This window comes from Saimiri boliviensis, chromosome 1, assembly GCF_048565385.1.
Source record: "Saimiri boliviensis isolate mSaiBol1 chromosome 1, mSaiBol1.pri, whole genome shotgun sequence".
NCBI classification, from domain to species: domain Eukaryota; kingdom Metazoa; phylum Chordata; class Mammalia; order Primates; family Cebidae; genus Saimiri; species Saimiri boliviensis.
This window is the reverse complement of record NC_133449.1, coordinates 83,790,192-84,033,984: the sequence shown is the minus strand read 5'-3', so window position 1 is coordinate 84,033,984 and position 243,793 is coordinate 83,790,192. Positions and strand designations below refer to the sequence as shown.

Sequence of the window (243,793 nt, the reverse complement as noted above, 5' to 3'; positions counted from 1 at the left end):
ATGCTGCATGCAAGTAGACTACTTTCTACACATAAGCACTTTTGCTGCGCGCTCTCTCTCTCTCTCTCTCTCTCTCTCTCTCTCTTTCTCTCTCTCTCTCTCAGGAATTAATGGCTTATCAAGCAGACAAAAAATATATCAGTAATAATATATATTTGAACCATGCTGTCAGTGGGTGGGGCACAATACCAATAGGTTGCTTGCTACAATCCCTCAACCTGTCAAAAAAGAATTATACAATCAATAGAATTGAACTACATGAAATATAGAGAACATTTTAGCCAATAATTAGAAAATAGCATGTTTTTTTTCTAGCACATAGTGAAACCCCATCTCTACTAAAAATACAAAAAACTAGCTGGGCGTGGTGGTGCGTGCCTGTAATCCCAGCTACTTAGGAGGCTGAGGCAGGAGAATTGCCTGAGCCCAGGAGGCGGAGGTTGCGGTGAGCCGAGATCGCGCCATTGCACTCCAGCCTGGGTAACAAGAGCGAAACTCCGTCTCAAAAAAAAAAAAAAAAAAAAAAAAAAAAAAATCACCATGACTAATCATTAGGAAAAGGCAAATTATAACTGCAACAAGACATTCACCCTATCCTTGTGAGAATGGCTATTACCCAAAAGACCAAAGACAGAAAAGTGTTGGCAAGGTTGTAGAGAAAAGGGAAACCTGGAACACTGTTGGTGGGAATTAAACTAGTACAGCCATGACAGAGAACAGTATGGAAGTTTCTTTAAACAAATTAAAACTAGAACTACTATATAACCCAGCAATCCCACTACTGGGTATCTATCCAAAGGAAATGAAACCAATATGTTGAAGAGATATTTGGACTCCTATGTCTATTGCAGCATTATTCATAATAGCCAAGATATGGAATCAACCTAAGTATTCATGAACAGATGAATGGATTTAAAAAATGTGAAGTATATACACAATGGAATACTATTCAGCCTTAAAAAAGAAGAAAATCCTGTCATTTGCAACACCATCCTCCAGGATGAGCCTGGAGGACATTATGTGCAATGAAATAAGCCAGGCAAAGAAAGACAAACACCTCCTGATATCACTTATATGTGGAGTCTGAAAAAGATTAACTCACAGAAGCAGAGTAGAATGGTAGTTACCATAGTTAGTGAATAGTGTGGCATTGGGGGATGCTGATCAAATAATACAAAATTTCAGTTAGGAAGAATAAGTTCAAGAGATCCATTGCACAACATGGTGACTATAGTTAATAACAAGGTTTTTATACTCAAAATGCCTTGTTATCTAAGGTATTTCTCTTAACATCTACGAGATTAGATGCTAAGTTTTCTCACCACAAAAATAATATGTGAGGTGATGCATATGTTAATTAGCTTGATTTAGCCATTCCACTGTGAATACATATATCAGAACATCATGCTGTACACTGACATGGTTTGGATGTGTGGCCCATCCAAATTTCAGGTTGCATGTAATTCCCAGTGTTGGTGGCGAGGCCTGGGGAGACGTGTTTGGGTAATTTGGGTAATAGAGGTGGATCCCTCATGAATGCTTGGTACCATCCTGGCAGTAATGAGTGAGTTCTTGCTCTTCGAGGGCACGTGAGATCTGGTTGTTTCTGGGATCTCCCCCATCTCTCTCTTGCTCCTACTGTCTGCGTGTGATCCACTAGCTCCCCAATTGCCTTCTGACATGATTGAAAGCTTCTTTGGGCCTTACCAGAAGCAGAGCAGATGCCACCACCATTCTTCCTGTATAGCCTACAGAACCATGAGCCAATTAAACCTCTTTCCTTATAAATTACCCAGCCTCAGGTATTTTGTATAGCAATGCAAGAATGGACTAACACATACACCATAAATATATTTGGTAAGGTGGACCAAGAAAAGCAAAAAGAGGGCCGGGCATGGTGGCTCACACATGTAATCCCAGCATTTTGGGAGGCTGAGGTGGGTGGATCACCTGAGGTCAGGAGTTCAAGACTAGCTTGGCCAACATGGTGAAACTGTGTCTCTACTAAAAATACAAAAAGTAGCTGGGTGTGGTGGCATGCACCTGTAACCTCAGCTACTTGGGAGGCTAAGGCAGGAGAATTGCTTGAACCCAGGAGACAGAAGTTGCAGTGAGCTGAGATCACACCACTGCACTCCAACCTGGGTGACTGATCGAGACTCAGTCTCAAAAAAAAAAAAAGAAGAAGAAGAAGAAGACGAAAGAGAAGGCACACAAAAATAATAAAAAGGTGACAAAACTCAGATTCTGCACAGAATTAACAGACATTATAGAATATTGTGAATGACTTTATGCCAAGACATTTGAAACATATGTAAAATGGGGAAAATTCTTAGAAAATATATTACTATAGCCGGGTGCAGTGGCTCAAGCCTGTAATCCCAGCACTTTGGGAGGCTGAGGCAGGCGGATCACGAGGTAGAGAGATCGAGACCATCCTGGTCAACATGGTGAAACCCCGTCTCTACTAAAAATACAAAACATTAGCTGGGCATGGTGGTGCGTGCCTGTAATCCCAGCTACTCAGGAGGCTGAGGCAGGAGAATTGCTTGAACCCAGGAGGCGGAGGTTGCAGTGAGCCGAGATCGTGCCATTGCACTCCAGCCTGGGTAACAAGAGCGAAACTCCGTCTCAAAAAAAAAAAAAAAAAAAAAAAGAAAATATATTACTGTATTACATTACATATAATAATACCAATACTATTTAAAAATTGGATAAACTGTACAACCATTATAGTAATGAAATCAAGAGATAAAATGTTCCTCCAAAGCAAACAGCAGCACAGATTGTTTCACAGGAGAGTTCTATAAAACATTAAAGGGAAAAATAATTCCAATTTTAAACAAACTAGTCTGTGACATAGAAAAGGAAGTAACATTACCATTTTATGGAACCAGGATAAACAGACCAGAGAATTACAAGAAGTGAAAATTAGAGGCTGGGTGTGGTGGCTCACGCCTGTAATCCAAGCACTTTGGAGGCCAAGGCGGGTGGATCACCTAAGGTCGAGAGTTCAAGACCAGCGTGACCAACATGGTGAAACCCCGTCTTTAAAAAAAAAAAAAAAAATTAAAAAATTAAAAAGAAAATTAGAGGGTTACTTCATTAGGAACAGATGCAAAAATCTTCTGATATTAGTAAATTGATGTAGTAGTTTTTTTGGGGTTTTTTTGTTTGTTTATTTGTTTGTTTTTGAGACAGGGTCTTGCTTTGTCACTCAAGCTAGAGTGCAGTAGTGCAATCACAGCTCACTGCAGCCTTGACATCTGGGGCTCAGGAATCCTCCCTTAGTCAGCCTCCTGAGCAGCTAGGATTACGTGTGTGTGCCACTATGCCTGGCTTTTTTTTAAGTGGGGGGTGCCACAAACTTGGACTCAAACCATGTTCCTACTTCAGCATCCCAAAATACTGGGATTACAGGCATGAGCCACCATGCTCGGCCTTAATTTAGTAGGTTTTTGTTTGTTTGTTTGTTTGGTTTTTTTGTTTTGTTTTGTTTTTTTATGAGACAGAGTTTCGCTCTTGTTACCCAGGTTGGAGTGCAATGGCACGATCTCGGCTCACCGCAACCTCCGCCTCCTGGGTTCAGGCAATTCTTCTGCCTCAGCCTCCTGAGTAGCTGGGATTACAGGCACGTGCCACCATGCCCAGCTAATTTTTTGTATTTTTAGTAGAGACGGGGTTTCACTATGTTGACTGGGATGGTCTCGATCTCTTGACCTCGTGATCCACCCTCCTCAGCCTCCCACAGTGCTGGGATTACAGGCTTGGGCCACCGCGCCCGGCCAATTTAGTAGTTTTTTTTTAAAAAAAACCATCATGGCCAAAATGAGAAAAATCATGTGATCATCTCAAAAGATTCAGAAAAATCATTCAATAAAATTGAACCCTCTTCCATTAAAAAACAAACAAACAAAAAACCTCTTAATAAACTAGGAACAGAAGAGAACCTTCTTTTTCTTTTCTTTTTCTTTTTCTTTTTCTTTTTTTTTTTTTTAAGGCGAGAGGTTTTACCATGTTGGTCAGGCTGGTCTTAAACTCCCGACCTCAGGTGATCTGCCCTCCTTGGCCTCTGAAGTGCTTGGATTACAGTTGTGAGCCACCATACCCAGCCCAGAAGGAAACTTTCTTAACCTGATAAAGGGTATTTAACAAAAACCTACAACACTGTCCGTGTTGATTAAATTTCTAATCCACAACCAGAATGGATGCCTACTATTAACACTTGTATTCAACATTGTACTGAATTTCTAGCTAGCCATGTAATACAAGAAAAAAAGAAGGTATAAGGCTTAGAATGGAAGAAACAAAACCATTACTGTGAAATGCAGTGCCTCACACCTGTAATCCCAACACTGGGATGCCAAGGTGGGTGAATCCTTTGAGTTCAGGAATTAGAGACCAGTCTGGGCAATGTGGTGAAACCCCATCTGTAAAAAAATAGAAAACTTAGCAGGGTGTGGAGGTGCCCACCTGTAGTCCCAGCATACTCGGGAGGCTGAGATGGAAGGATCACTTGAGGATTAGGTTGTAGGGAGCCAAGATTGCACCGCTGCACTCCAGCCTGGGGAACGAAGCAAGACTCTGTCTCAAAAAAAAAAAACAAAAACAGAAACAAAAACAAACCTCCCCTCCAAAAAAAATCATTATTTGTAGATGACATTTAAAAAAATTTTACAAAACAGTTTCCTCTGTCAAGTAAACATTTTTAATCTACATGATAATCCCAAAACATTTGTTAGATAATATTTTTTTTGAGACAGAGTCTCCCTCTGTTGCCCAGACTGGAGTGCAATGTTGCGCTCTCGACCCACGGCAACATCTGCCTCCCAGGTTCAAGCAATTCTCCTGCTTCAACCTCCCAAGTAGCTGGGATTACATGTGTGCACCACCACGCCCGGCTAATTTTTCTATGTTTAAGTAGAGACCGGGTTTCACCATGTTGGTCAGGCTTTATCACAGGTATGTGTATATAGGAAAAAGTATGGTACATCGGGTTTGGCACTACCCCAGGTTTCAGATATCCACTGGAGGTCTTGGGACACATCCCCCATGGATTACTGTGGGATCCTGTGCTTGAAAGGGGTTACTGTGCTTGAAAATTACATATTTATCATCTTCGGTATAATGTGTTATGGGAGTAGATACTTTATTGTGTTCACCAATGTATCTCAAGCTGGTATATAGGATTCAACAAGTATCTGTTGAATGAATGAAACTTACTGCTTTATTATTTGGTTGTTCCTCTTGTCAATATTAGTTATTTTCTAGAATGTGGTTTTTCTTTCAGTTTTACTCTGATATTAATATTGTCACCATCATTTTTTGTTCATGAAGGCTTCTCTACTTTTGCCTATATCTTAATTTTTACTCTCAGTTTATTTTGTGTTTCTGTAGTCCAACCAACAAAATTTGCGTATTTTTTTCACGTTGTTTTTATTTATTTATTTGAGATGGAGTCTCACTCTTGTTGCCCAGACTGGCGGGCAGTGGCATGATCTTAGCTCACTGCAACCTCTGCCCCCCAGGGTCAAGCAATTCTTCGGCCTTAGTTTCCAAGTAGCTGGGATTACAGGCACCTGCTACAATGTCCAGCTAAGTTTTGTATTTGTGGTAGAGACAGGGTTTCACCATGTTGGCCAGACTGGTTTCAAACTCCTGACCTCAAATGATCCACCTGCCTTGGCCTCCCAAGTGCTGGGATTATAGACGTGAGCCACCACACCACACCCAGCCTCCATGTTGCTTTTATTTCAAAGATTTATCTTTTATAAAGGATATTAAACATTTCCATTCATCCAGTTATTTCTGTAATCCTACTTTATGTTTTTTTTTTTTTTTTGAGACGGAGTTTCACTCTTGTTACCCAGGCTGGAGTGCAATGGCGCGATCTCGGCTCACCGCAACCTCCGCCTCCTGGGTTCAGGCAATTCTCCTGCCTCAGCCTCCTGAGTAGCTGGGATTACAGGCACGTGCCACCATGCCCAGCTAACTTTTTGTATTTTTAGTAGAGACGGGGTTTCACCATGTTGACCAGGATGGTCTCGATCTCTTGACCTCGTGATCCACCCGCCTCGGCCTCCCAAAGTGCTGGGATTACAGGTGTGAGCCACCGCGCCCGGCCTACTTTATGTTTTATAAATTTTGTTGTCTTAGTATTTCATTTCCTCTGCTATTTGATAAAACTTATTTTCTCAGACTATATGATATGCTAGCTAATGGCAAAGGGATAGGAAATGGGAAGTGGAGGACATTATAAGTTACCAACCGGGCCGGGCGCGCGGTGGCTCACGCCTGTAATCCCAGCACTTTGGGAGGCCGAGGCAGGTGGATCACGAGGTCAAGAGATCGAGACCATCCTGGCCAACAAAGTGAAACCCTGTCTCTACTAAAAATACAAAAAATTAGCTGGGCATGGTGGCGCGTGCCTGTAATCCCAGCTACTCAGGAGGCTGAGGCAGGAGAATTGCCTGAACCCAGGAGGCGGAGGTTGCGGTGAGCCGAGATCGTGCCATTGCACTCCAGCCTGGGTAACAAGAGCGAAACTCTGTCTCAAAAAAAAAAAAAAAAAAGTTACCAACCACAGCTTCCCAACCAATGGAAGCAAGCAAAGTCTGTATTAACCCCCATTTCTTCTTTATCCTGGTGTGTGTATGTGTGTGTGTTTGTGTGTCTATGAAACATTTCAACCATTTTTTTCTTTTTACTCTGTTTTTCCTGGAGGATTAAACGTGTTTGTTGGTGGTAAACTTTATAATTTAGTCCTTAAGTTACAGAACATCACGTTGAGATTTTTGAGTGAACTAGAAAAATAATGAACATCACTGAGAAACCCTGAGATTGATCAGATTTTGCATCTTCCCTCTGGAGTAGAGTATGCATTTTTTGTTTTGTTTTGAGACAGGATCTCGCTCTGCAGGCTGGAGTACAGTCGTGTGATCTCTGCTCACTGCAGCCTAGACCTCCTGGACTCACTCAGGGGATCCTACCCCCGTCTCCCTCCCAAGTAGCTGGCACTACAGGTATATGTCACCATGCCCAGGTAATTTTTCTGTAGAAACGCGGTTTTGTCATGTCGCCCAGGTGGGCCTCAAACTCCTGGGCTCAAGGGATCCTCCCACTTCAGCATCCCAAAGTGCCGAGATTACAGGTGTGAGCGACAGTGCCTAGCAAAGTACACGTTTTTGTTTAAATAAAAGAAGCTGCATTATTTCAAGAGGAGAATGGTGGTATGGCTACTGCTGTTGTTTGGAAGTATGGCTAGGGGTATGCATAAAAAATGTTGTCTATGGCAGGGGCGGTGAGGTGGCTCATGCCTGTAATCCCAGCATTTTAGGAGGCCAAGGCAGGTGGATTACCTGAGGTCAGGAGTTCAAGACCAGTCTGGCCAACAGGGTAAAACCCTGTCTCTACTACTAAAAATACAAGAATTAGCTTGGCGTGGTGGCACATGCCTATAATCCCAGCTACTTGGGAGGCTGAGGCAGGAGAATCACTTGAACCTGGGAGGTGGAGGTTGCAGTGGGCCGAGATTGTGCCACTGTACTCCAACCTGGGCAACAGAGTGAGACTCCATCTCAAAAAAAAAAAAAAAAAAAAGTGTTGACTACCAAGGTGAACCACTGTGGACAGAGCAGATTAAAGCTCTACATCTCCTTTGAGTATACTTTTGTGTTACTACGCTTTCCAGACTTCCCTGAAGCTAGGCTTCTAGATGCAAACTTAGTGTCTCCACCTAACTGAATGGTGCCAGAGTTTTTCTACAGCAGAGTCTTGTTGTTCAGCCACTTGCTTTGTAGGTATCAAGAGAGTGTTTTATGGAAATAGTGGTGGCAGCAACTTTCTCATTGCTGGATAACAACATCAACAGTGTGTTCTTGAAGTCAAAAGGCCAAGGCAGGCCTCCTGGCTTCCTGTCTTCTTGGTTGGAGCAAAGGTAGTAGCATTTCTGGCTGGTCAGGCTAGCCATGTTTTTGGTAGAATCTTTCCTGGAGACTCATCATAGAGCCCTATCTAATAATTTTGTAGACATCTAGTTTCCTATATTAAACCCGTTCCTGCTTATGTTAATGTTTTCTGATTCTTAAATCCAAACCCTGACCAAAAAACTAAAAATTCAAAAATGTTCTTTTTCCAGGTCAATCTCATTTAAATAAGCTGTTGAAATGTTCATTTAGCCTCTTTTCACTAAGTAAGAAACTTAATTGTGTAGTCTTTGGCATTAACTATCCTTGGTTAGTCTGAGCATACTTGATACAAAATGTAGTCAAACACAGGGAAGTGGCTCCCTCCTGTAATCCCAGCACTTTGAGGGCTAAGGTGGGAGGATCGCTTGAGCCCAGGAGGTGGAGACCAATCTGGACAACAGAGGGAGACCCCGCATCTACAAAAATAAATAAATAAATAAAAGAATTCTATGTAGTCAAACAAGTTATTTCATCGCTCTTTTTTTTTAATAAAAATAATTTTTTTTTTTTTAACAAAGACAGGGTTTCACCGTGTTGGTCAGGCTGGTCTTGAACTCCCGACCTCAGGTTATTTCATCTCAAATTTTTTTTTTTTTTTTTTGGGGACGGAGTTTCGCTCTTGTTACCCAGGCTGGAGTGCAATGGCGCGGTCTCGGCTCACCGCAACCTCCACCTTCTGGGTTCAGGCAATTCTCCTGCCTCAGCCTCCTGAGTAGCTGGGATTACAGGCACGCGCCACCATGCCCAGCTAATTTTTTGTATTTTTAGTAGAGACGGGGTTTCACCTTGTTGACCAGGATGGTCTCGATCTCTTGACCTCGTGATTCACCCGCCTCAGCCTCCCAAAGTGCTGGGATTACAGGCTTGAGCCACCGCGCCCGGCGGGTTATTTCATCTCTTAAAGGAAAGAGCTCTCTGTGTGTGCTTCAACACATTGTTATTCATTGTACAAAAATGATCATTGCCATGCTCTGATCATTTAAAAATGATTAGACAGGAAAGTCATTATATTGCAAACTGGTGTTCAGAAATGTTAGGATTTTCAGTTATTTTTATTTTCCAAACATTATTTTAAAAGAACATTAAAAGCATTAGAAATACAAATCTTGCCTAATGGTTAACATAAGAACAATTGTTATAAAATGTTTAAAATACATCACATACTTTGCATCACTGTAAAGCATCAAGAGAACTAATTAACATGTCCTGCTAATTAATCATATTCAACTGAATTCTCATTACTTTTAGTTCTCATTTTAGCCCTTATGAAGAGATAAGTTTTATATGTCTACCTCTACCTGTATCATCATGACAACTTTATTATGATGATACAGGTAGAGGCAGACATATGTAACTTATGAAGAAACAAGTTATGTCTATATCTCTATATCTATGTATAGAGATATAGATATGGAGGGGGCTACGAATCTAGCCCACTATATATTTCATGCAATTTATAACAATAATTTCTTTTTTTAAAACTTTTCTTTTGGAGATAATTTTTTGATGAGTCTAAAGAGACAATTCCTCATATGTACCTGCTTAGTTTTCTTTGTGCTATAATTTTTACCTCCCAGTGCTGGCCCTCATGCCAAATCATCTCAAACTCAAACATCACACAGAAAACCTGTCATTTTAAATTTTATAAGCAGAAATTACTTTTGTGTTAACCTTTTATTAAATCATATTTGAAATGCCTAGACAAAAAAATAGATATATGCCTTTAAAAATGTGATTCATTACTTTTGCACTGACCTAGAAAAAGAAAATAAAAAAAATAAAAATGTGATTCTTGATTAATGTTGTATTCATTATAAAGCAGTTTGGCATACTGGAGTAAATATCAGGTTTTGAATTAAGACAAAAATCTAATTCTTAATTTGCCATAATTCTTTGTGTGATCTTGGGAGAGAATATTAGATTTCTTCTTTGTTAAAAGAGATAATAGGCCAGGCGTGGTGGCTCAGGCCTGTAATCCCAGCAGTTTGGGAGGCCAAGGTGTGTGGATTATGAAGTCAGGAATCTGAGACCAGCCTGGCTAACATGGTGAAACCTCATCTCTACTAAAAATACAAAAATTAGCCGGGTGTGGTGGCGCATATCTGTAGTACCAGCTACTCAGAAGGCTGAAGCAGGAGAATTGCTTGAACCCAGGAGGCGGAGGTTGCAGTGAGCCGAGATCATGCCACTGCACCCTAGCCTGTGAAACAGCGAGAATCCGTATCAAAAATTTTTTTTTGATAATATACTAACCAATTTCATAGGCGTATTAATAAATAAAAAGTGTTATATTACAAATATTAAAAAAGCACAATTAAAATAGTTAACAGTGACTTCCAAAAATAGCATTCAATTACCAAAAAAAACTGACAACGGATATTTTCTCCTCTGTTACAAAATTTAATAGCAAAAAATAAAAAAAAAGAAAGGGAAAAAATGGAAGGAGAGAGACAGGGAGAAAGGGAAAGAAGGAGGTAGGTAAATCAGTTCTAAAAGGTGAACTTAAAAACAAAATAATTCCAGGCTGCCCCTAGGTGTGGAAAAAAAAAATTAGAAGAAAAGCAAAACAAAATCTATGTCTCATATTTAAATCTCAAAAATAGAAATGACTGACCAATACTGGAAGGTAACAGTTGTTAGAAGAGGTTGTGCAGAGTTCTAACTGAATATCTATTCTGTCTTCTCCATACTTCTCATGACCCCTGTGTCTGGAGACAGCTGACGGAGGGAACTATAAATTAAATGCCTTTCAGCTGGATGCAGTTTCTCATGCCTGTAATCCCAGCCTGGGAGGCTGAGGCGGCTGGATCACTTGAGGCTAGGAATTGAAGACCAGCCTGGTTATCACGGTGAAACCCTGTCTCTACCAAAAATACAAAAATTAGCTTGGCATGGTGGGCGCCAGTAATCCCAGCTACTCAGAAGGCTGAGGCAGGACAATCGCTTGAACCTGGGAGGTGGAGGTTGCAGTGAGCTGAGATCGTGCCACAGCACTCCAGCCTGGGTGACAGAGTGAGACTTTGTCTCTACCAAAAAAAATATAAATAAATAAAAGAAAGGGAAAAAAAAAGCCTTTCATGCAAAGAAACAAAGTGCCTTCCAATCTACAATAATAATTCTTGAATATGACAATTTATAAAGATAGGTGTTGTATTTTGATGCTCATCTTGTATGTCTAACATTTAAAAACCTAGTGAGTTCAAATATTAACTGTATAATGAAAATATTTTTACATAAAAATGAGTTCATAGTTGTTATGCTAGGAATCGCAGAGCATAAAATAACATTAGTTTCAGGTATAGAAATACTTGGTCTATTTTTTCTTTCTGTCCATCTGCAGTTTAAGATTAACAGGAGAGGAATAAAACAATTAGTTTGAAAATAGATTATCTTGAGAATTTTTCTACCATAGTAATATATAAAGACAAAAAATGAAGTCATTTTTAAATAGTTACTTCAATACTGTCAGGTGGTTAGTAAACTCTTCTCACACAGAAGGAAAACATAAATAAAAACACTTCCAATCCCATCTCTACACCTTGTTAAGCAATAGTAAATATTGCCCAGTGCATGACAGGAGTCCACATTGTTTTCCACAGAACAGTAACTAAGATGATTACAGCAGTGCTACTCTCCCAGGAACAGTGCATCTCTACCACAGATGCAGTACTCCAGGAGGCTTCTTGAATAAGATCATTCAGAAACAATTCACTTTTGGGTTAGGCAAGGTGACTCACACCTGTAATACCAGCACTTTGGGAGACCGAGGCAGGCAGATTACCTGAGGTCAGGAGTTCAAGACCACCCTGGCCAACATGGTGAAACCCTGTCTCTACTAAAAATACAAAAATGAGCTGGGCATGGTGGCAGGAGCCTATAATTCCACCTACGTGGGAGCCTAAGGAAGGAGAATCGCTTGAGTCCGGGAGGTGGAGGTTGCAGTGAGCAGATATCATACCACTGCACTCCAGCCTGGGTGAAGAGTGAGACTCCATTTCGAAAGAAAGAAGAAATAATTCACTTTTAAACAAGTGAAATATATTTCTTTTCAAAAGAACTGAAAACCTACTCAAGTGACATAAAATATGTCTATAATAAGAAATGGCAATAATCATACTACTATATTCTCAGTTGATTGTCCTATGAAAGAAAAGTACCTAATGCCTGTGTGAGTGTTTTGGTAAAGACAGAGTTATTTCCTTTTCTGTTTTAAGAATACATATATTTCTTTTAGAGACAGGGTCTTGCTGCCTTGCCCAGGCTGGACTTATACTTCTGAGCTCAAGTGATCCTCCTGCCTCAGCCTCCCAAGTAACTGGGATGACAGCTGCACACCACTGCACCCAGCTAACGATATATTATTTATTCAAATCAACCTGCTACCAAAAAGGTATAGTGTTTCCGATTTCAACACTTCAAAAAAATCAAAATCTACAATTCAGTTAATAAAAATAACATCTCAGCAAAACTCCTACCGTCTCATTCTTTAAAAAAACTCCAGCCAGTATCTTATTTTGAAGACACATAACATTGACTCAAGTCATGACAATCGGTTGACTTTTAAACAGTAGCTTCATTCCCAGCATCTATTTAAAGGTTAGGTACAAAAGACTGAGGCAAAGCTCAGAGTAAAAATCTAAAACGTTCACATCAAATCTTAAGATGCAACAAACTATAAAGCAAATCAACAGATACGGACACATCGAACGAAAGAAAATCATTACTGCCAACTTTTCAGTTGAATCTTTTAAGTTTCGATCTGCCATTGATCTCAAAGTTAGAATAAAGTCAGTTAGTATCAGAAACCAAGACTGTCTACATGAGATCCTGTAGCCTCCGTGACTTTAAACGGAGGGGACTGGAATCTGCTTGGCGGAAGTGCTGTCATATTCCTGCATTAAGTCATTAGTGGTGTGGTAATGCATGGCGACATAGGAACTGGCAAATCCAAAAGAGTTTACTGGCTGTAAGTTACATGGGCTGCTCTCCTCCTGGGAAGGGCTGCTATTATAGATGCTGTAGTAAGGTTCAATCCGAGTGTTGATGGGGGTTGAGCTGCTTTGACCACAGTGCTGATGTCCAGCAGAGATCTTGGGACTTACCACACTTTCCTTTGAATGACTTGGACCACAGGCCTGGTCCACAAATTTCTTCTGTGGCTTTGGAGATAACATGTAGGCAGAGTTTGTTTCGTGATGGGAGGATTTGTTTCTGTTGACTTCGAGGTTCCCTTTTCCCATGGCTCGAAGTCGAGTCTTTTGTTTGCAGCAGAAAACGCCCAGGCCTATGTATTGGAGGCACCAGAGCACTTTCCTTCTCAGCCCTGCACTGTTCCGAGAATATATAAAAGGGTTTAATCCTGACTTGAAAAATATAAGGGTAAATCCGAACAATTCAAACTGGTAAAGAATGAAGCTCCCATTACTGGACAGAACCACCTGTACCAAGGAAATCCCCAGTGGAAGACAGCACACCAGGACTGACAGCACGATGATCACACAGGTGACCACGGCTTTGGAATCCTTGGCAGTGGAGAGGTTGATGGCTGATACCAGCTGGAGTCGGCTGGCTGCAGGGGTGACCAGCTGGTTGGGACTCTTAGTATATCCACGGGTCTGAACGTGCTGCAGTTTGTTGTAATTCTGGTTCCTGTACAGAGCCGGCATGGCACACTGGATGGGGTCTCCACCTCCCTGCACAGGGACCCCCATGAAAGGCTGTGGTCTGGAAGCGTCGACTGTGATCACAGGGGGACACTTTCTGACTTGAGCGTTCTTCCGCAGGGTCTGAGCAATCATGATGTAAGAGACAGAGACCACAGCCACACAGAAGGTGAAGTCGACCACATAGAGAGACAAAATGGCTTTCCCTTTTCCAGCAATCAGACTGGCCATGGGAAGACAGAGGTGGGACTTGCTGGTTTTCAAGGTAGCCAAGGTGGCAAGGGTGAAACTGGTGGCCCAGAGAAGCAGGGTGAGGAGTAAGGTGCAGGCAAAGGAGGCCGTGCGATTCGGCTGCTTCCCCAGCACCATCCGGAGCCGGTGCAGGGCGATCACTGCCACTGTCTTCAGGGACATGATGATGAAGCCTGAACTGGTGAGATGGAAAGTGAAGCAGAAAGCATCTGGGATACTACTGGCTGAGCTGAAGAATAACACGAAGGTGAACATGGGGGCCGTCACTCCACAAATGAAGAGGTCACAGAAGGACAGGTTCAGGATCATGAAATCAAAGTTGGTTCTGAATTTCCTGAAGGCTGGATCGAAGAAGGACAAGAAGACAATGAAGTTGCCGTAGGAACCCAGGCAGAAGATGACCGTGAGTAGAAAAGTACAGGTCACCAAGGTGGCTGTGTGGATGAGATCCTGAAGACCCTCTTGCAGAGAGGTGCTGTTTCCTTCCTGCAAGTGAGGCACATGGAGCGAGGTGGCATTGAGGGCATCCTGAAGGTGGTCTGTTGAGTTCATCTTCAGAGAGAAATGTCTCCTCCTTCTGCTCCCCAAAAACACTCGGTGAGGAGTCAGGGCCTCAACTCACAGATGAACAATATGTGACAAAAGTGGCCCAAGGCAGATAAGCCTGCACACAAAAATGCATACCCAGAAACAGAAAGGGATTAATGTAGAAACAGAAAGGAATTCGTACAGTGATCTCATTATTATTATTAGTAGTAGTACTAGTATCTGTCACCTTGAGGGAAAATCTTATTTATTTATTAGTGATGGAGTCTTGCCATGTTGCCCAGGCTGGACTTGAACTCCTGTCTTCAAGCAATCCTCCTGCCTTAGCTTCGCAAGTAGCTGGAACTACAGCCATGCACCACCAAACCTAGCTCTCTCTCTCTCTCTCTTTTTTTTTTTTAAATTATACAAAAGCACTAGAATTTTTCAGCTCTGACTTGGTGCATAGAAAGCATTTCTCCTCACAAAGCTCAACACAGAAAAAGACATAAACAAATACATTCATCCAGCTAATATTTCGTTTTATGAAACAGAGGTTTTCAAATGAATTTAAGTGTCACCTGGAGAGCATGCTAAAAAGTTTATCACCTGGAGAGCAGATTACTTGGCCTCACCCCTTGTGATTCTGTCTGAGGGGTGTGAAGATGTTGCTTTTAGAAACACTTCCGTGTCAGGCGCTGCCGATATCCAAGAACATAACCTCTCCATCAAAGAGATCACAATCTGGTTGGAGATCAATCTAACTATGTAAGTACAGCCTAATAAGATTTCAGGGTGCTATGAGAGCATGGAAGAGGGGAACCTAATCCAATTTAGGAAGGGAGCTGGGAAAGGTGGCAGGAGGGTGGTGGGGGGCAGGTCTTTGCAGCAGAGGGACCCAGGCAAAAAACTACATGTGCTTGAAGTATGAGCTGGAGGGTATTCTTCATGCATAATGTGACCCTTCACATAATTCCCATAAATCACTAACAAATCCTGTTTCCTTCCCTAGGAAGAATCCTTTATTTCCCAATATTTATATTTTTTCCCCCAGGTTGCAATTTCCTGGCCAATTAATTGCATATTCTCCTTTGGAAAAAAACCTGTGTAGGACTACATGTGAGAGAGAAAATTGGAAGTAACCACGGATGTTAGAATTATATTAGACATTTACAAGGTGCAAAGTACCACTTTGTAAAGTCTAAACCGCTATATAAATGTGAGTTACCATTATCCCAACAAGAATATCCTGACGGTGAAGCAGGAGGCATGCACCCCATTCCTGCATTTGTTCACTCAATTTACATTAATTATGTGTATACCATATGCCAGCATTATGCTAGGGGCTAGGATGAGTAAGGCACAGTCTCTGCTTTAGAAGAATAACTTACTCCTCCTTTTTCCTTTCTTCACTTTGCTTTTTCTATTTTACAATGACACTTAACGTGCACTCACACAAATCTGCATTGTCCCAAATCCCAAAGTCCTGCATGGGTTGATGCCCCACCTGCTCCCAACAGATGCTTCTCTTGGGACAGACTAAGCTGTTCCTTGGAGACAGCGCTATGTTCTTGAAAACCAAAAAGCATTTGCCTGAATGTAGAATTTTAGGAATAATCAATGGCACTGCAGAGGTCCACAGCTGCTATTCAGCATATTTAACCACCAGCTCAAGCTGGATCCCAGAAGCCTCTAGCTGTTAACCCCTTCACTGATGGATCAAGGTGGTGCAGAGGAACGAATCAGGTCAGTCAGAGATTACCTGGGGCTCCAAGCAGCAGCTATGAACTACCTAATACAGTCTCTCCACATTTAACAACAGGTACAGCCATACCAGTGCCTATCAGACACATACCAGTCCTGGAAAGTCCATATAATTGACCTGTGTCCTTCATCATGGAAGAAGATAACTTCATCTATATTCTTAATGCTCATGTTACAGATCATGACGATATGGTAAATCTGTCCACTGGAAAGTGAGACCAACTTTTCTATACTTTCCTTTTAAAAAGTTCCATAAGAGAAGAAAATTCTGAACTTTTGTTTCTCGATGGTTAGAATTTTTAAAAAATAGTACCAGATAGCTCTATTTTCACTTAAAGGCTATATACTTGTTTCTGAACACTTTTGATACCTATAAAGTGAGAAAGACAACTTTTTACTGCTTTTTTAAAATGGCTAACTGGAGGACTGGAGCTAATTTATGAAAAGAGAAGTAGAAGAAAAAAACCAATTTGAGGAGGCAGAAAGAGAAGGGAGGTGCTGCTGGTATCTCTAACACCCTTATCTTCAGGAGTTTCTTCTTTGGAAGTAGAGAAATGAAGAAGGGTGAAGAGGGATGCAGGAATTTGGTCTGGGGAAATTAGAAGAATGAAGAGTCTGGAATTAGGATGCTAAGAGAAATGAAAAGTAACTAGGTAATAATGAAGTGGGATGATGGAAGTTATGAAGACCTCAGGGTAGGAGATATTTGGAAAAAGGGTTTGATTTCAAGAGAAGAATGAGATGAAGCACTAACATTAGTCAAGAGTAGGACGCAGGAGGAAAAAAAGGTGATTTGGGGTAGGAGAGGCAACTTTCACTTTTTGTACAGTTGCATTTTTTTCAACAAATTTAAAATTTTTCAATATATATATTTTTAATTGAGATGGGGGTCTCACTATGTTGCCCTTGCTGGTCTGCAACTCCTGGGCTCAAGCAGTCTGCCTGCTTTGGCCTCCCAAAGTGCTGAGACTACAGGTATCAGCCACTATGCCCAGCCTTCAATAAATTTAAAATAATTTATACTGCCATTGTTATTTCCTTCAGGTCAGGAAATAACAATGGCAGTATAATTATCAGCATCACTATTAGTATATTGATTTTATCAAGTGCTTATGATGTGCCAGGTACTGTTCTCATTGTTCCACACTATTAGCTCATTGAGTCCTCACAACAACCCTGAAATACTTGGTATAACATCTCCATTTTGCAGTGAGGAAACTAAGTCAAAGAGAGATTATTTAAAGTGGTGGAACATGCATTTGAACCTAAGCAGTTGCTTTTCCACACTCTTCACCACTATGCTAAACTCAACAGCAAAAATATCTTTTTGGGAGGCATTCCCAGGTCAGAAGTATTAAGTGGTTATTATATACCAGGCACCTATTCTAGAGGCTTGACATAAATTATCAAGGTTTATTTCATTCTCACAATACTCCTATGAATAGGTATTGTAATCTCTTCCCCACTGAAACTTCCTGGAATCCAAAATTCTAATATACCTATGTAGTTATATCTGTATACCATCTATGTAGATACAGATACACACCACACACACACACACACACTTTTCTACGTATCTTTTTGGCCAACTTGATCATTGTAGTTCACATTTAAAGTAATCATAAACCACTCCTATTGAGATAATTAGAAAAAAGAAGGCATCGTGGGCTGGGAAGAGAAAAGAGAGAAAAAGCAGAGGACAGATTAGAAGAAAAGGTTTGCAGAAAAACTTTAGTATAACAGAAATCAGGGAAATGGAGGGAAAGTAAACTCAGGTATTAGCAGTAACTCCTGAGACTTTAAGAAAGAGGAGATTGTGACCATAATGACATTATGATGACAAAAAATAAAAGTGATTTGGGGAGGGAAGTAAATTAAGACTGATTTGCTACTCTTAAATATTAGATAAAGGTTACCCATGTTATTTGCAATGCAAACACACAAGCTACTCTTTATCTCTGGGACAGTGAATAGGTTATGAAAGACAGTGTGATAAAGTTATAAAATCAGAAAGATTTTAAGTTGGAACACCAGCCTTAAGCATGCATATTAGCTGCAGTAAGACAGAATGAACTCACATGCATATTCTTACAACTAGAACATCCTGAAGTAACTAGTAAGCAAAGAATATGGATGAAAATTTATTGTATAATTTGAGTGGCAATTATTTTTCATTAAGAGGTGTGAAGAAAGAGCCTCTGATATGTATAGTGCGCTGTTTTAAATTTTTAGTAAAAATTAAAACATGTTATACGGGCTTTTATAAGTCAACTCATGACCTGAATTCTTCCAGCCCTTTCCCCGCACCCCGCAAAGTGTCTTAGGTTAGCATTTTCAGAGCCTACCCCTCACAGAGAGCAAGGTTCTGTATGATTCTGATTCCCACTGTATTTCTATTGATCAGCAAAACCTCAGGGAGGTTAGCTAACTTCCTCAAGGTCACTAAGATTCCAGCCAGATTAATCCGATTTCAAAGCCCTTGCTCTTTCTATCCAGTAGAACTACACTGAACCCAGAGCAGCTAATGGGATGGGAAGACCTGAGTTATTTGATGGGAGGGATGAAGAGGACATGGAGCCCACAGAGCGGGCAACTGCGGAAAGGGGAGGTCGACCCCTGGCGAGGGGCTGGCGGTGGGTAGAGGCTTCCCAGAGAAGGTGAGGTGATGGTAAGGAGGGCCTAGGCCGGGCCAGGTAAGCTTGTAAACGAATTGGCAGAGGGTTGGTGGGTTAGCAGGGCTCAGCCAAGGTATGGGCGGTGGGTGGGTGCGGGGGTTCCACGCCGAGCAGAGCCTGGGAACCGGCAGGGACCGGCGAGGCTGCCCCGCAGGCCGCGCCGGGGAGACAGGTGCGCGAAGCCGGGCCTGGCCCAGCGCAGCCGCGCTCCTCGCTAACCCGCCAGCCTCCGGGAGCGTCCTCTGCTCCGTGGGGTCGTCCTTCTCCAGGGGCCCGCGGCCTCTCACCTGCCGGGTGGCCGCAGCGCCGCCCCTCCTCCTCCATCTCGCAGTCCGGACCCCAGCTCCGCCTGCTGCTCCGGATGATGCAGGACTGGAGGCATCATCGCCATCGCCGCCGCCTCCGCGCATCCCGGGAGCCGCGGCGAGACGCGGGCGCAGAGGCGCAGTCACGGAGACGCCGAGGGCACCGCCCCCTCCGCCAGACACCCGGGCCTGGCGCCCCGCCTGCGTCCCGCACCCTCCGCGCCTCCGCCGCCGGCCCCGGGGCCCAGAGCCCGGCACTCACCGCTGGCCGCCGCGCGACGCGCGCCTGAGGCGGAAGGTTTTTCAGACCCACGTTTTTGTGGTTTGAGGAACCCCGGCTCCCCGAAGTAGCCAAAAGATGAAACGCAGAGCAAGGTGGCGTGGGAAGGAGGGCAAAGACAGGGGTATCGATGGCACGGTCTTTGGGGGCCTCCCCGGCTGCTTCCCCCGCCCGCCGCCCACCTCCTCCCCATTCCCCGCGCTTTCAAGTCGGCCTGCCTAGCTCCTGACTTAGGCTGCCGCTAATATTTTTCCTCGTGAATTACGCTGGTGGCGGCTTCCCGTTTGGAACTTTGAGACCTAGAATTTATAAATCAAGTCATTGTAATAGAATTTTAATTTAACCAATTCGAACTTGCCTAAGCTCTCTTAAGGTATTAGTGAATTCACTGAGGGATCTCAGCAAGGGGACTGATTGGCAGGAAACATGCAAAGTATAAAGAAGCTACCCATGCAAATAAAAGGACCGAGCCCAGGAATAATGGATATTGATGTATTACTTAGTACTATGTTGAATGTAAAAAATCTTGATAAGTCATAGTGCAATGTATAGGCTAATTTTAGTAAGCAAAAACACAAAACTAAAACTACCATCCTCTCTCATCCTTCCACAATTTATACATGTACAAAATAATGAGCTCCTAAGATAGCTTTTAGTCTGAACAATCAAGTAACATTCCTAAGTATGTTTGCTATTATGGGTACAAAATCAAACCAGTTAAACTCTTCCCCTTCAGTATCACAACCTAGCTAACCAGGATCTTACTACTTTTCTAACCTTCTCAGGGATTCGATTTAGAAACAGAGAATGCTATTGGAATGCCCTTTCCTTCATTCACCCTGGTTACCAAAAAACCAAAGCTGATCCCATTCAGATGAAATACTTAGAATGTTGCTACTGCATTCTTCATTTTTAGCTAACAGTTTTCTTTTTAAAAAAGAACTACCAAGTATCAAGGAATTTAATTAAGGCAATTTATCTTTCTCAGTTCCCTGTGCTTTCTTCAAGAAAAAACAAGAAGGCTGGATAATTTATGAAGTACACATTCAGGCCAGGAGTTGCCTATGCTATCAGAATTCTGTTTAGAAATAACTTCAAGAAAGTTTTCAATTCCCACATATTCCACTTCCCAACCACCTGCGATGAAGCAGTTCTAATATATGCTGTCAAAAATGGTAACCTGGAGTCCCAGGAACAATCAACAGAAAAATACTTGTTAGCATCTGGAGTGGAAATTCTGATCAAAATTATATACCTCTCTATATAATAACTGCTAGTTCATTTCCAGGCATTTGGCTATACGAATGAAGATTACAATAGGTTTGGGCTGGATTGAGACCGTCCGAGTTACACCTACAGAAGAAATGGCCTCAAAACTGAAAAGCAACAACTCACAAATCATAAAGGATTCTAGAGATCTGTAAGAGGAAATCAGGACTCATCAAAGTTCCAGGCAAGGCGCAGTGGCTCACCCCTGTAATCCCAGCACTTTGGGAGGCCGAGGTGGGTGGATCACAAGTTCAGGAAATTGAGACTAGCCTGGCCACCAAGATGAAACCCTGTCTCTACTAAAATGCAAAAAATTAGCTGGGTGTGGTGGTGGGTGCCTGTAGTCCCAGCTACTCGGGAGGCTGAGGCAGGAGAATAGCTTGAACCCAGAAGACGGAGGCTGCAGTGAGCCAAGATTGTGCCACTGCACTCCAGCCTGGCAACAGAGGAAGACTCCATCTTAAATATTAAAACAAAACAAAACAAAAAACAAAGTTCTAGAACTAACTAGAACCATTCAACAAAGCTAAAACTAGTATATCTACAAAATCCACAAGTGAGCAAAACTGGAAAAAACATTGGTAGTCAAAAAATGGAAAATCTGCAAATAAATAAGCAGGGCTAAGTATAGAACATGAATTGGCTATCAGTCTGCCCTGACAATGGCATTCTTCTAATACACTCTTATTGCAACGCAAATTGATACATGTACACTTTGAGGAAAACAGCATATATGAGAGCTGTTAAACTGTTCTTTAAAAAGTTTTAACCTAAGCATCTCTTACTCCTTGGAATTGCTCCAACAAAAGAAGAGTTTTAAAGCATAGTTATAAAAATGTGCACTGCAGTGTAATTTGTAGTACAGGAAATGGAAAACAACCTTGGTGTTCAAAAGGAATCCTTAAAACAATTATGATATACTGGTAAGACAAAGTCTACAAAAACAATTATGAAGACCATGTAGAAAAAGTTACTTTTCCCGTGATGATCAGCTCATGATATTTTTAAATATTTATGTGAGACAAGGTCTCATTCTGTCACCCAGGCTGGAGTGCAGTGGTGTGATCTTAGCTCACTGTAACCTCTGCTTCCTGTGTTCGAGTCATCCTCCCACAACATCCTCCCAAGTAATTGGGAGTACAGGCATGTGCCACCACACCCAACTAATTTTTTGTATTTTTTTTTTTCTTTGTTTTTGTAGAGATAGGGTCTCTCTCTTGCCCAGGCTGGTCTCAAACTCTTGGGCTCAAGCTATCCTAAAGGTGCTGGGATTACAGGTGTGTGTGAGCCACTGCGCCTGGCCAAAGGTTAATTTTCTAATAAAACAAAATTGCTCTTTGCTCCTTCTGGCCACACTACTACTAACCAAAATTGGCCTGCAGCTTAAAGGACTTGGTAATGACAAGTATTTCAAATATTTGAAAACAGCTTTCTCATATATTTGCACCTACTTTCTTGTCATTTACATTAGTAAATGGGTAAATTTTCCTCCTAAATTTTGAAACACAACCTGCAGTCTTTGCTTTCTTAAGGATCCATTCAGAAACTAAAGATTTATTTGATCTTATACAAAAATATGGCCGAGTGCAGTGGCTCACGCCTGTAATCCCAGCTCTCTGGGAGACCGAGGTGGGCAGATCACCTGAGGTCAGGAGTTCGAGACCAGCCTGACCAACATGGAGAAACCTCATCTATACTAAAAATACAAAATTAGCTGGGCATGGTGGCACATGCCCATAATCCCAGCTACTTGGGAGGCCGAGGCAGAATTGCTTGAATCTGGGAGGTGGAGGTTGCAGTGAGCCGAGATTGTGCCATTGTACTCCAGCCTGGGCAAAAAGAGCGAAACTCCATCTCAAAAAAAAAAAAAAAAAAAAAAAAAAAAAATGATATACAGGTTTTCTCTTCCCCTCACTTCTCATCCACCCTCACAGAGCGGCCCATGCTATCTTCCATGCCCAGTCAACAGTGACTTCCAAACACAGGCTAGCCTCTCCCCTCCTCCTCTCGTACATCTTGTTGCCACTCTTAACACAGTTGCTGCTGTCCTCATGCCTTTTATTGCACCATATACATTATAAGAACTATCTTAGACAGTCATGCAACACTTTTCTCCCCCTTCTCCTTTTCCCTCCTGTTAAAAAATTCACAGTACAATGTCACTGGGGGAAATATCAAACTAATAACCAACTTCCAAACCCAGAATCAGAATCACCTGGGGAGTACGTTTGGCACTCAGATTAAGGTACCCTGTTTTTAGGTCTGCAGTGTGATTTGTGTGGTTCTCAATCCTGGATGGAACAATTGAATCATCATAGAGCTTCTAACATTGTTATGTTGGAGCCCCCAGAGAAGTTTTCATTGAGGAACACAGTAGGCACTCAGTATCTTGTATCTTCTTCTTCTTTTTTTTTAAATTAAAAAAAAAAACATGGGGTTTCTCCATGATGGTCAGGCTTGCCTTGAACTCCTGATCTCAGGTGATCCACCCACCTCGGCCTTCCAAAGTGCTAGGATTACAGGCGTGAGCCACTGCACTCAGCATTTTTAATTTTTTTTTAAATATTGGGATATCTTTTTTTAAAGTTCCCATTTAGGAACCATTGCTAAGGCACAGTTTCATACAGCTTAATTAGAAAAGACTGAAATGGTCAATATACAATGCGAAGCCTCACTTCTCAATGTATACAATTCCCAATGTGTGGTCTCAGCAACAGGCATTGATATTATGAACTGGGACAAGGAATTCCATGTACATTTTAACAAAATCTCCTCATGATTCTCAGGCACATCAACTTAAGAACCAATCACTTAGGACCAGGCACTGTGGCTCACGCCTGTAATCCTAGCACTTTGGGAGTCCAAGGCAGGTCTAAGCTCAGCAGTTTGAGATCAGCCTGGCCAACAGGGTACAACATTGTCTCTAGTAAAATACAAAAATCAGCTGGGTGTGGTGGCATATGCCGTTAGTCCCAGCTACCCGGGAGGCTAAGGCACGAGCATTGCTTGAACCTGGGAGGCAGAGGTTGCAGTTAGCAAAGGTTATGCCACTGTACTCCAGCCTGGATGACAGAACAAAACTGTCTCCCCCTCCCCAAAAAAAGGAAATAAATCACTTAGGTCAGTGCTAGGTGAACTTTCTGTGATGATGGAAAAGTTCAATGCTATTCAGTGTCGTAACCACTAGCCACATGTGGCTGAAGAGTATTTAAAATATGCCGAGTGAGACTGAGGAAATGAATTTTTGATTTACTTAAACATAAACAGATGTGGCTAGTAGCTACTATATTGCATGGGGCAGATCTAGACAATTTATGTGGTCAGAGGACATACATTTACAGATACAAACCTACGGTTACAAAACGAAATTCACAGGAGTCACGGCCTACAGAACTGTCTTCTCCTCTTAATGAACACAAAAGCCAGCTGTTAAAAACAATCCATTTATTGGGTTTTAAACTAGTTACACAATTGAAATAATCAGTTTGGCACTACTCTATACAGGGATTACGCCTGTGTATGCTGACACTTAAATACTGTACCAGGACCATTGCTGTGCTTAGGTCTGTATTGAGTCATTCAGCACATAGATACTAAAAATATACTGTAGTGTTCCTTTAAGGAAGACTGTACACGGTGTGTTGCAAGATGACATTCACCAATTTGTGAATTATTTCAACCTAGAAGATACCTTTCACTCCATAAACCTGTCATAGGAAAACATGTGATGTTAGCATTGAGAGATGCACACAGAAATGTTACATAAAAGTTCAGACATTCTATGATAAATGAACTGGGAAAAAAAAAAAAAAAAGGAAAGAAAAACCCCACATCTCAGTTTTTGTAACAAGAAAAGATAAAGAAAATAATTTAAAAACACAAAAAAATGGCATTCAGTGGGTAGAAAAGCCCAAAATCACTATAATGAAGAACTACATGTGGATCTTTACAAATTACACAATGTTGTGTAAAAGGTTGCATCTGTACAAAGTCTTGTCAATGCTATCTCTACAGTTTATACATCTTTTACATTTATATAACATATATTAAACAAGTCAATTAAATATCAAGCCTTAATCTCTCAACAATTCTGCAGGCAAAATAAAAAAGAGAACAAAATAAAAAGAAAAAAATTACAGAATGTCCACAAACACAGCAGTCTTCCACTTAGGTGGTAACAGTTTTAAGAGGGTCAAACAATAGTTGTAAAGAATACAGGGAAAAACCAACCAGTCAGGATTTTTATTGTTGTTGCTGTTTATTTTTAAAATCACACATTGAATACACACAACAATCAGAAATTTCTTCACCAAACCCCCAATTTTTTAGCAACTGGCTCTATTCAGCACCAAAAACTCCAGTCTGTGGGAGATGCACAAATACAGACTTCACTCTGTGTCTTGGTGGAGCAATCCATCAGGTCACTGGTTAGGTTCAAGACTTGCCCTCTTTTCCTTCCCTCATCAAGGCTCTCCAGACCCAAGGCTCCCAAGGCTTCAGATTTATGACCCGCAGCCTGACTACCATCTAGATCCAGCAGCCATTTGGGAAGAATCCAAAATGATCTGAGATGGATGACATGACAGGACCTGTACTACAGATGGGTATTCTCCATTCCGAGTAAACTGCTTCTTAATGAGCTCCTAGATCCTGGTCTTGGATGCCATAATCATACTGGGTAATTATTTCTAGTTTGAGACTTTGTGACTTTGTCAGATGCCTCAAAAAAAAAAAAAAAAGTGATCAGTATTCTGGAAACATTTCCGGACAAGATAGGAAATCAAATAAATAGCAACTGAGAAGCTGTGGAACGCAGACTAACGAGATCTAACACAGAAACCACCAAAATGATGAGAGCTCAGCAGAGGCAGTTTTAAAACTTGTAGAGAGCCACCACAGATGGTACCTGAGGGTGTGGAATTTTTGATGAAAACAGCCTGAAGTGAGGACTAGTCATCTGTATCAGGGAGGAAAAAATTTCAATTAGGTAACAGGATATCCAACTCCAAAAGCCCAATAAATGAAATTTTTAATTCTTCCTATTAGAGTAGAAAGGCTTCTAAGTGCTCCTTCTTTAACAGAATGGGTAAGGATCCAGATGAAATATTCTCACAACTGTCTAGAACCCGGAGTCCTCAGGGCCACATAAAATGTCCCAGCTCTACCCAGGAGGCAACTAAGAAAAAGATTTCTTTCCCTTTATCTAACTATTCCCAGGCTACTGAGACATTCATTTATAAAGGTCCAAAAGCAGTCACACATCAATTCTCTGCTTTATACCTAAAGCAGGGAGGCACAGAAAAATCCTCATTTCCAATGGCCGTAGCAAAAGCCATGTTTACAAACAAATAACCCTCCCACCCAACTTTATCTAAACACTGACATCTAAGAATGTCAGCAAAAAGAAAAAAAAAAAAATACCTGCTTCTCAGTTACCAAACCATGTGCCTGAGGATGTCACGTCTTTACATTCAGAACTTTGCTGACTTACGTTTCTATGCATAATAGCATGGTGACACAAGAAGATCGGTGAGAACAAGCAGTTGGTCATCTGTGAATTGCTGTTTGTGTTCCTGCCAGTTATCATGGTGAGTCCTTCGGAAATTGGATAAGGTCTTTTTTACAGTCATCTGTAAAGTAGACGAACCACATATGTTTTAAACTCTCCGGACAACCAGGATCATATGTAGCATATTTTTAGTCAAATTACAATCCCTCTAGACATCAGATCTCACCCACTACCAAGTGCCACAAAAACAAAAAGCCAATGAGAAGGACAAAGTCAATGGTCTTTTGAGTTACTAAAAATGCCATCATAATTTCCTATTTAACATGAGCTTCCAGTAAAACACTTTGCAATGCTAGAAAAATAGAATTTTTCCGGACTTATCAGTGCCCATTTATACTAGAAATAAGAACAATACAACAGAAATAAATCAATTCTGGGCAGATGCTCTTCCCCATATTAGCTATCTCTGTCCTTTGGAAGAGCCTATTCCTGAGGATTTTCCAATGTGATGGAGAGCTGTAAGCTGTTTCTTCCAAATGAAAAAGCCATTCCCTGCTGAGGTCCCAGAATAGCCAACAGACCATAGGAAGAGAGTCCTTTAGGCCTCTGCTTGAAACCAGCAGCTACAGAACAACTGTTGGTCTTCAGTCAGGGCCACAGAAACATAAGATTTATCACAATATTGACAGTACTTTACTTCCATTGGCCTGGGAGTGATAGAAGCTACAATAATTTCCTCACTACCAAAAACATCTCATATATATGGGAGCAAGGTCTCTGTAATTTTTAAATAATTAATGGTGAGCAGACTAAGCCCTGGCAGAGGCAGTAGCTTTATGAAAGTAGTAGTTCAGAGAATACAGAAAACTATTATTATAGTTATTATATCACTGATACTACAGGTACAAATTAATAAGGAAGAATTGTACCTCAATAGGCTGAGGATCATTTAGATGTGCACTGAGATTCATGAGGAGCTGGGGCATCCAGGTGGGAACATCATAAGGACTAGAAAGGACACATGCACCAAGTCCTAGCACCCCAGCATGGCGTTTGACCAACTCTGCAAAGAAAACACCAACATATGTGCAAATATTTACATGTCTAATGCACTTGTTACAGTGAGATAAAATTAGTTTTCAATTGTGTTGTTTTCAATATGTTAATTTCTGCATTTAAAATGAAGCTACATGTATCCATATCAAAAACTTGATTTTGAGGCTAAACTGAAAATAATCCTGTATTTAAGAAATTGTCAGTCAGGCCCAGTGGCTCAAACCTCTAATCCCAGCACTTTGGGAGGCCGGCATCAGCAGATCACTCGAGGCCAGGAATTTGAGACCAGCCTGGGCAACAAAGTGAGAAAATCTCTCCAAAAAAAACTTGTGAAAAATTAGCTGGCAGACAGGCAGGGTAGCTCATGCCTGTAATCCCAGCATGCTGAGGGATCAAGGTGGGCGGATCACCTGAGGTCAGAAGTTCAAGACCATCTTGGCCATCATGGTGAAACTCTGTCTCTACTAGAAATAAAAAAATTACCTGGATGTAAAAGCATGTGTAGTCCCAGCTACCCAGAGGCTGAGGAATGAGAATCATTTGAACTTGGGAGGCAGAGGTTGCAGTGAGCCAAGATCGTACCACTGCACTCCAGCCTGGGAGACAGAGCAAGGCTCTGTATCAAAAAAGAAAAGAAAAGAAAAGAAAAGAAAAAATTAGCTGGGCATGGCAGTGCATGTCTGTGGTTCCAGTTAAACAAGACGTTGAGGCAGGTGAATGGTCTGAGACTTGGAGGTCAAGGCTGCAGTGAGTTATGTTCAAAACCACTGCACTCCAAGGAGGGTGACGGAGCAAGATCTTAACTTAAAAAAAAAAAAAAAAAAAAAAAAAAAAGATTTCCATAGTTGTTCATCAATGACAGCATAATTTTACCTAGGCTAGTGCAATCCCTGATTCTAAAACAATCTCCAATCAAAATTAGTGCTTTTTCTGGATGTGACGACCCTACCCAGAATATATCAATTCATTAGTTTTTTAACACACGATGTACGAAGAACATCTATTTCTTAAAACAGAGAATTGCAGCATGTCTATATGCTAAAGGGTCTCTAATCTTTCTGCAGTGGTGTAAGTTAAAGTGCTTTCAAATTCTCAGTTTCTCAGTAAAGCTGTATGTATTCATATGTTTTAAAGCATATTACATATTACATGTGTATGGAAAGTAGGAAGCTGAAGGTAAGGAAGAGAATTTGAACTGGTCAAAATTGTGAACAATACCATTTGGTGTAACAAAAACCTAAAAATACTTTGGCACTTTATCATTAAATATATATATATATAAAATTATCAGGCCGGGCACTGTGGCTCACGCCTGTAATCCCAGCATTCTGGAAGGTCCACGTGGGCTGATCACTTGAGGCCAGGAATTCATGACCAGCCTGATCAACATGATGAAACCCTATCTCTACAAAAAAGTAGCCAGGCGTGGTAGTGCACCTGCAATCTCAGCTACTAGGCTGGCAGAGGCATAAGAATTGCTTGAACCTAGGAGGTGCAGGTTGCAGGGGGCCGAGACTGTGCCACTGCACTCCAGCCTGGGTAAAAGTGGAAGACCCTGTTTCGAAAAAATACGTATTATAAAATGTATTTATTTTATATATATATATATCTATATCTCCCAAAAAGCAAAGATACTAGAATATACATTGATGTTTTATTGGATTCTGTTATTAGGTAACTTTGTGACATAATTAAGACACTAACCAGCAGTAAAAGCCTTATATTCTAAGCACTTCCTCTAAATTCAGTAAAATTCCTACTTACTATTAACCTTTTTATGTATTTTCTATTATGATTACAGTTAATGGTGGCAAGATAAGATGCATCTTTGTAATCACATTTACATTTCTCTTTAAACATAGTAGTGACATAGTCGTCAGATCTTATTCTCTTGTGTCTATATTCAATTATATCTTGAATATCTTGTGTCTATATTCAATTAGACTGGAAGCTCCTGCAATGACTCTGAACCCCCTCACCAAATGATGAATGAAGTACCAAATACTCCCCTCTCCAATAAAAACAAGGCTTGCTTTGTTTACTTGTTTTTTTCTGTTGGTTCTTTAGACCCTCCAAAACAACTAAGTCTGGATCTCTCTTTTTTATGAAGCTATTTTGGTTGTAGGGTAGACTGATTATAATTAGGCAGCAGTTCTACATATAGACCTGCTTTGTATCTACATCAATTTTAGCTTTTCTACATTCCAAGTCCTGCTTTCTATATGAAAAGTTCCTCAAAAGAAGAGAAAACTTCCCAGTACCTAGCATAGACCTGGGCACATACAAGTATTCAATAAATATTTGTTGAGTAAGCCTGGTTAACCCCCATTCATTCCCAAAGGGATATGGGTGGTTTCTACCAGCAACGTTACCTGCAGAAGGAATGGTGTCTCCTACAGAACCAGGGTCTCGCTTTCTTTTCTTAGGTAGTTTTGTTTTGCAAAGTTGCTCAAAATGAATCTGCATAGGACTGTCCATGGTGAGGAAGTTACACTGCAGCAGGCCGCTTAAGGTGGTAGCAGCCATTTCTCGAACCTGTAGAGATAATAATTTCTATTAGAACTGACATTCTAAGTCTGAGGGAATAATGGAGGATAGGGGGTAGTGTGGGAACTGGGGTGAAAACCTTCCTGAAATTGCATGCAAATTTTGTGTATGCTCTTTGGCAGTTTCTTAATAGAGATTTCAGCAGATTCTCAAAGGGTTTGTGGCCTCATAATGGATAAAAACTACATTAGAGTTATGAGCATAAACTTTTATTTCCTTTAGCAAAATTAAATTTCTCCATAAATTATCTTCCCTGCTGATGGCTCTCATCAGGGCTGTAACTGTAAAAGTGCCAGAGCCTGACACAAAGATCAAGTTCTCCTAGGCTCTACATCTCTGAAGGCCACTGCTATAGCTCTTTTTGTTAGTAGCAAAGACAGAGACCAATCTACAGCAATTTCTGTAATTGGTATACATCATAGAGACTTATATCCTGGTTAATTTTTAGGAATTTCACAAGCTGTTGTCAGACTATAAACACAGTTTATATATACAAGTACTAAATGAAGTGTGTACACAGTCCATTTCAAATTGGAATGGTAACTCAACTTTTGGGGAAACAAGAAAAAGGCATCCCCATTTCACATATAAATTACAAACATTTCTGTTTAATATTCATGATACACAATGATAATTTTAAAAAACAAATGTTTTGCTCTGTTGCATTCCTTCAAAAGGTTGTTCACAAGTTTACCATCATCATCTGTCGAGAACATAACCTTTTCTTTGCTACATTCATTACACTAGCACACGAAATACATTATAAAATGTTTTACTGGTTGCGCTATTTCCTATAAAGCTTATATGCCACGACTTATTTGCATACTTAACAACTGATTAGATGGCTTTCATATTGTCAATACTATGCTATAAATATTCTTAATTTGTGTGACGTTTCACATTATATATTTTCACTCGGCTAATTTTCTATTTTTTGTAGACACAGGGACTTTGTTGTCCAGGCTGGTCTCGAACTCCTGGGCTCAAGCAGCTCTCCTGCCTTGGCCTCCCCAAAGCGTTGGCATTACAAGCATAAGCCTCTGTGCCTGGCCTGCAGTATATTTTCTTAGATTACAAAAACTGGGATTAGTAAATTAAAAGATATAACAATTTTCCTATTAATTTTATGGCTATTAGTTGCTTTTCAAAAAAGCTAGTGCTAACATGACACAAAAATGTGAACTAGCAGTTATACCTGACACTGCTTATCATTATTACACACTTTTGTTTTCTGAGGGGAGGAAAACACTAAATTGGGAGGAGGTAAAAATGCCTCATTATTTCAAGTTTGCATTTTCCTGGTAATTGAGAGGTATAACTTTTCATTGTTTATAGCATGTACTGTCTTTATCTGTATACATTATTACACTACCACCACTATTCTACAAAGTCTTCATGATTCTTGCAGTCAGATATGTACATGTTTTGATGTGACACCTATTAACACAAAGGCTTAGAAAGTCACCTCTGCTCCTATTGTTTCTATAAATAATATTCAAAACCACTTTCTCCTAATTTATTTAACTTAAAAAAATGGGGGGGGGGGGAGTTTCTTTACTATATCAAAAGTATATTGTAATATGAGATGTTTTAATTTATTTTTTTCTCCAAATTGCTAACAAGTGATCCCCAACACCTCCAACTGATTTATGCTCTTTCCCAGTGGTAGGGTCTATTTCTGAGATATTTAACTCCAGGGCAAATATCTATAATTAACTTTAAAAAGTGAGGAAAGAAGAATATATTTAGCCTCCTCAGCTAAAAACATACTATTTTCCTCTAAGAATTTTCCTTTTAATACAGTAAGGTTTTCTTTAAACAGTTCTCATTTACATAACAATAGTTCTTTTCCCCCATACTATCAATGAACAGAATTTAATTCTTACTGCTTTTTGGTATTACATGTTGCTTTAAAAATATGATAGTTTTAATGAACATCATGGTTATGTTTATATTAATAGCTGTGTTTAAACCTCTATATCAGGCGTCCCCAAACTTTTTACACAGGGGGCCAGTTCACTGTCCCTCAGACCGTTAGAGGGCCGCCACATACTGTGCTCCTCTCACTGACCACCAGTGAAAGAGGTGCCCCTTCCTCAAGTGCGGCGGTGGGCCGGATAAATGGCCTCAGGGGGCTGCATGTGGCCTGCAGGCCGTAGTCTAGGGACGTCTGCTCTATATTATGGAAAAAAATATAAAAATAATTTACAAGGCCAAGGCAGGTAGACTACTTGAGCCCAGGAGTTTGAGACCAGTCTGAGCAATAGGGTGAAACCTCGCCTCTACAAAAATACAAAAAAAGTAATTTGGTGTGGTGGCGAGTGCCCAGAGTCCCAGCTACTCAGGAGGCTGAGGTGGGAGGATCACTTGAGCTCAGGAGGCAGAGGCTGCAGTAGCCGTAACTGTGCCACTGCACTACAGCCTGGGCAGCAGAGCAAGACTCGGTCTCAAAAAACAAACAAACAAAATCCATAAAAATGTTCTAAAAGAAGCTTCTAAAAACTACATTTTTATTGTAAGCTGTATAATAATTTGTAAGAAACAATGACAGTCTCCATTTTCCCACTCCTTTAGTGTAATTTTTAAATAATACAATAAAAAATTAGAAAAATAAAATCACAGCTGTAAATATTTTAATTGAAACCTGTTGAAGTCATTATAACCAGACTGTGAGTACCACTGGAACTAGAAAATATGCACTCTCAGAATACAAGAAATCTGAATAGGCTCATTAGGTGGAGAAATTTCCATTCCTAGTTTCCTGTGAATAAATCTATTTTCAATGCTAATAAGTATATAAAATACTATAAGTACTACAAGAAAAAAACTATAAAGTCCATAAAATAAGCAAAATATTCACAAAAAAATTACATTTTCTTTTCTTAATGCCAACTTAAGTAGTATCTCATGCCATATTTACTACCAACATGCTTCTTACATTAGACTGTATGTGATAGGCCGGGCGCGGTGGCTCAAGCCTGTAATCCCAGCACTTTGGGAGGCCGAGGCGGGTGGATCAGGAGGTCAAGAGATCGAGACCATCCTGGTCAATGTGGTGAAACCCCGTCTCTACTAAAAATACTAAAAATTAGCTGGGCATGGTGGCGCATGTCTGTAATCCCAGCTACTCAGGAGGCTGAGGCAGGAGAAGCCTGAACCCAGGAGGCAGAGGTTGCGGTGAGTCGAGATTGCGCCATTGCACTCCAGCCTGGGCAAGAAGAGCGAAACTCCGTCTCAAAAAAAACCAAAAGACTGTATGTGATAATACATTATATTTTTGTACAAAACATTAATGCAACCTCACCACAAAAGTTACCTTTAATTTCTCTACCAAAGAAAAAGAAAGAACGCCAACCTCATCTTAAGTCTACTGGATAGCAGCATCTGAGTGTAGATTTTTACTCCCTTTCCAACTGCCATCATGCACATTCTCATTAGTTTCTTAAAAATCAGTAGAACTAGTGGGGCAATTACAATCATCATGCCCAATTTCTCATGGTTAAGAAAACTTGGGTTCACAAGTATTGTACTATTCGCCCAACTGCAAAGAAGACAGAATGAAAACATGCCCAATTTTTCTTCCATTTGTATTATAAGGAATCATGATTAGGGTATAAAAACTACTCACATAGAGCTATGTTAAAATTAAAGTTACTTTTATTTAATGTTTTTGAGACAAGGTCTTGCTCTGCTTCCCAGGCTGGGTGCAGTGGTGCAATCAAAGCTCAACCTCCAGACTTAAGTGATCCTTCCACCTCAGCCTCCTAAATAGCTGTGACCACAGGTGCACACCATCACATCTAGCTAATTTTTGAGTATTTTGTAGAAACAGCCTTGCTACATTAACCAGCTGGTCTCAAATGCCTGGCCTCAGGTGATCTCACTGACACAGTCTCTCAAAGTGTTAGGGTTATAAGTATAAGAAACTGCACCTGGCCACAAATACTTCTTAAAAGGAACCATGATGGTTTTTTCAAAATTGACTGAATTTCCATTTTCTATAAATTAAATTTTACCTCTAGTTGTTCATCCTCCAAAAGACTTATAACCAGCCACCTGATATCTTTAACTGCATCTTCATTGTTTAGGAAAATAAAGAGGTTATAAAATACCATGGTCTGGAGGTAGGTCAGTACTGTGTATCTTGCATGCCAAGAACTGCTTCTTGCTGTCTGTGAATGAGAAATAAATATAAACGATAAAAGCAGTACTGATGAAAACATGAGATGACAGTAACATTAAACAAAAATAATGTCATATTCTAATTTAACTCTATTTTCACAGGTATAGTTAGGACAAGCTCATCTTCTATTTCCTTATGAATAAATGGTTGAATGAGGACGGGCCATGGTGGCTCACGCCTGTAATCCCAGTACTTTAGGGGGCTGAGTGAGGTGGGTGGATCACCTGAGGTCAGGAGTTTGAGATAAGCCTGGCCAACATGGTGAAATCCCCATCTCCACTACAAATACTAAAATTAGCTGGGTGTGGTGGCAGGCGGCTGTAATCCCAGCTACTTGGGAGGCTGAGTCATGAGAATCTCATGAATCTGGGGAGCGGAGGTTGCAGTGAGCAGAGATGGTGCCACTGCACTCCAGCCTGGCCAGCAGAGTGAGACTCTGTCTCAAAACCAAAAACAAACAAATAAAAAAACCACACAAAGGTAAAAGTCAATTTCAGAAGAGACAATTAGTCATGATTAATGGCTCTTAACTCCTCTGAGGGTGGCACATTATTTTACTTTTGGTAGCAGCAGTAGGGTCTGGAAAGCAAATTATTAACGACTTAAATTCTACTACAAAGAAGTAACATTTTAGGTTGTTGAAAATATTTTCCACTGTGGCTATCAAATTTAAAATGTGAAAGCTATAGGGAGATGTCTACTTCTATATAACATGTGCAATGTCTGGATAAAGCTGACCATATGGTATACCAACATTGCAAGCATAAAATGTACATTCACTATAGGTCTCTCTAGAATAGATCAGGTCATAGAAGTGAGGAAAACAAAGGGGAACTGGCAGAAAGGAATCACCATCCCCCTTCCTCATAAGCACTTTTTATCCCAAGCACTTAATAATGAATTAGCTCTCTGCATATTTTTGGCTTGAGCGACTTGCCCAAGGTCACAAAGATGGTGGCAGCACTCGGCACTGAGTCTAGGTCTGTTTCTTTGGTCAGTATGTATGTCTTCTCTTATAATACAAGAAAATTCAAAACAAACAAAAATCAAGTACTGTGTGCATTGTAGCCGACTGTGAAATTCTTAGAATGGTAAACCAAAATCCTAATCAAAAGACATAAATATTATAAACAGTCTTACTTGTTTTAGCACCTGAAGTACCAAAGGCACTTGATGAGGGTAAAGCAACCCCTGAGACATTAATGATAAACATAACTTTGCATCTCTTTTCAGTTCATCGTAGCTATTGTCATTTTCCACTGGGGCAATCTAAAAAGTGTAAAAAGGACAAAAATAGAAAAATAATTGCCAGTAAGTACAAAGGCATCCTACACAAGAGATTACACTTTTTTACTTTTAACAACATTTATGGGAAATTTCAAATATATACAAAACTACAGAATAGTATATGAACTCCCATGACCCAATCACCTCTTCAAAAATGACAAACCCACAGATAATCTTTTGTTTCATTTTTTGCTCGCCTCTGACTTCCATTCCCCAATGAAATTATCTGAAACAAATCCCTATTTTATCCTAAATATTTTATGTTATTTCTAAAAGGTAATGGACATCATAACGCATAAAACTTCATTAGTTGTGAAGTAAAAAAATTAAAAAATAATATGAAGTATTTGGCAGTACTCAGATTTCCCCTATTATCACATTCATGTGTTATTACAACTGTTTTTTGAAATCAGGTTTAACATAATGACCACATATTGCAATTACTTGGTATGTTTCATAAAGCTCTTTCGATGCATACATTCCCCATACTATCTTTTAAAATCCCTTGCTCTGTATTTTTTTTCCTCAGAGGACAAAGGCTGTGTCTGTTGTTTGCAGTTTCTGCCATTGTGGCCTTCCCTGATTACATCCCTGAAGTGATATTCTTTGGCCCCAGTAAGTTCTATAAAATGGCTGCTAGATCTAAAGGTCTGATTTTATTCAAGTTTCATTTTTTGGGCACAACATTAAGTGATGCTGTGTATTTCTTTCATTGATATTTAGTTTTCTCTTCCTGTGATAATCCATTAAGAAAAGAGAGGCTTGAGAAATGGTCACTCCTTCATAATTAGATAGAATACTTAGACAAAAGCTTTCCCTCATTCAGAATAATGATTTCCCTCTGTCCTCCAAAAGTAAATAGCAATTTTTTAAGAGTATTGTTGTGAAATCCAACAAATCTGACGGCTGTAGCCACTGTCACTTTTGTTTTTCTTTTTTTGAGACAGGGCCTTGCACTGTAGCCCAGGCTGGAGTATTGTAGCACAACCATGGCTCGCTGTAGCCTCAACCTTCTGGCGTTGGTGAACCTCCCACCTCAGCCTTCCAAGTAGCTGGGAGCACAGGCATGTACTACCATGCCCGGCTTATTTTTTTTTTTTTTTTTTGGTAGAGATTGTGTTGCCCATGCTGGTCTCAAACTCCTGGGCTTCAGCAATCTTCCTGCTTTGGCCTCCTAAAGTGCTGAGATTACAGGCATGAGCCACTGTACCCAGTACCCTTATTTGTTTTAATGAAGAAATCAGGTTTGTCTGATACCATACTTTGATTATGAATGTATGCTGTTTGATTCCTTAAATTCGTTTTAAATGTTTTAAAAGTATACCCTTGCATATTCAGTAGGGGAAAGCTTTAATTAAGTTTGCTAAGCAACTCTGGGGCACAAAGTTAGAGGGGTATCATTAGGCCAGCATGGGTAACAGAACAAGACTCGGTGTCTACAAAAAACAAAAAACAAAAAGAAGTAACTGGGCGTGGTGGCACATGCCTACAGTCCTTGGGAGGGTGAGGTGGGAAGACTGCTTGAGCCCAGGAGTTCAATGTTACAGTGAGTTTTGATTACACCACTGCACTCTAGCCTGGGTGACAAATTGGTACCCTGTTTAAAAACAACAACAACAACAAAAACTGGTGGCTCACTCTCAGCACTTTGGGAGGCTGAGGTGGATAATCCCAGCACTTTGGGAGGCTGAGGTGGATCATGAGGTCAGGAGTTCGAGACCAGCTTGACCAGCATGGTGAAACCCCATCCCGTCTTGACTAAAAATACAAAAATTAGCTGGGTGTGGTGGCACACGCCCCTAATTCCAGCTACTCAAGGGGCAGGAGAATTGCTTTAACTAGGGAGGTGGAGGTTGCAGTGAGGTGAGATCACACCATTGCACTGCACTCCAGCCTGGGTGACAGAGCGAGACTCCATCGAAAAAAAAAAAAAAAAAAAAAAAAAGTTTGCTAAGGTAAATTATGTCTATCAAACACTGGACAAATCACCACAGTGAATTAATACACTCAGCTTGAACTTATTGTTAAAAAAAATTATTCTGACATTTGTTAAAATCATAAGGACAACTTTATTCAGACACATGAGGCGTAGAAGGATTCCTCCTAAACCAACTTAACAGGATTCTTGTGAAAAGCAGAACAGGGCAATCAGATACCAAGGGTGGGGGATTCTTTCTAAACTAAATTAGACCCAGTCTTGCTAAAACTGGACCAAAGACAGACAGGCCAAAGACAGAGCCCAAGGATGAGATGTAGTCAGAAAGAGGGCTCAGAACAGCTGACGAAAGTTTGGTCAAGGAGAGCCTTTGTCGTAACAAGGGCATGACGAAGTTCTTGTTTGTTTTAGGTATGCGAAGACATTTTATAATGCTGAGTTTTTAACATTTTACCTCAGTTGATATAATCCTTGGTATTTTAGAAAAAAAAATGATTCCTTTTTGCAAATTAAAACCACAGTGAGTTATATATTTTCACCTGTCCTATTGGCAAAAATCATGATGTTTAATATCATACTGTAAAGCTGAGTATCTGAGGAAATAACCAATAAAGAGGGGTGTGGTGCAGCATCTAGCAAAAGCACATATTCATTTACTTTCTACTGGCAATGTACATCTACACTCCCACCTCACAGATATACTGGCAAACATATGAAATGACTACACCAAGATCTATATTGTAGCACTATTTCAAAAGCACAAGACTGGAAAGAATTCAGGTATCTGTTGGATCTGGAGAGTGTCTGGTTAAATAAACTGTAGTACATCCTTGTAGTTTAGATATCCTATTGTACGAATCATTCCTATGGTTATGAAGTAATCCCTTAAAAATCTCTTCGGAAAAAAAATGCAAAAGCAAAATGAAGTACGTGAACCTCACTGTTTAACTGTCTGGCAGGATACACACTTAAAACAGTGACTTCTAAAAACAGGGTAATATATGCTTTGTGGGATGTATAAAAATCAATTTATAGTAACTGTCAACAGAAACCAAGAGTTTTCACATGAGAGGTAAAAGATACAAAAATACAAGTGGTTCAATAAAATCTTAGTAATCACAAGTTTGAATTGAAAAATGTCAGTATGAGCTATTTCTCTTTAGAAAATGTGCTGTGTCTACCAAATAAGCCCAGAAACACTATCAACTCAGTAACAATGAATACTCCTTGAGTCTGAGAGATTGAGACTGTAGTGAGCTATGATCGTGCCACTGCACTCCAGCCTGGGTGACAGAGCAAGACCCTGTCTCAAAAAAAAAAAAAAAAAAAGGGAAGTAACATTAAACATTACTGAACATCAATTGGTACAATATCAAAATACATTATTTTTTATCCCTGGCATGTGACAAAAATTACTTCATGAATTTAATTCCATTCCAGTAGGAATTGTGTTTTTAAAGGTTAAAAAAAATTACAGAAGTATAAACTTGAGAAGAAGATTCAAAACCCTGCCTTGTTGGTGTGGGTGACGAAGAACATGGTGGAAGTAATTTAACCACATCTCCATAATGGCAGGACATCCACAGTAAAGTAACTTAAATTGGAAAATAAAAAATGAGCAGTATAAGCGCATTTCCTTAGACACAAAGAGGTATGCAAAAGCTTAAAAGTGTTAAACTTGGGCTGGGCAGAGCAGCTCATGCCTGTAATTCCAGCACTTTGGAGACCAAGGCACGAGGATCACTTGTAACCAGGAGTTCGAGAGCAGCCTGCACCACTGTTAGCGAGACCCCATCTCTACAAAAAATAAAATTAGCTGGGTGTGGTGGCACTGGCAAACAAATGTAATTCCAGCTACACAAGAGACCGAGGTGGGAGGATCACTTGAGCCCAGGAGTTTGAGGCCAGCCTGGACAACATGGTGAGATATCATCATCTCTTAAAAAAAAATGCAGATACATCTTTTTTGCCCAGCAATTTGATACCTATGAGGTATCCTATAAATATGCTCACATGTGCAAGATACTTAAGAGTCAGAGGTTCCATCAACAGAAAACTGGTTAAATTTTTAAATGATGGTACAATTTCATCATGAAAAGAAGCAATTTTGTGTACTGATATGAAAAGACAGACGTGATATACTGAGTTAAAAAACAAAATCAACTTGCAGAATTAAATAATTGTTATTCATAAAACAATTTCACAAACACATTTGTAGGGTATAGCAGAGACACATTTATATTATAGTCAAAGGTATAAAAGGACACACACCAACCAAGTCAGGGTACAAATGGTAAATACTCAACAGTTGAAATCTAAATCTCTAGGCAGAGTTGTTTTCCTTGTCATTTTATTCACACCACAGTAAACAGGAGGTGATTTAGAGTTTGGGTAGTTAACTGGAGTATAAAAAAGATATTCATTTGCTGGCAAGGTCTATTACCACCAGAATTTAAGATGAGTCACTTGTCTTTTGAATCAGCAGTCTCTCTTCCTACTATTATGAAAAAAAAAATGTGTTTTTCTAATGAAATTAAGACAATATTCTCAACTACAGCGTGGACGAAAATGTTCTACTAAAAATAGTAAAATTCTAAAACCCAATAAATTTCACCATGGAGATTACATACTAAACTATGTTAACCAGTAGAAAATGCTGTCCATTTAGTTAGCAAAGGAATCACCTTATATTTTTCTCTTGATTATTGAAAAAATAATTTTTCTAAAGAAATAGGATCAATGTGAGGTGACTGTATCCAACGTACCACAGTATTTGTACACTCTTCTCTAAGTTTCACATATACAAAACCATAGTGGTAGGATTTTGATGAGCATTTCCTGAAGTTTGAAACTTAGGATAAAATACCTCTCCTCCCACCTGACCACCACTATTTGAGCCCTTAATTGTTCCAAATTAAAATTCAGCTAAAGAGTAGTAAAACAGTAAGTATGTACTTTACCACTATGCTCTCTGCTTTACAGGTATGTCATTTCATCCTTCTAACAATTCTGTGAGGGATACTGATATTAAACTCACTCTCTTTCTAGAAAAAGAGACAAGTTCAAAAGCTTGTGCAAGGTCACAAAGAAAGCACCTATCATAGGCAGGATTTTTTTTTTTTTTTTAACTGTCACCCAGGCTGCAATGCAGTGGCTAGATCTCGGCTCACTGCAGGCTCCGCCTCCCAGGTTCAAGTGATTCTCCTGCCTCAGCCTCTTGGGTAGCTGGGACTACAGGTATGTGCCACAATGCCTGGCTAATTTTTGTATTTATGGTACAGATTGGGTTTCACCATGTGGTTCAGGCTGGCCTCAAACTCCTCATATCAAGTGATCTGCCCGCCTTGGCCTCCTAAAGTGCTAGGATTACATGTGTGAGCCACCGTGTCTGACCTACAGGTAGGATTTTAAACTAGGACTCTATTTACCCCAAAGCCAAGGCTTTGTAAGACATTCTTGGTTGGAAAATTTCTTCCTTTAATCTTAAGAATATGAAGACTCAGGCCGGGCACGGTGGCTCACGCCTGTAATCCCAGCACTTTGGGAGGCCGAGGCGGGTGGATCACGAGGTCAAGAGATCGAGACCATCCTGGTCAACATGGTGAAACCCCATATCTACTAAAAATACAAAAAATCAGCTGGGCATGGTGGTGCGTGCCTGTAATCCCAGCTACTCAGGAGGAGGCTGAGGCAGGAGAATTGCCTGAACCCAGGAGGCGGAGGTTGCGGTGAGCCGAGATCGCGCCATTGCACTCCAGCCTGGGTAACAAGAGCGAAACTCCGTCTCAAAAAAAAAAAAAAAAAAAAAGAATATGAAGACTCTTAGACCAAAATAGGCAAGTTTATATATAGAAAATATAAATTTAACACATATATATTTCAAGGTTTTTTATAGATACAACACCACTTTTTATGGGATAGGATAAATAAGATTTTTTCACAGAACAGCCAATGTACCATATGTTTCTTACAACAATGTGTTAGCTGAAGTAGAGCCAGCATTTTCACTTATGGTGATTTATCCTATAAAAAATATGTGCAAAGTACAAAAAGATATGTACAAGATGTTCACTGTATCATTAATGAGGAACATGTCCACCGTGTTTACCATGTGCCTGATGCTGCTTTAAGGACTTCACATATGCAATCACCCCTTATTCTCTCAATTTAGGATGCAATATCTTTTTTTTTTTTTTTTTTTTTTGAGACAGAGTTTCGCTCTTGTTACCCAGGCTGGAGTGCAATGGCGCGATCTCAGCTCACCACAACCTCCGCCTCCTGGGTTCAGGCAATTCTCCTGCCTCAGCCTCCTGAGTGGCTGGGATTACAGGCACACGCCACCATGCCCAGCTAATTTTTAGTATTTTTAGTAGAGACGGGGTTTCACTATGTTGACCAGGATGGTCTCGATCTCTTGACCTCGTGATCCACCCGCCTCGGCCTCCCAAAGTGCTGGGATTACAGGCTTGAGCCACCGCGCCCGGCTTGCAATATCTTTTAATCTAAACTCTTGCTATTTGCTAATGGCAACCCAGGAAATGGAAAATGCACATAATTCCTTGTAATCAGACTCCACCACTCACTCCTCAATTTGGATAACGAGGGTCATGTATTAACTCATTCAATCCTCGTAACATCCTCAGGAGATGGGTGGTATTACTATCACCATTTTACTGATGAAAGGGATAAAGTTCCAAGGGGTTGAATTAGTTGCCCATGGTTACATAATTAGTTCATGGGCCATGGAGATGAGTTTGATCCAAGCAGCCTGCCTCAAAACTTCATGTTGTTAATGACTCCACTCACTGCCTCTCTTGTTGTCTATCTAGTGAACAACTGTGATAAAACTAAACATCTACTACTAGGAAGCACACTGGATTTTAAATTCTAAAAGCTGCATAAGAAATACAGATAACTACTTTCTCACGTGGAAAGGTACATAAGAGATATTGATTAGGTTAATAAAAAGAAAGCCGAAGAACTACTGGCATGATCCCAGTGAGAAACAACTGTGTAGAAAAGTAATATTAGAGGAAATATAAATACAACTATGAACAGTGGCTGTCAGATATCATACACAGTCTTTTCAGTCTATCTTACAGATTTTGTATGAGTGCGTACTGCTTTTATAAAGTCACAGTAATTTCAAGAAAAAAAGACATATAAGAAAGATAATGATAATGGTAGTTATTTATGAATATTTCCCTCCAACTTTCTAAACTTTCTCTCAATAGGTATTTAATTCTTTTAAAAGGAGAGAAATTAAATTTACACTATTATTGAAATTTTCCACAAACTTCAAGTACCTCTTGTTGCCCAGGCTGGAGTGCAGTGGCGTGATCTCGGCTCACCGCAACCTTTGACTCCCAGGTTCAAGTGATTTTCCTGCCTCAGCCTCCCGAGTAGCTGGGACTACAGGCACACGTCACCACACCCAGCTAAGTTTTTGTATTTTTAGTAGAAACGGGGTTTCTCCATGTTGGTCAGACTGGTCCCAAACTTCTGACCTCAGGTGACCTGCCCGCCTTGGCCTCCCAAAGTGCTGGGATTATAGGCGTGAGCCACCGAGCCCAGCCTTAGTCTAGTCCTCTTAGATGGTTCTAATTTAGTTTGTATAAAGTTATGAGGCATATGCTAACTGAATCATCTTTATTCATTGTGTTTTCATCACCCTAACCTCTGAACACTGGCTCAATTCTTATACTTCTTTTTTTTTCCCCATCGACACCCATTCCCTTGATGATCTCATTCAATTTCATGGTTTTAAATACCATCTATGTCGATGACATTGAAGTCTGTACCACCAGGCTGCACTGCTCCACTGAACTCTGAATGTTTACCCACTATCTTCACTTATAAGTAGCATCACATTAAAAGCATCTTCATTTAGAGGTCTTATAAGCATCTGAAATATGTTGAAAAGGGAATTTCTGACCTCCTCTTGAACTCCTTCTGTGCTCCGCTCATGGTTTAGTAAACAAGTTTCTTTTAAATACTTCTCTTTATCCTGACACTACACATCTGATTTATGTGCAAAATAACTATGATATGACGCCTTTGTACAACTGGCCCCATTCATAATGATGGCCTAGGAGATTCTAAACCTCAATGTTAGTGTATCCAGGTGAGATGTGAGGCTTGTCAATAGCAATTTATATTGTACAGCTCTCTAATGATCTAAGTTTTTCATAAACTTCAAGTGGATTCAAATCATCCTTTTACCAACCTCAATCTTACATGCTTGCCTGTGTTTGTTCTGAATGAAAGAAAAAAAGGGATGGAACCCCAGCTATCCTAACAATCATTGCACATTATGAGTTTATAAATGTTCTATATCTGCTTAGCATGTGACAGAGGAAAAACATTTAAGTACTGGGCAGACAAATCCTACATACACCAAAGCCCTACAAATAAGAAAGACTTATATACTAGCAGTTACTGTCCACTTTTATACCCCCAAAGATCCCAGGGACATTCATGGGTATCATTCTCTGCACAGCATTCTTAAAAGTATTTTAGTAATACAATCTTTGAAAGTTACTGGTACAGTTACCTGTTTGCAATTTCCTAGAGACAAAGTATACTATAGCAAATCAAAAGTTCAGCATGCCATTTGTTAATCAATAACAATAAAGGCCCTCCTCCTTAGGTAACAACTGCACTGATGAATAAAAATCAAAAAGTGGTGATGTTTGTGAGAGGCCTTTCAAATATACAATTAACAATGTTTTCTTAATCACAGCCAACCATATCATTGTTGCAAACTGTGATTTTGGAAACTATTGAGTCACCCTGTGACCTTAGTTGTATTAGCTGCATCCCAAGTGGATGATTAGATAAAACCACTTCAACCCATGCCTTTCATTAACAAAATGGCATTATGTGATACCAGAGGCAAATGATTTCCTGCAGATATTTGCTAGAAACAGTTACAGGCCCTTTAACACTGTAAAATAAACACAATATACTGAATAATTTCATTTGTAAAGAAGTCAGAAATGGGTATATTAAAAATTTTCTTTGTAGCTTTTAACTATCCATAGCCCCTCTAATCTGCTATTACTCAGAAAAAAACTTGCTATTTTCTTTGTAGCTTTTAACTATCAATAGCCCCTCTAATCTGCTATTACTCAGCAAAAAACTTGCTATTTTCTTTGTAGCTTTTAACTATCAATAGCCCCTCTAATCTGCTATTACTCAGCAAAAAACTTGCTATCAGGTAAAACAATGTTCTGCTAAATTTTAATGTATCTGTCAAAATCCTGCTATAACCTAATATTAAAAATATAATTTCAACAAATATTAAACCATTATCCACTAATGATTTTCCTGAGATCATTCTACTTTTTTAAGATCTAAGCAATATTTACACACTGAAGAACTTCAACCAACAGACGATAAACACAAATTCCTTATGAAGGTCAAAAGGAGATGCACTGTTAATTTCAGCCATAACTTTACCTTAAAAAACAAAGGCAGAAGCTGAAGTTGTTCTGTGACTGCTGTAGAAAAGGATCTTCCTGCACTTGCCATCAGCCATTTCAATACTATTTTGAAAACAAAGATGCAGTGTAAGTCTTTGCTATTCATTTACAGATCACAAAGTAGAACAATACTGTAATGTTAGTGTCAGCCACTCTGAAAGCTCTTTGATGTTACAAAAGAGATCACCTATGTTACTTCATAAATTAGATACTTATTGAGAAGCAGTATAACAGCACCAAATTAAAATTTAAAGCTTTTGTGCAAAAAAAGATACTATCCAGAGAGTAAAAAGACAACCCACAGAATAGGAGAAAATATTTCTAAATTGTGTATCTAATAAAGGACTGATACTAGAATATATGAAGAACTAAAACTCAAAAACAATAAAACAATCTATTCAGAAATGGGCTGGGACTACAGGTGTACACCACACCTGTAATTCCAGCACTTTTGGAGGCCAAGGTGGGAGGATCCCTCGAGCCCAGCAGTTCAAGACCAACTTGGGCAACATACGAAACCCACTGTCTCCAGAAAGTATTTTAAAATTGTCAGGCGTGGTGGTTCACGCCTGTAATCTCACACTTTGGGAGACTGAGGCAGGCGGATCACCTGAGGTCAGGAGTTCAAGATCAGCCTGACCAACATGGAGAAACCCTGTCTCTCTAAAAAAAAAAAAAAAAATTAGCTGGATGTGGTGGTACACACCTGTAGTCCCAGCTACTCAGGAGGCTCAAATGGGAGGATTTCTTGAGACCTGGAGGCTGAGGCTGCAGTGAGCAGCCTGAATGACAGTGAGACCTTGACTTAAAAAAAAAAAAGGGCAGCAGAGGAGTGGGTAATGAATGACATGAGGAGATATTTCTCCAAACAAGATACACAAATGGCCAATAAAGATTCTCAATATGAGCAATCTTTAGGGAAATACAAACCAAAACCACAAGATACCTCTTCATATCCACTAAAATGGCTCTACTTTAAAAAAGCAAGCAAAGAAAGAAAGAAACAGAACACAAGTGGTGAGAAGGCAGAACCCTTGTGCATTTGCTAACTGGAATGTAAAATGGTGCAGCTACTGTGGAAGAGTCTGGCCGCTCTTCAAAAACATAAGCACAGAAATACCACATAGTCTAACAACTCTACTTCTAGGTACATAACCTAAAGAACTGAAAGCAGGAACTTAAACAGGTACTTAAACAAACATCAATGTTCCGAGCAGCATTAGTCACAATAGCCAAATGTGGAAATAACCCAAATGTCCATCAAACAGATGAATGTATAACAGATGAATGATATAACATGAGTGAGAAATTCATTCATTCAACTTGAAAATACTACGTAACATGAAATAAGCCAGAGACAAAAGGATTTATGATCTAACTTATGTGAGCTACCTAGAATGGGCAAATTCAGAGACAGAAGTTAGACAGTGGTTGCAAAGGATGTGGGAAGGGGAAAATGAAGACTGTTGTTAAAGGGTACAGACTTTCAGTTTCCTATGATGAAAGGATTCTGGAGAAAAATGGTGGTGATGGTTGCCTAAGGGTGTGAATGTATGTAATGCCACTGAACTGCACACTTTAAAATGGTTAAAATAGTACATTTTTCATTATGTCTGTTTTACTACAATTAAAAAAAGTGGTGGAAAAACTCCACAGGGTAATCACATAAATCTTTTCAACTGTGTTTCTACTAATTTTACCCACTCACTGGTTTTCAAGAGTTTAATGCCCTGAGTTCGTTCATCTTCTTCACCAATTCCATTTTCCTCCATAACATGGTTCTGAATTTCTTCATCCACATCCATGAGAGGTTTCAATTTCTCCAGAATTCGAGCAGTAAACTCAGGGACATGAGGCGACATGGTTGGCGCAGTATTTGGCAAAGAAACATCTATCATGAATATGTAGGTCAGCACACTGCAAAATAAAATACTTAATAATAGGAAAAGATGCCACATTATAAATAAAAATGAGGACCAAAAGTTATGACCCAATCAAAGTAAACTGTCCCAAGACAATTCCTGAAGTGGATCTTAGATTATGCCTGTGTGTAAAAGAAGCCTTATAAACTGAGGTGTTGTGACTGCTCATCTCTGGCTTCTGAGCACACTGCTGTCCTAGCTTATATTCAGAGTGTTTCATCTTGTTTCCCATGACACAATAGCAAACAATTTGAAAAAGACACCGTGAAACCCAATGACAACATAACCAGCATGCATTATTAGCTATTACAATTACAATTTAAAAAAAAAAAAAAAGAATTCAAGAGGTAGACCACAGAGAAAACAGTACCTACCTTCCTATTCGTTCTCTGACATTTTTGTAAACTTGGGTGAGTTTGGGTTCCAAGTACTTCAGTAGTCTGTGCAATAGTTCAGGCACCCTCCATTCTTGCTGGGCAAGGCCACCTTGTAGTACATAAAGTCGACTAAAATTAAAGCATAGTAGCATTATATTGGAGGCCCTTTCTGCCTTTACATATTGACAGTACGGATCGACAATATCTGTATTTCACTTAAAACTTTTTCATTTTCTCACCTAATAAATAATGCAATATCTACAATTCAAAATAGCCTCTTTATGAAGATTTTATTTTTCCTACATTATTTTCTCTGTATTCACGTTCCATCTCCACTACTAGACAACTGAAATACTGACTTAAGAATATTCAGGGAGTGATCTTTAAGCATCAGAATTCAAGTTTTCTCACTAATTAAGTACTTCTTCTTTTTAATGAAATTATCCATACTTCTATTGTCTAACTGTCTACAGCACCATATGCCCCAACCAAGGCAGTTTTTCCTTAAAATGATTACTCTCTCTTTGTATCTTTTAAGCAGGAAAAAGAGAAAAATAAGATATGATGAAGTTAATATTGTTACGGTACAAAAGGCAATTCCAATAAAAGATATGACAGCAAAGAATGCTGACCCTGGCCGGGTGCGGTGGCTCAAGCCTGTAATCCCAGCACTTTGGGAGGCCAAGGCAGGTGGATCATGAGGTCAAGAGATCAAGACCATCCTGGTCAACATGGTGAAACCCTGTCTCTACTAAAAATTAAAAAAATATTAGCTGGGCATGGTGGCGCGTGCCTGTAATCCCAGCTACTCAGGAGGCTGAGGCAGGAGAATTGCCTGAACCCAGGAGGCGGAGGTTGCGGTGAGCCAAGATCGCGCCATTGCACTCCAGCCTGGGTAACAAGAGCGAAACTCCGTCTCAAAAAAAAAAAAAAAAAAAAAAAAAAAAAAAGAATGCTGACCCTAATTTGTGTTTAAGTTGCTCAGGTTCCCTACATCTTACTTATCCAACTGATAAATAACTCTTACTAAGTATCATATGTTGTATGGAACCAGATCACATCACCTTCCAGAACAAAGTAATTATTTCATCTAGACTTTACAAGTATAGACCATTCATTTCCATTTATACATCAGTTAACACAAACTGCTGTATACCTCATAGATTTTTTGTGTTAACCTCACAGATTTTTAAAAAAAATTTACCACGCATCTACAAAGGATCCTCCTTCTCCACTCAATGGTGATTCCAACAGCAGTTCAAAAAGCCAATGAAGTTTCCGGGGATCTCTGCTTTCCTGTGTTTAAAATATGAAGTAACAATTAAACAGGGGATCTACAATTCTGTAAGTAAATCATATTCAGTTATTTAATTTTATTTTTGAGAACAGATCTAACTGTTGTTGCCCAGGCTGGAGTCAAGTGGTGTGATTATCTCCTAAGCTCAAGTAATCCACCAGCCTCACCCTCTCAAGTAGCTAGGATGACAGGCATGTGCCACTTTTCTTTTCTTTTTTTTTTTTTTTGGGTAGAGACAGAGTCTCCCTATGTTGCCCAGGCTGATCTCCAACTCCTGGCCCCAAGCAATCTTCCTGCCTCAGCCTCCCAAAGTGCTGCAATTAAAGGTGAGAGCCACTGCACCCAGCCATATTCAATTATTTTTAGAAATACTAAAAACTTAAGTAAGTATGGTCATCCCTTGGTATTTGTGGCAGATTGGTTCCAGAACTCCCTCAGATACCAAAATCCACAATGTTCAAGTCCGATGGTGTAGTATTTACAATAACCAGTGCACATCCTTCCTGTACACTAAGTCTTCTCTAAAGTATTTGCAATACTAACACAATGCAAATAGTTGTTATACGGTATTGGTTATGGAATAATGACAAGAAAAAAAGGTCTGTACATATTCACTAAAGACACGACCATCCTTCTCCCCGGGTCCCTTGCAAATATTCTCTATCTCAGGTTGGTTGAAACCACAGATGTGGAACTCATGGATATGGAAGGCTGGCAGTATAGAAGAAGAAAACCAAACGAAAACACCTATCAGTTATCATCACTCAAGTTAACAGTGAGAAAACTGTCGACAGCTGAATGGATTATCTTCAGACAAAGTACACAAGCTATGGATGCATCTGGTATAAAAAAAGAATACCTAGGCCAGGTGCAGTGGCTCACACCTGTGATGCTAACACTTAGGGAGGCTGAGGCAGGTGGATCATGAGGTCAGGAGATTGAGACCATCCTGGCTAACACAGTAAAACCCCATCTCTATGAAAAACACAAAAAAACTTGTACTATGTGGCTTTTACTATATGTAAGTTACCTTTCCAAATACATGATTGTCACTTAATTTTAAAATGCATTGCCACAGCAGAGAAGATACAATAATCACTTAAGAGTTATCTCTCAAGACTTATATGAAAGGCTAAATAGAACCATCTCTAATTACATAAGATGACAAAAGTATGAACAAACTTTCAAGATTCAAGAAGTGAGTTACCTCACTTAGAATAATAATCTCTAGGCCAGGCGAGGTGGCTCATGCCTGTAATCCTAGCACTTTAGGAGCCCAAGGCAGGTGGGATCACCTGAGGCCAGGAGTTCAAGACCAGCCTGGCCAACATGGTGAAACCCCGCATCTACTACAAATACAAAAATTATCCAGGTGTGGTGGTTGCCACCTGTAATCCCAGCTACCTGGGAGGCTGACGCAGGAGAATCGCTAGAACCTGGGAGGTGGAGGTTGCAGGGAGCAGAGATTGCACCACTGCACTCCAGCCTGGGCAACGAGAGTGAAATTCTGTCCAAAAAAAACAAGTTTCTAATCCCATGGAAATAAAAAATAAAAAAACAAAACAAAAAAAGACTGAAGAAGTGTTATGAGATTTCACACACTTTGAGAGACAGTATCAAACAGTTTGAATATATGAGTTAGACAAAGAAAGACACTGGAGAACTTACACAGGACGTTGCTATACAAGCTCCCCAATCATTGTAAGTTTCTACGGTAATGTTGGACAGTGCTGTTCTAAGCAGAGGGCACAGAAGCTCCCAAAGCTTCTCCACCTATTCGAAACAAAATATATGGGTAAGAGTTAATGACACTCAGAACATTTTTCTTCAAATATCTTTCTTTACCTGGGAATGTACACACACAGAGCTCCATCATTTACTCTACTGTCCAGACTAGAGTACAGTGGCACAATCATACCTCAATGCAGCCTTAAGCTTCTGAGTTCAAGTGATCCACTTGCTTCAGCCTTCCAAGTAGCATGGACCATAAATGTGTGCCACTATGCCTAGTAATTTTTTTGTAAAGATAGGATCTTCTGGTCAGGATTGGTGGCTCACACCTGTAATGCCAGCACTTTGGGAGGCCAAGGCGGGCGGATCACGAGGTCAGGAGTTCGAGACCAGTCTGGCCAACACAGTGAAACCCTGTCCCTACTGAAAATACAAAAAATTAGCCAATTGTGGTACTGTGTGTGCCTGTAATCCCAGCAACTTGGGAGGCTGAGGCAGTAGAATCACGTGAACCTGGGAGGCGGAGGTTGCAGAGCCAAAATTGCTCCATTGCACTCCAGCTGAGGCAACAGTGTGAGACTCCCACTTAAAAAAAGACAGGATCCCAGGCTGGTCTTGAACTCCTACCCTCAAGCAATCATCTCACCTTGGCCTCCCCTAAAGTGCTGGAATTATAGGCATGAACCAGCATGCTGGGTCCTAATTATTTTTTAAAGCACCCAAATAATCCAGGAAAGCACCTTACTTCCTTATCCTCATACATATCCAAGTATAGGTGAATATTTTTCCCCAAAAAATATTCAGAAAAGAGTAAATACTTTATATGGCTCTTTAAAAAAAATCTCTTGGCTGCATGCAGTGGCTCATGCCTATAATGCCAGCACTTTGGGAGGCCAAGGCGGGCAGATCACCTGAGGTCAGGAGTTCAAGACCAGCCTGACAAACATGGTAAAACCCCATCTTTATAATTAAAAAAAAAAAAAAATGTAGACTAATTAATCTGAGGTGGGCCTGAGATCGATCTTACTTAACAAACTCCCAAGTGCTAACCCTGCTGCAGGTCCATGGGCTGTATTTTAAAAAGGACACATCTTGATTTCTTCATTACATTGTGTGCAGGTATCAAAATATCACATATATCCCATAAACATGAACAGTTACTATTATTAATTTTTTAAGTTCCTAAAAAATATAAAAATAAAAATAAAAATAAAAATAAATGAATGAAGGCCAGGCACAGCAGCTCATACCTGAAATCCCAGCACTTTAGGAGGCCAAGGTAGGTGGATCGTTTGAGGCCAGGAGTTTGAAACCAGCCTGGCCAACATGGAGAAACCCCACCTGTATTAAAAATACAAAAATTAGCCTGGTATAACGGTGCATGCCTGTAATCCCAGCTACTCAGGTGGCTGAGGCATTGCTTGAACTAGGGAGGTGGAGGTTCCAGTGAGCCATTATCACACCACTGTACTTCAGACTGGGCAACAGAGTAAGACTCTGTCTACAAAAAAAGAAAAAACGAAAAGAAAAAAGAAGAATTAATCAGTAAGAAGGGTTTGAGACAAAATTTCCAGGGGCAGCACTGTTTTGATTTAAAAAAAAAAAAAAAAAAAAAAAAAAAAAAGCTTTACTCAAAGAAGTTACGAGGAAAGATTTGTTTTGCAAAACAGGTAACTCAAGAGTGGCTTTAGTAATGTAATAAATGACAAGAATACATGCGACATTTTAAAATAAAATTGTTTCTTATAAGCAAAAGTGTTCACAGTCCTCCTAAAAGTTGACCAAAACCCCTATTTGTGTTTCCTCTTTGATAAAATAGTGGTCTAGCTTATGTGCAGGTATTACTGACATCTGACCAGGTTATTTTTAGTCTGGTGCATTTTGCTAACAAACTAACCTTAAGGCAGGTGTGTGAAAACTAAATCTTACAATTAAAAAGAGGGATACTCTAAAAGGGAGAGTCAAACTCCAACTAGCTAGAAGACTAGGCAAGTAATATAAATGATAAGGAGACTAAGAGAAAGGACTTAATGAGAAGCTGGAATAGCTTCATGAAGAGAGAAGCACACATGTACCATCAACGAAGTGATGTAGGACCAGAGATCCAGGATCTTCCTCTTCTTCAAGACAAACTGGAATTCTTTTTTTTTTTTTAACTTTTTTTCCTCCAATGTGGGTAAATACTCATTAGGTTGTAATTGGCAATCAAAAGCAATGTCTACATATCAGCATATTTTATATCACTGAACATTTCATATTTTAATTATCAGTATCTAATGTGTTGGGAATTGCTACAAAAATGGATAATATAGCTTTAACAGGAAATGTTCTGTACAAATATTAAGACATCACCTTTTCAAATGTCCAATGCTTAGAACCTCTGATTAAACCAGCTATAATTTCTGCAACACAGCGCTGGGTGCTTTCATGTGAATCTGCAACCAAACGTTCTAAATGGGGTTTCAGAACTGGAAGGAAGGCATCATCAAAATTCCTGAATATACCCTATAAAAACAAAGACAGCTCTTCAGTATTCAAATGACTATGATCTCAATTATAATTATAATATGCCTATAATTATTCTGTACATTACGAATGTGCTTCAAAACTCTAAGCCCTCTCCCCTTTAGAACTAACTGCTTTAACAATGCCGGCAAGTTAAATAGTTAAGAATACTGTCATTTTACACATCACATTAAAATGTAACCAATGAAACAGACATTAATAATCTTTCTGACTGATTAAAGTATCACACCCCCCCCCAAAAAAAGCAACTAAACATAAAACACAAAGTTATTTTTTTTCTTTCTAGTGCCAATTACAAGAAACATTAAAGATAAATACATTCATCCCTTGGTGTACATGGGTAACTGGTTTCAAGATCCCCACCCCAGAATTCCAAAATGTTCAAGTCCCTTACATAAAATGGTATTATATTTGCATATACCCTATATATATCCTCCTGTGTATTTTAAATCATCTTAACCTAATACAATGTTTGCTAATTGTATTATGTATTGTTATGTAATTACTTGTTATAATGTGTTGTTTAGGGAATAATGACAATAATGACAAGAAAATAACTCTGTACATATTCAGTGTAAATTCCAGTGCCATTTTAGATAAAGACAGACCTTTAATCAAATATTTAAAAGTTATGAACCTACAAACTGAAAAGTCACTAAGCATTACAAAGAGCATACGTAAATAATACACTTACCTTAAAGAGACAAAAACGTCGTGGATTAAACTTATCTTTTCCTTTTCTGTCTTCTAATGATAGAAAAGTAATTAACTGTTCAACAAATTTGGGATCAGAAAAATGATCAAATATAATCTGTTCTGCCTATAAAGTTAAAAAGAAGAACAACATTCAGGGTTTAAAATCCACTTAAAAACATGATTCTGAAAAAGTTAAAATTACAAGATTTTGATACTCAAATGTAGGCTGTATTTTTGTTTCAATGAATTTTTAGTTCTCATAGACCACAATGATTTCTGAAACCAAATATCTCCCTCTAAAAAAGCTAAATCAGTAAGAATAAGCTAAAAGTTTTCCTTCAGATTCTCAAGTTTGAATACTGTTTCTCACACTGTGAATTAAAAATCAACAAATGTTCTGCTTGGGAAATGAAGACCAAAAGCTACTGTGACACTTGGTGTGCAATTTATTAAAATCCCCAAAACTATAAATCAAGCCCCCCAAATCACTTCTATATTTATGAAACACCAGAAGTTAAAAGGTAGACCATTCAGAATCAGAAAATGTTACAACACCATTAACTTTAGGAATATATAAACTTAAAAACCCAGTGTCTTTTTTCTTTTCTTTTAAGACAAGGTCTCACTCTGTCACCCAGGCTGGAGTGCAATAGCACAATCATGGCTCACTGCAGCCTTGACTTCCTTGGCTGAGGTGATTTTCCCACCTCAGCCTCCCGAGTAGCTGGGAATACAGGTATGCACAACCACACCCAGCTAATTTTTTTATTTCTTGTAGAGAAAAGGTTTTGCCATGTTGCACAGGATAATCTCAAATGCCTGGGCTCAAGTGATCCACCTGTCTCACACTTCCAAAGTGTTGAGATTACAGTCATGTGTCATGGTTCCCAACCAAATCAAGTCAACTTTCAAAGTGAAGTAAATTAAAAGAAGTTTAAGAAGTTTTTTTTTGAGACCGAGTTTCGCTCTTGTTACCCAGGCTGGAGTGCAATGGCGCGATCTCGGCTCACCGCAACCTCCGCCTCCTGGGTTCAGGCAATTCTTCTGCCTCAGCCTCCTGAGTAGCTGGGATTACAGGCACGCACCACCATGCCCAGCTATTTTTTTGTATTTTTAGTAGAGACGGGGTTTCACCATGTTGACCAGGATGGTCTCGATCTCTTGACCTCCTGATCCACCCGCCTCGGCCTCCCAAAGTGCTGGGATTACAGGCGTGAGCCACCGCGTCCGGCTAGTTTAAGAAGTTTTAACCAAAACCTACCAACATGTATTTACGGAGTACCCATAATTTACATGCAATAGAAAATTAAAAATCAGTTATTAACTTTTCCTTCAAAAAGCCTGTATCAGAACTGATATGAGGAATGAGCAGCAAACTACATAATGCAGTAGCCAAGGGAGTGCTGAATGGGGTGGTAACTCAATCTTAGATCCATCAAGATCTATGTCAACTGGCACTAGTATAAAGGGTTTGGGGAGAAAGGATTACACAGTCACCAATATTTATGCAGTGCTATACTGAAAAACACAAATTGCATTAAGGGAAAAAAAAAAAGAAAAAGAAGAACTGAGGTGAGGTTGAGATAAATCAGTGGCCAAAATAAGATGCATTTTAACCATGGTGAAATGGAATGCTTACCTCTGTCATATCCTCCCTGCTTCTGCCAAGCTTAGGCTGCTCTTCCACACCAGCATAAACAACCATATTCCTATATAGTAAGAGTTCGTATTTATAATACGCATAGAAAAAAATATTAGAGCTTCACGGATAAAAGCATTAGAAGGCACTTTTAATGAACTCTAACTAGATGCTAAGTTGGGGAAATTAGTACAGAAGTAACAGTCTAGGTCTTAAAAAATCTATCAGATCACTGTGTCCTAATGACAAACAGAGTCAGTAAGAGAAAAATATGGATTTCTCTGGGTTGGTTTAGGCATATGTATTATCAATAGGTAGGAATATAATTTAGAGCAGCTATTAACAACATCCTTAGCCATATAACCATGGGATTCAGAAAGGCTAAGGGTTTTAGTACAAGGAAAGAGGCAGGAATGAGGCATAGCATTGGCAGGAGCAAAAGAAAGAGAGGACTAGGGAAGAGGAAAGAGAAAAGAACCTTCAAGTGCCTCAGAACCTCCCCCAGAATCGAAATACGATAAAACAGTTACATCAAAGGCATTTAATGATAAGGTCCGCATTAAGTTACTACTTACTTTGGCCAGGTGTAGTATCCCCAGTGAGTTTTTTCCACAAAGCAACTTGACTCCCATTCTTTTTTAGTTCTTGGTATAGTTTTGCTATCATAATGCAACCAATGATTATCAGGCCTATCACCAGCAATAATTTGGGTGGGTTTAGGGTATCCACCTAAGGAACAGACAATCACATTTTGATGAATTTAAAAACATTCACCCAACAATTATTCTCAAAGTTTAATCAACAGTACCAGTGTAACTGTCTTCATAATACAACACTATTGAATTTTATCAAGGCAAGACCACATAAATATGAGAAATTGGGGGCACATTTCAAAACAGAGAAGATCGGATTATCTACTAAATTGAGTCGCTTATTTTGGGTGAGAAGATCAAGTATGAAACATAATTTTGTTTAAACTATTTAGATCTGAAATAATTTCAAACTTACAGAGTTCAAAGAATTCCCACATGTCTTTCACCAAGGCACCCCAAATTTTGACATTGTACCATGCATACTTTGATATTCTCTTTCTCCACACACACGTGCTTATCAAAACTATGAGAATAAACTATAGACACCATCTCAAATAACCAACATATAATTCTCAAAAAAATTTACATTAATACAGTAAAATTATTTCATCAACAGACTTTACTCAAATTTTGACAGCTGTCCCACTGAACGTACTTTTTATATATTAAAAAAAAAATTTAGGCCAGGCACTGTGGCTCACGCCCGTAATCCCAACTCTTAGGGAGGCAGAGGCAGGAGGATAGCTTGAGTTCAGGAGTTCGAGACCTGCCTGGGCAATATAGCAAGACCCCACTCTCCACAAAGGAAAAAAACAAAAAGAAAAAAAAAAAATTTAAAAACTTTCTTCTGGACTACAATCCAATCCAGGATTAAACATTGCATTAAAGAAAATAAAGACATAATTAAATGCAATGTTTTAATCCTGGATTGGAGACCAGAAACATTTTATTCTTTTGAAAAATTCTGGTAATACAGTAAGGTATAAGGAAGAAAATTCACCTTGTCCCTAATCCCACAACCCAGAGAGAAACATTTAACAAACTAGTAACAGGAACTTAAGTCTTTGAAATACAGTTGATGAAATAATTAGTATAATTGTTTAGTGGGTGAGATAAATAATATGAAGACAGAAACAGTCAATCTATTTTTGTAAATACTTATTCACTGGCTTTTGATAAGTCAACTGTTTCCTTCATGTTATTTCATATTTTGTGTTAATATCCATAGAACAATATTTGAGGTCAAGAACTAGAATTTATACATTTCAAGAAAATTTTCTGAGTTTTACTGAAAAACACTATTAATTGCTTTCGTTAGTACTCACTGATTTCACAAGGGTTAATGGTCAGCTTTTTGTGGGTTCTTTTTAGCTGTTTAAGGATACCAGCAACAGCTGAGATAGCCATCTAGAAAAGAAAACAGGTAAAGGTATGCATTCATAAAAAAATTTTAAATCGCCTCAATGGTTGCCTCCTTTACTCAAAGCACAACAGGATTCTGTTTCCTTAAAAAAACACCTTACCTACTGACATCTGGCAGTACAGCCATATGAGTGCTAGATCTGACTTGGAATGAATTATTTGCAGTTCTTACTCCATAATCTTGACCCATGTGAGTGATACTTTCTTTCTTAAACCAGTACCTGCTCATCCTTCAAATCTGAGCCTCAGGTTATATGTAAAGGTCCTTCTCCAATGCATCAGCTTAGGCCATCTCCCCAACCCCTACCTCACCTCTAACACTTGGGAGAGTAAAAAGCTGTACCCTCAGGTTTCTCACCCCTCCTGAAACACTGCACACCTAATTTTCTAATTTTTCAATCGTTCCCATTAGCCTATAAACTTATTCCCTGCTATATCCCCAGTGTTCAAACACAGGGACTAAACATGTCCCTATGTATTTGTTAGAGGAATCATTATCATCTCTAAACCAATACGGAGAGATCTCAAATCAATATACTTCAAGATATTTATTAACCAAGTGTGTATTGTTTGTGAAGAATTTAAAGACTTCAAATACGTACATATTCTTAAATCCAAGACTGTAGCTAAAACAAGGTACCTACCTTTCGAACTACGATTGCATCATGGTTGAGATTCTCAACAAAAAACCGTATGGCGCGAAGAGGCAACACTCGGTCATCTCTCAGCAGTAGAGACAGCAGCCCAATGCCTATATGTTCAAATTTCCAGGGCCTTAAAAGAGGGAGAAATGACAAAGTATATCACACATAAGATCAAGAGAAAAAAAAATCTGTATGTGAAACACATTATAATTTTCAGTTGCTCAAGAATTTAAAAAGGTCTACTGAAGAACACTGCTCCTACCATTAATCTCAAACTTTCCCTCCATCTCCTCTCCTCTTAATCTGCTGCCAAATACACTAACCAGAATATAATTTTTTTTTTTTTTTGGTGACACAGTCATTCATAGCCTTCCATGTAGAAAACATCTGTAGTGTTTAAGATAAACGCTGTGAGAATTATAAAAATCTTTTCCACTTACAGGTTTCTTTGCTCCACACCATCTAGCAAGGTATCTACCAAATTTTCATAGTTCCTTAAAAAAAAAAAAAAAAGAAAGAAATCAGGTGAGATATTATTTTACTATAATTCTAAAATGAACATCAAAAAATATTACAAAAATTCAAATTCTAGCCAAATTCACCCTCCTTCCTCACTTCTCACCACCTGACTGTAAAGGGACCTGGTGAGAAGCAAGCCAGAATCAAAGTAGACAGATGAACAGAGATGCTGGGAAAAGCTCATGAAGGGCTAGGGAGAGAAAACTCAACTTTTCCTGAGTGGACATGCACAAGTAACTCTGTAAGTAGAAATCTATTAATTGGCAGTGGTACACACACACACACACACACACACACACACACTACACCAGGTATCTGAAATATATTAGGTAAGCTGTAAGAGTTTATTATATATAGACATTTCATAAAACAACAAATAGGCGTACTCATATACTAATTTTAAGGCAAAGACAAAAATCAAGTTAGGAAGACCCTTGAGTGTCATCACTGATGCATTTAAGTGCTTTGGTACCAAGAATCCAGAAACAGTTATTAAAATCCTGATACCAAATTTGACCAAAAAGTCATTACTATTATCTTATGTAAGAACTATAAAATGATACATTTGCTAAACTTGAATTTAGGATTTAATGACTGATGTGTACCAGTTGTGTAGTTCCCGAACTATTACTACCTTTAAATAATGAAAGACAACTCACTAGAAAAAAAGATACGATAGTGAAATAACTTTATGCTTTGTTTATTTGAGACAGGGTCTAGCTCTGTTACTTAGGCTGGAGTGCAATGGCACGATCTCTGCTCACTGTAATCTCTGCCTCCTAGGTTCAAGCGATCATCCCACCTTAACCTCCAGAGTAGCTGCTGCTATAGGCACGGCCACCATGCCTGGCTAATTTTTGTATTTTTTGTACAGACAGGGGTTCACCATATTGCCCAGGCTGGTCTCAAACTCCTGAGCTCAAGCGATCCTCCCACCTCAGCCTTCCAAAGTGCTGTGATAACAGACATAAGCCACTGCATTTGGCCTTATTTTTAAGATGGTGTTTTATGACTCCAGAGCTTAAAAAGGAAAAGTAAAAACCTTTGTAATAATTATCTCTGAAATTTTTTTGTATTTTTTTCAGAAGTCAATGTGTAAACATCATTAAGCAGTTATGGTATACATCCACATTTTAGAGATGTTAAAAACTTACTATCGGCCAGGCACGTTGGCTCACGCCTGTAATCCCAGCACTTTGGGAGGCCACGGTGGGCAGATCACTCGAGGTCAGGAGTTCGAGAGCAGCCCGGCCAATGTGGCGAAAGCCCATCTCTACTAAAAATACAAAAATTAGCTGGGTGTGGTGGTGCATGCCTGTAATCTCAGCTACTTGGGAGGCTGACACACAAGAATCATTTAAACCTGAGAGGTGGAGGTTGCAATGAGCCAAGATCGTGTCACCGTACTCCAGCCTGGGTGACAGAGCAAGACTCTGTCTCAAAAAACCCCAAAACTTACTATCTATAACGTCATCTACTGAAGCACACCATTCATCAATTACCTTGCGGCATCAGCATTCTTTTCTTGTTGGCGTTTAATTCCTTCCTTAATTTTTTCTGGGCTAAGCAATATCTGGTTGATAGAGGGGTTTTTTGACTGCTGAAGTAATTCCGCTATTGCAACACATGATTTTGGAATCTTGTTAAAAAGAAAAAAGCAGGGAAAAAAAAAATGAAGTTCTGATGCATACTACGTCAATGAACCTGGAAAATGTTATGCTAAGTGAAAGAGGCCAGACACAAAAGTCCACATATTTTATTATTCCATTTATATGAAATATTTAATAATGGGCAAATTTGTTGAGAGAAAGTGGTTTCCAGGGGCTTGGGGTATGGAAGAATGGCAAGCGACTGCTATTAGTTACTGGATTTCTTTTGGGGTGATGAAAACATTGTGGAGGCCAGAAATGGTAGCTCATATCTGTAATCCCAGCACTTTGGGAGGCCAAGGTGGGAGGACTGCTTGTGGCCAGGAGTTCAAGACCAGCCCTGGGAACATAGCAAGACCCCTGTCTGTATAAAAAAAAAAATTTTAATTAGCTGGGTGTGGTGGTGCATACCTACAGTCCTAGTTACTTGCAAAGTGGAGGCAGGGAATGATTATGCCACTGCACGCTAGCCTTAGGGGACAGAATGAGAATGAGAAAAAAAGAAAAAGAAAAATGTTCTGGAATTCGAGTGGGTACACAGCCCTGTGACTATACTATTGTGGATACAATCTGTATATATTAAAAGGATGATCTTTATAATATGTGAATTATATCTCAATTAAACATTTTCTTCTAAAAAATATAGGCCAGGCACGATGGCTCACGCCTGTAATCCCAGCACATTGGGAGGCTGATGTGGGTGGATCACAAGGTCAGGAGTTCGAGACCAGCCTGGCCAATAGGGTGAAACCCCATCTCTACTAAAAATATAAAAATTAGCTGGGTGTGGTGGTGCGTGCCTGTAGTCCCAGTTACTCCGGAGGCTGAGGCAGGAGAGATGCAGTGAGCCGAGATCGTGCCACTGCACTCCAGCCTAGGCAGCAGAGGGAGACTCTGTCTCAAAAAAAAAAAAAAAAAAAAAGTAGAATCTAATGACAGTCGCAAATAGCAAGCCTGTGCTTGATTTAAAAGGTATACATTTAGACCAGCAGTTTTTAAAACAGGGGAGGGATGTCAACCATAGTCACTTTAGGCAAGAGAGGGATTCTGATATGCTCACCCCCACGTTCTGAGGGGGTATAAATACAGATTTGCAAGTTCTTAGAAAATCTGCTATAACTCTCAACCTGAGCACTATTGAAAGTTATATTCTTTAGTCTTTCATTTGTCAAATCATTCTATTTTAGTTTTCTTCACTATAAATTACAAACTCAGTAGTTGATCTTTTGTGACTCTGGCTAGCATGGTAAACCTCCTAAAATATAATTAATTCTATGAAAAAATGAAGCTGTGGGTACACACAAAGTAAGGATGAATACAACAAATTAATAACCTTTGTGGAGCCCTGGCTGTCTCCCCACCACGCTCCAACCTGCTACTCTATCCTGTTATCTACAATAATGATCAATGAAAGTACCAAAAGCAAACAGGTAACAAATACTTAAAAAATAAAAAAATAAAAAAAACAACTGGAATCAAATGCCAAGAATATTACTGGGAAAAAGGCAAGAAAAATAAAGGGCATTTTAACAAGTCAGGATTTCCACTAAAACTTGAATGAAAGAATGGTTTTGCTTACTGTGAAGTCCAAGCCGATTGTTTCATACTGCCTATGAATCTTTTCTGCAAGATCATCGAACAGTCTCACTATTGATGGCTTTTCCAGAGACATTGCTTGGCTAAGCCCTGACGAAACAATCGCTGGCCAAGTCTGTACAATACAGTCCCAATCATGAAGGTTTGCCAAGCACACACCACTGTGATTTCCAAGGAGACAATACAAGGCACCCTGCAGGGAAAAAAAAAAAAGTTTCTATGGGAAGTAAGAGGCATCATGTAGGTGTAGCCAATGCACCTATATGTTGGTTTTAAATGTGTATTGATTACTTAAATACTAACATTGGTTAGGAAAATGTGTTCACATATTTAACATGTTACTTTTAGAAACTTGAGCCTGACATTAAAGTGGCATCCATTAATATTTTCTCTAGGTTATTTAACACAGAGTTTGGGACAGGTAAGGTGGCTCGTGCCTGTAATTCTTGTGGCTCATGCCTGTAATTCTTGCATTTTGGGAGGCCAAAGCAGGCAGATTGCTTGAGCTCAGGAGTTCAAGATCAGCCTGGGTGACATGGTGAAACCTCTTCTCCACAAAAAATACAAAAATAAGCTGGGCATGGTGACACACGCCTGTGATCCCAGTTCCTCAGGAGGCTAAGGTAGAAGGATCACTGGACCCTAAGAGGTTGAGGCTACAATGAGACATGTTTGTGCCACTGTACTCCCGTCTGGGTGACAAAGAGACCCTATCTCCAAAAAGAAAAAAAAATTTGCTCAAAGAATGCCTATTAATAAGGTAATAAGGAAATGTAAGGATGTTTCTAAGAACATATATTCCATTCTAATTTTCTTCAACTATATCACAAAACCCACAAAATGTGTCACTCTTAAAATTAGGAGTCTAATGTTTGATGTCTGAAATAATTTAGTAAATAGTTAACACGTGGTTGCTGAGTAATTTACAAAGTACACAAAACTAAACTATACTGCATATTTGTTACTCATAAAAGTCCAATTAATCGCAATGATTCTGATGACAGCAATTTCTAAAACGTTCCTTTTTCCTAAAAAGAGTTATTAGTATCAAAACATTTTGATTTCCAATGCGCCTCATTTGATTCCAGTCTAGCTTGTTACCCACCTTGCATTCCATTCCTCTCTACAGGTTCTCCATAAGGTCACTGAAAACCCTGATTTTGTTGACCTAATAAGATATTTTTCTATATTGACTGTACTTGATCTCTCTAATTTTGTCCATTTAAACTGCTCTCATTAAAGTCAACAACAGAATAGTCAATGAGTCAAACCTACAACACTCTCGAATTATACATCTGCATCAGGGATCAGCAAGTATTTTCTATAAAGGGCCAGAGAGTAAACAGCAAAGCCACTGTCGCTGTCTCAACTACTCTTCTCTGCTACTGTAGAGTGAAAGTAACCACACATAATACATAAAGCAATGAACACGGCTGCGTTTCGATAAAAGTTTTGCAAAAGCGGCCGGGCACAGTGGCTCAAGCCTGTAATCCCAGCACTTTGGGAGGCCGAGGTGGGTGGATCACAAGGTCAAGAGATCGAGACCATCCTGGTCAACATGGTGAAACCCCATCTCTACTAAAAATACAAAAAATTAGCTGGGCATGGTGGCACGTGCCTGTAATCCCAGCTACTCAGGAGGCTGAGGCAGGAGAATTGCTTGAACCCAGGAGGCGGAGGTTGCGGTGAGCCGAGATCGCGCCATTGCACTCCAGCCTGGGTAACAAGAGCGAAACTCCGTCTCCAAAAAAAAAAAAAAAAAGTTTTGCAAAAGCAAGCAACTGAGCCTAAGCTATAGTTTATTGACATCTCTTTCTTACAAGCTTCATGGAACATGTTTAGGGCTCATCTTAACTATCTACAAAAAGCAATGACTCTTATTCATTAAGTTTCCCTTCTAGAAAGACCTCTCCTTGCCTTCTGTGATTCTTCCTTATTTCTTGATACCTTTCTGACCTCTCTAGTGTCACTCAGCTCTTCTATTTGGCTTCTAAAGGAGTTTCTCAACATATGCCCCTTGCTCCTCTTCTTAATCTCCTCCCAGGCTTTCTTATCTATGCCCATAGATTTCAATCATCAACATACACGGAAATGGTATCTTCAAATTCAGATGTCTAACTGATGAGTTGATGCTCCTCTTAGTTCACTGGAACCACTTCAAATTAAACTAGTCCAAATTAACTATGTCATCTACTCCATACACACACGCTCTCTCTCTGATGTACCCAATGACTAACTGTATGATCCAAAAGCTTCGTCATTTTGACATTTCCTTTTTTCAGTTCCCTCATTTTCAATCACCAAGTCCTATCTGTTCTCACTCCTAAATCACTCTCAATCTATTTCTTTCTACCTGACAGTATAAGCAATCGTTATCTATTACCTATACTCTATTACATCCCCGTAGGATGTAGTATTTGCCTTATCTTGTATCATTTCCTTTCTTCTCTACTCCAGTCACATAAGCTTCCATACCATCGTTCAAACTTACCATATTTCTTCCTTCCTGTCTTAAACCCTTCCTTCATGCTGGTCATGCTTCCCTAAACTTTTTAGTCCTTCATCCCCCTCTCCGGTAGGCCAGCCAGGCTACTTGGCACTAGCGCTCAAGATAAATAATTCTTTTCCTCAGGGAAGTCTGCTTCTTATATTTTCTTCATCATATTACTCATCACAGAGGTAAATAAGTAAATAATGAGTCTCCTGATATTGGTATAAAAAAAGTTGATTATATAAAAAAAATAAAATGGATGAACAGATGTGATAAAGCAAATATAGGAAAATCTTAAATACAGAACTCAATGGTGAAGATGTGGATGTTTACTGTAGAACTGTTTCAACTTTTCAGTATGTTTGAAAATTTTTACAGTAAAACAGAAAAAAAATCCCTATACCTTGAATTGCTGCTGTGTGACATCTTGTCTATCAGGCCGTAAGAACTCCAAAACCAAGGGAATTATATCTCTGCAACAGAAGTTGTATGCTCCCAAGGCAGCAAAAAATGTTTGCTGAGCCTTATTTCTCACCTGGAGGAAGTATTATTAACAAAGGACTTTTATTAAATAGTAAAGTACAAAGCACTATAAATTATCAAAAACAGTGATAATTTAAATGTTTTTCTAATTAACAAAAAAAATTTCAAAGCACATACCCTAAAAAACAAGTAAATGATTATATTTATTTATATATCAAAAGGGGAGCACACTACTATCAACCGAATCCATGGTTTAGGTTACAATGATTGAAATGTGTTTGATAAAGGGAAGACTGAATAGAAGCAATGTGCATTTGCTCAGTAACATAGCTACGAGTCATCAGCATACTACTACAACTTTTATTCTGAATTACTGTTGATAACAAGAGCAGGTTTTCACTTCTGTACACACAAAGAAAATTAAACAATTTCCAGGAACTTAAATAAACCAAAACAAACACATAACAACTTAACCTTTTTAAGGCAAACCTTAAGTACAGTCTCACATATTTTTGACCCAAACAAAACATTCAGTATAAATTTACAACTTATGAACTAGTTAAATAGTAACGGAAAACAAATGGTTATAACAAAAGCAACATATTGTACATATTTCAAACTTTTTTTTTTTTGAGATGGAATCTCACTCTGTCACCCAGTCTGGAGTGCAGTGACACGATCTTGGTTCACCACAATTTCTGCCTCCCAGGTTCAAGTAATTCCCCTGCCTCAGCCTCCCATGTAGCTGGGACTACAGGTGGATGCCACCCTGCCCGGCTAAGTTTCGTATTTTTAGTAGGGACAGGGTTTCATCATGTTGCTGGGTTGGTCTTGAACTACTGATCTCAAGTGATCCACCATGCTCAGCCTCAAACTGATTTTAAACGTTACTTTTGAGAGAGTCTCTGAGTTAGAGGCTAGGTACAGGTTGAGTATCCTTTACCTAAAACGCTCAGGTGGCCAGGCATGGGGGTTCAAACCTGTAATCCCAACACTGTGAGGGGCCCAGGCGGGCAGATCGCTTGAGGCCAGGAGTTTGAGGCCAGCCTGGGCAACAAAGCGAAACCTTGTCTCTACTAAAATTGAAAATAATTAGTCTGGCATTGTGGTGCACACCTGTAATTCCAGCTATTCCAGAGGCTGAGGTAAGATGATCGCTTGAACTCAAGCTCAAGCTCAAGCTCAAAGCTCGAGTTCAAGCCTACAGTGATCACACCACTGCACCGCATTCTGAGTAACAGAGAGAGATCTTGTCTCAAAAAAAAAATAAAAATAAAGTAAAATAAATGCTCAGGATCAAAAATGTTTCGGATTTGAGGTTTCTTCACATTTTGAAATATGTGGATTATAAACTTAGTGGGTGAACATCCCAAATCCCAAAATCTGAAATCGGAAATGTTCCAATAAACAAGAAGTTTTAGATACTGGAGCATTTTGGGTTTCCAGTGCTCAACCTGTAGCTAATTTACATTATTTTACATAATTGGTTGCACATGAATCTCTTTTTCCAGTTCTCTGGGCTTGGAGATAATCGTTTGTTCCTACACTATCATAAAGGATGGACCCCACAATTCATGTGGTAGCAGCTTCGTAAAACCCAAGCATAATATCTAGAAGGAACTATGCGGCCTTCATAGTCTGGACTTCAAAATCTGATTGAAGTGCCAACAATATCACACTAGCACTATCTTTCAAATTAAAAAAAAAAATGAGAAGCAATTATAAACAGAAACATTAAGCATTACAAAAAAATGACTAGCAAACTTAGCCTGAATATATTTGCAATTTGAAAGTTGTTTTTTACGCTAATATGAATTAAGAGAGCCTAGCTTTTGGTTCTGGTTTTCTTACTTCCTGGATGTGTGACCTATGGGAGAAATTATTTAAATTCTCTTGTTAAAAGCGGTATCATAAGAATGCATGTAATCAAATGGGAGGGAAGGAGAGTGCAGTGTTTGCATAAGCCTTACCTGACTGTATGAACTTGTAGATAAGCGAAGAAGATCTCTGATCATATCTTGATGTATCTTTTTATATTCACAACCCTCAACAGTTAGTGTCCGTAGCTAAGAAAATAAGTGCAAAGTATTTACTAGAAGTTAATTACGACAACACAACTAAATACTCATCTGGAAAACAGGCATTTTAAAAAGTCACCATGACTGAAAAAAATATTTACCTCATGCTGTAACATTACTCTATCAATCAATAGTGCTCTGATATGTTGTTTTTTCCCATGGAGCTGGAAAACAAAGTAGCAAGAAACAGTTCAACATTTTCCCTAAATGACTTCAACAATGAACGCCTCTAAATACCTTAATAAGGACCAAGAAGGCCCGTGGTAGGCTGGTGAGTGGTGGTGGTTGTTTCCTTTATCCTAAAGACATCAGGCTTATATAAAAATAAGCTGTCTTAATTAATTTTATGGCTAATAGTAGAAATATCCCCCTTTTAAATAGCCCATCCAACACCCTGTTTTTCTCTAATAGTTTACCATTAGACCCAACGCAGGGAGAGCAACAGAGTTGTGCTCTTATTCAGTAAAATATTAAGAGCACAAAAACAGCCTACTAAGAAAATTGTTCAACTCTGTTAAATATATTAGCGTTTCAGGGTAATCATTAATGTTTACTACAAAATACAGTATCTTTCAGATTTCTAAAAGGTATCATTTAAGCTTCTGCCACATAATCTAGCCAGTCACCAAAGGCAGATAGCTGAGGCTCAAAGACTGTTCCTCTTTCACACCATAGCTTATTGATCATCAAACTTCCCAATTCTACCATTTCCTTTCCTTTTTTTGAGACAGGGTTTCATTTTTGCTACCCAGACTGGAGTACAATGGCGCAATCTTGGCTCCCTGCAACCTCCGCCTCCCAGGTTGAAGTGCTTCTCCTGCCTCAGCCTTCCAAGTAGCTGGGATTTTACAGGCATGAGCCATCACTCCCAGCTAATTTTGTATTTTTAATAGAGATGGGGTTTTTCCTTGTTGGTCAGGCTGGTCTTGAACTCCCGACTTCAGGTGATCCGCCTGCCTTGGCCTCCCAAAGTGCTGGGATTATAGGCATGAGCCACCATACCCAGTAATTCTACCATTTTCAAAACATGTGATCGATCTCCAATTCAACACCAGTGATTTGACTCAGGCTGTGGTTTTCACATGGACTGTAATAGTTTAACTTTCCTTCTTACTTACAGTATCAGTCTCTTTGTAATTATTGATCACAGTGGTGGCAGAGCTTTTTAACATTTAGTGAGTTCAATGTTTACGTTTCCAATATTCAAATCAGATCTACTTAAGAACTGTTAATGTTAACTCCCACTGATGAATATAAAACTAAAACATTTTCTCGTAAGAAAGTATAAACAATCTAGTTTACCCCCTACAGCCACTGGCCCCTAAAGCATGCCATGTTTTCATATCTTCTTGTCCTTTTTACATGCCATACTTCTAAAGTATCTGGCAACTGCTGTCTAAAGAATGAACTCACACAACCTTTTTAGACTCAATTTCAGTAAAAGTTCCTAGTATAAGAAAACTGGCATAAACATCTCCTGGCTTATGATGATACTCTTTCTTCCATGGTCCCAAAGAAGCTTACACTGTCTTCCATGCAGCATAAATACAAGACAGACATCTTTTTCGCAGATTTACATAAAGTAAAATGCTTTAAATTCCTGCCCGTAGGTAATTCCTCTCTCTCTTTAAATTCCTTCAAGTTCTTACAAGGTAGCCTCAATGGTATTGTCCAAATTCTCACTGAAAGTTTAGAGACTATCATGGAAATGGAGAGAAGATTCTGTATTAAGAAAATATACCTTGGCTCACTGCAATCTCTGCCTCCCGGGTTCAAGTGATTTTCCTGCCTCTGCCTCCCAAGGAGCTGAGATGACAGGGGCCTGCCACCACGCCTGGCTAATTTTTGTATTTTTGTAGAGTTGGGATTTCACACCATGTTGGCCAGGATGGTCTCAATCTTCTGACTTTGTGATCTGCCTGCCTCAGCCTCTCACTAAGTGCTGAGATTACAGGCATGAGCCACTGTGCCCAGCCACCTTTCACATATTTGAAATCTGTTTTTCCTTTTAGGGAAATTTCCTCTATATGCTGAATAATACCCAAATTAGGAGGTTATCATATATACCTTTAAAAAAAATTAGTGCAGACTTTTAGGTGAAAATACTGACCCGATTTTCCATTGATTTCTTTACTAAGTTGAAGCTTTTCCATCGGGAGTCAAATTCATGCTTGTGAGATCCTTGGAATTGCAAAAGGTCTCCAATAATCTGTGTCAAAGAGTTTCAAATTGTATTTGCAAGTCATCAATCCAAGCCTGATCATATTAATAATTAAGCAACTATTAAATGACAACTGTACCTTTATAATAAGAAACAATGACTTGGTATCATCTTCTGAATTATCAAGTATGTGGTCTATAATGGAAGAAGGAAAAGGACTTTGTTTAAAATATTTTGAACTACCATAAGAATCTTGAGGCATTAGTCAAGAATCCATTAGTTAGGGAAAAAAAAAATCACTGCCAATATTCTCACCATTTGGAATAAAAAACGTAAATATGTGCATGATATAGATTAAAATTCCAAAATACTTATCAACAAAAAAGTTAAATGTACAGATATACTTACTAAGAAGTTTCCTTATAACTCTAGCAATTGCTTCTCGGTGGTTCTCTTGAGACAGGTCTATTTTGGGAAAAATAAAAGAAGGTATTTTAGACACTGAATCCTCCTCAGACTATTAAAGTTTGTAACAACAGGTTTGGTCAAGAAGGGATAAAGTACTGGAGGAAAAAACAAATGTGTCTGCCTTTACATAGTTGGATTAGCGGCTAGGCATGGTATAGAAACTTTTAAAACCTCTACATTTAAATTACCTGCTTATGAGCTGTCTGTCATGCTTCAAGAAAAAAACAATAATAAAATGATCTGCTTATAAAACTTCAAGGGGCAAGAAGGTGGGAGGGGCAAGGGGAATAAAAACCATCTCATTTTTGCCAATATTTCAAAGGCTCTAGTCACTAATTAAGAGATAAAAATCCGGCCGGGCGTGGTGGCTCAAGCCTGTAATCCCAGCACTTTGGGAGGCCGAGGCGGGTGGATCATGAGGTCAAGAGATCGAGACCAACCTGGTCAACATGGTGAAACCCCGTCTCTACTAAAAATACAAAAAAATCAGCTGGGTATGGTGGCGCGTGCCTGTAATCTCAGCTACTCAGGAGGCTGAGGCAGAATTGCCTGAACCCAGGAGGCGGAGGTTGCGGTGAGCCGAGATCGCGCCATTGCACTCCAGCCTGGGTAACAAGAGCGAAACTCCGTCTCAAAAAAAAAAAAAAAAAAAAAAAAAAAAAAGATAAAAATCCATGGAATTGTCTTCTTTTTTTTTTTGTCAGGTGGTGTGCGTCTGTGGGCTGGTCTGATGACCTCAGGTAGGTAGGTAGATCTCTTCATGGAGAAGACACAGAACAGGGACGGGGGTTTGGTCTCCTGTAGGAGTTCCCCCGTCCCAGGTTTCCGGCACCAAATGTTAACACTCGTGCTTTGAATGAAGAGACCCCCACCTTGCCTCCCCACACCCAAACAGGCTTTGTGTAAGCAACATGGCTGCTTATTCACCTGGGTGCAGGTGGGCTAAGGCCGAAAAGGGTGTTAGCCAATCCATGGAATTTTCTCATTAGTTGTGAGTGACCTAAATCAAGCAATTACACCTTAGCAATTAATGTATGTAATTAACTTTAGTGTTAATCCAGCAATAAGAAAGGGTGCTAAATTTCTATTTAATGTTAGACTCAGATCAATAACAATAAAATGTTTTATGTAAATGTTATTATAAAACTTAATTTACTAGGAAAGTACAAAGTTCATTCAAATACAGGGTTACAATATTCCTGTTGTCAAGTGTAATATGTAAGCGCTAAAATAATTTTAAACATAAATTAACATTACAATATATAAAAGCCTACCTTTGTACATAGAAAGCATTCAAATACAGATTGACCCAATTTCTTACTGACTGTTCTTTCTGTGATAATTTTCCAGTTTCTCCAAAACAGGCAAAAATGACTGCTGTGTAATTAGTATTTTTTATATATCAAAAAACAGATTAGGAATATCACGACACAAAACTACTTCATTTTAGGCTGGGCATGGTGGCTCACACTTGTAATCCTAGCACTCTGGGAGGTGGAGGTGGGTGGATCACTTGAGGGCAGGAGCTGGAGACCAGCTTGGCCATCACAGTGAAACTCTGTCTCTACTAAAAATATAAAAATTAGCCAGGTTTGGTGGCGCACGCCTGTTATCCTAGCTACTTGGGAGGCTGAAGGAGGAGAATCATTTGAACCTGGGAGGCAGGGGTTGCAGTGGGCAGAGATCTCATCACCACACTCCAGCCTGGGCAACAGAGTGAGATTCTGTCTCAAACACACAAACTAAAAAACTACTTCATACTTCATTGTAGTCCTTGTGGAGTTACTACCAAAAATAGTCTACACAGATTTACTCAGATTAGGATTCACATACCATATTCAAGTCCAGTATACAACTTTGTCTCTTCCAAGGACACCATACTTGGTACTCTGTATAAAAACAAGAGTGCTTGCATTTATTAATAATACCAATATGAAGTATTAAAGGGAAAAGTTTCACTGCTGGTGTGTTTAAACCAAAATAAAGATAACGTTCTTTCCCACCTTCAGTGGGAAAAATCAATCTACCTTTCTCAAGGTTAATGCTGTTTCAGTAAGAATCACGTTATTTATCTTAAAGAAAAAAATTTAGTCACTTCAGGAGGCCTCCTAAAGGAACATAATATTAATATTAAATATTCAAATGTAAAAGATTAAATGTGATACTAACATTGATATAAAGAAAAGTCAGCTTAATAATGGTATGACAGTTAAAACTCACAAATTTTTATTTATTTATTTTTTAAGACTAGTTAAGTGCAGAGTGAGAAGGGGGGAAAGAGTAGAACAAGGAGCTAGATCTGTAACTGACTGTGAACAATCAGCTGAGATAATTCACTACCTTCAGACCAGCCAAACTTGCAAATTTTACTGAAGCATATGAAGGAGACAAATTTATTCAGATAATCATTACCTTTCCTCTTAAAATCAGTCAAATGCATTTCTCCTAATATGTGCAGGAAAAAAAACACCCTTTTCAAAGAAATTGAGAGGTTAAAAATCACTGTTTCCTAATTAAAGATCTGCCATAAAGAATTATGTTTCCACAATCAGAGACTACCCTCAGCCGATAAGGGTTAGCCCTGCTCCGCAAGGCTACCACAAGCAGATCCAGGTGGTTAAATTCAATAAAGGGTTAAAAGACAGTTTTTACATATGCAAGAACAGATTTTATAGTCAAATGAGAATTTATGTATCTGAAATCTACATTTTCTTCAGTAAAAAAATATACCTCAGTTTTCAACATTTTATTTCAAAATATGAGATTCAATTCAAAGCTTTTTTTAAACAAAGAGATACATTCTAAAAGGAAAAACAGGCACAAAAGCGGCAAGCATATACAGGGTTAATAAACAACAATCTTATTATTATTGCTAATCATCAATGCCCTGCACAGCACTTACCATGAAGAAAACAGTATTTTAAAATCAATACATCCCCAGCTATATTGTCTGCCCCCAAAAAGTAGCTGAATTAAATGGGTTATATCTACCTTAATATTTGACAGTTATGAATTCAGGTATTTATCTAAGTAACAGGTAAAAACATATTTCTAAAATGTCAGTATGTTCCTCGCCATAACCTAGTACTGAGGACAGCAACAATACCTTCTCAAGTTTCAAAACCAAGCCTACAGAGACAAAGAATGGCTTCTTTTCCACTAACTTACTTCAAAGCTCATTAATATTTTATATTAATAGCATCATCAAACGTCAATTTGCTTTTTCAGACTTTTAAGATCAAATTCCTCTTAAAATTTGGTTTTCCTTCAACCACTGGCAAATTTGAATATTCTGTATCTTTTTGCATGATCAAAAATAAGTTATGTATCCAAAATATGTTAGTAAAAAATAAAATCAGATTCCTTTACATGAACTTCAAGTATTTACTGAAATTAAATTTCAACAAAGAGAAAAAGCCTGTACTCAACAGTAACAAGAATAAAGCACAGGAGGGTTCCCACCCTTCCCCACCCCACCCATTGTTAAAGCAAGGGGAACTGATTGCTATGAGCCATCCCATTAGACTATGGTCACCTCACTGCTGCCATAAACACTTAGTTTTCTGAAGTAGAAATATACAGTCTCCAGTTTACCCAGTCTGTATCTAATGCCATATAATATTAAATCAAGCAGGAATTTTAATTACTGTCACTTTAGTTATTGTTACATTATACAAATTAAAAGAAATCATTCTTTATAGCCAATTATTCTCCACAGTTTTTAGCATATCAAAAAAGCCTGTTATTTGGGAATTCAAAGCTTTTCAAACAAATTTCCTCTAAGAGTCCTGACACCAAATACCTTAAAATCCATGTGACACTTTGAATTGTTTCCTTATCAGGGCATTTGAAAAGTTATCACTTATGCTGACTACTTTAAAAAATCCTGTGTAAGATTGTAAAGTATTAAGTAATATATCTTAAATAAAAGGCTTATCTTCTTCCTGTACTTTCAAAACTTGGATTAAAATACAGCTTGCGTATCTCCGACATAGTTGACCCTTTAACAACACAGGCGTGGATCTACTTACAAATAGATTTTTTTCAACTAAATGTGTCAGCAGAATAAGAAATCTACACACACGGAGGGCTGACGTTTTGTGTATGTGCATTCTTCAGGGCCTACTGTGGCACTCGAGTATGAGTGGATTTTGGTATGCCAGGGGTCCAATCTCCCAAATACACTGAGGGAAGACTATAAATAGAACATATCTGGGTAGTATATATTACAGCTTTTATTTATTTTTATCCATCATAATTTGATCTCTTCTCGCCTACCACAAATTAACTGGATTAACACGTTTTACAGTAAACGTTTCTCAGCAAGCGTAGCTATTTATTTTTTTCAAGACAGGGTCTCCTTCTGCCAACCAGGCTCCAGTGCAGTGGTATGATCATGGCTCATTGCAGCCCCAACCTTCCAGGTTCAAGTGGACCCGGCCACACCTCAGGCTCTTGGGTAGCTGGTACTACAGGTGCATACCACCACGCCAGCTAATTTATATATTTATTTATTTGGTTCAGACCGGGTCTCCTTGTGGTGTCTCAAATGCCTGGCCCCAAGTAATCCCATCTCCACCTCTCAAAGCACTGGGATAACAGGCATGAGCCACAATCTACCTCTCTCATCTCCAGAAGATATTTTGCTAAAAGAAATCTCTATCCATTACCCAAGTAAAACATTATGACTATATCTCTGTGACATTATAGATCTAGTTGTACCCAGGATGACAAAACTGTTCTGGTAATTTTTAGCTATGCACATAACTTTTAAGTGAACAGGCTTAAGGCACTGTCTTACAGATCTATATTCTGACTAAAAGCTATAGTAACAATATGTGCAAGTGAAATCAAATTCTATCACCACTTCCCCCTTCCCCATGTGAAATCCATTGTACTCATTCATTGGATCGTTTTACAGACTGTAGTATCACTTAATCTAAGGAACAATACAATTCAAAAAAATAATTCCAGCACCACATACTGTAAATAACACCATCTATATAATAATAATAAAGTTAAATCTGCTTCATAGCTTCTACATAGTACCAAGGCACTTAACAATAAAATGTGTTAAAATATTTGTACCACTAAAAAAAGACCTATGAATTTACCATTCTATTCATACCACTAGATGGCAACCTTCTTTAGATATGATTAGAGAAGAACTATGAAAATAATCACTGGTAAGAAAGAAAGGATGGTGAAAAAGAAAGAAATAGTAACATAAAAACAAAATATATAATACAAATCACATGTGTAAATGAAGGCTGGGTGAATTGTCTTCCAAAAGCTGTAAATGATAATATAAAATACTTCCTTTGAGTAAGCGGAAGAATATCCTATCTTCTCAATAACATTTCCCTTTACAAATGAAAATTAACATCAAAGATGTAAAACCAAGCCACTAATAGATTTTTTTCCCTTCAAAGTACAACTGTTTCCCAAGAGACAATTACACCTATTTCTGTTTTCTATTACCCAATTCAATCCTAGGTAGCAGTAACAACTATAAACACAAACAAAAAGCTGGCTCTTACACTGCCAAGTGAACAGAGTTGCTAAGAGAAATCTTATACACTGCTAGATTTTAAATTAACTCTGAACTATTTTATTTCCATGTCTGACACACAAGCTTTTAAAAATAAATGAAAACAGTCAGAAGGTGAAATAAGGAGAAAACAGGGTTACTCACCGTGGAGTAGTAACTGTTTCCTTTTCTGTGTGCAGCTCCCCCAGCGGAGCTGGGTAGTTTCCTGGAGGTGCCAAGAGAGGTTAGCTAGCCCTGCCCCTCATTGCATAAGCAACACATCCTTTCACATATCAATGAAATGGTCTCACTATTAGACCTTAAGTATGAATTTCTTCCAGTGAAAAGTTAGTAAAAGCTGAGAGCCTAAGGATGATTCAACTAAAAATTATGTAATAAATCTATCAGAGGAAAGGGGGCACAAAGTAAAGAAATATTTTGAGATGACAAATGACTCCTCTACCTTGAGTAACCCTGTTTTTTAGATGTTAGTTCTTTGCATCCTGTGATAGCTGGTTAGACCTAAAAGATTATTTAGAGAATGGACTGCAAAAGGAAAAATTAATGACGATTTCAGGATTAAAGGCAAGTGTCCAAAATTCCTGTGACTCTGTAAAGACATAATCCAACTTCCACATCTATAAAAGTAGAACTATGAGTATAAACTATACCACAAATATTTCTCTTAAAACACTATCTAAAGGTTCCAAGAGCAAACTAGGTCCTACTTTAAGATTAATTCAGCAACCTGTGGTATCTGGCAAAACTGTTAAAAACTCAAATTGTTTTCAATGGTACTAAACAAGAGAAGAATTTAACTTTAATTACCCACAATGACTTTATATTCACCCTTTGAAACTGTAAAGTTTACAGTAAGTATAAGATATTTAATAACCCTAGAGGCCTAAAGGTACATGGTATCCCCAAAGCGGATATCATTAGGTAGATCATTTACTTTTACGCTTAGGACTTGGCTTTTCATTTTTTGTGAGTCTCTAATATAATAACATAGCACAGAAGATAGGTTTTCCCATTTGGCAGTCATTTCCCTGAACAATGAGATTTTAAAACCATCCCACATACCCTAAGAGAGCTAAGTTAGATATCCTCACAGGAAAACTAAAAAGTAAAACCAAGCTTTGACTGGGTGCGGTGGCTCATGCCTGCCTGTAATCCCAGCAATATTGGAGGTCAAAGTGGGCAGATCACTTGAGATCAGGAGTTTGAGACCAGCCTGGCCAACATGGTGAAACCCTGCCTCTGTGAAAAATACAAAAATTAGCTGGGCATGATGACACATGCCTGCAGTCCCAGCTACTCAGGTGCTGACGAGAGAGGATCATTTAAGCCCAGGAGATGGAGGGTGCAGCGCACTCCAACCTGGGTAACAGGTTCAGACCATATCTTCAAAAAAAAAAAAAAAAAGGCCAGGTGTGATGGCTCACACCTGTAATCCTAGCACTTTGAGAGGCCGACGTAGAAGGATCACTTGAGCTCAGAGACCAGCCTGAGCAACATAGTGAGACCTCATCTCTATTTTTTTTTAAAAAAGAAAAAAAAAGGTAAACTAAGCTTCTAAGTATTTTTAAAATTTTTTTTGTATCACTGTATTCTTTCTTCTAGAAGACAAAGACTACTAATACATGCACAAGTCAATCTTAATACTGAGTAACGGACAAAAAAATTATAGCAGCTAGAATTTTATAAAACTAAGATTTATGTAAGTTTAAATATTTTAAAAAGGAATTACATGAGGCTAAATGTGGTGGTTCACGCCTGTAATCCCAGCATCTTTGGAGTTCGAGGTGGGTGGATCACTTGAGGTCAGGAGTTTGCAACCAGCCTGGCCAACAAGGCAAAACCCTGTCTCTACTAAAAATACAAAAAAAAATTAGCCAGGTGTGGTGGCATATGCCTGCAATACCAGCTACTCAGGAGGGTGAGGCTGGAGAATTGCTTGAACCCAGGAGGCAGAGGTTGCAGTGAGCCAAGACAGCACCACTGCACTCTGGCCTGGATGATAAGAGCAAAACTCCATCTCAAGAAAAATTAAAATACAAAAATTAGCCAGGCATAGTGGTGGGTACCTATAATCCCAGCTACTTGAGAGGCTGAGGCAGGAGAATCACTTAAACCCAGGGGGTGGAGGTCGCAGTAAGCCGAGATCACACCACTGAACTCTAGCCTGGGCAACAGAGCGAGACTCCATCTCAAACAAACAAACAAAAAAAAAAACCAAAAACAATCATGAGTTGCTATGTGCTTCTAAAAACTGGTCTGGTATTTCATATAATGCACAATGTCACATAATACCACAGCCAAACTGTTGTTAACAATAGCTATTTTCCTCAGACATCTTCTTAGGCATTTTACTAAAATATTCTTTATACTTAGTGTTTCATTTTCTCTCTCGTATATTTTCCCATTTCCTGTGGAGTAACTAATGTCGTAAGAGTTTTCTCTTCTCTTATTAGTTTCAAACTGATCTGCTAATAATCACCATAAATTATGCTACAGATATTCCTTCTTCACACCAGGCAGTATGAACTCATATCATAGAACAATGGAACCATCTATTGAAATTATTCTATTAGTTTTTTTCAAATCAAATTAGATTTAGAAGATTTTAGTAATTACTCGCCTATGTTAAAATAAGCATTTTAGAAATTTTAAAGGCTATTTTACTTTATGATACTTTGTGAGAATTTACTGTTAAAAAAAGATAAAAATGTTAGACATAGGAAATAAATGTAAAGTTACACTTTGCCCAAAAAAAGTGTCAGCTGACGGTAACGCTGGTTATAAATTAAATACAATTCTATTAAGAACTTTTAAAAGCCAAAGGAATTGCCAAAAGATGCCCTCTTTTGGCAATTCAAAGGCAAAGAGCTGTTCATTTATTCTTAATTCTCTTTTATATAATCATTATCCCCCATATATACATGTAACTAAAAAGAACTTTAAAAATATCTATTATTCAATGATTTTAAAAAATTGAAGCTGTACTGTTTTATTTAATTATATGTATTAGGAAGCATTTTATATTTTTATCTATATATGTTTAAATACATGAACATTATGTAAGTATATTTAACATAGATTTTTATTACTTCATTACATTAATAAATTAAATGTTCACCCTAAATGTGAAAGTGCTAAAACGCGAAATCTTTCAGGCTAAATTTATCTTTAACTTTTCTGGGAAAAGCCTATGAAAGGATACTCAAGATCAATTTTATAGCTTATAATATGCAGTAATATTAGGGTATTCATCAGATTATCATAATATACTCTTCCTTATTAAAATGCACTGCATTGTACAAAAACCTAACTGGCTTTACAATAATCAAATATATGAAGGTTTTGTCATGATACACACTTATTTCAAAGGATAAAGCCTTTCGTTTCAATTCACTATTACAGTGTACATGGCATCGAGACACAGGCTGATATGAACTGCAAGAAAAGTCCCTCGGCCTTCTTAGCTGACCCTTCTGCAGTGCATCCCAATGATCACTCATTACTAAAAATTTACTAACATGAAAAATACATGTTTTTTAAATAAATTATGGGATTAAATGACCACATTTCAAACTGTTGACACCTTCAAGCAGAACTCAATTTGCTGGTGTGCTAAGTGTGGTAAGTATGAAATAGCTTTTTGCATGCCATAAAAGGGTCAAGTTCTTACTGTATTATACACTGTTAAGATCATAGGTAAAAATCAAAACTTTTAAGCCTCTTATTCTAAAATGTTGTTCAAAATCAATCTTTTTTAACAAAAGTGAATTTTCATACAATTGCTCTTAAACAGCAAAAACTAATGAAAAACAAAAGTTCTTTCAAATGAATTTGGCAAATTCCTAGAAACATTTAACACAGATTTCCTTACCTGAAATGACCCTAACTTCTTTTTAAACTTAATACTATAAGAAGTTCAATGTCCAAGAACATTCGGAGTGAAAAAAAATGGGAAATGCATGACTCCAAACAATGACTATATAAAGTATGGGGAAGACATGTAAGCCACATTTTGAAACCACTTCTTGAGGGTTTTTAGCATTTTTCTTGCAAAATTAGTAAATTATTTTCCCTTCTGTGTTTTTTGAGGGGGAAGAGAGGCACTTACTCATTTGAATGTGATTTGTACGTGATTTTCATTAGCTGGCTTAGGAATGAGATACTGACGTTGAAAAAAATGATCTTAGTATATTTAAACTATTATCTATCTACTTAATAATTAAGCTAAAATTAATACATACTGCTTTTATTCTTTCTTTTCTTTTCTTTTTTTTTTTTTTTTGAGACAGGGTCTCACTCTATTGCCCAGGCTGGAGTACAGCAGCATGATCTCGGCTCACTGCAACCTATGACTCCTGGGCTCAATAATCCTCCCACCTCAGCTGGAACTACAGGTATGTGCCACCACGCCCAGCTCATTTTTGTATTTTTTGTAGTGGCAGGGGTTTGCCATGTCGTCCAGGCTGATCTCAAACTCTTGCACTCAAGGGATCCACATGCCTCATGAGCCACCGCACTGGATCTCTGCTGATTTTATTCTAACTTAATTTTTTTCACCTTAAGTGGTAGAACTAACAGTGGATTCAATTTAGCTATTCACTTAAAGTAAGAATAGTCTGAAAGCACTTAAAAATAATAAAAACAAATTGGCATATACAAAAAGTTCAAAATAGTAAGATTGAAGAAATTTTTATTTTTCAAAAAAGTTTTTTTCCTTCAAAATTCTAATTCAACATTTGCTGCAGACAAAAGAAAGCAGTATTTTTCCTTTTTAAAAGAACATATTTATCTTAATTAATTAAGCGATCTAACAAATTAACTTATCTCCACAGCTGGTATTTTAAAATTAATAACTAAAGTTATTCTATCCTGGTACTATGTGAAAATCTGAATAAATCCTTCAGGTTTATAGACCTAAATTGTGCCTCAGTTATTTTTGACTTTAACGATGACAAATAAAATGGTTAAAGTAATACAGAAATAACAGCAATAACAATAACACACCAGTAACTCATTAAGTGACTAGGACTTAAAATATATGCTAAGTTGCAAAATAAAGTACTTATTTTTACTTACAAGTTAGTAACTGGCTCTCCTTTCAACGGAGGTAGGAGGTTTCCAGAGCCAATTAAACAGTTGTGCACTATAGTCAGACTCTGTAGAATATCATCTCTAGAAAAAACAAAAGACGTTTTCTTATTTTAGAAGACTCCAAATCCCTATTTAACAAGCCTGCTAAATAGCATAAAAGTTTTATCACGTGGTGATATAAATGATTAAGGTAAAGAAATAGCAAACATCTTCAGTTTACCAACTTAATAGTAAAGAGCATTTTGAAAACAACCCAATAAAATCTTAGCTGAGTCTAAGAAAACAGGCATTCCTTTCAAAGGGGGCATATCTACTCTACACACAGTTGCCGAAAGATACACAAGTGAAACTGCTAAGTATAAGGTACTAAAAAAAATTAGAAAAAGAAACCCAGAAATTTTGTGTTTAATATGTTTAAGTGTTGTCAAATTTTGTTAAACATTACATTAAATGGTTTTCTAAGTACATGCACAGCAGATTTCAAAACGCACATTGAAAATGAATACATGATATATGGCATGAATCAAGGCACAAAAGATTTCTTTAGTCTGCAACTGAATATCTCTAACTATAAAATAAACCAACCGAGACATTTCAAGTTTGCCGTCCCCACAGTGCTGGAGTTTGATGAGCTCAGGCTGAAGAAAGGAGTCCAAAAGATAAAAGGCAAAAGACACTTCTTCTGAAGAAGGAACATGCCACTGGATTCCCAGATTCCACAAGTCCCCGGGCTTGCCCCAGTCCTAGAATAGAACAGTATCTACTCAGCAAGTTGAGAAACTGTCAAAGCCAACTGGCACATACATATATGCAATTTTTAAAATTTAAAATAAAATGTACACATAATCCAAACCCAAGCTAGCAAACGATACACAAAAAAGTAGCATGAAAACAACATCTTATTGCCTCTTCACTATCACTCCTGAAAAAAGTCTCCCCTGAAGAGTGAGTACTCATCATAATACTAGTTTGCTCTAAGAGTGACGATGAGTTAATGTGAGGCTGTTTATTTAAGCAATAAAATTATATGAAACTATAGACATTAGATATGGCATATATACCAAGTTGTTCCACATACCACTAGGAAAGAAAAACAGTTTCAGTTCCATGCAAAGTAAGACAGCACAAGTTTCATACACTTCATAGTTTTAATAAACTATTTTAAAAATAAAAAACACCTTTATATGCAAGAAAAAAAATAACACTTTGAATCCCGTAAAACAAGAAATCAACAGATCCTTGAATCCTTAATGATTGAAAATGCTTGCCTTGATAGGAAAGTATTCAGAAGGAGGCTTGTCAAAGCCACCTGGCACACTGCAGTATTCTGTAGGGTAGATAAGTGTGGTAGAACGAAGAAGATGATGCAGAAGGTTACAAGACAGAGTGTAACCCTGCTTACAGGTTAAATGTAGGGTTCTTTGGAGAATCTTTACAAGCTGCTCCCTATAAAGAAGCAACTTCCTTCCATCCACTCGAGTAATCTAAAAAGGGAGAAAAAATACTTGAAGATATTTGGGTTAAAAGACCAAGAACCCATAATTAATGCAAAGTTCAACATTTGGCCACTAACATAGTCTAAAATAGTATTCCTCTAAATGACTTCAATTAATTTTAGGATTGTCATTTTAACTGCATTCTAATAATTAATTCTTTTTAAAAATCAAACATAGTTTCTGAGACTAAGCTTTCATGCACCATAGTAACATCCCTTTCAAACGAGTCTATTCTCCTAAGAAGACTAAACCTAATTAAACTTCTGAAAATAATGATAAAGAAAACTAAGTTTGATTGATGGCCAAATTTAAAATGCAGACCAAAAAAATTCCCAAATCGTATCAACTTTTTCAATTAATAAGTTACCCATATTAGAACTAACCAGTAAAACTAAATTAAGTAGATGGCTGAACATGCAGTGATCAGCTACATCACTTATTTGACAACGAGAGTATGAAATACTCTGACTTTCTGAAGCCTCATCAAGAATTTCCAAAACCTCTGACTTTCCATATGTTTTAAAGTCATTTTGTTAGAAAGAGCTATATCCTAAAAGCAAGTCAATGTTTTCACAGTCATGTTTCTTAATCCGAAGATTTACAATACCTCAGACAAAAGTTGAAGATTCCACAGTAATTCCTTGTCTAGCTCTTCATCATTTAATACATCATCATCTAAAAACAGCAAAATAGTATCATGGGGGAAAAAGTATGCATTCAACTAAATAGAGCATTTTAAAATATTTCTTTTTTTTTTTTTTTTTTTTGAGACGGAGTTTCACTCTTGTTACCCAGGCTGGAGTGCAATGGCGTGATCTCGGCTCACCGCAACCTCCGCCTCCTGGGTTCAGGCAATTCTCCTGCCTTAGCCTCCTGAGTAGCTGGGATTACAGGCACGTGCCATCATGCCCAGCTAATTTTTTATATTTTTAGTAGAGACGGGGTTTCACCATGTTGACCAGGATGGTCTCGATCTCTTGACCTCGTGATCCACCCGCCTCAGCCTCCCAAAGTGCTGGGATTACAGGCTTGAGCCACCGTGCCCGGCCCATTTTAAAATATTTCTATTTAATATTTCCAATAGCTGAGGGAAGCCTCTTTTAGGAAGACTTTCCTCATGAAAATAATTTTCTTTTATGTTCTATAAGATGAGCTTCATGAAGAAGAAATAAAGTCTTCCCAAAAGGAGATAGAGTTTTCAAGAAAATAAACACACCAACCAAGACTTCTGCCCTTCTATATTTGACAAAATAACTGGTATTTTTTAAGGTAACCTCTGGATGGTTGTATAATAATAATAAAGTAACATTTTTAAGCTACTGCCAACCTGGATGATACCTTTTTTGGAGACAATTTCTCCCCAAATTGCAAATCAAAATATTATGTAGCTAATGTCATTAACAGAGTTTTAGAAACTAAGAAAAAAACTAATGATGATCTTATGACTTACTCATTGTAAGCTGAGTTATAACACTGCAGCAGTGAGGAACAAAGAGCTTCAAAGATTCTTCTGGGCAGCACTGAAAACGTATTTGCACAAATAAGTTTTTTTAAAAGGCAAATATATACTAGCATATTTTCAGTGGCAACTAAAGACTGTAAATAAGCAGCTATTGAAAAACTATATATTTTAAGCATACCAACACCTCCGAAATAATTAACCATATAAGTTTGTTGATTGTTGAGTCATGAATTCACCAGTTCAAAAAACTAAACTCACCTTTACAGCAGCGCGGCACATGTCTGCCACCATGCGACCTGCTACTCTTGTTTCAAATATATGTGAAGTAGAAAAATTAAAAACCTTCTGAAGGGCCACCTGTTAAGATATGTAAGAAATAAAAATGTCTAATGAGCATTGTTCAGAAAATTAAACATTTTATAGATCATAAAAGAAAATTATAAATATATTTAGACAATTTCAAAAATAAGCAAATAGGCAATTTTAACTACCTGATTTTATAAGAACATGCTTAATAATGTTACATTCAGGTCTAAGAACAATCTTTCCCCATGATCCTAACTTGAACAAAACATTTGAGGTGCTGGCTGGGTGCAGTGGCTCACAACTGTAATCCTAACACTCTGGGAGGCCGAGGCAGAAGGATCACTTGACATCAGGAGTTCAAGACCAGCCTGGCCAACATGGCAAAACCCTGTCTCCACTAAAAATGCAAAAATTGGCCAAGCATGGTGGTGCATGCCTGTAGTCCCAGCTGCTCAGGAAGCTAAGGAATGAGAATGGCTTGAATCTGGAAGGCAGAGGTTGCAGTGACCAAGATCACACCACTGCACTCCAGCCCAGGTGACAGGGTGAGACTCTGTCTCAAAAAAAAAAAAAAAAAAAAAAAAAAATTTGAGGTACAAGATTTTACTTGCTAAAGAAACCTTACACATAAAATTATATCTGGTGGAAGCAAATGCAATTTAATTATCTTTTTGGCTAATTCAATATAACAAAAAAAATTTTTTTAATACCTAATACAATTTGTCATCCTGACAACTACAAACTAGACATCTATTCTTACCCTAAAAGACTAGAAGCAGTCTATTTATTTTACAATCATGTCACAAAACTTTAATTTACTTGCTCAATGAAAGAATGAGTTCTAAACCTGAGTTAACAATACTGAAAAGTTTAAACAACTCCTATTGGTTAAACAAGAGATGATTTGTGTTCATTTCTTTTTACTAACATAATCATAGTATTTATTTTACCCAGCTGCAAGGCAGTTTGGCTTTTAACCAGGATTAACATATTTAACAGTGATAATTACAGATGATGGGAGAATAGAAATGAAAACAAAGTGTAGTCTTGAAGGCTACAGATAACGGGTACCATACTACAGATAACAGGTACTAATAATATGGAATAAGTGAATGCTTACTGAATGTCTTATGAGGATAACTACTTCTAATCTATCAGTTAATCTTAGGATTTAATTTCCATCATGGGAGTGATATCATAAGCAATTTCTAAAACTCAGCTGAGTAATTATTTTTAATTGTAAAATTAAAAAATACCGTTGTTTCTTGTTGTTTATGGTAGTCATGTTCTATAAATTTGCTGTGACCACTGAACTAGTAAATACTGAACCACTGCTCCTGGGGAAATTCAGGATTATGTTCCTGTGACGCTACGGTCGGTCACAACATTTTCATCAACTGATCAATACACAATCCTGAGTGTGTTTCTGTTTATAGACAATTTATTTAATACATATTGCTGATTCACTAACATTTAATCTACAATTATCAACAGCACTATAATTCATGCCTGTCGACGTTTACCTAGCGCAATGTTTTCCCATTAGGCACAGAACAACTCTCTTATGCTTAGAAACATTCGAACCCCTTTAAACACTAAACTCCTGGGGGCCATTTTTGACATTTTTAAACAGCAGAATCACCAACAAAAAGCACAAAAACAACAATGTAAAAACGTGGCATTAAATAGATCGCAAAGGGACAGTTGCTTAAGTGGAGCTGGATATAAGAAGGCAGAGTGCCTTGTTTGCTCTCAGCTGAGAACACATACATCAGGTATACATGAGATCAAATTGAGATCAAATCTAGGTAACTAAATTTTTGTCACTCACAAAAGCTTTGATTTTGGCATTACAAATAATTTGAGCAAGTAGGTAAATTTGCAAATATGAAATCCGCAAATAATGAGGAGCAACTGTACATTTCTTTAAAACTTTAGTATAAATGTAAATGATAAAGTGCATGATATACACAGTGTAACTTGAAGTCAATTTTAAAACATCAAATGAAACTTAAAAGCTGGAAGTTTATTTTTTCCAGCCATGTTCTTACCATAAATATTTCTTTGGAACACTGGGTGAGGATTGTACTAAACGTAGAAGACAGACCTAATTCGACCAAACTCTCCAAGTGTGTCATTTTCTCAGTTTCTGTCTCTTCTCTTGTTTGCTCCAATGTGCTACTTTCTATAAGTCCAAAGCATCTAAATAATCCAAACAAAGCATAATTTCAGCAAGTAAAATCTGGTTTGACATTTTTGGTGGTGATCAGGTAACTCTCTATTGTCCTAACTATTCTAGTGACAGCCACTTAATTTCTACATGGTTCAAAAATTAATTAACCTTCTATAACTTCAGGAGCACCCATAGTAGCTAAATAAACGTTATAATGCAGAAATAAACTAAAGTTTTGGGGATAGAAGAGTCATTTTCTAGAACGTCAGCTAAACACTGGTGTCGGTTACATGCTCACCTGTCCATAAACTGTAAGACGAAATCCTCAAATTCAGCTGTGGCTGAGCAAAGTTCTCGTTCCACCTATAATATCCCAATGTGGAGAAAGATTACATATAGCCTTTGTTTATTTCCTGAACTAACAAAACTCAGTTTACTGCCTGCCAAATGTATCTACACTAAATTATTATATTGGGTACTATGAGAAACAGCATCATACTTGCACATCAATTTAAAACAACTTGATCTACTACTTTCTAGGAATCAAAGAAAGAAGCCATTAATGTTATTTTACAAGAGCCAAATACAGAAGTGAAGAAGCGATCTTTATCATAAATTCAGTTTTCAAACTGCTGATATATGTAAAGTCTAGTCTCTCACCACCTGAATGTCCAAAAAAACATACATGCTTGTGACTGGGGACACTGGCTGGCTGGCCAGATGCTGTGGCTCACACCTGTAATCCTAGCACTTTGGGAGGCCAAGGTGAGCAGATCACTTGAGGTCAAGAGTTCAAGACCATGGACAACATGGCAAAACCCTGCCACTACTAAAAATACACACACAAAATATTAGCCAGGTGTGGTGACACATGCCTGTAATCCCAGCTACTTTGGAGGACAAGGCACAAGAATCACTTGAACCCAGAAGGGCAGAGGCTGCAGTGATCCAAGATGGCACTACTGGATTCCAGCCTAGGCAACATGCTTCCAATAAAGAAAATAGTTCTGAGGGCCAGGTGTGGAGGCTCACACCTGTAATCCCAGCATTTTAGGAGGGGTGGATTACTTCAGGCCAGATCATGAGGTCAAGAGATTGAGACGAGCCTGGCCAACATGGTGAAACCCCACAAAAATACAAAAAGTTAGCCAGGTGTGGTGGTGCGCACCTGTAGTACCAGCTACTCGGGAGGCTGAGGTAGGAGAATCAATTAAACCGGGAGGTGGAAGTTGCAGTGAGCCGAGATGGCACCACCACATTCCAGCCTGAGCAACAGAATGAGACTCCATCTCAAAAAAAAAGGAGTTCTGAAAGAGTCAAATAGGGAAGGAAAAAATCTATCTTCATTAGATGTCAACCCCTTGGATAGATTACTAACCTAAGATGATGGAAAAATAAAATAACACCATCTTTTGCTTAACAAAACATTTAAAAGTGACATTAAACTGAAATATACCTCCAGATGTCAGATATTGATAGAAATGGCCTATTTTTGAGCCACCTCCTACGGAGGGTGCTCTGCAGGCTCTCTTGCCAATGATGGCTTGGCCCTCTGTATGTGCCATTCTAGTCACAAAATTGTAATTTTACTTTGTAGAACCTATCCAAAGTTGTTTCTAAACTGTCAAGTGTTGTTATACATAGGCAATAATAATCAGAACATCATTAACTCTTTTATAACCATAAAACGCCCTTACTTCTGTGAGGTCATTTCTTTCTTGTAGTACAGATGAACAATCTACTAAAGGCACCAGAGTCGAAAATGTTGCTATGAACTGGAATGTGATCTGTGGGAAGATACAAATGATGTTCAACATATTACATAATTCTAATTCAGATATAAAAGTACACCATGAACTACAATAAATTATCCCAGTATATTTCCTCAATCAAAATCCTACAAGTTTTTCTGGATATTCCTCACTTAGAATTGAACACTTTAAGGTTCTTCATAATCAACTAGTGGTTGGCCAGGTGCGGTGGCTCATGCCTGTAATCCCACAACTTTGGGAGACTGATGCGGGTGGATCAATTGAGGTCAGGAATTCGAGACCAGCCTGGCCAACATGGTGAAACCCTGTCTCTACTAAAAATACAAAAACTAGCCAGGCGTGGCAGCATGTGCCTATAATCTGAGCTACCTGGGAGGTTGAGGCAAGAGAATCAGTGGAACCCCGGAGGTGGAGACTGCAGTGAGCCGAGATAGTGTCACAGCACTCCAGCCTGGGTGATAGAGCAAGACTCCGTCTCAGATAGATACATAGATACATAGATAGATAGACAGACAGATGATAGATAGCTGTTACTTTAGTAATGAAATTATACAACATTTGTTTTCATATTAGGCTTATTATTTATTAGGCTTAAGCACAAAGTTCTCCAACCTTTTGTCAGTGAGAAGTTACTTTGCCTCCCACCTGAATAAGGAGCTTTAACTAAAGATAAATAGAACATGCTAATGCAGAAGCCAGAGACCAGAAAAAAGGGGTAGATGACCAAAGTGCTAAGTCAGGACATGTGTAAGCATGATCTAGCACTTTATACCCAGTAACTTTTCATTATACCCCATCACCAGTGTAAGTGAAGTACAAATGATCATACACTATCATTTTTAATGTCCCTGTTTAAGAAAAATAGTAAATATATAATAAGCTTTAAAATATCATTGTATAATCATTAAATGTATACAGGTTATGGCAAATTACTAAGAAAGGCTTTATACGGACCAACTGTCCATAGATCTAAACTTGGGCAGCTACAGATATAAAGCTGTTACCATTAACAGTTTTTATACTGTACTATGTTTTAACGGTATCTGAAGAGAAATTTAAAATATGTCCATTTACACAATTATGACTTTAAAATTAGGCAAAAGCACCAATAGACTCACCATGCATTTACTAAAGTCATTTGGATCCACCCCAGGCAATGCTCTCATCAACAGAGGTAGCATATGTGTTGGACCTTCAGGAAACCATCTGCCCCCTGATACCAAACTGCGGGCTACTCCAATTACACAACTTAAAGTAGCTGTGAGCTGGTGAGGTTCTGTTAATGTCTCTAACGCAGGATACGTTCTACAGTTTGAAAACAGAATTTTTAAAGTTTCCATCACAGATATGCATAATGCCGTAATACATTAAATATAATACATTCCTAAAGTGCACTTTGACTTAAAGGCTTATAGTCAGCAAAATACTTAAGAGAGAAAATCTGCTTTCAAAGTTAACAGAATTACGGTAGTCCCCCTTATCTGCAGTTTCACTTTCTGTAGTTTCAGTTAACAAAGGTTAATCAATTACAGTGTCCTAACAGTGAAAGACCATATTCACATTACTTGTATTATATTAACAATATATTGTTATAATTGTTCTATTTTATGATGGTTGTCCCTCTTACTGTGCCTAATTTATAAATTAAACTTTATCACAGGTATGCACATACATAAAAACAACATAGTATACATAGGGTTCAGTACTATCCATGGTTTCAGGTCTGCACTGGGATCTTCAAACATATCCCTGACCAATAAGAGGAGACACTATTGTACACAAATAAAGGCAAGATACACAGATTATTTATTGTACATGTCCCCCATCCTCTGCCACCTTACCAACTCTTTCCAAGCAAATTCTACATGAAAAAAAGACACAAACTGGTAGAGGCCGGGTGTGATGACTCACCCCTGTAACCCTACCTTTTTGGGAGGCCAAGGCAGGCAGATCACCGGAGGGCAGGAGTACGAGACCAGCCTAGCCAACACAGTGAAACCCTGTCTCTACTATGATTACAAAAATTAGCTGGGTGTGGTGGCGCATGCATGCAATCCCAACTGCTTGGGAGGCCGAGGCAGGAGAATTGCCTGAACCTGGGAGGCAGAGGTTGCAGTGATCCAAGATTACTCCACTGCACTCCAGCCTGGGCGACAGAGCAAGACTCTGTCTCAAAACACAACAAAACAAAAAGAACATCAACTGGTAGATACTGCATTGCTTCAGCCATCCTAATACCATTATACTAATCTAATGGTCACTCTGTGGAATAACAAGTTAAAATACTCCACTCTTTTTATTTTGAGATGGAGTCTTGCTCTGTCATCCAGACTGGAGTGCAGTGGCGCGATCTCAGCTCACTGCAACTTCTGCCTCCTGGGTTCAAGTGATTCTCCTGCCTCAGCCTCCCGAGCAGCTAGGACTACAGGTGCGTGCCACCAACCCAGCAAATTTTTTGTATTTTTAGTAGAGATGGGGTTTCACCATGTTGGCCAAGATGGTCTCAATCTCTTGACCTCAAGATCCACGCACTTCGGCCTCCCAGAGTGGTGGGATTATAGGTGTGAGCCCCCGCGCTCGGCCACAAATACTCCACTCTTTCTTTCTTCCCAGCACCCCCAAACCTGCAGTCAGTGTCTCATTCTGTCCCAGACTGGAGTGCAGTGGCCTGGTCACAGCTCACTGCAGCCACCACATTGCCCAGCTCAGGTAATCTTCCCACCTTGGCTTCTCAAGTAGCTGGGACTACTGGCACATGTCACCACTCCTGGCTAATTTTTATATTTTTTTGTAGAGACAGAGTTCGCCATGTTGCCCAGGCTGGTCTCAAACTCTTGAGCTCAAGCAATCTATCTGCCTCAGACTCCCAAAGTGCTAGGACTACAAGCATGAGCCACCACACCCAGCCGTTTATTTTTTTTTTTTAATGGAGAAAACATACCAAACTCTTAAACAGAAGCTTTCTTGGAGATGTTATACTTAGTGTCTAAAATCTCCTTTCTACATTTTTTTTTTTAGAAAGTTTTGCTTTTATTAAAAATAAAATCTTTGGCTGGTCATGGTGGCTCAAGTCTGCAATTCCAGCACATTGGGAGGCCAAGTCAGGCGGATCACTTGAGGGCAGGAGTTCAAGACCAGCCTGACCACCGTGGTGAAACCCCCTCTACTAAAAATACAAAAATTAGCTGGGTGTGGTTGCAGGCACCTGTAATCCCAGCTACTTGGGAGGCTGAGGCAGGAGCATCGCTTGAATCTGGGAGGCAGAGGTTGCAGTGAGCCGAGATTGTGCCAATGCACTCCAGCCTGGGCGATAGAGCCAGCGTCCGTCTCAAAAAAAAATTTTTTTAAGTCATGTCACTTCAAAGCAGCACAAAATTTCAACTGAAAGTCTCAAAAAAATGTCATCATATTGTCAATTTGGTCTATTAAATATCTTGGCCAAGCATTCAATATCACTTAATATGCTGATATTAAATTTGTCCAAAATTTTAGGACTAAAGAAAAATGTGATGAATCTATTTATTTATAAGCTTTGTTCTTCCTAAAAATGTAGCTTACTATTCATAATTAATCAGCTGAAAAACACAAAGAAAAGGGGAAGTAAAGAAACATCAAAACACTCCAAACTTCAAAACTTTAGCTAAGGAAAACAGATGAAGTCCCTCCTCTCCAAGGAGCATCAGGGAAACTGCCATTAACTGTTAGCTTCTGCTATTCTGAGGAGGCCAAGAAGCAAAGAATACTGGGGGGTGAAGACAGACAGGAAACTGCCTATCTTCCCCAGCTCCATTTCCTAATTAAGTTCTATATGCTGGAAGAGTTTCAATGCCCCAAGCCAGATAGATTAGATTAGATTAGATAGACAAACAGAAACAGACACACACACACACACACACACACACACACACACACACACACGCGTGCGCGCAAGCGAGATTGGGAAAATGAAGTACAACCTAACTTGAATAAAAATGGCAATGAGGGTAGGTAAGGCACCATAAACAGTTGAAAAGTACAGATAATGGAGGCCCACTTTGGTTAAGATCTTGAAAATGGTACTCTTCCCCAAGTAACTGCCAATACTTATTCTGTCTTAACAGGAAGTCAGAAACTAGGCTAGAGACCTTGGACAAATTTTTATGGAACTCAATGGCTAGATCCTTCTGAGCTCTAAAAAACTAACATATTTTCTCTTTATTTGACGAAGACATTTAAAGAGAGATCACAAAGCTTAAGTTCAGATAGCAGAGGAGGCAGAGGTAAAATAGAAAGCTTGAGTAATTTGCTCTTGAACAAATTGCTTTAAAAATTACTCTCAAAAATTAAGAGTAGGCTGGGGACAGTGGCTCACGCCTGTAATCCCAGCACTCTGGGAAGTCAAAGCAAGTGATCACCTGAGGTCAGGAGTTCAAGACCAGCCTGGCCAACAATGGTGAAATACCTCTCTCCTAAAAATACAAAAATTAGCTGGGTGTGGTGGCGGGTGCCTGTGATCCCAGCTACTCAGGAGGCTAAGGCAGGAGAATCCTTGAACCCAGAAGGCAGAGGCTGCAGTGAGTCAAGACTGCAAGACTGCACTCTAGCCTGGGAAATCGGAGAGAAACTTCATCTCAAAAAGAAGCAAAGTAGCTACCTCTCTCTTTGTAAGTACATAATGCTTATTCGGTGACAATGGCGAGGCAAGTAAAGAGTTATTTTCATTACTATTTCAACATACAAAACAAAATGAAAATAAGAAAACTGACACTGCAAAAATACACACCCGAATATATAATACATAAAAATAGTAATTTTCTTTTCTCTATCACTGATTCTAAGAAATAAAAGAAATCCAAAAACCACTTTCACTACCATCTTCTCAATCCTTAGTGACACTCAACATTTGGATCTAAAAGAAAAGCCAGATCTTAATTCATAAGCAAATAGTTTTGGCAACTAAAATGTGTGAATAACCCAAAAGATGTATGTTACCCATTTTATTTCAATTTGTTTCCTCTCCAATAAACCATTATCAAGTTACCAATCATTATATTATAATGTCTTGCTTCTTCTCTAGGAACAGGAATAAGCACCGAAAAAGCAAAACAGAAACCACAGAAGAGAATCAATCAGAATGGACCAAAAGAAAAACGTAGCTATGACTGAGACTCCCACTAAACACTTACCTTTCAAGTACAGGGGGTATTACTAATTCAGGTCTCATGAGTGCAAGATTCTGCAAAGCCTGGGCTGCTTCTAGACTACCAGTTTTGCTAAACATAGCCAAGAGGACAGGCTGAATAATGCATTGTACAAAGTCTGTAACATCTTGATCAGTAAGCTTGTGGCTATCAGGCACGGGAGTTAACCAAGAGGGCTTCTTGTATCTTTCACGATGCAATCTTCTAACAACACTGTTTGGCAACCGCTGAAGTAGTTTCATTAACTTGTTCTGGGGACACAGAAGCAAAAGTTCTAAGCAGGTTCTACTTTCCCACATAGATATTCGTGGTTGCTCTCCAGCTTCTCGAGAAGATTTTTAAAAAACAGATGACTGGATAAAACTGGAAAGATGGTTCCATGTTCCATAGCATTTTTGTTATCATTTTTTTTACTAAAATGAGGCATGCTTTCAGCAGTTACCACAATAATATTGTCTTATTTAATTTATATGTTCTACAACACAGTATTTTAATTTAAATGTAAGCAGTCACATATAGCCAAAGCCATGGAGGACAGAAAATGTATTACAGGTGACACAATAGGCAACAGTCAAGTATGACTACATCTTTAAAAATTCCAAGCCCTATAATGCAAAATAAAGTCACTCACCAGCCAGCGCCCATTATTTGAAGGATGGTAAAAAGATGAGATGCTGTTAAACAAACCAGCTAAGTGTTTTTGCACTAGCTTACTTGGTCCACCCTGTCCAGATAAAAGAGTAAAAATGTCAGTACCCACATCACACTGTAAAAATAAAGAGGTCAACAGGCGCACGCCTGTATATAAATCACTACTGTGGTTTATAGCCAACTTGCTGACAAAAATCAATTCTAGCTTTAAATGAAAGTCAAAAACAATTCTCTGATGAACTTCATGCAAATCAACACAAAATATTCTACTACAAATAAGGGCAGCTTACTTGAACCAAAATAGAAAACTAAAAAAATACTTGTCAACTTAGGATAACACTGTATTTTACTGTTCTGCAGTATATAACCTGGATACTAAAATTTATCACTAAGATTAGCATATTAAAATTACCAAGAATGCTAACATCAGGCATAAAAAACATTTTTGAAACGACTCAATAAGTAAATTTTTCAGTGTATGAAATGGAGAGGGGAGAGTTAAATAAATGTATTCAAATGATTACTTCAAATGACTGAAAATGATCAAACTTGTTATATTTGACCACATTGTAACTCAAAAGAAAAATATTTTTATTTCTTGATCTACTGCCCAAACAAACAAACAAAACAACCAATCAAACAACAACAACATAACCTGGGAGACAAATGAGGAAAAAACCTAGTTTTCATCTTATCAAGTTGAATGGCCCTGGTATAAAGGACTACAACTCGGACTTCAAACCTCCTATCTGTGTCATGATGATCTTCTTTCAAGAAATAGCATAGACCTAAAATAAAATGTCAAATTATATTAGGAATAAATATGTCTTCCTGCCAAAATGAAATCCACGTACGTTTCCCAATCTACTAACTAGAATAGGATAACCACTCAGAGACCATAATACCGTAAGAAAAAGTCCACAAAATATTCAAAATTCTAACATAATTAGCAGTATTGATTTTTATTATATTTTCAGTTAAAAAAAAAAAGCATCAGCCAGGTGCAGTGGCTGATGCCTGTAATCCCAGCACTTTGGGAGGCTGAGGTGGGCAGGTTACTTGAGGTCAGTTCGAGACCAGACTGGCCAACATGGTGAAACCATGTCTCAACAAAAAACACAAAAATTAGCCAGGCATGGTGGCAGGTGTCTGTAGTCCCAACTACTCAGGAGGTTGTGGCAAGAGAATCGCTTGAACCTGCAAGGTGGAGGCTTCAGTGACCTGAGATCACAACATTGCACTCTAGCCTGGGTGACAGAGCAAGACTTTGTCTTTAAAAAAAAAAACAGAAGAAGTGTCTCCTTCTGTTGCCCAGGGTGGAGTGTGGTGCTCACTGGAGCCTCAACCTCCTAGGCTCAAGCGATCCTCCCACCTCAGCCTGCTGAGGAGCCAGGACCACAGGCACATACTACCATGCCTGTGCTCTCGCCATGTTGCCCAGGCTGATCTCAAACTCCTGGGTTCAAGTTATCCTCCCATCTTGGCTTCTCAAAGTGCTAGGATTACAGGTGTGAGCCTTGGCACTTGGCCATATTTTCACATTTAACACAAAATAAAACTGCCAATGAGAACTCTGTGAGAAAGCAGAGCAAAATTCACTCAAATAATAACTAATACTAATCACTACCCAATTCTGCAACCCCCCAAAATCCAGTTTCAACTCTGTATATGTAAGACAGCAAACATCCTTCAGTGTTTGCTCCTACTCATTAAGAAAAATGAAATTTTTTTCTGTTTAACAACAAAATGGCAAAACGAAGGGGAGCTTAAATTTGTTTTTCTTAGATGAAATTTAAGAGGTAAGCTTCTAAATAAAAAAAATTGTCTTTTCCACAGAAACAAGCTAATATGTAAAACAGAATAATTCACAAATAGCTGCAGAAGCAATATGAATGATAAGCTGGAAATTATAATAGAAAGTTCTTCTGATATTCTTATTTGAAAGATGACACTGAAATCTAAGCTTGCGGATATGTCTTTACTTTCCTTTAACGACATCAACAAATAATCCTTCACATATCTCCCTTTACGAAGATTGTTTTGTTAGTAAGCTTTACGCTCAATGTAATGTTTTATATGAACATTAACAATGAGTATAAATAATGGAGTCTGAGCACATGCAAATCCCAAGTTGCAATCCTACCTTGGGAAAGTCTTTTGAGCTACAAGTCTGGTTTCCAGAGAGTAAAAATGTTAGACATTGTGAATCCCTCAAAACTCTTGATTTCCAACTCTATTTATAATGTCCACTGGTTAGGGAGATCTAGAAATGGTACGACTGTTCTGGATTTGATAAACATGAGCTTGCCACATCAGAAAATATCCAAGAATCAAGTCACCAACCAAGTTACTATTATCAACTTCTATGACTATACAGAATTTTTATAAGGTTAACACAAAATAGGGGTAAACTACAGAAAACAAATATAATGTATTACAAACCATCATGGCGGTGATCCATATTACAGCATGACCTATATCATAAGCATTTGTTAAAAATCTTGGGACTAACACTTGACTGCTTCCCACTGGGAGGTTCAAGCTTCTCAGAATTCTTGTAAATATCTTTAAAAAAAAAAAAAAGAATATTTACAGGTATCAAAATAATTCTTTAACTTAGTAAGTGCTGTATATTTGTGTTACTGAAGATACTCTCATTTTATCACAAGGGTTTTTAAGTAGAATTACATAGTATTTAGAAACTTTATTCTTTAAAAATTACATATAAACAGATGTGCTGTATGACATTCTGAGGTCACAGGCACATGGACATAAAGCAGTTGTGTCCACGTATCCAAAGAACGGACAAATGCTGTATTTATGGTTAAATATAAAAAGGCAAAAACATACATACTATGGCTAAACATGAAATATTTTGACTTCTTTCCTGTCCCAAATGCACAAATAATTTTTCCTAAGCTCCTATTCCACGTATGCAGAACAGCACCAACCTAAATTCAAGTATCTTCTAGCAGGTTGCTTTCCTCCTCAAAATTTTAATGTGGACTTGACTTTTTCCCTAGAGAATTTGTATTTTAGTCAGTCACTTAACAATTATATTTTAACAAAATTAAATTTAAATTCCACAGCTATCATTACCAATAGGTAGGGGCCCAAAGGTGGGGAAGGACAATTTCTCTTCCTCAAGTTTCTAAAGGTCAAACAGCATAGGAAGACAGCGCAAGCAAAAGCAAACAGAGCATTTGTTTTCAGCTGCTCCCCAGCTTCACTCTAATGTAAGTGTGGGCATCAGAATCACCAGGAGGTGCCACCCCAGCACTACTGAAACTCCAAGCACAGTGATTCCACTGCAAGTGAAATAATACTGAACATGCAATGTTAAGAAAAACTACACCTCAAGCATCTAACTTTACTCTAGAAAAATAAATAATGTGATCTAAAAAGTGGGCAACACTGTGGAGTACCAAACAATTACAATACACAAAATCCATTGGAAGGTACAAATGTACGATGCTCTTAATAATACAGTGAGTACTTTACAAATTACTCTGTCACTCATAATTCATATAATGCATAAGAAAAAAACACACATTTATGATAGCTTAGTATGTACTAATTACCTTTTGAAAAGGTAGCTGGACCCAGCCATGTAAATTATTTATATATGTTTTTAACAATGATCAAAGAAAATTTTATGTGCCACTTGGAATTAGCATAGAAAAAAAATTTCTCCATTAAGACATAAAATTGTTGTTAGTGCTATTGTATCTATGTTCAAAATGTTCTGTTTTTGAGATGGAGTCTCGCTCTGTCACCCAGGCGGCTGGAATGCAGTGGTGCAATCTCAGCTCACTGCAACCTCAGTCTCCCGGGTTCAACCTACTCTCCTGCCTCAGCCTCCCAAGCAGCTGGGATTACAGGCGCCCACCACCGGGCTTATTTTTTGTAATTTTTTTCCCCAAAAATGTTCTTAATTACCTTTGGTACATATGGATCCCAATCTATGTACCCTATATTATCTGTAGCCAGTCGAGCAAAGAGATTTACTAGTTGCTGAAAGTAAACAAAAAACACAAAGTTAACACATTTGTTGTTTTTTAACTGTCACAGTCACACCCCTCATCCATTTGTTCTTTTCAGCAATCGTTAGTGCAATCTACTTAAATATATAGTTTATGACTTAAGTTTTTTTAAAGCCTACAAATTTAAATTGATTCATGTCACACGTTTAACTCAGTTGCAGTTAAAATGCTTCTAAAAAGGAAAATGACAAAGCACCATCCACAATGAAGACAGAAAAGAAAATTTTAATCCAACAAACATGCAGAAAACATCCACTGTATGTCCAGCACCATGACAGCACAGGTACCAAAGAAAACAAACAGGATCTTACATTTCACGCATTTTACAATACATCCTTATACTCCTAAATATTGATAAAACCAAAATAAATGTATACTGTTAGAACACAATAAAATAACAAAAAAATTGAAAAGAAATTATCATGACATGGCTAACAGCCAGTCCTAAGGAACTTCAAGTTACTGGTCAAATGGTATTCATCTCCAAATTAAAAAGTATAGGGAGAAAAAAAGGGATACTTACCCCCTCCCACTGTGGGAGATTTTGCACTGAAACCCAAAGGCCAATTAATTCATCAAACCAAAGTCTAAAGAAGAAAAATGTTATGAATAGGAAGTGATTTTAGAAAGTGGTTCAATGTGAGGTATTGTCTTTTTTACAATATTATTCTTAATGATAACTACATAACCAGAAGAAGTAATACTGAAAGTTACAAACTTAATAAAACAAAGGAGTATTTCTTGTCTAAATATTCCTTTCCTGATTTATGCTTAAAAAATATGAGCTCACATATTACACTTCTGCTTCATTACTGAATACTATCCATTCCTATTTAACAACTGTTTTCAATTTTCTACTTCCTTTTCCCTGCCTTTCTCCTTTATTTGTTTTCCTGTTATTACCTCGTCTGGCAATTCTCTCTTTCTCTTAATTTTTTAAATTAAAGCCCTCATCTTATTTGGGTGTCATTCAAGTGTTATTTTCTCTTTACTTTCTATCTTATGTTTAACCATTTCAGCCTTAACATACTTCAAGTATAGGCCAGGCACGGTGACTCACGCCTGTAATCCAAGCACTTTGGAGGCCAAGGCAGGCGGATCACCTGAGGCCAGGAGTTCAAGACCAGCCTAACCAACATGGTGAAAACCCTGTATTAAAAAAAAGAAAAAAGAAAAAAAGAAAAAAAAAAAAAACATACTTCAAGTATAATAAACTTGAAGTACAACACTAGCTGAGTTTGCAAAAAGATTTTTCTACTTGTTATGGCTTTACTAGCTTCTTCATCTGTATTTCCTGCTGTATTTTTAGAATTTGTCAAGATATGCATATACTTACTTAAAACCTTTATGATGAAGTTCTGGAGGAAGGGAGGTAGGAAGAAATATTTCAAAATAAGTGATGGCCTTTTGCATTGTTACATCAAAAGGGCACATTAAAGGTCGCCATTCTTCTAGCATCTCAGCGGTGGCATCTGCTGGAAAGTATCTAATAGAAAAAAGAGGTTTTCATGTATCTCATCATTGGCTAAAAGCTCTAAAACAGCAATATATAACTGATCAAAAGGCCGGGGAAGGAGGAGAATATATGTCATAGGATTTAATGCAGTCTACAAATGTCCAAACAATTAAACATTTTCACAACACTGAAATAAATTCCCCAGTCAGGCACACCAGTTCATGCCTGTAATTCCAGCACTTTGGGAAGTCAAGGTCCGTGGATCACCTGAGCCCAGGAGTTCAAGACTGGCTTGGGCAAAATGGCAAACCCCAGTCTCTACAAAAAATTGCCAGATGTGATGGCGGCGCACACCTGTAGTCCCAGCTACTCAGCTGGGGTGGGAGGATCACTAGAGCCCAGGAGATCGAGGCTGCAGTAAGCTAAGATCGCGCCATTGTACTCTAGCCTGGGAAACAGAATGAGACTCCATCTCAAAAAATAATAATAATAATAATAAATTTCCCCATCATACTTGGATAAATTCTCCTCTTGTCTAAGGGAACTTTTCTAAACACTATGAAGTTATAAAACTCAGATAAAATCTGAGTCACTCAAATTACCTACAAAATTAAACAGGATTTTTGTTTTACTTCCTTTGTGCTATATAACAACAATCAGAAAAAAAAAATAAATAAATAAAAAAAAACTTGACATAAAGAATCCAATCTAGCTGGGTATGGTGGCTCACACCTGTAATCCCAGCACTTTGGGAGGCCGAGGGCGGTGGATCACAAAGTCAGGAGTTAGAGACCAGTGTGGCCAACAAGGTGAAACCCTGTCTCCACTAAAAATACAAAAAAATTAGCTGGGTATGGTGGCGCATGCCTGTAAATCCCAGCTACTCAGGAAGCTGAGGCAGGAGAATCACTTGAACCCAGGAGGCGGAGGTTGCAGTGAGCCGAGATCACGCCACTGCACTCCAGCCTGGGCAACAGAGCGAGACTCTGTCTCAAAACACACACAAAAAAACAAAAACAAACAAACAAAAAATCCAGTCTAAAAAGGAAAAGGATAACCAGTAGATGAGAAAAAGAATAACAGCCAGCAATCTCTAAGCATGTTGGATAAATCATTTACCTTCCTTGGACCAAAGTCCTTCCCTATACGAGAAGTCTACAGGCTGTGATATCCCATAACTGTATGAAATGGGCAGGAATGTCCCTGGAGTAGATTTACAAAATTAAAATCCAAAGTGTGCATATACACACAAAACGAAGGCAAATATAGAGGATACATGTATAACTGCTAAACAGACCTTAACTGGTTTATTGTATTCTTTTTTTTAAAGACAGAATCTCACTATGTTGCCCAGGCTGGCGGCTTCCCAAGTAGCTGGTACTACAGGCGAGCACCACGAGCCTTAAGAGGTTTAAAATACGACTAGCATATGAGAAATTCTGATTCTTCCCAAAGAAGTTAGGAAACCCCTTCAAATACACCCATAAGCTTGGCCCACACATCATATTAATCCCATTGTATCTTCATACACTTGAGTTAATTAAAATCATATTGCAATCTTCTACGTGAAAAATAAACTTACATGTCTAATAATACTTCTCTTGAGTTCACAAAGTGTTTATGTGCCAGGTCCCTGTGTAACAGGTTGGAATTTCAGAAAAAAAAAAAAAAAAAAAAAAAAAAAAAAAAAAAAACCCAATAACAAACTATGCTCCGCCTTCAAAGATCAGTATCAATTCCACTTCTTAAGTTTTCTGAGTCAATTGTTAACCCTGTAATCCACAGTAAAAACGTGGGAGTTCTCTGAGTTACCTATGAACCAGTAAGTACTGAAGTTTCCAGTGAGGAAACACATGCCAAGAGGATAACTGCCTCCCATAAAATGACACTGTTCATTGCTGACTTATGACTCAGGGTCAATCTGAAGTCACCTGAGAGACAGTTATCTCATATTCTGAAAATACATTTGCGCCACGCTAAGTAATACAGAAGGTCAGCAACAAATACCTGATTTACTAAATACGTATTTAAAACTCATATAACAAGCATATAATGCTTTTTACCGAAAAGGATTCACTGACTCCATACCATCTAAACAGTCTTAGACTTACTTGATAACAATAAAGGTTCAAATACATAAAACTGAGCTTTAATTAAAATTAAAGATAACCCAAAAAATAATAATTAAAATTAAATTTTATCCACACTCTTCTTTTATCATATGAATATGATAACTGGTTAGTAGTGGTGGCTCACGTCTATAATCTCAATGCTTTGGGAGGCCAAGGTGGGAGGATTGCTTGAGGCCAAGAGTTTAAGACCAGCCTGGGCAACACAGCAAGACCCCACTCTCTACAAAAAAATGTTAAAATAAAAAGGAAAGATTATGGGATGTTCAAAGTTACATATTCTACTGAAACAGAACATAGTTGAAAAAAGTTATGAACCACCTTCTTGGCATTACTCATATTTTCTATCTGAATAACAAATAACAATACTCTAGGAAATGCTTCCAAATAAAGATGATTGTATATTAAATACGGTATTCTTAATTTACATTGGATGACTTTAAAATTTCTAAATTTCTAAATGAAATCTGAGAAGCTTTTTTTTTTTTTTTTCCAGTTCATGAACTGGAAATGGTATCTTGTGCTCTGACTAACATCACAAAGTCAGGAACTATTTATACTTTTCATTTCCTCTTCAAACCATACTAAAGATGTGAAAAAGCCCACAGAAACAACAAGAGGCTTTATAAATTGAGAAGCTACTTACGGTCGGCAGCTTTTCACGAGTGTTTTGAGAATATTTTCTACAGAACTGGAGGGGAAAGCCATTTGATAAATTAGATTGGTGTATTTTAAGAACACATCTAATTCAATTAATAATCTCTAAGATAAGCTCATACATTCAGATTATTATTTGTTTATATATAATAACTAAGCCTTCTTTTTCATACAGACAGAATTACAAGGATTAACTCTAAACTTCTTAATCTACTCTTTCCTTTGCCCTCATTTCACTGTCTCTGGTATGAACTAAAGAAAAAAATGTTACACTGGGGAAAGAACAAATTGTTTTCAGTCTTTACAAAGTAGGCAGCAATGACTATACACCATACTTATCAACACAGTGGCTTATAACTTCAAATAATTTTTTCTAAAATACTCTTATATCAAAACACAAGCAACAGACATACCAAAATCTGGGTGTTTCCATCAGAAATTAGCTTTCACAACCAATTGATGAGAGTTCTCTAACCCTCCAAGGCACTTTACTGCCAGCAACAATAATCAATAAGAGCAATAGCATCTCTTTGAGCAGGTACTTATAAATTTAGTTGAGTAACATTTAAAATTATAACTTACTTTCCAACATACAGTTGCCTCAAGTGAATATAAGAGACCAACACAAAAATGTTTGTATGAATTTATAATCAACATTTCTGTTTTAATGAAAAGGCCAATGCGTACTGGTTTAAACACATGACCAGAATGTAGTATTTCAAAATTTACTACTAGATCACAGTCAAGTGGTCAAATGCAAACAAACAATAAAACAATGGAGCACTAGGTAATTCTGAACTGGAATTTTAAAATATCTGTGTGACTACTTACAGTATGACATGTTCAAGTAAAAATAAAATTCCCCAAATCTCAAAAACATTTATTTATTTATGGAAAAAGAGTAACTTTCAGGCAATGTCTCCACCTAACACTTTCACATTAAGCTTTTTTGAAATTCTTAAGTCCAGAAGTCTATCCAACTTCTCTGAAAGTTTAGGAACTAATATGCAAAGAAATTCCAAGGAATAACAAAAAGCAAACTCATCAAAAAAAAAAAAAAAATCTATTATATAACCAAGAAGGAAAACTATAATCTCATTACTTAGAGCAGTAGAAATCCTCTTTAATTTCAAAACTACTCAGAGAAAAATTACCTGAAGAAGCAAGCAGGCTACAACTCATGAGATGACTTCTAAAATAAAAAAGAAACCACACAGCCAAAGGGTCATCAATAAGCACTGTCTCTGATCATGAGAGGGAGGTTCTACTTTTTCTCACAAAAAGGCTAAGCAATTCAAAAACACAGTTTAGAGAACATCCAAGTTGGCCAGTTAAAAAAAAAAGAGCAAAATAAAATTTAAAAAAAAAACAGCAAACTTCTATCCAACTACATTTAAAGCTCCCTGAAGACCACGGCTGTGATTTTTATTTCTGGGCATTTCCAATGTGCTTATAACAAGGCTATCTGCTCATGTATAAATCTATACTTATCTGTTGATTTACAATACTCAATAAACATTTTATAACAGAGCAACAAAAAGTATAGATCTTGGGTCTTCTTTTAGTTTAGATTGAAGAATCCCATTTATTAATGAAGTATAGAATTAAAACATAAAGTTTAAAGAGCCATCTAGTTTTAAACTATAATGCTCAATTTACATGCAGATTTTTAAAAGGTAATTCTACAACTGTTAATTTTTATCATGAAAATGAGCATAAGATATATAATTTTATCAGTCCTAATGTTTGTGTTCTCATTAACATTACATTTATTTTATCGGTTCTGTGTTACACAAAAAACCTGCTGTTTTCACTTAGGAACTTGGCTATACCAACATATTTTCACATAATGTAAAAAATGATTCTAGAAAGCAAGTCATAAAAGGCTGTAAAGCTACATGTTTTCTCCAGTTCCCTTCACGCTTCAGAAGAATAGGAAGTTAACTGTAACACTTGATAGAGTCACTTCACTTATTAGAGGATTAGGGTATGTGGGAATGTAATTTAGTTAATCTAAATAAAGTCAATTTCAACCCCTTCTTACATATAAGGCCTGTACCAATGGATTTATGCTGTTTATCCAGGAAAGGGTACAATCTCTCTAACCTGTGATATCTGTATAGTGACCTTTTGTGATTCTTGTAATCTCTCAAGATGAAGGGAACAATGTTTCTGTTTAAAAATAAAATAAAAGGTTAAGGCTAGATGCTACTAGACTGTATTTCACTAATTTTTAGAGGGAGTGAACAATCACTAAATACTTTCCAACTGTTGGAAATGTATAATATTAAAGTGATAACAATTCAAAACACTTTTTCTTTTTTAAATCGAAAGGGATCTACAGAGTGACTAAGCTTTGGATGGGTTTTCTCATACCCTATTTCCTCTTTAAAAAGATATGTTAGGTTGAAAAAGAAAGCCACAGTAGAGCATACACTGGTTTACATTTTGGGCTTGGAGTCAGACAGATCTGAATTTGAGACAGTTCTGCTACTTCCTGGTTGTGTAACATAGCTCAGTTTTCTCATCAATACGAGCAATAATACCTACCTCTCATAAAGCTGTTACAAAAATTAAATGAGATAATGTATAGAAAGCAGTTATGTGGCCCAGAATTAAGGACAATAAATGTTAATTATTATTTCATACTTAGCCATAATAAATTGTATTCTCAATTTCCTTAAGAATTAAAATGTTGTGCTTATTTTGCTCTTACACTGATTCCACTGCCTCTGAGTAACTATTAATTTACAATTTAGGAGGTAACATCAAAATATGAAATTCCTTCACAACTGCCACCCTATTATTAAAGGTAGAAAGTGAGTTCTTGTCCCATTTCTTAAGCTCTTCTTCCAGTTTCAACCAATGATTATGTGTCAATTTTCCTCTCTGGACCTTGATTTCCTTAGGATGACATTAACAAAGTAAAGGTCAAATATTAGCAGATAAGCCCAGGGAAAGCAAATAGCCTTAGCCTCCAGTTACTGACAGAGTTAACTCATATAAACTTGGAGGTTTATCCCTCCTGCCTCCTTGGCCTTTTTTAGAAGTGAACAATATTCACTTCTAAACCAGAGAGAAGTGTAGCAAATGATAACATTCAACGTGAGAGTAAACTAGACTGCTCATAGCCACAAGTACTTGCAGCTACACTTGACAGTTCTTGAACTAAAGTTAAACTTCAGAATAATATCTGCTTTTTCATAAATGAACTGGTTAATTGTACCAATGGAATATTCCATATATGTATATATATATATATATGCCTTTATCCCCTTAAAATTTAACGCTAACTATTTATACAGTATGTTTTTCTTGAACCTGTGCCAAGCCCTTCACCTAGAAGTCAGTTTTACTTGCTTTCTCTATATCTAAACAAATCCACTACAAGTTAGTTAAACATTATCCATCTCATATCTAACCTCCAAAATTTCATACTGCTCAATTAAACTAGCAAGTAGGCATTTTTCGTACCCACTTCACTCAAAATTAGGGCCAAGATAATTTCACCATAAAAAAAGGTATAAATAATAAGTGCAACATCATTTTCCTTACTGATGCACATTAATGTTGACTTTTCATTTAAATTACTTTTAAAAAGTATACCTGTATGGCAAATGTTAGAAAGTTATAATCCTTACCACTCATGTAAAAAGAGCATGCATAATTGTTTTAAATGACAATAAATAAGCCTGATCAACTTGAACTAATTTTTAAAATTGCTCTTAAAAAAGATCAGTTTTTAAAGAAAGATCATTGTAGCACAGAAACAACTTTTACAAGAAATACTATCAAAATCATTAATAAAATTTTGTTTAAAAAAAATTTTTTTTTTTTTTGAGATGGAGTCTCACTCTTTGCCCAGGCTGGAATGCAATGGTGTGATCTTGGCTCAATGCAGCCTCCACCTTCCTGGTTCCAACGACTCTCCTGCCTCAGCCTCCCAGGTAGCTGCGATTACAGGTACATGCACCACACCCGGCTAATTTTTGTATTTTTTAGTAGAGATGGCCAGCCTCGTCTTGAACTCCTGACCTCAGGTAATCTGCCCGACTTGGCCTCCCAAAGTGCTAGGATTACAGGTATGAGCCACCACACCTTGCCGAATTGGTTAAAATTTTAAATTTTAAATTTCCAAATAAAAGAACATTTTTAAAAACAAATACGTTGTTCTTCAAATACTACCTTTAAAAATCACTGCAAATACCATATTAATAATCATGGTTTACAACCATAAAATATTTTAAATTTCAACAGGTTCTCAGAGAAATTACTCTCATCATTTGATTATCATACTAAATTTTGTAGCTAGAGTTCTTCTCTGAGCTGCTGGTAGTAATTTAAACTCCTAAGTATCGTCACATGTGCCAAGAAACCCCAAACGGAGGTCTGGAAAATGTAAAATTTCCATGTGGTGAGCACAGGAAGCTCAGGACAAAGGATTTAACTGTATCTTAAAGAGCACCAATTCAAAGGGCTCTTTGATAGATCGATAGAAAAACAAACACCATAAACAAGTACCAGAAAAAGAAAATGTCACATTTCTCCAGAGGCTGAAAAAAAATGAGAATAATACTATATGATACCCTTAGAACAATACATGTAAAAGAAAATACTTTTAAAAATAAATTTTAAAAAATAGTAGGCCAGGTACAGTGGCCCACGCCTCTAATCCCAGAACTTTGGGAGAGCGAGGTGGGTCGATCATGAGGTCAAGAGTTCAAGACCAGCCTGGCCAAGACAGTGGAACCCCATCTCTACTAAAAATACAAAAATTAGCTGAGCGTGTTGACGGGTGTCTATAATCCCAGCTCTTTCGGAGGCGAATTGCTTGAACCCGGGAGGCAGAGGTTGCAGTGAGCCAAAATCATGTCACTACCCTGTAACCTGGGTGACAGAGTGAGACTCCGTCTCAAAAAAAAAAAAAAAAAAAAAAAAAAAGTAGTAAACAAATTATGTAGGCCCAAGCTACTCATAATGCAAATATGAAAACCTTTACTACCACTCATAAAAACCAAATTAGTCATAATAAAACTAAACAAACGGAGGGGGCATGGTGGCTCACGCCTGTAATTCCAGCACTTTGGGAGGCCAAGACGGGTGGATCACTTGAGGTCAGGAGTTTGAGACCAGCCTGGCTAACATAGTGAAACCCCATCTCTTAAAAAAATAAAAACAAAAAATAAAATAAAATAAAGCTAAATAAACAAATTTATATACACATAGCAATTGAAATATGAATTGTTTGTGGCCATTTGTAAAAGCACATCTATGTATAATTTCTCCCACATTTTATTAACAGCAACACCATTAATGTGCTTCCTAAACTATAACTTACAATACGCTACTCAAAGTAAGTGTATGAGACATTGTTTTATGAACTAAAACCGTGTCCTTAAGATTCAAAAGCTTCATTTATGAAGTAAATAATAATTCTTATACCACTAACAATTAATTCACACTCATCTCTTTTTCAGTTTTACATCTTATATTGAATAAAAAACATTATCAATTCTTTCTCCAGTAGATTGAGATGAGAATAGACTAAAAATGGTCTTTTGCCCTTGAGGCAAAGAGAAAACTAGAAGGAGGAAGTAAGAGAGAGAGGAGGGAAACAGTAGCAAAAGGGATGGAGAGGCAGGGAAAGGTGGAGAGGAAGGGAAGAGAGCAACGTTGAAAATCTTTGCTTGAGCCAATAGAGTTAGCTTTTAAAACTGTGTTGAAATACATGCCACTCTAAGCAGTGATGTCAATGACAAAAACAACAGGCACATGAGTTTAAAATTTGAAAGACAGTTAACAAATGAAGCAATCTTTCACTTTTGATTATAAAAATAGCATTCTAAAAATAGTATGAACACATGTAGTCAGCTGACGAAAAGTGTTTCAAAATGTGGCAGAATATATCTAAGATAAAAATACTCAAAATTGTCAGAGTAGGTAAAGAGTATAGGTAGGTTGCATGATTTATGAATTTTAATTTAGAATAATTACAATTACAAAATGAAATGCCGAGTCTGTTAAGAGTTTAGAGTCAGTGCTGTGTTTCAGTCACAACATCTCTTCAAAAGCTCAAGAACTGCCATGGTAAAACTTTTAAGGACAAGGATGATGTGACACTTTAGGAAGAGACATGGTAAACATAACTAATAAGCAGTGACTGACCAATACTAATAGGAAATTTCCAAACAGCTCTTATCATTGAAGAGGAAAGCCACAGATATATATTAAGGATCACACAGGACCTTAAAAGCAGCAAGTGACTTTGCAAAGGCAGACCCTTAAGGCAGGAAAGTAGGACGATTGGCTATGAAGCCGTAAGTAAGAAGGCATACTGAAGAACAGGGTATCACTGAAGAAACTGCCTCACCTCCTCCTTTCATTTACAAGTACTTTCAGAGGCAGCCAAAATTATCAGCAAGAAAAATCTCAGAAAGGTAACTACTCTGAACACAGTTCAAAGGTCCCTGAGATCTATAAAAACAGGAAGCCTGTATATGGCCATACCACCGTAAATGCGCCCACTCTCATCTGAAATGGTGAAGCCAGTGAGCAATTCCCTGACCTCACATTTTTCTTTTTTTTTTTTTTTTTTGAGACGGGGTCTCACCATGTTGCCCAGGCTGGAATGCAGTGGCTATTCACAGGCGCGATCCCACTACTAATCAGCACGGGAGTTTTGACCTGCTCCATTTCCAAACTGGGCCGGTTGACCCCTGCTTAGGCAATCTGGTGGTCCCCAGCTCCCAAGAGGTCACCGTGATGCTGAACTTAGTGCAGATACCCGGTGGGCGTAGCGCACTACAGCCCAGAACTCCTGGGCTCAGGAGATCCTCCCACCTCAGCCTCCCAAGTAGCTGGGACTACAAGCATGTGCCACCGCGCCTGGCCTGACCTCATATTCAAAGAAGACTCAGTCAAACCAGTATATGTCATGGTCTCTGTGGCAAAATAACACCCAAAAGGAATCTTTGCAAACAAAGCTTTTATATTGAATTTTGAGTTTTAACAAATATTTGGGCCAGGTGTAGTGGCTCATGCCTGTAATCCCAGTACTTTGGGAGGCCAAGGCGGGAGGATCACTTGAGCCCAGGAGTTCAAGACCAGCCTGGGCAAGAGTGAGACTGTTGCTATGAATAAAAAATTTTTTAAATTAGCTGGGCATGGTGGCACATGCCTGTGGTCCCAGCTTCTCAGGAGGCTGAGGCAGCAGGACTGCTTGAGCCCAGGAGGTCAAGGCTGTGGCAAGCCAAGATCTTGCAACTGCACTCCAGCCTGGAAAACAGAACAAGACCCTGTGAAGCAAGCAAGCAAAGAAAAGAAAGGAAAGAAAAAAAGAAAGGAGAAGAAAAGAGAACGAAGGAAAGGAGAGAGAGAAAGAGAGAAAGAGAAAAAGAGGGACTTAGTTTATAAAAAAGAAAAAGGAAATTAATACAGGCTCATAGAATAATGCTCTTCAAGAAATGAGTACATACGTATATGACAAATGACTGTAAAAAACGAGAGGAAACAGCTATTAAAAACTGAAGTGGCCGGGCACAGTGGCTCACACCTATAATCCCAGCACTTTGGGAGGCCAAGGTGGGTGGATGACCTGAGTTCAGGTGTTTGCGACCAGCCTGGCCAACATGGTAAAACCCATCTCTACTAAAAATACAAAAATTAGCCAGGCATTTTGGTGTGCGCCTGTAATCCCAGCTGCTCGGGAGGCTGAGGCATGAGAATCACTTGAACACAGGATGCGGAGGTTGCAGTGAGCTGAGATCGTGCCACTGCACTCCAGCCTGAACCACACAGTGAGATGCTGTCTCAAAACAAAACAGAAGAAAAAATTTCCTTAAAAAAAAATCACAAATTTAAAAGAATGATAAACTGCCTGGGTGTGGTGTCTCATGCCTATAATCCCAGCACTTTGGGAGGCCAAGGCAGGTGGATTACTTGAGGTGGGAACTTGACACCAGCCTGGACAACATGATGAAACCTCATCTTTACTAAAATAAAAAAATAAAAAATAAAAAATAAAAAAATTAACTGGGCATGATGGCATGTGCCTGTAATCCCAGCTACTCGTGAGGCTGAGGCAGAAGAATCGCTTGAACCCAGGAGGCAGAGGATGCAGCGAGCTGAGATTGTACCATTGTACTCCAGCCTGGATTACAGAGCGAGACTCTGTCTCTAAATAAATAAATAAATAAATAAGCCAAACATGCTAAAACTGTGAAAATTAAAAGCTAGACCACAACTAGACAGAAAGGATACTTGTCAGTCAAGTATGAAATCACTATTAACCAAAAAAAGGCAGACGATACTTTATTATATAAACTCAGAATAAAACATAAAACCAAAAATTAGGTCTCAAAGAGGCAGGATGGAGGTGCAAGTCAATGATCTGCAAGAGAGATGCAGCTTCAGATACAGTGTACAGAGGGCAATGAATTGGTTCAGAAGTCAAATTACATAGAAACAGGCACATTAACATATTCGCTGTTTCTTTCAAACAACCCAATACTGTTCAATCACGACCAACCCCCTAAAAGACCCCAAGTACTCTCAAATAAGTGCTTTAAATGGAAACACTTACTTAGGAAACCAATTTAATCCCAGGTGTTCTGTCTTGGAATATAAGATTCTTTCTACCATGTCATAAAGTGGTCTCCAGGGTAACTCCAAATCATCTCTTGAAAGAAGTTCCTTTTTCCTAAAAAGTAAAATTAAATACCTATGTACGCTTTTATGCACAGGTGTGTGTATACCATAAATATTACACAGGATGTTGCTACTCATTACAGTGAGTTTTGCTTTTCCCCATCCACGGCTACTCACTGGCAGAACATAGTATTAGGAAGAATCATGCACCCGATTCTTGCTGCTGCTCAAACCTCAAAGAGCGCCAGATGCAAGGGGGCATTTAAATTTGTGTCACCATTATTGTAGATGAAATTTCATGTTTTCCCACACTATGGAATATTTAATGTTTCCAGCATAGCGCTGGATGCTTCAGTATAAGTAAACGAATCTTTGGGAGGCCAGGGCAGGTGGATCACGAGGTCAGGAGATGAAGACCATCATGGCCAGCATGGTGAAGCCCTGTCTCTCCTAAAAATACAAAAATAAGCTGTGCATAGTGGCACATGCCTGTAATCCCAGCTACTAGGAAGGCTGAGGCAGGAAAATCACAGTTTGCAGTGAGTCGAGATCCCACCAGGGCACCCAGCCTGGTAACAGGGCGAGACTCAGTCTCAAAAAAAAAAAAGAATCTATGATCCTTGTCTTGTCTTCTCAAGGAACTTAACAATCTATAAAAGGAGAAGTTCAATGGGTGCTAGAGAAGAGACTGCATCATGGAAGAGATGGAATTTTAATTAAAAAGTTAAGTAACACACTGGATGAAACTTATGATAATGTTTCTGCAATCATTTTCCAAATTGACAAGTTGAGACTTGGTCTTCTCACCAAAAGCACTTAATCCTCATTCCCTAAAACCCTGAAGAAACAAACCAACCTTAACAGAAATCTTTGGAATAGACTTACTTTAACAAGTTGATCAAAAGACGGGCAAATCCCTGCATCATGCTGATTTCCAGTTTTGGAATTGATACCAGCTCATACAATAACTTAATAAAAAGAACATGATCTTCTTTGCTAAATTTTCTCCCATAAAGTCGAATATATCTGCAAGAGAAAAACAGTTATACCCTTTAAAAATAGGTATAATGATACACGCATGTTCATTGCAGTGTTATCCATACAAGCCAAGTTGTAGATGCAACCTGAATGTCCACAGAAGGATGAATGGATAAAGAAAATGTGGCATATGTAATATGATGAATTATTGTCATTTTTCCTTTTTTTAAAAAAAACATTATATGGAAAACTTTATTGGTTTTCTGGATAGAAATGGGAATTTATTTGCCAGGAAGGATGATTCCATCATACTTCAGCTAGAACCAGTGGACGAGGATGATTCAGTCTTAAAAAAGAAGGCAATCTGGTCATAAGCTACAACATGGATGAACCTTAAGTGATATAAGCTAGTCACAAAAGACAAATACTGTATAGTTATCTACAGTAATCAAACTCATAGAAACAGAAAGTAGAATAGTGGTTGCCAGGGGCTGAAAGGAAGGGGAAATGGAGAGCTGCTATTCAATGGGTATAGTTTCAGTCACAAAAAATAAAAAAGTCGTACAGCAATGTATATGTGGTTAACAATACTGCAGATAAATCCGGTATTTTTAATAATTTTTAAAAATAGGTGTGGTAACAATTTCAAATGTCTTTGATGGTTAAGTATATCTATTCTCATTGTTATACAGTAAGTATTCTGTACTTTAATCAAGAGATTAGCAGGCAAGGCAAAGTAGCTTATGCCTGTAATCCCAGCACTTTGAGAGGCTAAAATGGGATGATCGCTTGAACCCAGGAGTTCAAGACCAGCCTGGGCAACAGGGCAAAACCTAATCTCTACAACAAACACAAAATATTAGCCAGGCATGATGGCGTCCACCTGTGGTCCCAGTTACTCAGGAGGCTGAGGTGGGAGGATCACTGGAGCCTAGGAAGTCAAGGGAGCAGTGAGCTGTGATCACACCACTGTGCTCCAGCCAGCCTAGGCAACAGAGTGAGACCTTGTCTCCAAAAGAAAAAAAAAAAAGGGAGAGAGAGAGAGAGATTACCAAATAATTATTTTAATAACAAAGTATTTATAATGGTAACTGGCTCTCATCAACATCTACATACCAATTAAAACACTGCTCTCTTATTGTACTATTTCTTTCTAACTGTTAACTTATAATTACAATACAATTAGGTTACTACCAAAAATAAGGAATATTTTTTATAATAATAATTAATTATATATTAGTTATAATTAATATAAATAAGGAATAAATTAATATTTTATCTCAAAATTAAATTTTAATTTATATAAACAATGTAATCAAAAGCACCGACTTTAAGAAAAAGGTGTCCTAAAACCCAAGAACAACAATTCACAGCATATTTAAGAATTCAGAGGTAACTAATCCAAACAAATTACTGTATCTCATGAAACCCTTTGAGGGGGATCATTTTATTAAAAATATAAGTCAATGGGGAAAAGAGCATTAGTATTCCTCGTAAGATCTTTAACACTCCCCTAGCACCTAAGATCAAATTAAACTTAAATGTAACTTTTTTTTTTTTTTTCAGACGGAGTCTTGCTGTATCACCCAGGCTGGAGTGCAGTGGCGCAATCTTGGCTCACTGCAACCTCAGCTTCCCAGGTTCAAACACTTCTCCTGCCTCAGCCTCCTGAGTAGCTATGATTATAAGCGCCCACCACCACACTTGGTTAACTTTTGTATTTTTAGTACGGACAGGTATGTTGGCCAGGCTGGCCTTGAACTCCTGACCTTGTGATCCACCCACCTCAGCCTCCCGAAGTGCTGGGATTACAGCTGTGAGCCACCATGCCCAGCACTTATATTTAACTTCTAAAATTAGGGCATCTAACTGCTTTTTTTATCTTCCATAAATTCTTCAAAATTCTTGGTTCACTGACTATTTTCTCATGCTGTTCTGAATTTATTCAGCTCTTTTCCGTCATTTCAAGGTAAAATCTCATGATCCCGTGTTAGTACTATGAGCCAGGATGTATAGAGGGAAGAGCAATGAGACCCAAGATCTTGTTTTGGCTCTGCCAGTACAAGTTCAATACTCAATCTGAAAATCCAAAACCCTCCAAAATCCAAAACTTCCTGAGCAACATCATAACACACAAAGGAAATGCTCATGAAGTTTTCCAATTTCTGATTTTTGGATTTGAGGTGCTCAATCGGTAAGTATATAATGCAGATATTACGAAACCCCCAAAAATCCAAAATCCTAAACATTTCTGGTCCCAGAATTTCAGATAAGAGATATTGAAATTATCGTTAAAGTTTCTTAAACACGCCGGGCGCGGTGGCTCAAGCCTGTAATCCCAGCACTTTGAGAGGCCGAGGTGGGTGGATCACGAGGTCGAGAGATCGAGACCAACCTGGTCAACAAGGTGAAACCCCGTCTCTACTAAAAATACAAAAAATTAGCTGGGCATGGTGGCGCGTGCCTGTAATCCAAGCTACTCAGGAGGCTGAGGCAGGAGAATTGCCTGAACCCAGGAGGCGGAGGTTGCGATGAGCCGAGATCGCGCCATTGCACTCCAGCCTAGGTAACAAGAGCGAAACTCCGTCTCAAAAAAAAAAAAAGTTTCTTAAACACCCTAAAATGGTAACACACATAGATTACTGAAGACAGAAGATCCCACATCTAAAGATATTAATATTTTGGGCTGTTGAATAAGCATAATGATACAGCCTTCTGACACCTCCCTTAATTTCACTCTAAATTTAGGAGCAAAATCCAGAATCATTAAAATCTTATTTTAAATGAAAACAAACTATCTCCCTAAAAACTGGCACATGTTTAAGATACAGACAGAAGACATCAAGGAAAAATTCCCTGCTTTCAGTGGCTGCTGCAGGTCTTGTCAAGATTCCAGATGCCGGCTGGGCACGGTGGCTCATGTCTGTAATCCTAGCACTTTGGGAGGCTGAGGTGGGTGGATCACCTGAGGTCAGGAGTTCAAGACCAGCCTGGCCATCAGGTTGAAACCCCATCTTTTTTAAAAAAAAAAAAAAAAAAGAAAAAGAAAAAAAAGATTCCAGATGCCAGCCAGCATGGTGGTTCACGCCTGTAATCCCAGCATTTTGGGAGACCAAGGCAGGCAGATCACGAGGTCAAGAGATCAAGACCATCCTGGCCAACACAGTGAAACTCCATCTCTACTAAAAATTAAAAAATTAGCTGAGCATGGTGGTGCACACCTGTAGTCCCAGCTACTCAGGAGGATGAAGCAGGAGATCGCCTGAACCCAGGAGGTGGAGATTTCAGTGAGCCAAGATCATGCCACTGCACTCCAGCCTGGGCAACAAAACAAGAGTGAACTCCATCTAAAAAAGATAAAATAAAATTAGCCAGGTATGGTGGTGGGCCTCTGCAATTTCAGCTACTTGGTTGGCTGAGGCATGAGAATCACTTGAACCCGGGAGGCAGAGGCTGCAGTTAACCAGGATCACGCTAATGTACTCCAGCCTGGGTGACAGAGTGAGCAGTCTCAAACAAACAAAAAGGTTCCAGATGCCCCTGAAGTCATGCACTCATTCTCCCCTGTGGTTAGGATACTTCTGCAGAAAACTGGAGAAACACTGTACTCTAAGCCAGCAGTCCCCACACTTTTTGGTACCAGGGAGAATTTCTTAAGGAGTGTACAGCCTAGATCCCTTGCAATGGGCAGTTCACAACAGGGTTTGAGCTCCTATGAGAATCTAACACCGGCTAATGTGACAGGAGGCAGACCTCAGGCGGTAATGCTCAATCGCCTGCCCGCTGCTCCCTCCTGCTGTGCAGCCCAGTTCCTAACAGGCCACAGACCCATACCAGTCCCCAGGCTTGGAGTTGGGGGGACCCCTGCTCTAAGCCACTGAAGTAACTTAGCTACAGCCCATTGTTTTAATTGCAGCAGACAGACAACTATACATTTAACGTTAATTGGGGATATAAAATTAACAAAGCTCAAATTTCAATACTATAAAAGAGCCCAATAGGAGGGTTCCTAGAAAGCCTATGGCTGTTGACAAATCTAAAGATTTTGGACAGACTCCTCAGAAATCTATTTCCCCCAGCTTCTTGCCAACCAGCAAGTGTTTCTATCAAAATGTGGACAAAGAGATTTGTTTTAAAAGAACACAAAAATTACTAACCATAAAAAGAAAATTAGTCAATTGGTCTTTATGATAAAGAACTTCTAGTCACAATAAGACAACATTAAAAGTAAAAAGTCCAGTCAGATATCTAAAATACATGTATTTGACAAAGAACACACATTCAAATTACATAAAGAACTACTACAAACTAAGAAAAAGACACAAACAATCCAGTTAAAAATGGGCAAAAAAGGCTGGGCACAGTACACCTGTAATCCCAGCACTTTGGGAGGCAAATGTGGGAGGATCAATTGAGCTCAGGAGTTCAAGACCAGCCTGAGCAACATGGTGAAACCACATTTCTATTTAAGAAAAAAAAAAGAATAACTATGCAGGGTAACTGTTTAAAATGCGTATTCTTGGGATCCAAAAATCCTAGGAATGTTCAATCTCAGTAAAGCTGTTGGTCTTTTTTTTTTTTTAAGGCGACTGAAAAATAAATTCCTGGAATGCTAGAGTGGAGACTACCAATCTTCATTTTTTAGACTACTCTGGTTTGATTTTTGTGTACATTTAAATTCCAAAACCCTACTTTAGACTGTAACTACAGATGGTCCATTCCCTTTTTCCAGTCAATTTTCACATTAGATTTTAGGATTAAACATTACTATTAGGTGTCCCGAAATATCTGAAAACCCTGGTAATAGTCACGATTGAATGTGATTGATACAGAGTATTTCTTTCAACTATCCAGAATATATGGATGACAAGTCATTTTGTTCCATCCTCCCACAGGGGAAGAAAAAAATGTAGCAAAAGATAATACAATAGCAATTCCAGCTGTTTCCTCCTCACAGCCCTGCAGTGCATTAATCAAATGACTTAATTTTTAATCACAAGAAAAACAATGGGCCAGGTGCCATGGCTCACACCTGAAATCCCAGTATTTTGGAAGGCAGACGCAGGAGAATCACTTGAACCCAGGAGTTCAAGACCAGCCTGGGCAACATAGTTAGACCCCCATCTCTATTACATATATTTAAAAATTTAATAAAAAATTAATAAAAATCCTACATCTAGCAATATATCTTGAGCAAATAATTCAGGCCAGGCACAATGGCTCTCACCTGTAATCCCACCACCTTGGGAGGCCGAGGCAGGCAGATCGCTTAAGGTCAGGAGTTCAAGATCAGCCTGGCCAACATGGCAAAACCACCGAATCTTCAAAAAATACAAAAATTAGCTGGGCATAGTGGCAGGCACCTGTAGTCCCAGCTACTCAGGAGACTAAAGCAGGAGAATCTGTTGAACTCAGGAGGCGGAGGTTGCAGTGAGCCAAGATTGCGCTGCTGCACTCCAGCCTGGGTAACAGAGAGACTTGTATCAAACAATAATAATAATAATAATAATAATTATTATTATTATTCAGAATATCAAAGTCAAAATACTAAAATGGGCTAGGTATTGTGGCTCACACCTATAATCCTAGCACTGTGGGAAGCTGAGAAGGAAAGATCACTTGAAACCAGGAATTCAAGACTGGCCTGGGCAACACAGGGAGACCCCATCTCTACAAAAAAAATCTCCAGGTGTGATGGCACATGCCTGTAGTCCCAGCTACTTGGGAGGCTGAAGCAAGAGGAGCATTTGAGTCTAGAAGGTTGAGGCTGCAGTGAGCCATAATCTTGCCACTGCATTTCAGCCTCGGTAAGAGAGCAAGAGCCTGACTATCCAACAATAAAAAATTTTTTAAAAGCCAAATGCACGTAAGTAATTTTTTAAATTTCCTGAAAAAAGTCCAAAAGTCTATATGAGAATGGCTTGTTAAAGCGTGGCTTATTCCTCTGGACCAAGCTTGTCCAATTTGTGGCCAAGGATTGCTCTGAATGGGATCCAACACAAATTCATAACTTTGTTAAAACATTTAGATTTTTTTTTTTTGAATTTTATTTATTTATTTATTTAGATGGAGTTTTGCTCTTGTTGCCCAGGCGGTAGTGCAATGGTGCAATCTCGGCTCACTGAAACCTCCTCCTCCCAGGTTCAAGCGATTCTTCTGCCTCAGCCTCCAGAATAGCTGGAATAACAGGCATGTGCCACCACGTCCTGATAATTTGGCATTGTTAGTAGAGACAGGGTTTCACTATGTTGGTCAAGCTGCTCTCAAACTCCCAACACTTCAAGTGATCTGCCCACCTCAGCCTCCCAAAATCCTCGGATTACAGGTGTGGAGCCACCATGCCCTCCCTGTCTTTTCTTGCAATTTTTTAAAGCTTATCAGCCATCATTAGCATTAATATATTTTATGTGTGGCCCAAGACAATTCTTCCAATGTGGCCCAGGGAGGCTAAAAGATTAGAGACCCCTGCTTTAGACTATATAAGGCAGTCATTTAAAATTATGTTTTCAAATAACCTTTAGTAGAATATGGAATGAAATATATTTAAAGCAAAGTACAAAATAATATGACCATAACTAAATAAAAATACTTAATCATTCAAGTAAAAAGAAATAAAGCAGACCAGGCATGGTGGCTTGCACCTGCAATACCAGCACTTTCAGAAGCCAAGGCAGGCAAATTGCTTGAGTCCAGGAGTTTGAGACCAGCCTGGGCAACACTGAGTGACCTCAAGTCTGCAAAATATACAAAAATTAGCTGGGCATGATGGTGTATGTCTGTAGTCCCAGCTACTCAGGATGCTAAGGTGGGAAGATGGGTGGGGCCTGGAAAGCAAATGTTGCAATGTGCCAAGATCGTGCCACTGCACTCCAACCTAGGCAACAGTGAGACCTTAGTATCACAAACACACACACACACACACACACACACACACACACACACACACACAGAGAGAGAGAGAGAGAGACAGAGAGAGAGAGACAGAGAGAGAGAGAGAGAGAGAGAAAGTAAATACCATAAAATATTATCACTGGGAGCCAGATGCAATGGCTCATGCCTGTAATCCCTGTACTTTGAGAGGCTGAGACAAGCAGATCGCTTGAGACCAGAAGATCAAGACCAGCCTAGGCAACACGACAAAACGCCATCTCTACAAAAATTTAAATATTTTTTGAGACAGAGTCTCGTTCTGTTGCCCAGGATGGAGTGCCGTGGCACAATCTTGGCTCACAGGAATCTCTACCTCCTGGGTTAAGCAATTCTCTGTCTCAGCCTCCCAAGTAGCTGGGATTACAGGCCCTGTCACCACACCCAGCTAATTATTTATTTATTTATTTATTTATTTATTTATTTATTTATTTTTGAGACGGAGTTTTGCTCTTGTTACCCAGGCTGGAGTGCAATGGCGCAATCTCGGCTCACCGCAACCTCCACCTCCTGGGTTCAGGCAATTCTCCTGCCTCAGCCTCCTGAGTAGCTGGGATTACAGGCACACGCCACCATGCCCAGCTGATTTTTTGTATTTTTAGTAGAGACGGGGTTTCACCATGTCGACCAGGATGGTCCCGAACTCTCGACCTCTTGATCCACCCGCCTCAGCCTCCCAAAGTGCTGGGATTACAGGCTTGAGCCACCGCACCCGGCTAATTTTTATATTTTTAGTAAAGATGGGGTTTCATCATCTTGGCCAGGCTGGTCTTGAACTCCTGACCTTGTGATCTACCTGCCTCAGCCTTCCACAGTGCTAGGATTACAGTTGTGAGCCACCATGCCCAGCCCCCTCAAAAAAATTTTTTAAACTACCTCTGGGTGGTAAAACTGAGTGATTTTCGTATTTTTCAAAACACATTTTCAGTTTTTTCACTTTTTAAAAGTAATCAAGCCAGGCAAGGTGGCTTGGGCCTATAATCCCAGCACGTTGAGAGGCCGAGGCAGGCAGATCACCTGAGGTCAGGAGTTCAAGACCAGCCTGGCCAACACAGTGAAACCCCATCTCCACTAAAAGTACAAAAATTAGCCCAGTTTGGTGGCAGGCGCCTAAAATCCCAGCTACTTGGGAGGCTGAGGAAGGAGAATCGCTGGAATCTAGGAGGCAGAGGTTGCAGTGAGCCGATATAGCGTCACTGAACTCCAGCCTGGGCAACAGAGCTAGACTCCGTCTCAAGAAAAAAACAAAAACAAAAACAAAAAACGCTATTTCTGTGGCAAGGAAAAACAACTAACAGAACAGAATGTCGTATGTTTCCATTCTAGCTTGCTTTGCAACTATCAACATAACTCTGGATAGAACATTTATTGATTTCAACGTAGCCAAGTGGGCAGAAACAGCATGGTTCTACAAGTCTGTTAAGAACTCAAACTGCTCTGTCAGTCCATTGGGGAAGTCATTTAATCTTTGCAAAATGTGGCTTTCTCCACAAGGCTATGATGACAGACTGATCAATGTACATGAAAGATGCTGTAACTTAACTGATTTTCAGTGGGACTCTGGGTACCAGTTGCTTTTCAATTTTTTTTTATGTTCCCCAGATGGATCAGTTGGTTTGAAAACCACTGGAATTGGGCCGGGTGCGGTGGCTCAAGCCTGTAATCCCAGCACTTTGGGAGGCCGAGGCGGGTGGATCACGAGGTCAAGAGATCGAGACCATCCTGGTCAACATGGTGAAACCCCGTCTCTACTAAAAATACAAAAAATAAGCTGGGCATGGTAGTGCGTGCCTGTAATCCCAGCTACTCAGGAGGCTGAGGTGAGCCGAGATCACGCCATTGCACTCCAGCCTGGGCAACAAGAGTGAAACTCCGTCTCAAAAAAAAAAAAAAAAGAAAAAAAAAAGAAAACCACTGGAATCTAGTGAAGTGATGAGAACACAATAATGTCATCCCTAAGTATACATGGGGATTGGTTTCAGGACCTCCCACAGACATCAAAGTACACAGATTCTCAATCCCTTGTGTAAAATGGTCTATTATTTGCATAAAACCTAGATGCATCCTCCCATATGCTTTAAATAATCTCTAGATTACTTACACTTAATAAAATGCCTTTACATCACTCACTTTATTCATGTACATTCAATATCATATTTGACACGTGGTTAATTCAAGTTTTGCTTTCTGGAATTCCGCAGATTTTTCTTTCTGTTGCCCAGGCTGCATGCAGTGGTGCAATCATGGCTCACTGCAGCCTCAACTTCCCATGCTAAAGCAATCCTCCCATTTCAGCCTCCCAAGTAGCTGGGACTACAGGTGCAGGCTACCACATCCATTTAATTTTTGAATTTTTTTTGTAGAGTTGAGGTCTCACAGTGTTGCCAGGGCTGGTCCTACATTCCTGGGCTCAGGCACTTCTTCTGCCTCAGCCTCCAAAAGTGCTGGGATTACAGACATGAGCCACCACGTTTGGCCATCTTCTGGGTATTTTCAATTCTGGGTTCAATCCATGGATGCAGAACTCACAAATACAGAGGGCCTATTGTGCATGCTTTTAAAAGTCTATTTAAATCATTAAAAATATGACACTTCCACTTTGCTGGGGAGGTGAGAAAAAATTTTTAAAAAATGATACTAAATACAATCATTTCAATATGTCTTTAGTTAGTTATGAAGCTAAGTAGATTTTAAGAAGTTTGCTCACTATATGTATTTTCATGTGAATTATTGGTTCTATCCTTGAAAGCCTATCTATCCTTTAAGACTTCCCTTCTTCATTAAGTCTTCCCAACCAAATGCCCTATCTGTCCTCTTTCCCCTTAATAGCTTGTACCAAACTTGAGCATTTTTCACATTCTAACTCATACTATAGTTAAATATGTATATATGATTTTATTTCTTTAGATGACTGACAGCTACTTGGGAAAAGAGATCATGCCGCTCTACACCTACTTAAGAAATACAGAACTCTAGAAATTAAACAAGGGGAACATTCTGAGAAAACATTTTTTTTTTTTTGAGACGGAGTCTCGCCCTGTCACCAGGCTAGAGTGCAGTGGTGCTATCTCAGGATCACTGCAACCTCCAACTCCCTGGTTCAAGCGATTCTCCTGCCTCAGCCTTTCAGGTAGCTGGGATTACTGCTGGCAGGAGCCACCACATCCAACTAACTTTTGTATTTTTAGTAGACAGGGAGTTGGCTAGAATGGTCTTGATCTCCTGACCTCATAATTCAACTGCCTTGGTCTTCCAAAGTGTTGGGATTACAGGTGTGAGCCACTGCACCCAGACCTGAGAAACATTTTTTAAATGACTGAATGTACAAGTATACCTTGAAGAATATACTGGCTTATATAATTGCAAAGATCTTACTAGGACTAATTCTTTTTTTTTTTTAAGACGATTCTCGCTCTGTTGCCCAGGCTGGAGAGCAGTGATGCGATCTCAGTTCATCACAACCTCTGCCTCCTAGGTTCAAGTGATTCTCTTGCCTCAGTCTTCTGAGTAGCTTGGATTCAGCCTTCTCAGTAGGTGGGATCACAGGCGTGTGCCACCACGTCCGGCTAATTTTCACATTTTTAGTAGAGACGGGGTTTCACCATGTTGGTCAGGCTAGTTTCAAACTCCTGATCTTGTGATCCACCCATCTCAGCCTCCCAAAGTGCTGGGATTACAGGTGTGAGCTACCACACTTGGCCAGGACTAATTCTTAAAAGACATACACACATAAATCTCAAACTATCAATAAATATTCAACCACATTAAACAAATTGGGCTTAAAATGTGGAGGTTTCTAAAAAGCACTTTAAAAAAACAGGTCTATTGGCAGGGCATGGTGGCTCACACTTGTAATCCTAGCACTTTGAGAGGCCAAGGTGGGGCAGATCACCTGTCAGGAGATCAAGACCAGCCTGACTAACATGGAGAAACTCCATCCCTACTAAAAATACAAAACTAGCCAGGTGTGGTGGTGCATGTCTGTAATCCCAGCTGCTCGGCAGGCTGAGACAAGAGAATCACTTGAACCTGGGAAATACAGGTTGCAGTGAGCCAAGATCAAACCATTGCACTCCAGCCTGGGCAACAAGAGCAAAACTCTTATCTCAAAACAAAACAAAACAAAACAAAAACAAAAACCATTCCTGATGAAAGGCTCTAAAGGGACAAAGAGTTCAAAGGCAGACACTTCTCTTTATCTCCATCCACCACAGGCTAATCAATACTTACTGAAGTTTCAGCATACTGCAGTTTAAAAACTAACACAATTTCTGAACTAATCAAGTTATTCACCATTAATACCTAATAAAGATCCCACTATCCTTTTCCCAGTTGTTTCTCTCTTGAGGCATGGATAAAGGGAATGATTTCTTGAAATGCTTTCTGGGTGTCATTTATAAGATAGATATGGCAACAGTCAATGGAAATATAAAAATAAATAACAAATCTCCTGGGGCATACAGCTTAGAGAGACAGGTAACTGATTATTCCAACATGATGTTCTGAGTACAATTTTTTTTTTTTTTAGACAGGCTAGAGTGCAGTAGCACAATCACAGCTCACTGCAACCTCAATCACTGGGCCCAGTGATCCTCCCACCTCAGCCACCTAGATAGTTAGTACTACAGATGTGTACCACCACACCAGCTACTTGTATTTTTTGTAGAGATGGGGTTTCGCCATGTTGGCCAGGCTGCTCTCAAACTCCTGGGCTCAAGCAATCTTCCTGTCTTGGTCTCCCAAAGTGCTGAGATTACAGGTGTGAGCCACTGCACCAGGCCTGGAGAACAGATTTTTAACAGCTATTTGGTTAATTTGCCCATTAATGTCTCTGTTCCACCAAATTAAATGGTTTTCTCTGAATTTCTCCTTATCTAACCAAATCCTTCCTCAAAACTAGAGGTCAGCCTTCCCCTGGGTAGAATTTCCCAGGCTATACAGCTTTTCTTTCCACGGACATAGTGGTCAAGGGCAAGACCTTTGAGGTTATCAGGCTAATTGGCTGTAACATAGCCTCTGCTATGATTGAATGCTTATACCCCCTCAAAAATTCATGCTGAAACCCTAATCCTCAACATGACAGTATTTGGAAATGAGGCTTTTGGCAGGCAGTCTTGAAGGTGGAGACCTCATTGTGGCATTACTACCTGTACGAAGAGTCACAAAGTGCTTGCTTCCATTCCGGCCCCTGCCCCCAGTCAGGTGAGGACAGCAAGAAGGCACTGGCTGTCTATCTGCCACAAGTGGGCCCTCACCAATACCCCTTTCATGCTGACACCCTGATCTTGGACGTCCAGCCTCTAGAACTGAGAGAAGTAAATGTCTGTTGTTTAAGCTACTCAGTCTATGGTATTCTGTCACAGCAGCCCAAGCTGACTAAGACAACCTTATTAAGTGTCATTTCTTCCATGCTAAAACTATGATAACAAATATGCCTACAGGCCTGCAGGGACCTGGCAAGGCAGCTGGGCAGGTGGCCCCTCTAAACAAACAGACAAACAAACAAACAAACAAACAAATCTAGTTCATAGGGTTGTAGATGAGAATAAAATGAAATAATGAATGTAAAGCACTTAGCACAGTGCTGGCATATTATGCCCCTAAATATAAGGTAGTATTTATGTCACTCATTTAACCTTTTATTAATGTTCTCTTTTATGATCCCTCAGGTTGATATTATAAAAACTGTTATAACTTTCATTTTCATCCCTTATATCCTTAAATCTCAGTAAGTGTTCACTATATGATCTTAAGTACAGAAAGAAACCTGTTAAACCAGCAGCTTTCAAAGTTTTTAGCCATAACCCATAATAATAAGTATATCATAACCCAGTACACACATACACATATATGTAACTGAGCCAAAGAACATGAACTTTCAACCTCACCACTTCCAAATGCATTATAATGACTCTAATCTTGCTCACTCAAAACGAAACAAAAAATGGTCAGTATCTTCCAAATTGATTTCACAACCCTTTTCTTGTGACTCACAATTTGGAAAACTATGTAATATGAATAGTTTTTACATTGGGGTCCACAAGATTGAGGTACCCTCAAAAACACAAAGTGAAAAGGTCTTAAGATAATTCTGCCTACTAAATTATGAGAATTGTTTTTTAAAAATCACCTTTCTGAATCATTCCTGGACTTGTTAAATAATATTCCACTTGCCATACACAGAATGAAAATGTCTATTTGTTTTATGTTTACAAAAACGAACACAATTTGATGCTTGTGAGTGACCTACCCATCCCAATTAAACTCTTCATAAATCTGCCCCAAAATTACTAACTTCATTAAGAGCCAGCTGAGTAGAGAAATAAAAGAATTTCTGCCTGAAAATACATACACTCACATGGTAAGTTTGCACTCATAAAATTTCCTGCTCTAAAAACTTACACTTTAACATTGGCTTAAAAAAGAAAATCAGTGGCAGGGTTGCAAAAATTAATTAAATAAAAAAGTACCAAAAAATGAAATGAAATACACACATGTAACAGTCCAAAGATTACAAACACATTCCACTTAGACTGTCTACGATTAGAAGATTTAAAGCATTTTTAAAAATTCTTTTTAGTGTTTTGTTGTTGTTGTTGTTGAGACAGGGTCTGGCTGTGTTGCCCAGGCTGGAGTGCAGTGGCATAATCTTGGCTCACTGCAACCTCTGCCTCCCAGGTTCAAGCCAGTCTCCCACCTCAGCCTCCCGAATAACTGGAACTACCGGCATATGTCACCATGCCCAGCCAACATTTGTATTTTTTGTAGAGACAGGGTTTCACTATGTTGCCCAGGCTGGTCTTGAACTCCTGAGTTCATGTTATCTACCCATCTCAGCATCCCAAAGTGCCAGGATTCACAGGAATGAGGAACCTCATCCAGTCTCATTTCATCTCAGCATCCCAAAGTGCCAGGATTCACAGGAATGAGGAACCTCATCCAGTCTCATTTTTAATAATTTTTTTTTTTTTTTTGAGACAGAGTTTCACTCTTGTTACCCAGGCTGGAGTGCAATGGTGCGATCTCGGCTCACCGCAACCTCCGTCTCCTGGGTTCAGGCAATTCTCCTGCCTCAGCCTCCTGAGTAGCTGGGATTACAGGCACGCGCCACCATGCCCAGCTAATATTTGTACTTTTAGTAGAGACGGGGTTTCACCATGTTGACCAGGATGGTCTCGATCTCTTGACCTCGTGATCTACCCGCCTCGGCCTCCAAAAGTGCTGGGTTTACAGGCATGAGCCACCGCGCTCGGCCATTTTTAATAATTCTTAAGCAGTCTTCAACTTGTTTGCATTATAATACTATTCCCATACCCACTTTACAGCTGCAGTGGTGTTAGGGTTTTTTTTTTTTTTTGAAGAGGATAAAAAGTATTATATTTTTAATCTAAAAAATTTAGGATCGGCTGAGCGCGGTGGCTCAAGCCTGTAATCCCAGCACTTTGGGAGGCCGAGATGGGTGGATCACGAGGTCAAGAGATCAAGACCATCCTGGTCAACATGGTGAAACCCCGTCTCGACTAAAAATACAAAAAATTAGCTGGTCATGGTGGCGCGTGCCTGTAATCCCAGCTACTCAGGAGGCTGAGGCAGGAGAATTGCCTGAACCCAGGAGGCGGAGGTTGCAGTGAGCCAAGATCGCGCCATTGCACTCCAGCCTGGGTAATGAGAGCGAAACTCCATCTCAAAAAAATTTAGGATCTGCATATCACCAAAAAAGCCAAATTGGCATAATACAATGAGGATCACTACTAAAATTTTATGATTTATCTATCAAAAATTATACTAGCCAGGTGCGGTGCCTCGTCCCTGTAATCCCAGCACCTGGGGAGGCTGAGAAGATGAATCGCTTGAGATCAGAGTTCAAGACCAGTCTGGCTGGGCCGGGCGCGGTGGCTCAAGCTTGTAATCCCAGCACTTTGGGAGGCCGAGGCGGGCAGATCACGAGGTCGAGAGATCTAGACCATCCTGGTCAACATGGTGAAACCCCGTCTCTACTAAAAATACAAAAAATTAGCTGGGCATGGTGGTGCGTGCCTGTAATCCCAGCTACTCAGGAGGCTGAGGCAGCAGAACTGCCTGAACCCAGGAGGCGGAGGTTGTGGTGAGCCAAGATCGCGCCATTGCACTCCAGCCTGGGTAACAAGAGCAAAACTCCATCTCAAAAAAAAAAAAAAAAAAAAGGCTGGGCGCGGTGGCTCAAGCCTGTGATCCCAGCACTTTGGGAGGCCGAGGCGGGTGGATCACAAGGTCAAGAGATCGAGACCATCCTGGTCAACACGGTGAAACCCCGTCTCTACTAAAAATACAAAAAAAAAATTAGCTGGGCATGGTGGTGCATGCCTGTAATCCCAGCTACTCAGGAGGCTGAGGCAGAAGAATTGCCTGAACCCAGGAGGTGGAGGTTGCGGTGAGCCGAGATCGTGCCATTGCACTCCAGCCTGGGTAACAAGAGCGAAACTCCGTCTCAAAAAAAAAAAAAGCTCACTGTAGATAATGGAACATAAGCAGGGTGCGGTGGTGCATGCCTAAAGTCCCAGCTACTCAAGAGGCTGAGGTGGGAGGATGGCTTGAGTCCAGGAGTTCTGGGCTGTAGTACGATATGCCAATGCGGTGTCCACACTAAGTTCAGCATCAATATGGTGACCTCCGGGGAGTGGGGGACCACCAGGTTGCCTAAAGAGGGGTGAACCGGCCCAGGTCGGAAACAGAGCAGGTCAAAACTCCCGTGCTGATCAGTAGTGGGATCACGCCTATTAATAGCCACTGCACTCCAGCCTGGGCAACATAGCAAGATCCCATCTTTTTAAAAATAAAAAAGAGAGAGAGAATGGAAAATAAGTATACAAAAAATCCGGCCGGGCGTGGTGGCTCAAGCCTGTAATCCCAGCACTTTGGGAGGCCAAGGCGGGTGGATCACGAGGTCAAGAGATCGAGACCATCCTGGTCAACTCCGTCTCAAAAAAAAAAAAGTATACAAAAAATACAAAAGCATGAACAAGGGATCGAGAGAGTATACTTAAAGAGAAGAAAAGTTAAGTGTAAACCAAATATGGAAGCAGCCAACCTCAAGGTTCCAAATGGGAATATTTGTAGTATGTGCTCTTTTAACATTCAAGAACAGGTCTCAATAAATGTAGGGGGTTTTTGTTGCTGTTGTTTGCTTACTGTTGCTTTTATTACCATGCTCTCAGTTTGGTGTTCATACAGAATGAGGTTTTGATCTAATTTTCTACAAAGGTTAGTGAGAAACACATATTTGAATTTTTGTATTTAAAAAGAAGTAAAGAGGGGCTAGGTGCACTGGCTTATGTTTGTAATTCCAGCACTTTGGGAGGGAGACATGGGAAGATTACTTGAGCCCAGCAGTTTGAGACCAGCCCTGGCAACATAGTGAGATCCTGTGTGTACAAAAATAAAAATAAAATAATAAAAACCTAGCTGAGTGTGCTGCTACATGCCCAGGGTCCCAGCTACTCTGGAGGCTGGGATGGGAAGATTGCTTGAGTCTGGGAGGTTGAGGGTGCAGTGAGCTGTGACGGTGCCACTGCACTCCAACCTGGGTGACAGAGGAAGACACTGTCTCAAAATAAGGGGATGAAAAGGGAGAAGGGGAGTCTCTACAAGTAAGTCTCATTTAACAGAAAAAAGTTAATTCCCAGGTTCCATGATAAGAAAAACAGTTCTGGCCAGGCGTGGTGGCTCACGCCTGTAATCCCAGCACTTTGGGAGGCCCAGGCGAGCGGATCACGAAGTCAAGAGATTGAGACAGGCCTGACCAACATGGTGAAACCCTGTCTCTACTAAAATTACAAAAATTAGCAGGGTATGGTGGCGCACATCTGTAGTCCCAGCTACTCGGGAGGCTGAAGCAGGAGAATTGCTTGAACCCAGGAGGTAGAGGTTGCAGTGAGCCGAGATCACGCCACTGCACTCCAGCCTGGCGCCTGGCAACGGAGCAAGACTCTGTCTCAAAAAAAAAAAGGAAAGAAAAACAGTTCTTACATGCTTATTTACAAGCTTGCCTTAAAAAAACCATACATTCAGATCTCAGAACATCAAATGATACATTTTTTTTTTTTTCTAACTGCCTTTCTTAGTGTCTCAAAGTAAGGCATTAAAACACACTGGTCAAAATGAGATTTTATTTTCAAATAATACTTCAGAATTCCTATTTTCTTCAAAATTTGTGATGAAGTTACCACCTAGCCTGGTCTGTCCTAAATGAACAAAAATATGGACTAAAAGAAAGCACATATACCATATGCAGTGGCTCACACATGTAATCCCAACACTTTCATGAGGCCAAGGAGGAATCTCTTGAGCCCAAGAGATCAAGGCCAGCTTGAGCAACACAGTAAGACTCTGTCTCTACAAAAACTTTAAAAATTAGCTTGGCGTGGTGGTATATGTCTGTAGTCCAAGCTACTCAGGAGGCTGAGGTGGGAGGATCACTCAAGCCCAGGAGCTCAAGGCTAAAACAGGGAGTTATGATTGCACTCCCTATGTTTCCAGCCTAGATGATAGACCAAGACTGTCTCTTCAAAAAAACCACACAGAAAAAGAGGACATTGGGACTTCCAGAGGGCAGAAAATTTTCACTGATACATCCCAAACACCAAAACCAGTGCCCAGCTTATGCAATGTACTAAAAAAAAATGTATTCAAAGAAGGCTGACATCTGTCTCTAGTACATTGTGTTAACCATGACTGCACTAACCTATGAGCCCTGTGTTATTTTTTAATGAAGGTAACTTAAAAGAGTACTTGTTACCCCAGAACTCAGTCTGTCTTCAAAGGTAAGGGGCAGAAATGAAAGATGTCATAATGGGAAAATGTTCATTAATGAACTATTATAGTAAACCTTAGACAAAACAATACAAATGAAATGGAAACTCAAGAGTAAACCCACAAATTTGGCAAACAAGCAGAACCTCATGAGACTGATCAAAGTGACAACAGATGGTAATATTTTCAGGTTTTATAATAGTATTGGTATTACTTTTCTTAAAAAAAAAATTCCTTATCCTTAAAAGATGCATAATGAAAACATTTATGAATAAAGTAATATGCTTCAAAAACAATTGGGAAAGGGGATGATAAAAAGAATATAACTTGCCATGAGTAAAGTAATGATGGGTGAAAGGTTCATTATATTATTATTTTCTTTTTATATTTTTGGTATTATTCATAATAAAAAATGTTTAATGAATACAGAGTTTAAATACTAAAATCTTCAAATCAGAAACACACATACGCTCATTGGCCAGTGATGTTCAGGAAGAAATAGCCAATAAATTAGTGAAAAGAAAACTGACAAGCTGTTTTCAAGAAATTATTGAGAGGTTTCTGGAAAATGGTAAGGACCTCAAGTATTTTTGAAAAAAAGTTTATGTACGACAGTGTCATGAAAAGTCAAATGTGTGCATGTGTAGGGACACAGGGTGTATGGGAACTCTACACTTTCCATTCAACTTTGCTGTGAACCTAAAAACTGCTCTCAGCAATAAAATTTATTATTTTTGAAAAAACCATTATGAAATATGTCTTCTTGTACTATTATACAACTTCGTCAAAAAAATTCATGTTGTCCAAAATCACTTACTTTTTTTCTTCCTATGGAAAATCAGCTTTCTCACTACAAAGAAATCTTGGTTGCCGTTTCGAATGATCACTTATTAATAACTAAGACAAACCTCTGCTATCCACTCTGTGTAACTGGTTCTCACTGATAAGTTTGGTAATTTGTCAAGATTTCAAGATTCTTTTACAAATAAAACCACTTGCATTTACAGTGTACTTCAATTTCAATACTGTCATCATTAGAAACTCTTAAGTGCCCCATAACAGACAATGCAGATTCCGCAGTTAGCATTTCCTTTCTTTCCCAACACAGGGATGATATGAATGTCGGTGCTACACTGGCCACTCGTTACTTTCCACAAGAGGAGGTCTGTGTATTTGATAACTTATACCTTGACTACACTTAAGTTTCTGGTGGTTATTTAATCTAATTAAATATGGTATGTGGTATCAATTGGGATAATTGATTCAGGAAGGCTATATAATATTCATAATAAACTGTACTTTTAATTCTAAAGGGTGCCACAGTTTAATTAGCAAATAAAATGACTTCACAGTATAATACAGGCACTTAATCATAAAACAATACAGAACATGTCACTGTAGCAAACAAAGGATCTAAATTTGCTTCATATTACACCAAACCCACATACTTTACTAAAATCAAAATTCTGTTTAAAACACACACGCGCCCGCGCGCGTGCACACACGAATCATGGATGGGATAAGTTGTAGGAAATAACCCATTCACTTACTCTCCCTCCTTTTCCCTCCCTTTCGTCTAGACCAGTTGAACACAGAGTTAGAAAGGCCAAGTGATTTTTTCTTTTTTTAAGAGAAGAGTCTCCCTCTATCACCCAGGCTGGAGTTCAGTGGTGCGATCTCCGCTCGCTGTAGCCTCTGCCTCCCAGGTTCAAGCGATCTTCTGCCTCAGCCTCCCTAGTAGTTGGGATTACAGGTAAGTGCTTATTTTTGTATTTTTAGTGAGACTGGGTTTCACCAGTTGGCCAGGGAACTCCTGGCCTCAAATAATCCCAGCCTTCCAAAGGGCAGGATTACAGGCATTAAGCCACCATACCCAGAGCACCCAAGTGATTTTTCAAATAGTATGTTTTGGAGCCCAGAGGAAGTTTCAGGAGTTCTACTATCAAGGGAAAACTTTTTTTTTTTTTAACCAGTAGGGTTTTAATTTGCCTGAGGAATCCAATTTCATGTTTAATTTTTTTTTTTTTTTAGATGGGTGTCTTGCTCTGTCACCCAGGCTGGAGTGCAGTGGCATGACCTTGGCTTACTGCAACCTCCACCTCCCAGGTTCAAGCAATTCTCCTCCCTCAGCCTCCTGAGTAGCTGGGATTATGGTGCATACCACCACACCAGGCTAATTTTTGTATTTTTAGTAGAGACGGCTTTTCACCATGTTGGTCAGGCTAGCGTGGAACTCCTAATCTCATGATCTGCCCCCGCTAGGCTTCCCAAAGTGCTGGGAATACAGGTGTGACAAAATCAAGTTTTAAGAATACCTTTCTTTAGACTGGGCGCGCAGCTCACGCCTATAATCCCAGCACCTTGGGAGGCCGAGGCGGGCAGATCATAAGGTCAGGAGATCGAGACTACCCTGGCTAACAAAGTGAAACACCATCTCAAAAAAAAAAAATTAAAAATTTAAATTTAAAAAAAAAGAATATCGTTCTCCAACTCCCTTCATTCTTTCACTTACAGTGTCCATGAGCTGTCTACCATTGTCCAAAGACCATTAATTTGTTCCTACTTTCTCTGTTTCCTCAACTTCTCTGATTTGTTTCCCGCTTTATTAAAAATTTGCTTTGTGAGTTATTACATTACACGACTGCTCTTATCAGACAGTTCTAGTACTTTAAACTGTCTGTACTGGAGAGCCTATATCACATGGCCAAGTATTTAGATCTATAGAAATAACCTTCTTCAGAGATGCTAAAAAGATCTGAAGGTCTCAAAATGGATTTAAACTATTAAAAATTAAGAAAAAAAGTCGGCCGGGCGCGGTGGCTCAAGCCTGTAATCCCAGCACTTTGGGAGGCCGAGATGGGTGGATCACGAGGTCAAGAGATCGAGACCATCCTTGTCAACATGGTGAAACCCCGTCTCTACTAAAAATACAAAAAATTAGCCAGGCATGGTGGCACGTGCCTGTAATCCCAGCTACTCAGGAGGCTGAGGCAGCAGAATTGCCTGAACCCAGGAGGCGGAGGTTGCGGTGAGCCGAGATCGAGCCATTGCACTCCAGCCTGGGTAACAAGAGCAAAACTCCGTCTCAAAAAAAAAAAAAAAAAAAGAAAAGAAAAAAAGTCAAAAAAGGCTGGTGTAGTAGCTCACACCTATAATCCCAGTACTTTGGGAGGCCGACGGGGGCACATCACCTGGGTTCAAGACCACCCTTTGCCAACATGGTGAAACCCCATCCCTACTAAAAATATAAAAATTAGCCTGGTATGGCAGCACATGCTTGTAATCCATGCTACTCAGGAGGCTGAGGCAGGTGAATCATTTGAACCAGGGAGGTAGAGGTTACAGTGAGCTGAGATTGTGCCACTGCACTCTAGTCTGGGCAACAGAGCAAGACTGTCTCAAAAAAAAAAAAAAAAAGCCAAAAAGAGGGAACAAATGTAAAGCTTGAGAATCTCCCAAACCAGAACTTGGTCCCAGACACACCTCTGATGTCCTGATTAGGGGGTGCACATTTCTGATCGGGGAGATAGTCCCAGGGCCTCTCAACTGCATTTACACTTTGGTCTTTAGGAATGTACTTGACCTGTGCAACTGTTTCCCAGTACTTTACAAATTCTTCAAACAGTTCTTGTACAAAGATACACACATTGACTGATGTGAAGCTTGAAAGAATTAAAAAAATAAAACTTCAGAATACTACAGCAGAAACGGTTCTCAATTATTTAGTCCAGGCAGGGTGCAGTGGCTCACACATGTAATCTCAGCACTCTGGGAGGCCAAGGCGAGCAAATCACTTGAGGTCGGGAGTTCAAGCCTAGTTTGACCAACATGGTGAAACCCTGTCTCTACTAAAAATAAAAAAAATTAGCCGGGGGCATGGTGGAACTTGCCTATAATCCCACCTACTTGGGAGGCTGAGGCAGGAGAATCGCTTAAATCTGAGAGGTTGAGGTTGCTGTGAGCCCACCGCACTCCAGCATGGGTGACAGAATGAGACTCCATCTCAAAAAAAAAAAAAACAACAACAAAAAAAACAATTATTTAGTCCAGTCCCTCATTTCACACAAAAGAATACTGAAACACACGATTAAGTAACTTTCCCACAGTCTCAGAGCTAGTGGGAGAAACTAGATTTTCTTTTCATTACCACTTTCTATTCTCCGAAGTACTAAATATGATGAGCACTCAGCTTTCGTCACACGTTTTGGCATTATTCAGATGTTCACTTATGCAACACAGAAGACTTAAAAAACAACAAGCACAACTATAAACAGGTCACCTTAACATGACTTAGGGAAAAAAAACAACAACACACCCAAGATCACAACATGTCCCATCACGTTCAAAATGTCTCACAGTGCAATCCCACCAATCAGTTTCCAGCATCTAACCACAATTCCAAAATAAAATTCTACCCGATAGCATTTCTTGCTGGTTATTTAGATATAAACTTGGTTGGGTTCATGGGTATTAAGCCATCAAGCTATCTGCAATTCAGCCCTAAACATTAGCTCCACTGTTATTTTTAGCCCTTTGTAGGTAAAAACTTTTTACCTAATAAGCCAAACAATAACAAAACTGGGTGCTAACTTACCAAACTTGGTAACAGTAAATACTTCAGAAAACAATGCTTAGTTATGCATTGGTAGATTCTAGTTTCATAAATCCACACCAGACATGTCTTTGCACCACGGCATATTTATATACTGTACATCTTAAAAAAGACTGTTTATGTCCCCAGAAATGGTAGGTATTCTCTGGCAAGTCTAATCCAAGTGATTAAAATGGGAAATTACTGTAACAAAGTGACTATTTTTACTGTGCCTGAGTAACACAAAAACCTAGGAGGCTCACTTGAAAAAGCATTTGGATTGTAACTATATTCTTTTTTGACTAACCACGGTTCTTTTCCCTGTTGCATTCCTGCTTCTGCCCCTCACCCCCATTTTCCTAAGAATCCTAACACCAAAAACTTCTTTATACTCTAGTCAACAAGAGAGTTGTTAACCTTGACATTTTATGATCACTCTTTGAAGAGGGCAAATTACATGTTTTAGTTTTGTTTCTTTTTAATTAGAAAGGTAATTACTCCCACCCACCCCTCAAGTGGAAATGAGAAATTTGTCAGAGGCCCCCTAATAACTGACAAATAAGAATCATCCAGTGAAGAAATATAGACAAGACTATTATAAAACCCTGAGTCATCACTCAGTTCAATCAGCAGATTTGGGTAAACACTGAATAAGTGACTTTGTTTTGTGTGTTCACCCATCCATATCCACATGCGTGAACATACCATGTTAGCAGATTTTATGTACAATTAACCAAACAAGATACAGCAAAATTCTTTCTTAAAAAGCTCTTCGGACACAGTAAAGATGCCCATCCAGCAAGTAAATCTTTTTTCCCTAGACTGTATTTTTACTAGTTTCTTTTATTCTAATTTCACTGACACTATAGTTTGAAGACAGTTTATAAAGAACAACATAACTCCTGAAGCTGATTTAGGTAATCTATGTTAATCTGAGCAACTAAACAAATTAACTCAAGCCTGATACCAATATCGCCCTAAACATCCTGACAGCGCTCTTCCCTGTTTTTTTTTTTTTTCCAGTATCTTAAAGGTCTTTCCAAAAGAAACGTCACGACAGGAGCAGCACACAATCCTTAGACTCTTAAAACAACATTAACGTCTAAGACGTTAAGCTCAAGAATGAGGTCTGACTTTAAACCAACCTTTTCAATCAACTCCGCCAGGTCTGAGCGGGCCCCAAAAAAGCAGAACCCCTAAGTTTCCCTAATGGCTTCCTTTCCATTCAGAAAGTTACTAGACGCCAATGGAGATGTGAAGAGCTGGGGATCGCAGGGGAAGGAAGAACCAGAGGAAGCACAGACAGAAGTCAAGAAGTCAAGGAACTCCCCCAAAGACAAATCCTCTCTGGCCCGCCTCTCCCATGCGCAAAGGTCCAAAGAGGACTCTTGGGAACGGCTCACCTCTCTCCCTCGGGGCCGGGGGCCCTTGGGCTCCCCAGGGCCCCGCAAGTGGGAAGACAACAACCCGAACCCTTCGGAAGAAGCAGCTCGGGAGGACGGGAATGGCCGGTGAGGACCCGGGAAGTCCCGTAGGAAAGTGGCAAGGAGGACGCCTTGAGTGCTCCCCACTGGCTCTGTCATGACCGTGGGACCACCGCTCGGGGACAGCTCCGGCGAGGACAGAGCTAAGGGTCCAGCCCTCTGGACAAAGAGCACCCACCTCCAACACCTCTTACTGAATCCTTCCCCTCGCCTGGGCCGCAGGCCCGGGCACACTTACGTGGAGAGTTTCCTGGTCCAGAAGAGGCCCCCGGGCCATAGCTCTTGGAGCTGCACGGCCCGGCCCAGGTTGCATTTGATCTGGGCCAGCTGCAAGTCGGACTCGGCATCTAGACGCTCAGCGTAGGGTAGCAGCTTGTTGTAGACGATCTCCTTCTGCGGGACGAAGCCCCGTGGGCCCGGCTCGGGACGCCCGCCGGGCTCCGGGGGCTCTCCGCCTCCCGCCCGCTCGGCCGGCTCCATGAGCCCAGGGACACCCCCCCACCCCCTCCCACCCTAGCCCTCCCCGACCCCCACCCCTCTCCGGGCTCCGCCTCCTCCGCGTCGTCGTCGCCTTGCGGCCGCCGGCGGCCCCGTCGTCTTCGGACCGATCGCTAGGCCGCCTTCCGTGGCCGGCGTGCTGCTGGGCCCCGCGCGGTTCCCGGTTCGTTGGCGGCGGCAGCGGCCGCTCTGCCCGCCCCGCACCGGCTCGGCTGGTGACGCTGCAGCCGCCGGGCCCAGAGGTTCCGGACCGGCCTCAAGTCACTTCCGGGGCGGGGCGGGGCGGGGCGGGGCGACGGCGTAATGGGAGGAGGTGGTAGCGCCAGCCGGGGAGCCCAGGGGGCCACGCCTTCCTCGCCGTGGGCACGGCTCGGAGTCCCCAGCCCCAGGCCTCGCAGGCCCAGCGCGAGGTTGCCCCACCGGAAACTCGAGGCCGAATTCCAAGCTATTGTCCTGCCTCGCTGGGGGTCGCGCACTGGCCCCTGCAGCCCACCGGAGCCCCGGTCGCCGCGGCAGGCGGCAGGCGGCAGGCGGCTGGCGGCAGCCGGGTTGGCCTGGGCCCCCTAGCCGGACAGCCCCGGCTTCTAGGTTACAGGGGTTTATGGAAAAAGTCCACGTACCCACTTGCTCCTTAGAGATTTATTTACTCCATCCCACTTGTTCCTTCTAGATTTACTTATAATTCTGTCCCTTTTAAGACCCCATCTTTCTGGTATTCTGGCCGCCATCATTCCAAAGAAGAAAATAGTTCCTCACTGAATAAATACTAATTGAACAACTGTTTTGTGTGTAAGGCGCTCCGTTTAGGCTATTGAAATGGAAAGTTTAACCTGGTTTCCGCCCTCTCAAGGACTCCGTCTAACAGAGATAAAGACATGAATTACAAGATAATGCTCTAAATTGCTAGATAAGTACAGGAAGCCTTGGGAACTCTACAAAGAAGTTTAAACAAGGGGGTTGAGAGGGAGATACTTAAATTAAGCTGTAAGGGTTGAGTGCAAAGTTGGTTAGAAAAAGGAGGCAGGCGCTGGGCGCGGTGGCTCACTCTTGTAATAGCGCTTCGGGAGGCGGGGGCAGGAGGGTCTCCTGAGATCCGGGGTTAGAGAACAGCCTGGCCAGCATGCTGAAACCCCGTCTCTACTAAAAATACAAAAATTAGCTGGGCGTGGTGGCGGATGCCTGTAATCCCAGCTACTCGGGAAGCTGAGGCAGGAGAATCGCTTGAACCCGGGAGGTGGAGGCTGCAGTGAGCCAAAATCGCGCCACTGCACTCCAGCCTGGGCAACAGACTGAGACTCAGTTTTAAAAGAAAAGAAAAGAAAAAGGAGGGGGAATCGGGCATGGTGGCTCACGCTGGAAATCCCAGTAGTTTGGGAGGCCGAGGCGGGCGGATCACCTGAGGTCAGGAGTTTGAGGCCATCCTGGCTAACGTGGTGAAACCCCGTTTCTACTAAAAATACAAAAAAAAAATAGCCAGGCGTGGTAGCTCGCGCCTGTAACCACAGCTACTCCAGAGACTGAGACAGGAGAATCGCTTGGACCCGGAAGGCGAAGGCTGCAGTGAGCGGAAATCGCACCATTGCACTACAGCTTGGGCAAGGAGATCGAAACTCTGTCTCAAAAAAAAAAAAAAAAAAGAAAGAAAGAAAGAAAAGAAAAGAAAAAGAAAAGGAAAAGAAGGGAGGAGAACATGTATTTCAGCTGAGAGAACAGCTCTGAGGCTACAAGCATGTATTCTAGAAATTCAAAGTTCAAAATAGCGCAAGACAGGAGAGGGACAAATGAGACTGAGAAGGAAATCCTAAGGAATTCAGAGCTTTATCCTAAAGACAAACTCCCAAACTATGTTAATCATAGCGGTAGAATGATATAATTTACATCGTTTAAGAATCACTCCGGCCGGGCGCGGTGGCTCAAGCCTGTAATCCCAGCACTTTGGGAGGCCGAGGCGGGTGGATCACGAGGTCGAGAGATCGAGACCGTCCTGGTCAACATAGTGAAACCCCGTCTCTACTAAAAATACTAAAAAAAAAAATTAGCTGGGCATGGTGGCGCGTGCCTGTAATCCCACCCACTCAGGAGGCTGAGGCAGGAGAATTGCCTGAACCCAGGAGGCGGAGGTTGCGGTGAGCCGAGATCATGCCATTGCACTCCAGCCTGGGTAACAAGAGGGAAACTCTGTCTCAAAAAAAAAAAAAAAAAAAAAAAGAATCACTCCATTAGACTTGATCCTCTTTAAAAAAAAAAAAAAAAAAGGAATCACTCTGGCTTCGTTTGGAAAATGGGTTGGAGCAGACAAGATTGGGAAATGGAGGATCCCTTAAGGTGTGGTATAATCATGGCCTGAATGTCAGTTGAAATCGTTTGAGAGCTACTTCAGCAGAATGGTTTGGGCTTAGTAGTTGACAGCATGTGAAAAATGAGAAAGGAAAGAGACAAGATGATGCAAGGTAGATGGTGAAGTCCTTCACTGAGGTAAAGAACACAGCAGGAACAATTTAGGAGGCAGAATGTCTATGGGATGGGTATGCTGACATATGTATCAGGAGGGTGATCTAAACTGGGATGCAGATTAGCATGTAGGTGGACAGAAGGGAAGGAAATATACTGTATGAAAAAATGGGGCCCTTGAAAAATCTCCTCCCACTTCGGCCTCCTAAGTGGCTGGGACTACAGGTGCATGCTACCATGGCTGGTTAATTTTTAATTTCTTGTAGAGGTAGAGTCTCAATGTGTTGCCCAGGGGCAGGTCTTGAACTCCGGGGCTCAGGCAATCTGCCCGCTTCAGTCCTGCAAAGTGCTGAGATTACAGGGGTTAGCCACCACACCTAGTCAGAAACATAATCTTCAGAAGTATTTTAATTATGTTAGAATGAATCATTCTAGTGTAATCAAATATCCAGATTTCCGCTGAATTGCACTTATTAAAAGAACAAGAATATAAGATCTGGTCTGAGGATTTAGGAGGAAAAAAGGCCGCCTTGGCCTCCCAAAGTGCTGGATTACAGGCATGAGCCACCATACCTGGCCGAGAAATGTTGAGTTTTTTCTAGTTCCTGTATGATTTTCAAGTTTTGAATTTTTTGTTCCAAAATCATTTTCTTCCAGCCATTGTATCCACTTCACTTCATTTGAGCTAGAGTATATTTGGAGTTCAGTTTCTCCTAAGGAAAATCATAGCTAAAGGAATGAATTTTTCTCTCATTATTTTAGAAATTTGTTAGACATTCTGTTATTTCACTAAAATGTACCTAGATGTGGGTTCCTTTTTATTTATTTTACGGGGATTTGTGTTTTTTGAATTCATCAATTATTCAAAATTTTCACTCATATTTTTATAATTTCTTTGTACTCTTCTCCTTGTAGAATTCCTATTAGGAATTTGTTGTACTGCCGGGCACATTGGCTCACTCCTGTAATCCCAGCACTTTGGGAGGCCGAGGTCCACGGATCAGGAGGTCAAGAGATCAAGACCATCCTTACTAACACGGGTGAAAAGCCATCTCTACTAAAAATACAAAAAATTAGCTGAGTGTGGTGTCACATGCCTGTAGTCCCAGCTACTCAAGAGCTGAGGCAGGAGACTTGCTTGAATCCAGGAGGCGGAGGTTGCAGTGAGCCAAGATTGCACCACTGCACTCCAGCCTGGGTAACAGAGTGAGACTCTGTCTCAAAAAAAAAAAAAAAAAGAGTACAGCATATACACTCATGTACAGTACATGATACTTGATAATAATAATAAATGACTTACTAGTTTATGCATTTGCTACACTATACCTTTTATTGTTATTTTAGACTATACTCCTTCTACTTATTTTTTTAAAAAACGTAACTGTAAAACAGCCTCGGGCAGGTCCTTCAGGAGGTATTTGAGAAGTCATTATTATCAAAGGAGATGAAAGCTCCATGCTTGCTATTGCCCTTGACCACCTTTTAGTGAGACAAGATGCAGAGGTAGAAGAGAGTGATATCAATTATCTTGACCCTGTGTAGGCTGAGGCTAATGCGTGTGTTTGTGTCTGCATTTTTTTTTTCTTTTTTTTTTTTTGAGACGGAGTCTTGCTCTGTCGCCAGGCTGGAGTGCAGTGGCACAATCTTGGCTCACTGCAACCTCGGCCTCCTGGGTTCAAGCGATTCTTCTGTCTCAGCTGCCCAAGTAGCTGAGACCACAGGCATGTGCCAACACGCCTGGCTAAATTTTGTATTTTTAGTAGAGACAGGGTTTCACCATGGCCAGGATGGTCTTGATCTCTTGATCTCTTGACCTTGTGATCCGCCCAGCTCGGCCTGTGTCTGCATTTTTAACAAAAAAAAATTTAAAAAGAAAGAATATATAAAAATAGAAAATGAAAAGTAAGGATACAAAAATACTTTGTGCAGCAGTACAATGTGTGTGTTTTTTTGTTTTTTGGTGTTTTTTGTTTGTTTGTTTTAGATGGAGTCTCACTCTGTGACCCAGGCTGGAGTGCAGTGGTGTATTTGGCTTCCTGCAACCTGCGCTTCAAGGGGTCCTCCCACCTCAGCCTCTCTAGTAGCTAGGATTAGAGGCATGTGCCACCATGCCTGGCTGTTTTCTATTTTTAGTGGAGACAAGGTTTTACCATGTTGGCCAGGCTGGTCTGGAGCTCCTCACCTCAAGTGACCCACCCACCTTGGCCTCCCAAAATGCTGGAATTATAGGTGTGAGCCACCACACCTGTGCCAATGTGTTTGTTTTTTAAACTAAGTATTATTACAAAAGAGTCAAAAAGTTAATTTAAAACTTCATAGCTGGCCACCATGGCTCACATCTATAATCCCAGCACTTTGTGAGGCCAAGGCAGGAGGTTCACTTGAGCCCAGGAATTCAAGACCAGCCCTGACAGCCTAGCAATACTCCAACTCCACAAAAAAATGAAAAATTAGCCAGGCGTGGTGGCATGTGCCTGTATTTCCAGCTACCTGGGAGGCTGAAGTGGGAGATTGCTTAAACCTGGAGGATGGAGGCTGCAGTGAGCCAGGATCTCACCACTGTATTCCAACCTGGGAGACAGAGTGAGACCCTGTCTCAAAACAATTTTTTTTTTTTAAATAAAATGAAAAAGTTACCATAAGCTAAATTTAATTTATTACTGAAGAAAGAAAATGCTGAGGCCGGACACTGTGGCTCACACCTGTAATTCCAGCACTGTGGGAGGCCAAGGCAAAAGGATCACTTGAGCTAGGGCTTCAAGACCAGGCTGGGCAATGAGGTGAGAAAAAATAAAGAAAATACAGTTTATTAATTTAGTGTAACCTAAACGTACAGTGTTTACAAAGTCTACCGTAGTATATAGTAAAATCCCAGGCCTTCACATTCACTCACCACTCACTCAGTCACTGACCCAACGTAGAGCAACTTCTAGTCCTGTAGACTCCTTCATGTGCCCTATATAGGTGTACTCTTTTTTTTTTTTTTCTTTTTAGATAGGGTTTCACTCTGTGGCCCAGGTTGGAGTGCAATCGTGCAATCACAGCTCATTGCAGGCTCAACCTCCCTAGGCTCAGGTAATCCTACCACCTCAGCCTCCTGGGTAGTTGTGTCTACAGGTGTGTACCACCATACCCTGCTAATATTCTATTTTTTGTAGAAATGGGATTTTGCCATGTTGCCCAGCCTAGTCTGGAACTCCTGGGCTCAAGCCTTTAACCCACCTCCACCTCATAAAGTGATAGGATTACAAGTATGAACCACCATACCTGGCCAGGTGTACCATTTTTATATTTTATACTGTATTTTTACTGCACTTCTTCTATGCTTAGATACACAGTTACTTACCATTGTGTTACAATTTCCTGCAGTATTCAGTACAGACATGCTGTACAGGTTTGTAGCCTAGAAGTGTTACTGGTGGAAGGTGTTGAGGTTCTTGGTATTTTGAATAATGCTTTTGATAAAACACACAAAGCAAGGAAAGAATGAAGCAACAAAAGCAGAGATTTATTAAAAATGAAAGTACACTCCACAGGGTGGGAGTGGGCTGAGCAAAGGGGCTCAAGAGGCCATAACAAAATTTTCTGAGGTTAAAATATCCTCTGGTGGATTCCCATTGGTCACTTGGTCTACACTCTATGTAAATAAAGTAGTGGCCCACAATCAGTCTGATTGGTTGTGGAAAGCAACCAATCAGAGATTGAAGTGAAGTTACAAAGTTACACTCCTATGCAAAAGAAGGCTTGGCCTGCAATCAGTCTGATTGGTTGCAGAAAGCAACCAGTCAGAGATACTTTCAATTTTCCATTTATGGCATAGAAAAGGGGGAGGGAATTTGCAAAGGAGTAGCCTCTGGTACTTTTGTTACTTAGTTTTGAAAAGTTGGGGTTTTCCTTTAAATTTAGCTCTAGGATGTCAGCATGAATTGGCCTTAGTAACATTAACTGCCAGCAGACCCTACTCTCCTGCCTCAGAAAGAATAGGCTACACTATACAGGCAAGGTGTATAATAGGACACATAATCCAGGTTTGTGTAGGTACACTCTGATGTTTATACAATGATGAAATCACCTAACAATACATTTCAAAGACATAGCTCCATTGTTAAGTGGCTTATTTAATGATAAAAAATTTATTAAAACATGTATTTGATATTTAAATACTAAAAGAGTTTTTCAGCACCACCAAGGCTCTTTGTGTTTCTTCTTTTTGACAAGCTGTGAATAATGTAGGAGGTGACAGCTTCCCTCATAATCAAATATAGTAAAGAGATGTACTGTATTTTTTAATGGTAGTTGAAGAAATTTACAATAGAGTCAGTGAAAAGATAATAACTAATGCACAAAAAGGACATACACTCTTTCCACCTACCCCTCAGTTTTTATAAGTTTAAATAGAACAGGCTTTGCTCACAGGCAGACAATGAGATTGTCTGTATGCATAATTTAAATAGCCTGCAAGACATTCACACTTGATCACATCTGATATTTGAAATGCTACTATTTCCAATTTGTTTCTTTATACTAAGCAGAATATCTTCTGAAATTTACAGACACATAAGAGGGCTAATATATAAAATCCCTAGTTCTCCAAAGTGTATTATATATTCATTAATTCAATAAACATTTATTTACGCCCCCAGAGTGCCAAATCAGAGATCATTAGATGAATGACACGGTACTTGTCTTCAAGCAGTTCACTTTCTAGTAGACTGACGGATATGAAAACAGACAAAATTATAACCAAATGTCATCTGGGATTTTCCCACATCTTAAGATCACTAGATAAAACTAATTCACACTCCCTTTGACCCACTGTGTACAATTCAATCCATTATCCAATAGTCTTGCCTATTTTGAAAGATGAGACTTATATTTTTATGGTCACTCTCATCTCTTCTAAGCTTTGACTCCTGCTAAACTACCCCTGTTGAGTGATTGTCCTAGCATGAGGCTTCTGTTGTAACAGTTTGGCACTGCTTCAACCCAAACGTTAAACCTGGCTATTTTCCTTGATTTTCACAATTTCCATACAACAAATCCTTCACACAAGACTCTGTGTGTGTGTGTGTGTGTGTGTGTGTGTGTATAAATAGGTTAAGGGAGAACCAGGGATTTATATGCTAGAACTATGAACAACCTAAAAGTTAGCATGAAATAATCCTTTTCCTAAGGATCCATTTCTGCATGGTTCCTTTCATTATGGAGTTCACTGGTTACAGAGGGGCAGCCAGACAGTGAACAAGCTACTCTATAGGTACTTAGTTATAATTTCATTAGATGCTTTAATAGGATAGATGTTGCTCTGGTTATGTAACAGGGGGACCTGGACTAGGATGGGAGGCCTAGACCAAATTCTTTGAGGAAGCAACATTTGATGAATGAAGACTTTGGGGAGAAGGATGATTAGAAATGATGCAGCTAAGTAAATAGTGTGGGCCAGGCACAGTGGCTCATACCCGTTATCCCAGCACTTTGGGAGGCCAAGGTAAGAGGATCACTTGAGCCCAAGAGTTGAAAACCATGGCAAAACCCCAACTCTATAAAAAATACAAAAATTAGCTGGTTGTGGTGGCATGTGCCTGTAGTGCCAGCTACTTGGGATGCTGAGGTAGAAGAATTGCTTGAATCCAGGAGGTTGAGGCCGCATTGAGCTATGATTGCTCCCACTGCAATCCAGCCTGGGCAGCAGAGCAAGACCCTGTCTCAAAAAAGGAAAGGAGGGCCGGGGCACGGTGGCTCAAGCCTGTAATCCCAGCACTTTGGGAGGCTGAGGCGGGTGGATCACGAGGTCGAGAGATCGAGACCATCCGTGTCAACATGGTGAAACCCCGTCTCTACTAAAACTACAAAAAATTAGCTGGGCATGGTGGCACGTGCCTGTAATCCCAGCTACTCAGGAGGCTGAGGCAGGAGAATTGCCTGAGCCCAGGAGGCGGAGGTTGCGGTGAGCCGAGATCGCGCCATTGCACACCAGCCTGGGTAACAAGAGCGAAACTCCGTCTCAAAAAAAAAAAAAAAAAAAAAAAAAGGAAAGGAAAGGAAAAGAAAGGAGAGGAGAGGAAGACAAGGGAGGGGAGGGGAGGAGAGGGGAATGGAAGCTTGAGGTAGAAGAAGAATTTGGCTTGTATGAGAAATTAAAAATAAAAACACCTATATGCTCGCTCCCTGTTTTTCACAGGTGTTTTTATTTTTGATTTCTCATACAAGCCAATATTAAGAATAGCACATATGGCTGAAGCAGAGTTAGATCATGTAGCACCTTATAAATTGGGTTAAGAATTTTGGATTTTTCCTGAAAAGCTATTTCAGATATGTCAATACAGTGCTATGGGTAGTAACCAAATACTTGGAGGAAGCTGAAGGGGTGGCATTTGATTGATCAAGTCTTGAAGGCAAGTGGATAAGCATATTCGTAGCAGAGGCATCAGTATGTAAAAAGACCAAGAGTTTTCAGTGGGCCCAGTTAGGCCAGGAAACAATGGTCCGCCTTCCTCGGCCTCCCAAAGAGCTAGGATTATAGGTGTGAGCCACCGCACCCGGCCAAACGTCTTTTTAAAATAAACTACCCAGTTTCTGATTTCCTTTATAGCAATGCAAATGGACTAGGACAACTACACAGCAATGAGAATAAAAAATGCACAAATACAGCCAGGCGCCGTGGCTCACTCCTGTAATCCCAGCACTTTGGGAGGCTGAGGCGGGTGGATTACTTGCGGTCAGGAATTCAAGACCAACCTGGCCAACATAGTGAAACCCCATCTTTAAATAATTAATTAATTAATTTTAAAATGCACAAATACATGCAATAATGTGGATGAATCTTGAAAACATAATGTTGAAGCAAAAGCAGACACTCAAGAGCATGTTCTCCATGATTCTGTTACTGTGTTATAGCAGGTGAAACTAATTGGTGATACGAGAAGTTCACAAAGTGGTCATGCCTGAGGGTAGGGCGCAGAATGGAAGAGGACATGAAAGGGCTTCTGGAGTTCTGGTTATGTTCTGTTTCTCCATCTGGGAGCTGGTTACATGAGCGTGGTTAGTATGTTAAAATTAATCGAGCTATACATTTATGATACGTACCTTTTTATAGATGTGGATCATGCTTTTATACATGTATACAAAGTTAAAAGAAAAGGAAGTAGTTCCAGACTTTTTTGTGAAGTATAGGTTCCTAATTCCCATTTAGCAAAGAGAACGAAGTAGTTCATCTACAGGTTCTTGTGTAAACACAAGTTTTAGTTTCTCTGGGACAAATGCCCAGCAGTGCCATTGCTGGGTCAAACGGTAGTTGCGTGTTTCGTTTTGTAAAGAAAAAACTGCGAAACTGTTTTCTAGAGTAGCTGTATCATTTTACATTCTCATCAGCAATGTATGAGCAATCCAGTTTCTCTGCCAAAACCTGATGTTGTCAGTACTTTTTATTTTAGCTATTTTGATAAGCGTGCGGTGATCTCACTGTGGATTTGATCTGCATTCTCCTAATAAGAAATGATGTTGAACAGGAACATGCTTTTATGTGCTTATTTACCGTTTTATATCCTCTTCGGTGAACTATCTGCTCATGTTTTTTGCATGTTTTCTAATTGGATTGCTTGGGTTTTTTTGGTTTTGGGATTGCTTGTATTTTTTACTGTTGAGTTTTGAGAGTTCTTTATATAGTCCAGATACTATTCTTTTGTCAGATATGTGGTTTGCAAATGTTTCATTTCTGTAGCTTGTCTTTCATTCTCTTAATGGGGTCTTTTGTAGAGCAAAAGTTTTTAATTTTGATGAGGTCCAGTTTATCAATTTTTCCTTTAACGTGTCAAACTTTTAGTCTGAAATCTAAGAACTAGGTTGGATGTGGTGTTGCACACCTATAATCCTAGTGACTCAAGGGGCTGAAGCAGGAGGATTATTTGAGTCCAGGAGTTCAAGACCAACCTGTGTAACATAGCAAAACTTCATCTCATATTAAAATAACAATAATAATAATCTAAAAACTCTTTGCCTGATCCTAGATTCCAAATTTGTTTTTCTTTTTTTTTTTTTTTTAAGACGGGGTTTCACCATGTTGGTCAGGCTGGTCTTGAACTCCCAACCTCAGGTGATCCGCCCGCCTTGGCCTCCAGAGTGCTTGGATTATAGGCGTGAGCCACCACGTCTGGCCCCCAAATTTTTTTTTCTAAAAGTTTTATAGTTTTATGTTTTACATTTAAGTTTGTGGTTCATCATTAGTTAATTTTTTTGTTGTTGTTTAATTTTTACATGTGGCATGACATTTAGGTCAAGGTTTATGTTTTGCCTATGAATGTCCAAGTAATTCAGTTTTATTTTTTATTTATTATTATTTTTAGACAAGGTCTTGCTCTGTCCCCTAGGCTGGAGTGCAGTGGTGCAATATCAGCTCAATGGAATCTCTGCCTTCTGGGTTCAAGAGAGTCTCCCTGCCTCAGGCTCCTTAATAGCTGGGACTATAGGTGCGCGCCACCATGCCTGGCTATTTTTTTTTTTTTTTGTATTTTTAGTACAGATGGGGTTTTGCCACGTTGGTCAGGCTGGTCTTGAACCCCTGACCTCAGGTGATCCGCCCGCTGCAGCCTCCCGAAGTGCTAGGATGACAGTGAGCCACTGCACCCGGCCTATAACTCCATTTTAAATAACACTATCTGAAGGCCACCAAGAGAGTCTAGTTCCAGTAGGACTATTGTAAACCCAGTCATTTCTTTTCAGTTGTTATTCAAACATGCAGTGGAAAGACCATCAGATCCACATGTGCCTGCTGGCACCATCCACCATTATAATCTACTGTGAGCCAATACTTAAATAAGAAGACATACCGTTCAGTAACAAAAAGTAAGATTTGTAGACAATTCTTTTTTTTTTTTTTTTTTTTTTTTTTTTCACAGATAAGGACCCCTAGGCTCAAGCAATCTTCCTGCCTTGGCCTTCCAAAGTGCTAGAATTAGAGGCATGAGCCACCATGCCCCACCTGACAATTCTTGCGTCAGATATTAGTAAAACAAAGAATATATTTGCCCAGCTCCTTTAGGGCAGGCGTCCCCAAACTTTTTACACAGGGGGCCAGTTCACTGTTCCTCAGACCGTTGGAGGGCTGCCACATACTGTGCTTCTCTCACTGACCACCAATGAAAGAGGTGCCCCTTCCTGAAGTGCGGCGGGGGCCGGATAAATGGCCTTAGGGGGCCGCATGCGGCCCGCAGGCCGTAGTTTGGGGAATGCCTGCTTTAGGGCATAGTCCTGCTATAATGCACCGAATGTATGTATTTAGGTCACTTACGGTAGTAGTCATCTGTAATTGTTTTTGGCTGCCCAGCATCTGAACCCACTTGCTAGATTTGGGTCATCTTCCATTATCTAGGTCTTGGTGGGATGTAGGCTCTGACCTCTAACTTTAGAAGCCTAAGGGATGAGATCCACCCTCTATTAACTCCCCTGACAGCCTTGTGACCCAGATTTAGCCACTGTGTTCTTTGAGTCTTGAGTAAGCGATGCCAAGATGAAGGGATGATAAGTGATACTGGATCTGTGGTAGCTATGGTATTCGCAGTTGGGTATCGTGGCTGCGTTTATTGTGAGCAGTGCCACCTACAGTGGTCACTGTGTCAAGTAGTAGAGATGTCATATGTTGGCAGTGGCAGCAGCACCTCCACCAGAGTGTTCCTGCCACTCCTACTCCCTTGGTTCCAGCCAATTGTTTGAGAATGTTTCTCATTATTTCTCATTACTTCCATGAGTTACATAAACCTTTTTTTTTTCCTTTTTTTTGAGATGGAGTCTCTCTCTGTTGCCCAGGCTGGAGTGCCATGGTGCGATCTCAACTCACTGCAACCTCTGCCTCCTGAGTTCAAGAAATTCTCCTGCCTCAGCCTCCAGAGTAGCTAAGTCGACTGGTGTGCATCACCACATCTGGCTCGTTTTTGTATTTTTAGTAGAGACAAGGTTTCACCATGTTGGCCAGGCTGGTTTTGAACTTCTGACCTTAAATGATCTGCCTGCCTCGGCCTCCCAAAGTGTTGGGTTTACAGCTGTCAGCCACCATGCTGGGCATGTAACAATTTTCAGGCTGGGCACAGTGGCTCATGCCTGTAATCCCAGCACTTTGTGAGGCCGAGGTAGGCGGATCACTTGAGGTCAGAAGTTCAAGACCAGCCTGACCAACATGGTGAAACCCCATCTCTATTTAAAAAAATTAAAAAAAAAAAAAACACTTTTCATGCTGGGCACGGTGGCTCACGCCTGTAATCCCAGCACTTTGGGAGACCAAGGTGGGTGGATTACGAGGTCAAGAGATCGAGACCATCCTGGTCAACATGGTGAAACCCCGTCTCTACTAAAAATACCAAACATTAGCTGGGCATGGTGGCGCGTGCCTGTAATCCCAGCTACTCAGGATGTTGAGGCAGGAGAATTGCCTGAACCCAGGAGGCGGAGGTTGCGGTGAGCCGAGATCGTGCCATTGCACTCCAGCCTGGGTAACAAGAGTGAAACTCGGTCTCAAAAAAACAAAAACAAAAACAAAAACAACACTTCTCAGGCTGGGCGCAGTGGCTCACGCCTGTAATCCAAGCACTTCGGAGGCCAAGGTGGCCGGATCACCTGAGGGCGGGAGTTCAAGACCAGCCTGACCAACATGGTGAAATCTCATCTTTATTAAAAAAAAAAAAAAAAAAAAAAATTTAATTTAAAATAAACACTTTTCAGTAAATTCACCTTCCATTTAAGTTAGGCATAGTTCACTTCTAACAATCAAGATAGTTGATATATCAAGAATCCTGGCCAGGCATGGTGGCTTACACCTGTAATCCCAGCACCTTGAGAGGCCAAGGCAAGTGGATCACCTGAAGTCAGGAATTCAAGACCAGCCTGGCCAACATAGTGAAATCCCATCTATACTAAATATACAAAAATTAGCTGTGCGTGGTGGCAGCCATCTGTAATTCCAGCTACAGCTACTCAGGAGGCTAAGGCAGAAAAATCTGTTGAATCCGGGGGCAAATCAGCCTAAAGCAGAGATTGAGAGAGCTTCTACTCCCAGAGTTTCTGATTTAGTGGGTCTGGAGATGACCTGAGAATTTGCATTTCTAACAAGTTTCTAGGTGATGCTGCTGGTGAAGTGTTACAGACATGTTGGTAGGCACCTGTAATTCCATCTACTTGGGAGGCTGAGGCAAGAGAATTGCTTGAACCCGAGAGGCGGATGTTGCACTGAGCTGAGATTGCACCACTATACTCCAGCCTGGACAACAGAGTGAGACTCTGTCTCAGGAAAATAAATTTTAAAAAGTAGTTATGCCATTTTACACTTTCATCGGCAGTGTATGAGAATTCTGGTTGCTTCACATCCTTGCCTATACTTGGTATGGTCAGTCTTTTTTTTTTTTTTAACTAGGTCAGTGCCAAAGTAGGTATAGTCAGTCTTTAAACTACAGACATTCTAATGGGAGTGCAGCGTATCTGTGTCATTGTGGGTTATAATTTGCATTTTCCTGATGACTAATAATGATGAGCATCTTTTTGAGCGCTTACTTAGTGATACAGTTTGGATCTGTGTCCCTGCCCAAATCTCAAGTCTAATTGTAATTCCCAGTGTTGGAGGCGGGGCCTGGTGGGAAGTGATTGTATCACTGGGGCGGATTTCCCTCTTGGTGCTGTCCTCCTGACAGCAAGTGAGTTCTCGTGATATTTGGTTGTTTAAAAGCGTTTGGCTCTTCCGCCTCACCTTCCTCCTGCTCCAGCCATGCAAGACAAGCCTGCTTCTTTGCCTTCTGCCATGATTCTAGGTTTCCTGAGGCCTCTCCAGAAGCCAAGCAGATGCCCGCATCATGCTTCTTGTATAGCCTACAGAACTGTGAGCAAATTCAACTTCTTTTCTTTATAAATTACCCAGTCTCATGTATTTCTTTATAGCAATGTGAGAACAGACAAAAACACTTAATATCTACATATCTTTTTCTTTTAATGGAATCTCACTATGTTATCTAGGCTGCACTTGAACTCCTAGGCTCAAGCCATCCTCCTGCCTTAGCCTCCCAAGTAGGTCGGACTACAAGTGCATTCCATTCCACGCAGCTTGTATCTGTATATCTTTCTTGATGAAATGTCTATTAAAACCTTGGTCGCTTTTTTTTTTTTTTTTTTTTTTTTTTGAGACAGAGTCTGTCTCTGTTGCCCAGGCTGGAATGCAGTAGCACAATTTCAGCTCACTGCAACCTCCACCTCCCTGGTTCTAGTGATTCTCCTGCCTCAGCTTCCCGAGTAGCTGGGGCTACAGGCATGTGCCATCACACCTGGCTAATTTTTGTATTTTTAGTAGAGACAGGGTTTTACCATGTTGCCCAGGCTGGTCTTGAACTCCTGACCTCAAGGGATCCACCCTCCTCAGCCTCCCCAAGTGCTGGGATTACAGGCATGAGCCACTGAGCCTGCTGTATTTTTATTTATTTATTTATTTATTTTTAAGTAGAGTTGGGTTTTCGCCATGTTGGCCAAGCTGGTCTCCAACTCCTGACCCAGGTGATCCTGACCTCAGGTGATCCATCGGCCTCAGCCTCCCAAAGTGCTAGGATTACAGGCGTAAGCCACTGCACCCGGTCTTAGTTTCCTTTTGGGGGGCATATTTGTTTTCTCATTATTGAGTTTCAATGGTTCCTTATGTATTCTGGGGATAAATTCTGTACCACATATGTGATTCGCAAATATGTTCTCCCATTTTGTGGCCTTCCCCATTCCCATTCCCTTGATAGTCAGAGAGTCATTTTAACAAAAATTACCAAAAGTCTCATTAATTTTCCTAATAGGTTGTTTTAATTGCTTGAATTCAAATTATTCCTTTTTGAAGCACATTCCTTTTCTATTTTCTCTGCTTCTACTATTAACTGGTATAATTGCAGAGCCTGACTTGCCAATAGCATTATGTATTTGAAGAGTTCCTTATATCAGTTTCATCAACTTCATGAAATCCTTTACGTGTTGTAAAATCTGTAGTTTCATTCTTTTTGCATTTCATTGATATTTTTGAATGCTCATTACAATCTCAAAACTCAAGCCAATACTGATATCAGCTGAGGTGTAACTAGATGAGATACAGTGGGGGAAATAAGTGCTAGTGGTTTGTATAGAAAAATATTTGGGCTGGGCATGGTGGCTCACGCCTGTAATATCAGCACTCTAGGAGACCTAGGTGGGCAGATCAACTGATATCGGGAGTTCAAGACCAGCCTACCAACATGGTAAAACCCTGCCTTTAAAAAAAAAAAAAGGAAAAGAAAAATATTTGGTTAGAGACTCATTTTATAAATGATCAGTTCAGTAGGGAACATTTTTGTGCTATTCTGAATTTTGCTTCTGTACGCTAGCAGAAACTTATAAAAAATTCTTGAAAACAAGGCTCTGCAAGAGATGATCTCTTCCTCTTTTAATATCTCATCTCTTATATTGAGTTCACCTCATTTACCCTGCTCCAGGTATTCTGAACTTGTCTTGATTTTTTTTTAAGCTTTTTATTTTTTATTTAGAGATGAGGACTAACTTTGTTGTCCGGGATAGAGTATAATGGTTAGTCACAGGAGCACTCATAATGCACTACAGACCCGAACTCCTGGCCTCAAGCAATGCTCCTGCCTCAGCCTCCCAAGTAGCTAGGACTACAGGCATGTGACATCCCACCCAGTCTCTTTCAATTTCTTAATCAAGCCAAGCTTTTTCACATTATAAGAACACTTACCTCTCTCTCTCTCTCTCTCTCTCTCTCTCTTTCTTTTTTAAAGACCAGGTTTCACCATGTTGGTCAGGCTGGTCTTGAACTCCTGACCTCAGGTGATCCATCCGCCTTGGCCTCCAAAGTGCTTGGATTACAGGCATGAGCCACTACACCCAGCCTCTTTCTTTCTTTCTTTCCTTCCTTCTTTCTTTTTTTTCTTTCTCTCTCTCTCTTTTTCTTTCTTTCTTTTTTTTCTGTCCCCTTCTGTCTCTCTCTTTCCCAGTGTCATAGTAAGCACTTACTTTTGGTTTTAACCTACTGACTGAACCAAGCACTTAAATTTATTCTAAGTGCAATGGAAACCTAGACAAGTGTTCTTTTGCTTGTTTATTTGTTTGTTTTTGAGACCGAGTCTCATTCTGTCACCCAGGTTGGAGTGCAGTGGCACGATCTCGGCTCACTGCAACCTCTGCCTCCCAGGTTCAAATGATTCTCCTGCCTCAACCTCCCGAGTAGCTGGGACTACAGGCATGCTCCACCATGCCTGGCAATTTTTTTTTTTTTTTTCAGACAGAGTTTTGCTCTTGTTGCCTAGGCTGGAGTGCAATGGCGTATCTCAGTTCACCACAGGCTCCACCTTCCGGGTTCAAGTGAGTCTCCTGCCTCGGCCTCCTGAGTAGCTGGGATTACAGGAATGCACTACCATGCCTGGCTAATTTTGTATTTTTAGTAGAGATGGGTTTCTCCATGCTGGTCAGGCTGGTCTTGAACTCCTGACCTCAGGTGATCCGCCAAATTCAGCCTCCGAAAGTGCTGGGATTACAGGTGTCAGCCACCGTGCCTGGCCTAATTTTTGTATTTTTAGTAGAGATGGGGTTTCACCGTGCTGGCCAGGCTGGTCTCAAACTCCTGACCTCATGATCTGCCCGCCTCAGCCTCCTAAAGTGTCAGAATTACAGGCGTGAGTCACCTTGCCCAGCCTAGACAAGTTTTTAAATCAGGAAAATGATATAAATTGATTTAAACTTTCAAAGAATCTCTCCTGACTCTGAATAGAAAACAGAACTATATGGCGATAAGAATGAAAGTAGGGACAATAATTAGGAGGTCCTTTCTGCAATTCGATGAGAGATGACAATGGCTTGTTTCGGGGTGGAAATAGTGCTGACAGTGAGAAGTAGTCAAATATGAGAAATATTTTGGAGCCTGGGCGTGGTGGCTCACGCCTGTAATCCCAGCTCATTGGGAGACTGAGGTGGGTGGATCACCTAAGGTCAGGAGTTTGAGACCAACCTTGCTAACATGATGAAACCTGTCTTTACTAAAAATACAAAAATAACTGGATGTGGTGATATGTGCCTATAGTCCCAGGCTGAGGCAGGATAATTGCTTGAACCCAGAAGGCTGAGGTTGCAGTGAGCTGAGATCATGCCACTGCACTCCAGCCTGGGGAACAGAGTGAAACTCCACTTCAAGAAAAAAAAAAAAGAAAGAAACCTCAGGCCTACTATTTTAACACTTTTCTGCACATAGTAGAATTACAGGAGCTAAGGGAGGAGAATGTTTCCAGGGAGACAGATGGTGCTGATGAATCAGGTAAGATAAGGTCCAAAATGTCCAATGGGTTTGGCAATATAGAGGTCATTGGTGACCTTGACAGACACAATTTGAGAGGCATAGAGATAAAGAGAAGGTGGATTAGAGAGGATTGAAGAGCGACTTGGTGAGGAATTATTTTCTAAATGTTGTATGTATAAGAGGCAGTAATATGAAATTATATTGTTGAAATGCTTCAACCTTTATCAAGACCTACTTCAAAAGGAAAATATTGTGTTAAGAATGAAATAAGATATCAGACCTTCAACCAAATAGTTCTTTTTTTGTGTGTGACCGAGTCTCACTCTATTGCCAGGCTGGAGTGCAATGGGGTGATCTCAGCTCTCTGCAACCTCTACCTCCTAGGTTCAAGCAATACTCCTGCTTCAGCCTTCTGAGTAGCTGAGACTACAGGCCTGTGCCACCACACCTGGCTAATTTTTTTTTTTTTTTTTTTGATAGAGACAGGGTTTCGCTATGTTAGCCAGGATGGTCTTGACCTCCTGACCTTGTGGTTCACCTACTTCAGCCTCCCAAAGTGCTGAGATTACAAGTGTGAGCCACCGCGGCCAGCAGTTTTTTTTTTTTTTTTTTTTTTTTTTTTTTTTTTTTTTTTTTTAATACTTTTAAGTTCTGGGGCACATGTGCAGAATGTGCAGTTTTGTTACTTAGGCATACACGTGCCATGGTGGTTTGCTGCATCCATCACCCTGTCATTTACATTAGGTATTTCTCCTAATGCTATAATGCTATCCCTCCCCTACCCCCCACCACCTGCTAACCCTCCCCTAGCTCTCCACCCCCAAACAGGCCTCGGTGTGTGATGCTCCCCTCCCTGTGTCCATGTGTTCTCATTGTTCAACATCCACTTATGAGTGGTTGTTGAACCACTCGAGAACATGTGGTGTTTGGTTTTCTGTTCTTGTGTCAGTTTGCTGAGAATGATGATTTCCAGCTTCATCCATGTCCCCGCAAGGACGTGAACTCATCCTTTTTAATGGCTGCATAGTATTCCATGATGTATATGTGCCACATTTTCTTTATCCAATCTATCATTGATGGGTATTTGGGTTGGTTCCAAGTCTTTGCTAATTGAGAATATTGCCACAATAAATATACTTGTGCATGTGTCTTTATAATAATATGATTTATAATCCTTTGGGTATATATCCAGTAATGGGATTGCTAGGTCAAGTGGTATTTCTAGATCCTTGAGGAGTCGCCACACTGTCTTCCACAATGGTTGAACTAATTTACACTCCCACCAACAGTGTAAAAGCGTTCCTATTTCTCCACATTCTCTCCAGCATCTGTTGTCTCCTGATTTTAATGATTGCCATTCTAACTGGTGTGATATGTATCTCAATGTGATTTTGATTTGCATTTCTCTAATGACCAGTGATAATGAGCTTTTGTTCATATGTTTGTTGACCGCATAAATGTCTTTTTTTGAGAAGCATCTGTTCATATCCTTTGCCCACTTTTTGATGGGGTTGTTTGTTTTTTTTCTTGTAAATTTGTGTAAGTTCTTTGTAGATTCTGGATATTAGCCCTTTGTCAGATGGGTAGATTGCAAAAACTTTTTCCCATGCTGTTTGTTGCTGGTTCACTCTAATGAAAGTTTCTTTTGCTGTGCAGAAGCTCTTTGGTTTAATTAGATCCCATTTGTCTGTTTTGGCTTTTGTTGCCATTGCTTTTGGTGTTTTAGTCGTGAAGTCCTTGCCCATGCCTACATCCTGAATGCTATTGCCTAGGTTTTCTTCTAGGGTTTTTATAGTGTTAGGTCTTATGTTTAAATCTTCAATCCATCTGGAGTTAATTTTTGTATGAGGTGTAAAGAAGGGATCCAGTTTCCGCTTTCTATATATAGCTAGTCAGTTTTCCCAACACCATTTATTAAATAAGAAATCCTTTCCCCATTCCTTGTTTATATCAGGTTTGTCAAAGATCAGATGGTTGTAGATATGTGGTATTATTTCTGAGGCCTCTGTTCTGTTCCAATGGTCTGTATCTCTGTTTTGGTACCAGTAACATCCTGTTTTGTTTTGTTTTTTTTTTTTTTTTGAGACGGAGTTTCGCTCTTGTTACCCAGGCTGGAGTGCAATGGCGCGATCTCGGCTCACCGCAACCTCCGCCTCCTGGGCTCAGGCAATTCTCCCGCCTCAGCCTCCTGAGTAGCTGGGATTACAGGCACGCGCCACCATGCCCAGCTAATTTTTTGTATTTTTAGTAGAGACGGGGTTTCACCTTGTTGACCAGGATGGTCTCGATCTCTCAACCTCGTGATCCACCTGCCTCGGCCTCCCAAAGTGCTGGGATTACAGGCTTGAGCCACTGCGCCCGGCCCACATCCTGTTTTGATTACTGTAGCCTTGTGGTATAGTTTGAAGTCAGGTAGCATGATGCCTCCAGTTTTTTTGTTTTTGTTTTTGTTTTTTGCTTAGGATTGTCTTAACTATGCAGGCTCATTGTTGGTTCCATATGAAATTTAATGTGTTTTTTTCCAATTCTGTTAAAGTCAATGGTAGTGTGAGGGGGATAGCATTAAATCTATAAATTACTTTGGCCTGTATAGCCATTTTCACGATATTGATTCTTCCTAACCATGAGCATGGAATGTTTTTCCATCTGTTTATGTCCTCTCTTATTTCCTTGAGCAGCAGTTTGTAGTTCCAATAGTTCTCTTTTTTTTTTTTTTTTTTTTTGAGACGGAGTTTTGCTCTTGTTACCCAGGCTGGAGTGCAATGGCACGATCTCGGCTCAGCGCAACCTCCGCCTCCTGGGTTCAGGCAATTCTCCTGCCTCAGCCTCCTGAGTAGCTGGGATTACAGGCATGTGCCACTATGCCCAGCTACTTTTTTGTATTTTTAGTAGAGACGGGGTTTCACCATATTGACCAGGATGGTCTCGATCTCTCAACCTCGTGATCCACCCGCCCCGGCCTCCCAAAGTGCTGGGATTACAGGCTTGAGCCACCGCGCCCAGCCCAATAGTTCTTAATAGCTCAAAACTACTGTAGGATAACAATTTTATTCCCAAATTATTTTAGAACTGAACATCTGAAACTCAGTGACCAAAAGCCACTCAACCAGTCTTCCCCAGCCTAACACACACACACACAATATACCTCTGGTATTATATTATAACTTCCCCCATCAAACAAAACAGGAAGAGTGGTTATGTTTAGCTGATAGTGTTAGATGGTCTGTCATGTAGCATTTCCGTTACATTCTGAATTTAAGTTGGTATACTATGTGACAGTTCTTTATATATATGTTTTCAACACTGCCATGACAAGTGTCTTTCTATTTTTGCATGAGTGTCACATACAAACAAGGCATAAAGAATATTCAAAAGAAATTTCAATAATCTTTGTTATCTGAAGGACATATCTTCAGTGCATAGTCTGTCTCTCCTATTTGCTAAACTCCAGCTGCAGTACTTGTCTCAGAGAACTGCTCTGCCCTGCCCATCTATCCCATTACTACTTTCAGTTGTGAGATGATGTTCTGTTTGAAAAAAAATTGATTCTTCTAAATAAAGAAATGTCCAAATAGCTACTTTAGTCTCTTCTTCAATCTCAAATTAAATCAGAGAAAAGATTTCAGCATGTATAAAACATCCAAAATCTTCAGTGACCTTGGTGCTTTTCTCAATGCATAAATCATCACATTTCTTCATTTTGTAGTGCATGAAATAATTAAACTTAAAATATGTTTTTTAATTCTAGACACAATTATTTCAATTCTATTATTTCTATTTATATTTTTATTTTTGAGGTGGGGGCCTAGTTCTGTTACCCAGGCTGGAGTGCAGTGACACCATTTTGACTCACCGCAACCTCTGCCTCCAAGGTTCAAGTGATTATCAGCTAATTTTTGTATTTTCAGTAGAGGTAAGATTTTACTGAGGGCCGAGCGCTGTGGCTCACACCTGTAATCCTAGTACTTTGGGAGGCCGAGGTGGGTGGATCACCTGAGGTCAGGAGTTCAAGACCAGCATGGCCATAATGGTGAAACCCCAACTTTTTTAAAAAAAAAAAAAAAAAAAAAAGAGGCCGGGCCCGGTGGCTCAAGCCTGTAATCCCAGCACTTTGGGAGGCCGAGGCAGGTGGATCACGAGGTCAAGAGATCGAGACCATCCTGGTCAACATGGTGAAACCCCGTTTCTACTAAAAATACGAAAAATTAGCTGGGCATGGTGGCACGTGCCTGTAATCCCATCTACTCAGGAGGCTGAGGCAGGAGAATTGCCTGAATCCAGGAGGTGGAGGTTGCGGTGAGCCGAGATCGCGCCATTGCACTCCAGCCTGGGTAACAAGAGTGAAACTCCGTCTCAAAAAAAAAAAAAAAAAAAAAAAAAAGGAGAGAGATAAGGTTTTACTGTGTTGGCCAGGCTGGTCTTGAACCCCTGATCTCAAGTGATCCATCTGCCTCAGCCTCTCAAAGTGCTAAGATTACAGGCAGGAGCCATCTCACCTGGTCTCAATGCTATTAATTTTTTACTTGTGTGTGTAAATTTTGTAGTGTATAACTTCCCACATATTTCCAAAGTGTTTTTATATTTAACATTTATTAAAGACTCACAATGGGCCGAGCATGGTTGCTAACGCATGCAATCAATCCCAGCACTTTAGGAGGCTAAGGCAAGTGAATCACCTGATGTCGGGAGTTTGAGACCCACCTGGCCAAGATGGCGAAACCCCATCTCTACTAAAAATGCAAAAAAATTAGCCAGGCATGGTGGTGGGCACCTGTAATCCCAGCTACTTGGGAAGCTGAGGCAGGAGAATTGCTTGAACCTGGGAGGTGGAGATCCCAGTGAGCCTAGGTTGTGCCACTACACTCCAGCCTGGGCAATAAGAGCGAAACTCCATCCCCATGCACCCTACCCCCCAAAAAATGACCCACAGTGTATAAAGAGCTATGCTAAGCATAGCAGGTTCTAGAGCAGGCATCCCCAAACTTTTTACACAGGGGACCAGTTCACTGTCCCTCAGACCATTGGAGGGCCGCCGCATCCTGTGCTCCTCTCACTGACCACCAATGAAAGAGGTGCCCGTTCCTGAAGTGCGGTGGGGGGCCGGATAAATGGCCTCAGGGGGCCGCATGCAGCCCGCAGGCTGTAGTTTGGGGACGCCTGTTCTAGAGGTTCTAGGAGAATAAGATTCCTTGATAGAATCGAGCACTATTTAGAGTTGTGTAGTTTTGGGTCCTTCAGCAAGCAGACACTGAAATAAACTTGGAAGTGCAAGAGGTTTAGGGGGTGGGGTGGGGGTGGGAACGTACACCTATGAGTTAAAAAAGGAGGATGGAGGATTGGGTAAAGAAAGGCTTCCTATCTGGATGATGATCTCATATCTGTGTAAGAGGGGAGTAAACAGGACTGGGCTGGTAGAGCCTCAGGCTTCGATGTATATTGAGTAAAGTCTCAGCCTACTTCATGGGAAAATGCAGAGCAAAGGCTGTCTGTTAGAGAAGTTTAGCACTGGGTAGAACCGGTCCTGTTAATGCTGCCATGCTCAGCCACTGGTATGGGCTGCCTGGGAAGAGCGTAACCTCAGTTTGAAAGCTGCTGTGATAGAGACCAAAGGTGCTACAGCTGATGGCCATTAGCTAAGTGCTTTCTTTCAGCTAAAAGGAGATCTCAGCAATGTGGTTTCACGCCTGCTGTATCAGCTGCGCCCCTTTTGCTCATGTTGCCTTCCTCACGCATTTTAGATCTATGCTTCCCAAGTTCAGAGCATGGACTCTTGCACTGTCTTCTAATTCTTTCCCCTTTGACCATTTCCTCATCTCTCTATTAAATACTTTTAGCAGATTAATCATTCTAAAAGATCATTTTAATCTTGTCAGTCTTCTGCTCAAAAATACTGTGTTTCCCTATCATCTACAAAATAAAGCCCAAGCCGGGCGCGGTGGCTCAAGCCTGTAATCCCAGCACTTTGGGAGGCTGAGGCGGGTGGATCACGAGGTCGAGAGATCGAGACCATCCTGGTCAACATGGTGAAACCCCGTCTCTACTAAAGATACAAAAAATTAGCTGGGCATGGTGGCACGTGCCTGTAATCCCAGCTACTCAGGAGGCTGAGGCAGGAGAATTGCCTGAGCCCAGGAGGCGGAGGTTGCGGTGAGCCGAGATCGTGCCATTGCACTCCAGCCTGGGTAACAAGAGCGAAACTCCGTCTCAAAAAAAAAAAATAAAAATAAAAAAAATAAAGCCCAGACTGTTTACCTGATACTCAAGGCTCTTGATAGCTCAAAACTACTGTAGGATAACAATTTTATTCCCAAATTATTCTAAAACAGAACATCTAAAACTCAGAGACCAAAAGCCAGTCAACCAATCTTCCCCAGCCTAGCCCCAACCTACCGTTCTGTTTTTATATAATTTTGTGTCCTGTCTGGTCAACCTGTGTGGAACCTATTCATTATCTCCCCAAAATGCATTTATATTTACAGATCTCTTGTTGCTCACATAATATCTTCTACCCCATTTGACAAACCATTCTCTGTTCTACCTATCAAAAACAAACCAGTCTTTGAAGGAACAGTTTACATTTCCTCTCCTATGGAAAGTAGTATTGACCTTTCCTCAGAAGTAGATCAATATGTCTTTCCCTTGTTCACATTTTTCCTTCTTTTTAAAATTATTATTATTTAGATGGAGTTTTGTTCTGTTGTCCAAGCTGGAGTGCAGTGGTGTGATCTCAGCTCACTACAACCTCTGCCTTCTGGGTTCAAGCGATTCCCACCACACACAGCTAATTTTTGTATTTTTTGTAGAGACAGGGTTTCACCATGTTGATCAGGATGGTCTCAAACTCCTGACCTCAGGTGATCCACCCGCTTCAGCCTCCCAAAGTGCTGGGATTACAGGCATGAGCCACCACACCTGGCCATATTTTTTCTTCTTTTAGCACTAAAGTTTTAATGTAAACAATAACTCTTTTTCAGCTCTATGTCATTTCCTTTGGCATAATAAGGACACAGGTTTTATAGCTTAGCAATTACTCCATGATTGAATAAAGAGATAGATGGGGAATGGATGGTAAGAAGCCACCACAGAAATGCAAAAAATAAAATAGAGTGAGTTAAAATATCAGGATGATAGAGGAAAATATACTGGGAAATGAAAGAATACCCCATGTGACTGTTTTGTGGAAATGAATGACCCTCTTCCTCTTCTGGTTTTTTCCTAAATACAGACCAGGGCAGAATTCTTTACCAAAGGTACAGACCTATTGAGGCTATTTATAAATAGGCTTCGGTGGCATTTACTCATCAAAACCTCTTTGAAATGTATATAAAAAAACCTTGTATACATGTGTATGTACATTTTTTCCTAGGAATAGGATCTGTCTCTTTTACCTGATTTTCACAGGGTCGGTGATCATAAAAGGTTTCAAAACCACTTGACCAGAATTTGGGGCCTTAGAGGAGCAGGATTGAGCATGATTTGGCAAGTACAGCGTCACTGGTAATCTTAAAGCAAATAGATTCTGAAGAATGAAGAAAGCAGGAGCCCATATCCCCAGGAATTAAAGAGTGAGTGAGTGGTGAGGACGTGGATATAACCGATATAGACTTTTCCTCCCAGAAATATATCAGTGAATGAGAAGAAATCTATATGATAACTTAAGGAACTGTAGGATCATGGAAAGGATTTAGTTTTGTTTGGATGGGAGATACTTGAGCATATTAAGAAAAAAAAAATGAAAGGGGATGAATCCTAAACGAATTAGGTGGGAAGGTGTCTGAGTAGTCTGGATTTATGCCGTGGCAACAGCTCCCTAATATTGGTGACTTAACACATAAAAGTTTATTTCCAGCTGGGTACAGTGGCTCATGCCTGTAATACCAGCATTTTGGGAGGCTGAGGAGGGTGGATCATTTGAGCCCAGGAGTTCGAGACCAGCCTGGGCAACAAAGGAGGCCCCCCATCTCTACTAAAAGTATAAAATTAGCTAGGCATGGTGGCATCCACCTGTATTCCCAGCTACTTGAGAGGCTGAGGATGGAGGATGGCTTGAGCCTGGGAGGTAGAGGTAGCAGTGAGTTGAGATTGCACCGCTGCGCTCCAGTATGGGGGATGGAGTTTACAAAAAAGAAAAGAAAAAATTTCCCTGCTAATGCAAACTGGAGTGTAGACTGTTGCCCTCCATGCTGAGATTCACGAATCCAGGCTGCTTCAGTCTGTGGACTCTCTGTTCATGACTGAAGGGGAAGAGACTAGAGAGTCATAGGGAGGGATCCCTCAGCCACTGCTCTGAAGTGACACCTGTTACTTCCACGCACGTTTTATTTTCGAGAACTCATCACATGGCTGTGCTTAATTGTTGGGGAAGGATAGGGAAGTATAGAGAAAATACAAAAAAGGATGTGGTGAGGACATAATGATCTCTGCTACATAAAGAAATTAAGAAGAAAAGTAAAAGGAATTCTGGGTGACTGGCCGTGGCACAGGTTTTCGAATAGTCCCATAGCTTGTCACAAAGAAAGAGTAACTTGGATGGCAAAATCTAAAACCTGCAAACAACATCAATAGCCAGTTTATGAGCCCTCAAAATATATACATACAGGGAGATGTCATGAGAGCAACAAGATTCACAGGTGGGAAGAGGCAGAGGGAGCCAAATAAAACAAAGCAAAAGCCAAGTTACCAAAACATGTCCAGGAAGGAAGGAGTCCCACGTGGCGTGTGAAATCATAGAGGACCCATCCGAGGACAGCAGTCAAAATCAGAGGGGAACTTCATGGGCTCCATTTTGCAGGTGAACCCAAGGGAATTGTGGGAAGATTGGATAGTGCTCGAATGTTCTAGACCTTTTGGGTCAGTGCTAGAATGTATTCTCAAAACCAACCTAACCACCCTTCCAGGATGAAGCCCTGCATAGGAGAGACGCTGCTAGGAGAAGACATAAAACAGGCCCTGTTTTATAATCACCACAAAGAGTACATTAATTAAAGAAACTTCAAATCTGAAAATGGATCCTCTGGTCTATTTTCCATAACAATCATTTTCAGTAGCATTGTCCAATCTCACATTTCAGAGAGCTTGCAACGAGACTACCTGGCACCACTAAAATACTTTAATAATAAAATACAGTCAACACAGAGACCCTCTCTCCAATTATCACATTCCCAGGGAAAATTAAAGTGCAAAGATTAAAACCTCATATAAGTTAAGTCCAAAGGAATTAGTGTCTGAGGGAAATCCACTTGCCCTTGAGATTTAAACTTCAAAGAAATTAATGTTCAGCATTCATCTTCTCTATATTTTACCCAATCTTAATTAGAGGGATTCTTAAGCCTTAAATAGGGTTAGTTTGGTTTTTTTTTTTTGAGCCATAGTTTTTCTTTTGTTGCTCAGGCTGCCAGGCTGGAGTGCAATGGCACCATCTCGGCTCACTGCAACCTCCGCCTCCCAGGTTCAAGCGATTCTCCTGCCTCAACCTCCCAAGTAGCTGGGATTACAGGTGTATGCCATCATGTCTGGCTAATTTTTATATTTTTAATAAGGGCAGAGTCTTGCCATGTTGGCCAGGCTGGTCTCGAACTCCTGGCCTCAAGTGATGCTCCTGTCTCAGCCTCCCAGAGTGCTGGAATTACATGTGTGAGCCACTACACCTGGCAGAACTAATTTCTTTTTAACATTGAATAGGCTGGGCATGGTGGCTTACGCCTGTAATCCAAGCATTTTGGAGGTCAAGGCGGGCAGATCACGTGAGGTTGGGAGTTCAAGACTAGCCTAACCAATATGGTGAAACCCCATCTTTAAAAAAAAATACATTGAATAATGTTCAGTTGTCTGGATATACCACAGTTTATATATTCATTTACCTGTTGAGGAATATTTTGTTTTCTTTCCCCAGTTTTGGCAAGTATGAAAAAAGTTGCTATTAACATCTGTGTGTAGGGTTTTGTTTGAACATGTTTCAACTCATTTGGGTAAATACTGATACAAAATGTGATTACTGGATTGTATGGTAAGAGTATGTATAATTGGGCCCTGGTACGGTGGCTTACATCTGTAATCCCAGCACTTTGGGAGGCCGAGGCAGGTGGATCACGGGTCAAAGATTGAGACCATCTTGACCAACATGGTGAAACCCGTCACTACTAAAAATACAAAAATTTAGTAGATTTTTGTATTGTGGGTGTGGTGTCATGCACCTGGAGTCTCAGCTACTCGGGAGGCTGAGGCAGAAGAATCACTTGAACCCAAGAGGTGGAGGTTGCAGTGAGCTGAGATTGTGCCACTGCACTCCAGCCTAGTGACAGAGTGAGATTCCGTCTCAAAAAAAAAAAAAGGAGTATGTATAGTTTTATAAGAAACTGTCAAACTATCTTCCAAAGTGCCTATACCATTTTGCATTCCCACTAGCATCGATGAGAGTTTCTGTTGATCTAGCTCCTCAGCAGAATTTGCTGTTGTGAGTGTTTTGGGTTTTGGCCATTCCCATAGATGTGTAGTGGTGCCTCATTGTTTTTGTTTTGTTTTTGAGGAGTCTCGCTGTGTCACCCAGGTTGGAGTGCAGTGGCGCCATCTCCACTCACTGTAACCTCTGCCTCCTTGGTTCAAAGGATTATCCTGCCTGAGCCTCCTGAGCAACCAGGACCACAGACACACACCACCACACCTGTCTAATTTTTTTTATGTGTGTGGTTTTTTTCTTTTTTTTTGAGACGGAGTTTTGCTCTTGTTACCCAGGCTGGAGTGCAATGGCGCGATCTTGGCTCACTGCAACCTCCTGGGTTCAGACAATTCTTCTGCCTCAGCCTCCTGAGTAGCTGGGATTACAGGCATGCACCACCATGCCCAGCTAACTTTTTGTATTTTTAGTAGAGACGGGGTTTCACTTTGTTGACCAGGATGGTCTCGATTTCTTGACCTCGTGATCCACCCGCCTCGTCCTTCCAAAGTGCTGGGATTACAGGCTTGAGCCACCGCGCCCGGCCTCTATGTGTGTTTTTAATGGAGATGGGGTTTCACTATGTTGACCAGGCTGGTCTTGAACTCTGGACCTCAGATGATCTGCCCACCTCAACCTCCCAAAGTGCTGGGATTACAGACGTGAGCCAACACACCCAGCACATTCATACATCTTTTTTTGTTTGTTTGTTTTTTGAGATGGAGTTTCGCTCTGTCGCCCAGGTTGGCGTGCACTGGCATTGTCTTACCTCAGTGCAATCTGCCTCCTGGGTTCAAGCAATTCTCTTGTCTCAGCCTCCCGAATAGCTGGGATTACAGGCACCAGCCACCACACCTAGCTAATTTTTGTATTTTTAGTAGAGATGGGGTTTCACCATGCTGACCAGGCTAGTCTCGAACTCCTGACTTCAAGCAATCTTCCCACCCTGGCCTTTTTTGTTTCTCTGAGACAGAGTCTTACTCTGTCACTCAGGCTGGAGTGCAGTGGTGCTATCTGGGCTCACTGCAACCTCCGCCTCCCAGGTTGAAGCAATTATCCTGCCTCAGCCTCCTGAGTAGCTGGGACTACAAGTGCATGCCACCACGCCTGGCTAATTTTTGTATTTTTAGTAGAGACAGGGTTTTACCATATTGGTCAGGCTGGTCTTGAACCCCTGACCTCAGGTGGTCCTCCCTACTTGGCCTCCCAAAGTGCTGGGATTACAGGTATGAACCACAGATCCCAGCCACTTTTTTTTTTTTTAGTTTTAAATTTATATAACACAGTTACATATTTTGGGGGAGCCTAACTATGTTGTCCGGGCTGGTCTCAAACACTTGGATTCAAGCAGTCCTCCTGTTTTGACCTCTCAAATTGCTGGGATTACAGGTATGAGCCAGCACACCTGGCCACATGTGTTATCTGATACATGTATACAATATGTGTAATGATCAAATTAGGCTTATCGGCATATCGATCACCTCAAACATTAATCTTTTCTTTGTGTTGGATACATAACAGTTTTTCTCTTTAGCTAGCTGGAAAAAAACAATAAAGTATTTTTTTTTTTTTTAAATTGAAACACAGTCTTGCTCTATCACCAGGCAGAAGTGCAGTGGTGGGATCCCGGCTCACTGCAACTTCCATTTTCTGGTTTCAAGCAATTCTCCTGCCTCAGCCTCCTGAGTAGCTGGGACTACAGGCAGGCACCACCACGCCTGGCTAATTTTTTGTACTTTTAGTAGAGACGGGGTTTTACCATGTTGACCAAGATGGTCTCCATCTCTTGACTTTGTGATCTGCCCACCTTGGCCTCCCAAAGTTCTGGGGATTACAGGCATGAGCCACCACACCCAGCTCATGCCTGTAATTAATTATAGTATTGTTAACTATAATTTCCCTACCATACTACTATCAAATATCGAACTTATCTCCTCTATCTGCATTTTTGTAAACATTAACCAACTTCTCTTCATCCTCCCTACAACCTCCCCCCACCCAGTTCTTAGACTTCTTTCACAGAATTTTGTAGTTTTTCTTATATATATCTTAAATATATTTTGTTGAATTTATACTTAAATATTCCAATTTTGGGGATGATAATATAAGTGGTATTGATTCTCATTTAAAATTCACTGCTGGTATATAGGAAAGCAATTTACTTTTCTCTCTCTCTTTTTTTTTTTTTTTTTTTGAGACAGAGTCTTGCTCTGTCACCCTGGCTGGAGTGCAATGGCGCAGTCTCAGCTCACTGTAATTTCCACCTTCTGGGTTCAAGCAGTTCTCCTGCCTCAGCCTCCGGAGTAGCTGAGATTATAGGCACGTGACAACATGCCCAGCTAATTTTTGTATTTTTAGTAGAGATGGAGTTTCACCATGTTGGCCAGACTGGTCTCCAACTCCTGACCTCGTGATCTGTCCATCTTGGCCTCCCAAAGTGCTGGGATTACAGATGTAAGCCACTCTGCCCAGCCTGCTATTGACTTTCGTAGGTTAACTTTGCACCCTGTAACCTTGCTAGAATCACTTATTAGTTCTAGAAGTTTTCTTAAATTTATGCGTTCAGATTTTCCGCATAGACAGTAATGTCATCCATGAACAAATTTGGTAGAAAAGAGAAGAGAATGGTGTCAGTATTTGTATTAAATTTCAAAGGAGACCATGTAATCCAATCTTTGCTCACTGTAACCTCCACCCACGGGTTCAAGTGATTCTCCTGCCTCAGCCTCCTGAGTAGCTGGGATTACTGGCTTGAGCCTTCATGCCTGGCTAATTTTTGTTTTGTTTTTTTGTTGTTGTTACTGTTAGTAGAGACGGGGTTTCACCATGTTGGCCAAGCTGGTGTCAAACTCCTGACCTCAGGTGATCTGGCCGCCTTGGCCTCCCAAAGTGCTGGGATTATAGGCCTGAGCTACTGTGCCTGGCCCCTCCCTCTATTTTGGAATGAACACACCTCCTTTATTTATGTAAGAGAAAGGTGAAGAACAAAGAAAGGCTAAAAGGCATGTCACATTAACAATAATCTTGGCTAGTTGTAACAAAGTCAAATAAAAAGTCTCAATTAATTGTTAAATCTTTGTTGCTTGGCTTTTTTCATTTTAGCATTGAGAATCAAGCTTAAAAAAAAGATAAAAAAGAAGCCGGGCGCGGTGGCTCAAGCCTGTAATCCCAGCACTTTGGGAGGCCGAGGCGGGTGGATCACGAGGTCAGGAGATCAAGACCATCCTGGTCAACATGGTGAAACCCTGTCTCTACCAAAAATACAGAAAATTAGCTGGGCGTGGTGGCACGTGCCTGTAATCCCAGCTACTCGGGAGGCTGAGGCAGGAGAATTGCCTGAGCCCAGGAGGCGGAGGTTGCGGTGAGCCGAGATTGCGCCATTGCACTCCAGCCTGGGTAACAAGAGCGAAACTCCGTCTCAAAAAAAAAAAAAAAAAAAGATAAAAAAGGAGACTCAAAGTTAAATTTCTATGTAATCAGTTATAAGAATACGGCTGGGCACAGTGGTTCACCCCTGTAATCCCAGCACTTTTGGAGACCGAGACAGGTGGATCACAAGGTCAGGAGTTTGAGACCAGCCAGGTCAACATAGTGAAACGTCATCTCTACTAAAAAAAAATACAAAAATTAGCTGGGCATGGTGACGTGCACCTGTAATCGAAGCTATTTGGGAGGCTGAGGCAGGAGAGTTGCTTGAACCTGGGAGGCAGAGATTGCAGTAAGCCAAGATCATGTCACTGTATTCCAGCCTGGACAACAGAGCAAGACTCTGTCTGAAAATTAAAAGAAAGAAAGAAAAAAAAGAATATACAGGAAATAAAACTTTTATTCCCAGAATAAAAATAGAATTACTCCCAGTAGCTCCTTTTCTGTTTTTCATTAAAATTTTTTGATGTTGCTGACACATTCCATTTAAATGTAATTTTTATTTCCTTAGATATTTTTGAATAAAACGTTCTCTCTCCTGCTGTTCTTTAGCAGAAATAATATTCATTGGCACTGTTTAATGACATTTCAAAAGTGTCTCCTGCTTCCATTCTTAGATTTGTGTTACATTTTCCTCCAGGAATACATAGCATCTTTTTGTAGTTCTCATAATTGGAGACGATAACTCTGATATGCATTTATTAATGTCTTTTAAAGTTACAGATATTTCCTTTTTTTTTTTTTTTGAGACGGAGTTTCGCTCTTGTTACCCAGGCTGGAGTGCAATGGCACGATCTCGGCTCACCGCAACCTCCGCCTCCTGGTCTCAGGCAATTCTCCTGCCTCAGCCTCCTAAGTAGCTGGGATTACAGGCACGCACCACCATGCCCAGCTAGTTTTATTGTATTTTTAGTAGAGACGGGGTTTCACCATGTTGGCCAGGATGGTCTCGATCTTTCGACCTCGAGATCCACCCGCCTCGGCCTCCCAAAGTGCTGGGATTACAGGCTTGAGCCACCACGCCTGGCCAAAAGTTACAGATATTTCATGTTGTATTTTGCATTTTGGGGAATCTTTTTGTTTCTATTGATTGCCCTTTCCATATTGAAAAATGGTCTGTGTCATTTAGCAATGAGCTTCCCTGTTAGAAATAACAAAAGATATTCTGACAAATTGGGACACCTCAGTGTATTTTTAGCCATTTTATATTCGTATCTTTTTTGGTGTAGTTTTTAAAAAACATCTAATCTTTGTTTCTCCATTCTAGGGCATTTTCTTCTTGAGTAGCTCAGTAAGTTATCTTGGCACATTCATAAATGCTTCAAGAGAATTTGATTTTAAATAGTTTCAAGTCTTGTCTAGCTGTTAAGATGTCTTCCTCAGAAAGTTTTTGAACTAGAGATTTACCTATAAACCTTTCTGATTTAAAATATTCCTAGGGCTAAGTGAAGTGGCTCACGCTTGTATTCCTAGCACTTTGGGAGGCTGAGGTGGGTGAATCACTTGAGGTCAGGAGTTCGAGACCAGCCTGGGCAACATGGTGAAACCCTGTCTCTACTAAAAATACAAAAATTAGCTGGGCATGGTGGCGCGTGCCTGTAGTCCCAGCTACTCGGGAAGCTGAAGCAGGAGAATCACTTGAACCTGGGAAGTGGAGGTTGCAGTGAGCCGGGACTGTGCCACTGCACTCCAACCTGGGCAACAGAATGAGACTCTGTCACAAAAAAACAAACAAAATACTCCTGGGCTTGGCATGGTAGCTCACACCTGTAATACCAGCACTTTGGGAGGCTGAGGAGGGAGGACCACTTGAGTTTAGGGGTTCAAGACTAGTCTGAGCAACCTAGCAAGACCTCGCTCCTATGCACTAAAAAAATAAATACATAAATAAAAATTAGCCAGGTGTGGTTGTGTATGCTTGTAGTTCAGCTACTCAGGAGGCTGAGGCAGGAGGATCACTTGAGCCCAAGGTTGAGGCTGCAGTGAGCCATGACTGTGTCTCTGCACTCTAGTCTAGGCATGAGCAAGACCCTGTCTCAATCAACCAATCTTTAAAGTGCTTTGCATTTGTCTTCCTGCTTTCCCTATGCTGACCAGAAGCATGACACTGTCCATCTTGGTACAGCACTGAGGCCGTTAGTCGCCAGAATCTAGTGACTTCTCCATCCTCAGCTCTTCTGTTACTCCTCTGATCTATAGTCCTTTCCTCCATCAGCTCTGTCTGGCCTGGGTTGTTTCCTGGGCCTCCCAGTTGCTTGGCCAGCATTGGCACTCCTAACTGTATCCTCTTTCTCAACTAGCAGCCAGAGTTTTTCTATTAAAAACTAAGCCAGGCCATGTCCCTCTTGACACTGGAGTGGCTTCCCGTCTTGCTCAGAGTGAAAGCAGTTGTTCACATAGCTTACGACGCTGAGTGCTCTGGCCTGTCTTCCTCTCTGATCTCACTTCCCCCTCTCTCTCTCCCTCTTCTCTGGCTACATCAGCTCCTAGCTGTTCCTTGAATATGCCAACTTGCTCCTATCTCAAGACATGCACTATCTTTGCAAGGAACACATTCTGCAGATATATCTATGGGCTTGCATGACACCATTCCTCACTTCTTCAAGGTTTTGCTCAAAATGTCAGTTTCCCACGGAGGCTTTCTCTGAGCCCCTTTAAATTCACTCCCCTCCCCGACAACCTTAGCAATTTCTGTTTCTTTCCCCTGCCGCGTTTTGGTCAATATAACATTTACTATCATCTAATATACTTTATTTTTTTTTGAGACAGAGTCTTGCTCTGTTGCCCAGGCTGGGGTGCAGTGGCATGATATCAGCTCACTGCAGCCTCTGCCTCCAGGGTTCAAACAATTCTCCTGCCTTAGCCTCAAGTAGCTGGAATTACAGGCACATGCCACCATGCCTGGTTAATTTTTTTACTTTTAGTAAAGATGGGATTTCATCATATTGGCCAGGCTGATCTCAAACTCCTGATCTCAGGTCATCCACCCGCCTTGTCCTTCCAAAAGGTATCAAACTCTTAGGTTTTTGTTGTTGTTGTTGTTGTTGTTGTTGTTGTTGTTGAGACGGAGTGTTGCTCTTGTTACCCAGGCTGGAGTGCAATGGCGTGATCTCGGCTCGGCGCAATCTCGGCCCACCGCAACTTCCGCCTCCTGGGTTCAGGCAATTCTCCTGCCTCAGCCTCCTGAGTAGCTGGGATTACAGGCACGCGCCACCATGCCCAGCTAATTTTTTGTATTTTTTTAGTAGAGACAGGGTTTCACCATGTTGACCAGAATGGTCTCGATCTCTTGACCTCGTGATCCACCCTCCTCGGCCTCCCAAAGTGCTGGGATTACAGGCTTGAGCCACTGCGCCCGGCCCAACTCTTAGGCTTAAGGTATCCTCCTGCCTTGCAAAGGGTTGGGATTACAGGTGTGATCCAAAATGCTGGGATTACAGGCGTAAGCCACCGCACAGGGCCACCATCTAATATACTTTAAATGATGTATTATTTATCGACTGCACTGCCATACAAATCCTTGACTGTAAGTTCTATGAGGAGGTTATTGAACAGTTCCAGGTACACAGAGGCGCTACAAGAAAACAAAAACAAGAGAGAGGTGAGTGAATTCACTTAGTAGTTAGCATGAGAAATGAGAAATTGTACTAAATGAAGTAACACACTGGGAACATTGGATAACAATTTGTGGTTACAATGAAAGGTTTAAGAAACTCCATGGAGGCTGGGCACAGTGTCTCGTGCCTCTTATCCCAGCACTTTGGGAGGCTGAGGTGGGCTGACCACTTGAGGTCAGGAGCTCAAGACCAGCCTGGCCAACATGGTAAAACCCCAACTCTACTAAAAATACAAAAATTAGCTGGGTGTGGTGGCTGGCACCTATAATCCCAGGTACCTGGGAGGCTGAGGCAGGAAAATCGCTTGAACCCGGGAGGCAGAGGTTGCAGTGAGCTGAGATTGCTCCCCTGCACTCCAGCCTGGGTGACAAGAGGAAAAAAATGCTCTCTGGAAAAAAAAAAAAAAAAAAAAGCAAGTCAGTGGGATCAAGGCAGGCGGGGCAGGCAGGGGAATGCAAACCTTTCAGTTTCTGTGGCTGTCCTTCCTCTTCACCTCCTGTGATGAAGATGAGGGCAGGACTAGGGGCAGGATTATCTTCACCTTATTTCCCTTTCTTCCTTTCTTTCTCTTTCTTTTCCTTTCTCTCTCTTTCCCCTTCCACTTTCCCTTCCCCTTCCCATTCCTTTGCTTTCCTTTCTTGACGGGAGTTTTGCTCTATTGCCCAGGCTGGAGTGTGGTGGTACAATCCTGGCTCACTGCAACCTCTGCCTCTGAGGTTCAAGTGATTCTCCTGCCTCAGCCTCCCAAGTAGCTGGGACTACAGGCGCATGCCACCACGCCCGGCTAATTTTTTGTATTTTTAGTAGAGACAGAGTTTCACCATGTTAGCCAGGATGGTCTCTATTTCCTGACCTCATGATCCACCTGCCTCAGCCTTCCAAAGTTCTGGGATTGCCGTGAGCCACTGCGACAGCCTTTGAATTTTTTTCCTTTGCATTTTCTTTGAACTCTGGGAAGCTAAGGATTATCTTCACTTTAAGCCAAACTGAGGCTTTATGTGTTGCATTAGGTATTAAATACTATTCTGCTGACTTAATTCTCCAGTCCGGTGTAAATTTTCTTTCTCTTTTTTTTTTAGAGGCAAATGTCTTGCTCTGTTACCCAGGCTGAAGTGCAGTAGTGGAATTAGCTCACTGCAGCCTCAAAATCCTAGTGAAAACTGAAACCCTTTTCATATGTTTCATAACATCACTAGGATCATGCCATCCTCCCACCTCAGCCTCCAAGTAGCTAGGATTGCAGACAGATATGCCTCACCACACCCAGTTAATTTAAAAGGTTTTTTTTTGTAGACACAGAATCTTGCTTTTTAGCTCAGGCTAGTATCAAACTCTTAGGCTCAAGGTATCCTCCTGCCTTAGCCTTGCAAAGAGTTGGGATTATGGGTGTGAGCCACCACACCCGACCTTCACTAGGAATTCTGTGATTTTTATAGAAATGGGAATATTTGTTTCCCTTTTCCCTCACTTTCTGCCCTTTTCTTTCTTTCTTTCTTTTTTTTTTTTTTTTAGTAGAGACGGGCTTTATCATGTTGGCCAAGCTGGTCTCGAACTCCTGACCTCAAGTGATCCGTCCACCTTGGCCTCCCAAAGTGCTGGGATTACAGGCGTGAGGCACCATACCTGGCCCATGAATCCCTTTTCTAAAGATCTACATCACTGGGACTTCTAGAGAGCTTTCTGTTGGGTCCTAAATCCCAAGTGAAGCACTTTTATCTTTGGAAAGATGCAGAAACTGAAAAACTAACAAAACAGGACCTCCAAGTTCTATTTTCAGGCTGCCAGTCTATTCTTCAATTAATCAACCCTGGAATCTGCAACCACCTTTGAAGGGACCTGCCTTTGCATATGTAGCCAGTTTAGTAGAGTGAAGGAACCCTTCACATCCTCCACCCTACCACTCTACCCAGTCTCCATTCAAGCCAGCTCTGCAGATTCACTCTTCCCCACATTTGGATAAGATTTTGGGCAGGTCGGTTGGGCGTCGTGGCTCATGCCTATAATCCTAGCACTTTGGGAGGCTGAAGTGGGTGGATCACAAGGTCAGGAGTTTGAGACCAGCCTGGCCAATATGGTGAAATCCCGTCTTTACTAAAACTACAACAAGCTGGGTGCAGTGGTGGGCACCTGTAGTCCCAGCTACTCGGGAGGCTGAGGCAGGAGAATTGCTTGAACCCGGGAGGTAGAAGTTGCAGTGAGCAGAGATCACACCATTGTACTCCAGCCTGGGCAACACAGCAAGACTCCATCTCAAACAAACAAACAAAAAAGGATTTGGGGCATGTCTTATACCTTTCAGGTAATTCTCAGATCGTAAAGAGCTAGTCCACATTAAAGGTCCATTTTTGAGATGACATGGCTGTTCCAGCACATCTCTTGGGCAGAGACCCTTTTTTTTTTTTTTTGAGACGGAGTTTCGCTTCTTGTTACCCAGGCTGGAGTGCAATGGCGCGATCTCGGCTCACTGCAACCTCCGCCTCCTGGGCTCAGGCAATTCTCCTGTCTCAGCCTCCTAAGTCGCTGGGATTATAGGCACGTGCCACCACGCCCAGCTAGTTTTTTGTATTTTTAGTGGAGACGGGGTTTCACCATGTTGACCAGGATGGTCTCGATCTCTCGACCTCGTGATCCACCCGCCTCGGCCTCCCAAAGTGCTGGGATTACAGGCTTGAGCCACCGCGCCTGGCCGGGGCAGAGACCCTTTTAAGAAAGGCCAGCTCCCTCTGAAACTCTTACCAGAAAGGGGTACAGACCCCAAAGAGGGTTCTTGGATCTCACACAAGAGAGAACTCTGGGCAAGTCCACAGAGTAGAGTGAAAGCAAGTTTGTTAAGAAAGCAAAGGAATCAAAGAATGGCTACTCCATACATAGGCAGAGCAGTGGCATGGCTTCCTTGACTGAGTATACTTACAGTTATTTCTTGATTATATGTGAAACAAGGGGTAGATTATTCATGAGTTTTCAGGGAAAGGGTTGGGGAGTTCCTGGAACTGAAAGTTCCTCCTTTTTTTTTAGACGAAGTTTTGCTCTTTGTTGCCCAGGTTGGAGTGCAGTGGCACAATCTCGGCTCACTGCAACTTCTGCCTCCTGGATTCAAGCAATTCTCCTGCCTCAGCCTCCCAAGAAGCTGGGATTACAGGCACCTGCCACCCTGCCTGGCTAATTTTTGTATTTTTAGTAGAAACAGGGTTTCCTCATGTTGGCCAGGTTGGTCTCGAACTCCTGACCTCAGGTGATCTGCTCACCTTGGCCTCCCAAAGTGCTGGGATTACAGGAGTGAGCCACCTTACCTGGCCAAGTTCCTCCTCTTTTTAGACCATGTATGATAACTCCCAGGTATTGCCATGGCTCTGGTGGGAGTGACTTTTAGTATGCTAATATATTATAATTTGAACATAATAAGCAGTGAGGATGATACTAGAGGTCACTTTCATTATGATCTCAGTTTTGGTGGGTTTTGGCCAGCTTCTTTATCATATCCTGCTTTATCAGCAGGGTCTTTGTGACCTGTATCTTGTGCCCACCTCCTGTCTCATTCTGTGACAAAGAATTCCTAACTTCCTGGGAATGCAATCCAGCAGGTCACAACCTCATCTTACTCAGCCTCTATTCAAGATGGAGTTGCTCTGGCCACCTTTGCAAAAACTGTAACAGTGAGAAAATTATGACAGTGAAAGGAACCTGGTCTAACCAACTCTCCCATCTTGCTTTTAACTTCCAAACTGTTCTTAGGCAGTCCTGGGCTTGGGCCAAGCAAACTTTGGGAGAAATGTAATGTATAGCTCAAATGATAACAGCGCTTCCTCCAAAATAACCTGCTTTTGTAAAGCTAATGAAAGACTATCACGAATAGGCAAGTGGTGGTTCACACCTGTAATACCAGCATTTTGGGAGGCTGAAGCGGAAGGATTGCTGGAGCCCAGGAGATCAGCCTAGGAAACTCCATCTCTACAAGAAAACAAAAAAAAATTAACTGGATGTGGTGGCGTGCACCTGTGGTCCCAGCTACTCAGGAGCTTGAGGTGGGAGGATCACTTGGGCCTGGGAAGTCGAGGCTGCAGTGAGCTATGATGTTGCCACTGCACTCCAGCTTGGGCAATGGAGGCTTTCTTTCTTTCTTCTTCTTTTTTTTTAAGCCTCTGTCTCAAAAAACAAAAACAAACAATCAAAAACCCTACCAAGTTAGGAGGATGAAAAGAACCGGAAAGACCTAAGCAATTACCAGTCATTATTTTGGAGGTCACAGGGTTGCAACTTCCGGAGTTACTCCTGCAGATAAATCACTTTTGTAGAACCTAGCACTAGCCTTTTGAAATATCTTTTCAGGTTTTTGCCTTTCTGATTACCAAGACCCAGTAACTAGTCCTGCGATCCTACCCAGAAGTGGACTCACTGCTCAGGAGGATCATTTTCTACACCCCTATTATTACATCCCCAACCAATCAGCAACATCCATTCCCTTGCCTGCCAAACTATCCTTTGACAAATCCTAGAGTCTGAATTTTAAGGGAGACTGATTTGAGTAATAATAAAACTCTGGTCACCTGTTTAGCCAGCTCTGCCTGAATTAAACTCTTTCTGTATTGCAATTCCCCTGTCTTGATAAATTGGCTTTATCAGGGCAGCAGGCAAAATGAACTCATTGCGGTTACACCTCCTGCAGGATCCCACTTTGTCCAAGTCCCACCCCATCTCCGTATCAGTGCAAATATGGGAATGTGAGACTTTGAAAAGTCTAAAAGAGATTTCATAGCAATCTCTATGTGCCCCTAAATTCCAGGGAACACAAGTCAAGCTTTCCAAGTGACTCTTGAAAACTCCCTCCTTTGAGCTGAGTACTAAGAACTCTTCTCTGCAGTCTCATGGCACATGAGGTGGAGGAATAGAATGCACATCACCTTCATCCTCAGTGGATTTGTCACCAACTCATACATAGTCTGGTGGTGGGTGATAGCTTATGGCTGACAGAAATGATTTCTCAATGTTTTAATGTGTTTTGAGAACATAGGGAGTACTTGACATCTATTGTGTAATTAATAGAGGCCTCAGCTGAACCTGATAGCATGCCAGACCTATTGGAATCAATAGGGATGGCACCATGTCTGAGAAGCTGACAAAGAGACCTGGAGCCAGAGAACAAGACATAGAATTTATTGAGGACTTATATACAGGGATGATGCAATGGCGGCAGGCTGGGCTGGACAACTGCTACCATAGGTAAAAAGCATGTAGTTTTTATTTTTTTTATATTTTAAAGACGGGGTTTCACCATGTTGCTCAGGCTGGTCTTGAACTCCCGACCTCAGGTGATCCACCCATCTTGGCCTCCAAAGTGCTTGGATTACAGGAGTAAGCCACCATGCCTGGCCAAAAGCATGTAGTTTATATAGCAATGTTCACTTAGTATCCTCCACCTAGCAACTTCCACATACCAACCTCCATTTAACTCCTGTATGGGCTGTGTTCCAAAGGATCAGCCAGGGGTTCAGATAACCTTCACAGATAAGGAGTGAATCTCTGGAGTGGGCACTCCCAGATTCCTTAACCTGGAACTCTGAACACACATTCTTCTTAGACCATAGGGTCATTCTCAGGGTGTGCTTAAGTTACTGCTGTCAGGTGTGTCTGCCATACACTTGCGAAGCTTTCCTACCAGATGTTTTAGCAGATCTGTTGGTCAATTTGCCTGCCATGCCTAATTCTCCCTTTTCATTTAACTCACAATCCTTAAATTTTTTTTTTTTTTGAGACGGAGTTTCGCTCTTGTTACCCAGGCTGGAGTGCACGATCTCGGCTAACCGCAACCTCCGCCTCCTGGGTTCAGGCAATTCTCCTGCCTCAGCCTCCTGAGTAGCTGGGATTATAGGCACGACCCACCATGCCCAGCTAATTTTTTGTATTTTTAGTAGAGACGGGGTTTCACCATGTTGACCAGGATGGTCTCGATGTCTCGACCTCGTGATCCACCCGCCTCGGCCTCCCAAAGTGCTGGGATTACAGGCTTGAGCCACCGCGCCCGGCCAATCCTTAAATATTATATAAAAGACTCTGTCCATGTCATCCCATTTCAAACTGAGCCATTGGGGGAAAAAAAAAAGACTAAGTGAATGAACTAGAGATGGACTCTTTCATAAAGTTTTTTTTGTTTGTTTCTTTTTGAGACGGAGTCTCTGGGCTGGAGTACAGTGGTGCCATCTTGGCCCACCGCAACCTCTGCCTCCTGGATTCAAGCAATTCTCCTGCCTCAGCCTCCTGTGTAGCTAGGACCACAGGTGTGCATCACTATGCCCAGCTAATTTTTCTATTTTTAGTAGAGATGGGGTTTCACCATGTTGGCCAGGCTGGTCTCAATCTCTTGACCTCATGATCTGCCTCCCTCGGGCTCCCAAAGTGCTGGGATTACAGGTGTCAGCCACCATGCCCGGCCTTTTTTTTTTTTTCCTTTTAATAGAGATGAGGTCTCACTATGTTACCCAGCTTGGTCTCAAACTCCTGGACTCAAGTGATTCTTCTGTCTCAGCCTAGCAAAATGTTTCGATTACAGGTGTGAGCCACTGGGCGTGGCCTAGAGATAGACTCTTGATCTTGGGGACCAATCCGAAAATTGGTCCAATTCTCTCCTGAAAATCTGAACTAAGACTCAGACTACAATAAGATGGTGATAGATGCTTGAACAGAAAGTCATTCAGAGTCAGGCCTGAGAGTCCTAATGGACAAACTAAGTAAACAGGAGAAGAAAGCACAAAGAGACTGGAAAATTTATAGCCAGAGAGAGATGGAGAGAGCAGTATAATTTATTTATTTATTTATTTTTTAGAGGTGGGGTTTCACCATACTGACCAGGCTGGTCTCAAACTCCTGACCTCATGATCCACCCACCTCGGCCTCCCAAAGTGCAGGGATTACAGGTGCAAGCCACTGTGCCCAGCCAGTATTATTATTTTTTTTAAAGATGGGGTTTCACCATGTTGGTCAGGCTAGTCTTGAACTCCCGACCTCAGGTGATCTGCCTGCCTTGGCCTCCAAAGTGCTTGGATTACAGGCGTGAGCCACTGCGCCCAGCTGAGAACAATATTGTTAATGTTCCAATTCCCAGCAGACATTCTGTATTTGTTTCTGCAAGATTCTCCTATGTCTTTTTTTTTTTTTTAAATAAGCTCTTTTTACTTGAGGTGGTTGAGTGAGAAATGCTTGTTCCTTGCAAATAAATGAGCAAACTAGAATAATAAATTTGTAAAAAATTATTTTTTTCTTTTCTGTCTTTATTTATTTATCTATCTATCTATCTTTTGAGACAGGGTCTTGCTCTGTCACTTGGGCTGGAGTGCAGTGGTGTGATCGTGGCTTACAGCAACCTTGAACTCTTGGCCTCAAGCAGTCCTCCCACCTCAGCCTCCCAAAGTGCTGAGATTACTGATGTGAGCCACTGTGTCCAGCCCACATGTTTTTGGAGTATTTTCTCTATTTCACGATTATATTGCAGTAGATGCCTTGAATTTAGGATAATACACTAATTTTTGGCTACTCAAAGTGGGGTCTGGGGTGCAGCAGTATAACGGTTATCATTGGGAGTGTGTTAGAAAGTCAGTCTTGGCCAGGCACGGTGGCTCACGCCTGTAATCCCAGCACTTTGGGAAGCTGAGGTGGGCGGATCACGTGGTCAAGAGATAGAGACCATCCTGGCCAACATGGTGAAACCCCCCTCTCTTAAAAAAAAAAAAAAAAAAAAGTCAGTCTTGGTGGGCTTGATGGCTCACGCCTTGTAATCCCAGCACTTTGGGAGGCTGAAGGAGGCGGAGTTTGGGCAACATGTCAAAACTCTGTCTCTGCTAAAAAAAAACCAAAACCAAACCAAAACAAAACAAAACAAAAACAGAAAGTTAACCAGGTGTGGTGGTGTAAGCCTGTAGTCTCGGCTACCCATGAGGCTGAAATGGGAGGATCACCTGAGCCTGGGGAGGTCGAGGATTCTGCAAGCTATGATTGTGTCACTGCACTCCAGCCTGGGCAACAGAGTGAGACTGTCTCTCTCTCTCTCTCTCTCTCTCTCTCTCTCCCTCTCCCTCCCTCTGTCACACACACACACACCACACACACACACACACACACACACACCCTGCAGAATCTCAGCCTGCATCCCATGCTGAAATAGAAACTGCATTTTTTTTTTTTTTTTGAGACGGAGTTTCGCTCTTGTTACCCAGGCTGGAGTGCAGTGGCGCGATCTCGGCTCACCGCAACCTCCGCCTCCTGGGTTCAGGCAATTCTCCTGCCTCAGCCTCCTAAGTAGCTGGGATTACAGACATGTGCCACCATGCCCAGCTAATGTTTTGTATTTTTAGTAGAGACGGGGTTTCACCATGTTGACCAGGATGATCTCGATCTCTTGACCTCGTGATCCACCCGCCTCGGCCTCCCAAAGTGCTGGGATTACAGGCTTGAGCCACCGTGCCCGGCCTAGAAACTGCATTTTAATAAGATCCCAGGTGATTTCAGATGCATGTGACAGTTTGAAAGACCCGGATGTAATCTACTATGTAATCTAAAATAGATTACACTGAATTATTTTTACATTTTTGGAGAGATGGGGTTTTGTTATTGCCCAGCTGGTCTCCAAACTCCTGGCCTCAAGTGATTTTCCCTCCTTAGCCTCCCAAAGCGCTGGGATTACAGGTGGGAGACACCACATCCAGTCAACTAGAATTTTAAATGTTTCTCATTGCTCTCAGAACAAGTCACAAGGCCCAGCCTGATATTTAGGCCAGAGTAAGATGGACCTTACCTACTTCTCCAATCTTTCCTATATTAACATCCTATTCCACCTAAATTGCTCGACTTAATTATTCTCCAAATATGCTAAGCAGCTTCGGGACCTATGCTCATGGTATTTGTCTGTGTGCTCAGTTTCCACATCTGTTTGCCTAACTTAGCTCACAGTGCTGTCTCATTCTCTAAACATCTATAGCTGTCCCAGTGCCATTTAAAAAAAATAAATAAATAGGCCGGGCACGGTGGCTCAAGCCTGTAATCCCAGCACTTTGGGAGGCCGAGGCGGGTGGATCACAAGGTCGAGAGATCGAGACCATCCTGGTCAACATGGTGAAACCCCGTCTCTACTAAAAATACAAAAAAAAAATTAGCTGGGCATGGTGGCGCGTGCCTGTAATCCCAGCTACTCAGGAGGCTGAGGCAGGAGAATTGCCTGAACCCAGGAGGCGGAGGTTGCGGTGAGCCGAGATCGTGCCATTGCACTCCAGCCTGGGTAACAAGAGCGAAACTCCGTCTCAAAAAAAAAAATAAAAAAAAAAATAAATAAATAAATAAAACCACGGGCCAGGCGCAGTGGCTTGCGCCTATAATCCAAGCACTTTGGAGGCCAAGGTGGGCGGATCACCTGAGGTTGGAATTCAAGACCAGCCTGACCAAAATGGTGAAACCCCATCTTTAAAAATTAAAAAAACAAACAAACAAAAAAACAAAAAAAACATGTAGTCCTGCCCACTTGTGAATGCCTATTGCAATACAGTGCATATATTACTTTTTTGATTCATTGGTTACATTCTTATTTATTAAATTTTTTTTAATTCAGAAGAGGCATGTTAATTCCTAAGGCTTCTAATTTCTCTGACCAAGCACGAGTTAAAGCCAAAGTAAAAGAAACTGGAAGTGTTGTGCTCACATGTCTTTGTTTGGATTTTCATCACACCCTAATAAGGGTGCAGTTATTTCAGTGACATTTGACTACGCATTATTATCCAAAGAATAGTTTTATATAAGTGAAAGTTCTAAAAATGAAAGTTCTAACAGACCTCTGTCCTAGTCTGTTTGTGCTGCAATTTATTTATTTATTTATTTATTTATTTTTTAAAGACGAGGTTTCATCATGTTGGTCAGGCTGGTTTTGAACTCCCGACTTCAGGTGATCCACTTGCCTTGGCCTCCAAAGTGCTTGGATTACAGGCGTGAGCCACCACACCCGGCCTATGCTGCTATTTAAAAACACCACAGGCCAGGTGCGGTGGCTCACACCTATAACCTCAGCACTTTGGGAGGCCGAGGTGGGTGGATCGTGAGGTCAAGAGATCGAGACCATCCTGGTCAACAAGGTGAAACACTGTCTCTACTAAAAATACAAAAATTAGCTGGGCGTGGTGGCACGCACCTGTAGTCCCAGCTACTCGGGAGGCGGAGGCAGGAGAATTGCTTAAACCCAGGAGGCAGAGGTTGCGGTGAGCCAAGATCCCGCCATTGCACTCCAGCCTGGGTGACAAGAGCAAAACCACAAACTGGGTAATTTATAAACAATAGAAATTTAGGTCTGCCAGTCCTGAAGGCTGAGAAGTCCAAGGTCAAGGCGCCTGCCTTCAGTGTCTTTTGAGAACCTTCTTGCTGATTCTCACATGGCAGAAGGGCTGAAAACTACAAACGGGAGCAAGCACTGTCCTCACGTGGCAGAGGAGCAAAAGCGAATGGACCCACTCCCTCACGACCTTCTGTAAGGGCCCTTATCCTATCCATGCAGGGCCTCACCTCTTTATACTATCACACTGGCCAGTAAGTTTCATTTTCCTTTTTTTTTTGAGACAGAGTCTCACTGTGTGCAGTGGCACCATCTCAGTTCACTGCAGCTTTTGCCACCTGGGTTTAAGCAATTCTCATGCCTCCTGAGTAGCTAGGATTACAGGCGTGCACCACCATGTCTGGCTAATTTCTGTATTTTTAGTAGAGATGGGGTTTCGCCATGTTGGCCAGGCTGGTCTTGAGCTCCTGACCTTAAGTGATCCACCCACCTCGGCCTCCCAAAGTGCTTGAATTTCATGTGGCCAGGCCATTAAGTTACAATATATGAATTTTGGGAAACGCATTCAGCCCATACCAATTTCTTTAAAATGCATTTCTGATATTATTGCATTCAATGTTATAGACAGTGCAGGAGTCAGTGGCTCTATAATTCTTCTTATGAAAAATAATATTCCTTTATCCCCATCTTGTATTATTGGTCCTTGATCTTTTGCTGAGTGAGAAAGTGTAGGCACCTCACATGCTACTGTATTAAGTGTACGTGGGTTTGGTAGTTAGGGGTAAGCACAAGGAGTAGCATTTATGAGTGAATATGTGTTTGTATTTGTTTTGTTTTTAAAATTTGTTTTCAAAACAGGGTCTTACTTTGTTGTCTTGGCTGGTTTTGAACTCCTAGCCTCAAGTGATCCTCCCTCTTTGGCCTCCCAAAGTGCTGAGATTACAGGTGTGAGTCATTGACCTAACCATTGCTCCTATTTGAAAGCACATCTTCACTCTCCCCTCCTTTAGATCTGAGCTACCCTCCTTTAGATCTACTGAACATCTACTGAGGAGATAATAGACCTGTACTGGAACCTAGCAGCCCAGAGCATGTTTTCTTGTGTATTGCAATAGCTAGGTAGCCATCTGCCTAGATGTAGAACAGTAGTTCTCAAACCTATGTAAGCATCAGTATCACCTGGAGGGTTGTCACTGAGCCCCCACCCCAGAGTTTCTGATTCAGCAGGTATGAAGTGGGTGGGGCCCAAGAATTTGTATTTCAGCCAAGTTCCCTTGTCATGCTGATGTTGCTGATTCAGGGACTTGAGAGCTGCTGGTATGGGTGGGAAAGAAATTATCAAAAGGGAAAAGAAGGCCGGGCGTGGTAGCTCACGCCTGTAGCCCAAACACTTTGGAGGCCAAGGCAGGCGGATCACCTGAGGTCAGGAGTTCAAGACCAGCCTGGCCAACATGGTGAAACCCCGTCTTTATTGAAATAAATAAATAAATAAATAAAAGGGAAAAGAAGAACCTAATGGGCCTTCTCTTCCCAGTTCTTACTGGAGTCGGGAAAAGCTGGGTTGAGAGGGCAATTAAAACAACAACAACAACAACAACAACAAAACAAAAAAAACCCTAATGAAACAAAAGTTTAAATCAGGCTCTTTTTGATGTCTTTTTTCTTTTGACAGTGTGAAAATTGCAATAATTCAAATAATTGTTGCAAGGTGAAGAGAATAAAAGGCACAGTTTAAAAAATGGGGGAGCTGGGTGTGGTGGCTCATGCTTGCAATCTCAGCACTTTGGGAGGTTGAGGTGGGAGAATCACTTGAGGTTATGAGTTTGAGAACAACCTGGGCAAAATAGCAGGACCCCTTCTCTACAAAAATAAATAGGTAAAAATAAAATACCGAATAGAACTGCTTATGGCTTTTGCTCTTTATATCAAGCATTTGCAAAATCCATCTCTGTCTGGGTAAACACTGTTAATTGAATTTAATTAGCTTATTTATTTTTTGAGACGGACTGTCACCCTGTTGCCCAGGCTGGAGTACCGTAGCACTGTACTCCAGCCTGGGCAACCTCCCAAAGTGCTGAGATTACAAGTCTTGGCTCACTGCAACCTCTGCTTCCCAGGTTAAAGTGATTCTTTTGTCTCAGCCTCCTGAGTAGCTGGGATTACAGGTGTGCACCACCACGTCTGACTAATTTTTGTATTTTTTAAAGAGGTGCAGTTTCACTATGTTGGCCAGGCTGGTCTCAAACTGCTGACCTCAGGTGATCCACCCACCTTGGCCTCTCAAAGTGCTGAGATTACAGGTGTGTGCCACCATGCCCAGCCTATGTTATTTTATTATCATTTTTTTTTTTTTTTTGGTGATAAGGCCTTGCTCGGTCACCCAGGTTGGAGTGCAGTGGCACAATCATGGCTCACTGCAACTTTGACCTCCTGGGCTCAAGCAATCCTCCCATCTCAACCTCCTCGGTAGCTGGGCTTATAGGTGCATGCCACCACACTTACCTAATTTTTAAAAATTTTTTTTGTAGAGATGGGGATCTCCCTATGTCACCCAGGCTGGTCTTGAGCTCCAATCCTCAAATTATCCTCCTGCCTCAGCTACTAAAAGAGTTGAGATTACAGGCATGAGCCACTGAACTTGGCCTTTAATTTTTTGATACACAGTCTCACTGTGTCACCAGGCTGGAGTGTAGTGGTGCAATCATGGTTCACTGCATGCTTGACCTCTTGGGCTCAAGTGATCTTCCTGCCTTAGCCTCCCTAGTAGTTTTGCCATACTGCCCAGGCTAATCTCAAACTCCTGGGCTCAAGCAATCCATCTGCCTCAGCCTCCCAAAGTGCTGAGATTATAGGCATGAGCCACCATTCTTGGCCCCTGTGCTTTTATTATTATTATTATCATCATCATCATCATTATTATTATTAGAGAGAGTCTTACTCCATCACCCAGGCTAGAGTGCAGTGGTGTGATCTTGGCTCACTGCAGCCTCTGCCTTCTGGGTTCAAGCGATTTTCCTGCCTCAACCTCCCAAGTAGTAGCTGGGATTACAGGCACGAACCATCACATCTGGCAAATTTTTGTATTTTTAGTAGAGATGGGGGTCTTACCACGTTGACCATGTTGGTCTCAAACTCTACCTTAGGTGATCCACCTGCCTTGGTCTTCCAAAGTGCGGGGATTACAGGCATGAACAGCTACACCTGGGCTTTTCTTTTTAATGATGCTTCTTAATCTGAATACAGCTGCTGCTGATTGAATGGTAAAAGTGTAATTGTGTTGTAATTGTTTTCCCTGTAGGGAAGAAAAGCATCAGTACAGGACTTTCTTTAAATGCGATTAAAAAATAATGCTCCTAAGCAAGATTTTAAAAGCCCTACCAGTGACTATAAAACAGTGGGTCAAAAGTTTGCTTTAAAAAAAGCCAAATATTACGTGGCTCATTAATTGCTGTCACATTGGAAGGCTATAAAGTTAGTGCAATTATCCCGTCATTACCTAAAAAAAAGGGTGGGCAAACTACTGACTGTGGGCCAAATATCCACAAACTGCTCCGGTAGATAAAATTATTGGAACACATCTAAACGCACTCATTTGAGTATTGTCAGTACAGCTGTGGTCTTGCAACAGCAGTGTTGCTTAGTTGTGAGAGAAACTATATGACCCACAATGCCTAAAATATTTATTACTTGAATCTATACAGAAAAAGTTTCCGAATCCCTGGCCTAAAATAGTTTTGGAGCTCTTATTTTATTTCTTGCTTAATTTTAGAAACATGGGAAGTTTTTTTGAATAGCACCTATGTTGCAAATTTTAAGATAGACTTGATTTTTCAGAAATGCCAATCGTCACTTGTGTTAAAGAAAGGTAAATAAGTTGGGTGATCACCTGTTCTAATCCTGTTTCATCCAAAATAAAATGTGGATGTGTTTAAAATGACTGCACTCATTTTATTATGAAGTTCTTAAAAGGCTCTGAAGCGGCAGGGCATGGTGGCTCACACCTGTAATCACAGCACTTTGGGAGGCTGGGGTGGGCAGATAACCTGAGGTCAGGAGTTCGAGACCAGCCTGGCCAACATGGAGAAACCCCGTCTCTACTAAAAATACAAAATTAGCTGAGTGTGGAGACACACACTTGTGATCCCAGCTACTCGGAAGGCTGAGGCAGGAGAATCACTTGAACCCGGAAGAAGGAGGTTGTGATGAGCTGAGATTGTGTCACTGCACTCCAGCCTGGGCAATAAGAGCAAAACTCTGTCTTAAAAACAACGAAACAAACAAAAAATGCTGTAGCACAAAAGTGGGGTTCCCAGAAATGTCTAAGCAACAGTAACATTGTTACATAAACCTATTTATTGCCTCCTCTGCATTGTTTTAAAGTTGATTCTGAATACAAATGTCCACATAATCTGAAATAACTGGACAAATAAATTGAGCATTATTTGGAGTCATGGAGTACAAAAAAAGTTGTATGAGGGAGCTTTTCATTTTACAACTGGATCGTACTGGTGTTAAACGCATAATCCTAAATTTAGTTGAACCATCTGGGCAACTCTTAATAAACAGTGAGAACAGACTGTTCTGTGAAGACAGGCACATTTTAAGTGCTGGGACAACATAAATGCTTTGGCCAGCCTCGAGCCAGTGAGCCAAGTAAAAAATACAAAAATGACCTCTAGAGAAATTTCTATCATCTTACCAGCAGTATTACTGAGCTAGCCGTACCCAACAATTTCCTATTTTGAAAATTTTCTAACCTATAGAAAAGTTGCAAGAATAACAGCTCATGTATTTGGCATCTTGATTCACCCATTTTGGATGTCTCGCCACATTTACTTCTTCCCCTCTCTCCTTCCCTCCCTCCCTTCTTTTCTTCCTACCCGCCTTCCTTTTTTCTTTTGTTAAATGATTTGAGAAGTGGTACATACCATGATCTCTTACCCCTGACAGGGTTCAGGATTCGCTACCCCAAAATAGGGTGCCTTATTATATTTAATATTTTGGGCTTTTATTTTGTTTTGAGACAGGGTCTCACTCTGTCACCGATGCTAGAGTGCAGTGGCGTGATCACGGCTCGCTGCAGTCTTGGAGTCCTGGGCTTAAGTGGTCCTCTTGCCTCAGCCTTCTGAGTATTTGGGAGCATAGGCCGGTGCCACCATGCTTGGCTACTTTCTTTTTTTTTTTTTAGTAGATATGGGGTCTCCCTATGTTGCACAGGGTGGTCTTGAATTCCTGGGCTTAATCAATCCTCCCACCTCAGCCTCCCAAATTGTTGGGATTACAGGCATGAGCTGCTGTGCCGGGCCCATATTTAATATTTCAAGCTGAAGGAATTTGAGAAGTAGGACTTCAAAAGGACTCTGACCATTCACTGAAGCAGGTTGTAGGACTCTAATGCAAGGGGTGCCCTCTCCATTCTCCTTGTCTCTGAAGATGGAGAGACTCCGTCCACGAGGAATCCGAATGGACGGGCCTCGCTGTTTCCCCCAGTTTATTTTCCTTAGCTCATTTTGTCCTATCTTATTTTTCACAACTTTCCAATCTTCATCAAACCTAGCATTAAAACCACAGGTATAACTGTTCAGCTCTGGTTTTCCTTATTAAGGCTCCCATATGACATAAAACTTCCATTAAATAAATTTGTATTCTTTTCTCTTATTAATCTGTCTTTTGTTTTTGAGACTCAGCCTAGACCAAAAAGGGTAGAAGAAAAAATATTTTTTCTTTCCTATAGCCAGCACGCACAGCCTCATAACCTTTCAAAGAGTTGCCATTAATTTCCAGGTTATTATGCTTTTTTTTGTTGATCATTTCATTTTGCATTGTATGTATGTGTATCTGTGTGTGGCGTGACCATGTATTTTATTCTTGAGCAATGACCCAGGAGTGGAATTGCTAGCTGTTATGGAAAGTATGTGTTTATAAGAAATTCCACATTAATTTTTTCTAAGAGAGCGGCTCTCCCTATGTTGTCCAGGCTAATCTCGAGCTCCTAAGCTCAAGCAGTCCTCCTGCCTCAGCCTCCTAAGTATCTGGGTTGAGAGTCAACCTGATTTTTAGAGCAATTGCATCGTTTTGTTTTCCTGTCAGTGTTTGAGAATTTCAGGTGCTTTACAGCTACAGAGTTTTCCAGTCTTTTACATTTTTACCATTTTAGTGTATTGCTAATAGTATTGCATTGTGACTTGATTTGCATTTGTCAGTGACTAAAGGGGTTGAGTATCTTTATGGGAGTACTGGATTTATACACCATTTTTGGGTATTGCATGTATTCAAAGGCTTGCCAAATTTTAAAATTAAACTTAAAGATTTTTTTTTCCTGGAAACATACAATCCTCCTAGATTAAACCAGGAAGAAATAGAAACTCTGAACAGACCAATAACAAGCAGCAAGTTTGAAATGGTAATAAAAAAATCGCCAACACAAAAAAGTCCAGGACCAGATGGATTCACAGCTGAATTCTACCAGGCATTCAAAGTAGAAATGGTACCAATTCTGTTGACACTGTTCCAAAAGATAAAGAGGGAATCCTTCCTAAATCATTCTACAAAGCCAGTATCACCCTAAAACCCAAACCAGGAAAGGACATAACAAAAAAAAAGAAAATACAGACCAATATTCCTGATGAACATAGATGCAAAAATCCAGGCCAAGTGCGGTGGCTCATGCCTTTAATCCCAGCACTTTGGAAAGCTGAGGTGGGTCGATTACCTGAGGTCAGGAGTTCGAGACCAGCCTGGCTAACATTGCAAAACCCCATCTCTACTAAAAACACACTAAAAATTAGCCGGGTGCTGTGACATGCACCTGTAGTCCCACCTACTTGGGAAGCTGAGGCAGGAGAATCACTTGAACCTGGGAGCCAGAGGTTGCAGTGAGCCAAGATCACGTCACTGTACTCAAGTCTGGGCAACAGATCAAGATTCTGTCTCAATCTGGGCATAGTGGCTCATGCCTGTAATCCCAGCACTTTGGGAGGCCGAGACAGGTGGATCACCTGAGGTCAGGAGTTTGAGACTAGCCTGGCCAACATGGCAAACCCCCGTCTCTACTAAAAATACAAAAGTTAGCCGGGTGTGGTGGCACGTGCCTGTAATCTCAGTTACTTAGGAGGCTGAGGCAGGAGAATCGATTGAACCTGGCAGGTGGAGATTGCAGTGAGCCAAGACTGTGCTACTGCACTACAGTGTGGGCAACAGAGCAAGACTCTGTCTTAAAAAAAAAAAAAAAGAAAAAAGAAAAAAAGAAAAAAAGGAAAAAAAGATAATCCATCACGATCAGGTGGGTTTTATATCAGGGATGTAGGGATGGTTTAACATACCCAAATCAATAAATGTGATATACCACATAAACAGAATTTAAAACAAAAATCACATGATCATCTTAATAGACAAAAAGCATTTGACGAAAGCATTTGACAAAATCCAGCATTCTGTTATGATTAAAACCCTCAGCAAAATCAGCATAGAAGGGACATATCTTTTTTTTTTTTTTTTGAGATGGAGTTTCGCTCTTGTTACCCAGGCTGGAGTGCAATGGCGCGATCTCGGCTCACCGCAACCTCCGCCTCCTGGGTTCAGGCAATTCTCCTGCCTCAGCCTCCTGAGTAGCTGGGATTACAGGCACGCGCCACCATGCCCAGCTAATTTTTTGTATTTTTAGTAGAGACGGGGTTTCACCATGTTGACCAGGTTGGTCTCGATCTCTTGACCTCGTGATCCACCCGCCTCGGCCTCCCAAAGTGCTGGGATTACAGGCTTGAGCCACCGCGCCTGGCTGGGACATATCTTAAGTTAATAAAAGCCATCTATGACAAACCCACAGCCAACATCATACCGAATGGGGAAAAGTTGAAAGCGTTCCCCATGAAAACGGGATCGAGACAAGGATGCCCACTTTCACCACTTCTATTCAACATAGTAAGGGAAGTCCTAGCCAGCAATCGGACAAGAGAAAGAATCAAGGGCATCCAGTTGGTAAAGAGGAAATCAAACTGTCGCTGTTTCCTGATAATATGATCATATACCTAGAAAACGCTAAAGACTCATCCAAAAAGCCCCTAGAACTGATAAATGAATTTGTAAAGCTTCAGAATACAAAAATTAATGTAAACAAATCAGTAGTACTGCTATACAGCAACGGCAACCAAGCTGAGAATGAAATCGATTACTCCATCCATTTTACAATAGCTGCAAAACAAAACAAAACAAAATCTTAGGAATATACCTAACCATGAAGGTGAAAGACCTCTGCAAGGTAAACTATAAAACACTGCTGAAAGAAACCAGGGATGACGTAAACGAATGGAAACACATCCCATACTCATGAATGGTTAGAATAAAGATTGTGAAAATGACCATACTGCCAAAAGCAATCTACAGCTTCAGTGCCATTCCCATCATTCTTTACAGAACTAGAAAAAACAATCCTAAAATTCATATGGAACCAAAAAAGAAACTGAATAGCCAAATCAAGACTAAGCAAAAAGAAGAAATCTGAAGGCATCATATTACTTGACTTCAAACTATACTATAAGCCTATAGTCACCAAAACAGCATAGTACTGGCATAAAAATAGGCACATAGACCAGTGGAACAGAATAGAGAACCCAGAAAGCCAAATACTTATAGCCAACTGATCTTCGACAAAGCAAACAAAAACACAAGTGGGGAAAGAACATCCTGTTAAAGGAATGGTGCTGGGATAATTGGCTAGATACATGTCAAAGAATGAAACTGGATTCTCGGCTGGGTGAGGTGGCTCACGCCTGTAATCCCAGCACTTTGGGAGGCTGAGGTGGCTGGATCCCCTGAGGTGAGAAGTTCAAGACCAGCCTGGCCAAAAGGGTGAAACCCCATCTCTAAAAATAAAAAAAATAATAAAAAAAAAAGAAACTGAACTCTCATCTCTTACCTTATACAAAAATCAACTCAAAATGGATCAAAAACTTAAATCTACAACCTGAGATCATAAAAATTCTGAAAGATAATATCAGAAAAAGCCTTCTAGACATCGGCTTAGACAAAACTTCATTTCTAAGAACCCAAAAGCAAATGCAACAAAAACAAAGATAAATAGGTGGGACTTAGTGAAACTAAAAAGCTTCTTCACTGGGAAAGAAATAATCAGCAGAGTAAACAGAAAACCCTGGCTGGGCGTGGTGGCTCACGCCTGTAATCCCAGCACTTCGGGAGGCTAAGGAGGGCAGGTCGCCTGAGGTCAAGAATTTGAGACCAGCCTGGGCAACATGGTGAAACCCCATCTCTACTAAAAATAGAAAAATCAGCTGGGCATGGTGGCAGATGCCTGTAGTCCCAGCTATTCCGGAGGCTAAGGCCGGAGAATCACTTGAACCCAGGAGGCAGAGGTTGCTGTGAGCTGAGGTTGTGCCACTGCACTTAGCCTGAGCAACAAAGTGACAGTCTCAAAACAAAACAAACAAAAAAAAAAACAGACAACCCACAGAGTGGGAGAAAATCTTTGCAAACTATGCAGCAAAGCACTAATCTGGCAAAGCACTATGTCCAGAATCTACAAGGAACTCAAATTAGCAAGGAAAAAAAAAAAATCCCATCAATAAGTGGGCTAAGAATATGAATAGACAATTCTCAAAAGAAGATATAGAAATGGCCAACAAACATATTTAAAAAATGCTCAACATCACTAATTATCAGAGAAATGCTCATCAAAACCATAATATGATACCTACAACAAGGACCATAATTTAAAAATCAAAAAATAATAGATGTTGGCATGGATGTGGTGAAAAGGGAACACTTTCACACTGCTGATGGGAATATAAATCAGCACCAGCACCATGGAAAACAGTGTGGAGATTCATTAAAGAACTAAAAGTAGACCTAGCATTTGATCCAGCAATCCCATTGCTGGTATCTACCCAGAGGAAAAGAAGTCATTATATGAAAAAGACACTTGCACATGCTTGTTTATAGCAGCACAGTTTGCAATTGCAAAAATATGAAACCGGTCCAAATGCCCATCGATCAATGATCGGAGACCATTATTCTAAGAGAAGTAACTCAGGAATGGAAAAGCAAACATCGTATGTTCTCACTTAAAAGTGGGAGCTAAGTTATAAGGACGCAAAAGCATAAGAATGATACAGTGGACTTTAGGGACTTGGAGGGAATGGAGCAAGGGACAAAAGACTACACATTGGGTACAGTGTACACTGCTAGGGTGACGGGTGCACCAAAATCTCAGAAATCAGCACTAATGAACATATCCATGTAACCAAACACCATCTGTTCTCCAAAAAAAAAACAGTTTTAGGTTTACTGAAAAATTGCCCAGAGAGTAGAGCGAGTTCACATATATCCTGCAGCCAGTTTCCTCTATTATTAGCATTAGCATTGTCGGAGCTCAGAACACATTGTCCTGAAACAGGATAGTTTGAAAACTGAGAAGACAGCAGAAGCAGGAGGGTCTCCTTGACCTTCTTTGGTGTCTTTCTCCCCTAAAGCAGGCCATAAAAACTTAGAATTTCCTTCACTCTTTTTCTCCCCTGAAGCAGACCATAAAAACCTGGAAGGTCACTCTCTGGCCTTTTCCCTCCTTTCCTCCTATGAAGGCCCTCATGTAACAGGTGTCCTGCCTTATACCCGGATGGAAGAAATACCACACAGGGATGCCAAGGAGAAACTGAAAAAACAAGCGTAGTTCCCCCCGGTTTATTACCATTTCATCATACCTGTTTGTCTTCCAATCATACGTCTGACTATTCATAAAAATACAGTTTTTCCTGGGTCTTTTCATTTCTGAAAGCTCGCATGTCATGTACAACTTTGGTTAAATAATTTTGTTATGCTTTTCTCTTGTTAATCTGTCTTTTGTTACAGAGGTCTCAGATAAAAACCCTGCAGTGGGTGAGGAAATCTGTTTTTCCCTATATCTTGGTATATTTGTTATAATTAATGAACCAATATTGATACTTTATTATGAATAAAAGTCCATACTTTATTCAGATTTTTTATGTTTTGCCTAATATTCTTTTTCTGTTTCAGAATCCCATCTAGGATACTAGATTATATTTAGTCATCATGTTTCTTTCTGTCTTTTTCTTTTTCTGGCTTTTTTTGAAATGGAGTCTCACACTGTTGTCCAGGCTGGAGTGCAGTGGCATGATATTGGCTCACTGCAACTTCCACCTCCCAGGTTCAAGTGATTCTCCTGCCTCAGCCTCCCAAGTATTTGGGATTACAGGTCCCCACCACCTCAGTAGGCTAATTTTTGTATTTTTAGTAGAGATGGGGTTTCACCATGTTGGCCAGGCTGGTCTCAAACTCCTGACCTCAGATGATTTGCCTACCTCAGCCTCCCAAAGTGCTGAGATTACAGGCATGTGCTACCGGGCCTGGCCTCAGTCATTATGTTTCTTTGGGCTACTCTTGGCTGTGGCAGTTTATTAGACTTTTCTTGTTTTTAATGACCTTGACAGCTTTGAAAACTTCTCATCAGATATTTTGTAGAATGTTCTTCAACTGGAATTTGTCTAATGTTTTTCTTTTTCTTTTTTTTTTTTTTTTGAGACGGAGTTTCGCTCTTGTTACCCAGGCTGGAGTGCAATGGCGCGATCTTGGCTCACCGCAACCTCCGCCTCCTGGGTTCAGGCAATTCTCCTGCCTCAGCCTCCTGAGTAGCTGGGATTACAGGCACGCGCCACCATGCCCAGCTAAAATGTTTTTCTTATTATTAGACTGGGTTTATGGGTTAGGGGGTAGAGAATGTTGGGGCTCAGAAACCAATACCCCCAAATATGGCATTCTTACACGCTGAATGGAAGAAAAAACCTCAAGATCTCTCTGACCTTCCCCCCAATCCCTAATCCCCCTCAGCCCCTGGCTCTCAATCTTTTTTTTGTTTGTTTGTTTTTATTTATTTATTTGTATTTTTATTATACTTTAAGTTCTGGGTTACATGTACAGAACATGCATGTTTGTTACATAGGTATACATGTGCCATGGTGGTTTGTTGCATCCATCACTCCATCATCTACATTAGGTATTTCTCCTAATGGTATCCCTCCCCTAACCCCCTATCCCTCAACAGGCCCCAGTGTGTGATGTTCCCTCTCTGTGTCCATGTAGTCTCATTGTTCAACTCCCACTTATGAGTGAGAACATGCAGTGTTTGGTTTTCTGGTCCTGTGTTAGTTTGCTGAGAATGATGGTTTCTAACTTCATCCATGTCCCTGCAAAAAACATGAACTCATCCTTCTTTATGGCTGTGTAGTATTCCATGATGTATATGTGCCACATTTTCTTTATCCAGTCTATTATTGATGGGCATTTTGGTTGGTTCCAAGTCTTTGGTATTGTGAACAGTGCTGCAATAAACATATGTGTGCATGTATCTTCTTAGTAGAATGATTTATAATCCTTTGGGTATATACCTACTAATGGGATTGCTGGGTCAAACGGTATTTCTGGTTCTAGATCCTTGAGGAATCGCCACACTGTCTTCCACAATGGTAGAACTAATTTACACTTTCACCAACAGTAAAAGATTATTCCTATTTCTCCACATCCTCTCCAGCATTTGTTGTTTCCTGACTTTTTAATGATTGCCATTCTAACTGGCGGGTGTGAAATGGTATCTCCCTGTGGTTTTGATTTGCATTTCTCTGATGACCAGTTCAATCTTTTTTTCTCTCTGTAAGCACAGTATGATATTCTCTGAAGTTCCCTTATCTACTTAAACTCTGGACCCACCAAAGAAGAAAACAGTTACTTCTGGTCCCTTCTCTGAGTTTTTATTAACTGAACTCAAATCACAGGAAGAAATACTGAAGTCTGTCAACGCTGCTGGGTGGACAGACTTTTGCCACAAACGACTGTCTTCTCAGCAGATCCAATAGACTTTGTCCCAGGCCATTTTATGTTCTTCAGTCCCATTGACTTCCCCTAGAAATAATTTACTTACTCTCCTCTAATCATCCACTCTTCCCCATCTCCCTTCCCCTAAAAAGAAGGGCATATAACCATCTGTAATTCATTGCATAGTTGGGAGACACTGCGTAGTTTTTCTCTGCACATGCTAATAAATTCGTACACCATTTCCCCTGTTAATCTGGCTGGGAACAGTGGTTTAATTCTGTAATCCCAGCACTTTGGGAGCCAGTGGCTAGTGGATCACTTGAGCCCAACACTTTGAGACCACCTTTGCAAGACAGCGAGAGTCTGTATCAAAAAAAAAAAAAAAAAAAAAAAAAAAGATAGTGAGACTTCAACTCTATAAAATATTTTTAAAAAAATTAGCCAGGTATGGTGGTGCTTGCCTGTGATCCCAGCTACTCAGGAGGCTGAGGTAGGAGCATGGATTGAGCCTGGTAAGTTGAGGCTGCAGTAAGCCAGGATCATACCACTATACTCTAGCCTAGGTGACGGAGGGAAACCCCGTCTCAAAAAAAGAAAAAATCTGCCTCTTATCAGTTGATTTTTCAGTGAACCTTCAGAAGGTGAAGGGGAAGTTTTCCCTTCACTCCTACAAAGACCACAGAGGTGAAGTAATATTTTCATCACACATAACAAGGGTACATGCTGTGGGCATGACTTCTCACTGTCAATGTTCACCTTGACAACCTACCTAACTAAGGTTCATATTTGCCAGCTTTCTTATATTTTATTTTATTTTATTTATTTTTTTGAGATGGAGTCTCACTCTGTCACCAGACCAGGCTGGAGAGGAGTGGCGTGATCTCGGCTCACTGTAAACTCCACCTACTGGGTTCAAGTGATTCTTCAGCTTCAGCCTCCTGAGTAGCTAGCACTACAGGCACATGCCACCACACCTGGCTAATTTTTCATTTTCAGTGGAGATGGGGTTTCACCATCTTGGTCAGACCGGTCTCTAACTCCTGACCAGAGATGATCTACCTGCCTTGGCCTCTCAAAGTGCTGGGATTACAGGCATGAGCCACTGTGCCCAGCCACATTTTACTTTCTTTTTTTTTCAGTCCAGAGGTTTTATATATATATATATATATATATATATATATATATATATATATATGCATGAATTCATAGGGAAGAGGTTCCAGCAGCTCAGGCTCCTTCCCACTGGTTCTCACCCAGTGTCTTCTCTGGGTGAAGCTGGCTGGTGCTTTAGTTGAAACTAGGTACCTTTCTTTTTAGCTTCCTTCTTTTTTTGATCATTTTCCTTCACGTGTTTCTGGAAGCTATCTTGGCTCATGGAGGGTATAATGGACTCAGTGCCCACATTAATTCTCTTGGCAGGAATCTTGCCCTTGTTTGTTTACAGCAATGCCAACAGCATGCTAGGAACATTGTAGACTCTTCCAGTTTTGCCACGGTAGCACTTGTGGGGCATTCCTTTTTTAACAGTGACTATTCCCTTGATGTCTACAGTATCACCTTTCTTATAGACTTGTTCCCAGAACCAAGCAGGGTCCGACTGCATTTTCTCAAGGCCCACCAATAACGAGAAGCAGACAGACTAGGAAGGAAGGGAATTTATTACTGTAACCAGATACAGGGAGAAGGCTGGAGATAATTCCACCAGACCAACTCAAAGTGCTACAATTTCCTTTTTTCTTTTTTTTAGAAGTGCAGTCTTGCTCTATTGCCAGGCTGGAGTGTAGTGGCACGATCTTGGCTCACTGCAACCTCCGCCTCCTGGGTTCAAGCGATTCTCCTGCCTCAGCTTACCAAGTAGCTGGGACTACAGGTACACACCACCACGCTCACCTAATTTTTTTTTTTTTTGTATTTTTAGTAGACATGGGGTCTCACCATGTTGGCCAGGATAGTCTCGTTCTCTTGACCTTGTGATCTACCTGCCTTGGCCTCCCAAAGTGCTGGGATTACAAGCATGAGCCACTGTACCTGGCCTATAATTTTCTTAGTGCTTATGTAGGTCGAGGTTATGAACCTAAGTGCAGTACAGCATTCACCTAAGTCTATCGGTAACTAATTTTATTTCAACTAGAAAGTCAGAGGCAAAAAATGCTTCCTAGGTCCGATTAAGCTGTGAGGGTCCCAGTACCTTCAAGGCCTTTCTTCTGTGGTATACTGGAGTGATTATTTCTGTCTTATCTCCTTCACAGCTTGATTGGAAGAGCTGCCTTAGACTCTCCAATGAATCTTTTCAAACAGCTGCCTCTGTTATCTTGACTTGTCTCAGATTCTGTCGACTCTAGATGGGTCCTGGCATTAGGAATGTGAGAGTGTCTCTATTATTTTGGTTTGCTCCCATGCAAGGCTCCTGCTGATGATATGCTTCATTTCTAGCTTTGATGTCTGGGCATTGATTTCCCTAGGTTTAATTATTTGCTTAATGTTACAGCAGCACTGTAGAAATCCAGTCTGTGTAACTGCAGTGCTATGCAGGCCTGTCTGTGCAACCGTCAGGGACAATTGGTCTGACACATATTTGCATATACAAAGCTAAAGGAACAACTCAATGTTTTCTTTTTCTTTTTTCTTTTTTTTTTTTGAGACGGAGTTTCGCTCTTGTTACCCAGGCTGGAGTGCAATGGCGTGATCTCAGCTCACCGCAACCTCCGCCTCCTGGGTTCAGGCAATTCTCCTGCCTCAGCCTCCTGAGTAGCTGGGATTACAGGCACACGCCACCATGCCCAGCTGATTTTTTGTATTTTTAGTAGAGACGGGGTTTCACCATGTTGACCAGGATGGTCTCGATCTCTTGACCTCGTGATCCACCCGCCTCGGCCTCCAAAGTGCTGGGATTACAGGCTTGAGCCACCGCGCCCGGCAAACTCAATGTTTTCTAAGAGGCCTAGAGAACATCTATTGTGTGCCTCTCCTCTTTCTGTTTGTGCTCATTATTTTGGCAAATTACTAGAAGATGGCAGTTCCACCCAAAAGGCCATTTTATTATTTTCAAAATAAGTGTTTGTTCTTTCTTTTCTTTCTTTCGTTTTCTTTCTCTTTTTCTCTCTTTCTTTCTCTATCTCTTCTTTCTTTTCTTTTCTTTCTTTCTTTTTTTTCGCTTCAAAAAGCTTTATTTCCATTTGGTCCAAGGCTTGTTAGGGTAGTTAGAAAGTTGCCTAACGGCTGCAGGGAGAGGCTTAGGGAGAAGCCGTGTTACTTTACAAGGGCCCATTCAGAAGTCTCTGGGCTCAACAGACTCTTTCTTACTCCTTCTTGAGAGTGAGGGTTTCGAAGAGATACTCGCCCAGCCCAGCCTGCGGCGCGGCCAGCCTGGGAGGTCGATCAGTCGTTCCCCCATCTTCCTGATGAGTTTCACTTCCTCATCTAGGAAGTGATGCTCCGGAAGGTCACAGGAATGGGGGTCCGTGCGGGTCCCAGGACATGAAGATGCAAAAGGGCCTGGTTCCGATTTTTCTTCAGGGCCATGGCGGCTTCCACGGCGGCTTCCACGGCGTCCAGGGTTTTACCCCACTCATCTTGAGCTGGCTTCTTGATGTCCTGGAAGAGAGCGCGGCCGCCACGCTGGTTTGGCATCTTCAGGAGACGCTCACAGTCCTCGCGCTTCTCCTCGGCCCATTCACGGAAGAAGGGGCTCGTGCCTCCCAGACCCACATCATCGGGGTCGAAACAGAAGCCCAGAGAGAGACTGGGGCGGGAGGCCTGCGGGCACACACGGCCCGGCGGGGGACGGCTGCCTTCACCGCGGGGGACTGATTCTGACCAATCTGGGAGCTCATGGTTGGTCTGCAAGAAGGAGCTAACCACAAAAACGTGCCAGAAGGTGACAGAAGCAGGAGACGGCCGAGAAGATGGTCCCTGGTCCTGGAGGCTCCACGTGGAGAGGAAACGGGAGGGCGGTAGGAGGCTGGAGGAAAGAGGCCCGGGATCGGTTCCGTCCGAACACTGTTCAAGCCGGAGACAGATCCGCAGGACCGCGGAACTGCCATTATTTTATATATATATATATATATATATATATATATATATATATATACATACATTTCCAAAATTACGTTTCTAAAAAAATAACTGAACTTTAGTGCCCCCAGCCTCATTGTTTTCCTTTCCCAAAGTTTCCTTCAGTAGAAATATGAACAAGTTCACCTAAATCAGTTATTGAAGCTCTCCAACTTCCTTTTCCTTCTCATGATGAATGTCAAGTCTGTGCCAATCATTGTGTGCTGTGACAGTGACCACAACATACTCTATGCCCTTAAGAAACTCATCCCCTAGGAAGTGGCCAAAGCAGTCAGGGGCTCAGACACAGTGTGACATGCTATAATAGAGGAAGTTCAGCAGGTCACGTCTCATTGGTGTCAGGGAAGGCTTGCTGGAGGAAGGCACTTCTAAGCTGGGACCTGAATGAGAAGGAGTTACCCAGATGAAGCTAGAAAGAGGGTAAGAAAGAGTTCCAGGCAGAGAAAGTGGCTTCCACAAAGACTAGTGAGAGAAACCATTGTATGTACTGTGCTGCCTATTCAGGTAGTTTAGGAGGAGTGAAGCCCAAGGCAAACTGATCCGTGCGAACAAAGAAAAGTAGCTCAGAGCAGTCTGAGCTTTGTGAGGTCTGCAAAAAAAAAAAAAAAAAAAAAAAAAAAAAAACAAAAAAACAAAACAAAAAAAAACAAAAAAAACAAACTCTTAGAGATGTGAGAATGGGAGACAGAGTCTTGCTTTGTTTCCCTCAGTACAGTGTAATAAAGGCTCACTGCAGCCTTGACCTCCCAGGCACAAGCGATCTTTCGACTTCAGCATCCCAAGTACTTGGGACCTCAGGTATGTGCCACCATGCCTGGATAATTTTTATTTATTTATTTATTTATTTGGTAGAGACAGGGTCCCACTGTGTTGTCCAGGTTTGTCTCAAACTCCTGGGCTCAAGTGAACTTCCTGTCTCAGCCTCCCAGTGAGTTCAGATTACTGGTGTGAATAAACGTGCCTGGCCTATCCATACATTTCTATATGAATTTCCTTTTAGGAGAGTAAGGGATTGGGAAGATGATGAAAATTATGTGTTATATTAGGTTTTGCCTAATGGGTGAGAACCACTGGTGTAGACCATGCTGAGGACAAGCAGGACCCCTGAAAACGTTCGAGTAGGGGAGTGACATGGTTAGACCTGCATTTTGGGAAGATCACTCTGGCTGTCCTGTGGAGAACAGATTGTAAGGAGCCAACCAAGGTAGCAAGAAGACCAGCTGGATGGCTGTTGCAGTAATCAAGGTGAGAAATGATGGTGGCCTGAAGTAAGGTGTCAGTAATAGAAATAAAGAACATAATGATTTTTTCTCCCTAGACTATCTAAAGAGTTAGCTTTGCTTTTCCCAGAAGAATATGCTGTTAAGACCAAATGAATCATAATATTTCAGACATCATGAAAGATAATGGGGAAATACAGTTTTGTGTTGCGTAATGACATTTTGATCAATGATAGACCAAATATGATAGTGGTTCCATAAGGCTGTACTAGTAGTGTTACAGCTTTTTAAGAATTTGTCTGGCAGGCTTTCCAGTTTTTGCTGGCAAGACCAGAATAAAAGACTTCCAGCACTTTGGGAGGCCAAGGTGGGCAGATCACTTGATGTTAGGAGTTCAAGACCAGCATGGCCAACATGGTGAAATCCCATCTCTACTAAAAATACAAAAATTAGCCAGGCATGGTGGTGGGCACCTGTAATCCCAGCTACTCAGGAGGCTGAGGCAGGAGAACTGCTTGAACCCAGAAGGTGAGGTTGCAGTGAGCTGGGATCACGCCACTGCCTTCCAGCTTGGGCAACAGAGTGAGACTCCATCTCAAAAAAATAATAAAAGACTATTAATATTGCATTTTTATTGTACCTTTTCTATATTTAGTTATGTCTAGATACATGAATACTTACCACTGTGTTACGGTTGCCTACAATATTTAGTATAGTACTATGCTGTATAGGTTTGTAACCAAGGAGCAATAAGCTCTACCATATCGCCTGGGTGTGTAGTAGGAAATACTATGTAAGTTTGTGTAAGTGCAGTCTAAGATGTTTGCACTACAATGAAACTGCTCAGCAATGCATTTCTCAGAACATATTCTCAATGTTAAGTGACACATGATAGTATGTTTACAAAAGGGATATTTCCCATATTTCTCAAATCATATCAGTAGGGTAATGGTTAAGAGCCTAGACTCTGGTTTGAGTCCTCACAGTCTTGACATTTAAGAGCTCCAGTCTTGGGCAAATCACTTAATTTCTCTAGGCCCCAGTTTCTTTTTCATCAAAATGGGGATTTCAACTGTTGCTACTATGTTGTAATTTCATGAGGATAGATATTCACTTTATCTGCTTTTTAGACCAGCCCTGACGCTAGCTAGAGACAATTTCAAAAGCAAATTGTTCCGTTATCTTTTGAGTATGGGTATTGAATTTATACTCAGCCATCTACATGATCACAGTTTGACCCATTTGTGACAAATTTCAAACAATTCTAAGATTAGAATGGCTGCCTATATTTTGAAGTTATAGAAGAGAGTGAACTTATCTGTTGGCACCAGGCTTTAACCCATTGGTACCAGGCTTTAACCCATTGGTAGATGTTTTCTTTTTATAATTTGTTAACATTCTGGAGGATGATGGAGAAGTACCTTCTAAGGACTTGAGACTGAGGAAATAAGATTGCCCTCTGAGAATAAACTGTCAGATCAGAGCAGAAAAATATTAAATTTTCTGAAGGAGACAGACTGACGCTTAGGCCAGGTAAAATGTCAATAATAGGATTGAATGTATATTAATATATCTAAAAATATCAGTCAAAAAAGGATTGATTGGCCTGGGTAAACATATAGACAAAACTGATAGTACCTTTCCAAGCTCAGAGTAGGGGAAAGCAAGTCTGTCTTTCTTTCTTTCTTTTTTTTTTTTGAGGCAGGGTCTTTCTCTGTCACCCAGGCTAGTGTGCAGTGGCATGATCTTGGCTCACTGCAGCCTCCACCTCCCGGGTTCAAGCGATTCTCCTGCCTCAGCCCCCTCAAGTAGCTGGGATTACAGGAGCATGCCACCACACCTGGCTAATTTTTGTATTTTTAGTACAGACGGGGTTTCGCCATGTTGGCCAGGCTGATCTTGAGCTCTTGACTCAGGTGATCCGCCCACCTTGGCCTTCCAAAGTACTGGGATTACAGGTGTGAGCCACTGTGCCCTGCCCAAAGTCCCTTTTGCTATGTAAAATAACACTCACGGGTTCTGTGGGCATTTTTGGGGGCCTTATTCAGTGTGCAACAGGGTCTTTTAGCCCATTTCCATATATTTGATTGTCTTTATTCTTAATACTCAGCAGGATTCAAATTATGATTTGACTTCCCGTGTAGGCTGTCTACAGGGAGAAAATGCACAGAGCATTCACATCTTGAAGTCTCTGTCCCCATGACAGAGATTTCTCTAAGTTAAGTTAGTAAAGTGTCTTCTGATGGTGAATTGGCTTCTCTTTACCTTAACTTCAAAGAGAAAATGCACTAATTAGCAAGTGAGAAAATTCTGGTCCGTGGGAAAGTTTAATTTCTCATTGTAAATGAATAAAGTGGCATTTGGATGTCTACCTCTCATCTCTCAGGGCCTGCACCCAGGACATTGGCAGGACTGTTTCTAGGTCATATCCTGAAAACTGGACATCCAGTTGAGGTGCTCTGATACCTCGTGCATGGCACCTGCAGTCTTCCCTGGATGATGCCTTGACCACTTCACCGTCAGGCTCCTCTCCTCTGATTTCTAGATCACTCACTTAAGAGGACTTAGTCAAAGTTGTGTGAAGTAATGTTCTTCCTAATTTTTATATATATATATATATATAATTTTACATTGAGCTTCTGGTCAAAAGACCTAACATTTTTTTAATGTAGAGAAAAAGTCCTTTAGAAAATATTTTAGTAGACATTAGAGTTTTGTTTTGTTTTGTTTTTTGAGATGGGCTCTCCCTCTGTCACCCAGGTTGGAGTGCAGTGGCACAATCTTGGCTCACCACAATCTCCACCTCCCAGGATCAAGTGATCCTCTGTCCTCAGCCTCCCAAATACCTGAGATCACAGGCGCCCACCACACACCTATCTAATTTTTTGTATTTTTGGAAGAGACGGGGTTTCACCATGTTGCCCAGGCTGGTCTCAAACTCCCGTTCTCAAGTAATCCATCTGCCTCAGCCTCCCAAAATGCTGGGATTACAGGCATGAGCCACTGCACCAAGTTTGTTTTGTTTTTTTTTTGAGACAGACTCTTGCCCCGTGACACAGGCTGAGGTGCAGTGGCACCATCATGGCCCACTGCAGCCTCAACCTCCTAGGCTCAAGTGATCCAACCACCTCTGCCTCCTGAGTAGTTAGGACTACAGGTGTGAACCGTTATGCCCAGTTAATTTTTAAATTTTTTGTAGTGATGAGGTCTCACAATGTTGCCCAGGCTAGTCTTGAACTCCTGGCCTCAAGTGATCCTCCCACCCCAGCCTCTCAAAGTGCTGGGATTACAGGCATGAGCCATAATGCTCAGCCTAAAACATGCTTTTGATTAACTTAAAAAGCGAATACAATATATAGTAAAATTGAAATCAGAGTGCTTTTGAAACAAATGAAATGTAAGACTCTTAAGCTAGATGGTTATCAATGGTCATATCCGAAGACTGAAAATATCAGCATTATCGATAAGAAACTTGAAAATTCTTTCAGGAATGTGAAGGTGACTTACAGCTAGCAGGTGCTTTTCACCATGTGCATCAAGCAGATTGGAATAAATATTTCCCCAGGGTGTAACAATCTCCGAAGCTTTCTCTCCTACACAGTTAAATGACTACAATTTAATATTCAGTGTTACCAACACCTTCCCTTACATAATAAGGAAATTAAAGCATAAAGTCAGAAAAACAAGCTGGATATATTGAGACAACTCTGGATCAACACTTGCTGGAAGGTGGGAGGACAAATTTATTCTAACCTCTGAGCCTTCTGATTCAAACATTTGTTTAGTTGTCCTTGGCCTAGTATGCCCTTTTTTGGCCTGGAAACACCTCCTTATTCTCCAAGATTCTCATTAAATATCAGCTTCTCTCTGAAGACTTCTTTCACCCTAAGGGCAAGTTGACCCTTTTCCCGTCTTCTTTGCTAGCAGTGCATACTCTGTATTTTTTGCAAATATGTCTTACTTTGTAATATATGTGAGCTTCTTGAGGGCAGGGATTTATATATATATGTATTTTATTTACTTAACACAGTACTTACTAAGTGCCAGGTACACTACATAAGCACTACATAAGTATTCAGTTATTTAATCCTTGTCATAGTCCCATGAGGTTTATTATCATCTCCATTTGGTGGATGAGGAACCTGAAGTACATAGTGTTTAGTAGATTTATTCCTCTCTGTTTCACCAGAACCTAAAGGTGATTCTTTGCATATAGTAGGCATTCGTTCATTCAATAAATCGTTATTGATTACTTAATGTATATGTATAGGTACTCTTCTAAGTGCCAAGATACAGCAATGAAAAAAGATGAAAAAAAAAAAAAAAAACCCACCCTTCTGGAGCTCACGTTTTGGTTGTCAGACATATGATAAAAAAAAAAGAGAGAGAGATAAATAAAATAAATATTTGTTCCATAGGTGGCAATAAATTCAGCACAAAAAAAAAAAAAGCCAGGAATGGGTAAAAGGAGCCCTTGGAGTTGCAATTTTAGGTGGGTTAACAGGGAAGGACTCACTGAGAAGGAGATATTTGAGGGAAGAAGGTGAGTGAGTAAGTGAGTGAGTGAGTGAGTGAGTGAGTCATATCTGGGGGAAGAACATCCCAGGAACAGCTAGTACAAAGGTCCTGAGGTGCCTGGAATGTTCAAGGAACAGGAAAGGGTGGGGAGTGTGCTCCTAGAATAGAACAGGCAAGCGGGCAAGAAGTAGAGGGTAAGACTGGAAGGGAATGGGCAGTGAGCAGAGCATGTGGGACTTTAAAATAATTTTTTTTTTTTTTTTTTTGAGACGGAGTTTCACTCTTGTTACCCAGGCTGGAGTGCAATGGCGCAATCTCGGCTAACCACAACCTCTGCCTCCTGGGTTCAGGCAATTCTCCTGCCTCAGCCTCCTGAGTAGCTGGGATTACAGGTACGTGCCACCATGCCCAGCCAATTTTTTGTGTTATTAGTAGAGACGGGGTTTCACCATGTTGACCAGGATGGTCTCAATCTCTTGACCTCGTGATCCACCCGCCTCGGCCTCCCAAAGTGCTGGGATTACAGGCTTGATCCACTGCGCCCAGCCTAAAATAATTTTTTGAGTTGAACTTTTACTAAAAATATCTTTGGAGGGTTTTTTTTTTTTAATCAGCCTATATCATGCTTTAGTTTTTATTTTCTCCTTTATTTCTTTCCTTCCTTCTTTTCTTTTCTTTGTTTCTTGACACAGGGTCTCATTCCGTGACCCTGGCTGGAGGGCAGTTGATCTCAGCTCACTGCAACCTCTGTGTCCCAGGTTCAGGTGATCCTTCTGCCTCAGCCTCCCTCGTAGCTGGGACTACAGGTGTGCACCACCACGCCTGGCTAATTTTTGCATTTTTTGTACAGATGGGGTTTCATCATGTTGCCCAAGCTGGTCTCGAACTCCTGGGCTCAAACCATCCACCTGCCTTGGCAACCCCAAAGTTCTGGGATTACAGGCGTGAGCCACCACATCCAACCCTTTGCAGAGTTTGGAGGGGTTTTGAGCATAAGAATGACCCTCTTGAATTTGTGCTTTTATCAGTATCACTCAGGCTTCTGTGTTTTTGATTTGTTTTCTGTTTTTTTTTTTTGGGTTTTTTGTGGGTTTTTTTTGAGACAGGGTCTCGCCCCGTTGCCCAGGCTGGAGTACGGTGTGTAATCATAGCTCACTGCAGTCTCAGATTCCCTGGGCTTACGAGATCCTTGTGCCTTGGCCTCCCAAAGTGCTGAGATTACAGTCATGAGTCACTGTGCCTGCCCCAGGCTTCTGTGTTGAGAATAATCTGAACATGTCAAAGATGGAAGCTGGGAGACTGGTTGGGAGGCTCCCACAGTAATTTAGGTGAAAGACAGCAGTGATAGCAGCGGAAGTGGTGAGAAGTGGTCAGATTCTGGACGTATGCTGAAGGTTCATCAGACAGATCTGCCGATAGGTCAGATGTGGGATGTGGGAGGCAAAGAAGTGTCCATTATGTCTTCAAGGCTTTGAACTCTGCAAATGGGGAAGAGTAGAAAAGGAATGGGGGTTTGGTGGTAGGGCAGTGGCAAGCGACAATCAGGAGGTCAGTTTAGGACTTGTTAAACTTGAGCTGTCTATTATCCAAGTGATAATACTAAGGAGGCAGCTGGATATGTGAATACGGGGTTTAGTGGAGACATGCAAACTGGACACTGTTAGTACATCCTAGATGAGAGTTAAAGCCATGAGACTAGAGGAGATTACCAAAAGTGTCAGTGGAGACAGGAAAGAGAAGAGGTGCAAAGGGCTGAATCTCGGGATGCTCCAAGTTTTGGAGGTTGGAGAGTTAAAGAGGACCCAGCACAGAAGACTAATAATGAGCAGCCAGAGAGACAGAGGAAAGACTAGGTATGTGTCCTCCTAAAAGGCTTATGGAAAGTGGTTCAGGAGGAAAGAGTAATCACATTCTATTAATTGATCAAATAAGATGAAAATTGAGGCTTGGCTGTTGGATATAGCAACAGGAAAGTGGAGGCGACCTTGACAAGAGCAATTTAATTGAAGTGGATTGGAAAAATAACTGACTATATTAGGTTTAAGATATATATCGGACTTGGGGAATATAGACAACCGGTAGGAAAGAAAGAAATGGATATAGTAGCTGAAGGAGGAAGTGAAATCAACAGAGGATTTTTCAAAAATGGGAGAAATAATGTTTGTAGATGGTGGAAAATATCCAGTGGAAAGGGATGAACCGATGCAGGTGATTAAGAGGAAAATTGCTGGAGTGACGTCCTTGAATAGGTGGCGTCTACTTCTAAAGGAGAGTGGGGGCCTTTTCTTTTCTTTTCTTTTTTGTATTTTTTGTAGAGACAGGGTTTCACTATGTTACCCAGGCTGGTCTTGAACTTCTGGCCTCATGCAATCTGCCTGCCTCAACCTCCCAAAGGGCTGGGATTACAGGCATGAGCCATCCCACCTGGCCAGCAGTGGCCTTTTCTAGGGGCACAGAGTGTTTCTCTACAGTCACAAGAAAGAAACCTAGAATATGGGCATTGGTGGGTGTTTGTGGGAGCTCTCTTCTGATTCATTCTATTTACCCAGTGAACTAGGAAGCAAGGGCATCAGAATGATGAGAGGTGGTGAGTAGGTATTTGAGGTTTGAGGACAGAGAAGGTGTGAAATAGTCACCCAGGAGAGTGGGAGAATGAAAGGACCAGGAAATACAGTGTGATTGTTAGCAGCATTAAGGACCTACTCAAAACTTATGATCATGAATTTAAAGTGAGATCTCTTAGTATGGTTTGGTTCGTCACCAGTTGCATTTAGCTGCACAGATGTAGGACTGGACTATGGGGAATGTGTTCTTTAACAAAGGTCATTGTTTAGTCAAGTGAGTGTCTCAGTGTCAGGGGGCAGGGGAACTGAGGGGACATGCAACATAAAGTAAGTGAATTTAAGCTGGATAAGTTAGCAAATGAGTGCATACAGGAAAGAATAAATTGATTCCCCACTTAGAATGCATTTATTTTTCTTTTCAGAGTGGGGTCTTGCTCTGTTACCCACGTCGGAGTGCACTGGTGTGATCACAGCTCACTGCAGCCTCAACCTCCTGGGCTCAAGCAGTCCTCCCACCCTCAGCCTCCTGAGTTGCTGAGATCACAGGTATGAGACACCTCACCGAGCTCTGGAACGCATTTTTTATCTCCTGTACATTGCTTCAAACTCACTTTGTTCTTAATGGTCCATGTAAAAACTGTACTTCCCAGAAACAAGCTTAGTGTTAAGCCAGTAAATGTTGCTCTTGACTCAGAATAATTTAAGAGAAGCAGATTTTATATCACAGGTCATGGTGTACAGGGATTATTTTGTTTAAGTTTTCCCTTTGATTGTTTAGAATTCTTCTTCCATTAAAATTTCAGCTCATTCTGGGGGCAAAACGCACTGACCCAGGATAGATGCTGAAGAGTGACTCACAGAAGTTTCCATAAACATACAACTTTTTTTTTTCTTTTTCTTTTTGGTCAGGACTCAACATTTTTATTAGTGTCTGGTAAATTATATTTGAGTAGGTCCTAATTACTAATTCGGGGTGTGTGTCAAGGGGCACGATGGTGAGGGGACTCTTATTCCCTTTGGGTCACTGTTTGGCTCCAAATTTGTATTAGGAGGCTGAAAGAGAGGCAAAAGCTACCATCTGTCCTTGGCCAAAGAAAGCATATTTACAATGCAGACTCTTCTTTCACTAATCCAAGTTGGAGATCAGAAAGAACCAAGAAGCTAGGTGGAAGACCAACCAGTCTTTCTTGGGACCTAACCACATCAGCACATCCACCATTTCCACTTCCCTAAAATTTAACTATAGCACAAAATAAATGTCTACTTTGCTCTACATAGCCGTCCCTCCATGCATAGCATGGCCACTCCCTGACCGAAGCCTTGTTACTGTATGTGGCCAGGGACTTTGGTGAATATGGGATGTGTGTATGCATGTGTGTGTGTATGTGTGTGTGTGTGTGTGTGTGTGTGTGTGTGTGTGTGTGCTATTTTAAAACTAGTGGCCTAAAAACAGTTGTGTATAAATAGAAAATGCATGCTGGTTGAGTGGTTGAGTTCAGAATTGCCAAACCCCAGAACTCTTAGCTTGGGAGGATGACAAGTATAATATATCTTATTCCAGTACTTGGAAATCTTAACCAAAGGACAATCAAAAGGAATCCAATATGCAGGCACTCCTACTCAGACCAGTGGTTCTCAACAGGGGCAGGACCACTTTTTGGATGTGGTTTGGGAATTGTGGCTGCATTTTTTGGTTAGCACAGTGATTGAGGGCGTGCTCACTGGCATTTGGTGGCTGGGGCCAGGACTGACAGATGTGTGGAACAGTTCCATAGACCAAAGCAGCTGTTCTGCCTGACTTTCAAATGCCCTACAGGGTATTGATATGGGTGAAAAATCTATTTATAATTATTTCAACATAGTCGATAACTCCAGTTTTCTTTCTTCATTATTTTACACTTAGGGAATTATGCTAATTAAAAATTTTTTCCTGATGGAAGTAGATTAAATGATATATGAATTTCATTTAAAATCATGAAGGGGATGTTTTATTACATAAAGGAGATAATGGGTCTGATATGATGGAGAACCGCCATGCTAGATACTTGTATGTATCTAGACATCTGTCTATGGCAAATTTACAGGTTATCTATAACCACATCTAACCTTACTCGTAAGAGGTAGCGATGCATCAACCCTTGCAGTCCACATTTAAATCCTGAAGTGTGAAGAATCTCGGTTGGGGGCTAGCTGTGATTCCTCCTCCTTATCCCAATTAGGAGGAAACTAAAAGTGGGAACTGCCCACATTTTTTAGGGAAAAGGGAATCACAGTAAAAATGTGTGCGAGGATGAGAAATAAGAAGCTCCAGTTGGTGAGCAGAGTAAGGGAAAGGAGAGTTCGGGGCTGGGCATCAAATCAGGTGGAAAGCCCCATTAAGGACACAGATGAATCTCTCTTCTAGACCTCCACCTCCAAACACTCCCCTGTCTCGGATGTACACACAGAGCCTATTGTTGTCTCTAGAAATGTAAACTGCACATCACAGTTACTCCATACACACCACAAACAGACTCTCTTTGTTCTCAGGATATGTGTTTACACAAGAATATGTCATCCACTCAGCTCCAGACATTTCACTGAATAAAGGTGCCAAGGGAAAGGCTTGGAAAGGTTTTTCAAAAGAAGTTCTAGGGCTGAGTGTGGTAGCTCATGCTTGTAATCCCAGCACTTTGGGAGGCCAAAGGCGGGTGGATCACTTGGGACCAGGAGTTCAAGACCAGTCTCGGCAGTATGGCAAAACCCTGTCTCTACCGAAAAAACAAACGAACAAAAAAAAATTAGCCAGGTGTGGTGGCATGGTGCCTGTAATCCCAGCTACTCGGGAGACTGAGGTGGGAGGATCATCTGAGCCTGGGAGGTGAAGGTTGTAGTGAGGCGGAGATTGTGGCACCCCACTTTAGCCTGGGTAACAGAGTGAGACCCTGTCTCCAAAAAAAAAAAAAAAAAAAAAAAAAAGAAAGAAAAGAAAAAAAAAAAAAAAAGATGCTGGGAGGCAAAGGGTTTGTTAATCAGGACCTTACAGTTACAATGAGGCCTTGTGCCCTAGTTAGGGTGAAGCAGCTGCAAATAATTGTAGTAGGAGGGAATAACACATGACACCACTGTTTTGTTTTGTTTTTTTCAGCAGTGACTTCTTGTCACATCTGCTGCCATGTTTTATGCTAGAAATTGCAGTGGAAAATAGCTGAAAATTTGTTGTTGTTGTTGTTGTTGTGAAACTATCCCTATAAACTCTGAAAAATTAATCAGGAAAGAAGGGAGGGACAGAAATAAAAATAAACCAAGCAGCATTTTCAGCATTAATCATAAGCTCAGCTCACTCTTTGATGCTTCCTCATAGTTGTTTAGTGCCTATTGTATTAGAATTTCATAGATCCTGTTACAAGACTATAGTTCCCCTTAACTGCTTTATAGATAACAACCTGAAAAAAGAAAAAGAAAAAAAACTAAAAAGAAAAAGAAACCAACTTGAACATTATAAAATGTTAAGTTTTTCCATTTGAGATGTTCCTTCAGGTCCTGCATACCAATGAAACTACTGACCTCAGCTAGTCTGAAGGACCCCACAAGGAACTGACTCACCAAAGAATGCAGTTTATATATCCTAATGATTTCATCCCCCTTATTCCAACTGATCAATGGCCCCTATTGTCCATGCCCTCACCCTCTAAGATCCCATTAAAAACCCTAGCCTACAATTCCTTGGGGAGGTGGATTTGAGAGTTTCCTCCCATATTCTCATTTAGCACCCTGCAATCATTAAGTTCTTCTCTGCTGCAAGCCCTGCTGTCTCAGTGTATGGTAAGCCCTGCTGTCTCAGTGTATGGTATGTTACTGTGCAGTGGGGTTACAAAACTGTTGGTCTTGTAACAGTTTGTGTTTTGTTTTTAAGAGGGAAGCAGGCTAATTAAAAGAGGGATTTTAGGGATCAACCAAAGAGAAGTCTTGATACTCAAAACTCATAAAATTGTGGAACACTTTCTGCTGTTGAGTATGATGTGAAATTTCAACAAGTAAAAGGATTGGCTAGGCTGGGAGTGGTGGCTCACTCCTGTAATCCCAGCTCTTTGAGAGGCCAAGGTGGGTGGATTGCTTGAGCTCAGGAGTTCTAGACCAATCTGGGCAAAATTGCAAAACCCCATCTCTAAAAAAATCCAAAAATTAGTTGGGTATGGTGGCATACACCTATAATTCTGGCTACTTGGGAGGCTGAGGTGGGAGGATTGTTTGAGCCCAGCAGGCAGAAGTTGCAGAGAGCTTCCACTGGTACTGTAGCTTGGGTGACAAAGCCAGACTCTGTCTCAAAACAAAAGGCCAAGTGCAGTGGCTCATGCCTGTAATCCCAGCAATTTGGTATGCTGACGCAGGTGGATCACTTGAAGTCAGGAGTTCGAGACCAGCCTGGCCAACATGGTGAAACCCCATCTCTACTAAAAATATACAAATTAGCTGGACATGGTGGCACACATCTGTAATCCCAGCTACTCTGGAGGCTGAAGCAGAAGAATTACTTGAACCCGGGAGGCAGAGGTTGCAGTGAGCCGAGATTGTGCCATTGTACTCTAACCTGGGCAACAGAGCAAGACTCTATCTCAAAAGAAAGAAAGAAAGAAAGAAAATAAAAGTAATTAAAAGGAAAAATAAAGAATTGGTTGGGAAATACATGTTGTCTCCAGGCTGGATCTGTATCTCTCATGGATCAACATAGCCCATCCTGCAGTGGAGGCATGGCCTGGACAAAATATTTGTTGAATTAGGTTGAGGCCATGATAGAGGGAAGTGATACAGTCAAGAGCAGGGCCAGCTTCAGGGGTGTATGCCCTGTGCAGTCATACAGAACCCTGTGCTTAGAAGGGCTTGCACCCATTGGTTTAATGCCTCACTATTCCCATCTTGAAATTATTAATAATTTTTTAATATGGGGACACCACACTTTCATTTTGCACTGGACCCTACATATTATATAGCCAGTCCTAGTCAAAAGAGTGAACATCTGAGTCTGAGAGACCTGGGTTCAAATTCAAGTTCTACCCTTAGCTGCCTGTATAATCTTGGGCAACGTATTTAACCTCTTTTCATCTGTAAAATAGGAACCATAATCTATCTCATAGGACTGTTATGAAGACTAAAGTAAACTATATTGCAGTTTTCAGTAGATATTATTCATGTTATCATCAATGACAAATATTTAGATGATACTGCAAAGGCACCAAGCAAGGCTGGATAACTGTTTTCTAAGCCCATTTTTGGGACACATTTCTGCTGTGGATGTATATATTGACGTCACCATCTTGTGGCAAGACAGGCCAAGATAATTTTCCTAATTGCAGGCTTCACTGACACATTTTGTGCCAGAACCGCAGGAGAGTAGGTGTTATTTCAAATCTGTGAATCATCCCCACACACTCATGCACAGCATATTTCTTATAAATTTAAAAGAGTTGAACTCTAACCAAGATAATGGAGACATTATTTTAGAATGTAGAAATATGCCCATATAAAGGCAACTTGCTATTGAAAATACTTACTTCTGTTGCATGGGCCTATGGAATCATTTTATTTGCCATATAGTTATTGAATGCAATATTCCCAACCAAAGAAGGTGCAAATCAAAAAATATCATCAGACCCATTTTGCTAGGACTACATACTAATTACCACCTTGCCATGAATTAATTGATTGTGTTGTATTAGAATATGGTTTGGGCTAAGTTAGGAATGAAATGTGGAGGTGAGGCCAAATGGAAGCATTTTCTTCCTTTTTGATTGAATACCCCCTATTAGTTCCTTCTTATTACTGTAATTAAAAGTAGTCTTTGTCAGTACTTGTTCTTTTAAAATCATTTCTGAAGTTGGGAACAAATTTTTAAAATGTGAAATGGATTTTTTAAAAAAGGTTTTAATACCCAAAATATATCATGAACATTCTACTTAGACAAAAGACCTCCGCTACCATACCATGATAAGAAGTGCTCTCCTGAAGAATGAAGTCATAGTTCTGGAAGAAATGTTGTCATTGGCTAGGGAGGTAGAATTGACCCTGTGATCTGAGAAGCGAGTTCTTTCCCCCAACCAAGGCTGCTGGTTCCATGGTCGCACGTGAAGATCAAGTTGGTCTTTCAGGTCTCACTAAGCATTGTAACCTTGGGCGTCACTCTATTGTTTAAGTCATTAGAATCTGATAAATGTAGTGTTATGAATTTAGAGATGATTTTTTCCTAATTTTATATTTTGCTTACAAAAGTTTTTGTAGGCCAGGTGCAGTGGCTTATATCTGTAATCCCAGTACTTTGGGAGGTAAAGGCAGGAGGATCCCTTGAGGCCAGGAGTTTGAGACAGTCTGGGCAACACAAGAAGCTCTCGTCTCTACTGAAAATAATAATAATAATAAAATTAGCCAACTGTAGTGTGGCACATGCCTGTGTCCCCAGTTACTCAGGATGCTGACTTGGAAGACTTGCTTCAACATGAGAGATCAGGGCTGCCGTGAGTGGTGATTGTGTCATTGCATCTCAGCCTGAGTGACAGAGTATGTTTTGCCTCAAAAAAAAAAAAAAGAAAAAGAAAATTCACCAGCCATGATGGCATATGCCTGTAGTCCCAGCTACTCAGGAGGCTGAGGCAGGAGGATCATTTGAGTCCAAAAGTTTGACGTTTCAGTGAGCTATGATTGTGCCACTGCACTCCAGCCTGGGCAACAAAGTGAGATTCTATCTCAAAAAAAAGTTTTTTTTTTAATTATGTTAACAGCTACGTAACAAATTTACCATTACAACCACTTCTTAAAAATTAAATCAAGGCAGGGTGCGGTGGCTCAAGCCTGTAATCCTGGCACTTTGGGAGGCCAAGGCGGGTGGATCATGAGGTCAAGAGATCAAAACCATCCTGGTCAACATGGTGAAATCCCGTCTCTACTAAAAATACAAAAAATCAGCTGGACATGGTGGTGCGTGCCTGTAATCCCAGCTACTCAGGAGGCTGAGGCAGGAGAATTGCCTGAACCCAGGAGGCAGAGGTTGCGGTGAGCTGAGGTCACACCATTGCACTCCAGCCTGGGTAGCAAGAGTGAAACTCTGTCTCAAAAAAATCAAAAATAAAAAATGAAAATTAAATCAATTAATTTTTTTTTTAAAGTGATGAGAGTCTTCCTCTGTCACCCTGCTTGAGTGCAGTATCATAACTCACTGCAGCCTTCAACTGCTGGGCTCAAGGGATCCGCCACCTCAGCCCCCAGAGTAGCTGGGATTACAGGCACATGCCACCATGTCCTACAATCATTTTTAAAGTCTACAGTTCATTAGCATTAAATGCATTCACATATCTGCCATTTTCAAAGAGGTCTTCAGTGCCTAAATATGCAGAATTGTTTCCAAATCTTTTAGATAATTAATTTAGACACCAACAAAAGACAGTGACAGACTTGGCTGTGAAATTCCCAGGGAGTGCACTTCTAGGGTTTATGAGAGAGCATCTCATATCAGGCCAGGGTAGGTGCACCTCAGGGCTCAGCAGGAAGTAAGAGCAGGGAAAAGGACAGAGATTTTCTGAGAATTTGTCATGTTTTCGTCTCTGTTCTGGGACAGGTTAGACATAATGAACTGCAGCTGGACGTGTTGGCTCACGCCTGTCATCCCAGCACTTTGGAGGCTGAGGCAGGTGGATCACTTGAGGTCAGGAGTTTGAGACCAGCCTTGCCAACATGGTGAAACCCTGTCTCTACTAAAAACACAAAAATTAGCTGGGCATGGTGGCTGGTGCCTGTAATCCCAGCTACTCAGATGGCTGAAGCAGGAGTATCACTTGTACCCAGGAGCAGAGGTTGTAGTGAGTGGAGATTGCGCCACTGCACTCCAGCCTGGGTGACAGAGCGAGTCTCTGTCTCAAAAAAAAAAAAAAAGAAAAGGAAAGGAAATAATGAACTGGGGCCAGATGCAGTGGCTCACACCTGTAATCCCAGCACTTTGGGAGGGCAAGGTGGGCAGATTACTTGAGGCCAGGAGTTTGAGACCAGCCTGGGAAACATGGTGAAACCCTGGGCTCACCTTGTATTTTCTACTAAAAATACAAAAATTAGCCAGGCATTGTGGTGCATGCCTGTAATTCCAGCTACTGAGGAGGCTGAGGCAGGAGAATCGCATGAACCCAGGAAGCGGAGACTGCAGTGAGCTGAGATCGCATCACTGCACTCTAGCTTAAGTGACAGAGTAAGACTGTCTCAAAGAAAAAAAAAAAAGGAGTAATGCAGTGACTAGTGCCACCCCTGATCTTTTGTGAATTCTTCCCCCATATTGTAAGACTGCCTTACCTCCTCAGACACCTGCCCCTATCAATTGTGTCTTTTTCTTCCCTATGGTTTAATCTTTTTTTTTTTTTTTTCTGTTGGCTCCCAAGCCACATGTAAATGTGCTGTTGCCCATTTTAATAAAACAAAATAAACCAACTGAGCAAATAAAACCCTCCCTTGTCAAAATCATCCCTTTTAACTTTATAGTCTTTTTGTCTCTGCTTACTCTTTAATGTAGGGTTTCTTTTTTCCTTTCAGATCTGTGCAAGCATGGGCATGGTTACAAGTGTCAAGTCGTTTTCCAAGACCTTTGACAAAAACACCAGTCCTTGACCCTCTGCTGCTTCTTACTTCTCCCAAACAACTGTGAATGCTTTCTACTCTTTCAATCAGTAGTATTTTTCTTTTTCTTTCTCTTTTTTATTTATTTATTTAAAAACTAACAAACATCTTACAGTACACAGGACATCAACCAGTATTTTTTTTTAAGTGTATCTCCTCATCTCAGAATAACAAGCTTGCTCATGTTGTTCCAGCTTTGGCCATTGGGAGCTCTTTCAGATTGGCTCCACATCCCTCTTGTTTTCTGAGCACTTCCTTTCTTCCTGGCACTATACTTACTTTTTGCCAAGCTTACCTTGTATTTTCCCTGGTGCAGTCCTAGGATCAGCTATTTTCCAAGGAGCCCTGGTTTCTTTCATTGGGGAGTGGTTTTTAGAAACCCAAATCTAGGCACAAGTGTGCTCATTGCTCCTGAGTGGACACTGCCTCTAGGCCTTCTCAATGGACAGAGCTAGGAAATAAATGTGTGTATTTCTATGTACAGTAAGTCCTTATTTAATGTCATCAATAGGTTCTTTGAAACTGCAACTTTAAGCAAAATGACATTTTGGATCCAATTATTTTTTCTTTAGGCCCTCATGATACAATGGTACAAAACAATTTTTTTCGTCAGCAGTCTAAAAACTGATTTTGAATAAAACATTATTTGAGGACCTGATGTATATTGTTTCATTTAAAGCTGCAAAGTTTGCCAGGTGCTGTGGCTTTTGCCTGTAATCTCAGCTACTTGGGAGGCTGAGGTGGGAGGATCATGTGAGGCTAGGAGTTTGAGATCAGTCTGAGCACACACAGGGAGACTCCCATCTCTACAAATCATTAAAAAATTAGATGTGGTGGTACATGTTTATAGTCCAGCTGTGTGGGAGGCTGAGGTGGGATGGTCTCTTAAGCCTAGCTAGGAGTTGGAGGCTGCAGTTAGCAATGCTCTCTATTGCCTTCCAGTCTGGGTGACAGAGTCAAACCGTATCCCTGAAAAAAACAAAGAAGATAACTAAAGAAAAAAATATTTTTTAACTTGCATATGTTAAAGTTCATTCTTTTTGCTCTGAAGCTCTATGGGTTTCAAAAATGCAGTGACATGTAGACCACTGCAGTGCTGTATGAAACAATTTCATCCCACCAAAAATTGTCTTTATAGTCTCTAGTTCAGTTTTTGATTGCACTTATCAAATTCCTTTGTCTTTTAAAAATTGTATCTATTGATTTATTTTCGAGGCAGTATCTTTTTCTGTCATCCACGCTGGATGACACCATCATGGCTCGCTGCAGTCTTGAACTCCTGTGCTCAAGCAATGTTGCTGCCTCAGCCTTCTGAGTAGCTGTGACTACAGGCATGTGCCCAGCTAATTAAATTCTTTGTTTCTTCTTTCCTTCCCTTCACTTTCCTTCCTTCCTTTCTTCCCTCCCTCCCTCCCTCCTTCCTTCCTTCTTTCCTTTCCTCCCTCCCTCTTTCTCTCCTTCTCTCTTTCTCTCTCTCTCTCCCTCTCTCCCTCCTTTCCTTCCTTCCTTCCTTCCTTTCCTTTCCTATCCTTTTCTTTTTCCTTCCTTCCTTCTCCCCCCCTTTCTCTCTCTCTCTCTCTTTCTTTCTTTCTTTCTTTTGATACGAGGTCTCACTATGCTACCTAGACTGTTCTAGAACTCCTAACCTCATCCTAACCTCCTGCCTCGGCCTCCCATGCTGTTGGGATTAGAAATGTGAACCACTGTTGTCAGCCACAAATCCCGTTAATGAGCTATGCAATGGCTGTCACAGCTACTGCAGTACATTGAGCTCCACAGAAACAGAACCCGGGAGGGGAGAACCGAACAGGCACTGGGCGACTCTGTGCTTTGCTGAGGAAAAGTAACTAAAAATGGGCAAAGGGGAGCCTAAGAAGCCTAGAGGCAAAATGCCATCATATGTACTTTTTGTGCAAACTTGTCAGGAGGAGCATAAGAAGCAGCAGCCAGAGGCTTCAGTCAACTTCTCAGAGTTTTTAAGAAGTGCTCAGAGAGGTGGAAGACCATGTCTGCTAAAGAGAAAAGAAAATTGAAAACATGGCAAAAGTATAGACAAGGCCCATTAAGAAAGAGAAATGAAAACCTATATCCCTCCTAAAGGGTGGCAAAAAAGAAGTTCAAGGATCCCAATGCACCTGAGAGGCCTCCTTCGGATTTTTTTCTGTACTGTTTTGAGCATTGCCCAAAAATCAAAGGAGAACATCCTGGCCTGTCCATTGGTGATGTTTTGAAGAAACTGGGAGAGATGTGGAATGACACTGCTGCAGGTGATGAGCAGCCTTATGAAAAGAAGGCTGTGAACTGAAGGAAAAATACGAAGATGGTATTGCTGCATATGGAGCTAAAGGAAAGCCTGATGCAGAAAAAAAGGGAGTCACCAAGGCTGAAAAAGGCAAGAAAAAGAAGGAAGAGGGCCGGGCATGGTGGCTCATGCCTGTAATCCAGACACTTTGGGAGGCCAAGGCGGGAGGATCACCTGAGGTCAGGAGTTTGAGACCAACCTGGCCAACATGGCAAAACCCTGTCTCTACTAAAAAATTACGAAATTTAGCTGGGCGTGGTTGTGCATTCCTGTAATCCCAGCTACTTGGAAAGCTGAGTAGGAGAATCACTTGAACCCAGGAGGCAGAGGTGTCAGTTAGCCAAGATTGCACCATTGCACTCCAGCCTGAGCGACAGAGCAAGACCCTGTCTCAGAATAAATAAATAAATAAAATTAAAGAGAGAAGGGGAGGAAGGTGAAGAGGATGAGGAGGAGGATGAAGATGAAGAAGATCATGATGTAAATAAGTTGGCTTTAGCACAGTTTTTTTTTCTTGTCTATAAAGCATTTAATCCCCTTGTACACAACTCATTCCTTTTAAAGAAAAAAATTGAAATGTAAGGCTGTGTAAGAATTGTTTTTAAACTATACAGCGTCTTTTTTTTTTTTTTTTTTTTTTTGAGACAGAGTTTCGCTCTTGTTACCCAGGCTGGAGTGCAATGGCGCGATCTCGGCTCACTGCAACCTCCGCCTCCTGGATTCAGGCAATTCTCCCACCTCAGCCTCCTGAGTAGCTGGGATTACAGGCACGCACCACCATGCCCAGCTAATTTTTTTGTATTTTTAGTAGAGACGGGGTTTTACCATGTTGACCAGGATGGTCTCGATCTCTCGACCTCGTGATCCACCCGCCTCGGCCGCCCAAAGTGACAGTGTCTTTTTTTGTGTGTGATTAACACACGACTGAACATGTCTTTAGATAGCCTTGTCCTGGTGGTATTTTCAATAGCTACTATTGAAAATGTGGCTAAAACTACTTTGCCTGGTGCAGTATGGGGTTTGTAAATTGGCACAGAAATTTAAAGCAGGTTCTTCGTGCACAGCACAAATTAGTTGTATACAGTGATGGTAGTTTTTCATGTTCAGCTGTCTTTGATGCAGCTTATAAAAACAATTGTTCCATTAACTGAATACCACTCTGTAATTGCAAAAAAAAAAAAAAAAAAAAAAAAAAAAAAAGTCACAGCTGTTTTGTTAACATTCTGAATGCTTTTAAGTAAATACAATTTTTAAAATGAGTATTGTTATCCTTAAAAAAATAAACAGCTGTGCAATACACTATCTGCCTCCAGAGGATAACTGACATCTGTGCCGCCATCGAGAAAGGCAATAGATTTCTGAGGTTTCCAGCTAAAAATGGCTAGAAGGGCTCAGTTAGAAAAATCAGTCATTGGGAAGTTGATGGAAGCAGGTGGCCCATGAGGACAAGATATCCTCTAGAGAACAGGAGAGAGAGCAACTAACTAGGGACGTCTAATTGTAGGGAATGCTTCCCCCAGAGGGAGAATATGCCAGTTATCAATTTATTGCCTCTCAGCTCCCTTCACTGACTAATCTATTAAAATACATCTGGGCCCTTTAAATAGTTTTTCCTTTTACTAGCTGGCACAAGGTTTCATCAGTAGAGGATGCTGGAGAGAAGCTGTGAAGAAAAAAGGTGTTTTCCTTCCTGGTCCGGTGGCTTGTTGGCCAGACCCCTGAAGAGCATGTTTTTTTTTGTTTTTTGTTTTTTGTTTTTTTTTGAGACGGAGTTTTGCTCTTGTTACCCAGGCTGGAGTGCAATGGCGTGATCTTGGCTCACCGCAACCTACGCCTCCTGGGTTCAGGCAATTCTGCCTCAGCCTCCTGAGTAGCTGGGATTACAGGCACGTGCCACCATGCCCAGCTAATTTTTTATATTTTTAGTAGAGACGGGGTTTCACCATGTTGACCAGGATGGTCTCGATCTCTCGACCTCGTGATCCACCCACCTCGGCCTCCCAAAGTGCTGGGATTACAAGCTTGAGCCACCGCGCCCGCCCAAGAGCATGTTTTTTTAGTTCATTGCTGGCTCAGTATAACTCCCTATAGGCCATTGCTTTGGCTGTATGCCTTCTTCAGCTCTTTTCTTGACCAGCAGAGTGTGGTTAGGAGACCCAGATGGTGTGGCTTTTACTCTATCCTAGATTGCTGCTCTGCATAGGCATGCCAGGGTCCCCAGGGCTGGCTGTCTAGTGAACTGGATGCCCAGCCTTCATCCACTGGCTCAGAACTGCCCTGGCTCAAGTCATATGCAGGGGTGCACTCAGTTGCTGTGGAAGGAGGCCTCCCAGTTCTCAGTCCCACCAGCACCCACACTGGCAGCCCATCTCACTTTGCACACCTACCCATCAAGGTCAGCTTGCCTGGGCCCTCATACCTACAGTGTAGGCCTCACACCTATGCTGGCCCCCTGACTCTCTGTAGCCGTCCCCCTCTGTACACCCAGCTTGCCCACAAGCTCTGACTTGCCTGCCCCAAGGAGTTACTTCTTTCCTGGCAACTGTTAGCCATCTCTGTGCTGTGCAACTTAGGAAATCCTCTGCCACCAAGTAGGCTATGACCACACCTTCAATGAGCTCTGATCCAATCCTCCAAGTTTGTCTCCTTAATCCTACACCAGTGTTTAGAGCTTTCTTTCTGTCCTTAAAGTCACTCTCCTATCATTCTTTGCTAATAATTCTTTATATGAAACATCCCTGTTTAAATTACTGGGTGGTTTTTGCTCTTGATTAGACCCTAACTAATTAAAGTTTACTCTTGGTGGGAGAGGGCAACAGGTGTTCTAGTCTTTCATTAAATCTCATTTCAATAAAGAGAAGAGAACAATTTCCTGTCAAGAAACTTGATGTTGATACTAGCACAGACTCTCTGGGTAGAGAATGAAATTGGTATAAAAACCCTAACCAGTGACTCAGGCCCTAGGCCCCAGATCATGGCATATATTCTTTTTTTTTAATTTTTATTTTTATTTGAGCAGTATAACAAACTTGGGAACCTGGTGTATATTCAAGTACAGTTTCGAGATAGGGATTTTCAGGCCAGCTGTGGTGGCTCACGCCTGTAATACCAGCACTTTGGGAAGCTGAGGTGGGTGGATCACCAGAGGTCAGGAGTTTGAGATCAGCCTGACCAACATGGAGAAACCCTGTCTCCAAAAAAAAAAAAGAATAAAAAAATGAATAGGGATTTTCCTATACAGTAAAGGAACAGCTTCTGAGTGCCTATTATAACCCAGAGCTGGTAAGGGTTTAAGATGTAGACTTCTGCCTACAATGGAATAAGTTATTCTGGGAACATTATTACTTACAATGAGATGTAAAAATCACCTTCTTTTTATTGAGGTGGTACTTAAAAATAGCATAAGAGACGAGATAGTTTCTAGATTAGGTATAATGTGTTAATAATGTAAAAAAGGTTCTTCTTTTACTTCTTTCTCATTCCTGCCAACAATGCATTTCTAAGCTTCTCTTTTAAACAAAATGTCCTGGGTCTGAAAAGGAAGTTCGAAGTCCTTGTGAGATTCTGCGACAGACTGATCTTGTGTTGATTTTTAAAAATGTTTTGTTTCTCCTCTTCTGCAAACAATGGGTCATTTTTGTCTCTGGATTTTACTTAGCTGTAGTTTGAAGTCTTCTTAACATAACAGACTGTATTAACCTTGCTCTAATTAACGAGTGAATCCGAGGTTCTCCAGTGTTCCTTAAAGATTGTCTTGGCTAACCCCACCATACCTATAAATCTCTGATGATATCTGCAGTCCTATTCATAAAATAAGATGTATTACCAAGGTGAGGTGATTGTCCACAATCATATATCTAAAGAAGGAAGGAGCACATCACTCATCTGAGTACAAGAAACTTCTTTCTAAAGGATTTGACACATCTCCCATTGTTTTCCCATGTTTGTCCTCATGGCAATCTAATGAGGTAGAAATTACTTTAGAGATAAGAAAATCAGGCTAGAGAAATTAGAGAGATTTGTCTAAGTTGTCAGTAGTAGTGTGCAGACTAGAAGTTGCATTTTAACTCTCTGGCTTCACATAAATATTAACTGACTAACTTTATCTTTTCCTCATATAAGAAAGAGCTGGCGCCAGGCCTGATGGCTCACGTCTGCAATCCCAGCACTTTGGAAGGCTGAGATGGGCACATCACCTGAGGTCAGGAGTTCAAGACCAGCCTGGCCAACATGGTGAAACCTCATCTGCGTGGGGTGGTGGGCACCTGTAATCCCAGCTACTCAGGAGGCTGAGGCAGGAGAATTGCTTGAACCTGGGAAGCGAAGGTTGCCGTGAGCTGAGATGGCACCATTGCACTCCAGCCTGGGTGACACAGTGAAACTCAATCTCAAAAAAAAAAAAAAAAAAAAAGAAGAAGAAGAAGAAGAAGAAGAAGGAGCTGGCTACGCAACAACTGGTTTTTCTTTTTTAGACAGAGTCTCTCTCTGTCACCCAGGCTGGGGTGCAGTGGTGCGATCTCAGCTGATTGCAACTTCCACCTTCTGGGTTTAAGTGATTCTCCTACCTCAGCCTCCCAAGTAGCTGGGATTACAGGCATGCACCACCACACCCAGCTGATTTTTGTGTTTTTAGTAGAGATGGGGTTTCACCATATTGGCCAGACTGGTCTCAAATGCCTGATCTCAAGTGATCCACCCGCCTCAACCTCCCAAAGTGTTGGGATTACAGGCGTGAGCCACCCCCACGCCCAGCCTGGTTTTTCTTTTCTTTTTTTTTTTTTTTTGAGATGGAGTTTCGCTCTTGTTACCCAGGCTGGAGTGCAATGGCGCCATCTTGGCTCACCGCAACCTCCGCCTCCTGGGTTCAGGCAATTCTCCTGCCTCAGCCTCCTGAGTAGCTGGGATTACAGGCACGCGCCACCACACCCAGCTAATTTTTATGTTTTTTAGTAGAGCCGAGGTTTCACCATGTTGACCAGGATGGTCTCAATCTTTTGACCTTGTGATCCACCCGCCTGGCCTCCCAAAGTGCTGGGATTACAGGCTTGAGCCACCGCGCCCGGCCTAGCCTGGTTTTTCTTGAATGAGATAATTTCTTCCTTTTTTCCTAAATCATCTGTCAGGAATAATAAAATTAAATATTATTTATAATAATTCCATTACTCATAGTAATGATTGTGATAATAGAAACAACTTGTATTTATATAGCATTCTATTATTCACAAAGCATTTTGACATATATTGTCCAATTTCATGCCCACAAAAATCCTTGTGAGGTAGATAGAAAAAGTGTTAATTTACTATTTTACATATGGAAAATAGACGCTCAGAGAAGTTACTTAGGACGTGATGGTGGAGGTTGAATTTGATCCCAACTCTTTTTTTTTTTTAAATAGAGATGGGGTGTCACCATGTTGGCCAGGCTGGTCTCAAACTCCTGACCTCAGGTGATCCACCCATCTCAGCCTCCCAAAGTGCTGGGATTATAGGCGTGAGCCACCACGCCCAGCCGATCCCAACTCTTAACTCTAAATCATATCTAACCAGTAACTCAGCCTCTAGGCCCCAGAACCTGGCTGATACTCAAGTACAGTTTTGAGATAGGGATTTTCCTACACAATGAAGGAACAACTTCTGAGTGCCTATAATAACCTGGATGGTAAGGGTTTAAGACGTTTGGTAGCCTTCTGTCTACAATGGAATAAGATAAGTTATACTGGGAACATTATTACTTACAGTGAGGTGTAAAATTCAAGAAACATTCAGGAAAATCATTCAAGAAACATTGAAGAAAAACATTCAAGAAAATCAAAACAAGATCAGTCTGTCAGCAGAATCTCACAAGGACTTCAAACTTCCTTTTCAGACCCTGGGAATTTTCTTTAAAAGAGAAACAGAATTGCATCATTGGCAGGAATGAGAAAGAAGCAAAAGAATCTTTTTTTACATTATTAACACATTATGACACCCTCCATAAACTACATAATAGCCGAAGACATATTAAGCCTATCTACTGTTCAACAAGTTACACGCATCCAGAGGTTGAATTTGGCAGAGAGAACAAAGCTTCTAAGTGTTCAGTTATGAATCTGATTCTGAAGTTAGAGAAAGATTGGACACATACTAAAATTGTGTATTCTATAACATGTATTGTGATAAACACAGAGTGTAATAATGTGTAGTACCCTCAGATATAGTACCCCCATAGACATACTGTAGTATAGTATTACTGTCAGATATAGTACTCCCATAGACATATTGTAAATATGATTTCTTTCACTCTATGGAAACTGAAGCTTAGAGAAGTTAAATAAATTGTACCAGCCTCCTGTGATTTCAAAATTCTGCTCTTTCTGGATTAATGTAGTTGTTTTCAAAAGAGATGTCCATATGGAAAGGTCCTCCAGGGAGCAGAGAAGTAGAGCTGGTCATCTTCCACCTTCTTGAGGAGGATTGGTGAGTGGAAGCAGGCACTGGTGGAGCTAATCAGGGTGCCACCCTAGCAGGACACCCTAAGTTTATCTGTTTATCTACTGATCTGATAGGCAGCAAAGAAGATGTCGCCATTCATGGCCTGGTGACATGGCAATGTTTCTGACATCTTTGCCCACCATCAAGGATACAATTCAAATAAAATCATACATTCTTTCCACAGGTTGTCAACATCCTTTGACCGATTTAGGTTTGATCGTATCCATTGGCAAGGGCATATGCTCACTGAGTTTAACAGAAGCACAATGGCCTGTACTACTCATATTTCCATTTCTCTTTTAAACATATTTTTGCTGAGAATGTGCAGTTGAATTCTAGATGGTGAAATGAGTATAAAATGGATCCTCTTTGTATTCTTTATTTAAATGATATCTCTGTGTTTATAAGGATGTATAGTTTTTTTTTTTTTTTTTTTTTTTTGAGACGGAGTTTCACTCTTGTTACCCAGGCTGGAGTGCAATGGCGCGATCTCGGCTCACCCCAACCTCCGCCTCCTGGGTTCAGGCAATTCTCCTGTCTCAGCCTCCTGAGTAGCTGGGATTACAGGCACGCACCACCATGCCCAGCCAACTTTTTGTATTTTTAGTAGAGACAGGGTTTCACGTTGTTGACCAGGATGGTCTCGATCTCTTGACCTCATGATCCACCCACCTCGGCCTCCCAAAGTGCAGGGATTACAGGCTTGAGCCACCGCGTCCGGCCAGGATGTATAGTTTTAATAATGACACATTCTGGATTTTCTAAGATCGTTCTGATTTCAAATTATTTATTTTTACCATGGAAAGTCTTATCTTGGTCCAGACTTTTTATTCGGAAAATAGTAACTATATTGCATGTTGTGCCTGTCATCTGTATTTTATTTGCCATTTGTCACCTGTAATTTCACAGCTTTCTACTATATTACCTGCTGATTCCTATGCTAAGAATATGATGAATTTTCTGCAAATCTAAAATAGAAAAAAATAATTTTCAAAAGAACATAAAGGAACTTAATTACTTGTGTAAGACAAATAATTTTTATTTTATTTTTTCATTTACATATTTAATATATCTAACTGATACGATGAATAATGTATCAGTATCTTGCTCATACCAAAACATTAATTCCATTTGCAAAATTATGTGAAAATTATAGCTATTATCCCAATAATTCAGCTAAAATATCTTTCTAGTGTGTTTTTTGCTTCAGCATTTGGGTTTATAGGGAAGGGTTATAAATTTTGGCTTGAACCACAAACTAGATTGTCTAGATTGATTGATTTCATGACATAATTATGCAACCTGCCCTTGGGGTTTCTTGGTGATGGAATTTTTCCTACTGTTCTCACATATTTGGTTTCCAGCTATAGATGTATACAATTATCAGAGTTTGTTTTTGGCCAAGTCACACTTGTGAGTGAAGAACCATGGAAGGAGAACACTTTTTGCTCATCAACTATTTTCATAAAATCAACAATTTGCTTATGTGACTCTTAAAATAAATACTGATTTTAATGAATAGGTACCTTTTACAGTTCATCAGAATATTCTGGTGTAAAATTAGCCTCAGGATGGCAGAACTTAGGTGTTAGAGACATTTTTTTTTTTTTTTTTTTTTTTTTGAGACGGAGTTTCGCTCTTGTTACCCAGGCTGGAGTGCAATGGCACGATCTCGGCTCACCGCAACCTCCGCCTCCTGGGTTCAGGCAATTCTCCTGCCTCAGCCTCCTGAGTAGCTGGGATTACAGGCACACGCCACCATGCCCAGCTAATTTTTTGTATTTTTAGTAGAGACGGGGTTTCACCATGTTGACCAGGATGGTCTCGATCTCTTGACCTCGTGATCCACCCGCCTCAGCCTCCCAAAGTGCTGGGATTACAGGCTTGAGCCACCGCGCCCGGCTGAGACATTTTGAGGAAAAAAGTGCCCAGGTAAAAGAAACAAACATTGAGTCTATATTTGATTGATTCAATTCTAAGATAGTTTTTTACAGTTATGTAAGCACTGACAGACTGTTCTGTCTACCAGAGAAGTACATTTTATTAGATGCAAACTCAATTTATTTATTCTAGATTAATAGGTTCTAATTTTTTTTTTTTTTTTGAATTGGAGTCTCGCTCTGTCACCCAGGCTGGAGTACAGTGGCACTATCTCAGCTCACTGCAACCTCCACCTTCTGGGTTCAAGCAATTCTCCTGCCTCAGCCTCCCAAGTAGCTGGGGTTGCAGGGCCCACGACCACATCTGGCTAATTTTTTGTATTTTTAGTGGAGATGGGGTTTCACTATGTTGCCCAGACTGGTCTCGAACTCCTGACCTCATGATCTGCCTGCGTCAGCCTCCCAAAATGCTGGGATTACAGGCGTGAGCCACTATACCCTGCTTAGGTTCTGAAACTTCTTTACTGTTTTTATATATATGTATGTATATATATATATGTTGTTAGCAAAAATATATATAATACTGTTGTTTGTAGGAGACTGAATATTTGGCAATTTATAAGGTGAAATGTGGGAATTACTCATATGAGGAGTCAAAGCAGAGAAGGCCCTGGATGATGTAATGAGGTCACCATTTGAGAGGGGATTGATAGAGAGCCAGGCCAAGGCAGTGCAGAGCAAGAGAGGCTTTTGATTTGGTTATTAAATGCTAAACAGATGTAGTGTAATAAATGTAAAGAATAAATGAACATTTGGAAAAGAAATTTTTTTTTTTTTTTTTAAACGGAGTTTCGCTCTTGTTACCCAGGCTGGAGTGCAATGGTGCAATCTCGGCTCACTGCAACCTCCACCTCCTGGGTTTAGGCAATTCTCCTGCCTCAGCCTCCTGAGTAGCTGGGATTACAGGCACGCACCACTATGCCCAGCTAATTTTTTGCATTTTTTAGTAGAGACGGGGTTTCACCATGTTGACCAGGATGGTCTCGATTTCTTGACCTCGTGATCCACCCGCCTCGGCCTCCCAAAGTGCGGGGATTACAGGCTTGAGCCACCGTGCCCAGTGGAAAAGAAGTATTTTAAAATCATGTTTCATGCTTTGGAATGTTCACTCACACACACAGAAAACAGGATAAAGTGTTTTTCCCTTTGTGAATAATTCTTTGAAAAATCAAATATTGGTCCCTGAAGGAGGTAGGGCTTATGAAGCAATGATTGATCTCTTCCTAATTTAGTAAATGTTGGGTCTTTGAAGAGAATTCATACTAAATGGAGTGTTTTGGTGTTGACACATGATACGATGCAATGGCATGGTCTTGGCTCACTGCAACCTCCACCTCCCACGTTCAAGTGATTCTCCTGCCTTAGCCTTCTGGATAGCTGGGATTACAGGCACTCGCCACCACGCCCAGCTAATTTTTGTATTTTTGGTAGAGATAGGGTTTCACCATGTTGACCAGAGTCTCACTGTGTCACCCAGGCTGGAGTGCAATGGCATGATCTCGGCTCACTGCAAACTCTGCTTCCTGGGTTCAAGCGATTCTCCTGCTTCAGCCTCCTGAGTAGCTGGGATTACAGGCACATGCCACCATGCCCGGCTAACTTTTGTATTTTTAGTAGAGATGGGGTTTCGCTATGCTGGCCAGGCTGGTCTCAAACTCCTGACATTGTGATCTGCCCACCTTGGCTTCCCAAAGTACTAGGATTACAGGCATGAGCCACTGTACCTGGCCAATGATGGGGTTTTCTAAAAATACAGTCATGTCATCTGCAAATATAGGTAATCTGACTTCCTCTTTTCTTGTTTGATAGAGGGAAAATTTTTATGGTGGGGTTGGAATGTCTCTGGGAGCGGGAGTGTTTATCTTGGGGCAGATATCTTTGCAGCTGGAGAGGGGTTATCTTAAGGCTGGCATCTTCCCCACTGGAGGGGGATTATCTCATGGCTAGCATGTCTCTGGTCAGGAAGGAGTTTGGAATGTTTCTGGTTGGAGATGTTATTTGTGGTTTTTGGTCATATTGATCTTAGCCATTAGGCCTAATGCCCTTTGGATTTCAGCTTTTTTTTTTTTTAAGGCGAACTTTAGAATGAGGGGCTTGTCCAAGATGGTGATGTTCCTGCTCTTTCACAACATTTTGTTTTCTTTTGAGTAAAGAATTGCTTAGTTTTCCATCTTATCATTTTCCTTTTCTTTTTCTTTCTTTCTTTTTTTTTTTTTGAGACAGAATTTTGCTCTTGTTGCCAGGCTGGAGTCCAATGGTGCAATCTTGGCTCACTGCAACCTCCACCTCTCAGGTTCAAGAGATTCTCCTACCTTAGCCTCCGGAGTAGCTGGGATTACAGGCACCTGCCACCACGCCTGGCTAATTTTTTGTATTTTTATTAGAGATGGAGTTTCACCATGATTTCCAGGCTGGTCTTGAACTCCTGGTCTCAGGTGATCCACCCAACTCGGCCTCCTGAGGTGCTGGGATTACAGGCGTGAGCCTCTGTGCCTGGCCAGCATCTTATCATTTTTCTATCAATTCAATCAAATATTTCATTAGATTTTCAGATGCTGACCAACATTACTTTCAACATTTCAGATAATCTATTTGTTGTCTCTGTCTTACTGCTCCTGTCTGCACTGGCTGCTGTCTGGATTGTCATTCCAGGACATTTCCATTTTCCATCTTCCAGTTTTTCTTAGTTTTGGGTAGGTCACTCCACTGGTAACAATTGTGCTAGGACTCATCGTTCAGTAGGGTGAGCGAGTGCATGGATGCCCTGTATGTTTACCTTCACAGTTGATTGTTACTTAAGGATAGGAGTAGAGTTCCGGATGAAAATAACTTCCCCTCAGAACTGGGAAAGCATTACTTCATTGTCTTCTGAACTCAGTTGCCACCGGCAAGTTTGAAGCCCATTCTGATTCCACATTCTTTTAATGTGCTTGCCTCCCACCCCCAATCCCCTAGTAATTCCAAGTTTATTCTTAGTTTCCTGAAATTCCAAACTCTGACTTGGTATAAATCTTTTTTAATTCACTGGGCTGGGCACTTAGTGGGACCTTCCAATCTGAAATTGTATGTCTAAATTGTATTATTTCATCTCTGGGATATTTTCTTCTTGGATTTATGTGATTTATTCTTCTTTCTCTTTTCTTTTTCTGAAAATCCTATGAGTCAGATATTGCACAGCCTGTAATAATTATTTAAGCATCTTATTTTTTCTCTCCTATTATCTATCTTTTTTTTTTTTTTTGAGTTTACTTCTAGGAGATTTGTTTGCTTTTTATCTTTGAATCCTTTTATTGACTTTTTGTGTTTGTTTCATGGCCATATTTTTAATTTCCATAAACTTATTTTTCTGGTTATTCATTTTTTAAAAAATAATCATCTTATTTTATGGATACGTTTTTTGATCTCTCTGATGATCTCCATTATAATTTTAGTAAAGTTTTGTTTTGTTCCTTATACTGTCTTTGTTTTTTCTGGGATTTATTGTTGACGCTGGAGGCTTTCCTCAAATATCTTGTAATCTTTAGTTATCTATTTCTATTTTTAATAGCCTATTTTATTTTTCTTCAGAGGTAAGTAGGATCTACTAATTTTTTTTGCTCAAATAGATTTTATGTTGGTACGATAGAATTTTATCAGATTCTCTAGCCACCAGTCATAAGGCACAAAATGCTGCTTTTTATGCACAGGGTGTTCTCAAATACTCTAAGTCTTCAGCCTTTCTGAATGCCTGCAGGATAAAGTGCTTGGCTGCTTCTTGGGATTCAAAGCTTTGAAAACAGATTTTTAGCTTCTTTTGCTTAGCAATGTTAGTTACCATTCTTTCATTTGTATCTGAGCTTTCAAATATTTGCTTTTTGTCCGCTGATATTCATTTCCTATCTGCCCATATGATTTATATCATTTTTAGATGAAATTTCAGAAAAAAAAGAAAACAAACACATTTAATTTATCTGCCATATATATTCTAATTAATTAATTAATTAATTAATTATTTTTCCACAGTGGCATGGTCTCCCTATGTTACCCAGGCTTGGTCTCGAACTTGTGGGCTCAAGTGATCCTCCTGCCTTGGCATCCCAAAGTGCTGGGTTTACAGGCACAAGCCACCATGTCTGGCCAGTCTGCCATATTTAGCCAGAAGTTCCTTATTGGGTTTTTTATTTTGGCAGTTCCACTCATGGATATGAAGATGACTTTTATGTCTTAGAAATATTAAATTATTAAAAATATGTTGGTTTTGACTTGCTGGAGTTATGTTCCTCCTTCCTTTGGTAAAAACACTTGTTTCATTACTTTGAGCAAACTTCCCCTTCCCCAATTTGTATGGTTCTGGTGGGGCTGCCCAGGAGACGTCAGCCCTCTGATCACAGAGGTGGACATGTGCTCTAATCTGGAAAATTAGTTTCAGTCCCATGGGAGTATGACCCTTGAACAGAGACCAAAGTTGCTGCTGCTGTTGTTTTTTAATTGGTGAATCTTAGAGAGCTGGTCTGTGATTGTATCAACTTCGGTCCTTTCTTGGACATTCTAGAAACCAACTCTGGCTTTAGCATAAAAGGGTTTTAATGGGAGCCTATTGGGTAGTTCATGAAACTTATAAGGTTTTAGAATCAGGCTTAGAAAATAATCAGTTACCAATGTGTTAGTTTCCTACAGCTGCTGTAACCAATGGCCACAAGCGGAAGTGATGTAATACATCACATTTATTTTCTTATAATTCTGGATGTGAGAAGTATAAAATCAAAGTCTGGTGTGGACATGATGGCTCACAGCTGTAATCCCATCATATTGAGAGAACAAGGTGGGAGGATTGCTTGAGCCCAGGAATTCGTGACTACCCTGGGCAACATAATGAGACCCTGCTTCTACAAAAAATAGAAAATTAGCTGGGCACAGATTATAGATGTGAGCAACTACCCCCAGCCTATATAACATAGTTAGATCACTATATTGGCTTTAAAGTGTTTCATGTAAACTGCATTGCCTCTGAATTCCATTTCAGAAGAGTAAAGGAAATATTACAAACTATTGTTATTAAAAAGGGGCATTGGCTCTCATAGAGCTCTGGCCAGAAAAGATAAGCAGAATCCACAAGCCTGGAGGGAGTAAGATCTGGGAGATATGGAGTCTATTTCTCACAGGAAGGCATGGGTTTTCTGGACCTGGGGTAGAACTTAGGCTTGAATGGCTCAGGGACTTCTCTAAACATCTCTTATTAGCCCTTAACATTACTTTAATCTGACCTCCCTGATCATACACCTGTCTTTATCCAGTAGATTATTTTGTAGGTGACCTCACACACCAGCCATCTCTGTTCAGCCTCCATCTCATTTCTACTGTGACATTGAAAATCAGTATTTTTAGATGCTGAGACCAGATCAACCTATATAGAAAAATAAATCTGGTTCCACTTTTACTTCCTATATAGGATATCACTAACATATTTTCCATACGAATAGGGACTGTTGTGTACCATATGTTATTCATCAGATGGCATCAGGCCTGTTTCAAGGCATATTTTAATATAGCACAAAGGCAAAGAGTTTTAAACTGAAATGTCTGCTGTACGTTGTGGTTTAGACTTTCTGGTTATCATGAAGCCTGATTAGGTTAGCTTTCTACATTTATGCCATAGAATGAGCTCTCAACAAATTATGTAGAAAAGTTAACTCAGCAAGATGAACTTTGAGCAAAAGAAAAGTAAACTATTAGAATTTTAGCTCAATTTAGGCAAGGTCACAGAGATTTTGCAGTTGAAGCCCATTTTACTGGATGAACAAAGAAGAAAAGAACGAGAACAGCCTGGCTGACAAGGAAGTGGAAAGACATGACTTCACTATTCTAGTTGTTAAAAGCTTAAGAATTCGACTATTTAAAGCACAATATCCCATATTTAGACACCTTCATTAATTTGACTATTGACTGAAGTTCATCTGTGTGTCAGGTACCACACTAGTTCTTGGGGCATTCCTAGGGTACAATGGTAAGCAAAGTTACACTCAATCTCTGACCTTGAGGAAATACAGTCCAGCGGGGAAGATAGAAAATAGTATTAGCCAGATCTCAGGAAGATGGCCAACTAGGAACAGCTCAAGAGTGCAGCTCCCAGTGGAAATGCAGAGGGTGAGTGGATGCCATGTTTCCAAATGGATTTTTATTGCCCACAGACCAGGAGATTCCCAGGCGGAGGAGCCCCACGGGTCACCAGCACAGCTGTTTTGGCCCAGGCGTCTGCTTTGCCAGAGCCCTTGTGCAGCGGTTCTCTGTACAAAATCCACTGGTCTGGATGCCCTCTTACCTGGCGATTGGAGCCCCGGGAAGGTAGATTGCCCATTCATCTGATTTAAAGGGGGACTGAAATAGGGAGCCAGGCCAGGAGATTCCTGGTCAAAAAAACCGCCAGGAATCTCAGCGCCACTGTTTCAGCCAGCACAGTGAGTCACCTCATGGGAAATCACATAAATTCCGGTGCCTTTTCAGCAGGTGACTGAAACACCTGGGAGAGAGTTGACCGTTCAACTAAAAAAAAAAAAAAAAAAAAAAAGACTCTGAGTCAGTGAGCCAGATGATCAGGCTCGGCTGATCCCACCCCCCCACACAAAAAAACAGTAACTGAAAACACTCTGGGTTGAGAGTTTCACAGCAAGCACAGCTGAACTGGGATGGCCCAGCTCTGTGGGGGAGGAGCATCCGCCATTACTGAGGCACTCCACCACTAAGGAGGTGGTCCGCCATTGCCGAGGCAACCTGCCACTACAGAGAGTCGCCATTACAGAGGCGGGCCACCATTGCTGAGGCAGTTCTAACTACACCCATATAAACAGGACTGCACGGCAGCTGGGCAGAGCCCACAGCAGCTCAGCAAAGCGTCTTCAGGCAGACAGTGACTAGGTTGCCTCCTCACTGGGAAGGGCAGCCCTGAAAAAAAAAAAAAAAAGGCAGCAGCACAACAGAAACTCATAAATAAAGCCCTAACTCCCTGGGACAGAGCACCTAGGGGGAAAAAAAAAAAAGGAGTTTATGAGTTCTGCCACAGCAGACCTAAACGTACCTGCCCAGCAACTCTGAATGAACAATGGACCTCACAGCTCAGCACCCGAGCTCCAATAAAGAACAGACTGTCTCCTCAAGCAGCTCCCTGACCCCTATATATCCAAAGAGTCACCTCATAAAGGAGAGAACAGACTGACATTTGGCAGGTATCCTTCTGGGAAAAAGATATCAGAAGAGGAAACTGGCAGCAACCCTTACTGTTCTGCAGCTGCTGCAGGTGATCCCCAGGCAAGCAGGGCCTGGAGCGGACTTCAGCAGTCCTACAGCAGAGGGGCCAGACTGTTAGAAGGAAAACTAAGAAACAGAAATAACTTCATCATCCACAAACTGTAGTTTTACTCAGAGACCCAATCTGAAAGTCAGCAACTACAAAGACAACAAGTGGATAAATCCACAAAGATGGGAAGAAACCAGTGCAAAAAGGATGAAAACACCCAAAACCAGAACACCTCGCCTCCTACAAGGGATCGCAACTCATCACCAGCAAGGGAACAAGGCTGGATGGAGAAGGAGTGTGATGAAATGACAGAATCAGACTTCAGAAAGTGGGTAGTAAGAAACTTCTGTGAGCTAAAAGAACATGTTCTAACCCAATGCAAAGAAACTAAGAACATTGAAAAAAGATTTGATGAAATGCTAACGAGAATGAACAACATAGAGAGGAATATAAGCGAATTGATGGAGCTGAAAAACACGACACAAGAACTTCGTGAAGCATGCACAAATTTCAACAGCCAAATTGACCAAGCAGAAGAAAAGATATCAGAGGTAAAAGATCAACTCAATGAAATAAAATGAGAAGGCAAGAATAGAGAAAAAAGGGTAAAAAGGAATGAACAAAGTCTCCAAGAAATGTGGCACTATGTGAAAAGACCTAATCTACGTTTGATAAGTGTACCTGAATGTGACGAAGAGAATGAATCTAAGCTGGAAAATACCCTTCAGGATATTATCCAGGAAAACTTCCCCAACCTAGCAAGGCAGGCCAATATTCAAGTCCAGGAAATACAGAGAACACCACAAAGATATTCCTCAAGAAGAGCAACCCCAAGGTACATAATTGTCAGATTCACCAGGGTTGAAATGAAGGAGAAAATGCTAAGGGCAGCCAGAGAGAAAGGTCGGGTTACCCGCAAAGGGAAGGCCATCAGACTCACAGCAGATCTCTCAGCAGAAATCCTGCAAGTCAGAAGAGAGTAGGGCCAATATTCAACATCCTTAAAGAAAAGAACTTTTAACACAGAATCTCATACCCAGCCAAACTAAGCTTCATCAGTGAAGGAAAAATCCTTTGCAAACAAACAAGTACTCAGAGATTTCATCACCACCAGGCCTGCTTTACAAGAGCTCCTGAAAGCGGCTCTACACATATAAAGGAACAACTAGTACCAGCCACTCCAAAAACGTACCAAATGGTAAAGAGCATCAACACAATCAAGAATCTGCATCAACTAACGGGCAAAACAGCCAGCTAGCATCAAAATGGCAGTATCAAATTCACACATAACAATATTAACCCTAAATGTAAATAGACTAAATGCCCCAATCAAAAGACACAGACTGGCAAACTGGATAAAAAGCCAAAAACCCATCAGTGTGCTGTATCCAGGAAACCCATCTCACATGTAAGGATGCACAAAGGCTCAAAATAAAGGAACGGAGGAAGATTTACCAAGCAAATGGAGAGCAAAAAAAAGCAGGAGTTGCAATTCTCGTCTCTGATAAAATAGACTTTAAAGCAACAAAGATCAAAAGAGACAAAGGACATTACATAATGGTAAAGGGATCAATGCAACAAGAAGAGCTAACGATCCTAAATATATATGCACCCAATACAGGAGCACCCAGATACATAAGGCAAGTTCTTAATGACTTACAAAGAGACTTAGACTCCCACACAATAATAGTGGGAGACTTTAACACCCCATTGTCAATATTAGACAGATCAACCAGACAGAAAATTAACAAGGATATCCAGGACTTGAACTCAGACCTGAAACAAGCAAACCTAATAGACATTTACAGAACTCTCCACCCCAAATCCACAGAATATACTTTCTTCTCAGCACCACATCACACCTACTCTAAAATTGACCACATAATTGGAAGCAAATCACTCCTCAGCAAATGTAAAAGAATGGAAACCATAACAAACAGTCTCTCAGACCACAGTGCAATCGAGTTAGAACTCAGAATGCAGAAATTAACTCAAAATCGCATAGCTTCATGGAAACTGAACAACTGGCTTTTGAATGTTGACTGGATAAACAATGAAATGAAGGCAGAACTAAAGATGTTCTTCGAAACCAACAAGAATGAAGACACAACATACCAGAATCTCTGGGACACGTTTAAAGCAGTCACTAGAGGAAAATATATAGCAATAAGTGCCCACATGAGAAGCAAGGAGAGATCTAAAATTGACACCCTAGCATCAAAATTGAAAGAGCTAGAGGAGCAAGATAAAAAAAAACTCAAAACCTAGCAGAAGACAAGAAATAACTAAGATCAGAGCAGAACTGAAGGAGATAGAGATACAAAAAACCCTTCAAAAAAAATCAATAAATCCAGGAGCTGGTTTTTCAAAAAGATCAGCAAAATAGACAGACCACTAGCCAGATTAATAAAAAAGAAAAGAGAGAATAACCAAATAGATGCAATAAAAAACAAGAAAGGGGATATCACCAGAGATTCCACAGAAATTCAAACCATCATCAGAGATTATTACAAACAATTCTATGCACATAAACTAGTAAACCTGGAAGAAATGGATAAATTCCTGGACACTTGCCTCCTCCCAAGCCTAAACCAGGAAGAAGTCAAAACCCTGAATAGACCAATAACAAGGTCTGAAGTTGAGGCAGCAATTAAGAGCCTACCACCCAAAAGAAGCCCAGGTCCAGATGGGTTCACAGATGAATTCTACCAGGCATACAAAGAGGAGCTGGTACCATTTCTTCTGAAACTATTCCAAATAATTCAAAAAGAGGGAATCCTTCCCAAATCATTTTATGAGACAAATATCATCCTGATATCAAAACCCGGCAGAGACTCAACAAGAAAAGAAAACTTCAGGCCAATATCCATGATGAACATAGATGCAAAAATCGTCAATAAAATACTGGCAAGCTGATTGCAAAAAGCTTATCCACCATGATCAAGTAGGCTTCATCCCAGGGATGCAAGGCTGGTTCAACATATGCAAGTCCATAAACGTAATTCACTACATAAACAGAACCAAAGACAAAAACCACATGATTATCTCAATTGATGCAGAGAAGGCCTTTGACAAAATTCAACAGCCCTTTATGCTAAAAATCCTCAATAAACTAGGTATTGATGGAATGTATCTCAAAATAATAAAAGCTATTTATGACAAACCAACAGCCAATATCATACTGAATGGGCAAAAACTGGAAGCATTCCCTTCGAAATCTGGTACTAGATCAGGATGCCCTCTCTCACCACTCCTATTCAATATAGTACTGGAAGTTCTAGCCAGAGCAATCAGGCAAAAAAAAAAAAAAAAAAAAAAAAGAAAGAAAGAAAGAAAAAGAAATAAAGGGTATTCACATAAGAAAGGAGGAAGTCAAATTGTCTCTATTTGCAGACCACATGATTGTGTATTTAGAAGACCCCATCTTCTCAGCCCAAAATCCCCTGAAACTGATAAGCAACTTCAGCAAAGTCTCAGGATACAAAATCAATGTGCAAAAATCACAAACATTCCTATACACCAATAACAGACTTAAAGAGCGCCAAATCAAGAATGAACTGCCATTCACAATTGCTACAAAGAGAATAAAATACCTAGGAATACAACTAACAAGGAATGTAAAGGACCTCTTCAAGGAGAACTACAAGCCACTGCTCAACAAAATAACAGAGGACACAAACAGATGGAGAAACATTCCATGTTCATGGTTAGGAAGAATCAATATCGTGAAAATGGCCATACTGCCTAAAGTAATTTACAGATTCAACGCAATCCCCATCAAGCTACCAATGACCTTCTTCACAGAACTGGAAAAAAACCACCTTAAACTTCATATGGAACCAAAAGAGAGCCCGCATAGCCAAGTCAATTCTAAGCAAAAAGAACAAAGTGGGAGGCATCACACTACCGGACTTCAAACTATACTACAAGGCTACAGTAATCAAAACAGCATGGTACTGGTACCAAAACAGAGATATAGACCAATGGACCAGAACAGAGCCCTCGGAGGCAACACAACTTATCTACAACCATTCAATCTTTGACAAACTTGACAAAAACAAGCAATGGGGAAAGGATTCCCTGTTTAATAAATGGTGTTGGGAAAACTGGCTAACCATGTGCAGAAAGCGGAAACTGAACCCCTTCCTGACACCTTACACTAAAATTAACTCCAGATGGATTAAAAACTTAAACATAAGACCTAACACCATAAAAACCCTAGAAGAAAATCTAGGCAAAACCATTCAGGACATAGGCGTAGGCAAGGATTTCATGACCAAAACGCCAAAAGCATTGGCAATAAAAGCCAAAATAGACAAATGGGACCTAATCAAACTCCACAGCTTCTGCACAGCAAAAGAAACAGTCATTAGAGTGTATCAGCAACCAACAGAATGGGAAAAAATTTTTGCAGTCTACCCATCTGACAAAGAGCTGATATCCAGAATTTACAAAGAACTCAAACAGATTTACAAGAAAAAAACAAACAATCCCATTCAAAAGTGGGCGAAGGATGTGAACAGACGCTTTACAAAAGAAGACATACATGAGGCCAACAAACATGAAAAAATGCTCATCATCACTGGTCAAAATCAAAACTACATTGAGATACCATCTCACACCAGTTTGAATGGCGATCATTAAAAAATCTAGAGACAACAGATACTGGAGAGGATGTGGGGAAATAGGAACGCTTTTACACTGTTGGTGGGAGTGTAAATTAGTTCAACCATTGTGGAAGACAGTGTGGTGATTCCTTAAGGACCTAGAAATAGAAATTCCATTTGACCCAGCAATCCCATTACTGGGTATATAGCCAAAGGATTATAAATTGTTCTACTATACGGATACATGCACACAAATGTTCATTGCAGCACTGTTTACAATAGCAAAGACCTGGAATCACCCCAAATGCCCATTGATGACAGACTGGACAGGGAAAATGTGGCACATATACACCATGGAATATTATGCAGCCATCAAAAATGATGAGTTCATGTCCTTTGTAAGGACATGGATGAACCTGGAAACCATCATTCTCAGCAAACTGACACAAGAGCAGAAAATCAAACACCGCATGTTCTCACTCATAGGCGGGTGTTGAACAATGAGAACACATGGACACAGGGAGGGGAGCACTACAAACTGGGGTCTGTTGGGGGGAAATAGGGGAGAGACAGCCAGGGGTGGGGAGGTGGGGAGAGATATCATTGGGAGAAATGACAGATATAGGTGAAGAGGAGGAAGGCAGCGAATTACACTGCCATGTGTGTACCTATGCAACAATCTTGCATATTCTTTACATGTACCCCAAAACCTAAAACGTGATAAAAAACAATTAAAAAAATAAAAAATCCAAAAAAAGAAAATAATAATAATAATAATTTTATTTATTTATTTATTTATTTATTTATTTATTTTTTATTTTATTTTTATTTTTTGAGACAGAGTGTTTCACTCTTGTTGCCCAGGCTGGAGTGCAATGGCGCGATCTCGGCTCACCGCAACCTCCGCCTCCTGGGTTCGGGCAATTCTCCTGCATCAGCCTCCTGAGTAGCTGGGATTACAGGCACACGCCACCATGCCCAGCTAATTTTTTGTATTTTTAGTAGAGACGGGGTTTCACCATGTTGACCAGGATGGTCTCGATCTCTTGACCTCGTGATCCACCCGCCTCGGCCTCCCAGAGTGCTGGGATTACAGGCTTGAGCCACCGCGCCCGGCCCTTATTTATTTATTTTTAAAATAGAGTCAGGGTCTCACTATATTGCCCAGGCTGGTCTTGAACTCCTGGGCTCAAGCGATTTGCCTGCCTCTACCTTTCAAATTGTTGGGATTACAGGTGTGAGGCACTGTACCCAGACATAATAATAATTTTTAAACCATTTATAATAATATGATGTGATATTTAGATCACGTAGGATAATATTGATACATGTTGAGTTAAGTGCTTTCAGGGAAAATAACCTAAACTAAAAGACACTGGATATTTTTTCCACTGACCCTTTTAGATCCACCCTCCATCGTTCTTGACCCTGATGTGTGCTCTAGGAGGCAACCTTTGTGGCCTGCATCGACAAGCAACCTGTCCCTCTGGCCTCGGGCTGGGTTTGACCCAGGAGAGCCATCAGCAGGATACTGGGTGGTAGGAGCAGAATGAAATCAGGCAATTTACTCCCCTTCCCAGTCAGGCTATAGATTAACTTCTTTTCTTTGCTAAAGGCCACAGCTATTCTCTCTGGGTTCTGGGAACCAACGGTCCACTTATTTTTTAGGTGAGGGGGTGATAAAGGATTCTTGCTGTTACTAGCTCAGAATGTTTAACTATAGCTAGTTGGCTTCCTTTAACTATGCTCCCACCTTTGTAAATGGTCCTGTCATGGAACTCACCCATGAGTATGCCATCCTTTTCCTGCCAGGACCCTGACATGAGCCCAGACCAGAGAGGGTGGGGCTGCTGGTGGTGAAAGGAGCATTCTAGGCAGAGGCAAGAGCTCTTCAGGGGAAATGTTTGAAGGAAGGACAGTGTAGCTGGAGTATAAGAAGGAGGGTAAGATGGTGTTGAAGGGGGAGGTAAGGACCAAATCATGGGTTATAGGATGCAGCAGATGCTTTTCCTTTTCTTTTCTTTCCTTCTCGTTTTCTTTTTTGAGATGGGGTCTCGCTATCATTGTCCATGCTGGTCTTGAACTTGGGATCAAGTGGTCCTCCTGCCTTGGCCTCCTGAAGTACGGGGAATACGGAAGGCATGAGGCACCACACCAGGCCACTTTTTTTTTTTTTTCTTTTTTTGGCTACTCAGCAATTTTTGAAACCTCTTCTTGTGTTTGGGAAATTCCCCACTTTAGGGGTCTTGGTGGGAGGCCCACTGTCTTCCCATTATAGAAGCCCAGCTCTCAGGTGGTTAGGCGTGGGTGCAGGACCTAGTCTCAGCCAGTCAGTGGAACCCAGCCAGTATCTGGGTCGGGAGCCAGAAGCAGAACAGTGAGGGCTTCTCCTCTGGCCTTGGCAGGTGTGGCAGTGGCTCTGGCGGTGGTTTCCAGGGCGTTGGCAGTACAAGCTGTGGCATCCATTTCCTTAGCTTGGCTCTCAGCCTTCCTGGGGGGCTGTATCCTTTTATTAATTTCTTTCTTGTCTGAATGGGCCAGAGTCCATTTCTTCCTAGTGGCAATATCTTTTTAATACATGTCTTTGCTTTTTAAATTAACCAGAGTCCACGTCTGCTCTTAGTAACTAAGAGCCCTGAGTGTACTTAGTTGTACACTCTGGTAACTAAGAACACCGTACCTTATAGACCATGCTAAGTGTTTTTTGTTTTTGTTTTTGTTTTTGTTATTTTTTTGTGTGTGTGTGACGGAGTTTCGCTCTTGTTACCCAGGCTGGAGTGCAACGGCGCGATCTCGGCTCACCGCAACCTCCACCTCCCTGGTTCAGGCAATTCTCCTGCCTCAGCCTCCTGAGTAGCTGGGATTACAGGCACGTGCCACTATACCCAGCTAATTTTTTGTATTTTTAGTAGAGACGGGGTTTCACCATGTTGACCAGGATGGTCTCGATCTCTCGACCTCGTGATCTACCCGCCTCGGCCTCCCAAAGTGCTGGGATTACAGGCTCGAGCCACCGCGCCCGGCCGCTAAGTGTTTTAATCTCAATCATAAGTACAAAGAAAAGACATTTAAGGCTTTATGCTGTAAGAATGATGTGGAGCAGTGACAGGACCAAGCTTGTATTTGGAAGAGCTCTTTCAGACTGCATTAGGGAGGGTCTAGATTAAATGTAGGGGGACCAAGGGTTAGATCAGGCATCCCCAAACTTTTTACACAGGGGGCCAGTTCACTGTCCCTCAGACCGTTGGAGGGCCACCACATACTGTGCTCCTCTCACTGACCACCAATGAAAGAGGTGCCCCTTCCTGAAGTGCGGCAGGGGGCCGGATAAATGGCCTCAGGGGGCCGCATGTGGCCCGCGGGCAGTAGTTTGGGGATGCCTGGGTTAGATGATGTTGGCTTAGAGTAGGAGTTGCAGTGAGAACACAGAGAAGTGCCTGGATTTAAGGATTATTTAACATCTGAAATTTGTATGTTTGGATGTGGGGGAGGTTAAGGAAAAGAGAAGCATCAAGGTTAGTCCTTAGAGTTTTGCTGTTTGAACTGGATGTTGACTATATGAAACCAAGCTACTTTTTAAAAATTCTGATTGCTATCAATTTAATGGCTGATCAAAATGATTTTTCTGTTCTTCTATGCTTTTAAATACATGCATAAACTTGTAGTTGGATGACCAATTGCACGTTCATTTTCTTTAGATCCAGACTCTGAATTCAGAGCATGTTTCAATGCTTGGCTGTCACTGATGAGGAAAAACACAGTTAGCCTCTGAGTCACACTGGGAAGTAATATTCAGACCTGAGGCTTCATCTGCAGTGCTTGATTCAACAGATCCCTGGGCTGGTGTGAGTAAGTGGAAAGCCATTTTAGAGAAGCCAGAATTGGGCTGCCATCTGTCATGCATGGGCTTTGCTCCTTACACATATTGGTGAATAAAATATTTAACAGGCTGTAGCTGGAAAGTGATAGGCAGCATCCCCATTCATGAGAAAACTCTACGTTTTGCTTTCTGTTTAAGGACATTGTTTAAATGTCCTCTGGGCTGTGTTTATGCATCCTTAGCTGAATAAATTATTGCTTAAAATCCACTATCATCAGCACTTATACAACAGGATAGAAAAACAGGAAAGTGTGAAACTAACACATGCTGCTTACCGGTGCTGAGAGCCTCTTCTTTCAAACATGACTTATTTACAAATTTCTCCAACCAAAGTCATGCAGTTTTTATTTGTTGTGCACTTATTTTATACCAATTACTATTCCAACAACTAATAAATATATATTTATACACACACCGTACATCCCTCCGTACATCATGTATTTATTCAACTCTCACTCTGGTATGGTTTGACTCTGTGTCCCCACCCAAATCTCATCTTGAATTGTAATTACTATGTGTTGAGGGAGGGACCCAGTGGGAAGTGATTGGATCATGGCGGCAGTTTTCTTCATGCTGTTCCTGTGATAGTAAGGGAGTTCTCACGAGATCTGATGATTTAGAAGTGTGTGGTGGCTCCCCCTGTCTTCTCTCCTGCCACCATGTAAGACATGCCTTACATCCCCTTTGCCTTCTACCATGATTATAAGTTTCCTGAGGCCTCCCCAGCCAAGCGGAACTGTGAGTCAATTAAACCTCTTTCCTTTATCAATTACCCAGTCTTAAATAGTTCTTTGTAGCAGTGTGAAAACAAACTAGTGCATGCTCCAACCACATGAATTAGATATTGCCGACCTCGTTTTCCAGTAAGGAAATTGAGGTTCACATTTAGAAATCTGAATTTGAACCCAGCCATGTATTACTAGGCCTGTGCCAAACCACTGTGCCACAAAACCATCTGACATCATTTGCTTCTTTCCTTTACTCTGTGTTCCCTCAACTGGTATCAATCCAGGATATTTTGAAATTCCAATATTTTGAAATTGAAGATTTCTCTATTTAGTAGAGACAAAAGCATAGACAAATAACAAATAAGTAGGGTGAAGAGTTAAAGAAGTAGTTTAAAAAATATAAAGTTTAAATGGCTAAAGGAAGCCATTGGGATCTCTGACCAATCCAGATACGGTGGCCACTCTTTGGTGAATTTCTTCACTTGACTCCTGTATTATAAATTAGGATGAGAAAAAGGATCAGAAGCTTTTAAAAACATTAGACTAGCTCCACTACAAATAGGGGGACATGCTGGACCTAGAGTCAACAGATGGAGTTTGAATCTGAGATTTGAATCCTAGTTTTACTACCAGTTGTGCCAACTTGGGCAGATTGGTTGACATCTCAGAACCTCTGTCTCTTCTGACGGTTACACGTTTGTCATGTAACATTTACATGGAGTAAATGAATAACATTTACAGAAATTATTTATAAGCTATAAAGCATCATACAAATGCAGATATTAATGTTAACTTACTTGAGGCCCGAAAGGTTAAATTTCTGAAAGTTAAATCTAAGGTGATACCTGTGTTCCTATAAGTAGAGCAAGATCATCAACAATAGTGTCAACCATCATAGTAATTTTTATATTTGCTATATCTTCACATTTTTTTCTTACCACAAAGCTGTAAAGCATTGTCATTGTATAAAATTTACAGAATAAGAAGTTGAAATAAGTTTTCCAATGTCAAAGAGAGCATCAGAAATAAAATCAGGATTATTTTTACCTTGCACTATGTACTTCCCACATTAGAATACCTTTGCTTAACACCATTTATGGAAAAAAATGTATCTTAAGCATCTGTGGTTAAATTTAGCAGATAATGTTGAAAGATGAGACTAGGAGAATATATTTAGAGACCGTGCCTACTTAACATGAATTGTTATCTGCTAGGGAAGAAAATGTGTTTTAGGTATTCCTAGAACTCAGTCTAGCAAATTATTCATCACTAAGGGGAAAGTCTGTGGTAACTGTACCTAAAATTATTTTTTAAACATCTCAACTTTAAATTTATATCTGAAAGTAACTTTCTTTTTTCCTGTGCAAGATATCCCACACTTACTTATATATCCACAGGCTAGCAAACCGGTTGGGGAAAGTAAAACACAACAAAACAATAGATAATTATCCATTCATTGACTCCCGAAAGTTAACATTTAAATCACTGGCCTTTCTCAAATAAATGCTATAAGCACAAATTGCTTTGTTATTAGCCTAAATGCTTTTGTTATCTTATGCATAAAATATGTTTTAGCTCTGTTTACATAACCTGTGAGATTTAAGCAAAACATTGAGAGAGGGAGAATGAACACACATTGTTTAATGTGGCGTTTGACTTTACAGGTGTATTTTGGCATGGCAGTTGTCCAGTCGGAGTGTGTCACTGATAAGCCAGTTTAGCTTATTCTTACACTAGAACTGATATTTCTGTGTGGAGGGAGATTGATTTCTTTAATGCTCTTGGGATTTTTTCTGTGCCTTTAGTTTCATCCCAGGAGAGAAGAGATGACTCATGTTTTTGTTGAATTAGAGAGAGGAACTGGGTTTGTACAGCCCTATCCATTTATTATAGGCACTGTTTAGTGTATCTTCCTCCCTTATAAAGGACCTATTGAGTACCTCCTGGCTCTCAGGGCTGTATTGCAGGTAGCAGGATGTCCACCTCTGGTCACAGGTAGGCACCTGATCCAAACTGAACCAATGAGATTTTCTCCGAGTATTTGAGAGAGGATAAAAGAATAAATCTGGCCACGATATGTGTGTAAACTCAGAATGGCCATTGCTTTCAACTCATGTGGATTGAGAAGAAACAGGTTCTGTAGATAGAGAAGCATATACTAGGTCCAAAGAGAACTGCTTGGGCTCTGATGGTTTTTCAGTTTTCCTCTCCAGCCTGTTTGAATTTCTGATGTTGGATATTATAAACTGTCTGTGTCCTTATAATAAAGTCTCTCTTTTTTTGTTTTTGCTAAAGGTAACATGAGTTGTTTCCTGCTACATGTGCCCCAAAGCATCTTAACTAATACACTATTTAGTTGTGATTAAGAA

At 40.6% G+C, this 243,793-nt stretch overlaps 2 protein-coding genes, 2 non-coding genes and 1 pseudogene across 7 annotated transcripts; 1 reads left to right on the top strand and 4 right to left on the bottom strand.

Moving 5' to 3' along the window:
* Positions 1–9,000: 9,000 nt before the first annotated feature.
* Positions 9,001–19,360, bottom strand: GPR75 (G protein-coupled receptor 75). The gene is made up of 2 exons (XM_003922738.4): positions 19,134–19,360; positions 9,001–14,546 (listed from the first exon to the last, which is right to left on the bottom strand). The coding sequence occupies exon 2, from the start codon at positions 14,432–14,434 to the stop codon at positions 12,812–12,814; it is 1,623 nt and encodes a 540-aa protein (XP_003922787.1). The 5' UTR covers positions 14,435–14,546; positions 19,134–19,360; the 3' UTR covers positions 9,001–12,811.
* A 4,769-nt stretch (positions 19,361–24,129) lies between these two features.
* Positions 24,130–135,065, bottom strand: PSME4 (proteasome activator subunit 4). Of its 4 annotated transcripts, XR_012517922.1 has the most exons (49): positions 134,614–134,873; positions 110,493–110,633; positions 109,543–109,659; positions 100,951–100,995; positions 99,758–99,808; positions 98,056–98,205; positions 97,243–97,306; positions 96,616–96,690; positions 95,119–95,241; positions 92,657–92,749; positions 92,011–92,276; positions 87,964–88,150; positions 86,771–86,860; positions 85,372–85,436; positions 84,952–85,102; positions 82,853–82,951; positions 82,583–82,652; positions 81,740–81,807; positions 80,905–81,120; positions 80,222–80,379; positions 79,622–79,717; positions 70,828–70,883; positions 68,935–68,991; positions 68,666–68,721; positions 68,476–68,574; positions 66,467–66,529; positions 66,258–66,353; positions 64,208–64,339; positions 61,297–61,506; positions 59,571–59,707; positions 57,990–58,043; positions 57,550–57,679; positions 56,809–56,890; positions 55,466–55,619; positions 54,891–54,960; positions 53,250–53,375; positions 52,382–52,534; positions 49,967–50,071; positions 48,206–48,297; positions 46,999–47,130; positions 46,411–46,619; positions 44,680–44,765; positions 35,136–35,264; positions 33,829–33,984; positions 29,638–29,800; positions 27,139–27,272; positions 26,192–26,330; positions 25,607–25,657; positions 24,130–25,420 (listed from the first exon to the last, which is right to left on the bottom strand). XR_012517922.1 is itself a non-coding variant. In XM_074400172.1 (48 exons), the coding sequence occupies exons 1-47, from the start codon at positions 134,853–134,855 to the stop codon at positions 26,196–26,198; spliced, it is 5,583 nt and encodes a 1,860-aa protein (XP_074256273.1). In that variant the 5' UTR covers positions 134,856–134,873; the 3' UTR covers positions 24,130–25,657; positions 26,192–26,195. The 4 variants fall into 4 exon arrangements, 3 of the variants coding, with proteins under 3 accessions (XP_074256273.1, XP_003922786.2, XP_074256276.1); XM_074400172.1 differs by having other exon boundaries at positions 24,130–25,657; XM_003922737.4 differs by lacking the exon at positions 99,758–99,808 and having other exon boundaries at positions 24,130–25,657; positions 134,614–135,065.
* LOC120362235 (small nucleolar RNA SNORA2/SNORA34 family) lies at positions 26,731–26,867 on the bottom strand. Its single transcript, XR_005578196.1, has one exon. It is a non-coding gene; the product is annotated as a small nucleolar RNA SNORA2/SNORA34 family (small nucleolar RNA).
* Positions 135,066–196,521: 61,456 nt separating the features above from the next.
* LOC101040527 (ferritin light chain pseudogene) lies at positions 196,522–197,055 on the bottom strand (annotated as a pseudogene).
* A 1,733-nt stretch (positions 197,056–198,788) lies between these two features.
* On the top strand, positions 198,789–198,850 carry LOC120362206 (U7 small nuclear RNA). Its single transcript, XR_005578169.1, has one exon. It is a non-coding gene; the product is annotated as a U7 small nuclear RNA (small nuclear RNA).
* Positions 198,851–243,793: the final 44,943 nt, after the last annotated feature.

Bases quoted from the DNA above. Each gene is read 5' to 3' on its own strand.
- GPR75 (XM_003922738.4), bottom strand. From the start codon at position 14,434: ATGAACTCAACAGACCACCTTCAGGATGCCCTCAATGCCACCTCGCTC.
- PSME4 (XM_074400172.1), bottom strand. From the start codon at position 134,855: ATGGAGCCGGCCGAGCGGGCGGGAGGCGGAGAGCCCCCGGAGCCCGGC. The intron at 81,121-81,739 runs GTATTGTAAATC...CTCCCTTTTTAG, and splicing joins ATCTTCAACTTTTGTCTGAG to ATTACTCGAGTGGATGGAAG. The intron at 54,961-55,465 runs GTAAGTAGTAAC...CTTACTATATAG, and splicing joins GGATACTACACCTGGCCAAA to GAATATGGTTGTTTATGCTG.